This window comes from Schistocerca americana, chromosome X (assembly GCF_021461395.2).
Source record: "Schistocerca americana isolate TAMUIC-IGC-003095 chromosome X, iqSchAmer2.1, whole genome shotgun sequence".
Lineage (NCBI taxonomy): Eukaryota > Metazoa > Arthropoda > Insecta > Orthoptera > Acrididae > Schistocerca > Schistocerca americana.
In genome coordinates, this window is record NC_060130.1 from 779,820,746 (window position 1) to 780,109,103 (window position 288,358).

The 288,358-nt window shown below is 42.1% G+C and overlaps 1 protein-coding gene across 1 annotated transcript; it reads right to left on the reverse strand.

Moving 5' to 3' along the window:
• Positions 1–23,413: 23,413 nt before the first annotated feature.
• LOC124555159 (homeobox protein engrailed-1a-like) lies at positions 23,414–176,566 on the reverse strand. The gene is made up of 2 exons (XM_047128982.1): positions 175,510–176,566; positions 23,414–25,187 (listed from the first exon to the last, which is right to left on the reverse strand). Exons 1-2 carry the CDS (start codon positions 175,958–175,960, stop codon positions 24,784–24,786), a joined length of 855 nt encoding a protein of 284 aa, XP_046984938.1. The 5' UTR covers positions 175,961–176,566; the 3' UTR covers positions 23,414–24,783.
• Positions 176,567–288,358: the final 111,792 nt, after the last annotated feature.

Below are 288,358 nucleotides of genomic sequence, written 5' to 3' on the forward strand. Positions count from 1 at the left end.
TTGTGTATTAATTATTTACCCCTAGAGGAAAATGTTCCCCCACCGCACCCCTCTCCGTATAGCCGCGCACGTGAACACGCCGCTTCCGGGTTTCAGGAAAGCGTCGGTCCACTAGGCGGACCAACGACGAAGGTTGGTATGCCGGGCCACCTTCACGTGGTTTTTAGTTGATTTCTCTCTTCCAACTAGGTGATTACCGGGCGGGGACCCACGTCACGCCTGAGTTACACGATTCGCAAACATTTAGAAAAAGTTCGCACGCTTTTACATGGGATAACCCTAGACGTAGACAGTTAGGATACCTAAATTCCGTTCAATGGGGAAAACGAGTGGCGACAGGAAGGACATCCGGCCATCCCATGCTACTAATAGGGCTAAATCCAAAAATTAACATGCTGATCCCGTGAGCACATGGAAGGAAGTGCGAGGAAACTGCGATTCACATTATCTACCATTTAAAGCTAAGCCTCTTTGTGCTTCTGAGACTGTCAGTTTCTAACATTAACAATTGTTCACCGCCATTGACGTTTACTGAATGGTTTATATAGGACACATATGTGAATACTCTTTTTTTTTTTTTGCCAATCAAACTGCAGCAATTGTTTCATGTACAGTTTCTTTAAGCGAGATCAAGCGTTCGTGAATGTAGTAAAGGTATTAACTGGAGCAACTTATTAATGGATCTAGAATTGTTCTGGTAAGGACCGTGCATTTAAAAATGATTCGCCTTTTCGGCTTATCCATACTCTTTGGTAATTGTATTGAACTACAACATTGGTTCCCAACCATTGGTCCGCAAGAGCTAAAATATGATTCACGAAAGATTCAAAATTTCAAAATTGTAACCATTATGAGTTCTTAATTTCTTGTTACGCAGGCGGTGCAGCGTCGCACGCTCAGTGAGTTATGGCGAGCGCGGGTGGCCGGAGAGAGGGCGTAACAGCATAACACGGGCCGGTCAGTTAGTCGTACGCTTCCTTTTTTCTTGTGCGGCGGTATGAGTGATTCATCTCCTATTTGGCTGTTTAGTGGATCGACGGCATCAGGTGTTCAACTCACCGTTAGTCCTCAACATTCTCATCAGTTTATGACTTACGTAAAAGGTAAGCATACATTTTTCAGTGTTAAACTCTTTTAATAACAACTATGTTTTATAAAAGGGAATATATGTGTGTATTATAAAAAGGTCCAACAATTAGGTACATTTCGTGTATTACCTCGTTAGAATATCACATTGCATAACGATATGTAGTTTAAATATAGTAAAAGTATATTTATTTATCTGTTACTAGAATATTTATTTATTTTATCGTGGAAAATACATTATTTTTACCCTTTTACTTGTTATGTTTATATTCTCGCATTTCTTTTCTATTTTCAGAAAACGATGACTAAAAGAGAATATGATAGTTCAGTTCAATTCGTCTTTACTTCAATAGAAAGTAATGGAGAAAGAAAACCACAATGCGTTATATGTGTAATCGTTCTCGTCAACTATTTCTTGAACCCAACGAAATTGAAACTCCACTTGGAAACGGTCCATCCTAATGTCTGTGACCGACCACAGAATTCTTTGAAGGAAAGTTAGAGAATCTGAAAAGCAATAAAACTCGGACCTAGTGGTACAAGATTTGCGCCATCGCAGAAACATTAGTAGTGTCGTTTGACATACCATAATCGTTAACGTAATGAAAAAATCCTCACACAGCAGGGAAAGACTCGTGAAACATTGTGTGATCAAAGCTGTCAAAGAAGTGTTAGGGCAAAAAAAGAAAACAAAAATATTATAAATCGAAGTGCAGGGTAAAACCTCGAACTGAACTAATGTAAAATGAAATCGAGGAGCAACTTTTTCTAGAGTTGAAAAATTGCCATGCTGTGCTTTGCAGTATGATGAATCGACTGACATTCCTCATTGTTGTCGGTTAATCGTTTTTGTCTGTATTTTAGATGATGATAACATAATAAAAGAAGAATTATTGATTTCGTGGGACCTGGAAACAACTTCAAAAGGTATCGACGTCATGTAAATAATAACAAAATATTTTCACAAACATACATAAAAACTCGTCGGTTTCTGTACACGTGGCGCTCCAGCTATGTTAGGATCACGCTCCGGTCTAGCGACGTTAATATAACAGAAAAACCTTTGCGCATTAAAACGTATTGCGTCTTACATCGCCAGGCGCTAGCTTCCTGATACCTTAATAGCACAATTCAGTTGGCCATAAATGTGGTAAATATTATGAAAGTCAGAGTTTTGAATATCCACATTTTTCTAAAAGAGTGCACTGAAATTGATTCCGACCACGATACCCTTCTCTTTCACACAGACGTCCGTCGGCTGTCGAGAGGTAACACGCTGGGAAGATTATATGAAGTAAGAGGAGAGGCTGAGTGGTTTCCAGGTGAGATAAAAATGAGAGTTACTAGAGCAGTTTGCTGATCTGACATCTCAGATACATTTGTCTTATCTTGTGAATGTTTTCGCAGGCTTGAGTAAGTTGAACTTACAGTTCCAAGGTTCTGGAAACAGACATTTGGAAGTCGATGCAAATATTTTTATCTTTGAAGATGAACTTCGCGCTTTCATTCTTTCTCTTATTTGCAAAAATTCAGTTATGGATAGGTAAAATTATCGAAAAATGTTATCCCGTGTTCGAGACATTGAAATCATTCGTTGATGGTAAAAAGTATGACACGATTAGGGCAAACACATAAGAAAACATCATGTCACCTGTAGATGTTGAATTCAAGCACTACTTCTCAGAATATAACAAAACAGAAGCCATAGTTGACCAAATGTGATTCACCACCCTTTTAGTAGTAATGGCGACGAAGTTGCAGAGGGAATCTAGGAAAAGCTCACTAAATTCCAAAATGATAGAATCTGTAAGGACGCATCTGAATCTGATTCCCTTGAGCAGTATTGTTCTAAGAAAAACAATTTTATACACTACAATTCCACAAATCACCTTTCTCCACAATTTATTTATCTAAACAAGGACTTCCTGTTTCGCTGGTAATTGAAAAAAAGTGCAGGAATCGATTGAAAGTAGGTGATGACATGCGAGTAACTTTGAGCAATATTGTTATCCCCAATATTACAGAACTTTTCCAAAAGGTGCAAATTCAAAACTCACAGAGATGCAAACCGAATTTACCTATCTACTAAAAATTTTACGTTTTATATTATAATAGTACTGTTAATACGTGTTACGTTTGACTTTAACGAATGTCTTAAAAGTTTTGATTAAAGTTTATTTTTAGATTGACAGAGTTTACTTTTATTGAACCTTGTCTTTCTTTCGATCAACAAAGAAATCAAAGTGATCTCTGGTCAAAAAATTTAGGAAAGCACTGATCTAGAATATGAAGATAATACCTACAAAAGACCCTACTTACAAAGCAGAACGTTAAACTAGCCATAATTTAAATTCGCCTATAACAATATTCCTCTCATTTACAGTATAAGGCAGCTGAATCTTGATTGTTACTGCATATTAAGGTTAAAAGTGGGAACATATTATTCTCCTGTTAGTACCTTTGAAAAAGAAGAACGAAATAAACGTTATACTTTAACGTCCCGCCGATATTGTGTTTATTAGAGACGAAGAACTAATTCAGTTTCAGAAGTAGGGGGAAGGAATGAGCTTTGAATATTTTTAGAATACATAGGGGTATTTGCCTCCTGTTATTTAGAGAAACTATTGGAATCGTGCACTATAGCTGTCGGACAGGAATTACGACTCCTAACATTCGGAATAACAGTCAGATGTCTTAATAAATGTTGCACCTTGTTTGGTACGCTGTTCTCAAAAGTATTTGAGGGAAACATATGGCTACCAAATGTTACTAGAAACATACACATATGTTGTTGTACGAAACTGGAGATAAACGGAACCGAAGTTTTTCGTGGTGTTGATTCTCACGTTTTCACTCCACTTTGCACTTTACAGCGCTTTTTTCTATAGGTTTACTGTGACTACTTGCAAATTGTCCATTTCTGAATGTATTAGTAGACTTTGGCAGCTAAATTCGTGAATTGTTGTTTCAGATGTCACCGAGCGTTGCAGTCGTGTATACCGGAATTTATCTTTCTGTTCGCACTCAGTGTGCACTTTCCCTGTACAAAGTGTAAGTATTGTATTTTATGCGTACCACTTTCGTGTTGGAGACTCTACTAAGTACATGTGAAGTTTAGTGTCAGGTTGCTGCTTTTGATAAAAACTGTAGAGAAAATTTAGTGAATTTTGGTGTCGGCACATAGCCTGCTCTCTCGAATAGCAACAAGATTTGCCTACCCCTCCGACAGACGGATCGCAATCGACGTCGTCCCCTGTCTTCACTCGTTGAAATGTGTTTATGCGCCATTCATTGAATTTGGTTTACATTACACTGCATTTGTTTATATTTGATATCAATTGGGTCTCATTGTGTGAATCATTTGTTTTTTGTAGATCCATCTGGCTACCACCTCAGAACAAGAGCACTTTTCTATAAACGATACAATCTTCTACAAATGAACTTTGACAACCTTTAAAAAAATTACTCTGATTTTCTTTCCTATTATCGTCTGACAACACTGGCAGTCCGCCTGTAATAGCTTCGATACGGTCAGAAAATGCTGCCACGATCGCGATAAATGTTATATGATGTGGTTCACGCCTGGCTTCGACAGACAATGTTAGCAGTTGAATTATTTGTCGGATTATAATGCACAGTTACTTCATGCTCAGTTCCAGCACTTTTACTGCTTTTCACAGGAATTTCTCGCCACTGGAACTTTTACTCTGAGGAAAACTCAAAGATGAAGTTGCGAAATCCCAAGAGGATGTAAAACATCAGATTGTTGCTGCACGTGCAGTGACATCGAACGAATCTCTTCAGGCCGGCCGGGGTGGCCGAGCGGTTCTAGGCGCTACAGTCGGGAACCGCGCGACCGCTACGGTCGCAGGTTCGAATTTTGCCTCGGACATGGATGTGTGTGATGTCCTTAGGTTAGTAAGGTTTAAGTAGTTCTAAGTTCTAGGGGAATGATGACCTCAGAAGTTAAGTCCCATAGTGCTCAGAGCCATTTGAATCTCTTCAGTATGTTCACAGGCCCTTGCACCAGCAACTGAAAATATGTATTTCTGTATACGATGGGCATTTCGAACACTTCATGACATAATGGAATTTTACGTGCCACATTGTTTAGTGATTTTTTTTTTGTTGCTGTTAGTTGTGTGTTCCTGCAATATAAGTGTATATCTTGACGTTGAACTCATCACATGAAGTTATTATTTAACTCTCTTTATCCCTCATTTCCTTTCTTTACAGATCAATTCAATCTTTGAAGTGCACTTTTCTTTCCAGTATCTAGCAAAAAATCAGCGCAACTGTTACCGAAGTTAACTGGAGAATAATCTGTAAATGTCATGTCCAGTGCCTTTCAGTTAGTGTGTCAGTCCTAGCACATGCAGCCAAGAATGATTTGTGTTAGTTTTATATTAAACTGTTCTCCACTAATCCGCTTTTGACATAGACTGTCTCAGCACCGTCAAGCTTCAATAGTTCATTGGCCCGACGCAACAATTCCATGTAACAGCGCGAAGCACTGTATAAGATCGAAATCTGTTTCGTGTTCAGAATCGATAAACCGTAAGTTCTAAATATCGTAATTATCGCGAAACTTGTAATCGGATTTAGGAGACTGAAACACCGTTGAACTCGTCTCTTTCAGAACTATAATACTAGCACAGGAACAACTACAATTACAGACGAAAAAGCGAAATTGATATCAATATCTCTGTAATTAATACAACTAGGAAAAGAGAGTATACGTCATGTAGTGAGTACTTTTTCGCAATTCATTTTGGGCAAAAACAGAATTATGATTTGCTCGAACGGGTGAAGAAATATCTGAGGTGAACAGTTTATTTGAATCACCCTGTAAAACAGCGTATGATTTTAAACATCTACATCACATATTTATGTTGAAGCCTAAATACAGGACAGTTTATTTGAATGAAACCTGTAAAACAGTGTAAGATTTACATCTACATCACATATTCACTGCTGAAGACTAAAATAGGTCATGAAAAAGTTTTAATATTACTGCTGCGAACTAGTGTCAAACTAAGGTTTGAGTAAATTGAGAGTGTTCCGTAAGACTTCCTTGTTCCCTAAGACTTCCTTGTTCCCTAAGACTTCTGGGTAGTAAAAATGACTGGTGCTCTCTGAGGCCCAATGAAGTTATCACCACGTTTTCGTCTCCAAAGATGAGAACAGTAAATATCCATAAAGTGATGATGGTCGATGAATGATGTTGTTAAATCCAAACAAAATACTTGAAGAATTTTCATACCTGAATCTGGTGAACGAGAAGAGCAGGGGTGGCGTCCAGCACATACTGATCACCTCACAACGCGCGGCATGTTTCTGCGCTTCCTAGTATTGTATTACGGAGCGATGGCATAATGCAGTACTGGTGATTATGAGTTAGAGGCTACAAAAGTTTTCGGTTTCCCAGCAACGACGTTGATTAGTCCCGTGTTTCATCCTCGCCCTGCCCAATGAACCAGCGTCAACGAAACAAACACAGTTCTATTTTCTAAATGTCCTAGTTACCCCATCAGTCCAAAAAGATTCGAGACTGGATTAATAATAAAAGGAAAGCAGTTAAGACGGTTTTAATGCTTTATATGTGTCACATCGTCTCCCCCCCCCCCCCCCTCCCACTTGAGTACAACGCACAGAACGTTCATACAGTCATGTGAGAACATCAGAAAATTCATCCTTTGGATGTTGTTAAACTCGCATGTCACATTGTCTTCGGTTATGTCGTCAGCGCGTTGACCTTTCATGTGAACTTGTCTTTTTGTAGTAGGTTCGTGTTGGTGATATCAAATCTCGTCAGTCTAGTCGCTACAGAAGTCTACGTGTCGTTATTTTTGTTCGGGAGTGAAGGCATGTGGGACAGGCTCTGCAAATAGTTTTCTCTTATTCAAAACATTGCGATGAATATCTTGAACGTTCGATCTAGAGATGTTGCTCCATCGTCGTATGTGAGAAAACAATGTTGACACACAACGGCCGCCCGTCCACTGGTTAACAATGCCTATTCACCACTGACTTTTCCAGTGCGCATCTATTATTTACAACTGTTAGTTCAGCAGTCACCGTAGCTACTGCGAGGTTCAAATGGCTCAGAGCACTATGGGACCCAACATCTGAAGTCATCAGTGACCTAGAACTTAGAACTACTTAAGCCTAACTAACCTAAGGACATTACACAGACCCATGGCTGAGGCAGGATTCGAACCTGTGACCGTAGCGGTCGAGCGGTTCCAGACTGAAGCGCCGGCCGGCCAGCTACTGCGAGGACGTCACTTGTAAGCCAGGAATGAAATCAGTCTCGGATCTTTTTGGATGGTTAGTGTATAGTTCCCCTAAAGACAAGTTATCATAGCAGATGAATTAAAAATACTTTTCATAGATTACAGGCCTTTCCACATAATGAAATTTATCCATACATGTTTCATCAGTTTATGTGCTATCTTTACTGCTTCCTGTTTATTAATTTCTTTCACAGAACGCTGTTGATTACTTTATGCTGGCAATGTCCTACATGTCTTACTTTATACAGCTTGTCGTGCTTTCTGGTGCTATCGTATTGTTACTGTTGGAATGGAGGAGTTAAAACACGTATATTGTTCACTATCACTGTTTTATCAGTGATGTGCGAATTTTGTTTTATTCTCTCGCGAAAATACAGTTCTGCCGTTGGCTCAGGTGTTTTTGTATGTACATCACGTTCAGACGCATGTAGCTAAAACAACATCGTGAGCTGACGACAAAACTACAAAAACTGGAAGTTTTTCTGGTGAAATAAAGTGCGTGTTTAGTTGTGAAAGGAGTCATAGTGAACAGAATAGATTAAGAAATAAAACAGACAAACTGTGTTTCTGTTCTGCTAATATTTGTCTCACAGAATTCTATCAGTTATTAGTAAACATAAACAAAGTTTGTTTATTTTCCAACCTTGATAATGAAATTGTTCTACCAAGAAGAGACAGAAGAATTAATAAACACGAAGAAAATAAGTGTTTTGTCACGTCTAATAGAACATCAGACGGGACTATTATACAGAAATCATGGCAAATTGTTGAAAACATGGTTCAAGAAACACTACAGCACCGAGTAACTGATAACGTTACTTCAGACACATTGATACAGGAAACACTTTTGATAGCAAACAAAGTGTTGAAAAATGTATAGGTAAATGAGAAAGAAATACACTGTATCTTTCGGAATACGGAAATTTTCTCCATTGTTTTCAGTCAGAAGAACTATAATATTGAAAGATGATGATAATTATTTTCGAAGTGAAGTGATTTAACTTGGCCTCGAAATTTTCCATCCTACAGAGCTACACGACATTAATTTTAGTTTTAATGTGGCAATGTGGATTTTCTGCATCTGCACGAAAATTATTTATTGTGCTGTGAAATCAATACATTGACGTTTTATGTTTGGAATTTGGGGCTGACTGACGACAAAGATATAAAAACGGCCATATATTCCAGTTCATAAGATATTGTTCACTGCCTTCTGACGTTTCACCTTACTTCGAAATTTGTACATTTTTAAAACAAAATGCATACAGTCGTAATTTTTAGAGATTACAAAAGAGTCAGATATCAACATCAACGACAGACTTTCAGTTGATTTGTCTTCTTACTGGAAATTTATTCTTTTTGGGTCTTTTATTCCCTTTATTCAGCGATGTTTCTCTTACAATGTCTTTTGCCACAGAAAAAGCGAGTTCCTGTCCAACTATATTTTCGCAATGAACCTGTATTTGAAAGACTTCCCGATAAATATGTTAAAGGATGTCTGTTCTCTCCGGCGTAACTGGTGTAATTGCGACTATACTATGCGTCATGTTCATAAACGAAATAAAAAGTTTCTGCTACAACCTTAGACGTATTAAGGACGACGACGTTATTTATGACGAAACTAATTCCCGAGCAAATTGCTCTGAAATCCATTGTAAGACACAGTATACTACTAGCTGACGTGAAGGCTGACAATTTGCATTAAATATTGCGGAATGTAGCCTTATGTGAGTGAATAACACTTAAACCGTCCTTGGTTTCTAAAACAGCGTAAACTAAATTCTTGCGGAACAGCGTGCTTCCACAACTACACTGAATACCGTGCTGTATCGACAGTACTTTGAATAATGTATTTTACAACCGTAAATGACAAGCTTATATAAATCTATGGAATGGAAAAATAAAAACCTGAAGCAAAGATAAGTAAACTGTCATTTGCCGACGACCAATTAAACCTACAGAAAATAGGAAACAACATACAGTGAGTTGTATGTCATTGCACAAGACGTGCACCAGTTTCAAGGTAAAGATACCATTTTAAGAATCACAAATAATGGCGATGAGGGTAAATACCAACTATGATCAAGACTGTAACAGTCTTCTCCACTAGTTCAAGTCGCACACTTCGAAAGAGAGAAAATGCTGAAAAAGTAGGCATTTTCAAAACCATCTCTGGAACGATAATAACGATCTTAACAAGAATAAACAAAACTTAAATAAAAACAGAAAGCCACTGCAGTTCCCACATGTCAGAACGGTCCTTACTTTGACACAAGGATCATCCGCATAGCTGACAGAACAAAATGCAGTCAGCAAAAATGTGATTTGTAAGGACTGTAGTTTCCTCGATCCCGTCCAAATGACGATAATTACGAAGTAACAAACTGGAACCAGAGCTAATCCAGCGAATACGTCACGATGTCAACAACACATGAGTGTGTCGGAGGAAGTAACAAGAACGCATCAAGCCAATGGACAAAGACATGTAGGCACAGCACACAAACTACAGAGTCCATAAGTCTTGAACAGCTGCCATCCTAATACTTGATTAAAGATTATGACGATAACATACAAAATATCCAACTCTAAGGTTTTCAGGAGCATCTCGCAGGGGAGAAAATAATATGGCCACAAGATTTTCTCTAAGATTTTAAAATGTAGTTCTATGAATAAGAATATAGTTTTCCAGAATAGACAATTGGGAAAATGGTGTCAATTACAATCAGCCTAATTTTGTTTATGGAAGAAAAAGTTACAATGACCTTTGAAGTTTCGTCAAAATTGTAAGCAAAATATAAATTATATTTTCTCAGCGTAACTGTCTGCCTTGTTTCCAGTGCAAATTATAACCAAAAATTGGTTTTCGAAAGAAATTGCAACCAAAAATATGCTTCTAACTTCGAGACACACTAGTAATTTCATTCTCTCATAACTGTGGTCGTGTTAGTGGTTTCGGATAATTGTCATTCTAACAGATTACTTTAATTAACCATTAATAATTGTTATTCAAAAAATACAAACATTACTACTACTACGTTAAATTTAAGTAAAAATTATACTCTAGAATTTTGTCTTAGCATAAACACAGAACAAATACAATTAGAAGAATGGAGGATATGTGACTAATGTCCTACCATCAACAAGCTATTAGAGTTGACAAGCCATTATTGACCATCGTCTTGTGGTAGTGTAATGGTTAGCCTGCTATCTAGCAAGCGCGAAGACCCAGTTTCGAGTCCTGGCCCCAGCACGAATTTTAATTCATTTCGTTTGCTCCGATCATTATCGTAGATAGTAAAAAAAGAGACTTAAATGTCTCTGGGAAACATTTAATTATAAGACCTATAGTAAATAGTTGATAAGCTGCAACGAACTTGCGATATTTGCAGATATGGATTCATGTCTGCGAGCGCTCTTATTTATTCACACACATAACTTCTACGTTTAGATTCGATGTCAGGTTTAAGTATTGGTTACGGTGAACAGCACATGCGTTCGGCTTCAGTCGCAGATACACAGCAATTGTTATATTAATGAGGTTGGGACACGCGTGTTTTGCTGTGCACCTGTATAGGATCGTAGTGATAAGAATCTCCCAGAGGCAGTAACATCTAGACGACGATGGATATATGAAACATGTTATGTTGGGATACACTGCATATGCCATGTAGCAAAATAAATTGTGGAGAAACGTGGTGAAAATACAGACTTCTGTACAAACATCAAAACTCTTTTGAATGAGAAATTTGTCTAAATTCGTTATGAAAAAGCGCACTGTCTTCAGAAAGAAGGCAAAAATCTCTGACACTTTGAATGTTGTACCACGTTAACGTATAGATGTATAATATACCTAACTGCGTATTTTGGATTTAACTGTTCTAACTAGTGGCAAACAAATGACTGTGTTGAAATTTCCAAAGCATGTGGGTATATTTGAGGCATAAATTTCAATGATTTGACATCTCCCTCTAGTTTTAAACATGTTCTATTAAAATGTTGATAAATAAAATAATAATAGGAATAAATAAGTTGAGATTAGTCGAGCCGCAGCGGTGGAGTGAGTAATACACAAAGATTGCAGCAGAATGATGATGATTATGTTTGGATTGTGGGGCGCTCAACTGCGCTGTTATCAGCGCCCGTAGACAGTCCCAACCATTTCTCAGTCCAATCTTGCCACTTGCATGAATGATGATGAAATGATGAGGACAACACAAACACCCAGTCATCTTGAGGCAGGTGAAAATCCCCGACCCCGCCGGGAATCGAGCCCGGGACCCCGTGCTCGCGAAGCGTGAACGCGACCGCGAGACCACGAACTGCGGACTGCAGAATGATGGTAATAGTCATATTCTTTAATTGTTAGACAGAGTGATGTTATTAAATAGACCTTTCCTGAAATGGTTTTTTCGATTTTTTTCCCTCTTTGTACTGTCTTGTTCCATGTGAGCCTGCATAAACGTTCCACCAGATTGTAGCGCGTCGTAGGCCTTGGGTGTAAATCTGTCCTCGTATGATAACTGAGTACGACTACTTCAATTAGTGCTACCTAGTTCGACTACTTAGACTGACCCTGTTCGGTGGCGATTCTTTTGTCAGAGCGAAAGACACACAGTCATCAAATCAGACGGCTTAAAGATATTGTCGTCGACCTCTGAGCTTTCTCTGAAAGAGATATGATACGGGAGCATATTTAGGGCAAAACTGTTGCATACAGCGTACACTTGATGGTGAAAGGACTTGGACTAACAGTGGGAACGGAACGAAATGATTCGTATTTTAGGACAGGGCCAACTGAAAGTGATAATTAAAATATGAACATCTACTTTCCTTCTTTCAACAATTTGAAGTTATAGATATTATTTACAAAGAAATTCGTAGACTATCTAGATTCTATCGAAACTATTAAGGCAACAAATTTGAAAGAGAAGAAATGTACTCGTTATGGCGAAGAAAAGCTAGAAAAACGTCAGAAAATTTTCATATTAAGATTATCTTACCTTAAGCCTAACCATATCTTAGTTCAGTTGCTCAGAAGTCGTAGTTATGGACAGATCGTCTACTGCATTGACTACCACAATAATCTTGGCATTAATAATTTTTCCTGGAACGTAAAACGGTTAGTATTACCACAAAGGACAGACATTAATAACACTGGCATTTTCAGGGTAACGTGTCTCGGTATATTGCTAGAAGAAAGTAACGCATTCGTTGAACTGACAGTCACGAAAATATAGTCTCGTGTAAAGTTAACACAATCTGTACGTTTACGGACAAATACGTTCTCGAGGACAATACATTATATGGATCGTGTACACTTAAACAAAGCAGCTGCCTACCAATGCCGTGTGTGGCATGTAGCTCGCTACGATTATCATAATGTAATCAGACTCTCCTTCTTACTCTACATCGATGTCGGTGTTGCAACCAGGTGAATTCAGTTTTGGATGAAACACTGCTAACGTAACAAAGCATGCTGGAACAGAGTTTTCCTTTGTTGCACACACAGTTTGCCTTGTGGTAGTCTCATGCTATCTCATTACCTTTAGGAATAAAATGATATAACTTTTTTCACTAGAATAGTTAAAGAACTGTTTCTTCTAATGGGTCAGATATTTTCTAAGTGCGGTGCATTACCTCAATTTCTTATAAGATGTAGCGAAATATACTGGGGTGCAAAACTCACTTTCGCATGACGTGACACTGACAAGTAACAGAACTCAATCCAACCTGGACTATACAGAGAAACAACTGCTGTAGTATAGTACAGAAGGTGACTGAAACAAATACGCAATGAGACGGACAGAAATGATACTTTTATTCAAAGATATTAATTACGCCGAGGTCATCGCGATTAATGTTGGTCCCCTTGCCATTAAAAAAGCGGTATATGGTTCTTAATAGGGTATATGATCACTACGGACGCCAATGCAGGCTGTGCAGCGTGCTCTCACATTGGCTACAAAGTTGGTAAATGTTCTTGTGTTATGGAGTTCCATTCCTCCACTAGTGCGGATGGTCGCTCGTGCGTCTAGGCACAGTACAGTGCTTCTCTCCAAGGCATCCCACTCGTGCTCGATGGGGTTTAACTCGGGAGAACGGTCTGACTATTCCATTCGCCAAATATGCTCTCATTACAAGAGCTGCTATACTTGTGCAGTTCGATGTGGTCGCTCAATGTCATCCGTAAATATGAAGTGAGGGCCGAATGCACCCCTGAAAAGACGCACATACGGAAGGACAGTCATAGTAACGTTGACCTTTGAGTGTATCGTGTTCACAGGTTTAAAGGGCAGGACATCCACCCAACATTATGCCTCTCCAAACCATAACACATGGACCATCAAAATGATAATGTTCGACAATGTTCCTGAATGCATTATGTGTTCCCACCTCTGGCCATATGATGGTACGTCTAGCACTATCGAGCTTTCGTTTTGATGGTCCAGGTTTTATGGAGTGGGCTAGCATAATGTTGCATGGGAGTACTAACCTTAAAATCTTTGAACACGGTACACTCACCGCTCAACGTTACTGTAACACTGTGCTCCTTCCCCATGTGCGTCTTATTACGGATGTCTTCGGCCCAGAATTAACTTTTATGGGTGACAATGTGCGATCGCATCGAACAGGTTGAGTAGCTCTTGGAACGAGAGGATATTCGTCGATTGTACTAGTCTGCCAGTGCTATCGGCTTCATTTTCATTGAGCACGTGTTGGATGCGCTAGGGAGAAGTTTTGCATCCTTTCCTCATGCACCAACGACCATTCAGTAGCTGTCAATCGTTCTGATGGAGTAACAGAACGCTCTGTTACAAGACGTCCTTATCAACCTTGTGACCAGCATGGGAGCAAGTTCCTGAGCTTCTGTGATTATCTTACACCCTATTAAGAACCATGTATCACCTTTTGTAATGTCCAGTGCACCATCATAAATCACGGCGACTTCATTGTAATTACTAGCTTTGAATAAAAGTATCTTTTCTGTTTCTCTCAGAGCGTGTTTCTTTGAGTTACCTTCTGCACCGTACTGTAGCAGCTCTTTCTATGTATGGTCCAAGTTTCATGGAGCTATTTTACTTGGCAGTGACATATCACGCGGAAATTCCTTTCATCCTTAATGTTTGCAGACCAGTTTACTGAATCTTTGTAGGAGGCACGAAGTCAGTTGTCCTGAAATTCTAATGATGGATAATCAAAAGAGTTTACTTTCTGATACACTAAAAAAATTGGTCATTTCTTATATATGCACAGAAAGAAATAGGATACAGTTCCCCCATATCATATCATTAATTTTGTCTTTGTGAGATTTACAACGTCAGGTAAACGCGAAGGAAGCTGAAAGTAAATCGTTGCTTAATGATTGCCGAAGATTTGCTTCTGTAGATGTTCCCCGAAACAGCGAAACAGTCTGTAAAAGAGTTCGACACCTTTACCAGAACTGTTGCAGACAATCTGGATAATAAACAAGGCAAAAACAGTAACAGCTAGTACAGACTGCAATGGACGTTGCTGTAAGTCAGTGTTAAATGTCAATATAACATTATAATCAATATCGCTCCAGATATTTTACATTCGAAAATGGCCAACTGTGAAGTTCATAGCAACTCCAGCTATTTACGCCAACTTTATTTTTCTGTTCTTTCTGTAAAGTATAACTTGATGACTTAGTTCAAAGGATGTCGAGTGCGGTGATGATCTTCGGTACGGACTGCAACCCTTTTCGCGGCCTGTGAGATACAGACAGACGTGTACACATTCCGCTCTTAAACTGCCCATGCTTGCCTGTTAGCCAGGCTACGTAGGCTACGTAGCAGTTTATCCTGTACGCTATCACTGTAGTGTTATGAGAAAGGTTCGGAAGTTGACGAAAAGTATTTTTTACCGGAATATCAGGAGACGAGGCTCAGTGAAATTTATATTCATTTTAGGTCATTGTAGGGCAGAAAATGATGGATTTTATTTGTCCTTTTTTTCCTTTTTGGCGTATATCGGGCTTATTTATTTATTTCGATATGAACGGTTTTCTCTGAAACTTCACTCTCTTTCGGCTAGTCTGGCGATTCTTAATTCGAATCATAATTAGGTCATCTCTAATACATGTTCTCTGTAGTAACCAGACCAATTCCGAAGGTCTAAATCCTTTTCACATAAGAACCTGAAGATGTCTATTATACTGCAACGGCAACTAAAGTAATGTTTAGGAAATCCAGTGTCTGTAAGTTAGTGTGCTTTAGCCAAATATGACCCTAGATATACCAATTTTTTACTTTTCCCTTGATGAACTTCGGCTCTGTTTGGTGACTGGTGACATGACGGTACTCACGACTCCAGATAGTACCTTACCACAATCGATAAGCCACGCTCGAAACACTCTTAGCGCAGCAGCTGTACGGGTCGGCAGTACGAAATATACAGAGGTCTGCTAGGGGCCGCAGATGCCAACCCATGGGCGTCACTTGTGTGGATAGCGATTGGTCGATGCCTCGTTAAATACAGGAGCATTGAGCTACCGCCGACAGTTCTCTTCAGTGCGTCGAGTCATGTACAGTCTGCAGTTACCTCCGAGTCTACAAGCTGCAGTGTTCGTCCATTGTCACCGAGACTTAGGCATCGTAGGGCAGCTCTGGACTCTACGTCGGCATCACTCAGAGGCACAGTGGCATGATTTTAATGTTTTAGAGAACTTGTAATAATTTCAAACGTCATATTGTGCTGGACATTTCACAAGAAGATGCATCATTTAATTGAGTATTTCTTCATAGTTAATAAATATCTTCTTATTATTAACTGTTGGGAATCTTTCTGACTGAAGCTAGCTTACGCCGTCCCCTTGCATTCCCGACAACTGGAATATATTCCCGAATTCTTAACTACTCCTCAAGCTTTAAGTTTGGTTCATTTTGCTACTCCCACAGTTGTGAAAAATGAGCTGTAGTGAAACTACCTACGCATGCATATGCCTGGCTATTCACATTGGATTGACAGTGCAACCTGTTGTCATATGCAGCAGACTGAACGGGTCCCATGAAGCTTGCCAGGCTTGCGAAAACCCAAGCCGGCCTGCTTTAACCAGTGCTTCAGTACATATGCACTCTTGTGTCTCCGTTGCGGCGGGTTGGGCTGCTTTAATGCTTGCGGCGGAGATAAGGGGAGGTAGGCTGAAAGAGAATTTGTATCGTTCTGGCCGCACCCAGCCGATGGATGACCACTTGAAACCGGTGAATTAAAAAAAAATGTATCTTCAAGAAACAATACACTGTGTAAAATTACAGGAACACCCTGGGGTCCAGCAGCAGAAACAGTTAAAACTACAGCTCCATCTTTGTGTTACGCTGCAGGTCAAAATGCTAGCCCAGTCTGGTATAATTCTGCCGAAGTTTAACAAGTGAATGTTGCTCTTAATGAGTCGACAAATTACGGGATGTCTGAAACCTACATCGCGGGATCAGTTCCACCATTTATCTGGTATTGTCCCTCCAGATGTCAAGCGAGATGTAGCGCATGTAGGAAGAGGTATTAGATATCTACCTCCACTAAATCTCCATTAAATGGTCACCGTTCCCCTCCTTCAAGACTAACGACCAGTAAAGTCACATGCGGACAAAAGTAACACTGTCCAACAGACGTGTTTCCGACTGTGTGGCAAATGAGGTCTTATCACCACTGGATGACACAATAGGAAAAATTAGCACCTGGCTTCAATGAAGAATGGCCCGTGTGGGAAACTCTGAATAGGTTCATAACTGGGGACGCAAAATCAAAAAGCAATTTGCCGATATGGGGTTAGCCCACATCATCAACCCTTTGTGACAGTGGATTTTAACAAACCACGGAGCACTCATACCAATGTAGAATGTGTGCTGAAAGATGCACCGTTGCAACCTGAGGTCCGCAAGCTCTGAAGCGATGTTATTGCCAAATATTCAGCTAAAGTTTCTTAGATTGTTATTGCCAAATACTGAGATAAAGTTGCTTACATTGTTATCTTTGTCTTTATTTCTTTTTTTAACATCCTATTGATGTATGCCAATGCTGACTGTGATCTCTAAGATGTAATATTGTCTTCGGTTTTTGTAATATTGGCAGTTAATTTATGAATGTTATTAAGTATGTATTTTGTATGCCGAAGTTTGATGTTTGGACAGGAATAAATAAAATAAATTCTGCAGCTTTCAGCCAGGGGTATGGAAGCTGGATCTGGTGGTAAAGATCACTCAACAAGTTGCATGTGATGCATTACTTTAATCTACAACAAAATTTCGTTACGATTGAACTCATAATGAAAACTCACAGGGAAACCTATGAATCCCTTATATGTGATGTCTGATGCAGGCAGAAATGTGCATAGAACTAATTGCAATAATTAGCTGACTTAAGTAGTCAGTAAGCGCGTAAAGAGTCCATAAGGCCACTGTTAGTTGATAGTGCATCATGTATGATGTACACTGTCTCAGACGTAATTTTATCTGCCTTAATGACTGTTCAGGTTTTTTTACTGCCGTGTGCTGTAACTTTCACAGAATGTTCAATATAATATAAATATGACGGTGTGTGTTAGAAGCAGTTTCTTCGATAACGAATGTGTTTATGGTATCCTGACAATCTGAGCGGAATATTACGTTTATTAGCATTTCATTGCAGCTACATTTATGAAACACCTCTTTAATGCCGGCCGATGTGGCCGTGCGGTTCTGGCGCTTCAGTCTGGAACCGCGTGCCCGCTACGGTCGCAGGTTCGAATCCTGCCTCGGGCATGGATGTGTGTGATGTCCTTAGGTTAGTTAGGTTTAAGTAGTTCTAAGTTATAGGGGACTAATGACCACAGATGTTAAGTCCCATAGTGCTCAGAGCCATTTTTGAACCTCTTTATTGTATTATACAATGTGAGGCAAATTGAGCGTCAAGAGTGCACGAAAATACTCTACTGGACTTACCACTAGTTAATGGCCCTTGTACCTGATGTGTACTTCCACTGAGCAGGCCTCTGTTATAAATATTGACCTTATTAAATATCACGTGACGTAAGTATGCACAAGGAAAGGTAACGTTGAGCTGTAGAGGAATTTCTTTCGACCCGCACAATAACCAAATGCAATACAATTACGTTTGTAAACATCCCTAATTTGAAAGTGTCTTATTTCATAGGATGACAAGCAATTTTTTGGTCAAATATCATTACTTTCACCTCAGTGGTTCAGAAACGCCAACTTTCATATGATGGGAACAGTTAGTTTGTAGGAGGAACTCTCTTTTACTAAATGGAAAAAATGGGAGCAGGACAACACGTAACGCCCTTTCCATTGAAACTAGATGGCATTTCCCAACTTCTATTACTTAAAACTGGACGTCAGCCATTGAACAATGTTGTACTGACCACCAAATTCCCTGACTGGTTTAGGAGAGTTTTGGTCAATAAATGGCATGCGTGCCTGATTGAAGAAACATTACCTATCACAGATGTGTTTTGGCTTCGAACATCAATCGGTCGAAGTAGTCTTTATTCCAGCCTTAACTCTGTGTGGTCGCTCATAATCCTTCTTACAGCGTAGAATTCAGTAAGTATGGCATGTAATTTCATATCATGGTGATAATTACATAATAATAAAATACACTCATCGTCATAAAAAGGGCTGCATCCAGGAGGGTCTGACCGGTTCACCGCAAACTGTGTGGGCGTGTTGCACAGCATCAGCTATGCCCGTAATTACTTTTCCAGGCTCTGCTGCGCATTCGGCGAATTTGTGAGGGGCCATGAAGTTATGCCAGTCTGTTGATATAAGAGGATCTTTAACGGCCGCGGCGGCCAGTTCAACAGTGGGTAGCATCATTAGAGCATCACCTTATAAAGAGCACTGTGCCTAGGAGACACGTTTGATAGCAGTTTTCCGACCTAGACGAGAGCGAGAGAGCCCTACCGTGGGCTCTGTTGTTGACGTTTATGGATACAGGAAGGCACGCATGCACAATATGTAGGGTCTGGGTGTCCGACGTGCTCCGCAAGGTGGGAGCAGCGACAGACTCCGCCACGAGTGAGCGGATCCAACGGCAACGATAGGGGCCATTCAGCCGGCTGCCCTGCCTTCTATGCAACATCCTGTAAATGCTAGTACCATTGGCAGGAGCCCGCCCAGTTCGCCGTTGGCAGGAAGGAGCGCCTGGTCCCCGGCACGAATCCGCCCGGTGGATTTGTGTCGAGGCCCGGTGAACCGGCCAGTCTGTGGATGGTTTTTAGGCGGTTTTCCATTTGCCTCGGCGAATGCGGGCTGGTTCCCCTTATTCCGCCTCAGTTACACTATGTCGGCGATTGCTGCGCAAACAAGTTCTCCACGTACGCATACACCACCATTACTCTACCACGCACACATAGGGGCTACACTCGTCTGGTGTGAGACGTTCCCTGTGGATCCACCCGGGCCCGAACCGCACAATAACCCTGCGTTCGGTGTGAGGCGGCGGAGGGGTGAGGTAGACTGCGGCAGTCGTCGTGAGGTTGTGGACCACTGCGGCTGCGACGGGGACGGAGACTCTCCGTCGTTTCTAGGTCCCCGGTTAACATACAATACAATACAATACAATAACAATGGCAAGTGGCTGCATGACGCAGAGCTCGCCGCTCACCGTCCGTTGCGACGTCTGTCACTCACATCCCCGCATCGTCTCGTCCTATTTGCCTGGTGTTGGCAACGAAGGACATGGGGCCCTGCAGACTGTGAGCGGGTCATCTTCCGGGCGAGTCTCGCGTCTTCCTCGGAGGCAACAGTCACCGGGTCCGTGTCTGGAGGCGCAGTAGAGAGTGCCACGATGAGTACCTTATGGTCTCTCATCATACATACAAGGCATCGCCTGACCCCTCCCTGGTCGAGACAGTATGCAGTGTCATGGAGCGGGTCGTCAGCACTCCACCTCCACCCACCAATCTGTGGGATCTGCGTACTCAGGTGCAAGCGGCATAGGATGGAGTATTACAAAACTACATCCGTGACCTGTACAACTCCATTCCGTGACCTCTGGACGCTTGTAGTTCCTTCGTACCTGAAAGTGTAATTCACAAGTGCGGTGCCGACTACCAGCCGGCCTAGAATGATCGCTGTCTGCCTTGTCTTTCTGCGTGTAGTCTTTTTGTGACGATGTGCGTACCTGCATATTTGAGGGTAGCGATGTACGTGCTGCAGCAAACCGTTTCTTCTGTTGACGAACCTTATGGAAAAAGTACATGGGTAATCGAAGAATGAATTAAACTTTCTTGCGAAAATCTGGTTCTTGAAATTTTCTTTCATCCTTCTATGTGATAAACAAAATTTTCTTCCAGCTTCGCCCACCGTCCAGTAATTTGGACTATGATATAATAAATATTTTTATTTTCAACCAAACTAAAGTAGATATTTTGTAAGTAGGCTGTTTAGGTTTTTATATTGGTAACGCCACATAGTGCTCTGTATGAAAATCGCTGGCTGTGCTGTGTGCAGTCTGTGGCTGGTTGGCATTGTTGGAATATTCGCTATTGTAGTGCTGGGCAGTTGGATGTGAACAGCGCGTAGCGTTGCGCAGTTGGAGGTGAGCCGCCAGCAGTGGTGGCTGTGGGGAGAGAGATGGCAGAGTTTTGAGAGAGGATGATCTGGACGTGTGTCCATCAGAGAGAGTAAATTTGTAAGACTGGATGTCATAAACTGATATATATATTATGACTTTTGAACACTATTAAGGTAAATACACTGTCTGTTCTCTATCAAAATCTTTCATTTGCTAACTATGCCTATCAGTAGTTAGTGCCCTCAGTAGTTAGATTTTTTCACTTAGCTGGCAGTATTGGCGCTCGCTGTATTGCAGTAGTTCGAGATTTTTGTGAGGTAAGTGATTCATAAAAGGTATAGGTTATTATTAGTCAGGGCCATTCATTTGTAGGGATTATTGAAAGTCAGAATGCGTTGTGCTAAAAATATTGTGTCAGTTTAGTGAATGTCTAAGTACGTTCAATTTTGCTCAGCTGTTTGATAATCAAATAACGTAAGAGGTTTATCAGCACAGTAATTCATAAATTTTTCTAAGGGGATGTTTCAGTTTAAAAATACCGATTCATTTCTCTTTATAAACTATCTAAAAAAAATTATAACCATGAAGACAGATTGACCTCGTGAGCATTGTATAAGCAGTGTTCTTCACATATAATATTACTTGGCCAATATGAAGTCAATCAATGCAAACCTCACACAATCCCGAGCTTCAGTTATCTCTGTGTGACGCCTCCATTTATATTCTTCTTAACTGCTGTTTTCAAGTGCTGGACGATGTGATTCATTACAAATGTGAACAGCTGATTGTGCTTAGAAACAGTACAATAGTGTAAGAATCTATCGGCTCATATGCCTAAGGAGAATTACACGAGTTTCCCTTATTGTAGGTAGCAATGACAGAGAAGGATTTCATACTGGTAAAAATTTCAGTAACGGTCAAAACTATCTATAAACGTATCCCTATGCCGTATACTTCACAACTATTTGGATCTGTTTTGTAGTCAACCAGTAACTTCTGGATTCTTTGTAAAACAAAAATATTTCTCTCTCTCCTCATAGTTTTGAAAAATTAATGTTTCGTCGACTAATGGCTTGGAGCTTCATTAACCACCAGGTATTCAGAGTACTTAAAGTACAGACATACGAGTCACAGCGGATCAGACATCTGCATGTTTGTATTAAACGAGAAGGACTAACCTTTTAATGTTTCTGCTAATCTATCTTGCATAATGTGGTCTTAAAAGTGAATATTCGAAATTGATATGAGTCTGTTGTTGGTAATGGTAAATAAGCCTTGTTATCTGCTGCCCTGTATCACATGTTATATAATGGACTTTATTTTCACCGCAACGACAGGACACTATTTCACTTTTTAATTATAACTGAACACATATCTGTATTCAGAATCCTACAAAATATCATTTCATGAGAAGACTATGCACGTGGACAGAAAAATATGCTTTTTGTGCCAGTAAGACATTGGCTACAGTGCCCCCATGCCATCAATCTAAGTAGCAGACTCCAGTTATCTAGTTGTATTATGTGACTTAACTAATTTAAAACCGTAAACATAAGCATTATTCTCATTAAATTACACTTTCGAAAAATAACTGTTATATTTACATCTCAGCCGTTAATGTAGCCATATTGTAGTAGAATTGTATGAGATCTGCAATTACCTTATGAAACACATCTTTATCCTGATTCTTCTAAAGTAGCCTCATGACCTATAATTACTCCAAACAGACATTAAACTAACAAAATATTACATTATGTCCTGTTACAAAAACTCAAAAGGTTGGCATCTGAAACTACTAAAAATTCTCCCCAATGTATACTCTTTTTTTTGTGATTACAATCATTCTTTTGTCTTTTTTATTACAAATGTTGTACGACTCTCGGTGGGTCCTTTGGCGTGTTCTTACCTCCTCATGGCTCACTTGACTGAAGCCTGTAATTATTTTTCGAAAACAGAATTGGATTCTAGTTAGATGTGCGAAAGTGTTTATGATTTTTATGGTGTTTAGAGGTTCTAATGTTTTCAGACATTCATCCAGTGCACTTTTGCGCTATACAGTTGGTACTCATAACTTGTTCATGAGAAGTCAACAAACTGAAGTGTAGTGTAAAACCATGATGCTTGATACAGGGATCTGCGTGTACTTTTAATAGCAATAAACAGTCCTCCTTTGTTATTATGATTGGCCAGTCTGATGATGATATCAAATCGAAAATCTGAAAATAATAAACATTACTGTAACTGCTTTTACCATTTTAAGATATTTTTTCTGTATCTTCTACATGCCTTTTACCTATCCTATTGCAACACAGTGTGAAAACTGTACAAAACCTTTGCCAATTCACCCATGCAATATATTCAGTATCAGTTGCTTACAGCAATATATTTTTTGTTTCTAGTTTTAGTAAGAACATTAGATTTTATAACTTTCAAGTACTGCTGATGGTAGGGGTAAAAGTAGAAAATGTTTTTTAGGAAATGTTTTATTCATATCTGACTTTAATTATATTTACATTATATAAGGATGTCACGAAAAAATCGTATTCACTTACTGTCATTTATATTGCTGATAATGTTAGCCTTATTCCCAGCATTGTTCTTTAGCGATGTAGTGTACTAATCACCATATATTATTGCTCTGCTACATATAAATACTACAGCGCTGACATGCATTCACTTTTCTTAAAACATTTTGTCTACTGTTAACACGAGTGCATTTCTAAGTTTATCATTGTGTTAAACCAACTAAATATTTGTCTATAATTTCGGATAAGACAAACAAAAATGATTGTTTATAGTTATAAATGAAATGTTTTTGGTAATATGTTCCTTTTTCACAAACTGGAAGGAAATAGATATTTTTTCACTACAAAACTCAATAAAATTACTGAAGAAGAATCACAACTTGCAGCAATTTTACCTTTTTTTATATTCCTTAGAAATTCCCTCCAACAGTCTGAGGGAAACTAATTATTCCCAGTAAGTGCACCAGCTGATCAACGTGATAACATATTGTTTATGAAATGGACTAGAAGCCTGGAGACACAGACATCTTGAGACATACCGGTACTAAACATGTTGCACTGAAATATAATATACATGTTTATTTCTTCTTAATAAAAATTCATTTACGCAATTATACTCTCAATGAAGCGACCTCCGACAGTAAACCTTTACTTCGAGGAAATATCGCATCTACTGTTTAACGGCCACGGTTACATTTCAGTGGTACAGTGGTTACCATTGAGAATATCGTGTCTTTCTGCTTTTTTTAAGTGTTCTATTGATATGTACAAGCACCTGTTTGGTTCATTCGGATAATTACAGAATTAACACTATATTATTTCAAAAATATATCTCATAATTTAGACAAGAATGTGATTTAATCTGTTCTACTATCTTTTGTTGGAGCATTTTCAGCCAACTACTAGCATACCAGAAATAAATAATGTAATTTTATGTAATGACAATATAACAGGCAGCGAGCAAATCAAATGAACTAAACCAAGCTTTCACACTTTCCGTCTTACATTGCTGGAATTGCCTATCACTCATTATCAGCATTATTCTCGTGAACAGAACACAAGATACCAGTCATAAACTTATAATTAAGCCACAAGCTTCTCAGATAAATCCCACATACAGTAGGAATATGGCAACCTGCACTCCACAACGATTAGTAGCTACGGTGGATTAAATGGGAGATCATTCTCAAACATCCGCGCAGGAGGGATTTTTAGTTCTCGTTTCGTTACTCCCTCTTGACGCACAGCGGAATTGTCTGACAGGCTGGTGCACTGCTATTGCTACTGCATAATGTTTGTTGATGCTGCCAGTAGTCCAAGTCACTGCACAGTGTCGCGTCGGTTCACGGTGTTGTGGGAGCAGCCAGGGCGCCGGAGACGGTCTGCGGGGCCGTCGGCGGCGGCTGCTGCTGCTGCTGCGGGGGCGGTGCTGTCGTCTCCTCGTCATCCTCATCGATGGGCACTGTGCTGTGGTTGTAGAGGCCCTGCGCCATCAGCTGCAGCGCCAGCGGGTTCTTCTGTCCGCTGGCCTTCTTGATCTTGGCGCGCTTGTTCTGGAACCAGATCTTGATCTGCGCCTCGTTGAGGCCCAGCTCCCTGGCCAGCTCCTGGCGGCGGCGCTCAGTCAGGTATCTGTTCTCGGTGAACTCGTGCTTCAACCGCGCCAGCTGCTCGCCGCTGAACGCCGTGCGCGGCCGCTTCTCCTCCGGCTTCTTGTCTTTGCGCTTCAGCCGTCGCGACCGAGGACCTGCAACAAGGGGAAACAACTTGTAAAGGAAATGTTGTGAGTTTTATCAGGGCGCGAGACTTCATAAAAAATCTGATAAGGCACGCCCTTATCTTTGGAAACATTTATAAATGGTTCAAATACACTACTGGCCATTAAAATTGCTACACCACGAAGATAGCGTGCTACAGACGTGAAATTTAACAGACAGGAAGAAGATGCTGTGATACGCAACTGATAAACTTTTCAGAGCATTCACACAAAGTTGGCACCGGTAGCGACACCTACAACGTGCTGACATGAGGAAAGTTTCAACCGATTTCTCATTCACAAACAGCAGTTGACCGACGTTGCCTGGTGAAACGTTGTTGTGATGCCTCGTCTAAGCAGGAGAAATGTGTATCATCACATTTCCGACTTTGATAAAGGTCGGATTGTAGCCTATCGCGATTGCGATTTATCGTATCGCGACATAGCTGCTCGCGTTGGTCGAGATCCAATGAGTGTTAGCAGAATATGGAATCGGTGGGTTCAGGAGGGTGATACGGAATGCCGTGCTGGATCCCAACCGCCTCGTATCACTAGCAGTCGAGATGACAGGCATCTTATCCGCATGGCTGTAACGGATCGTACAGCCACGTCTCGATCCCTGAGTCAACAGACGTTTGCAAGACAACAACCATCTGCACGAACAGTTCGACGACGTTTGCAGCAGGATGGACTATCAGCTCGGAGATCGCGGCTGCGGTTACCCTTGACGCTGCATCACAGGCAGGACTGCCTGCGATGGTGTATTCAACGACCAACCTGGGTGCACGAATAGCATAACGTCATTTTTTCGGATGAATCCAGGTTTTTTTTACAGTATCATGATGGTGGCATCCGTGTTTGGCGACATCGCGGTGAACGCACATTGGTAGCATGTATTCTTCATCGCCATACTTACGTATCACCCGAGGTGATCGCATTGGGTGCCACTGGTTACACGTCTCGGTCACCTCTTGTTCGCATTGACGGCACTTTGAACCGTGGACGTTACATTTCAGTTGTGTTACGACCCGTGGCTCTACCCTTCATTCTATCCCTGCGAAACCCTACATTTTAGCAGGATAATGCACGACCGTAAATTGCAGGTCCTGTACGGGCCTTTCTGGATACAGAAAATGTTCGACTGCTGCCCTGACCAGCACATTCTCCAGATCTCTCACCAACTGAAAACGTCTGGTCAATGGTGACCGAGCAAATGGCTCGTCACAATACGCCAGTCACTACTCTTGATGGACTGTGGTGTCATGTTGAAGCTGCATGGGTAGCTGTACGTACACATGCTACCCAATCTTTGTTTGACTCAATGCCCAGGCGTATCAAGGCCGTTACTACGGACAGAGGTGGTTGTTCTGGATACTGATTTCTAAGGATCTATGCTCCCAAATTGCGTGGAAATGTAACCACAAATCAGTTCTTGTACAATATATTTGTCCAATCAATACCCGTTTATCATCTGCATTTCTTCTTGGTGTAGCAATTTTAATGTCCAGTAGTGTACCTCTAAGTACTATGGGACTTAACATCTGAGGTCATCAGTCCCCTAGACTTAGAACTACTTAAACCTAACTAACCTAAGGACGTCACACACATCCAAGCCCGAGGCAGGATTCGCACCTGCGACCGCAGCAGCCGTTTGGTTCCACACTGAAGTGCCTAGAACAGCTCGGCCACCGCGGCCGGCGGAAACATTTATTAGGAGCTCAGCAAACGAAGCCTTCTCCTGTAGGGACCACAGGAATGTAATAATTCATGTACAGATAAACCTCTACAGAACGTGTTACGTTTGATTTATTTGACTAGTTTCACTCATATACATTATCTGATCAAAAGCAGCCAATCGCCCTATATAACGCGAAATAGCTGTTACGAAATGCATACCGGCCGGCCAGAGTGGCCGAGCGGTACTAGGCGCTACAGTCTGGAACCGTGCGACCGCTACGGTCGCAGGTTCTAATCCTGCCTCGGGCATGGATGTGTGTGATGTCCTTAGGTTAGTTAGATTTAAGTAGTTCTGAGTTCTAGGGGGCTGATGAACTCAGAAGTTGTCTCATAGTGCTCAGAGCCATTTGAACCATTTTTGAAATGCGTATTCGCGAGTATAAACGAAAGCGGGAAGTATTGTGTTGTGAGTAGAGATGCAGTAAGAGAAGAATGGGTCGATCAGCATAGCTGAGTGACTGCGAACATGGACCTGCCGATGGATTTAACCTGAGTAACAAATCCATCAAGGAGGAAACGATTCTGATGCTGCCTAAGCCGACTGTTGGTGAAATGATTGCGAAGAAAGGCTAAGAAACAATATCAATAAACCAAGACCAAGAGACCTCATGTACTGTAGCGGTTCTAGCCGTTACAGTCTGGAACCGCACGACCGCTACGGTCGCAAGTTCGAATCCTGCCTCGGGCATGGGTGTGTGTGATGTCCTTAGGTTAGTTAGGTTTAAGTAGTTCTAAGTTCTAGGGAACTGATGACCTCATAAGTTAAGAGCCATTTGAACCAATACAATGTAATTAGAACATACTCACAAATAAAACTAAAGTTATGGCATTTTGTGGAAATGAATATCTTTCTAGGAGACCACACAGCAATCGTATTTTTGTAATTGTTTATACTTATGGTACGTGAAGTTCAGAACTCAAATATCAACGACATGGAGCAGAGTGATATTTGACGGTGATTTTAACTGTGTTATTAACAAAAAAGAACCTAAAGAAAGATTTAAACAGACTTGTGGCACTCGAATATATGGCTTGGAATTTAAATATGATTGACGCGTGGGAGGCAACAAATGCAGACTCATTAATAGACACCTGCTTCACTAGTCATTCAGCGAGCAGAATAGACCGGACTTACGTCTCACAAGGCTTACTACGTAACGTCACTACGTCAGAAATCTGGCTTGTAAATTTCTCCAATCATTATATTACTTATACACTGAAGCGCCAAAGAAACTGGTACAGGCATGCGTATTCAAATACAGAGGTACGTGAACAGGCACAATACGGCGCTGCGGTAGACAATGCCTGTATAAGACAAGTGCCTGGAGGAGTTGTTACATCGGTTACTGCAGCTACAATGGCAAGTTATCAAGATTTAAGTGAGTTTGAACGTGGCGTTATAGTCGGCGCACAAGCGATGGGACACAGCAGCTCCGAGGTAGCGATGAAATGGGTTTTTCCCATTAAACCGTTTCAAGAGTGTACCGTCAATGTCAGGAATCCGGTAAAACATCAAATCTCCGACATCGCTGCGGCCGGAAAAAGATCCTGCAAGAACGGGACCATCGACGACTGAAGAGAATCGTTCAACGTGACAGAAGTGCAGCCCTTCCGCAAATTGCTGCAGATTTCAGTGCATGACCATCAACAAGTGTCAACGTCTAAACCATTCAACGAACATCATCGATATGGCCTTTCGGAGCCGAAGGCCCACTCGTGTACCCTTGGTGACTGCACGACACAAACTTTACGCCTCGCGTGGGCCCGTCAACACCGACATTGGACTGTTGATGACTGGAAACATGTTTCCTGGTCGGACGAGCCTCGTTTCATGTTGTATCGAGCGCATGGACGTGTACGGGTATGGAGACAACCTCATGAATTCATGGGTCCTGCATATCAGCAGGGGACTGTTGATGCTGGTGGAGGCTCTGTAAGGGTGTGGGGCGTGTACAGTTGGATTGATATGATACTCCTGATACGTCTAGATATCACTCTGACATGTGAGACGTACTTAAGCATCCTGTCTGATCTCCTGCATTCATGTCCATTGTGCATTCCGGAGGACTTGGGCAATTCCAGCAGGACAATGCGACACCTCACACGTCCAGAATTGCTACAGAGTGGCTCCAGGAACACTCTTTTGAGTTTAAACACTTCCGCGGATCACCAAACTTCCAAGACATGAACATTATTGAGCATGTCTGGGATGCCTTGCAACGTGCTGTTCAGAAGAGATCATCACCCCCTCGTACTCTTACGAATTTATGGACAGCCCTGCAAGAGTCATGGTGTCAGTTCCCTCCAGCAGTTCTTCAGACGTTAGTCCAGTCTTGCGACACTTCTGCCAGCTCGCGGGGGTCCTACACGATATTAGGCAGGTATACCAATTTCTTTGGCTCTTCAGTGTATTACCAGTCTGAGTTTACAGACACAAACAACTTTCTGTGGAAAAGGATACTTGAAATTAAATACTACCATACTGAGAGACCAGGAATTAAGAATTATGGCGCTGGAAACATGGAAGGCTTGTGCCACTACACGACGTGCTGACCGAAGCAGACAACAGTTCTCTCCACGAAAAATTTGAAGAAGTATAAATATATGAAGCCCGAAAGGATAGTCAACAGCAGTAGAATACCAGCTGAATTTTACCTCATTTATTGGGATATACTGAAAGAGGATCTAATTAACGAATTCAGTGATGCATGGAATGTCCAATTATCAAACTTCCGCAGTCGCTGGACGCAGTATAACCGACACCTTGGGTAACTACCGTGCCATACTATCTATTAAAGATATTTGAAAACCATGGGAATTTGTAACATCTGTCAATCTTTCGAAAGATTTCGACCGGGTCTTCCACAGTTTTATACTAAAATAAGTGCGGAAATGTATCTGCAACAAATTCTTCCAAATTTTCACAGTCATTTTGCAAGGACCTTAGTCCAAAATCGTGATCAAGTGGGCCATTCGATATAAAGCGGTCAGTCTGTCAGGGTTTCCCACTATCGATGGCCATCTATGCCTCTTCCAAGGAAACTTAACAGCTCACCCCCACAGAAATTCGTATGTCGAGCACTTGCAGATGATCTAAGCATGTCTGTGTCAGCATAAGGCCAGATACCGCGCCGGCCTGGGTGGCCGAGATGTTCTAGGCGCTACAGTCTGGAACTGCGCGACCACTACGGTCACAGGTTCGAATACTGCCTCGGGCATGGATGTGTGTTATGTCCTTAGGTTAGTTAGGTTGAAGTAGTTCTATGTTCTAGGGGACTGATGAGCACAGAAGTTAAGTCCCATAGTGCTCAGAGCCATTTGAATCATTTGAACTTTCTGGGCGGCAACAGAAGAAATGATGAACTATATACACTCCAAGATCATGAACTTAGGGAAAGGTTTACCGCTGGACTAACAACGTTGGTTACCAACAGCAACCAAGATATGAGGTTTAGGGCTAGACCCGGTTTCAGGCCTACAATGGGTGCAAACTTTCAGCTGGCGATTAATGTTGAACAAAGTTAGGGCTAGAATACAGCTAAATTCCAAGCGATGTCTCGATATGATACAGGAAGTAAAACTAGTGAACGAGGTCATATTATCCAAAGTGTATTCCATACCGTCCATTTTGATAGTACGAGCGCCAATAACCGAAAGTCTATTATCAGTAAGAGGATGTTCCGTATACTTTCGAGGTGAAATACAGCACGCTAACATTACCCATTGAAGAATGCAGGATGGGATTAATAGCTATTGGTGCAAAGTGCAAAACATTAGTAGTTCACAATGTTCTTAAAAAATCAAAATTCAGCCCCAACAACCTAACATGTATGGTTCTAAATGTAGTTCGCCCTGAAAGGCGAGTGGCACCCGTTAATATTGGTAAAATACATTCAAAGCTCAGCTTTTTCAAAACGATCATGGTCGAGAACAGCTACGTAACCCAGGAAGACAAAATGAGCAACGCAAAGAAATATTACTACCATATTAAGAAATGTTGAGCTCTTAACAGAATGGAAACTAAATACCTTCATGTCAGCTGTCATGAGGTGTGGAAGATGATTCATAACAAAGAGCTTACATCATGCATGACATAACAAATAGTTTACATCAAGTATGGGGACAAAATGGGACAAGGTCGTCAATGAAACGATTCCAAAGCGCAATCATATATCCATCTTGCGCATTCGCCGCCTTTTGATGAGCGTAATGAAGAGCACACGTTTATACACAGTTTCAAATGTCACCATCCACGAGCTGTCTGGAATTGGGCTCAACTGCGTACTGCACCTCTGTATATTCGTAATTAAGATTAATGCTCTTTGTAATTATGCTCCTTATATCTGAAATGCACCTTACGATCTGGAAGTAGGATACAGGTTATAAGGAAAAAAAAATGCTACGACGAAGGAGAAGAAATTTCTTTTATTTGCTCGTATTTCTCTGATTTTCCTGAGAGAGAAACAGGAACCTCAGTTTCTATAGACGACAGCTGATTGGATTTATACAAAATATCAGAATTCTTCCCACATATGAAGAAGAATTTTTTGAAGGTAGAGAGACATAAAGGATTTCAAAAGAAGGAGAGAGTACTTTACATTTTAAGGATGAAGGAATATACTACCACCAAAATGGAATTTGCTGCATTATTACTTCTCCTTTTCAGTTTCACGAAATGAAAAATTGTTCATTATCATTTACCTCACAGTTAAGAAAAATTTAATTTTAATAAATAACAAAAAAGAAGAAATTATCACATGAAATGAAACGCATTAGTCACTTTCTTCTATTTTCCAGGAGCATTACTATGTTTCAACAAACAACATAAGGGTATAGAAGCCAGGCCGAGACGGCAGCTAAAGTTGAGAGAATGGCAGAGCTATAAGCGGGAGGGAAGGAGGGAAAAAAGTGGTACAACGCTTGCCTGCGACGTGGGTGGCTTGGGTTCTATTCCTGACCAAAGCTAATTTTAAACAGTAGTGCATGTTCTACAAACATTTCTGTGAAGCATAAATTATATAAGGAAGGAAAAAAAAAATCGGTAGCGCTCGAATCCGGTAATCACTGGTTCGAGTATCGTTTTGGTTATTAGTGTTTTCGTTTTTTATCGCTCAGTTTGAATGACCACATAATTTAAATATTATATTCATCAAATATATGCTGATTAGCACATATCAAACTGTCATTTTTATGAAAATTGCACATCTTCTTTTTTACAGTTACATACTGCAAACAAAAACCGAGTTTCCATTGTGAACACAAATTATTAATCACCGAGCTTTCATAAATGAGTGTCTAATTTTAAAAAATTATAAATTAAATTTGTTTTCATCTTCATGTATTTTATTTTTCACAGATATATGCGAAGAAATTAGAAATTTGTTAAAAATTTACTGCAGCCCAGACCAGAACCAAGGCTGCCACGAGCATGTGGCTGACTCTACCATAGACACACACTGCCCCTTCGAAACACTGATCGTATATTAGGACATTAAAGACAATAGGGAAACGTCAAAGTCGATTTCCTCAAAAATTTTTGAGTACCAACGGATCATGCACCACTGCAGCACGCGTGCACCAACATGTCTAAGGCGGCGGCAAAACAGCCACTTCTAACGATGTTATGAACTGACTCTCAGTGTGAATCTTGATGGACTTCACATGTTTACGAGTTAAACTTATCTATACCTTAACAGATTATCTCAAGAGCAATGACGTCTCAACACCAAGCTATCTGCAGTGGTCTGTCTCAACATCGTATCATATATTTGAGTCCTGTTTTGGGTTTGAACGCTGCACAGTGTATGTATTTGTGTATAAGAAATAGTTCTGTGACAAATAAATTTGTGTCATATGTACTGCAAAGTCTTCCCGGGTTGATATGTGGATTTATTACCACTGTAAGGAATTCGCATAAAGTCTCTAAATACTGTTGTTTACGTATATGTGTTAGGAAATGGTTCCTTCTGGTTGAAAGTAAATCTGTCCGAGACTTTTACTAATACGCGCTTGTAACGTTAATCAGATAGCATTGTTGATCACGTTTGTTTTGGTGTTAGCCAATGTGGAGTAAGCCACCAGATTTCAGCTCTATGCTGCCTCAAGCTAACTGAAGCGGGAAATGAAAGTAAAACTAAAACAAGAACCAAACGTTTCAGTCATTCTTGCTATGCACTTATTTAATCTAGTCACTGTTCCGAACGTACCTGTCTTGTCGAATGTGCTTCGTATATACTAGCACCAAGGCCTCAGCAAATACACTACTGGCCATTAAAATTGCTACACCACGAAGATGACATGCTACGGACACGAAATTTAACCGACAGGACGAAGATGTTGTAATATGCAAATGATTAGCTTTTCAGTGTATTCACACAAGTTTGGCGCCGGTGGTGACACCTACAACGTGCTGACATGAGGGAAGTTTCAACCGATTTCTCTTACACAAACAGCAGTTGACCGGCGTTGGCTGGTGAAACGTTGTTGTGACGCCTCGTGTGCGGAGGAGAAACGCGTACCATCACGTTCCAACTTTGCTAAGGGTCGGATTGTAGCCTATCGAGATTGCGGTTTATCGTATAGCGACATTGCTGCTCGTGTTGGTCGAGATCCAATGACTGATAGCAGAATATGGATTCGGTGGGTTCAGGAGGGTAATATGGAACGCCGTGCTGGATCCCAATGGCCTCGTATCACTAGCAGTCGAGATGACAGGCATCTTATCCGCATGGCTGTAACGGATCGTGCAGCCACGTCTCGATCGTTAAGTCAACAGATGGGGACGTTTGCAAGACAACAACCATCTGCATGAACAGTTCGACGACGTTTGCAGCAGCATGGACTATCAGCTCGGAAACCATGGCTGCGGTTACGCTTGACGCTGCATCATAGGCAGGAGTGCCTGCGATGGTGTACTCAACGACGAACCTGGGTGCACGAATGGCAAGACGTCATTTTTTCGGATGAATCCAAGTTCTGTTTACAGCATCATGATGGTCGCATCCGTGTTTGGCGACATCGCGGTGAACGCACATTGGAAGCGTGTATTCGTCATCGCCATACTGGCGTATCACCTGGCGTGATGGTATGGGTTGCCACTGGTTACACGTCTCGGTCACCTCTTGTTCGCACTGACGGCACTTTGATCAGTGGACGTTACATTTCAGATGTGTTACGACCCGTGGCTCTACCCTTCATTCGATCCCTGCGAAACCCTACATTTCAGCAGGATAATACACGACCGCATGTTGCAGGTCCTGTCGGGCCTTTCTGTATACAGAGAATGTTCGACTGCTGCCCTGGCCAGCACATTCTCCAGATCTCTCACCAACTGAAAACACCTGGTCAATGGTGTCCGAGCAACTGGCTCGTCGCAATACGCCAGTCACTACTCTTGATGGACTGTGGTATCGTGTTGAAGCTGCATGGGCAGCTGTACCTGTACACGCCATCCAAGCTCTGTTTGGCTCAATGCCCAGGCGTATCAAGGCCGTTATTACGGCCAGAGGTGGTTGTTCTGGGTACTGATTTCTCAGGATCCATGCACCCAAATTGCATGAAAATGTAATCACATGTCAGTTCTAGTATAATATATTTGTCGAATGAACACCCTTCTATCACCTGCATTTCTTCTTGGTGTAGCAATTTTAATGACCAGTAGTGTAATAGTAGAGTTTAATTTTTCGTTCTTTATACAATTTAATAACAGGCAACGCCTTCGCAAGCGTCTGTAAAGGTGCGACAGAGAGTTCGAACAGTTTGGCAGGGTTGCAGCCGTGTGAGCTGGGATGGCGCGACGGCGATCAATTGAGGCAGGCGAGGCGTGAGGCGTGGCGCGTGTCCTGTCCCCGGGGATCTCGCGGTCGCGTATTTGGCGCCTCATTCGTCACACCCGGCCCTCTCGCAATGACGCCTACACCCTCGCCTGTTGCAGCTTAATAACTCTCTAATGGCACTTCCTTAGGGGAGCAGATCATCCTCAGCTCCCCTCTGCATTTATTCCGGAACAATTACATCCCTTTTAAACTAACGCATGTCGTACAGGATGTGATGAATGCATAACCTCCCGCACATCTCGTTACACACACACACACACACACACACACACACACACAGGCACACAAGTGCATCTGGTTACAGATTCGCTACACAAAAAAAGGAGCGCTACGAAACTTTATTCGAGCACGTTTCAGGTGCGATGACTTAAAATGATTATGATACCTGTATCCAGTAGCAACAACTTGTTAATTTGTAAGACACAAATGGATTACATTCATTGGCGCGAGCGGACATTGACCTAAATCAATGGGGAAATTCGAAAATTTGTGCGGGATAGGGATTCGGATCCTGGTCTCCTGCTTAGTAGGCAGATGCGCTGACAACTGCGCCACCCTGACACAGTTGTCATCGCTACTGCAGGGACTACCCTAGCACGCCTCCATCAGACCCAAATTCTCAACTCACTCACACACAACTAATGTAGTGTCCATTGCCCACTATCCTCATTACTCGTGACATTTGGCCGATTCCTGTTAGAGTTTGAGCCTGGTGTGCATTTGCACTGAAGCAATCATTCGCCGTCTCTCCTTAATTATATATACAGGGTGTTTGAAAAAGAACTACCTAGTTTTAAATATAAATTTAATGGCGAAATTAATGAAAAATTACATCAATGAGTACATATCATGAAAGAGAATTCCTTCAAGTTTTGTTTAATGTTAGTAGACGTCAACGTGGGATCCATTTGTTGCCCTGCACACATCGAGACGATATCCCACTTCTCGCCACGTATTCACCAACATTTCAGGTGTAACTGTCCCAACTGCCGCGAATATTTTTTCACGCAAGTGATTGATGTCTCTGATCTTTTCACTGTACACAACGTTTATTATGTGGCCCCAAAAGAAAAAGTCGAGTGGGGTTAAGTCTGGGCTTCGTGGTGGCCAAGGCGTTGAGCCAGCCCTACCTATCCACCGAGTGTCAAGAGCCGTACGCACACGGTTTCTGTAATAAGGTTGGGCGCCATCTTGTTGGGAAAACACAAGCCCCTTGTCCCGCCTCAATATCGTCCATTTAGGGAAAGACGAACTCTGTCAATATGTCACAGTAAATGCAAAATACACTCCGCCTTCAGGCCACAAGTGGGCCATCGGGACCATCCGACCGCCGTGTCATCCTCAGTTGAGGATGCGGATACGAGGGGCGTGTGGTCAGCACACCGCTCTCCCGGTCGTTATGACGGTTTTCTTTGACCGGAGCCGCTACTATTCGGTCGAGTAGCTCCTCAATTGGCATCATGAGGCTTAGTGCACACAGAAAAATGGCAACAGCGCATGGCGGCCCGGATGGTCACCCATACAAGTGCCGACCACGCCAGACAGCGCTTAACTTTGGTGATCCGACGGGAACCGGTGTATCCACTGCCGCAAGGCCTTTGCCCTGTCACAGTAAACGTTTCCGTTTCTTGTTTTTCTACAAAAATGAAAGTACCAATCACACGATCTTCCATCAAACCGCACCAGACATCAACTTTGGGAGAGTCACATTGATGCTGAATAACTTCATGTGGATGCTCTGCCCCTCAAATTCTGCACTGTTCCACTGACATGAAATGTAGCCTCATTGCTCTGTACTTGACTGCACGCATGCGTGGACTGAACTGAAAGAACAGAGGAAAAAGCAGCACTGGTGCCTTCTCAAAGTCAAGCAGACCTGCCAACTGCAGGGGAGCCAAACTTGGAGAGTTGATGAATCAAACACCACAAACTAGAGTAGTCTATGTCACTTTGTACAGATTCTATGACACATTAAATCTAGGGAGCTCTTTTTCAAACACTCGGTATGTGTAGTGTCTGTTCTTTCGAAAACCATATATATGCATATATTGCTAATTTTAATATTACTCATTTTATAGGCTATTCTGAGATAGAAGCTGTTAAATGAATCTTTGTACACAATCTGATCAAAAGTTTCCGAAGAACCCAAGGTAATGTGGAATTGGCCACTAGATGTCACGGACCGGGACATGCCTGTATAAAAGGAAGCGAAGAGTGTTGTGTTGTCACTAGAGAAGCAGTAGCGCATAATGATCGGTTAAGAGAGCTCAGTGACTTCGAACGTGAACTCATCATTTATTTCCGGCTTGGTAACAGGTCCATCAGGGGCATTTCGACCGTTCTGAAGTTTCCCAAGTAGACAGTTTGTGACGTGACACTGACGTGCAAACACGAAGGAACAATCACAGCTAAACCAAACAGGCAGACCTCAGGGACCGTCGATCATTGTGGAAGGTGATTGTTAAAATGACATGAACATAGCGGAAGGAATCACACGAGAGTTCCAAACTGCTATCATCATTCCAGACGGTAAAATGATTGTGCTTATAGAGTTACAGGAATGGTTTACAATGGTCGATCAGCTCTTCATAAGTTACACATTCCTGTATTGAATGTTAAGCGACGCTTGGTGTAAAGAGCGACGCAGCTGGACAGAGAATGACTTGAAACAAGTGATTCTTAGTGATTTGGTCATCCGATGGAAGGGTTTGGGTTTGGCAGTTAGCTGGAAAACATTACCTGTCTTCATGTGTAGCAACAACAGTAAAGTGCGGAATAGGTGGCATTACGATATGGGAGGTTATTTCGCCTTCTGGGTGTCGTCTCGATACATCTCTTAAGATAATGCTGAATGTGGAAGGATGTGAACACATTTTCCAGCATTGTGTACTCCGTACGACAGAGACAGCTAGGAGACAATGACAATGCACTCTGTCATAAAGCAGCATCTCTAAGGCTGTGATTTATGGTTTATAGCTTTCCTGTCCAGAGTGCCAACATGAACCCAATGGAACACCTTTGGGATGAGTTATAACGGCGACTTTTTTCGGGGTACCAGCGTCCAAAATCACTATCTTCCTTCGTTTCGGCTGCAATTTCTCCACAGACATTCAGGCACCTTACTGACATCCCCAGCAGAGTTCAAGCCGTCATACAGGCGAACCCACTTCATATTAATTTCCGCTAATAGGTGTACGGATGCCATTGATCAGATACAGTATTTCCTTAGCAAAACACACCCACACGTGATGTTAAAACACAGTTACGTTTTTGGAGGGTTACGATTTTGTGTCTGGCTCCTCGTGGTTAGATCATCTGTCAGAATGTCTTGAATTTTTTAACTAGCAATCACAATGTAATATTAGCTAGATGAAAGTCCTCAACTCATTCCAAAATTTGAAAAGGGGCGCACTGATGAACGACCGGTAGTAGGGCGGGACGGCACACTGAAACAGAAGCTCGAAGGACCTACAACGGACATTCGATGGAAGTTCAAATGGTACGTTACACATTATTGCGGCAAGCCAGTTAACTTTTATTGAATGCTGCACTACACTTCACAGTGACGTTGATACATGAGACTATTTTTCAAGATTCTCTGTAAAGAATGGTCGGAACCTTCTAGAAATCGTTTAATCCCTCGACGACAGAAACCCATTCCTTGATCACGGAGTCATTCGGGAACCACTGTGTGAACTTCTTCAGCGTTGAAAGCTTCCCCCCTACCCCGCAGGTGAAGGAAATCGTATGGTGCAAAATCTGGGCTGTATGGTAGATCAGAATCACACGCGACTCTGCGGCCTAAGTCTGATTATTGACACCATTTCACTATGGCTGACGCCGGCCGCTGTGGTCGAGCGGTTCTAGGCGCTTCAGTCCGGAACCACGTGGCTGCTACGGTCGCAGGATCGAATCCTGCCTCGGGCATGGATTTGTGTGATGTCCTTAGGTTGGTTAGGTTTAAGTAGTTCTAAGTCTAGGGGACTGATGACCTCAGATGTTAAGTCCCATAGTGCTTGGAGCCATTTGAACCACTATGGATGAGTGCGACATTACATTGGGTCTATATACCGCCAGAATATTAGTGTGAATCCGTGTGTAACATAGAACTTTCGGCCCAAGACTCGTACTGTTGTCACGCGTACTTCAAATTTGGAAAACGAATACGGTCGCCGCGCCAGTTCACTCGTTCACTGTGATGCACGTGTCATACGTACCACAGCAGAGCTGTGTGTAGCAAAACCCGAAACATGCACTCTCTTCTGACAATGTACCGCTCTAGCTGCCTCACTGTCTTAGGATGCAATTTACTCTCTGAAGTCCCCCCGAACAAAAAAAATTAGAGGAAAGGCAATGCAAGACTTTAAAATGACGCGTGAGGAGCATTCTCTGTATGTTAAACGTGAAAGATTTTAGTTTCTTCTTTGGCCTTCTTTGACAGGATTTAACTACAACCAATATCAGTGTTTCAGTAACAGACAAAGGGAACAACAGTGAACTATAGAAGAAACTATTCTTCTAAATTAGTTAACTGAAATAACGGAAAACCTGAATCTGTACGGTGGAATAATGAGTCTCTTCTGTTACATCCCACTGCTTTCGCTCAGTGCTTCTTAGTTAATTCTTAGGGAAGAAAAGAAGTGCCATTTCTGTCCAGATTTTTCTAAAGTGCAGCATTGTGCAATGATGGAATACTTTACCGTTATCTGAATCGTTTTCAAACCGTTTACTCAACGGCAGAATGACATAATTTATGTGATGTATTAACTTTGTGGTTTATCTTTGGTCAAAACTTATTTTTTCGTATGTTTCTGTTTCGCATTCACACCCTGCTTCTTCCTCTAACTTACGAAGTAGAGTTGCAAAATAATCACAGACTGCCTAGTGGATACCATTCCTGCAAGTCTGTCTAAAAAATCACTTTCATGGAAAAGATGGTGAAATAAATGCAGGTGAAAATTAGGGCCTCTATTCACTCGCAGCCCCATTCATGCTTTTCTTTCTTTCTAATGGTTTAAACAGAAATCTCTTGTAAGTTTTATGACCTATGGAAACATCTGATGGACTTCTTCAACTCACTGACCGCCCACTCCTTTACTGTTCGGCCTGTCTGAGGATCTGAGCCTTACATTTAGCACACTGCTGATAAATAACTACTCTTTACTTGGAAAGGTGATTTTCTGAAACGCAAGTGCCACTATGAAATTTTTGTTAGTCTTATAATTTATAATTATCACATCATGACTTCTTTAAAGCTTTTAAGAAGTTCCGCTTACTATTTTTTGGTATTAGGAAAGAAGACAGCAATTACAATCATTGCAAATGAATGAGAATGTCTGGTCGAAAACCAGACCAATGCATAGATCGTACTACCAGAGGGAGGGGCCTCTCTGCCCATCACAGAATTTCTTTTTTTTTTTTTTAATTCGTTAATTCCTGTTCGTTCTTATCAATAAAACCGTTTTTAAATAGGTATGTACATGTAGCGTGCTGAACCAAATAAATCTTTTAGCACAATCTTAGCAATACCAAAGCATTTTCCGTAACTATACGCAGAGCGGAGGGGTACGTCATGATCACTATAATTTAAAAAAAACATAAATTTCGTTAACTGTTATGAGCTTTAGTCGCAGTATAACTGTTATGAGCTTTATTCGCAGTATACTTTTTCAGTATATATAGATGTGTAAGAAGGGCCCTGAATTTGAAAATATGAATATGACATTTGTACTTAAAAGTCACATGCATTTAAGTTTCTGTGTTATGTTTTACAGTAATATTCAAACCAATAACAGAATCTGCTGTAAGAAATGATTAAAAACAATAAATATTTTTTTCAAAGTTTTAAAATTGAAGTACATGACTAGATTACAATATATTCAAAAGGCGGACATGAAGTACACCCCTCTTCCCCTCCTTGGTATTACGATTGTTAACAAACATTGCAACTTTCTGTGACCGAAGTGCAATGATTATGCCAACGGCGTTTAATGGATATGTGGCGGGGTTCCCGTTCACGACTTTGGAAGATACCTACAGATGCTCCTCTGATCTCTGTCGGCAATGTAGCACTGAGGTAGACTACTACGATATAGCCACTGTCAAATTATAAAGTGCTCACTGCAGTGACACTGTCTCTCCGATGTATCTGTTGTAGTTTACTGTCAACTATCATTAATCTTTCTTACATATAAAGCATTTTTCAGTAAAGTAATTATTTAACTATTGGTGGTTTTATTTCTGTTGTTTTCAGTTGTCTGCCGTGTTCTATGGTTGTTGCGACACGTTCTGTATGCGCATGGGATATGAAGTCCACTGCCGACCATTGTGCCCCAGTGGTTGAGGGAGAATTGAAATCCAAATCCCCACCCAACCATCCTAATTTTGGGTTCCGTAAGTCATTTAAGGAAAATGTCTGCGAGATTCCCTATAAATTATCACTTCTGAATTCCTGACCTATGGCGCTTCTGTCTTGGAATGTACTCCGCCTGCAGTAACACCGTCGTCGACAGGACGTTAATTTTAAATCGTCCTTTCTACAATTTGAATAATTGGCGAGGTGGTTTCACATCTGCAGCCATCAGTGTGGACCCGGAGATGGAGGTACGAGGTGATGTTGATGTAATGATGGCCACCGCCCTGCTACTTATAAAAACGGCGTTTTTCCGTTTCTGTTCGGGCGGTATCCAACACGTACGTTAAGGCGTAGCTGCCTTAAACGAGACATCGTTTCGACTCGCCCGAAAGGATTAATCAAGGAAATGGGCGTTAACATGGCAGCGCATTTACGAGGCGCAGTTACTGAGACGTAGAAGGCTCATTAGGAAGCTCAGCACAGCCAGAGGAAGTCGGGAGAATTTAGTTGAGGGCGACATTCCACGCGACGGTGCAGCTGCCACTGCAGGAGGCCCTTTATCGTTGCGTAATGGAGATCAGAACAAAAGTAACCCCGCTCCCCGGTTGTGCATCGAATACGACGCGCCGCCGAAAGGTAGGCGTGTGTGACGCATCGTGGATACGAGAAGTGCGCCTTTCCAGATAAGTGGAAGGCGCAGCGCTCTCGCGTCATCCCACCGAAACAGTGGAGCCATTTGTGATCTCTTGGTCCTCGTCCGCTGTCCGACTGCAGCTGCGAACAAAGGCCGCTTATTAGCGATGGCGCGGTTTCTGTTTTTGTGTTTGAGGCGTTCCGCTTATTGGAGCCGCACAGGCAGGAGTGATGTATTGGCCGCGTCCGCCAGCCTTCCCACTTGAGCCGACACAGCGGGACGTCTGCTCAGCATTCCGCATCTGTTTTGTCTCTCGCTGACTGTCACACATGCTGCGCAACGTACGCGAGATAAAAGAACCATCAAATGTGTTGTAGGTACCTTCGGGGGAACCGCGATGTGTAACGAAATAGGGTAGCACGCTTCGCGTAGACGTAATTTATTTATTTATGAGGAGGAACTAATCCTGAAACTCTCAGGGCTCAAAGGCCCATTATGTTCACCGCTGAACTTGCTCAGTGTCTGCCCTCCCTCCAGCCCCCTTCGCATACATCGAATAATTGAGGGGAAGAGCCCTCAAATATGTTAATTTAATTCTGCCTAGATGTCCACTCTCAATAGAACAATGAATTGTAACTAAAAATAAGATGGAATAATAAAAAATATAGTCTCATTTGGCAGCGTTAGTCACTCAGATAAATTCTCGAAAAATGCGTCTTTAAAGCCACTTTTGCTTAAATCTTTACTTCAGTGCATACCCAAGTTACGAATTCAAACAGGATGTTCTGAGATTTACGCATGAGTCAGATGTTACAGAAAAATGGAACACTGTGATATGGTCTACTAATAATATAACAACTGTTTTCTAAAGTATTTCAGCAATTCATCCTGAATTTCTACTACGTGCAAGTAAAATCTCTCCCAAAGACGTTTTTATGTGACATGTTTCTTGTGGTGGCCATTTTGGCAGAAGCTGTATACAAATTACAGTAATTTAAAAGAAAAACGCCTTTTTGCTCGCTGCACCCACTGAAGATCCCTTTTAAGTGAGGTGAAACACGTCTGGGTGCATTAGTTAATAAAAAAAACTTCACGTACAGCAAGCAAAAAGGTGCTTTTCTTTTAATCTGCTGCAATTTGTTGTTATTTGGCTTTTCAATTTGTTGGTTACATTAAACAGAACGCTTTAGAAATTGTATATTATAAACACAAATAGAATATCAAGTTGCCTTCCATTAGGAAAGTGGGAGCACTAAACGACTGTGATATGAGTTTCAAATGATAGAGCACAGCAATCGGTCGTCCTTTTCTTTCAGGGTTTATTAGGCAAATCTAGATTTCGGCTGGTGCCTAGCCATTATCGGTACGCTATTTCATGGTATCAATGCATGTCCTAGTACGTCGGTCCCCTGTTATTGGGGCTTCTGACACAGTTCGTTCAAGACTACTCACAGGGGACCGACGTACTAGGACATGCACTGATACCATGAAATAGCGTACCGATAATGGCTAGGCACCAGCCGAAATCTAGATTTGCTTAACAAAACCTGAAAGAAGAGGACGACTGATTGCTGTGCTCTATCGTTTGAAAGAAAAACAAATAGAATATGTATCTTCCGTAACTGATATATCATTATAAAAACTGCCATTATATGGCACTGAAAAGAAAATAAGAAACCGAGTAGTGAAAAACTTCAGAAGCCTAAATTGCTTGTTACTTGAGGATGAGGACGTACATAAATATACAATTTCCAGTTTCTTCATGTGGTGGAAGAACCCATATATTCCTTATCCAGACGCTTTGACGGAATGTGGCTCTTTCTAATCGCTTATAACGTTAAGAAAACCTGGAAGAAGAACTGGCGCCGGCCGCTGTGGCTGAGTGGTTCTAGGCGCTTCAGTCCGAGACCACACCACTGCTAAGGTCGCAGGTTCGAATCCTGCCTCGGGCATGGATGTGTGTGATGTCCTTAGGTTAGTTAGGTTTAAGTAGTTCTAAGTCTAGGGGACTGATGACCTCAGATGTTAAGTCCCACAGTGCTTAGAGCCATTTGATTTGAAGAACTGGCGCTGATATACAGAACCCCTTATTTTGTATTGTATTTTGCTGAAATAACCATTTCAGATACTGACATACAGCAAGAATGTCTGTCAACCTCCTTAGATAACTACATTGCATAATTTCTAATGTATGATTGAGCTGAGGGGTTAATGTATAACTGAGTAATGTGTCCAGAATTTGTTTTGATGTATGGAAAAATCAGCAACAGGCTATCCTGAAATGAGGTTTGATATGCTTTGGCGTTTGGTGCTATTCTTTCGGCCGGTACACTAGCTTTTCAAAACGCTCCAGGAGTGTGGACGCTATACGTATAGCGTCTTCTATAGCACTCAAATACAGTTACTTTGGTTTTTTATTATTTATTACATCGAGAAACACCCAACATATAACTTAATTAGCATATATCTTCAGAAGCATATTTTCACTCAACTTCTCTCTCCTTCTTTTTGCCGGCCGCGGTGGTCGTGCGCTTCTAGGCGCTCCAGTCCGGAGACGCGCTGCTGCTACGGTCGCAGGCTCGAATCCTGCCTCGGGCATGAATGTGTGTGATGTCCTTAGGTTAGTTAGGTTTAATTAGTTCTAAGTTCTAGGGGACTGATGACCACAGCAGTTGAGTCCCATAGTGCTCAGAGCCAGCCAGCATTTTTTTTTTAACTGTTTTCTTTATAAGACATTACTATGGACCGTTTGACATTTATTATTCAGTTATGCACTTATTCGACCCATACTTAAAATCTGCTGTACAAAACATGAGTAGCATATCCCGGATCTCCCATCTAGCGTATTTATCACTGTGCCTCCTCTCTAGGTCGTATTTCTATGATCTTGCAAAATGTTAGCTTTTCTTACGACCTACTGCTAGATTTGCATGTAGAAATATATTACTGCAATGATTTAGAAGGCTGACCTTCATGACAACCTACTTTTGTCGGCGTTCGTACGTTCACCTTTGTATTTATTTAAATGACCTCACTGTCATAATATTTATTGGCAACTGACAGCCTTCGTTGTAAATGATTAGTCTCAAACTGAATACTGAATCTGAGTAACATTTCCTTAACACAGGGACAAATATGTCACAACCCTGTGAGAATGACGTAATTTACTGTACGTGTTGCCTTACTTTGAAATTAATCCAGTGTTTGACACAACTCAAGCGAACAGGGGTAATTTCTTTTGGGTCGGTAGCACTGACTCCATTTCTGTCTTTCTGTGATCATGATTTTTAATGGAATTATTACAGCACGGATCATATGAGGTGGTACATTCAACTCGTATCCTCGGAGCACTGACTTCTCATCCTTTCCTAATCAAATTTTTCAAACTTTTCTTCGTTTCAGTAGGCCACTCTACGCTGATGCCTCTAGAATGGTTCGTTCAGCGATGCCACTAGTCACTCGGTTCCAGTTTATCATCCGAATGTACTGGTCCCCCATTTCTAGTAGCGTTACGCCTCAGCAAAGAACCAAACCTTTCACCTCCTCAGAAACACTTTTAATCGGTAGAACATTCTTAAATAACGGTAGCAGCATTTAAAAGACATTGTATGATACTTTAAGAAGCCTTATTTCGTTACTTGTGAAGGACTGCCAGCTAAGTGTTTTTTTTGTTTGTTTTTTTGTTTTTTTGTGGAAGTCTTGACTTTGATGCTTATGAATACAACGTCTCCAAGGCATATACAGATTAAAAATACCACGAAATGTTGCCTCTCTGTAATTAACAACCTTATGAAAACCAGTGTATGGAAATTATTTATTAATAAATGAAAAGCACCAGTTTGTTTTTGTTCTATAATCTTACTTTTATTGTTAGCCAGTTTTCGGCTTACAAGGCCATCTTCAGACATTTTTATTTCTTCTTTACAATTATTTCCAAATAGATTAACAGATAACATGTAATTTGTATATACACTCACTTTACACACGGTAATTTTGTTCGATACCACACATCGCGATGAGTTAATAATAAATCCGTGGGATACACGTGTGCCGACTGGCTCTGCATTTCAAGATTTTGTTTCTAGCGTTTCAGGTATGTCTGACAGATGCCTTTAATATTATTGTACTCGTGGATTACAGGTGGGCCGATGTCGATATGAAGCAAACGAAGGAAACGTGGATGAACTTCGCCCAACCTCAAAGCGCTCAAGGCCAATCACTGCTCCAATCAGCAGACCCTTCCACTTCACTGCCGTGTATTTCACAAATTCGTATTTTTGTTACAGTTATCTACGTTTGAACATTAGAAAGGGAAAAGTGTTATTTTTATTTAAAATAGATAGGAGACATTACTTTCCAGCGTATGTTTAAAATACTTATAATTGCGTACTGATATTAATTCGTGGAACGCATTTAGATAAATGCATGTTGATGAGTGCTATGTAGAAGGTAGCAAAGCAATTTTTGTGCTATTGTCACATGTACTTAATATGTCATATACTACTTCAACTTATGCTTCACCATCACAGATGATAACCATTTTAAAAGTCATTTTCCAATTTCAAAATCTGTAACGGGGTAGTACATAGCGACGACGTAAATATGTTTAAAACGTAGGTACAATGAGTTTGTCAAAATTTCAGAAGTGTTTTTAGTAAACGATGACACATGAATAACTATTGTGCGTTAACAATCCCAAAAAAACATGCGTCTAATTTTAGACTGAGGTTAAAACGGCAGCCTTATTTCAAAGCATTTCTTGCGTATCAAAGCTGCGAACACTAGTGTTTCGAACGAGCTGATAACTGGCGTGGCTTTCTAAGTCAGTTTTAAGCCGGAGTTGCATCAGTGACAATCCTCACTTTTAAACATTGTATGTTCTCGAGATGATTCAAGAAAATGTTTTTATAGCATTTATTTCATGATATTTATATAAAATTGCGAACAATGGAGTGTCTGAAACGATTCGCTATTTACTCTTATTTGAAAGGAAAAAAAAAAGGGTGTGAGGGTTACAGGATACAGGATACAGCTGGGTCGCATTATACAATGTAGTACATTCACATCACGAAAACCATCTAGTGACTGTAAGATAAGATTTATAATAACGCACTTTGCTACACACCTACAGTGCTAGAACCCAAATTTTGCAGTATCTTTATCCGACTACCGAGAACGTTGCGGTATGTCCTTCACTATATGTTTGGAAACAACATCGTTCTCTAACCACTTCGGACGAATAATAACATATGACTGAAGCATATGTTTCCTTTTCGTCTGAATTTTACAGAATTGAGTGCAACGCGGACGTAGTTTAGAAGAAAACAGTTGAACATGTCATTGTATACGGGTTCATAGACGTTCTTTATGAAGCAGCCACTCTTGAAAACCATCGTTGCTGCGCTCAAGGTCTTGCATCTCGCGACGTTGTTCAATATTACGAGAAATACTGACGCAAAATAAAAAAACAACACGATTTCATTTAACTCTCAGCGGGCGAGATGCCAAGGTATTTAAAACAATGGACCCGTATTCCAGAAGAACATCACCGAAGAACTTCATCAGAAATCCGATATAAGTTAAATACCACTAATCCGCAAATCAGTTTAGACGTATTGTAAGATATGTCCTTCGTAAACACTGCAATCGACCTCTTGCTTTCTCCTTCCATAAATCGAATTTGTACTCCGTCTTGAATTATCTCGACGTTGGTGGAATATTGAACGGTAATGTCTCTTTTATTTGTCGCACAGCTCTAGAGTCAAAAACTTACCACCACCGTCAAGAGCACTTGGGTGTTTCTTGAACGCCACTTCAAATATGTCACGATTGTCCTTAATACCGGTAGTGACTGAAAATCTATCATAATAATAGTAACGACAAATATTTTCCAAGTCGTTTTCATAATTTGGATCTTTATTACCAATTACTCTAGATTTTTATGGGCCACGCTGGACTCTGAAACTATGAGAGAAACATTCCCCATAACCACTTCCAACACATGCAGGCAGCAACGCCGAGACAATAGACACGGAACTTCTACAACAGCTGAAGAGGGAAATCGAGATCGTGACCTTTCATATATCTATTCACATTAGCGAACACTGCTAACTAACGTGATGAAAAACTAAGCTGACCTTGTCGCGGAAACAAGAGAATGGCCTCCGTTCGGACGTGACGTATTGTTCGTATATCCTTATTATCTATCTTTTCCCATGGTATAACTTTCCAGTTCCTGCTGCGACCTACAGCGCAGTTGCATACAGCTTTCAGGCACAGCAGTTTATAACACTGTTTGTTTAATGTGACAGTGCCTTTGACCAAACAGTTTAAAGCACGCTGCAGCTGAATTCCGGCAGCTCTGACGCTACTAAAATGTTTCTCGCGGCGACTCATCAAACACGTTTTAGGCCCGCTACGACGTACTCGTCTCTATTTTAAAATAGCCCATCATCTGTTTGTTTCAGACGGCTTGACGAAATCCGTACTCAGGCTATCCGGAGGCTGTATACAACGTCTTATAAACAGTTCTCTGAAAGCATATGATTTTTAGAATCACTTTAAGTGACAAACAGTTTATCTCTATGACAGACGAACAATATTCTTACAACGATAGGGTCTCTGGTGTACCGTAATAGAAACTTCACTACTAACAGCCCGATGACACCAACTGCTACGGGCAGCATTCCTGAAAGTTGTGAACGTCTTGTTTGCATGATCAATCTGTCAGGCATGCTTTTCCATTAGCTTCATTTGTTATCGTAACGACAAAAGAAGTAGGAAAGATCAGTAGTTGATGTCATCCGAAACAGATCGAATTAGACCAGTATTTGGAATGTCACGGATTTGTTGAAAGACCTATCGTTGCATTTGACAGACTGGGATCTATGCAAAATCGAAGTCAGGATGAGCATATGGGGATTTGGATAAAAATCCTCCCGTGTACAAGTCCAGTTTCTTAACCATTCTACCCTCTCGCTTGATTCTAAATCACAGAAGCAGCCATTCATACACGCGGTATGTATTCGAAATCAAGTTTCCCACTTTAAGTTTGGAGAGCTCCGTAGGAGTATTTTTATATATTGGACTTTGATCATTGGAAGTGAGTTGCATCACCGCCGTGGAATGCAAACCTCGAAGGAAATGATTTGTGTTAGGTTCATCACTGGTTCTGGAAAGACTCGTTATCTACCCTTTGAGTAAGTTCCATGGTACCAACGGCATCATAACTAAGTACAATATTGCAGGTTACTGGTGCGTTAACCGAGCGAGGTGGCGCAGTGGACTGGACTCGCATTCGGGAGGACGACGGTTCAAACCCGCGTCCAGCCATCCTGATTTAGGTTTTCCGTAATCTCCCGAAGTCGCTTCAGGCAAATTCCGGGATGGTTCCTTTGAAAGAGCACGAAAGGCTTCCTTTCCCATCCTTCCCTAATCCTATGGGACCGATGACCTCGCTGTTTGGTCCCTTCCACCATATCAACCAACTAACCAACTGGTGCGTAAACTTAGACATGCTCCAGAGGTGAAAGAAGAACGGCGGAAATCGGAAAACAGCAGGGGAACCACAATATGAAAGCAGACTAGTTGTAATTTTATTGTTGAACACACACAACATGTTGGTTGCTGAAAATAACACTATCTCAATTTTGTTTGATCTCTTTATAAGAGTGGATCAAAAGGTAATGCCTCCTGTGTATTAAAAATTTAATAATGAACCTGTACCAGCGGTTTTAGTACAGATAATAACCTGAACTGTTCTCTGTACAACACTGCCGTTCAACATAGTCACCACGCATTTGCACACATTTGCTCTGTCGTTGAATTCAGACATAAAAACCATTTTGAAAAATTCAGGGTTCTGCTTCTTGACCCATTTTTCTCAGAATGACTTTAAAGCTGTTGATTGTGAATTCTAACGCGCCCTTCTCCTCGTATCACTTGACCAGCACCATCTCGAGTTGCGTCTCTGACAGATGTTGTCGGCCGGCAGCTGCGATGTTTATCTGCAACGTCTGTTTGTCCGTTACCAAACTTCGTCACCCAAAGCTGCACATCCCTGATGTCCATTATAGCATCCCCATACATTTTCTTCATGTATGAGGTTAAAACAACTTTAAAATCATGGCCAAAGAAACAGAACCCTGAAATTTTACAATCGTTTTGAAGCCTTGTTTCAACGATGGCGAAATTCTATGCAAACGCATGGTGACTGTATTGAACGGTGGTGTTGTACAGAGAAGAGTTCAGGATATGATCTGTACTAATTCCACTCTTAAATGTTCATTATTAAGTTTTTTATTACGGAGGAAGCTTTACTTTTTATCCATTCTTATTAGGTGAAACTCTTGTGCGTTCTGCTGAATTTATCAATGATATAAGTTTGGAATATTCCAGCGAGCTGTTGAACTATAAACGTCATAAATGAAGACAGATGAGTGGGATAGTGCACCCATGTATCATTAACACTTCCATAATAATAGAAACATCACGAACGACATCTGACAGAATTATTGATTCTTCACAATGTATTTCGTGCTGCAGATTGGCGATGTATCCGCGTTGTGCCCTGGAAGGCGCTAGCACCTGACCACCAATAGATCCGCCAGTATTTTTGTCTTTAAAGACAGACACGAATAATTTCTGCCACCGTGTCCATTATATGAAAGTGCCCTCGTGGGCGTCTACCATTGTTCATAACATCACGTGGAAATTCTTTATGTATTCTGTAGACAACCAGGATAAACTACAGTCGCACCACATGCAATCCTTTCGTAACCAGGCGCCGATTAACTGGCGTGTAAACTAAGCTATGCTAGAGATAATGACTGCATAACTTATCCACTTTCAGGAGGTAATTTCAGTCTTCAGTAATGTGCTCCTCTTGTTCTCTCTCGCTCTCTCTCTATCTCTCTCTATCTCTCTCTCTCTATCTCTCTCTCTCTCTCTCTCTCTCTCTCTCTCTCTCTCTCTCTCTCTCTTTATCTATCTATCTACCTGTCTGTCTAGCTTTCTATCTCTCCCTATCCACTTCTTTGAGAGACAAAGTAAAATAAAGTACATTTTCCTTTTTCTGTCATTTATTTATTTACTTTTATAGTAGCTTTCGTGGCTGCTACAGCTATTTCGTTTTGTATTTCAAGACGTGATTATACAGTCATAAAAAACAATGTAAGTGTGATAATACAATAGTAAAACTATTTTAAAGGCGGCTGATGAAGTGTGGTTGATCCCAGTATCACTCAGGAATAAGTTGTTGCTAATAAGGTACAACTACTTACTACATAGTTAACATATAGATACAGATCTCGCCAGTCTCCCCTGCCACGACGAAGAGCGTAAGCTATCATTAAGACAGTCTCACATCTTTACTTTCATGCGTGTCTCCTTGAATCTATTTAGCTACCTCTTTTACAAAAGGGTGCTGATAGCCTCGACGTTGAGTGGCCATAAAATCCACACACACACACTCTCTTGCAAAAGAATTTAATACCGACTTCCTTCTCTGTTTCTATTTTTTATTTTCAGTAGGTAATATATTTGATATTTGAAACTGCGTACGCATGAAACAAGCGAGAAAATTGTAACAGGTCAGCTTGTGCCAGGGCAATACAGCTTGTACATGCCACTCCTGCACCGTTCGCGTGACGAAGAAAGACTTTTTTCTGAAGCAGGGCACGTTCTAGCGCGGCCTGTCACGAACGACGCAATTTGAAGTGGCGCTGTGCTTTTCACACGGCAAGCTGAAGTTCAAACGCGACATTTATGCACGACGGCTCTCCATGTTCAGTTTTAACCCTTTTCGATGTAGTTGCAGATGAGCACCTAGTGGTTGTATTGTCTAACAGATGTTCGAAATTTGTCTATCATTCGTCTTTTACGAGACGAAACTCCTCAGGATATCACAGTACTCAAGGAATATATTTTTGTCTACGGGAATATCCGGATAGGTTTTTACAATATAAGACTGGAGCACGTTCCAACTTCACTGAATGATAAAAGGGATAGTTACCTTTTAATAATTCTGAAATATTTCCGAAAACATTCCACGCAGGTACCAGCATGCAAATCAAGTCTTCCTGGTAACACTATATCATTTTTGGACCTAGAGTCAACGATCATCAGCAAACTCTTGCATTTTTATACGTCTCACATTAGTTTCTGGCTCATGACTCTGATTACTCCATAATAAGTGATTTTCGTCTCGTCACCTACTACATGAAATTGATGCACTCATTCAGAAATCCAAATACCATGACGTAAAAAGAAGTATAAGAAGGAAAACTACATGTTTAGTTCAGATCAGTTTTTCAAATATGTTGTAATTTCTAGTGTGAAGATCGGTGTGATGCAGCTGTCCAAGCTAGTCTTTCCTGCACAAGTCTCAATATCTGTGCGTAAGTGTGGCAACATACATCCACTTGAAACTACTTACAGTATTACTGCTGTGATCTCCCTCTGCGATTTCCGCCACCATCACATGATTCAGTTACCAATTTAGCTATCACTTGATGCCTCAGGTTGTGTTCTATCAACCTGACCCCTACTTCAGTCAAATTATGCCATAAAATTCTTTTCTGCCTGATTGAGTTTATTTCCTCATCTTTAGCTATCTCAGCTAACAACATAACATAGAGCGTTCTTCTTAAATATCACATTTAGAAACCTTCTACTCGCCGTTTTAGTCTGCACGATATATCACCCATATCTCGCTTCTATATATCGCTAAATCTCAGAAAAATTTCCTAATAGTTACCATCCAAGTCATTTCCCTCACCAGATGCAACGTCATCGACACATCTTAAAGCTTTTATTTCTTTTTCCTGAGTTTTGATTCCTTTCTCACTTACCTCCCTTGATTCTTTGTGTGATAGCTCAAAGATCACACTGAATAAAATGAGGGTTAGGCTACAACACTGCTCCACTCCCGCACTTGTCCTTCGACTGGATCAGACTGCAGTCTAGTTTCTGCACCAGTCGCACATAACCCATCACCTTCTATATTTAAACGCGGATAACTTTAGAATGTATTCCAGCCAACAGTGTCATAGACTTTTCTACGTAAGTTAAAAACATATACGTGAATCGCTGCAAAAGCTTATAAGAAACGTTGTTCTAAATTTTTATTGCTTCAGAATTTTAAATCTTACACTAAGAAATACATGAAGTATACTGCTCTGAAACACGTTTATAGTTTTTAGTGAAAAGGGAAAGAACAAAAACTAAATATCTTTAAAATGCTGTATTATATTGATACTGCAATTAAACTACTAGTGGAATGATAAAGATAATGGATCGAGCTTTTAATACAGTTTCATACTTTTTTCTTTTACAAACAGATTGGCGGTGGGCAGGAACCTAATAACAGACGACTTAGATATTCAGAAATCATACGATAAGTCATGTACGTAGCTACATGGTAAATAACTGTGTTATAAGTAAAGGTGCTGTTTGGTTACCATTCTGATTCAGCAAGTATTTCTTCGATACAACACGTAAATGTTAATCTGACAGAGCTGTCAAACAGTTTTCCATCCGATACTGCGTTTGGGTTCAGGAGATATGACTAATACGCGCGCACACAGTTGAATTGTACAATCAGCAAGAATAAACGGTAAAAAATACAGACACAGTAACACAGCGAAAGAAAGGGAAACTGGAAAATCGTATCAGCAGAGCACTCTTCGTGGAAGATAGATGCAGAAGGCAATTGTGAGGACCAGCAAAACGAAAATAGCTACATTTACAAGATCAATTGTAGGAAAAAAATACGGAGGATTAAAGTTTAATGTCCCGTCGATGACGAGGTCATTAGAGACAGAACACTAGTTCGTAGTGGAGTAGGAAGTGACCTTATCAAAGGAACTTTCCTAGCGTTACCTAACATAATAATTCAACCAGTTCGGCTTTCATGGTGCAGAAGACGTGGTAGTGGCGTGAAGGTATTGTACAGAATTACCCAAATTATCGAAGTACCGAAGACAAAAATGATAAAGACTGCCACAAATGAAACCAATTTTTGCTGAAAAAAAAAAACGTTTACCTCGCATGGGTTTCTAACATCGGAGTTCTAAACATCAATCCACGTGACAGTCAAATTCAGATCCTATAAACACTTGAGAAATCAAAAGTAGTACAGAAGCGTTTTATTGAAGACTGCGGATTGCTGAAAGAGGAGATGAACTTTTGAACAAAATACATGAGAATGGTGCATTGTGTGGAAGAAATAAAGTGCTGGAATTGTCAAGTTACTGGTGAGCTATAATTTAAGTAAAACGTTGGTATAACTGAATTATAAAATAGACACTAACATTGTTCAGGCTGTTAGCTCAAGTGAGTATCCAGAGATGAAGAAGTGGATGCAATATACACTACTGGCCGTTAAAACTGCTACACCAAGAAGAAATGCAGATGATAAACGAGTATTCATTGGACAAATATATTATACTAGAACTGACATGTGATTACATTTTCACGCAGTTTCGGTGCATAGATCCTGAGAAATCAGTACCCAGAATGACCACCTCTGGCCGTAATAACGGCCTTGGTACGGAATTGAGTCAAAAAGAGCTTGGATGGCGTGTACAGGTACAGCTGCCCATGCAGTCCCATACCACAGTTCATCAAAAGTAGTGACTGGCGAATTGTGACGAGCCAGTTGCTCGGACACCATTGACCAGACGTTTTCAGTTGGTGAGAGATCTGGAGAACGTGCTGGCCAGGGCAGCAGTCGAACATTCTCTGTATCCAGAAAGGACCGTACAGGACCTGCTACATGCGGTCGTGCATTATCCTGCTGAAATGTAGGGTTTCGCAGGGATCGAATGAAGAGTAGAGCCACGGGTCGTAACACATCTGATATGCAACGTCCACTGTTGAAAGTGCCGTCAATGCGAACAAGAGTTGACCGAGACGTGTAACCAATGGCACCCCATGCCATCACGCCGGGTGATACGCCAATATGGCGATGACGAATACACGCTTCCAATGTGTGTTCACCGCGATGTCTCCAAACACGGTTGCGACCATCATGATGCTGTAAACAGAACCTGGATTCATCCGAAAAAATGAAGTTTTGCCATGCGTGCACTCAGGTTCGTCGTTGAGTACACCATCGCAGGCGCTCCTGTCTGTGATGCAGCGTCAAGGGTAACCGCAGTCATGGTCTCCGAGCTGATAGTCCATGCTGCTGCAAACGTCGTCTAACTGTTCGTGCAGATGGTTGTTGTCTTGCAAACTTCCCCATCTGTTGACTCAGGGATCGAGACGTGGCTGCACGATCCGTTACAGCCATGCGGATAAGATGCCTGTCATCTCGACTGCTAGTGATACGAGGCCGTTGGGATCCTGCACGGCGTTCCGTATTACCCTCCTAAACCCATCGATTCCATATTCTGCTAAGTCATTGGATCTCGACCAACGCGAGCAGCAATGTCGCTATACGATAAACCGCAATCGCGATAGGCTACAATCCGACCTTTATCAAAGTCTTAACGTGATGGTACGCATTCCTCCTCCTTACACGAGGCATCACAACAACGCTTCACCAGGCAACGCCGGTCAACTTCTGTTTGTGTAAGAAAAATCAGTCGGAAACTTTCCTCATGTCAGCACGTTGTAGGTGTCGCCACCGGCGCCAACCTTGTGGGAATGCTCTGAAAAGCTAATCATTTGCATATCACAGCATCTTCTTCCTGTCGGTTAAATTTCGCGTCTATAGCACGTCATCTTCGTGGTGTAGCACTTTTAATCGTCAGTAGTGTAAGAACAGTGGTGACAAAATATACAGAAATGCAGTAATTAATGAACTAAATTATAAATCATTTCAGAACTGGAACTCACTTCAAGCCTCAGGACGAACATAAGATTTTGTAAACAATTCCAGCACACATTCTCAGCATCATTTCAAGGGTGCAAAACAGATATAAAAATTTATTTTGCTACTTATCTAATCTATGTATTAAAATTTCCTAAATAGCAAGCCTTACCAACCGGATCTAAGACTTCATGTTTACTGTCTACTATTTTCTTTTCGATATATTGATTATACCTAAATTTAATTTTATTGTATCTGCTTTTCAAGCCCAGAGTCAAATTTTTCTGTAATGTTCTACCAATTTTTGCCTAAGTTTTTCTGCACTAGAGACAAACAAAACGACAGTGCTTCAGATATGCTACATTAATACGTACCCCTTTCTCGTTTTCGCGGTGTAATGATCTGGAAATTTGCTCTATGGCTGATAACAACGGGTTTCGTAACATGGAACTTCCATGATTGACTCCGCTTTCAATTATGAATTTCTCACTACCCAGACGAAGTCTAATGGAGGCTTTAGCAGTGACATATATGTTTGTCTGTATACTAACATAAGATGAATCAATACATTATGTCTGGGGAGCTGGTGGTAGAGATTTTTTAAACTTGTTTCTCAAAATATGTGAATTCTGGGCAGAGTCGTAATTCGGGATCATTAGTTTCTTCTAATTTACATCCAGGAATTGGAAATGGTTCATTGTGTTATATCCACTTTTACTTTCGTTTATTTAATTAAAACTCAATATTTCTTCTGTGCGGTTAGTATTAATTTTAGTGCATATTTAGTGTACTGTGAGAGACAGATGATAGTCCCTAATATTTTATGTCTGCCTCCTTCCGTGTGAAGCAGAACGGTTACGGCATTCTTTCTATTCTGGGGACTTCTTTTACTCTTTACACATTCTGTAAATTGTTATACAAGTTTCTTTTGCATTTCTTTTAGGCGAGCTTTATTTATTTCTATTCGAACTTCATCACTTGTAGCCATCTTTGCTTTATTCGTATTTCGAACGACTTTATACATCCCGTCTGATCTTACTTCTAGAATATCATCCGGCTCTATCCCAAAACTTCACAGAATAATCATTGTTTTTTTTTATCAACTGTGTGATTCATCCCTTGAATTTTACACATACATTTATACATTTAAAGAAATCTTCGAATGCTTGACCAGTTTACCCTCTGTTTTCAGTTACTGTGTTATTTGCGATCTTAACTGATACCATGTAATGTGCACCCAGCACAAATTAGTATTATGATTTCATCGTGTTGTTATTATTTCCAGTTGTCCCCTTGTCAAATTGTCGTTAGTGTCATTCTATTTCCCACACTCTCGGGGAGACGCTGTGGAATAGTTTTATTAAATTAATTAATTCTATCACGTTACTACTATAGATTTCTTGATACTGTTAACTACTGTTGTAACCGAAGCGTCAAAAATTGAAAGATCGTAACAATGTAATTGAGCAGAATGCATTTTATAGACTGAGACACTCTGGAAAAATTCAAAGGGAGATTGAGTTATTGACGAAAGAGATCGTTTACAAAACCATACCGTTCTGTCAGTTCCAAAATACCGTTCCCATGTCTGGGACGCTTATCATTCTGGATCATGGACAGGATAAAAAAGACTGAAATAACTGTGAAATCTGTAACAGTTTTATTTATCCGACAGTAGAGAGTTGGTTCAAATGGTTCAAATAGCTCTGAGCACTATGCGACTTTACTTCCGAGGTCATCAATCACTTAGAACTAATTAAACCTAACTAACCTAAGGACATCACACACATATATGCCCGAGGCAGGATACGAACCTGCGACCGTAGCGGTCGCTCGGTTCCAGACTGTAGCGCCTAGAACCGCACGGCCACTCCGGCCGGCACAGTAGAGAGTCACTACTGTCTGCAATGGAACACGTTACAAGAAAGATTTTCTTCTTCACCTAAATATTTCGCTTAACGATCATGACGGTGAAATTAGAGATGTTGGGAATTATTTGTAGGGTACGAACAGTTGTTCTACCCGCCCACGAACCGAAATTGTAACTGAAAAAGAGTGTTAAGTGTGCAATGATACTGATACACCATTTGTCACCCACCACTCAAACCAATGGTTCTGAGCACTATGGGACTCAACTTCTGAGGTCATTAGTCCCCTAGAACTTAGAACTAGTTAAAGCTAACTAACCTAAGGATATCACACACATCCATGCCCGAGGCAAGATTCGAACCTGCGACCGTAGCGGTCTCGCGGTTCCAGACTGCAGTGCCTAGAACCGCACGGCCACTTCGGCCGGCTCACCCTCCACTCACGTTATGGTGTTTTGCGTAGTGTAGATGTATATGTGTTTTCCTATCGAATACGTCTTCAGGGGTGTTATACAAAATACTTCTTATTTCCACAGTTTGCTGAAGTGGTGAGATTTAGCAACACGTAGCAGCGCCTTTGCTACTGCCCACCCTTATTTGAGTTTTCCGTGCGAGCCGGCGCTCGCGTGCTGCCGGCGCCTCCCGTAGTTAAGTCAAAACGCGCTTTGTGTCCAGTGGGCTGGCGGCCGCTGTTGCGTGAGGGAAATCTTCTCGGCGCTCCTGTTTGACGAGCTGGTAAAAGCACTCTCCTGGCCCACTGCTCACGCTGGAGTCAAAGAGCAGGAAACAAGGTTAGAATTCAACGTCTCAGCAGGGGAAGGATAGGGAAAAGCAGCAGCAAACGTTCCATGGGCACCATCCCGTCATTCACTGGATCCGAAGCAGGTAAACCGTGATAATTTTAAATCGAAATGACCGGACTGGGATTGGGACGAAATTACAGTATATGAGGCTAGTGGCTTAATCGCTGCGCCAACTCGCTGGGTAGGACTATGTCGACTAAACGTAACGAAACTTTACGGTTTGAAAGGGTAATTAATGTTATTATAATGATTACAGAATGAGTCATAATTACAAGAACTTGGCAATAGGAACTCACTTATCACCATGACGTTGCGCGCGCTTTGGACCGAATGAGTGCACTGACCCGGATAGGAAGGGTGTCAATAGGCAGTTTTATTCTCTCCTGAGGTAAGCTGGCCCACAACTTTTGTGACTGGTCCTTAATATCCTAGATACTGGCACTGGGACGTAATTGACGTCCGAACTGAACTCACATATGTTCTATCGGGGACGTATATGGAGATCTAGTTGGATGCGGGAGTACCTCAACATCACGCAAAAAGTTCGTAGGGCATCGTTCTGTTAAAAAGTTACACCACGATACTGCCGCACACGAAGTAGCATATGAGGACACACCACATCTGTGATTTACCGTTGTGCCATCAGAGTTCCCTCAGTCACTATCAGCCGTAACCTGAAGTCATATCCGATGTCTCCCTAGACCATGACGCCATCCGTAACGCCACTGTTACATTGGAAGAATGAGCCCTCTCCTCTCCGATCTGTCATACCCACAGACAAAGGTCATCTGGGATAGTGGAGAGGATAGGTTTCACTGCTGAACACAAAGGGGCGCCATTCATTAACAATCCGCGCCTCCTAGTCACGGTACCATTCCAAACGCAGGCGTTTGTGTTGTGATCTTAACGAGAGCCTACAAATGAGACGGTGATTCCGTAGACCGGGCGCTGCTAGTCTCTGTTCAATGGTCCGGCGTGACACAGAGTGTTGCAGGGAGTCCATTACTTATTATCGCACTACAGGCGCATTTTTGAAGCGGTTCTTATGTGATTAGTGCACAGTCGGTGTTCTTGACATGGTCGACCATAACCTTGACGCCGAGTAGGACATTTGTCTTCACGTTTTCATGCAGTCCAGCATCGGGCCAATGACACGTCCGACTGCCACGTACTTCTGAAAATTGCACGTTTCGAACAGTCGGCTAAGTGGAGATTCACAATGAGACTCCTTTCAAACCTGTCAGGTGCTGATAACGCTGTCTCACATGTGTACGCGGCATCTCCACGCCCTTTCACGCGTCACGCGTCTTCATCCGACGCTGTTCACGCCCCTTATGTACCCTATCAGGCCTGGTAACAACCTAAATACGAACAACAGTAATGCGATCTGGCGTTATAGAGACGTTCTACATGTCACAAGAATTGCAACTCTAATCATTTACACACCCGCCAATAGTGTGTACGTGTATGAATTTACATTGACATTCGACAATGTTCTCTGGGTGGCGCAGGTTTTTGTCAAGTAGCGTAGATGGAACTCTTAGTCAGACAAGGCTAGAGAAGGAATTCGGGCGTGGTCGGTTCTAAAGAACTATTCTGACATTCATCTGACCAGTGTAAGGGAAGCACATTAAAAAAGTAATCTGCATAACTGGAGAAGGATTTAAAGCCCAGTTCTACAGAATACGGCTCCAGTGGTGTCAGAGATTTCATTTCAAGACATACTTCGTTGAAGAGTGGAAGATTAACTCTGGTGCATCTCTGATTAATTAAACCAGTGTAATGAAACAATCTAGTGAACTGGCGCAGTGAGAGAAACATATATAATCGCTTTTAGAGAAAGTTAATTAATTTATTACATCTGTTGGTAAAGGTATTAGATTACCGCGTACAAGACTCTTTTGCAACCTATTCTTCATTCTTGTGTTTATGAGGACAACACTTGGTCAGACAGGAAGACGGGTGTTGCTCTATTTGTAACCAATAGGATAAGACAATAGGAGAGTGTTATAGAGACGTTCAACAAACTTACACAGGAATCGTTGCAAGAAAGGCGAGCTTTCATTTCATCAAACGTCTCTGGGCAAGTATAGAAAACCATTGTTGTGAGAAGTTATGAAACCCTTCTCCTGCACTAATCGTTAGTCTTTCGGAAAGAATCAGATAAGTGAAATAAAGGCCCGACGATGGCATACAGCAAGGTACATTCCCGTGCTCCTTTCGACAGTGGAGCACTATTAGAAGGATTAAATAAGGCTATAAATGATCTTTACAGTAAGTTGAGGAGTAAAACAAATGGCTCTGACCACTATTGGACTTAACTTCTAAGGTCATCAGTCCCCTACAACTTACAACTACTTAAACCTAACTAACCTAAGGACATCACACACATCCATGCCCGAGGCAGGAGTCGAACCTGCGACCGTAGCGGTCACGCGGTTCCAGACTGTAGCGCCTAGAACCGCTTGGCCACCACGGCCGGCAGTTGAGGAGTAATTATGTAAGGGTAGGTGTAGACTAGTTAGAAGACTTTAAGGGGTGGACACAAATACGGAAACACCAAAATCACAGCACAATAAACCGTTGGCATGCAAAACAGCTTCCACTCGTCCCGTACTGTTTTCAAACGAACCTTATACCATTCTTCCTGTAAAAAAGTATCATGTTCAGGATAGGATGACGGAGATGGACAACGATCAGTCTCGCTTCTCACCAAGGTAGACTACAAAGGCTCAATAATGTTGAAATGTTTTGCCTGGAGATGCGAAAATTAATCCTCGTGCTCACAAAACCTGTCCTGAGCAATGCGACCCACGTGAACAGATGTTCTGTCTTCTTGGAATACAGCATCACCACTGGGAAACAAATAATGTACAGTGGGATGGATGTGATCAGCCAAAATGGTCACATAATGTTTGACAGTAACGCGATCTTGCAGGGTAACCACGGAACCCATTGAATATGACAGCATGGCTGCCCATACCATCAGCGAACCGCCTACATTTTTCAATCTTGACAGCAAGTAGTCGGCATCGTAGGCTTGGGACGGTGTACTCTAGCCGTAAACTCGGCCAGAAGTTGGAAACAAGGTGAAAGAAGATCCACCCGACCGAATGACTTTCATGCGCCGCTCCAGGTTTCCCGATTTCAGCACCATGTTTTCCTGTTGCGGGCAGTGAAATCAGTGAGATCAGGGCTTGAAATTTCATCTCTCCCTTAAGTTCCCAGCTTATAAGGCCCTCTTCGTGTTGTTTTGGTGCTGACAGGATTCACGGGAGCGATATTAAGTTCTGGACTGACTTTTGCAGCTGCCGTTCTCTTATTTTTCTTCATAATTCTTTCCAATTACCGTCTGTCATGATCATTCGACACAAACTTCCGTGAGGTTTTTCCACTTTCCGTGTATACGCTATATATCTTTGATTTTCTGCCTCCTGAAACACCAAACTCTTAGACTGCCGTGGTTGCAGAAGCACCCGCCGTACGAGAACCAACAATTTGGCTTCGTTGTGATTCACTTAACTCCAACAATATGCACTCCCAATTATACAGAACTCTGTTCTAACCACGACTGACACTTGCAATGTATTTAGGATATAGCAGAGGTGTTGTTCGTGGTGGAATTCAGCAGCGCCGTCTGCAGGCTTGGCTTCATCTGCATTTCTGTTCAAGCTTGCATTTCTCGCAATCCTAAAATATTCTTGTCTAACCCCTGTAGGCACTCTATAACACGTAATTATATGGAAATACTGTTAATGGCCAAAAAAATACAAAGGAAATTCTGCTCCACTATTAGAATGCTTTGCTGCTGACTATACAGACAAACTGTTTCTTTCCCTTAAGATGTGAGACAAAATGAGAAGGCCGGCCGCGGTGGTCTCGCGGTTCTAGGGGCGCAGTCCGGAACCGTGCGACCGCTACGGTCGCAGGTTCGAATCCTGCCTCGGGCATGGATGTGTGTGATGTCCTTAGGTTAGTTCGGTTTAAGTAGTTCTAAGTTCTAGGGGACTGATGACCACAGCAGTTGAGTCCCATAGTGCTCAGAGCCATTTGAACCATTTTGAACAAAATGAGAAGAAAAATCTTTGTGTCAGTGTTCTACTGGATGAGTCACCCAGGGTCATATTTTACGTCGCAGTTTACTCAATAAAGGCTCTCACCACTAGACGTAGGACCTCAGTTGCAGTGTGTAATGCAGAATAGAATAACCAGTCCGTGCTAAGAGTGGCTGCTACAAGTCGTTCATATCTTACAATCTTCTGAGTATTATCTCGTACAATATAACATTCTTGAGGGCTTGGATAATGACTGTACCTTCCCATAGGAGTACGAAGTCAGACGGAACAGCTGCGGTATACAAACTGTATCAAGTTATACATGCAGCCGCTAGTAAACATTTGTTAAGTGTTTGTAAGAGAGCGAAGTCCTTTTTGCTGACAGGTATACCAAAAACATAATCAACAAATCATATCTAAATATTCTCAAATCACCTTACTAACTGCAGCTGAAACTACCATATCACGTTACGTGCTAAGCAGGTCTTTACGTCTTTAACAGCATGGAGGACTAGTACAGTTCACCACCGGTGGAGCATGTACGCGGACGTGTAAGTAATGCGTAAGTTTCTCGCTTTTTCCTTACTTGCATTACCAACTAACGTGGCATCACCACGGTCTGCGCTCGCCGTTGTCGAGTGTGCTACTTCAAGAGACAGGATTTTCGGTACAACTTTCTGTGAACTGCACGATAAATACTTTTGCTCGTGTTCACGTCTTGTGCCAAATAGGATGCTTAGCTTCATACCATGTCAGAAACTGGCACCGGCAATTGCAATACCGTGCAAGGCTCTCTCGAACGGTATTTCAGGACGGAATGTAACAGCCTGTTACTTTCCATCGGAGAAGAAAGCTGACGCTGCTGCTTTACCTTCATATGATCTTTGTGCAACGAGAGTACGTATTCTGCACCAGCTTGCATTTCTTTCGCTGCTGTCTCTGGGATGTCATGCAGGCACGCGTGGACGTAAGTAATTACTAAAACCGTATAACAAGGAAGAACTCTCCAGCGAAATAACATTTTAGATCCCAGTGTTACGGCTAACATAATTCTAAATAACTTCTTGGAAGTACAGAGACGTGTACCACATTAAGTTGTGTAACGTAATGTAACCTCCTGGAGGTGTTCAGAACTCATATTGTGGCCAATTTCAGCGACTGGTAAATCAAGCATAAAGAAATGCCCTCCAGAACGACGCCGTTTCACAATTTAATTCTTAAAAAATCATCTCTTTGCCCGTAATGGCATTGAGGGAAGTAAATTGCTGAAAATGTAGACATTTGCCATCACATGCTCACCAGACTACAGCAAATACTTGAAACGACATGTCTGGACTGCTCGAAAATTGACTAACCTACGCCAGTATAGTGCACACTTATGTCTGTAACTACGTATAGGCTGCTTCCAACAATCGACATCATGGCAGGAGTGTTGGCAACATATTTACCGAAAACTTGTCAAGGGAAGGTGAATTACTCCGTCGCAACACTCATGTAAATGTTTCTGATTAATCAAACCCTGTACTCACAGTCGAACTATTGCGACCATACGTTGCAGAACATAGCCCGTGGTAGCCGTGAAACCCGCCTAACTTTAAGCGATCTTTGTTCCTCACGTCAACCCTTACGCATTAGACCTATATGTACGTTACTGCAAAGTCCTAACACCTGGTATAACAATTAGAAAGGAAGAAATGTTAGGGTTTTACTTGCCATCGACGATGAGGTCATTAGAGAGGAGCACATTCTTAGCTTGGAGAAGGGTAGAAAGGAAATCGGCCATCTCCTTTTTAAAGGAACCACCCCGTAATTTCTATCAGTCAGTTTAGGGGACGGAGGGAAAATCTCCTACTGTATGGCTGTACAGGGATTTGAACCGACGTTCTCCGGAATGTGAGTCCAATGTCTTACCACTGCGCCATCTCGCTCAGTAGAACAAGTTTGGACCAAAGAAAGAAATATTATAAGAAAGATCTTGAACGCGGCACGAAATAATAGTGAGTACAGAAGAAGACATAACGATGATCCATATTTCTATTTGGAGAGTGTAACGAACACCATTCGAAAAATGAGGACTTAATTCTGTGGACACCAAACATGAATGAGATCAAAAAGATGTCTAATCGAATTTTTGTACATTTATGAGCAATAAGAGATCTGGCCGGTAGGGGTTAGTAATGAAAAAGGACATTCAGGACTTGGGAATGTCATAAGATATCTAGAATTATCTTAAGAAGAAATCGAACACACATCACAGTTCCAGGCAAACCTATGTAAACTAACTAGATGTGGAGTAAAGTGCCGATGGTAGTTCATCAACGAAGAATGTCGAGACCCTGGGCTTGCACTGAAACTGAGGAGAAGAAACGGGTTAAATTAAGTAGTTCAGGGGTAGGGGAATAAGATTTATTACCATGTAAAATTTGATGAATTACGTTACAATCCACGAAAAATGCAATTCCGCCATTGTAAATCAGATATTTTAATATGTTGAGTATCACATATAGGTTTGTACTTTAGTTTTTAAACTACCAACCTAACGAACATGACAGAATCTGTAAATGACGTAATAGGGATTTGACTATTGTTCCCCTCAAATTTTGAGCTGATGCTGTGACCTTGCATACTAGGCTAATGCACTGAGATACCCTGTTTTCCTCAGTGATAGAAAAATGTTGACTAAAAACAGTAAGTTCCATTTGAAGTACCACAACAGTGTCTGAAAATTCGTGGTGGAAGACTTATTCATGTGTCTAGTTCATTTTCCAATACACTACCAACACACGACTGATTTCTGGCAACCTAACAACTGATAGCCGCATTGCAGTAAAAGTGACAGTCCATAGTCTTCGTAGGAAACATCACTGAAAAGGGGAGATAGGGCAGCAACATTCTCGTATCGGTGCAAGTGGTAAACTTTAAACAGTTTACTAAGCTCTCATAGCCTGATCTGAATCTTCTCAGTCCTTGCGAGATATTGAAAACTACCAACCGTTTCCTCCTTGGCCATCGAAAATGTTTGTGTAGCGTTCTCCGGAAATATACAGCTGCAGAATTCGTTTATTGAACGTCTACAGCCAGCAAATAAAACACACACTCTTGTTTCTTTATGAGTTTTACAAAAATCAAATGAATAATAGGAAAGACATTAAAAGCAAACGTCAAACTGTTCAATGAATATTTACGGAACTTATTACTTATTGAAAAAAGAAACCTAGAACTATATCAGCATAACACTGAAGTTAGATATGTTTTTAACTAGAAGCTTAACACTACTTATTCGACAATCTTAATTTCATATTTCTGACATTACCACAGTGAGCCTGCCATCTCGTTTGGATACAGTCTAACAAAATACTTTCATGATATTCATAGACATTAATAACAAGGAAAATACTTACGTATTCACACGTTCGAGAGAATATACCAAATATCGTATTCAAGTATTGGACAGAATTTTCTGAATGGCTAGTGTTTACAATTCAACGAGGCTGAAAAGTTCTTAGGACACAAGAGACATATTTGAGAGACGAATCATTTAAAATTCCCGTCCATTTAACCTAATTTGGCTTGTACTCAATGACTTTAGGCGCAAGACGTAGCGAGCCGATCAGACGGGCTGAATAAAATTTCTGCTTTCATCTTTTTCCAAATTTCGAAGAAAATACCAGATTTTTGTAAAACAATTTCTACTAAGTCTATTATTATCATCTACTGCCAACTAACCGAGAGACTAGTATTGTCTCACATATTTTGTTGTTCTGAATACTATGACATATGGATGAGCTCACTTCCAGCTTGTATAATATGGTGTGACAGGTCCTCAGAAAATCAGTGATATGTGTTCCAAAGAAGTCATAGCGTAAACATATAGGAAATATTTGGTTATTATTAATTTTTGGAGAAGTTAGCTTACTAGCTACAGATAACTGTGGGGGCAATTTTTTTCCTTCCCAAAGATTGTTAAGTGATTTATGTCGGGAATGTGAGCAGATCACGAGCACAGCTTAAGCGTATTGTCTGCAAACCACAGTACAGTAGTTCTCGCTTTGTGAAGAGGAAAGTTATCATAGTATAAATACGGAACCGAACCGATTCCAAACTTCTGGTACAGTGCGGGAAGAATACTGTCGCTTAAAACATTTTCATGAACACTTGCATACATTTTGCTATTGACCAGAATAATGATCGGAGGTCAAACCAGAGTCGATCACACCAATTATTACACTATCGTCACTACACATACAATAAAATATCGTTTTTCGATCATCAAGCATGTCTACACATGCTCGTTTGGGTGCCACCATTATTCACTGTAAATCACCATCCCTTAAACCTTCTGCCTGTGCTGCATAGACAACTATCTTCATTGTTTGTACAACTTGAGAAACATCGAGCGTTTGTTCTTGTGATCTTTAGTTTCTAGACTGTAAACCAATTTATAACTTATCTACCTCGTTCAGTGTTAATCCTCTGAGCCTGATCTGCCACGGTACTTGCTGCAGTAGTTCACAAATTTATATAACGATTGCTTCTTACAGCTACATTTTTAGAAAGCGGCAGTCCCATTAATTTACTTCTTATACCGGCGTGTTACATATTGGGTTCAGCATTTCAATGACATCTCCGTTTCACAATAACATGGTAACCCTGATTCTTCTGAAATTTCTCTGGCAGTATACTTCAACATACGGGCCCTTGCAGTCACATTCCTTTCGGAGACACTCTGTTGTTCCGTTCTACAGTAAATCCATGTAATATGTTGAGGCATTGTTTGGCACTCATACCACCTTTACATCATAAATTGGCATAGCATAGACCGCGTCCGGAATCTTTAATTTCATATTCGTTGCGCATCATCCCAGCCTACACGAGTCGCAGAATTTCATAGGTTAATCATTATCGACCGCGATGAAAAATTTTGTTAGAACACAGAGAATGGGGTAAAGGAGATATGGCGGATAACAACAGAACTGCCAGCTATTTGCACCGATGCTAAAAAGTATGCGTATATTGAGGAGTACACTCAGCATACAGCTCGGCTACAAGGCGCCTTAGACCAGGCAACCTGCGAATACCAGCTGCCAGCCGGGCTGCGTGCTTAGAGGCCACTTGCTAGTGGAGACAGAAGCAGATGTCGCGTAGAGCGCCAATTGAAACGGTGACGCGTGTTCTGTGCCGCATCGGTCTAAATACTGATTTCAGGATAATGGAAAACAAATATTGTGAAAAAACCATCGACACATAAGAGTCCATGTTGTTCCTGGTGGTGCTGAGATCAGTCCGAAGACTTTTTCGATAAACTCTCGACTATAGTCTACCCCGAGTAAGCCTCTTCATCTCCGAATAACTACTTCAACCTACATCCATTTGAACCTGCTTAATGTATTCCTGCCTAGAACTCACTCTACATTTTTAGCCCCTCACTTCCCTCCACAGCCAAACTGACTATTCTACGATGTGTTGGGATGTGTACTATCAACCGAACCCTTCTTTTACTCAAGTTGTCTCATAAATTTCTTTTTCCCATGATTACATTCAGTATTGTCTCATCATTTATTCGATTTACCCATTTAATCTTCAGCATTCTTCTGTAGCAGCACATTTCCCAAGCTTAGCCATTCACAGTTTGGATTTCAAAAGGGCAACACTATTGAGTCAGGTCTATTCATACGTTTATTGAGTACATAAAAACATCGATAAATAACAAAATATTACCAGTGCGGGTTTTTTATAAATTACTGGAGGCATTTGACTGTGTCAGTCATAATGTTTTATAAGATTAACTAAGTTTCAGTTAATGCATAGTTCAGACCGGCCGTAGTGGACGAGCGGTTCAAGGCGTTACAGTTTGGAACCACGCGACCGCTGTGGTCGCAGGTTCGAATCCTGCCACGGGGGCATGGATGTGTGTGATGTCCGTAGGTTAGTTAGGTTTAAGTAGTTCTAAGTTCTAGGGGACTGATGACCTCAGAAGTTCAGTCCCATAGTGCTCAGAGCCATTTTTGAACCATAGTTCAGCACATTCCTAGTTTAGTTCTTATTTAAGAAACAGTATACAGGAAGTTACCCTAGACTGTTCCAGTAATACAAAGAATATTGCTACATCATCTGCTTGAGAAGAAATTAAAATGAGAGTCCCAAAAGGTTCGATCATTGGCGCACTTCTGCTCTCCCTCTATGTTAAATGATCTACCAGTTTATTTGAATTAGGAGGCGGAATTAATCCTATTTGCCAATAATACAAGCTTTGCTGTGAAGGAGACCAGAGACGCATCAGCAGAGGAAATAGTAAATGATGTTTTTATGAAAGCTACAGACTAGCTTTGCACAAATTGGTTGGCAGTAAACTTTGAACAACTATCCAATGTTGTACTGTCAAAAATATCACATCTCCAGTTAACCTAATATACCAACAAGGAATAGCAAAAATATGTTCAAATGTGTGTGAAATCTAAGCTTACACACTACTTAACCTAAATTATCCTAAGGACAAACACGCACACCCATGCCCGAGGGAGGAAGGAATAGCAAATAGGTTAAAAAAATTTAAGTTATTTAATGCGTATATTGATGAAAACTGTAGAAAAACCAGGTAATAGACCTGCTAACACGTTTAGGATCGGCTAGTTTTGCACAAAAATAATTGCCAACTTTGGTGATACAGAAGTCACCAAATTAACATATTCTGCACATTTTCATTCACTGATCTCTTATTGTATCATATTCTGAACTAACTTCTCACTTAGGTACTCATTGTACAAAAGAAAGTAATTCGAATTATCTGTGGTGCTCACTTGCATACATCCTGCAGGCATGTCTTTGAGAATCTTTGAATATTAATCACAGCTTCACAGTACATTTGTTCACTTATGAAATCTGTTATCAAAAATTCATCTCAGTATGTGAGCGACAGAGATATTCGGACGTACATCACATAGAAGAAAAAAATGAACTGTATTATATTGTAATTAATCTACCTTTGGCACAGAACTTGGTGAAATTAGCAGCTATGAATCATTTTTGAGAATCCACCCATGGAAGTATAGCGTCTGACTGATAGCAGAAGTGTACATTGAAGATGTATCTCTTTAATAACTACTCCTGTATCACAAAAGAGTACTTGAATACAAATACTTAACGGTTTTTGCAGAAAAAATTGCCAGCATGTAGCCATACAAATATTCTTTTTGCATAGTTTGCATATACAGAAAATTACGTTCTTTGATAAATGTCACTCATGTATAAAATCTATTGTAATATCCATCATCTGTTAACACACTATGCGAGGAGTCGAAAGTTATAGATATTCAGCTGAAAACTGTATGGTATCCAGCTCTCAGGGTACCACACTGTCAGAATAGGGTCGAATATTTGTGGCGGTAGTCGCCAAATATTCTGTGTTTGTTAACAACCAGTCATTTAATTTATATGACTAAGCTTTAAACTTCTTAAAGGGTTTTGTAGTATACATCACTTCATGAATTTCATTCTTTTGAATGTCTAGTGCTGAATATACTAGTGTCCCTCTGGCGCAAGATATCTGTATATAATTTTCGTTTTCAGCAATACTCTTTCGTTTCGTTAGTCATATTAGAACAGAAGTCACTACGAATGGAAAAGCCATTAAAGGGCAGTTTTATAGTAGGACAGTAACTGACAACGCTTTTGCGTAATGAAATCGATGTCCAAATTGTAGACCGGCTAAAATTCGATCCTGCCTGATTACGCTTGCTACTTGTAGATGAAATTGGCAGAGACAATTTCTTTTCCGAGATAATGTGTCGAACAGTATGAGTAGACACAGTCTCGTCCTTATACATTTGAAAAGCTGTACACGTGCAAAATTCCTTTCAAACAAGCCGGTAGCTTTGGAAAATGGACAATTTACAACTTCTAAACACAGATACAGCACACTATGTGATAGCAGTATACAGAGACTAGAAGTGGTACATTTTCGTTTTAGCTATTTATGTCCTATTCTCAATAGACGGCGAGCCGTGTTAACTAAGTCGTGAAGAGGATTAATCGATGGCTGAAACGCCCTTGTCAGCATCTTCACAGTGCAACCACTTTCCTCATATAATGTTTTATGTATCAGCAAGTTCTTAAACGTCTGGAAAGGATCTAAAAATGTATTGTGTATGAAACTTATGTGTGTGTGTGTGTGTGTGTGTGTGTGTGTGTGTGTGTGTGTGTGTGTGTGTGCGTCTGTGTGTGTGTGTGGTTCGGAAACGAATCTTCGCTAAACTGATAAACATTTTTTCTCAGATCGTCTTCCCACCAGGTGAAGAGGTCTAGGCAAGCGTTAAGTGTTAGAGACAGAATATTTTAACAAGTACTTCTACGGTTTAGTCAGTACCAAAAATTATAATCAGTAGAATTAAAACGTATTGTTATTAGAACAGTTGCACACAAATTTGATATTTAAGATCTTACCACTGAGAGTGCTGAAGTGTTACAGGCTGAGCGAGGTGACTAAGGGGCTAGTACACTGCTATCGCATTCGGGGTTCACATTCCAGCTTGCCCGTCAGATTCCGATATTTCACAGTTTCACCCAGTCGATTAAGGTGAAAACAGGGACGGATGTTTTGAAAAAGACATAGCCGGCGTCCTTTGCTATCTTAGTATTACCGAAGCCGGTGCTTCGTCTCTGATGACCTCGTCGTCGACGGCGCAATAAAACTTAATCTTTCTTCATTTTTCAAGTAGTTTAAAATATTAATATATTTGTTGTATTCGTATCCAGATATAATTTAGGGACGCGACACAAAAATGGACATTGAATATCGTCTGCAGATTGATAAGGAACTGAGCGCCGGAATGACGTGTGTGTGCACTTCGTTAATCTACTTATATTCACCGTTAGTTTCTGTTTCCTGCTTAAAATTAATTTCGTATACTTTTATTCTTTTAATACGGGAGAGGCAATTAGATACTTCGTAACGATGTCACGTATAGTTCATATCGAGGCTCTTATCGTCCACGAGGCAAGTTTTCACGTCACCCGCCTGAATAAATGATTCTCTTTCTCACACCTACTAAATTTATTGGCAATTCGTTTCCAGATGTAATGCTATGATACGAGAACTGACGGTTTCTCCCAAGTAGCCGGCCAATAAAACATAACAGTAACATGTTTCCTTCAGAATAAATGGTTCCTTTCGATAAGTAATATCTTTTCAGTAGAGAAAGAGTGGGATTTCTTGTACCTTTCGTTCTTAAGTATTAAGAAACTGTTTTTGTATGTATTTTCTTGTCAGTAATTTGCTCATATCTGAGGTGCTGTTTAGCCAGCATCGCTTTCGATTAATTATATACCTTCTTCAACGCATTAGATCAACTTCCCCCCCTCTCAAAACCGTTCACATGAAATGATCAAATCAATCAAATCAATATACGTCTTTGGTTGTGTTCATCAGGATCGTCTCTTGGCAGATTTCTGTAATTGTCGATGAATAGCTGACATATCACAGTATGTTTATATTGCTAATATACCTTTGACTTCTAACTTCGTTACTAGAACAGAACCTTCATCTAAGTTACATGTGATACTTCGCGATAACAGCACTTGTTCACTTTATAGCATCGATACGCTTTCCTTTATATTTGTTTTTCTGTTACCATATAATTCTCTGAAATCATACGTTACTAATAAATAATTCTACTACATTAAATTTAATAAGAATCTTTCGGTAGTTTTTTTAACTCAGTATGTGAATTAATGTTCAATGATATTTTCGATTCGTTCACATTTGTACTTGTTCATTTTTCATAAGAATGGAACGTTTTTCACAAAAATAAACGGGATTTTTTTTTATTTATCTTGCTATATTATTTTCAATGACAGCATTCCTTTGGAGCATTTTTGAATGTCTTTCTATGTAATGTCGCAAACACTCAATATCATTCACTGCATTTTACTTTCGAGACTGTTCTGCAACTCACAGTGTTGCCAGTGCTGGAGGTAAGCTCTACCTCAGGGTAGGCTTACTTGCATTGCAGTTTTTGCATAGCACTTTGATATCATGAGTGTTTACTCATATTACTGGAAACTATTTATAGCCGGTGAAGTTACTACTGCTCGAAGTTACTACTGCTTAAAAATATGATAAGATGATTCAGTCTTGCCCTTATTAATTCTGAATAATGTATTACATAGAGCCAAAAGATTCACTTCTTTCACACAGAAGAATAGGATTTCTTACTATATTTCTCCGAAAGAAATTTTCTGTGTTGAAAACAATGTGTTACGCAGATTCACTACTGTTTCGGACCGAGAAAAGCAGCCACAGAAAAAAATTCACAATCGGGTGGTCTTTATTGGAAATCAAAGATATGGTTAAATTTTTTAAAAATATACACAAGCAACCAGTTAGTTAATTTCATTAGAAACCAGAATTACCTGAACTCCTTGCAGGATCACTCCGTGACTGGCCAATCTGGATATAACTGAATAGCCTCTATGTTAAGTCCCATAAGATTTCACACATATTTGAACATTTTTGAATATCCTCTATCATCTTATAATAATTGAAAGTGTCATGACTTGTCGATTATCAACTCAACGATCTATATAGTGATTACTGCAGCGACATACGCCCTCATAATCGTTGTAAACAACTTATCGAAAAGATATAAATTTCTGAAAAGATCGTTGTTCTACAGCTACATCTACATGGATACTCTGCAAATCACATTTAAGTGCTTGGCAGACGGGTCATCGAACCACCTTCATGATACTCTATCATTTCAATCTCGTATAGCGAGCGGAAGGAACTAACACCTATATCTTTCCGTAACAGCTCTGATTTCCCTTATTTTATCATGTTGGTCGTTTCTAACCACATAGGTCGGCCTCAACAAAATATTTTCGCATTCAGAGGAGAAAGTTGGTGATTGGAATTTCTTGAGAGGATTCCTCCGCAACGAAAAACGCCTTTGTTTTAATGATGCCCATCCCAAATCCTGTATCATTTCAGTGACACTCTCTCCCCTATTTCGCGATAATACAAAACGTGCTTCTTAGATGAACTCTGTCAGTCCTATCTGTTAAGACTCCCACACTGCGCAGCAAAAGTATTCTAAAAGAGGACAGACAAGCTTAGTGTAGGCAGACTCTTTAGTAAATCTGTTATATTTTCTAAGTGTCCTGGCAATAAAACGCAATCTTTAGTTAACCTTCCCCACAACATTTTCTATGTGTTCTTTCCAGTTAAAATTGTTCCTAATTGAATTCCTAGACATTTGGTTGAATTTACGGCCTTTAGATTTGACTCATTTGTCGTGTAACCGAAGCTCAATGCGTTTCTATTAGCACTCATGGGGATGACCTCACACTTTTCGTTATTTAGGTTCAACTGCCAACTTTTGCACCATACAGATATCTTATCTACGTCGTTTTGCAATTTGTTTTGATCTTCTGATGACTTTACTAGTCGATAAATGACAACCCTGAATTTGAAGTCCCTTGTAAATAGCATTCAACGCTTCGTGCGAGTAAAGAGCTAGTTGTGTTTCGCAAGAACGATGTGTTCTAAATCCTTATTGCCAGTGTGTCAATAGATCGTTTTCTTCGAGGTAATTCGTAATGTTGGAACACAATATACGCACCAAAATACTGATATCGGCCTGTAATGTAGTGGATTACTCCTACTACGTTTGGTGTGATCTGTGCAACTTTCTGTTCTTTGGGCACGGATCTTCCGTCGAGGGAACGGTTGTATATGATTGTTAAGTATGGAGCAATTGCATCAGCATACTCTGAAATGAACCAAATTGGTAAAAAATCTTGACCAGAAGACTTGCTTTTATTAAGTGATTTAAGTTGCTTCACTACTCCGAGGATATGTAATTCTACGTTACTCATGTTGACAGTTGTTCTTGATTCGAATTCTGAAATATTTACTTCGTCTTCTTTTGTGAAGGCATTTCGGTAGTATCTCCATTGCTATCGCGCAGAGAAGGCATTGATTGTTTCTTGTCGCTAGCATACTTCACATACAACCAGAATCTCTTTGGATTTTCTGCCTGGTTTCGAGACAAAGTTTCGTTGTTGAAACTATTATAAGCATCTCGCATTGAAGTCTGCGCTAAATTTAGAGCTTCTGTAAAAGATTGCCAATCTTGGACATTTTGAGCCTGCTTAATTTGGCAAGATTCTTTCGTTGTTTCTGTTACAGTGTTCTGACCCGTTTAGTGTACCAAGGTACACAAGGTAAGGTTATTTGGTATAAATCTCTCAGTTGTTGCCGATACTATTTCTTTGAATTGGCTTCAAATGGCTCTGAGCACTATGAGACTTAACATCTCAGGTCATCAGTCCCCTAGAACTTAGAACTACTTAAACCTAACTAACCTAAAGACATCATACACATCCATGCCCGAGGCAGGATTCGAACCTGCGACCGTAGCGGTCGCGCGGTTCCAGACTGAAGCGCCTAGAACCGCTCGCCCACACCGGCCGGCTTGTTTGAATTCAAGCCACATCTAGCCTACACTTACATTGTTAATTTGAAAGGAGTGGAGATTGTCTAGGAGGAAGGCGTCAAGGGAATTTTTATCTGCTTTTTTGAATAGGCATAATTTTCGTTTATTATTGGAGTATTTGTGTGTTAAAATGTTCAGCCTCGCTACGAAAATCCTGTGTTCACTAATCCTTGTATCCGTTTTGATGGTCGTTATTAACTCAGGATTATTTGTTACTAAGAGGTCAAGTGTATTTTTACAACTGTTTACTAATCACGTGGGCTCATGAACTAACTGCTCGAAATAACTTTCAGAGAATGCGTTTAGCGCAATTTCGGATGATGTTTTATGTGTACGTCCGGAATTAAACATGTATTTTCGCCAACATATCGACTATAAATTAAAGTCACAACCAACTATAATTGTGTAAGTTGGATACGTGTTCGAGGTCAAACTCAAGTTTTCTTTGAACCTTTCAGCAACTGTAGCATCCGAATTGAGAGGTCAGTAAAAGGATCCAATTATTATTTTGTTCCGGTTGCCAACAATGACCTCTGCCCATGCTAACTCACAGGAAGTATCTACTGCAATTTCGCGACAAGATAAACTGCTTCTAACAGCAACAAAAACGCCGCCGACAACTATGTTTAGCCTATCCTTTCGCCACACCGTTAGGTTCTTCCCAAATATTTCGGCTGAACTTATCGCCCTCTTGAGCCAGCTTTCAGTGCCTATAGTGTTTTGAGCATTAGTTCTTTCTATTAGCGCTTGGCGCTTCGGTACTTTCCAAACACAGCTACGACAATTTGCAATTTATATACCGATGGTTCCTGTATCCATGTTTTTGCTGTGTTCGGCCTGTACCCATTGTGAATGACACCCTTTTTGTGTTTTCCCGAGATCCTTTAACCTAAAAACAACCACCCAGTCCACACCAAACAGCCCCTATTATCCGTGTAGCCGCCTTCTATACTCCTCATCTATTCAGCGGAACCCGAAACCCAACCACCCTATGGCACTCTGAACAGCAAACTGCCTGATCTGTTCCGCACTGTGACAGAGAATGTTTACCTCGATGATACCATGGCGAAAGGTAGTATAAGCAGAGGAGAGATCTAATGACCTACCTACAAAACGGAGTCAGAACATTCACCCTAAATACAGGACTCCACGCTTCCAAGCAAAGATCCACCATGTCTTTACATTGACAATAAAACGATTGCCGACTTTATTACACTTTCGATACAAACTTAAATGTAAGGGCTCTGAGATATGAAAATCAGTAATTATTATTGTGTCTATAAAATGATCTAATCGGAAGTCTGCAATAACTTACACGATTTCAGCTTAGCTAAATATCTTTTAGATACCTATCCCGCACAAAATCACTTGTTGGTTCGTTGCCATAAAAGTACACTAAGCTGAATACTTTCTATCAGCAACTTGTTGTAATTCACTTACTACAAGGCTTCTTGAGGTTCACCACTGTGGCCTTAAAACGTTTACTTCCATTTTCCGTAGAGGTTAAGTCAGTTTCTACTTTTATAATGTTAATTGTGATTAGAGTCCAACAAGAACAGTAGACGAAGTAAAAGACTGCGTAGCAGCAGCAACACCTCAGTCGAGCAACAGTCACTAAGAAGAAGGATTATCTCAATAAATAAGGGAAAACTTATTTCTGGTAAGTGTTGTTGCCCTTTATCGTCCATCAAAAAATAAAGTGTCTGCCCTTTAATTTACAAGCGGGGAAAAAAGAAGAAAACTAAGCTAACTTAAATGTGGAGATGAAACTACGTCGTAAGAGGACAGGAAAATAAATCGGCTGTTGTTCATTTAAAGGAACTACCCCGGAATTCGCCTAAAGCGATTTAGAGAATTTTTTTAAAAAAGCTAATTGGGCGGGCGATAATTTGATTTTACCTTTCCAGAGATACAAGTTCATAGTCTATTAACTGTATGACATCATTCGGTTTTACGTGAATTTTACACCTGCATAATTTATATTGCGTATTTCATTTACGACGATGTATCATTACCGTGTGAAAAAGCAATTACCAACAACAAATTTTGGCACATTATTTTCTGTAACAGTGCTTCATTAAATCGATTATTCTTTTATATCTTTCACTCAAGTATATGCTTATCATCATCTTTTTGTTTATACATGATGAAATTTCCTCCTTTTCGTATAAGAACCTTTCTTGAGTTTAATTTGAACCACGTGAACTCTAGAGCGATGTTCATATTATATTATATACATTATTATATTATTATATACATTCGTATTATATTATATACAAAAGTTATTTGATTTTTGTACATCTTATGGAACTATTATTCCTGACTCGAAAACATTTGCATACATTCATCGTTTGATCATTTGAGCTTGACTTTTCGATCCATAACTACGGAAATTTTCATTCGTATTCGTTAATTTTGCACGTCTTGTAGATTACTGAAATGATTACATATTTGAAACTCGTGGCAAAACTAAACTAGGAAATGCTCCTGTGTTGTTATGCTGAAAATAAATAATGAAAATAGTGTACGAGTTTTCACTATAGATGTCCCGATAAGTACAAGATTTCCCAGTGTACTACCTACACATAAGATCTCAATCGCGTCATGGAGAGACGATAGAATCACTACTTCGCGCACTCCTGTGACGACCTGGTGGGTTTATCAAAGAAAAAGACTGTGCACACTAGTTACTTAAAAGCTGATAGGAAAAGTAAAGAATATAAACTCCATCTTACCGTTTGCTTCAATGATTACAGATTCCTTTTGATGCTATTTAGTGGAGGGAATGGGGAGGAATTGTGGGAAATAGGAATTCCTAAAAGGCCTTTCAGTGTTCTAAAAACGTTTTCTCGAAAGCAGTACAACAAATTAAAATGTGTATTTAGACTTCAGACACGCAGAACCTTTTATTTTTATTTTTATTTATTTGCTAGATTGTATAGTCTGACAAATATTCAGTAACTTATACGGTGAATCAATTATGACAATATTCCGGAAGACTATAATGATGAGAACAGATACTACAATGAATGTTACCAGAATGACGCATTTGAGGGAGAGGATGAAGTCTCGAAATTGTCGTTTCTTTGTTGTCATAAGGATTTATTACGAAACATGTATCTAACTCTGGCAAGACCGCTCTCTCTCAGTCAGACGCCCATCAGGATATTTGCTAAAAGCAAATGTTTTGTAAGTGCATTCTGTAAAAGATATGAGGAAGCTTCAACGCATTTAAAATATTCCCTAAAAAGCTGTAGTTGATAAAATACTCATGAACTCTTGAAGATTCGTAGACAGTTTTGCAACACTGAGGAATTGCCAATTTCTGAGAAATGATAAACTGCAACTTCGTTCGTCGAATTGCTCGTGGCATTTTCGATAACATATCGCAGTTACACGCGGAAAGCATCACTCAAAGATTATAATCCGAAGTATTTTCCCTAACGAACATGAAAATTTTCTGTAGCATATCATTATCCTCAAGGGCTTGTATCTTTCGATCGTAGGCACAGAGGAGCAGTCTTCGCTATAACGGGGAACACAAATCACATCTGGTGATGTACTTATTTTTTAAAAAATTTCTGGACAGACCTTACATGCCTACATAGGAAACTAAAACTTGTAGATAATTGACAGCAGAAACTTCTACAACGTGAATAACTGCTCTCTTACAGTTAATTTTTTCCCTCAGATTAAGTAATAGGGCCTACACAAAACCGTTATGAAAGGCAACGTCTTCTCCATCCATAGGGAGATCAAGACGTGGAAGAATTAAAGACTCACCTTCGATCAACAACGAATGAAGAGCAACGTCTCAAGATTCTGTCATTATTACAATTATCAACGTGTTTCTTGTATCCTGTATTCTTATATCCTGTTTCACTTCATAAATTTACAATTTTCTATCATATTTCATAAAATGTTTCTTGTAAAAATGTCAGTAGCACTGTGTTTCATTTAAGTTAAGACGTAACTTTTCGGTCTCGTAAACTGACATACGGCTGGGAGAGCGGTGTGCTGACCACATGCCCCTCCATATCCGCATCCAGTGACGCCTGTGTATGAGGATGACATGGCGGCCGGTCGGTACAGTCGGACCTTAATGGTGTGTTCGGGTGGAGTTTAGTTTAGTTTTAAGACGTAACTTCCTGTACACACACTGGAAGTCCTTGAGTCTACAATCTTGGTGTGAAATATCATCCGTGATGACTGGGTGTTGTGTGATGTCCTTAGGTTAGTTAGGTTTAAGTAGTTCTAAGTTCTAGGGGACTGACGACCATAGATGTTAAGTCCCATAGTACTCAGAGCCATTTGAACCATTTTGAAATATCATCGTAAGACCGTACTTGTGTAACAATAGACAACTTTTATTATATTGTTTTATATCTAAAACTATCTTCTACTGGAAGGTTACTTTGAACATGAGAGCACACGGTTCTTTTCGAAGTGGTATGCCAACGTCTTCCTCCGACAAGATGTGGAGTCTGTTATGCCATCAGGTCCGACACTACCCTCACTGTAGTAATGTTTATATATCTTGTGCATTGATGTAGTGGCGACTCTTTTGTGGAACTCATTTCGACTAATATTGTGATTGTCAGAGCATCCACAATGTGGATGTGTAGTTCCTTTGCATTCAGAGAAATGTACTGAGTTTTCGAGGAGATTTTGCAACCTAAACTGTCCCATTAATCCTGAATGTTCCCTTTAGTTTTCGTTGTGTTGATCACGCAGTATATTATTCTTATTATAACTGACTATCAGGTGAACTTCCAGACTTGCTCCAATAATTTTACAATACACTGTTGAAGATTAGCTGCACTAGAACCAGGCATCAGCAGGATGAAAGTAGTTTAGGCACATTCCATAAGCACGCATTTATCTTTATTATAGCCAAGTGACGGAACATAAAATTTCATTTACAGTGCTTGGAATAGTTTTGGTGATATGGACTTCCCAAATAATAGCTCATATTGATAGTACAAACAAGTGTTTCTGTCACTAGTAATTGTTCCGCGTTTCCCTTTGTACTTTTACTCATTTTTACCTGCATCTTTCAACATATCTCAAGCAAAGGAACAGTTTATTTAGTTTGGCACTATGTTTGAGGTATCTGATGTATTACCTTGTCTTTTAAGGTTATGTCCTAATAGTAAAGCTGAAAAATTTTATTTTTCCTTGTGACATTTTCACCGTTATCTCAGTGACTATGAATATGAGGAATTATGCAGAACGAACGCTGTGACAGAGATTTATCTTCGAAATTACAAACAAAAGTAACGTAATATTTGTCTAACTACATAATGGTGTGATGTCCCTACCGCCCCGACGATAGTGCGAAGGTAAGTTGGTTATAAGTGATACAACGATTTTCTTCTTGTTAGCCTCATAAATATTTTTGAAACGATGTTGTAGCTAGACATTAATTCTGCATTCAAAAGTAGGCGAAGAACAGTTACTTCTTCCAATCGATGAAAGCTTATGATAGGGAAATTTTCGCCGTGAGAAGGAACGGCAAGAGTTTCGCAATAACTTCGGTAGGCATCGTGTCAAGAGCGCTGACACGTTAATTGGGTTGTAGACGCTCGGCATAACAAGCTTTGGGCCGCATTCCATTCACTGTAGACAGAGACTGGAGCCTCATCTCGGCACGCGAGGCTGGCGAAGTTCTGCTTGTGTTAAGTGCTGCATCTCGATAGAGAGAAAAAGGGAACAATTAGCCACGACCCTCCAGGGCGCCTAGCCTAAACGTGCCAAGCTGTCTTTGAACTTCGCATCTCTTCTCCAAGCATCATTATCACAACTGTGTTGGAAAACGTAATGCAGAGCACGAGGAAGGAACTGTGGAAACTAACAGAATAGTTCTCAAGTTATATCACTGTGAATCAGTGTATGTTGGGGTCAAGTCAAGAATTTGTTAACGAATTTCGTTATTAAATTAAATTTTTAAGGTCTTTTGTAAAATATTAATAATGTATATACTGCATGGAATGTGTTTCCATGTGGGTAACTTTATGCGTGTTTGATGATTCTGTGAAAGCTGAATGTTTTTTATCCATACAGCCTGATTTTTCACGAACCATTTATAGTATTGCATATTAATAATTTCATCCGCTCCTTATAATGTTTTTGAGCTACATTTCTCTATCCTGTGCAGCTAATCAAAATTTTATGTGTGTAATATTCAACGACATTCATTGTCTCATGTGCCACTTACTATGTCCTCCGGAAGTTGCAGAACACATTCATAGGGCTACATAGAAGGTAGCCACGCTACCTGAAAGTGAGGCGGATCTTAGCCTCCTTAGAGTGATAAATGGGCAAGACTTATTTTACGCAGCGTCTGATAAAACAAAGTCAATTCCCAAGTAAATATCCATCTGCCTAACACGGATATAGGCAGCCACATCGCTTCTCTCAAGTTACTGTCAGCAGTCACTCAAGACAGCACTAGAACTCTTCCATAGTCGCCGCTACGAACAGTCAAACTGGACATCCTAGAAGTGATCTTACGTTAGTCATTACCCAATAGATTCAGGATTAGACCAGAGTTAAAGATAGATCAGTGTTAGTGTATACTGAACTACTTCTGCGCAATATTTTCATACTATAGTCAAGTAGTTTTCAAGTTTCTGTTAATAAATTGTTGTAAATTGCTGCTAATCTATGTTGCAATCATGTTGCCATCACTGATGCCTAACCCTATTTGGTCGTGTGACGAGGCCGCATAGTTGCTAAGTGCAGCTAGTACCTCACTGCGACAACTAGCGTCGGTGATAAGAAATCATATGTTTGATACATCACATCTTTCACGGCAACGCATTTGGTGAATACAGCTACTTATTTGCACAACTCAGTTCACCGAATCAGGCCGCTCCTCCAATAACAAAGAAAATTTCGGATTTATATTCTAACAACAATTCTTTACCAAAACAAAAGAAAGAAAAACAATTTTACTGAATATATAGTGTCCATTCTGAGCGGTTTCCAGAGATGAATGTGATGAGCAAATACTTGAGCAGCTGCCTCTCATTAATGGCTATAGTGTTGAACAGTGAACAACGAACAGCACGAAATTCGCAATGAAAAAAAGGCGCAGTCCGTAAGCTGATATGACAAGCTGTAGAGCATATGTTGCAAGTTTTAGCCAAACATTTCCTTAATTCGTGACCGAACACTTGAGTACAGCTGCATAACATTCAACAACATGCTCCGGCTTGGCGTTGAGGAGGCTTTAAAGTCGTTTTTCACAGTCGGCTTTACGATAACACTTCCTTTTCACGGTCTTTAAGAAAATAAAAACAAAAATCGAACTGGCTTTTACGAATAAGGAGGTGCTAACATCCGTAGTTTTACTCTACTTTTAAATTTCTGTCAACGTGAGGTTCGTCCCTACAATCGCCTGTAGGAAGATTACTTATTCTTTGTAGCTGGTTACTTCATATTTACAGGTAACGTACATGCTCATTGATGAAGCATGGATCAGTCAGTCCGAGAGTGCTGATTCATAGTTTGTTCCACAGCGTCTTTGGCTATGTGTCTATTGGAGTCCATTAGGTATTAATGGACACAGGAGCACTCATGCCTGGTACTCGCTACCTACGGTATTTGCTGGATAACTCTAAAATATCTTGATAACCCGCAACATCCTTCAAACAAAGAACCATACTATTGTCGCGTTGCAGAAAGATAAAAGATACTGAGCAAGAGATTGACACACGAAATCTTTTTTTGCTTTGAAACTAAAAATAAAAGCAGGGTGGAATATTTTTAGCTGTCATCTACACATTTATGGAGTCGTGTTTCCGTTCTTTGAGACCATACTGGGGGCTGCGAGACCACACGGGGTACTAACGTTTGACCCCGGCGATGCTAAGGATCTCTCTATCTGAGAAAACGGTAACATGTGCACCAAATTTGCAAGAAGAACGTAGAGGGCACTTGAAGCAGAATCTGCGGGACTGTGATAGCTGGCGTTAGGGACGCTACTAGTGGCATTAATCTATTATTGCCGCCCAATAACGTCTAGCGCAGAGGACGGACCAGCGGTTTTTTCAGTGTACCAAGGTCCTGCAAGAGGTGTAGCAGAAAAGTTGAGCTGTCTACATACTTAAAGCAATTTCTGGTAATGCGTTACATACTTAGAGTAATAATAGAGGTCATCAATACTAGTTTATAGAACTTGGTTAGGCCTCACGTGGATTTCACTTATACTATTCTGCGAAAAACACGAAAGTGCTCTACCATACACTGAACACTCATATTTCCAATGAAAATGTGGAACGAACGTGGAACTGTGTTATGAAGACGGAACTAATCGTTACCTGACCAGCAAGTACGGCTTAAGAATTCGTCGTAAATAGAAACTATTGTATGCCTTCCCTCTCTTTTATACCAGAAAGCAGTTTAATATAGAGAAATTAATGCAGTTTCAATGGTTACACAAGCTACCTTCTGACTGACAGTATGATATTCTATGTTCAGATTTTTGATGGACAGTCACACTACACAAATTATTTCCAGTATGACAGTAATTTAGTTGAGTAACTAATGATCAAAACGCAAACATCCTTTCATAGCCCAGTAAAAGAAGACTTTCAACGTTTCTGAGGCATCGAGTCTATACGGCGTGAATTTTTGCAACGAAGACTGTCTGTTCTTTCACATATTTCCTATTGCACCGAGCCGGCCCGAGTGACCGAGCGCTTCAGCCTGGAACCTCGCTACCGCTACGGTTCTAGGCGCTACAGTCTCGAACCACGCGACCGCTACGGTCGCAGGTTCGAATCCTGCCTGGGGCATGGATGTGTGTGATGTCCTTAGGTTAGTTAGGTTTAAGTAGCTCTAAGTCCTAGGGGACTGATGACCTCAGATGTTAAGTCCCATAGTGCTCAGAGCCACTTTGTATTGCACCGAAAAATCTGCAAAAAAATGGTTCAAATGGCTCTGAGCACAATGGGACTTAACATCTGAGGTCATCAGCCCCCTAGAACTTAGAACTACTTAAACCTAACTAACCTAAGGCATCACACACATCCATGTCCGAGGTAGGATTCGAACCTGTGACCGTAGCGGTCGCGTGTATCGAGACTGTAGCACCTAGAACCGCTCGGCCACACCGGTCGGCAAACATCTGCACGCCGTACGTATGTAGACGACATGCACGGTGTTCCCTGTTTAGGAACAAACTTATTCCATTCACCCACGATGCTTCCAGTTGACAACAGTAATGTCCACTTTACTCTTTGTCCTCTAACTTGCATTCACCAATGCTCGATTCTGTCTCGCGTTCTGTCTTCCAGCGGTGTTAGTTGTATGTTAACGGTGACACACAGCAATATGTGTATGTTTACTGAAGAAGAGTTGCAAAAGTTACAGATGTAAAAGTACTGTGGTGTGGTTTCATTACATCTCAGAATAGCATCGTTGTGCCGTTCTTCCATTGGATTCAGTGCACCCATATAGGTGGGGCATATCAGCCAAATCTTCATCAGTAGAACTACCTATACCGCTATGTATTTCTCTTAACGTACGACTAACATTACCCAAAAAATGACGGCGCAGCAGACCGTAGTATTGCGGAATGAAAGCATCAGATCAAATGGTAAATTGGCCATTATTCATGTCAACAGCAAGTATCATGAAAGAATGCAATATGTTTATTTCCAAACAAGAAATGCAGCGCATACTGTCGACGCATACACTGTTATGCACACATTTTCGGCGCAGTTCTAATAACTATGCCACAATATTCTGTACAAGCCAATATGTATGTCAAAATACATCTGTATTTGCACTTAACGCCGTTTGTTATAAAAGAAAATTCTCTGTAGCTCTCCCTAATGAGCTGTGGTAGCTCCATTCAGTTAGGTTTATAACACACGCAGTTCATCTACTACGAATACAGTGGCTGAACAGTTTATCCGGTTGCCATAAAATATCAAAGAAACATACAGAATACGTTTTTCATCATGTGCTAGGATGGCTCTCTTTAGCTCGGCTGCATAGTAGCGGAGGTCAGACCAGCTGGAATAAGTAAACGCGAAACAGACATAAGCTGCAATACCATCTTTTTTTAGAATGTAAATTTCGCTGTTATTTTACAAAATATCATATGCACTTTTGTGGTACACATAAAATTTACATATTTCGCTCCAGGCTGTATAGCATTATCCTTCTTAGGCTCAGACCATACTGCTTCATTCCACAATAAAATGGATTACTGCCTTGGAACACTACATATTTGCTTCACATAACTTTTCTAAAATCTTCCCAATTAGTAACTTTATTAGCAGGAACGAATGTTTTTGGTTTAGAACGTACAGTAAAAACATATGATTTCTTACCATCATAACTATGCCGAGGAACATCGGTTAACTTATTGCTTATTGCTATCCTAGATTTCTTTGTAGCCCCTTGTTATTCAAAGAATCTTTCAGCAGCCTGATTATCGTTAGTAAGTCTTTCAATCGGTGCGTTTATTCTATAAGCATACACTTTAATCTTATTAATAATTACATCTTCATACATATTTTTAAATAATTACATTTCATCATTAAGCTTGTAATATGAAAAGGTTGGAAACATTTTAGCATAGGAATAAAGTCTGTCTCTCTCTCCAAAATTACAAGTAACCATCGTTATCCGACGAGTCATTGGACCGGGACGAGGTACTAATGAAACAAAATGTCTGCGTCATAGCGTCTTACGTCTAAGCCTCAGACCACGTCACATTCTCTACTTCCGACGAATACTATAACTCAGTAAGCGACGCAGATACAAAGACACATGGTAGTAACAAATCAGTGAAATACAATTACTCTAACTAGCCATCGCAGATCACTGGTTAAAAAATAACTCTGAACAGCCACGCGGGATTAGCCGAGAGGTGCGAGGCGCTGCAGTCATGAACTGTGTGGGTGATCCCGGCGGAGGTTCGAGTCCTCCCTCGGGCATGGGTGTGTGTGTTTGTCATTAGGATAATTTAGGTTAAGTAGTGTGTAAGCTTAGGGACTGATGACCTTAGCAGTCAAGTCCCATAAGATTTCACACACATTTCAACTTTTTTTTTTCATCCCTGAACAACAACCGAAATTTCTTCTGTGGATTTCGGGTTCATCTGGTTTACATAGGGTGGTCAGCAACAGTCTGAAAAGCTTGTAAGGGCGTTGCAGGGTACTCTGTTTAATCGTTAAGAAATAATCATTAAGAAAAAAGTTCTATACGTTATACCGCTTCCCAATTAATTAGCATTGAAGTTATCCCATCATGTCGCTGCGCGCGCAAAGTCAAGCGACCCGCCAGAGACGGTGTTACCTAACGTGTTCTTCGTTTGTTTCCCTAAAACCGAACAAGAAAGTGATACAAAAACTGGACGTGGAGCGGTAGTAAGGATCTAACGTGAACCAAATGCTGAGCAGTCTCGTGCTTTATCATCTACGCTATAAGAACAACTGACACAACGTATCTGGCGGGCCGCTTGAATTTTTGCGCACAACGATTTAACTTCAATACTAATAAACACGGAAACGGCACAGCGTATCGAATTTTTTTCCTCACAATTATTTCTCAGTGCAACCAACTCTGGAACACAGTTATAAGCTTCTCAGACTGTTTCTGACAATCCCGTATGGAAATTGTTCCCATATTCCAAAAATTAGACATAGATTTCTTGATTCACTGAAAAGAAGTTTTCTAGTATTTTAAACCGAACACACCAGTATCTGAAATGGTCTCTTGCTATTTGCACGGGTTTAGTAATTGAAATGTAATTGCTAAGAAGAGTTACCTAAACACTAGAGCAATCATTTAATTTTCGTTATCCACATTTTTAAAGGAGTAATTGAGGCGAAAATGGATAGACAATTAGGTATTGTCTCAGAGGCCTGTGGGCTACTGAATAAAACTCCGACTCTTTCGGACTGACGTAATCACTGTAACAGAAGCAGACCAACCGCTGCCTGCTATGCAATCAGCCCAGTCTGTTTGCTCTTCGGCTGTCCTATTGCCATCAGCGCTGGTACCGGATTACGTCCAGTAGCTCACCCGAAATATTGTAAAGCTAACAGCAGAAGTTCCCGGCGTCTCTCGACGAGCACGCCTGCACTTTGTGCTCAACTACGGAGGAGGCGGAGTCGATTCGCACAATTACCGGCACTGCGGGCGGCTGGCGCTTGCAGACATGCCGCCTGTTACCTGTACAAATGGCGGGAACGTGACTCGCTCACCAGTCGTGGGGTCAGCCGCCACAACCCGCGCCGCTTATCCGGCCTCACAGCCTCAGACTTCTCTCACGTCAGCCCAACTCACTAACTCTGAGGATGTCCGCAACAGTATTTCACTTTACTGGGTCTCATATAGTTAAACATAACGCGAAAAAATACTCTCCGTTAGCATTAATATGAATTCCGGATAAATATCCCATCTTTTAATTAGCTTTTCTTGTTTTGTAGGTTTTGTAGTAATTACTTATATAGTCAGCAAAGGTAGTTTTAGGACAAAGTACTGACTCAGTTGCAGAAGAATGGCTCTGAGCACTATGGGACTTAACTTCTGAGGTCATCAGTCCCCTAGAACTTAGAACTACTTAAACCTAACCAACCTAAGGACATCACACACATCCATGCCCGAGGCAGGATTCGAACCTGTGACCGTAGCGGTCTCACGGTTCCAGACTGTAGCACCTAGAACCGCTCGGCCACTCCGGCCGGCTGCAGAACAATAAATCAAGGATCAGCCATGGCCTCGCTGTGGTAGCTGTTCCGTACTTTCGAAAAATATGATCTGGCAAAATAGCTGTAAGCCACATTGTTGTTTGGCCGAAACTATCCTCAGGTATCTACACTGACTATCCGAAACGTGCCGATACTGATTTTACTTCTGGCGTGCAAGCGATGTTAGCGCAGTAACTACGATGACAGCTATAATTAGGCCGGTATTAAACTATCAAATTCTTTGTCAAATATTTGATCAAAGATGCGATCAAATATACCGTCAAATATATCTGACCAAGATCTTTGACGTAGCGCTAGAAGGGGTGTTACACTGTCATCATATTTTTCGTCAAAGTTGAAGATGGCTGAGAACAACATCTTGTTATTAACCGCAGCAGTTGCATCTACCACAATTGCACTGTGTGCCCATGCGGAAGAGAAGCGGGGGAAAAAAAGGAAACATACCTGGGTGAAGCTGTGGGTTTTACGACGACACGATAAAAGCATTCAACCAAACTTGTTACGTGAGCTTATAGTGGAGGACGTCAAGTCGTAGATCAATCACTTTAGAATGGATGAGCATACATTTCTGTATGTGCTCAGTGAAGTGTATCCTCATATCACAAAGCACAATATTCACTTAAGAACTGCTACATCTGCAGAAGACAGGCTCACTTGAACACTCGGATTCATTGCTACAGGAGAGGGTTAGGTTAGGTTAGGTCTCCAAACTTCTTTATCTATTTTTGTATTCAGGGTGCCTCACGTTGTAAAGCGCCTCATCAGCTTCATACGTCTCTATCAGTTTTATAGTTGTGGGCACACACCAATTGTATTTACCGGCGATGTTCATAAAAACACTACAGACGACAGAACGCTGCAGCGATGCTGGCGCTCCATGTGGTAACATGTCACATAGCAGTGAACAGCAGACAAGCGACTTCTTTGATCAAATCTACAGCGAGACCCTAGATTTGATCAAAAATTGGACGACATTTCACAAAGTTCCCTATTACACCACCAAATATCTTTGACAGAAATATTTGACAAAGAAATTTGATAGTGTAATACCGACCTTAACAAATGTAAACAGCAGATGCGCGTCCGACCAGTCAATTGTCAGTTGACAGTGTTAATTAGTGAGCGCGTGACTGTAGTGCTTCAGTGTTGTGTCACAAATCGCAGTGGAGTAACATCTTTAAATCAAGCGTTCAAGACAGAACGTTTTGAAGAAGAAAAAAGTGTGTGCAAAGTTTGTCCCGCACACCTTCACTCTCGAACAAAAACAATGATGCATGGATGCCTGCCACGATTCGATTGAAATGCAAAACGCGGAAAATCTTTTTTCAGGAATAAATCGTCGCTTGTGACGGGATCTGGCACTATCAGTACCAACCTACCACACCATAAAACGACAATGTGCCCTTCACATTAAGAGTCTACACTTTGTCCATATAACCGACATTCGAGTCAATGTGACGCGCGAGTTGAACAACATCCAAATAAAGACATTTCTGATAGTTGCACATGGTTGTATGAAAATTATGTGCTTCGTAATCAAGTAGGGGGAGGGGGGGGGGAGACTATACAACAATTTAAGCATTAGAAATACCATCTTAAGCGTTTCTCTATTTTCTTTTTCTTAAGCCACTCTCGAAACATTTTGAATTGACGGGATACACACAATAAAAAACGACCATAAATAGCCACAATCATCACAAATAAAAAATAATTGACACATATCCATAAAACATTCGTCAAATAACCTGTATTTACAAATAAACTACATTAATTACATTGCTAACGTCCAACCATTTAGATCCAAGTAGTCATAATTGGTAACATGTCCTGTAATTAATGGCATGTTTTGTAAGTATAGGTTATACGAAAAACTTTTATAGATATATGACAATTATTTTTAGTTATTTGATCATTGTAGCTAAATACGATCTTTTCATTGCATATACATACTTTGTATCCAGAGCAGATTGGGCAATAAAAAAGTAAGGGAAGTGATTATCTTAATAATTTCGCTGCAAGTGTGAATTGTCATGTAGGATAAGACGTTACATGTTTATCAGGTAGCAAACAGATTTGTCTAACAGCTGCTGCAAACAGGAAACAGACAACATGCTTCCCATGTTCCCCTGTGTGTACAGATATCCCAGCAACATGTTAAACTGGCTGAATCACCTAAAACCTACAGACCAAATACTTCTGAAATGAAAGATGCTATAAATGTGCCGCTGTCGCAGAAATAAAGTATAACTAGGGGCCCATAATTTCACACCACAAGCATAATTTAGCAATCACTAGGATGAGTATTTATTTCAAAACATCACATTTTTAATATAACTATGCCCATCTTCATTACAAAATTGAACTAGTGTAAATCGGATTATTTTTCTCTGCGAAGATCTAAAAGGCGCTGTTTACAGGGACATGGCTGGCTCAAATGGCTCTGAGCACTATGGGACTTAACATCGGAGGTCATCAGTCCCCTAGAACTCAGAACTACTTAAACCTAACTAATCTAGGGATATCACACACATCCATGCCCGTGGCAGGATTCGAACCTGCGACCGTAGCGTTCGCGTGGTTCCAGACTGTAGCGCCTCGAACCGCTCTTCCACCCCGGCCGGCTACAGGGACATACCTACCATACGAGATGATGCGAAACGACATATTACTGTCACCTGCGTTAAAATTTCTGATGTACTGCTAGAACACGAGCATCAGTCTTTAGTCTTTACAGTTCAAACTTGAAATTTTTTTTAAAATTGGTGGTCGGAGTTTTGAACACTATCTTTGAAAGCGAATTGTTTTTCTTCTTGAGAATATAAACCATTAGTCTTTTACTTGATTCCTTAAGTTAATGCTGAGGCAACTGCACTTTACAACTTTAAGACTGCAACTACTCGTGAACTACTTGCACTTCATTCTAAAAAAAGTACCACTGACATTCTAAATTATTCTAGAATCACCTTTTAAAGCTATTGACCATTGTTCCATTTCAGAGTGTGACTTTCTAAAATAAATACACATACTAGCAATTATTAAAATCTGCTTTTGGGCTAAATTTTAGGGCCCAGGAAAAGTTAATGAAGATTTTTTCTTTATTTTTCAAATTTTTTTTTTAAACTGTGCCCTTCAGAAAAAAGTTTCTGCTGAATTATGACATTTAAAAACCTAGATTCCAACACTGTATGACTGTGATGAATCTTCTACTGTTATTTGATTAGTTCTTGGTATCGCTGCAGATATAACTGCATCTCCGAAGCAGATTCAAATGAAACGATGATCAGCAAACCAAGGCAAGAGAAAAAAAATGTATGGCAGCAGTAGCTATGTATACTGACATGTAAGTTGTCAACATCATTTACTCCCACTGAGGATAACGCTGGAAGGTTTAGCGCAAATAAGAGTAAGCCATGTGCCAAGTTTGCAATGCCCCTAACTTTACAGCCGCCATGATAGTTAACGAGATATGGAGCTTGTTTCGGTTTATGATGAACAATTATTGAACAACTAAAAACAGAGGAAATGTTCTAACTTCGTAACTAATGATACTGGCACAAAGCTTTTTCATATGCTTTTGTCCGTGACCACCATATAAACAGAAGTTATCCTCAAACCGAAAATTGGTCTCTACATCATTACTAGGAGCAGGCCGGCCGCTGTGACCGAGCGGTTCTAGGTGCTTCAGCCCGGAACCGCACTGTGCTACGGTTGCAGATTCGAATCCTACCTCGGGCATGGATATGTGTGATGTCCTTAGGCTAGTTAGGTTTAAATAGTTCTAAGTCTAGGGGACTGATGACCTCAGATGTTTCAGTCCCATAGTGCTTACAGCCATTTGAACCACTTGAACTAGGAGCGGCTCTTTTGGAGCTGATACGTCCTTGCGTTGGTATTGACCGTTTTATTTATTTATCCAGCCAGTTCTATGTGGACCTAAGGTTTAACATGGAATCAGAACCACGGTGCATCTTGTCAATTTTCATATTAATACATCATTGCCAGAGTTGACACGAACGGCAAATGATACAAAAATTTTTCAGAGAAACTGAGGGTCAAAACCCGATACCCTGGATTTGGAGTGTGACACTTACCCACTTAGCCATCAAGCCACACGAACAGTGAATATCAGAACAGGGCATGCGCTGTAGAAGAAATCGCGGGCATCGTATTTATGTATTTAGTACATTCCAATCTCGTGTTCCGAAATATTTCACTGCTCTCGAGAACAAGCGTCATCTCACTGTAGGCTACTTTACTTTCCAAAGGCTCTCTAACGACCTTAAAAAACCGAAGCTTTAAAACAATATGCATTCCAATAGCTTGGTAGATAAAAATATTTCGGGGATTGCACATACACCAAAATACTAGCCAAGATGACTCCCAGTCTATATATTTCTTCTAAGTGACGTGTTTCGAGTGGTGTTACTCATTATCAGGCACCATATGCACATGAGGTATCTACATCTTCATCTACATTCATACTCCGCAAGCGACCGTACAGTGCATGGCGGAGGGTACCCTGTACCACTACTATTCACAACCTTTCCATTTCCACTCGCAAATAGAGAGAGGCTCCGTAGGAGCCCTAATTTCTCTTCTCTTATATTCTGAGTCCTTGGTGACAGTAGAATCGTTCTGCAGTCTGCTTCAACTACCGTTTCTCTGAATTTTCTCAATAGTTTTACTCGGAAAGAATGTCGCCTTCCCTCCAGGATTTCCGTTTGAGTTCCCTAAACATCTCCGTAACACTTGCGTGTTGTTCGAACCTACAGGTAACATATATAACGAACAGCCCCGGAATTGGTTCGATGTCTTCCTTCAGTCCGACCTGGTGCGGATCCCAAATACTCACGCGGTACTCAGGGATGGTTCGGACTAGGGAGCTATATGCTATCCCCTTTACAGATGAACCACACTTTCCTAAAATTCTTCCAACAGTCCAAAGTCGACCATTCGAGTTCCCTACTACAAAATGGTTCAAATGGCTCTGAGCACTATGGGACTTAACTTCTGAGGTCATCAGTCCCCTAGAACTTAGAACTACTTAAGCCTAACTAACCTAAGGACATCACACACATCCATGCCCGATGCAGGATTCGAACCTGCGACCGTAGCGGTCACGCGGATCCAAACTGTAGCGCCTACAACCACTCGGCCACCCCGGCCGGCGTTCCCTACTACAATCCTTATTGCAATTTCTACTAAGTATTCGAATTTTACGGGTTTGTTTTTCCTCCTCATCTATATTAACTTACATTTTTCTAAATTTAGAGGTTGCTGGCATTCATCACATGAACCAGAAATTTTTTCTAAGTTATATTGTATCCTCCTACATTCACTCAATGACGACGGCTTCCCGTACACCACAGAATCATCAGCGAACGGCCGCAGATTGCTGCTCAGCCTGCCCGCTAGATTATTTATGTATACAGAAAATAACAGTAGCCCTCTCACACTTACCTGGAGACAACGTACTGGGTTCTGTCACTTCGAGCCACTCTCATATCTCGAAACATATACCGTATGCTCGTACCTCCGTTAACAGTCTGCATTGGGGTACGGTGTCAAACGCTTTTCGGAAATTTAGGAGTATGGAATCTGCCTTCTGTTCTTCATCCATGGTTCGCAGGATATCAGATGATAAAAGGGCAAGCCGATTATCGTACTAGAGATGCTTTCTAAAACCGTAATAAGTCGCGGACAAAAGCTTTCTCGCCTCAAGGAAATTTATTACATTCGAACTGGGAATACGTTCACGAACTCTACAGCAGACCGATGTCAAGCATATTGGTCTGTAAGTTTGAGAGTTCGTTCTTTTTTTTTTTTTTTACCCTTCTTGCATACAGGAGTCAACTGCGCTTGTTCCCAGACGCATAGGACTTCGCGCTGGGCGAGAGATGCGCAATAACTGCAACCTAAATAAAGGGCCATAACTGTAGAGTACGTAGGTCGTGAATAGGCTCTGTTGGATATGTGCTTTGATGTATGAATTCTTCTTTCTTTCAGTTAACATAATTACAGCGCCTCCACCTAACTACACGATAACAAGTGAAGACGCCTAGAAACTTCGGCTGTTTGCCCTTCGTGACAGACATAGGTCTGCCACACACTAGTAGTACGCTAAAGCAATGTAAGGATGTAAGCACATATTAAGTCTGAGGATAAATGGTGCCAATGGAACGCCGAATACGTATTTTTGATAGCTAGAATCTCAGAAAGCGGTTCCTGTTGACTGTACAATAACTCTGTCTGCGTAAGTAGTCGCTGAAGCACTTGGCTCTTCGCAAGGAGATAAAAAGAAACTGCAAAATCTGGAGCTTTCAGAAGTATCGTTAGTGTTAGGGCACGTGACATACGACAAATACGTGAACGTCATACGACGAGAAATTTTGCCTGGAAATTGCAGTCGGCGTTTCTTTGACCAGCAGAAGCAACCAGTTTTACAGCAAGCAAGTCCAACATTTTTATCTCTCTTGCACGTCCGTTAAAGGGGGTGCTCATTTAGCGAGCAATGGCTTCTGACCGAGCTCCTTCGGTGGAATAACCGACATGTGGAAAACCAGCATCTAGAGCCAGATGCTCTTGAAATGGCATCATTTCTGTTCCTCGTTCTGGGCGTGCGCCTTCCGCCTGAGGAACCGTAAACAAATTATTTATTAATTGCATGAAGCTGGTAGTGGTAGTAGTTGTCTACCGCAAGAACTGACAGCTTATTGTTATTCACTAATATGAAGTTACAGAACAGTTACTATCTCAGTCTAGTGCGTTCATCCAGCTACGTTTCTATGTATTCTCCAACACCACTTAAAATTCGTGTAGTACCTCGAAAAGGTTTCTGTGTGATCCGAAAACTGAATTACATAATTATTGTACATTTCACATTGTAGTGGTTCCAGGTTCACCAATTTTTTGTCAAAATTAGGCCAAAAACGCCTTAAAAAATTTGTTACTTACTATTTTAACGAATATTTCCCGTACCCGAACGTAAAACAAAATCCTTTCGCATTTAATCAATTTTATCTCCGTATATTGATGTATTTTTTTAATGTCGCCATTCATCAACAGCTGCGATCTGACATACGCTGCTGGACAAATGCCTGTTATAGACTTTCATTACAGATCTCGGTCACACACACCCATGTTCCTCTTACATATTTTCGAATACCATCCGCCCATCTCCCACTAGGGCATCGTCTCGGCATTTTCTTATATCTTGGTATCAAACAAGGAATTTCGATGATTCATTTAAAACACACTGTCTGAGCAAAGGTATTCAGACGCCCCAATTTAATAAGGAATTGACCACTAGAGGTCACGACAGGTGAACCCGCCAGTATAACATAAGGCTTGATGTAATGTCAGTAGAGAAACATTAACAGCAGAAAGATTTGGTCAGCAGAGCTCAGTGATTTCGAACATGAACTAATTATTGTATGTCACCTGAGTGACATGTCGATCGAGGGCATTTCAACCCTTCTAAATGTGTCCAATTCAACAGCTGACAGTCAAGGCAGACGTCATGTACCGACAGATAGGAACCGTCGATCGTTGCGGAGGGTGGTCGTTGATAACTACATCAGATCATCGGAAGGAATCACTTGTGACTTCCAAAATGTTACTAGTAATCCAGTTAGCACAATATGGGTGAAACCAGTGATTTTGAGTGACGAATAACGCTATATCTGGTCCCATCCGATGGTAGGGTTTGGGTTTGGGGAATGCCTGCAGGACGTTACCCCCCATCAAGTGTGGAGCCAACGGTGAAGTAGGGAGAGGATTATGCTACGGTATAGGGGATGTTTTTTGTGGTTAGGGTGTGGTCCCCTTATTGCGATTAAGGAAACTCTCAGTATCAAAGGTTATGAACATATTTTACAGCACTGTGTATTGCGCACGGTAGAGAAACAGCTCGAAGACAATGATTGTATCATCATGACAATGCACCCTTTCATAAAACAGCATCTGTGGAACAATAATCTGTGGACAGTAACATTGCTGAAATGGACTGGTCTGCCCAGAGCCCCGGTCGGAACCCAGTCGAACACCTTTGGGATGAGTTACATATAATGTAGAATTCCCTCCAGACTCCAACGTCCATCATCACTAACTTTCCTGATTTCTGCTCTTGAGGACGAATGGGGTGCTATTCCTCCACAAACACTAAGGCACCTCACTGAAAGTGTTCGCCGCAGCGTTCAAGCCGACATAAAGGCGAAGGGTAGGTACACCCCATATTAGTGTCCATTAATAGGTGTCCGGATACTTTTGATCAATAATTTTATTTTATTTTGATGATAGTATTGCGTCTATACACTTTATGATCTTTTACAATCTCCGAAATGTGTGCTCATCCCCGAAAGCTTCTCTTCACAATTTTCTGCTCAAACTGTTTCTTACCGCAGCTGGCTCGTACTGCCTATTCACTGCCGGTTCCCGATAACCCTCTTGATATGAGCTGCTTTCACAATTTGTGTTGCCTTAATGTGTAGCAGTACGAAACTTGTGTATGATTGGTACTAATAATTTGGGGACCAATAGACAGAGAACAAACAGTAATTGCTGTGGATGGTACTGTTCCATAACAGTTGTAGAAAGATACAGTCAATACCCTATGACATTACAGCGAGGTGGAAACCTCAGAGGTTTCGAGAGTAGATATTGATTTAATTGGTAAGAAATTTATTGTTTGGTGCTTTCGCAAGCTACGCGCGTCAACTTTTGGATTGCGCAAAAAAAAAAAAAAAAAAAAATGGCTCTGAGCACTATGGACTTAACATCTGAGTTCATCAGTCCCCTAGAACTTAAAACTACTTAGACCTAACTAATCTAAGGACATCACACACATCCATGCCGAGGCAGGATTCGAACCTGCGACCGTAGCAGTCGCGCGGTTCCGGACTGAAGCGCCTAGAACCGCTCGGCCACCGCGGCCGGCTGGATTGCGCACCACTGACAATTTTAAGACTGATGAATTAGTAAATTTATATACTTAGACTATTTACACAGTATATTGCATCGTAATGGTCTGCAGGAGCTCATCCTTAAGGCAGGAAATCAGTACTGAAAATATGGTACAGTAAGAAAGACATATGGTATCTCTTCCTGATCATATGGTGGAACAGATATTCGGAAGTTAGACGTATTAGCAACTGTTAAATTAGTAAATTTATATACTTAGACTATTTACACAGTATATTACATCTTAATGGGCCGTTGTAGCTCATCCTTAAGGCAGGAAATCAGTACTGAAAATATGGTAAATTAAGAAAAACATTTGGTGTCTCCTCCTGATCATATGGTGGAACAGATATTCGGAAGTCAGACGTATTAACAACTACTCAACAACACATTCATTTACATATAAAATTTGACATGGAAACTCAGTTTACTTCAAATACACCCCAATCTTCACACACAATTAAAATTAAATGATCTACCCTATTCGTACTAGACATAGCTTTGTCTCCAGAGTAAACCGCGTTTCCCCTTCGATCGCTTACCTTACGACTTGAGACACCTAACAGACATGTAATATTCACAAAACAAATTAAAACTCTTGCTTCTCGATAGCTCCAACATTTTATAATTTTTTGCCGACATCTAAAGCAAAATTCAAGACATCCTTTTTTAATTTCGTAACATTGTAGTCATAATTAAGTCGATGTCTGTATGTCATAGGTTTTTCATACCGTTATTAGGCAGTGTCGGTGACACCGGAATGAGTAACAAGCACAGCACGTGTTTTAATGGGAGTGGAAATATGCATAACGCTCACGATCATCGTACTATGTAGTCGGTATTGATTGACTCTAAACCAAGTTTTATTCATGTCGTAATTTGAAAGATGTTAATAGTTGATGATTAAGGGGAATACTATAATAGATAACAAAAAATTAAACTATTTAGGCAGAAACTAACTGTTATAGAGGTATATTTCTTTCCAGTTTGAAAAGAAGAAATTTTACGCGCTATTCATATCAAAGAAAACGTCATCTTAAACAGCTAATGAATTGTGGCTTGGATTGTGAGATGCGTGCAGAAGGTCAGGACAGATTTTACACACTATACTGCCTACGGCGTTGTGTAATCAGATGTAATGAGGATCGAAGGTTGGCACCAATGTTCTGTCGGCCACGACCTCATAAAAATTTGTAGGTATCCGACGCACTAACAAGATGGTATCATCTGTTTTATTTTTCATTTGATGTCCTAGGTCGAAATCTCTTTCAGTCAGATCGTCATTTCGGTATCGAGCTCACGAGACGCTGTTCGGGTAGCTTCTGTCATATACAAATCTTGGGAAAGTCCCCACGTATCATTGTTAATTTCTTTATCACGCCATGATACACTAAACTGAGGCTTTAGCCTGCAAATCCCTAAAAGTATTTATTCCCCTCCTATGGCCTTAATGGAGATACTACATGAGAACGTTGCACTAACTTAGGTCACTGACCGCTTGAGAGCACGTATGCACGCAAGGTGTAAATAGATGCGGTTTCTAATTGCTTCGATTTCCTTGCAGTATTGAGTTTCAGAACCAAGACTTTTTTACACCATAGTAACTACAATACACAAGAAAGTCGTTATTCACTTACTTTGTAGCCATCAACGAGACAAAATTATTTTCAACTCCCCCTGTGTATCATTGTCCCCGCACAACAGATGGTATCTTTTATGTCGTTATTCACGACTCATAGTAACGTGAAAGGAAATTTGGAGACGTAATTCACGAAATGATCGTAGTTATAAGGATGAGCTTGAAGAAACCGGATGGATAAGGCCAGGGGAATACAACAAAAAAAGTTGTCAAGTCTCATCATCAGAACGAGGGGCATAATGGATCTGAAGTGTCATAAGTGCCTAACGAAAATTGCTATAGTAATGAGAGTATCACAAAACGACGAAAAACTTGCTCCGCTACGCAGCGGCTTCTGTACAAGCAGTCTAATTACCGAGGCAGAGGAGAACGTTGAGGAGCCGAGGTAAGCAGCGAAGGGAAGAGTGCTTTTTTACGGGCTGCGCTTGCCTCCGTTTTAAAAGGAACCGTGCCTGTCATCACTGGCCGTTTTAGGAGGCGTGTTTTCTCTTATGCTTAAGTGACGGAAGCCTACGTGCAGACGTCACTTCTGGTTTGTATTTCATCTCACACTCGCTCATCTCTGATGACCTTGAAATCAGTAACGATTTAAACACATCGTGCGTGCGATTGTCAGTCTCGTCGATAGTTAATATTTTCACAAACACAAAGCCCTTGTGATTCGAGATACTTCAGCTTCTCTGAGAGCGTGGCCTTCACTTACTGTTTTGTTCTTACCTCAGTGACCAACCACTAAATGGATGTACGTAGGTAGCATCGCAAAGCGCTCTCATCTTACGAGAGTACGATGTGTCCGGTAAGTTAAAGCTATCAATTATTTAGAGGTTGAATCCAACAGGAATTCAAAAATTTTACTTTACAGTTGAACTGCTACTGGATGGTTTTGGTAGATTTTCTTCAAGAATATCACGATAAGCAAAAGTGAAAAAGTATCATACCAACAAGGGGCGTCTCTCGGCTCGAACAGGAATTTTTGTTAAAACATTTGTACACAAATCGTCTCACATTTGTAACGACGCTTGGGACGGCATGTGACTATCTTGCTCTTGGTTCGTACACAACGCTTGCAGTCTTGGAGGAGGGGCGGGGGGTTTACCTCAGCCAGTAGTTGACGTGTTTAGTGTACGTGTGTCAGTATTTACATACATCTACAGCAAAAGTGGATGAAACTGTCAGTGTTTGGGATGTTTCAAATACTGTGGCGTCCAAGTTAAGAAGGCGTTATCCAACGGAAGAAGGTGTAGGACAGGATGACAACACTTTCGCAATGTTTTTGGTGGCTCTGATTATTCAGAAACGTGAATAATCATTTTGCTGCTCAACTCCAGTTGCAGAGGATCGACGTTTGGATGAAGAAAAAGACTTTATAGGCAATAACGTGATTAACAGTGTTCAGGATTATAGTACTGGTGGCAGTGGCGGACACAGTACCCCTCAAAGAGAAGCTAACAGTTCTGGTGTCTACGAACCTTCACCATTAAAGAAATTTAGCACTGTTAGTATTTTGACAAAATTTTCGAAAGTACGTCTTGAAGGTATTTGCGGTCATTATCATACACTTCCACGTAACGTTGCTACCTAAAACTCGTTATTGAAGAGACATACGTCCATAAAAGGAACATCGAGCATCAAACGAATATTTGAGTACGAGGAGAAGAAAGACTTAACGAACATCCATTTCGAGGAAACAACGCAATCACAGAACCGGAGATAAAACAGCAAATTCTATCCCAATTTGATATAACAAGGAACGATGGAAAATGTGTCCATTACTGGTACCTGAAGTTTTGGCATGCAAAAAACAAAAGAAACTGTTCTGCAACTCTCATAGCACGTGTCAAGAAAGAGTACAGAATGTACCGTAGACACATCACTGCTTTCATGACTGCCAAAGATGTACAGGAAAACTAAGATATTTCTCCAGTTTGGGGGCTGCTTTGTCGAAGAAGTAAATCAGAAAATTGAAAGATTCCAGATACAGCCACACTGCATTTGTAACACTGATCAAAATGGGTTTAATTATGAACTAACTTACGGTGCGGCACTATCTAAAAAAGGGGAAAAATCAACAGCTGCCTTGGTCCACTCAGCACACAATGCAACTCCCAGTTATAAATTTGATGTTGGACTGTCAAGGACTGGACACCTAACAAAAAACTGTATATTTTCCTTCAGGGAAAAACTTCTGTCCAGATACTGCTTTCGCCAAATGTGTCTATTGTTGTTCAGCATATTGTTCCTAGCATTTTGCCGAGGAACCTAATTACATTTTTAAAGTCCAATAATGGGCAAACTAAGAGTAACACAATCGAATGGTTTCACAATCCTAATCACAGTGGTACTTAAAGATTCTAGATACAAGTGGAACACCGAATTGCTGTTCGAGCCGAGAAACTTCCCTCGTAAGTATAGTCGCCTTTTATAAAAAGAGTATACTACCTAGAACTAACCGAAGGAAAAAAACTGAATCAAGAACCGAATGTGGACACTATGGACATGAGTAGAATGTTACAGAGTCTGTTAGCTCGGTGATACGGTAGCCGTCACCTTTTGATTGATGTTTAAGATGTTTCGGTCTCTTTTTCTTGTCGTTGTTAGCCATCCGAGAGAAACAAATTTCTCGGCCATGAAAACAGCCTGGGCGGCAGTAGCTCGCAGTGGGTTTAGTTACAGAGACGGATACCGACTCCGTTAGGCGAATGGGAAGCTGCTACCCTAGTCGAACGCGAAAATAAATCCCCGACGAGTAGTACTGGGGAATGCTTTTAAGGCAGTCGGAGGCGGCGAGCATTAGCCGATACGGCGGGAATGAATAGCGCCGGCAGACAATAGGCGGGCGGCGTTTTTTCGGCAGATGAGGCGCGCGATTGCGCCTGATCCATCGCCGCATCCGGCGGCGGGCCGCTGCCTCTTCTTCACGCAGACACCGCCAACGCAGCCGTCGACGGCGCCCCGCGACCTTATCGCCGCCACCCACTGGTCGGCTCGGGTCGACTTGGCTACTGCACCCTCCTTTACGTGATCTTACACGCCTCCCACGATTACTGGCTAAGGAGCTATATCAACGGAATGCAACCGTAACAAGGAAATATGGAGCGCTTTTCGAGGACGTATATGACGCAGAATCATCACCCCTCGTTCCGTTATCTTTGCATTCTGTTTCCTATCACTATCACTTAATTTTAGTTTCTTTTAGGGAAATTTAACTGCTCTCCAGGCAACGTCATTAAAATGTACAGTACGTATCGTTAACTATATAGTCCGTTCCTACGTAACTTTTGTCACATTAGACTTCAAACACTGTAGAATGGAGTAAAAAACAGATTATTTTTATCGCCTGCATATTTATTTCCAGTATGAAGTCATGATTACTTATATTACCAGGCAGTCGGAAGGTTCCCTGCCGATAACGGAAAATAAACGAAGCAAATAAATTAATAAACATGGAAGAGGAGAACAATTCACAAGAACAAGATGTCACTTGAAGGGGGTAGGAAATCAGCTATAATTTTCGTACGACGGCTATTCGGAAAGTAAGGAACGATCGATGGCGAAATGGAAAACACAGTGAAAATCAAAACTGTTTTATCTGCAACAGTTAGCTACACCTTCAATCTACCTACGCCCGACGTAGACGTCTGTTGTAGCGTTATACCATTTTTCCAATAACCTTGCCATAGAAGACAGCATCCTGTGCTTCCCGACAATTTTCTACACTGGACTGCAGCTCCTTGTCTGTGCCAAAATGTTGTCTTTATAGCCAGTGGTTCATCTGAGCAGAGATGAAAATCAGGGGGCTGTATGGCGGGTGATCAAACACTTCCCATCGAAAACGCTGCAGGAGTTTCCTCATTGCACCCGCAATGTGCGGCCGAGAATTGTCATGAAGAAGGAAATGGATATTACGTAAATTCTTTGGCATGTGTGTCGTAAAATGACATATAGTATTACGAAAAAGATAATCTCTTGTTATTTAATTTTCTAACCTGTATAAATGTCAACTTATGCTTCGAGTCACAGTTAATTAAATCTTAATATGATATTTGCTATAACAGAAACAGTAACTTGTGCAGTCACTTGTTATTGGCTGACGCCTCTCTTTTGAAGATACGAGGCCCAGTGGCTAACGAGTAATTTATCCCGACGTTAGAATCCTCTAAGCACGGATATGTATTGAAGCAAACGGAAGAAAAATGACAGATTATATTGTTTCAGGGGTTGCCATTTAGCCATTCTAAACACAAGCACAGTAAATGTCGTACAACGAGATGAATAATCGGTAACACTTGTGCACAATGAATTGCGCAGAACCATGGGTAATCGTCACTATAATTGTTGTTGCCGTCGTTTGAGCAGCTCTACAAGCTAATGTACCGAGTACAAGCCTCTTCATCTCCGAATAACTTCTGCAACCTACATCCATTTTAACCTGATTGCTGTATTCATCGCTTCGTCTCCGTCTACACAACTCTTAGCGCCAATTCCAAACTGACAATTCCTTGATGCCTCAGACTGTGTCCTATCAACCGATCCCGTGTTTTAGTTGTGCTTAAAATTTATTTTCGTCCCAATACGATTCAGTACCTCCACAAACTTACACGATCTACGCATCTAATTATTACAGCAATCAATTTGTTCCATAGGATTAATTTATAACGAACGCCTTGTGATACTGAATGATTCTACTTGCTTTTTAAGCTGAATAATAATTTATATATTTGCTATTTTTGTATATTTGTTTTTAACAACCTTTCTCTTCCTAGTCCATGTTCCTATGCACGATATTAGTTGACTTCGGACTGCTAAATATTAATTTACTAGCTATTAAGTGAGCTACTACATACGGTGCAAAATTCCATGCTACTTTTAATAGCGAGCAAATGAAACATCGTGAATGGTGGTAATATTCAGGGAAAACTGCTACTCAGCAGCTCTGTTACTCAGCCGAACTTCATCCAGACTGTTTGCTACTGAGATGAATGTAAAACATATTTTAATACCTCGAATGTTATAGGGTTTGAAGCCTCGCTTTCCGTAACGATAAATGAGTATCTTATCCATTGTGCGATCTTGTCGGCTAAGATAGTGTACGTGGCTCGATCGAAAAAAAAATGGATTAGCGGAGCCTTAGAACCCAAAATTAACGCTGGTAATACTTTAGTACTATTTCTATAAAATTTACTTAAAAAGAAATTCCGGAAAAATGTGTTATTATGTAAATCACTATGTATATGAACTATGAATTAGCTGAAGCTAGACTTTTCTTCCGGATATCTAAAGACATATGTTCCCGGAATTCGGGGAATGGTTACGAGAAATCAACTTAGAAGTACGTTATGTTAAGACATGTGCGAATGATTACTTCTCAAAAGCATTGGAGTTGGAAGGAAATATGTAAACACCACTAAAAGTGAATGCTTGAACATAAATTCAGATCCTAGCCTAGACTGCAGGTTGCACTGTCGTTATTTGACCACTAAAGGCAGCTGTACCATGTCCTCAATACGTTGCAACTGACAGTCGCCGGCCGGAGTGGCCGTGCGGTTCTAGGCGCTACAGTCTGGAGCCAAGCGACCGCTCCGGTCGCAGGTTCGAATCCTGCCTCGGGCATGGATGTGTGTGATGTCCTTAGGTTAGTTAGGTTTAATTAGTTCTAAGTTCTAGGCGACTGATGACCTCAGAAGTTAAGTCGCGTAGTGCTCAGAGCCATTTGAACCATTTTTGACAGTCGTGGTTAGAACAGCGTCATGTGCAGCTGTGCATTATGTCGGAGCTAAGTGAATTCCGACGCGGGCAAACTGTTAGTGCGCTTATGGTGGGTGTTTCCGTAAACAAGGTAGCCGAAGTGTTTCAAGAGGCACGATATCAAAGATTGATACCGTACTCACGGAAAGCGGTAAAACATCATCCGCTCAATCACAATGCCGAAGAAAATGTGTGCTGAGCGGTCATTACAGATGTCATTGGGGAGGACTGTGACGAAAAATAAGAGGATGACAGCTGCAAAAGCCACTGCAGAATTGAATGACGCACTTGAGCACCACGTCTATACCAAAATAAAGCGAAGGGAGCTACATAAGCTGGGGGTTGCAGGGTCAGCTGGAATTACAGAACCACTCGTCAGTGATGAAAATGCCCGTAACAGGAAAGCATGATGCCGAAACCTGGACTATAAAGCGATGGAAGAAAGTCATTTGGTCGGATGAGTCTTGTTTCACACTGTTCCCAACTTCTGGCCGAGTTTACGTACCAAGAGTCAAACATTACGGAGGTTTGGCGATGATTTGGGCAGCAACATCGTGATATTCCATGGGCCTCATGGTTTCTCTGCAAGATAGCATTACTGCCAACGACTATGTGACCATTCTGGCTGATCAGGTCCCCTCGTGTTCACACCGCTCGCATCGTCTAGGACTGTATTTGTGAGAACGAGTATGAATTTCGCATCTCCCCTGGCCACCACAGTCAGCACATCTTGTGGTCGGATTTGGAGAGAATGGCGAGTGATCGCTATCCACTTCCATAATCGTTACCTGAACTTGCCATTATTTTGTAGGAAAATTGATATAATATTCCCTGCAAAACAATAGAGTACCTGTATTTACCCATTCCGGGACGACTGGAAGCTGTTTTGAATGCGAACTGTTTTCCTATTCCGTATTAAGGGTGGTAAATTGTTATGCTTTTGATGTTCTTTTTTTTTGCTAACCCCTAGCGTTATCCTTGTGAAAGTGTGCGAAATTTTCTAAATGTTTCAGAGTCGTGTAACTGATGCGAGATGTGGTATCAGCCCGGTATTCAGCCTAAAAACCACAAACAGTTTGGCTGGCACACCGGCCCTCGTCGTTAATCCTCCGAGCGCATTCGATTCGGTCCTCGAGATACAAAAATACACCTGCTTTTCGGCAGTGTAATACTCTCATGCTATCAGGAGAGATGTTCTGCAGTTGACACTGCCCCATGTGCAGGGTAAGTCAGAAGAAAAGGTATATGCTATGAGGGGTGATAGTTCTGGAGATTCTGAACAAAAAACTTAAAATGAACATATGCCCTTTCCTTAACCGTATCCGACGTACAGCTGTCTGAAAAACACTGGCGTCAGTCGTATGTCCTTCTTCACCATGAAACACATGCGAATACGACCAATGCGACATTATGCTGTGTAGTGTCGCCTTTACTGACCATTTCAATGAGTGCGCTGGGTGTTATTGAAGATCAACTCGTTGGTCCAGTTGTTATAGGTAAACAGTACGGTATTTTGATTTCCTTCAAAATGTGTTACCAGAATACTTGAGGAATATTCCTCTGGCAACATGACGTCGTATGTACTTTCACCACGACGGATATCCTGCACATTACGTACGTCCTATAACACAGTGCCTCTCTGAAACGTATCCTGGGAGTTGGACCGATCACCGTGGAATCACTTATCGGCTGCCGAGAACACCCGATTTTACTCCATTAGATTACTTTTCGTGTTTTTTTTTTTTTTTTTTTTTTTTCTTAAATCGAGGTTTACAAGCGGAAGGTGAACAGAAAGGAGGAAGTTCTCGCTCGTATTGTGCGTGTGTGCGCTCAAGTAAAGGACCATACGAATGAGCTCAGATCAACAACACAGTAACCAGAATGAAATTTTCACTCTACAGCTTAGTGTGTGCTGATACGGAACTTTCTGGCAGATTAAAACTCGGGACCTTTGCCTTTCGAGTCTCGGTCCGGCACACAGTTTTAATTTGCCAGGAAGTTTCATATCAGCGCACACTCCACTGTAGAGTGAAAACTTCATTCTAGAAACATTCTCCAGGCTGTGGCTAAGCCATGTCTCCGCAATATCCTTTCTTCCAGGAGTGCTAGTTCTGCAAGGTTCGCAGAAGAGATTCTGTGAAGTTTGGATGGTAGGAGACGAGGTACTGGCGGAATGAAAGCTGTGAGGATGGGGCGTGAGTCGTGCTTGAGTAGCTCAGCTGGTAGAGCATTTGCCCGCGAAAGCAAAGGTCCAGAGTTCGAGTCTTGGTCCGGCACACAGTTTTAATCTGCCAGGAAGTTTCAACACAGTAACTGCCCTACAGGACCTGCAAAATGCATTGCAGTAGACGGTGGACTTTTTTAACATCTTTGTGAGGAAATGTACAAAATTAAAGAAAACATTAATCACAGTGTCTCATTTACTATCACTTGCATTTGTCCTGTTCCCCATTGGTTTCATTAGTTTCCTCGGAAACTGTTAAGAACAGGACATGCGTTCATATTACTTTTTTGTCCTTCGTCACCCCTCAGAGCCTGCACCTTTCTTCTTGACTCACTCTATAGTTCACCAAACGTCAAATAAGTGCATAATAATTGCCCACAGAATTACAGTTGATTCAACTGTTGATCAACATCTGTGCTGAGTTCTCGGGACAAGATAGTATTTGTAAATTCTTACATAGTCAAGAGGATTTCCGGTTTTCACACCTTAGTCACATGAAATGCCAACGGCGGTGCTCAACGAGGCCTATCCGGTAGGGACAGCCACGCACGGAATTCCAGCACTCTTACGCTTTCAAGGAACTGCGACGTGACGCACATCGAGTAGTTTTTGCAGACTTAGTTAGCTGGACCTCTAGTGACTTTCTCCATCAGTGGACAAGTAGAATTCGGCTGTCTAGAGCCAGTAACGTGAAACATGGACAGTGTCAATCATCCATACCAACCCCAAGATAAGCTGTTTGTACTTTCTTATTCGTTCTCACCTATTATATTCACATAGCTGATGGAGATGTCAAAGACATGAAGTATAGATATTTTTTTAAGTGTACTGCAACATGGAGGAAAAGCTTCGTGTCTCATGAACATACAAAATACATGTCTAAACATTTTATCTCATTAATACTAGATGCGACAAGTACTGTTGTACTTATTCTTCTCAGAAAACATTTTTCGAGAAGTAGCGCAATAGAAGAAGCATATTCCCTTGAACCCGTAGTACCACAGTAGCTTGTATTATCAGCCGTGTCTCGGGAGAGCCCCAGGTTAACTTCGTTTGTGGTTTCGTGCTTCGCTTAATGGTTATTGCGTGAGGTTTCAAGAGAGAGCTTACAATATATGGGTGAAAGCATGAGCGACAGACAACTGTTCAGACGTGAGTTTCCTCTCTGAAACTTCTGTCGTACTCGTGTTGATTTCTTGCTGTGTAGCCACAGGTCAAAACCATAAGTTCCCTCTGCGCTCGTTACAGCTCTTCGCTGCCATATGAGGTGTGGAATTAACGACTTTAAGCAATTGATACAACTGTTCCTTTAATGCCTAGTTGCTTTTTACAAATAATAGGTTTTACATGATGAAATGATTGTCCACTGGCGTAATGGTGGCTTTGTGCGTTCGTCATACGTAAGTACCCCTATATCTGCCAAGTCTCAGACGTACTGAGGCCATAGATATCTGCATTACAATTACCAGCATTATTTCGACTTCCTCTATTAAGCTGTGCATAAAAAAATTGAAAACTAATTACTTCCACACATTTATATCTCGCGCCCACCTTCATCAATTAAAAGTACATATATCTGTCATTAATCGATGAGGAAACGGGGCGTAGCGTTTGGTAATTTTCATCGTTATGAAGCTTTTCATAGGAATCGGGCATGGGATATTGACAGACGACATAGAATGAAAATGTGACATGGTGTATAATAAGTTACGATATGAACCAAGAAGAAGTAATAATTTACTTTATTGCAAAAATTTAACTCTATTGTATAATCTTTAGGACATCAAATTCCGTGGACTGATAAGACAAGGAATGAAGAAGTTCAGCGCAAAATCGGTGACTAAATGAACATATCGAAAATACTGACAAGAAGAATGGTTCAAATGGCTCTGAGCACTATGGGACTTAACATCTATGGTCATCAGTTCCCTAGATCTTAGAACTACTTAAACCTAACTAACCTAAGGACAGCACACAACACCCAGTCATCACATGACAAGAAGAAAGGACAGGACGATAGTACATGAGTTAAGTCATTACGGAATAAGTTTCGTGCTACAAGAGGGAACCGTGGAGCATAAAAACTGTAAGGGAAGACAGTTTAGAATATATTCAACGTATAACTAAGGAAGTAGGGTGCAAATGAAACAACAAACTGACTTAATCATAAGCAGTCCGAGAACGTAATTGATAAGATAATGTTTGCATGTACTTTATGGACACCACAAGCAGATGTTGTTGAAGGCATTCGGAAATGCATATAAATAGCAGCCAGCTATCATTTTCCACCTGATTAGGTCGAATGTTTCTCTGTAATGTTAATTAACTCAGAATGCAATTCCTTTCGTTTTGTAATGGCTTTTACGGTCCCGTTCCGTTGCAAAAGGGCTGGCTTAGTAGTGTCCACATATCTGATCAAGGCTACACGTCGCAATTCACCTTGCTGGCTATAGCCTATGTTAATTGACCATTTTGATCTCCTTCCTTTAGGAGGTTACGAGTATTGTATTATGTACAATTAGCTAACGTACACGTAGTATTCTTTTCTTAGTCACAAACTCGTATGAAGACAATATTTTCTGCGACATCAGTGTAATTTATTACGCCGTTGACGTTGATATAACCAAATATCTGTTTGTCGTGATAATATATCTATTCCAGAAAAAACTCTAACATGATGTGACGCAATCTGTAGCTTCCGCTATCTTGCCACAGTTAAATGTCGCAATTTAAATGAAACGTATACTTCCCCGCTGGTGTTTAGTCAAATAAACTGACCCAAATATGGTCAAATATATTATTTTAGTTTGGCTGTGGTGGACGATGAAAATAACGATTTTTGATATGATCAAAGTTATTTAGAGCACGCATACACTCTCTATCACTAACCCTGCGAAATCCAGATTAGTATTCCGACCCCATGAAGATAAGGGATCAGGCCAGAAGAAAGAAGATGAAGCATACGACCAAAATTATTTAAAGAATCGCAGGAAACAGTTACAACTTATTTTTTCAATTTCCTTCTTATAACAGTAAAAGCTAAGACTACACAGATAGGCGAAAGGACGTTACTTTGTTCATTTTAATGCAAATAAGGAGGGAGAAGAGAGCCGAACATATTGGAAGGAGTAGTTGAGTGAAGATGAGTGAACACAATGCTTTCTCAGAGATAAAAGTTTCTTTGTTATTATAGTGTACAGAATTAACACACGTAATAGATATACAGTTGGTTTGTTACAAATATATAAAGGCTAAGAGTAAAGAATGATTTAACTTTGCGAAATTATTGACTTTGCTTGCATTATTTAAGCTCTTATTACACACATATGGCTACTATAAGTGATTTACACGTTTTCAATGCTTCATATTTTCCTAAAATATGATTGATGCATGAAAAGAACCATAAACTTAGCAAGTTAGCGTTTTTCACTCATCAAACGTGCTAAAAGTGCCCCTCTGGCCCTACGAAACACGTCCAAGTGGTAGTCAGTTCATTGACTCCATACCTTAAGCAGCAACTGGTCATCACAACGTCACTGATGCGTTCTGTGAGCTGTTGCAGTGTTCATGGCAGTGGAGACACGTATAAACGGTCCTTAATGTACCGCCAAAGGAATAGGTCATAAGGTCAGACGACCTGGAGAGCCAATGGAACAGAGCAACGACATCTTCACCACTACGCCCAATCCAGCTATGCGAAAGTCCATCATTTATGTAGCGTCTAAAGTCGATGTTCCAACGAGGATGTGACACGTCTTGTTGAAAAATAAAGTTCTCCGAATCAGCATTCAGTTGTAGAAAGAACCACAACTCCAGCATATCAAGGTAGGTGGTACAGCCTTCTAAATGGAAAAAAACTGATGATATAGCTTTGTCTGTGACATTTCAAAGAAGTCATTAACCTTCGGAAAATCTCGTTCATGCTACACAATCTCATGAGGATTGTCTGTGCTCCCCACTCTCACATTCTGATAATTAACCTTTCCAGATGGAAAGTTACTTCGTCACGGAATATAAGCGTGGAGGAGAAATGTTCATTCACAGGCACTTGCAACATTTGATGTAAAATTGCAGGGGCCGGCCACAATCTTCCGGTTTTACTATTGTACGAACGGTAAGGTGTGAAATGTAAACGCCATCGCAAAATCTCACGTTTTCTGCGGTATTCCTAGCTTGTGGCTTGCAGGGACATTTGATTTTTTTGGACTGCATACGAAACTTTCTCTCACCATCTCCAAGGTTGCATCTGGCACAATTGGTCAACTTGTACTTTTGTATTTACAGAGACCACCAGTTTCCCTACATTGTTGATATCAACGCATAATGCACTGTTTAAATGGCAGTCCTTTCCCACGATTCCTTCTGAGTGTACGCTGCTCTGTTGTTACAGATAAACATCTCGTATACTCCATCACACGTAAACAATTTTCGTGGTTTGTTACCATTTTATCTAGACATTACACTCTTAATGCCAAATGTTGGCCACAATGCAAACACAGTGGACTTACTGTTCTATTCATGTATCAAACATTTTCGTTCACGTAATATTTTTGGAAAATAGAGAACTTCGGAAAAGAATGAATCGTTTATAGTAGCCCTGCATACTCATGGTCGGTTGAAGTCGAGATAGTTGTTGTGACAGGAGAACGCTCTGGTCGCCGCGATGAAAGCAATAGTTCAGAGTGTCACGTAACTGGAATATCGCCAGACTTTCAGCTAGCCAGCGACGTGACCAGCGAGCGCAGGTTGGGTAAGGCGCCCCATATCATCGAATGCGATCACGGTCAGATCATGGGTGCCCGACAGGTGTGACACCCCATTTCCGAGGTCGTGTTGACAATGTGCTTTTCATAGCCTTGTGTTAAGAGTAGGAATACACCGTATGTGCATGGGAAACCACCACCGCTTGAGTCCACTGCCCGGACTAACAATTTCTTGATTACAAGTGTCTCCATCGTCTATCGTCAATTGTAACAAGGTGTAGAAGTAGATCTACAACAAAGCACGAACCAGTTCGATGCTGGACAACAACAAACGTGGAGCACCGATACCACCCATAATCAGTTCCTTACGGGCCACAGAAACCATCGACTCACGTCTGTATCTGTGCTCACTGCACGTCACAAGTAAAAGTGTTCAGCATAGAAGTCGTAGGAACAATGCCATCGGAAGCTAGCAGCATGTACTAAATTAGTCGCAGTGCATGTTGGTACATGTCAGTGGCACACTCCGAGTACGTCGGCAACTGCATGAGATGATACATCCAGGCAGTTGATAGCGGTATTCCGTGTGTGTGGGATGATTAGTTTCATCCTCTATTGTCTGACGTTGGCAACCAATACAGGAAGATACTAATCGATTAACTGCATGCGGCACCACATCGCTGTTCGAGAGTTGTGGACGGTCATAGATGAGGACTGCTCCTTAGCGTATCTGACTTATAGTTGAATCTGCCACGACGTGTCGCCCAGTGGTAGAGTGATAAGGGTATTTCAGTCATGTGCATTATTAAAAATGAGTTCTATGTTATCTTTCTCTAGGTGATAAGAAATGACGGTATGATTCTGATCTCTGGGAGACCCCACCTGCAGTAGTTCGGCTGCCGAGTTGCAAGTCGTTTCAGGTGACGCTACATTGGACGACTGGCGTGTCGATCATGATGAAGTGATGATGAGGACAGCATGACACGCAGTTCCCGAGAGGAGAATATCTCCGACCCGGACGGGTATCGAACCCGGGCACGCTGCGCGCGCTATCCACTCATGATATTTGAGTGTTATGTATATGGAGTGTAAGTAACGTCCTCCAAAACATAGCGACTAAGAGCGCCTTCCTCTTCAGTACACTAAATCAGTGAAATTTTCATTGTGAATTACCAGAAATTCAAACGTTTCATTGTGGGACTACCAGTATCAAAATACGGATTTTCACTGCAACAAATGTCTGAATGTTGGAGAAATATCCATCAAATGATTATGAACAAAAAGGTTTGTTAAAATATAATGGAAACATCTGTGTCCTCGAACAGATATTTGTGGTGTGGTAATTTGAAACATTATTATTATTATTTTATTATTATTATTTTAATTGTTACATTTTAATTATTACATTCAAATGTAACTCATGCCCAACCAGCTGTAGCATGAAGGACTTAACGTCTGCAGCAGCCAATGCTACCAAAGTTGCCCAATTCTGGGTGAATACTGCATAGTTTTCTTTGTATGTACTGTATATGTGTTCATTTTAGTGTACCTCTGACACGAATAAAGAAAGGTTATTTTAATAGTTCGGAAACCCAATACACACAAATAGACAGAAATTCAGACTACTTTTATTTATTACAACGGAAGCAGCATAACCATACGATAAACTGGTGAAATAAGTGAGGCAAAATAGAAGTCCTCTGATATCCACATAGAGCAGTCGGTTGGGGAGAAGTATTCTGGTGCAGCTGTGTCATAGATTGGTTACACATTTCTGCTGGTGCGGTGTCCAAGATATCCACGATTAGTGCCAATACAGCGTTACCGAAGCGTAATAGCAAAGGTAAACCTACCATCGGTAATCAAGAGCATTATACGTGTTGTGGATTCTCTAGAATTACATCCTACTTGTGGCCACATTGCATGTAACATCACCAGTCCTCCCTTGATGGTATTCAAGCCGGCGGTAGTCTATTGACCGGCTTTGCTCGAGTCTTGCATTACCGAGGGAAGACTACTAAAATTCTTCTCCATTCCCAAGCCTAATATTTCGCGTCGCGTCATAACATAGAATTAATATACCACAAGCTGCATTTTGACGCCAGCCGCGGTGGTCTAGCGGCTCTAGGCGCTCAGTCCGGAGCGGCGCGACTGCTACGGTCGCTGGTTCGAATCCTGCCTCGGGCATGGATGTGTGTGATGTCCTTAGGTTAGTTAGGTTTAAGTAGTTCTAAGTTCTAGGGGACTGATGACCATAGATGTTATGTCCCATAGTGCCCAGAGCCATTTGAACCATTTTTTTTGCATTTTGACATACATGCATTCAAAATTTTGAGTATCCTGTTTCGTCAATACAGACTGCTGACATATGCACTTACACGTTTGTCGGAAAGTCTTTAAAAACATGTAATCACCACAATGTACATGTCGTGAACAGACTGGATTTAGTATAGTGGAAAGCCTAAAATATCATGTGACGCACTGCCTCGATCCTAGAACTTTGTGATCATATGAATATCAGTTTCCTTGCATTTCGCTGGTCCTCTCCACGGGCGAATTACGGTTACAAACGTCTTTACATATTAGTTCTATAACAGACAACTGACGATCTTCGATGAGGAAACTAATTACTTCACTGTTTGCCGGATCGTACGAATTCTTCAACAATACGAAAATCCTCAAGCTGTTCGCAGCCATTCTTCAATATACAGCAGGCCCATCTGTACAGCTGGTTGAAGATGATCATACGCTGAGTTAGTCTTGTTGGTTCAGGTGCTTCTATTACTTTGACAAGAATCAGGCTTGACTCACTTTCGTTTGAGGCATCGTTAGATCATTGACTCGTAAAATGAGTTAGACCTTCACCGAGTTGAAGAAAACGGAAACTATTGGAAATTAAGATTACCAAACGAGTCCGAAGCATAAACCGGTTTACACGACATGTTTAAGGAGGTTCCTGAAAAATTGCAGCTTACTTACACTTTGATATATAATTTGCAGTGCAATTTACAATATTTTGTTTTGTCTTAATTGTTAGAATGGACTGTAGAACATCGTGGATGGCCAATAAAGTGTGACAACGAATGACACGGATCGACATCTTTATAGTGCGCAGGTGCGCTTGCAGCACGTCCATTCATCAGGGGCGAGTATTTAGATGGTATCGGCTGGGCGCTCATCTTGTATACGGCAGCCACCTGCAACCTGCAACAAAGCTTGGCTAACGAGGCGGCCAACCCGACACGCCTGAAATCCGCGTATGCACACGCCGATCCATGTCACTTCTCTGTAATTAAGACACGAGTCTGCCACTTGAAGTCGCTATTCCAGCCGTCCGACAGCTGTGATGCTTCTGTGGAAGGTGCGTGTAACCCATCCGGGAGTACACCAGACACGTGTATCTCTCATTTCTGCGTCGCTCTCAAAATAAACCAGAAGCTCAGGTTTGTGGACACGTCTCGAGAACATGAATATTAAATTGTTTCTGCTTGCTAAAATTAGCTTTCTGCATATTAAACGTCGGCCTTCTGGTCGACTCAAGGAAGATGTATCGGAAAGTGACACCTGCGTGCTGGCCGACGGTGGACACGTACTAGGTAGCCTACTCGTAGGTCCTCGATGCGAGATTAAACTTAACAATAGCAGAGCACGAGCAGCCAGGAACTTCAAATAGTTGTGGATAAACGGATCTCACCGCTATACTTAAAAGTTCCGATCACGCGACATAAGCCTCGAAATTTACTTCTGACTTCCCAGACCAAAAAGACCCAAATATTTTTTAAAGAAAATACTGGACTGTTTCTAACAATTGATGCCGTACCAAAACGACTGTCAATAGACGACGATTTCTCCGTTGATTGGAAGAAAATGCTGATGACGAGCTGCTGACAGAAATCGTTATCGTTTCTTGAAAACAAGGAACCGATGCTGGGTAAAACTTTCTAATGTCTGCTGATTTGAATATGCCAGAATGTGAAGTAATAGGCAAACAATGTGGACAGTACGTAAAAAATAATGTTTTTCCTCGCTTCGAGATGTTCCCATGTAGCAAGAAAGAGAGAGAAATATCTACATTCCTTCTCATATGAAACTTTCATTTACATGGTACGACTTTTTTACGTTCAGCTATCATGTTTTAGAGAAACTGGACAACTTTTTGAAGGGGGAAAGATTTCTCAACGAATGATCACAGAAATACGCCTTTTTGGAGCTACCAGTAGCGTCGAAATTTTTAGAAAGTGGTATTAATGCTCTGTTACCTCCTCAAGCGCACTAGGCTCGAGTAAATGAAGAAACTTTTGTAAGAGTTATCCTTGTGTGTAGCGTTGCAGAGGACAAAAACTCCCGTCGTGCACAACACGATTATGGTATTTGCCTTGGACATCTTCAGATTCCACTTACCAGCTAAGCGTATTAAGTATGTGTGAAATGATTCCACAAAGCGGAAGCAGCATCAAGACGCCGACTTAAAATGAAGGAAAGACCAGAGCATTAGCTCAGACTGGATTTAAAGCGAGATGGCTCCTTTCGAGTACGAGTCTCACCTTTTAACCACTGCTCCATCCTATTTGACAACACATATATCTAGTGATAAGTTGGATACTTCATAGCATAAAATGTCGTACTGACATACCACCTACTCCTAAATATTATTGAGAAATCAAAGGCAATTACGAAGATCTTCTTTATGAATCTCCTATTCTACAACGTAGTGCGCAGTGGTATACATACTTCCTGAGAAATTAAAATTGTGAGCAGGACCGGCATTCGAGTATGATTCTTTATAAATCGTGGTTAATGCTTTTACCGACTGAGCTATACATACACGAGTCACAATTGACCCTGAAAGCATCAGTTGCACCATTAATTCTCTTCTAGGTGCCAGATTTCACTGGTGCTTTCCTGCATTCTTTGTTGGACAGGTACTCCTGGATAAGAGTGTATTGCAGAGAAATGGCTTAGTGGCAGCCCAGGGCTTATTTACATACTGAATTTTTTACCCTGCACAGGAGTTTGCTCTGTTGCGAAGCTTCAATCAGTTAAAATATTCCGTTTGGAAACTAGGCAACATGGAGTCTGTGAAGGTGTGTTGATAGTTCATTTACTGCATAGATTGCCACCTTGAAAAAGGTTGGGGCTCGCTCTAAGGTCTGTAACTCAGAGTATTTCTTTTTTCCGTCTTTTTCTTTGGATGTGTCACACGAAGTATGTTGTGATATGCGAATTTTTATTGGAAGTAAACCTCTGTAACGAGGACACTCGCATAATTTGCAAGAGGTTGCCCTATTTCCTGGTCAGCACTGTCTTTTATTAAGATGCAGTAGGCTAAACACTTATGGTCAGCCTATTACCGAGGGAAAATATCTTTTATGTTGATGCTTTGGCCATGGACTACGTTTTCTATCTCACTTTTCTTCAAATAGAAATTTTCACTTCCTCATGAAACAATGGACAACCAAACTTTATCTTCCAACCCAGAAGATTATCGTCGAAGTGAGGATTGTTTATGTAGATAGTTAATCCACTCTTAAAGCTACGCTTACCTATTACAGGCGTTATTTAACATCCGTTACGTTGTTCTACTCATGAACAGTATCCCATCAAAACTGAGGCGTTAAAATTATAGATTTTTAGGGAACGATTGGATTTGGCACACACGTACATTTATTCAGAATGCATCATGTACCGCGCGAGCTACTAATTCATGGCGTGTTTAAACTATTGTGTTATTAATGTCACATATTACAGAGACTCATATATATATATATATATATATATATAGTCCAATAGCTCCTCAATTGGCACCACAAGGCTGAGTACACCCCGAAAAACAGCAACAGCGCAGGGCGGCCAGAATGGTTACCCATCCAAGTGCCGGCCACGCCTGATACCGCTTACCTTCCGTGACCTGACGGGAAGCGGTGTATCCACTGCGGCATGGCCGTTACCACACGTATCAAAACTGCGTTGGAATTTACTGCTTAGAGTGAAAGTTCGCATCAAAATTCGTTACGATTTAACTTTCGAGAGACTCAAAACGAACTACATCCTTCGTTGCAGGCTCCTAGCAACTAGAGCTATAGTTACACGATGGTGATGAAGAACAACGCGTGGTATTGATGGAGGACACGACACTGGCAGCCTCTGCACCTCAGCGCTTCGGAACAATGTACTTTGGCCATTCAATAACTTACAGTGCAGAATTGTTGAAGTCCTCTGTCTGATATTGAAGTATTACTAACAGCTGAATGGTTCGTGACCCACATCACATCTAACAGAGAATAGAAAAAGGGTTTTACAAAAAAAAACTGTTAGAAATGATCATCAACATTTACTTTTTCTCGCTGTACTCCAGTTCTCTAAGCCGCAAGTCCAAATATTTAAGCCCCTTTCCTGAGTCAGTTACAGCGATTATTTTTTGCGTCTTTCTGATTCACTGCAACCGAATTATTGCAAAATTATCGTAAAACCGTAGCTCAGGGCCATGAATAATTAATATTGAAATTGTTGTCTATTTACACGTAACTGCCGGCCAGTGTGGCCGTGCGGTTCTAGGCGCTTCAGTCTGGAACCGCGTGACCGCCACGGTCGCAGGTTCGAATCCTGCCTCGGGCATGGATGTGTGTGATGTCCTTAATTTGGTTAGGTTTAAGTAGTTCTAAGTTCTAGGGGACTGATGATCACAGATGTTAAGTCCCATAGTGCTCAGAGCCATTTGAACCATTTTTTGAACACGTAACTGTTTCATACAAGCTTAAAAATATAGGCAGAGAGACTATGTAGGCTTGAAATAACCTTTTCAGTTCTTACCTAAACAAAGTGGAACATATACGTCATCATTTAACGTTAACAAGCATTAACCGACAATAACCAAAACTCCGGACCAAGGTCGCACAATGTTTAACACATTTCACTCACAATCTGGAGGACCTGAGTTGGAATCACTGTCAGCCCATTCGGATTTATATTTCTCGTGGTTTCTTTAATCTTATTAAGATGAATGCTGTTCTGGATCCTTTGAAAAGGATTAGTGAGATTTCCTTCCGCATCTTTCACCAATCTGAGCATAAGCTCGGTCTATGATGACCACGTCGTCGACGGGACGCTAAAACAGTAATCTTCCTCCACTATCAGAAAAAGATAGATACAGCACTGCTGGTTCAAAACCGTCTTCGTGTCAAATAAAAATTTCCCTGGCCTTTGGTCAAGACCCAGTAAACGACGCGGGAGAAAATTGGGATGTTTTCTCTCAACTACTAAAACTAATTTGGCTTTCTAACATACACAGTAGAAAATTTTATGGGAAAAAAACATATGGATGTGTCACATAAAGGGAAACGTTCGTACACCGTTTCCTTAAACCTGACGTAGGTAAAAGTCTGCAGAGATTCATTTAACTTAGTAGTTAATAAGAAGACCTTCTTTTCTAGGAAATTACATCATTGGGGTATGCAGGATGATTATCAGTGGTATACCATCACGATGGCATTAATTTCATGTGGAGCAGCCACAGTTACGTGACTAGTAGAGTGGTGCTGGCATGATGTCTAGGGGCACATTGATCTTGGCTGCGTAAAATATTTAATTATTTGTTTGCACTGTACTGAACCCAGTCCGTCAGTTATGCAGATCACACAGCTGTCGCTCTGTCGCTGCTCAGAGAGCGAATGTGAAGCAGAATCCAAGCTAACATCTGCTCTCGAAGAACTTGCTGTCTGCTATGACGGCAAACACTTGAAACCCACTTGGGCTAAAACTCAAGTGCTTTTCATCTACGCAGTAAGGAAGCCTGAACGTACTTGGAAAGGACGTAGTCTAAATCACTCTGTCCACACCCAGTACCTGCGGTTAAAGATGGATGGTGCCTTAACCTACGAGTACAAACAACACTGCGTAGACAGCAGACAGAGGGTATGCACCAGGAACAATCTTATCCGCAAACTGACAGACATCACATGGGGAGCGCAGCCTAGCGTTCTCGCCACTTGCTCTGTGTTTCTGTAGTGTGGAAGACGCCTCACCAGTCTGGAGGAAATCTGCACATTCTAAACAACTTGATGTGGTTATTGATGAGACAGGCTGCGTAGTCATCTGGTGCCTAAGACCAACTCCAGTCAATAAGATGTTTTCACCCATGGGAGTAGCACCTCCAGATGTAAGAAGACAAGAAGCAGCAGAGAATGAAAAGAAGAAGCAAGAAACAGATCCAAGGCAACCGTTACCGGAACGTCATGACTGAAATCCAGAAAAAGTTTCCTACATCACCAATTACAACTTCTGCAGAAGCCCGCCGAACTGAGCTGTGGAGAACAAAGTCTTCCGGAGGAAAAAAGTTGTAAAGTTGTGTTAAGTTCCAATCGGACCAGACTGTTAAGGCCATAGATCCCTGGCTTACACACTACTTAATCTAACTTAAACTAACTTACACTAACAACAACACACACACCCATGCCCCAGGGAGGACTCGAACCTCCGACGGGGAGAGCCGCACGAACCGTGGCAAGGTTCCTTAGACCGTCCAGATACCCCGCACGGCCTTCCGGAGGATTACGGACACCAAAAGAGAAGTTCCTATCTGGCTGTCGTCTCCAATACGGGACGTGGCAGACCCTCAACTGGTTGAGAACAGGGGTGATAAGGTGCAAGATTAATTTGAAGATGTCAGGGATCACTGATGATGATTCTTGTGAATGTTGTGCAAATCAGGACTCTGAACACCATTCCCAGGGAACAGCTGATGAAGACGTCGAGCTGCGGCTTCGAAATATCGCATTGGGAAGACGCGGATCAACTGTAGAACACCTGATCTCAACGAGATGACTCTGGACACTTATTCGTTTGCAGTAATCTGAGCGAAACCTGTGATATGGAAGACCTGTTTGCAGCAAATGATCGTGCCTTTCTGGTTACTGAACATTGGACTCACAGAGTGTGAAACTCTCTATAAATACCACTGTACTGTAATTTTAAATTATATTGTGTTTTAGTGTTCTTTGAACTCGGATAAATAGAATAACTGCATTGAAGTAAACATGGAGACAGAATGAGATTTTCAGTCTGCAGCGGAGTGTGCGCCGATATGAAACTGCCTGACAGATTAAAACTGTGTGCCGGATCGAGAGTCGAACTCGGGACCTTTGCCTTTCGCGGGCAAGTGCTCTACCAACTGAGCTACCTTAGCACGACTCAAGACTCGTCCTCACAGCTTCAATTCTGCCAGTACCTCGTCTCCTACCTTCCAAACTTCACAGAAGCTGTTCTGCGAACCTTGCAGAACTAGCACTCCTGGAAGAAAGGATATTGCGGAGACATGGCTTAGCCACAGCTTAGGGAATGTTTCCAGTATGAGATGTTCACTCTGCAGCGGAGTGTGCGCTGATATGAAACTTCCTGACGGATTAAAACTGTGTGCTGGACCGAGACTCGAACTCGGTACCTTTGCCTTTCGTGGGCAAGTACTCTACCAACTGTGCTACCCTAGCACGAGTCACGACCCGTCCTCACAGCTTCAATTCTGCCAGTACTGTCACGCAGCCATCTCAAGCTCCTTCGGGCTCACCCACGCCGTACAATACTTCATAAACTGGAACTACCAAAATACTTTTTCAGTGTTTCTCGCACACTGAAAAGACTGTTCTCTTAAAGAAAGTCCACTTGTACTAACATATCGCTGTAACGGACCGTACAGATTCATCCACAGGATTTGGTAGAAGTTGGAGCTCTACAGTGGGTATCAGTCTGTCTGTGTCGGTGGTTCGACACCGTCTGCCGCGGACTAAAGAGACGAAACACGTGTCATTACAGCAGCTACCATCCATTATAAGCCATAAATGTTTCAAGCCGCAGTGGATACGTGAACACACTCACTGAAATCCTGTGTAGCCAGGTGTTCTATTTCCGGATGAGGCTCGCTTCAACCTGTCCTGTTTTAATGGCCGCAGACGTTCAGATGATATCGTGTCGACAGCAAGCTATCGCCTTAATCTCTGAGTGGCATACCATGCTCACGCTGTTTATAATTGTTCGGACTGAACTGGATATAACATGCGGTTCTGACTCCGATTACTCGACATGATCCTCTAGCAACCGTCACTGAAGCTTTTTCGGATTTTCATAAAAAGCGGGTGGATGGAAAATTGATATGAGCCTAAACAGATCGTCTATGAGTCAACGACGTTTGGATGTTATGTTTGCAACATGCGATGGCTTCATACCATTCAGATTTCTCACAGTTGGCATCATATATAGGTCTGTGATCCCAGTGATTTGTGTATCATCGTGTACGTAATTTGAAGTACAAACTCCATGTATCTCACGCGTATCCATCTTGAATACAATTTTCACATGTGGTAGTTAATTTTGGTAAAGTTGTTATGTCAATTGTCATTCTGACCACTTAAGAGAGGTTATTCAAATCTAGGTAAGTGGTTACAGACACTGTGCCAGGTCCATCTTAATACTCTTAAAGAAATACAGCTACTAAGTTTCTGGAACTACCAAGATTTCTACAGACGACTTTATAGTAATGTTGTTCTGGATGAGTGCAACGGACGAATAGAGCATTTAACATTATGTGTCTAGAAAGTAGTCTAAATTAAGGATGGTAATAAGCCTATGAAGTAACAGACTATCGCTGAGTCTGATGCTCCTGTGCCGGAATGATGCGCGTTAATGCTGAACATCTCTGGCGTTTTCCTGTTAACTTCGATAGTCATTTAGTGAAAATGTCACCCATCGATCAAAGCTGAAATACTTGATCTGTACGGTAATCTAGTAATTATACTGTCGCTGCTGATTTTGCTTCAGAATAGAACGATCAGAAAGCGTACAGGTGTCATTAGCCATTACGTTATGGAAGTAAAAACAGTTGTGGCGTCAGTGTTTTTGCAAATGAAGCGATCTTTCTTAGCCAAGTGCAGCACTACACCCAGCGATATTTAATAAACAGATTTCAGTGACGCGCTGTGTTATAAACCTGTGATAGATAAGCTCGCCAAAGCGCGATATGATTGTAGTTAGTGTGTAACGCGGCAAGCGACGTCGTTATGGGTGAATTGTGCGCCAGTAATTCGCACTTGGACGCCGTATCATTTAGACGTCGCCACTGCTGGGGCTCGCGTGCGCAGTTTAAATTAACCTGATACGAAAGATTACCTTCACCGTTAAGAAGGTCACTCATTTAGCCGAAATAATTACCGGCTTTCTAGCTATACTGAGAGCGTTTCATCGAGAGGCTTTAAACTTAACTCCTAACCGTTTATGTCGCAACTCTTTAACTGAAAATGAATGTAGCTATTACTCACGACCTTATATCGTTAGATGTCATTCACGACCTGTCGGACCTTAATCAAAACTCACTTATAAGAGAAGAACGGATACGTGATACTATGATTGAAACCTGAGGTGAAAGTACTTCTAATTTAAAGTTTCAGCATTCTTCAAACTGATCCCAGTAGATAAGGCAGTAAATCTAATCTGCCCTGTCGAAATGCCTTTGGCTTATTTCTTCTACCATGTCTCGTTTGGATATTCTGTATAGTGCACTGAAGTAACCTTACAATTGAGAATTCAGGAAGATTGAAAATATGCTCGTGGGTGACACGCCAGCAAATAAATATTGATGCAAATTCGAAAAATTCACAATATTTAGCAAAATTAGTAAACCCTTTCAATGACAGGTAATTAATCATTATCTTCATAGACTAGTTTTTCATGCTTTTTTGTTCGTATGAAGCCTAGTAACTGGTAAAAATCTCTAGATAAGCTGGATAATGTACAGTACTGAGATTAAAACTGCCATTTATAATCGGAACAGTAACTCGTGTAAACGCTGATTGTATTAATTTTATGAAAACTTATTACGTTCATTGGTTGTGTTTTAACGAAGCTTAATTGTTTTTAATTTCTTTTGTGTACTGGTCCACCATTAGTTTGTTGGAATTGTATATTTTGACGAAACGAAATCGCTAAGTTCCATAACAAATTTTTCTGGAACATTTAATTCAGACTCAGAGCTGAAAATCGAAACCGATTAATTATCTTGAAGAAAACGGTGACACCAATACGTCAGTATATCATCTTACTTTTTATTGACAGGAATTTGCTAAACTGCTTGAAATAGTGGGTTCTTATTTCTTGAAGCCAATGGTGAATTCGGAATCGTATCGCTGATTATGTGAACCTACTTAACAGGGTTAATTACGTCCAACACAACGTTGTTAGTTACACCTCTGGAGAAGACGATACTACTTCCTCCCATGTTTGCAATTTTTGACCCTTCCAATATGTTCAGGCTACTTGTGAAAGGTATTTGAAAACTTCCAAATTAGCAATGATCTGAGAAGAAACAGACAGAACTGAGCTCGGGAAGTCTAAAACGTCGTATCGATTTCGTCTCTCTGGCACTGAGCTGCCGATAGAGAATGCACTTTAACCTCTGATAACTTCTCCAAAACGATGCCTTCGTGAATGCGTATCCTTGAAACATTATACTGAGTACCAAAAATTATCTTTATGTTCACGATTTATAGCCGATAGTAGCGTCATATTGCACTTATTCATAGAACCACTCTTTTTGGCCTTATGGCAACTTGTGTGAGATGAAGACATGTGACTTGCCGGTGTCTCAGTAATACAGACAAGCAGTCCCTCCAATACCAGTGGTCTAGATCGTTTTACCATCTGACTAACTCGCTCTTCATTACCAGCATGCGAAATGACTGCCAGTATCTCACTAAAAACCAAAAAATTGCATAATCCTCTTTGGGTCTCCCCTCGTCTTAAAACGTGTTACTAGATCAATGAAGTGTGGCATATCGCATTCAGCGTACGGCATTTTACTTCTCAATTTGTGCATCTTCAGTGAGGTTTCCCGTGAATGAATCGCATCAATCCATGAAGATGGGCCGATCTCGGTCCTTGGCAAAGACTGGCGTGTTTGGTAAACAGTAACCATGATCCACCTGTTACGGAGTTCAGCTAAATGTTCTTCGGCAAAATGCGCTTAATATAGTAACCACACACAAACAACACACAGTTCCTCTCTCTCTCTCATTCTTTTACACACAGTTTCTCTCTCTCTTTCTCTCTCTCTCTCTCTCTCTCTTTCTCCCTCCCTCCCTCTCACACACACCCGCAAGTACACGAACGCACACCGCATAAAGATGTTCATATACATTATACCTCTACGGGACACGATTTGCATATACTACCAAACTCGTACGTAATCGAGATTTCGCAGACTCCCGTGTGCGTGCATGACTGTGTTGCGGTTCTCATTCAAGTTGAGCTCTAAGGAACTGATTACTGTGACGCTTAGCTTCCGCTAGGAACCTATTTTACTTGTCTTTTTCAGGCGAAACCTTTCTTTTATCTGTGATGCGGTGGTACGGAGGAGCTGTCTAACAAATCCCCGTGAAACTGAATGCCCAGATAGAAGCTACTCCCAGATACGTTTCAGCGCTTCTTCATTGACATCCTGTGTCCAAACACAGTGCTATGCTCTGCAGTTGTGGTGAAATCCTATTTCTTACTCTTTTTTTCAGAGCTTCATTCAATGTCTTCACTATCCACTTGGAATCTTGCGAAGTCAGTCAACAAGCTCTCGCTCTTCACGCCTGTTATGGTCCACAAAACCAACTGCTCGCTCCATCCACTCGTTCCTCATGCTCTCGCGTCACGGTCTCTGGGAATTATTTATCGTGCGCGCCCGACTCGCAGATGTTTTCCATTTTTCCCTCGTAGTCAGAATGTTTCCATGCCTCACCGATCTTCTATCTACAGATCTTAATAACGATTTCACGATGTTGATATATCTTCTCCTTCTCTTCTCGGGTCGATGATTTTGTTTATACACTGCTTTTTGCAAAGTTTCTCGAGTATTAAGCTATATCACGAATTGCCTGTGCACGTCGTTCTCATCCGTCATAGTGATTCGTAACAAAATGCTCTCTTATTAACTGCCATTCGGTGTTACGGAAAACATATTTCTCTCTCTTTTCATCCTTAAACTGCTCTTCCCTCTCACTGTTTCAGACCATTCTACGTTGTTTCGTTTTCACGTCTTACTGATTTTCAGTTCATTTGATAAATATTACTAAGTAAATTTGCTCTGATTCTCTGTTTCTCGCTTAAATGAATGCACATAGAATGATACGGGTTGTGAAGAAAGATATGATGACAGTTCTGCATCTACACTCATACTCTACCAGCCCACCTAATGGTGTGACTTATATACCTTATATATGTCAACTGTTCGTTTCGTGCCTTGGTCTTTAAATACCTCTTGTTTACACCAGTTCAACTGACCGATACAAACAATTCCCTTTTATATAGGGGATAAAAGTTGAACATACACATTCTCAGTCTTCATTAATCTCAAAACAAGGATTTAATATAAGGATTATCTACATACATTGAAACAACCATTGCGACACCTTGATCTGCCTTCCTTGGATTTCAATTTTATTGATCATGTACTTTGCTGCAAGTTCCGACCCTCATAGGATTGTTATCAGATTTCATTATTTTGAGGAAGTATTTTATCATTAATATTGTTGATATTTCGTCTCTTTGAAGCAGAAAGTAAGACGCGTTCTTGTATTCACTTACGAAATTCCAGAGAAAAATACAGGATTACAGAAGCAACAACGAACAGGAAACTCCATTTTCACGTCATGAAGGCTCTCTTTTGTTTCTTCATATATCGTTCCATGTTTTCCGCTAACGTAACCTAAGTTTTTAAGTAAAACCAATAAAGAGGCATTAACAACTACCACAAGAAAGCAGGTATGAAATGGTTGTGTATTTCACCGATGAATTATAAGCAAACAGATATAACAAAAGACAAAAAGTCTAGTCAAAATATGTGATCGCTTTCTTCCGACCGATTCCTTCTCATAGTGAAGAGAGCGGAAATTACTTTGGCAACACTGTTCTTGTTATTAGGCTGCATCATCATAAGACGTTCAACAGCTGGTACTTGACTACTGGTCATCTGTGTAACAGGCAAGGCATACCATGTCTCCGTATTGCTAAGCATTGTCTCCAATATTACCTCTAGCACCATACGACAGACCCGGTCGTATTGGAGTGGCTCGGAAGCTCGCTGGCTTATGGTAACGAAGCGAGTTGGGAGCCGTGAAAAACCTGCCTTGGGGTGAGCAAACTGGTTGCATATCGTTGACGCCATCTTCCCGCTGCGCATTCTGTTGTATGGCTGCGGATTGGCGCCTACCGTGCGAATAACACTCTTGTCGAGCTTCTTCCCGCAGTCAGCCCCACAGAAGTAAACCTGTATTCAGACGTGTATACGGACGTGTTATTTCTGTACAAGTATGTTGATACCTGAGGATGGATTATTCAGAAAGTCCGGTGCTTCAGTACTCAAGTACGAAAGCAAATAACAGTAACGTTCTCCTCTCCTTTGTATATTATAGAAAACACAATAAACTTGTAATACTCGTATAACGTTTATCAGACCCATGTTCCTGTATATTTATTATTATATTGTATTAAGAATATCTTCCGGCATTGTCCGATGTTGAGTTTCCATGATTCTCTATCTTGCCATTGATTTTATCTTAAATCTCTCGATCTCATTGCTTTTACAATTCCCTCTTTCCTGGTTTTTCTCAGTCTTACGTGTTTTCTGCATTTTGGTGGTGTCCGTAGCAAAGTCTCCTTAGGTAACCTGAATTCATCCATCAGTTGAACATGACCGTGCCATTTTAGTTATTTCCGTAGAATGTCAGTTGTTATGATAGTTCTATATCCATTCGTACTGGAACCTCTTCGTTACATAGTTTCTCTCTTCTGGATATTCCCAGTGACAGTCTGAACACATCCATTTCGGTAGCCTCCAACTTCCTCTTCTTCTTGTCTGTAACTCTCCATGTCCCTACCCTATACAACAAGGTACCTGCATTCAGAGTTTCTTAGGTAATGTATTTCCGTTTCTTTCCTGTTTCGCTTCTTCAAAGGATTCCCTTTCAACCAGGGGGCAGTCTTCTAGCCTGAATTATTCGTTTTGTAATTTCTTGATCATCTTTACCTTTGATTTAAATTCTCGTACTCCCAGATATGTGTAATTACTGCAAACTGCAATTTCCTCTGCTTCGAGTTGGATGTTGGGTAACTCTCCTCCTCCTGGAAGATACTTTTTTCCCTGAGTGTTTAGTTCTAAGGCCTGTCGTTTATAGTCTTCCTGTAGTTTTTGTGGCATATATTCTAGATCATCTTTTTCATTAGCAACCACAGCGTAAATAAACAGGTATCACCTATAGCTAACCCTGTTCCGCTCATTTTGTTTTTCAGTGAGTTAGAGATTTTTTGTTACATATATTTTAAACAAGTTAGGTGATACACAACAGCCTTAATGCACTCCCTTATTGACAGGAAAGCATCGAATAATCTATTATCAAAGTTTTATTCTTGACATTGAAGGATTATATAAATTTTGGAGAGCAGTTATTAAAATGTAATTTACATTTGAGTGCTATAATACTTCCCAGAGCCTTTACATCATATGCTTATGAAGTTCTACGAACATAATATCGGTTTCTTGCTTGATGTCTGATTTTTCTTCTATTAGTTGTTTCAGACAAAACACATTACCGATGCAAGTCTTTCCAGCTCTGAATCCTGACTGCTGTTTTTCCTCTTGATCTTTGTGTTCTGACTCCACTAGATCTCTGAATATCCTTCTACACAAATGATTCATCGTACTTTCCATTGAAATTCCTCTATAATTTCCACTTACAAGTTTATTTCCTTTTCTGCAAATAGAAAATATCCAGGCATCCTTCCAGTAGTCTGTTACAGAAACACCGTTTAAGAACTTGTTTATAGGCTGCATCAAGACTTCAGATAACTTCCTTGTTCTACATTTGATGAATTCTGCTGGTATTTCTTCTGGACCAGTAGCTCGGCCATTTTTAATTTATGTACACTTCTTTCATGTGTAGCCCGCCGCTCTGGCTGAGCGCTTCTAGGCGCTTCAGTCCGAAACCACGCTGCTGCTCCGGTCGCAGGTTCGAATTCTGCCTCGGGCATGGATGTGTGTGATGTCTTTAGGTTAGTTAGGTTTAAGTAGTTCTAAGTCTAGGGGATTGATGACCTCCGATGTTAAGTCCCTTAGTGCTTAGAGCCATTTGAACCATTTGAACTTTCAAGTGTGGAAACGTCAATGTTTGTGTCTTTGTTTTCGATTAATATTTCTGATTGTGGATTAGTTTCTTATTCAGCCCTATTTTCTGTCACTAGTTGCCGTAATGGTGTAACCAATGTTTTGTTGATATTAATTTTATACTGGTAAGATTCTTCTTGTTTGACTTATCTCTCGCAATAATTTTTCATACTTCTGAACATCTTACCCCTTCTAAATGTGTATAAATCTCAGTGCTTTTTCTATCCCACATTTGTCTATTAGTGGCTGAAATTGCTTGCCTGGTCATTCTCTTAGATTCCGCGTAATGTGCTTTTACTAGGTAATCATTTTTTTATAAAATATGTTTTTTGACCTACTATTGTCTCTATTTAATTATTTCACCACAGTTTCTTACTTTGACAACCACTCTTTGTGCCAAGAGATTCCTCTCCCGCTATTCGATCACCACTTACTATGTTTGATACATGTCATCTATCATCTGCGGATTTGGCTGTTACATCAAACTTCTGACTGAGTCTGTTTACGGAGTATACGTGCGCTGCCATGTAACAGACTGTCTATATTGTAACCCTTATTTGTAATTTCTTCTCCGGCCGGAGTGGCCGTGCGGTTCTAGGCGCTACAGTCTGGAACCGCGAGACCGCTACGGTCGCAGGTTCGGATCCTGCCTCGGGCATGGATGTGTGTGATGTCTTTAGGTTAGTTAGGTTTAAGTAGTTCTGAGTTCTAGGGGACTGATGACCTCAGAAGTTAAGTTACATAGTGCTCAGAGCCATTTGAACCATTTTTTTGTAATTTCTTCAGTTTCTTTCCGTATTTATATGCTTTCCTGCTTCTGATGCTTGTAAGAAAACGCTGTTTTAGCTATACACTGCTATCTGAACCCCAAGCAACATCTCTATACGCTCTAACATCATTGAACTGCGTACTACTGATCTGTTTTGCTATGCCATGGTCATTGAAAGATTACAGGTTTCTTGCATGTTTCATCCATGTATAGGACGTTGACAAATTTCTATTAGCTTTTCTCCATTGTCCTACTGTTTTTCTGTTCGTTCTACGACCCACTCTACTGTTTAAATTCCCTTGGATGATTATTTCTCTTGTCTTCCCTATGTTAGGGGTTTCATCGGTAACCCTTCCAAATAACTTATCTTTGTTAGTAGAAAGTCGATAACGAAAATTGCATTAAAACTAAATATTGTTGTTGTTGTCTGATATAAATTAATATTAAGTCGTGAGATGCTTTCCTCTGCAGCTTCGAAGTCTGTTATTTTATGCTGATGTTTATTATTGATCTCGAAAGAGACCTCTCTTTTTACTCGTCGGTCTTTTCCGACCCACAACAAAATACGTTCTTAATTGTCCGACAGTTCTGAGCCTGTTTTCTTTTTATTTGTTTCCGTCAGCACAACTATGTCCGTCTTTAGGCTGTTTAATTGTTATGTAAATTCTAACAACTTCTTCTTCATTCCTTGTATATTCCAGATTCAAACGTTCATGCTACTTTTTCGTAGGCGATTTCATTTACCAAGTGATTCATCCGTACTGTCGATGCAAATAATGGACTTTTTGGTAATGTAAATCTTCTAAAAGTAACAGGGAACCGGCCTGACTCACCAACCCTAATCTGGAGGAACATGTGATTTGGATTCCTCCAATATTGACTGTCTTTCTGGACTCTAGAGGCCTATCTTCACCTATTCCCGTTTTTTCCGCTGCTTAGATGACTTACTAAACACCACTGATAATTTCTTCGTCCGTTCCCTAGATAGGAGCACTCACAGGGTGCTTCATCCGGACCAGATGAACCCTGGCAATTAATGGGGTTGATATTCCTCTGCCTTGCCCTCTTGCTTTCTGACTTGAACTTACATTTATATTTGTTTACAAACATGAAAACTGTACTCATAATTAGTAACAGCTACGATAATGAACAAATTATCAGCTGAACGCTGCAAAAATTGTATTTGTGAACTATTTTATTCCACCTACACATCAACCAGAACATTGTGACCACCCACCTACTGTCGATATAAGCCCGCCCAGGGGATAGCAGCTTCATCTGTAGAGGAATGGCTGCTAGCCATACACATGAACGGAGCATGTGGTCTCAGTGAGTGTGCTGTCCGTGTGTAGAATGGGGAAGGCGAGCGATCTATCTGAGTTAGACGGAGGGCAGAGTGTGATGACCCAGTGGCTCGGCCACCCTGTCGGGTGTTCGAGTTGTGGTGTGGTGAGTGTCTTCAGCACGTGGCGAAACCAACGTGAAACCACGTCCAGACGTCGTGGGGTTGGGCGGCCAACCCTCTTCAGAGATGACGGACGTCGTAGGCTGGGCAGACTGATAAAACAGGACAGGTGACGAACTGTGTTGGAATTAACATCAGACTTTAATGCTGGGCAGAGTACACAGTCTGAACACACAGTGCACCGAACACTCCTAACGATGGGCCTCCGCGGCCGACGATCCATGAATATGCCCACGTTAACACCATGACATCAGAAACTACGACTGAAATACGCAGGTGAGCATCGGCACTGGACGTTGGCGTAGTGGCACAACGTTGAATGGTCTGAATAATCCCAATACCTTTTTTATGGCCGGCCGGAGTGGCCGAGCGGTTAAAGGCGCTACAGTCTGGAACCGCACGACCGCTACGGTCGCAGGTTCGAATCCTGCCTCGGGCATGGATGTGTGTGATGTCCTTAGGTTAGTTAGGTTTAAGTAGTTCTAAGTTCTAGGGGACTTATGACCACAGCAGTTGAGTCCCATAGTGCTCAGAGCCATTTTGAACCTTTTTTATGATGCCGGTGGGAGCGAGCGAATACGTCGTCTGCCAGTGGAACGGAAATAAGCTGGTGGCGGCTCCATTATGCTCTGGGGAACATTCACATGGGCATCCATAGGTTCAAGTGGAGTTCGTACAAGGCACCATGACGGCCGATGACCATCGTAACTGTTTGCAAACCAAGTACACCCCATCCTGACGATCATGTTTCCCGACGGCAGTGGCATTCTTCAACAAGATAATGTGCCATATCACAAGATCAGAAGTGTGATGGAGTGATTCTAGGAACACAGTGGCGAGTTCCAATTGATGCGCTTGACCGCAGCTCGCCAGACCTGAACCCGATCTCACACATCTGGGAGGTGGTTGAACGTGGCTTCAGAGCTCACCGCCACCCTCCCAGGAATTTACAGGAATTAGGTGACTTGTACGTGCAGATGTGGTGCCAACTCCCTCCAGCGACCTACCAAGGCCTCATTGCTCCAATCCACGACGCGTCGCCGCTATTATCCGTGCCAGAGGTGGACATACCGGCTGTTAATTAGGTAGGTGGTCGTAATGTTCTGGCTGATCAGTGCGCATAGAGCAAAATATGAGACGTGCTGAAAAGTAATTCCTCCGAATGTCTTATCTGAAAACTCTTAAGGCCTCTAAAATAAAACAAACCTTATTAACATTCTACATCCCGATACTTCAAGTCCACATATCTGCGAACCTCTGCCTCTGAAGATCTTCGAATTGTAGCGTGTAACATGGCGCTGTGTAACGTAACTAAGTGGGTGCTTGAGAAACAGCCTGCTGTAATAGAGTTTCGAATTCGAAGACTTCGCCCACACAAGAAGCACCCCCTCCTTCAGCATGACAATGCCAGACCACTCATGAACGTTGCGACATCTGCAACAATCCGACGCCTTGGGTTCACTGTCACCATCATCCTCCATACAGTCCCGACTTGGCCTCAACCGGATTTCATCTGTTTCCAAAACTTAAGGAACATCTTCCAAGACTTCACTTTGATAGTGACGACGCCTTGCAAGCAGAGGTGAGGTTGTGGCTCCGTCAACAACGTGAGACTTCCTACAGTGACGGTATCAACAAACTGGTCTGTCGTTGCGAGAAATGTCTTCGTCGCCAGGGTGACTATGTCGGGAAATAAATATGTAGACTTGAATAATTAGGACGTATAATGTTAATAACGTTTGTATTATTGAAAATCATTAAGAGTTTTCACATAAAAAATTCGGAAACATTACTTTTCAGCACGTCCTCGTAAGAATCTCTTATTGTTAAGGCTATGCTTGTATACCAGTTGCTGAACATTCTACAGTCTTTAAAACGCTTTAGCTCAATATTCACAGTACTGAAGTCAAGCGGAAAGAGCAACTACATATACGATAATAGGAATATGGATCAAGACTGTCCCACAATGAAAATTTCGACGAAAATATGCTGAAATATTATGTATTTCTACACTAATACTGCAGCAGGAATAATATTTAATGGACAGGGTAAGTTCTCGTGCTGTTCTCCCATTAGGCAGTACCTCTGCTTTAGAGTGATTCAGTATTGGAAACGAGCCGACAGCATTCGAAGAGACCTGATGTCCAATGAAGTTAATTAGAAAATGCATAGGGACAATGTGGTATTGCATCTGTTGAGAAACATCAAGACTTCGTCTTTTAGAACGTGGTACTTTAATATATTACTTTTTAAGGAAAATCTGCGTTTGATGAAAAAATAATGTTGGTTTTTCTGAAGACTACTAGTTTAGTTTGAAAGCATAATTTGGGACTCCTGCAGACTTTCGAGTTTTCTCTCTCCAGAAAATATCATGGAAACCTAATCATAAATGAAGTGTTGCTATGCATCTCATCGACTGCTGTCGCTGTTATCAGATGATTCGTTATATCTAAGTAGGTGGGTACCCCCATGAAGCAGTTCGTTAAGAGCAGTTTCCTCCGTTCCCCCTCCCACCACAAACACACCTTCCCTAAAGCGATATTTTTGAAACAGATTGTTCTTTAAGTATTTACTTTTCACCAGGTGCCTTGAAATGAGAGGTTTCTGTTATATTACGAGACGTTACTGTGGATCTTTTAGTTGTGTTGTGTGAAACTGAATCTTACCTATTATGTAGAAAGAGAGTTTCTATGTTATTTTCTTTGCTTTTCGCATAATTACGTGTTATCTTTTTCTGTCCAACTGAAGAAAGAGAGCATTCTTATTAATGAAATGCGTTTGACGACTTCCCTGTGACATTTTACAGAGGTAATTTTGAGAGGATGTCGTTCATATATTCAGGAGTCCATTAACAAGGCGGAAGAGTTTAATGCAATGGATAAGCCGGATATTGTGGTTAGAGAGCAATTTGTGCGGTGACAGAAGCGCTTAATTTTTGCCCCTGTAAGAAGGGAGTAGCACAATTTGTTGCGAAAATATCGTGTTGACGACTTTAAACACCGAGTTTCATACAGAGATGTTCTTTGTAGATTCAAATTTGGTAGGTACGGCACACTGGTATAATGAAAGAAAAAATATGTAATCCAAGTTACCTGGGTGCCAGTTCAAAATAATAGTGGACGCTCAAAATGAGTCCATCTCATGGAATTGTTTCCAACATGGGGACGGACAATCGCTTATCATTAGATACTCGTACCCTTTGATCTGACGGGAACCCCATTAAATCCATTTAATTGTGAAAGGTTTTCTTGAAAAATGGAGACGACAAGAGTAGTGATTATTAAGATAAGAAACATGAAATTCAAAGAAGAGCCATATAGTTTATGAAGCAATTATTGTTAAAGCTCTGAGAACACACCTTCCAATAGAAGAAACGTACACAATAAGTACAAATTATGGAAAATCCATTGAATAACGGGTTGATTTTTAACTATTTAGTTTACTTTAAATCTGTTAACTCAGACACTTATAACTTTAGAGTATAAACGGATACTCTTTCATGTTGATACGGGCTGTATGGAATACCAAATTGTTTTCCAGTGAATGACAACAACCAGGAAGGAAACAACATCCTTTTAACACTCTCGTATGATGTTTAGAGTAACAGTGTTCCTAACCTCTATCTCTCTCTCTCTTTCCCTCGCTCTCTCTCAACTAGAGACAGGACCAATTCACATTACCTAAACTCAAAGTGTGACTACGTCCATTACACTGGGTTCTAGATTCCTTTCTCAACCTGTCACGCCTCCGTATGACCACCAAACGGTACTCTAGAATTCATCACTTCGAAATCGTTTCTTTCAAACATTTTACGAGCTTCGCAAAAATCATTCGCGGTAGAAACCACAGATGTTGGTGCAGTGTGCACTTCTGGTTGAATATGCTAATAGGAGGTTGCTCATTTCTTAAAAAGACTCTTCTACGCTCAGAAGTTTTGAAGTTTCGAAAGATATTAACCGGATTGGTCACTTCTGAGCTGTGAACGACTACTCATGTTTTCATTCCACTGTAAATTCGAAATATGGAAATGCCAAAAGCACAACAAATAGCCATGCCTAATACGATGTAGAAAATCCGATGGCATTCAAAACAGCTTCCAGTAGTCTCGGGGTGGATAAATACAGGTCTTGTGTTGTTTTAAAGGGAATCTTAAACTATTCCTCTTGCAAAACAGTCGCAAGTTGAGGTAAGAATGATGGCGGTGGATAGCGATCACGCACTCTTCTCTCCAAAATAGACCACAAAAGCTCAACAATACTCAGGTCTGGTGGCTGTGATGCACAGGGAAGATGCGACAGTTCATCCTTGTGCTCGTGAAAATAGCCCTCGACGGTACGAGGTATGTGAACAGGTGCTGTGTCGTCTTGGAACACAGCAGCCCCACTGGGGAACAACATTGTAACCTGAGACGGACCTGATCAACCAAAATGGTTGGGTTGGGTTGGGATGTTTGGGGAAGGAGACCAGACAGCGAGGTCATCGGTCTCATCGGATTAGGGAAGGATGGGGAAGGAAGTCGCCCGTGACCTTTCAAAGGAACCATCCCGGAATTTGCCTGGAGCGATTTAGGGAAATCACGGAAAACCTATATCAGGATGGCCGGACGCGGGATTGAAGCGTCGTCCTCCCGAATGCGAGTCCAGTGTCTAACCACTGCGCCACCTCGCTCGGTGAACCAAATTGGCCACATAGTCCTTAGCAGTAAAGGGCCCATGGAACATGACGATATGGCTGCCTAAATCGTAACCGAACCCCAGCCCTGTTTCACTCTTGGGACATAGGCTCGGCCAGAAATTGTAAATAGTCATCTCTGAGGAGTGGTTTCATAATTCCAGCTCGCCCTGCGATTCCCCGCTTCTGCAACTCCCTTCATGTTGTTATGATGCTGACAGGGATCGAAAGTGCATCATTCAGTTCTGCAGTGACTATTGTAGCCGTCGTCTTCTTATTTATTTTTTTTTTTTTTTTTTTTTGACACAATACTCCTCAATAATGGTCTGTCACAATCACTCAACACCACATTTTCGTCCGCGTTGTGACTTGGCTTATGATTTTTCTCCGCTTTCCCTGTATCCGGTACAAATCTTCGATAAGTTGCCTCTTGAAACACGAAACAGTTCATCTGCATCTACATCACATTTATACTCCGCAAGTCACCCAACGGTGTGTGGCAGAGGGCACTTTACGTGCCACTGTCATTGCCTCCTTTTCCTGTTCCAGTCGCGTACGGTTAGCCGGAAGAACGACTGCTGGAAAGCGTCCGTGCACGCTCGAATCTCTCTAATTCTACATTCGTGATCTCCTCGGGAGGTATAAGAAGGAAGAAGCAATATATTCGATACCTCATCCACAACGCACCCTCTCGAAACCTGGACAGCAAGCTACACCGCGATGCAGAGCGCCTCTCTTGCAGAGACTGCCACTTGAGTTTGCTAAACATCTCCGTAACGCTATCACGCTTACTAAATAACCCTGTGACGAAACGCGCCGCTCCTCTTTGGATCTTCTCTATCTCTTCTGTCAACCCGACTTGGTACGGATCCCACACTGATGAGCAATACTCAAGTATAGGTCGAACGAGTGTTTTGTAAGCCACCTCCTTTGTTGATGGACTACGTTTTCTAAGGACTCTCCCAATGAATCTCAACCTGGCGTCCGCCTTACCAACAATTAATTTTATATGATCATTCCACTTCAAATCGTTCCGTACGCATACTCCCAGATGTTTTACAGAAGTAACTGCTACCAGTTTTTGTTCTGCTACCACATAATCATGCAATAAAGGACCCTTCTTTCTATGTATTCGCAATACATTACATTTGTCTATGTTAAGGCTCAGTTGCCACTCCCTGCACCAAGTGCCTATCCGCTGCAGATCTTCCTTCATTTCTCTGCAGTTTTCTAATGCTGCAACTACTCTGTATACTACAGCATCATCCGTGAAGAGCCTCATGGAACTTCCGACACTATCTACTTACGAAAGCAACCACTATAAGACCACCAACAATTTGTCTACGTTCGTAGTCACTTATCTCTGACATAATAAGCTCACAAATACACATTACACGGTTCTATCCACGACTGAAACTCGCAGACTTCGTGATCAAATACAATAGTACAACCTGCAGGCTTCACTAGCATCTGCTTTTATGTTCAAGTATGCATTTCTCGCGGTGACTTCGTATTTTTTCCAACGCTTGTAAGTTTATCTAAGAATGGCGAGGCAGACGGAAGACACCATACCGGTAGCACACAGTCTGTGGACCACGCTGGGATTCGACGAGCTCCATAGAATCGTCTATTCCGGTGCCAGATGCTGCCTTGTTGCAACTACGGACCCTGTCTGTATAGTTAGCGCAGCAGATGAGTGACTACTTCAGTATCTGTCTAGCAGGGTGTATAGACTCTTTGATCATGTCGTGTAGAACACCGCTGTGACGCTCCGTTCTGTGGCAGAAATATATATTACAGGCAAAATTAATTACAATCATTAATACACAATTTGTATCAGGAAAAGAAGATATGGCCGTAATATCATAAGAAACTCAGTGACAAAAATATAAACTGTCATTTTCTGACATTAAAAAACGTCTCATCGCGTCAGATCGTAAAAAAAAAAAAAAAAATGCGAAAGTATGCACCCATGCCCACTACACATTATTGGGTCGAAAGTGGCGAACGATAACGCAGATTCTTCTTTCTTCAAGACTTTGAACTCTTCGTCAACTTTACTTCTAATTTATATTCACCAGTTAATTAAGTGAACGAAGGGCTGAAGTTAATTTATCCACACAATATCAAAGAAGTAACAAACAATCCATACCGCACATCAACCTTACAATGACCACTACCATTCATTATCACACAAAGCATAATTCTTCATACAAAAAACTTTTTAACATTAACTAAATTTTCCACTTGTGCCTGAGAAAACTGATTATAACATTAAAAATGAAACACTTTCCTCATGTTTTGCAAATTATTATTAGTTCACAAACCGGCTTTTGCCTTCTTAGGCCATAGTCAGATGAAAACTGAATGTCACATCCACAGATATAATGACGTGCCACTTAAACAGATATGACTAATACACATGATACATAAAATGATGAGATATAAGGCGTTTATAAAGGAAAGCTTTATTATTTACGTTACGTAGAGATTCGCGTAAATGAAACTCAGTTTAACAGAATGGAAAAAGGACATTGCGTTCGATTATTTAAAGCTATCTTGGTAGCCTGTGCCACACGTTCATTGGTATCAAGTATTTCCGACAGTGTCATCTTCCTAATTTGCTTAATATTATATAAAAGTCACAATATACGTCTTATAGATGTTGCTATGTTAAAAGATGTCCCGCAAAGGTTGAATCTGTTGTTCCTGAACTCCGGTTTCTCTCATGTTCCGACAGCCTAATTGAATATTAAAAAGGTCTTTAGCTATCATTATATTACGTAACTAACAGTAATAAATTTACTTTACTTGTATGTTTATCATGGAGAACATTTTATTAATTTTAGGTAGTCTCGGATACTACGACATAAAAACGAACGTGGCTTTCTACGTGTACAACAAAAGAAGAAAATCTTAACAAGACTTTCTGAGTAGTGTAAAATTTCAAGTTTCCTACTAATATCTGCGTATCACCATAGGTACTAAAGTTGTAGCCGGCCGGTGTGGCCATGCGGTTCTAGGCGCTTCAGTCAGGAACCGCGTGACCGCTACGGTCGCAGGTTCGAATCCTGCCTCGGGCATGAATGTGTGTGATGTCCTTAGGTTAGTTAGGTTTAAGTAGTTCTAAGTTCTAAGGGACTGATAACCACAGATGTTAAGTCCCATAGTGCTCAGAGCCATTTTGAACTAAAGTTGTATTCCATTTTGAGACTTTTCCCTTCGAAGCTCCAATTTTGCGCTTGGTGGGCCTCGGAACTGAAACAGCCACTCCGTCTTCTACCAGAACAATGCTGCAGTTCCAGTTTGGGCATTTTTCATGCCATGCAGACAGTAAGAAAAACTGCAGTGCCACTCACTCTGAAATAGCATCATTTCTTCCATTTTTATTAGACATGCATCATTATTTTCCGTATAGTCCTTGACTGTCCGAGAAATCATTATATCTGAATACAAGGGTAGAGAAGAGCGCAATAACATATATACTTCACGTAGAATCAGTAATACTTCAAGCTTTTCGCTGGTCATGTGTATGCGTAGTACATCTATGTTCAGTTGAAGTCAAGCACCAATACTTTGGCGTTAAGCGATTACACCTGAGCGAAGGCTGTACTCCCAGAAGAGGTTTATGTTTGTTATGTGTGATGTGCAGTAACCGGGGATAGACATCTCATTTGCTCTACAACGTGTAACCTGACGTTGTATTCAAATCATATTGGTGCAACAAAGCGAAACGAGATATTTCAAGAGACAATATGCTCCACTGTTCATGGTAATGTACCCTGTTAGGGACAGTGAAGACAATGGCCCCTTGTTATTCTCAATTGTCCCTTAGGATTTATATGCTGTTTCCAAATCGTAGCTCATTATTACATTTTTAAGTTCCTGGAAAATTAGATGACGTGTTACAGGGCGCTTAACTATACCCTTTTCTGAGTCCACGTATAATTCATAAGGTACGTACATGTGTCGTTAACTTTTTTGGAATTATTTACAAATGATCTCCCCATTTTGTATTTAATTTCAACTTTTGCTTCTTTCACTATCGCTTAGCAGTCCACTCCATTTTAAACAATAATAATTATTATTATGGCTCCTTCATAGAGAGGAGGACAGCCTCATATACAGTAAAAACATTCCGACTAATGAAGAAACAAATTATCCAAGGGGAAAACATACTACAGGAATAATCGTCATTTCTTAAAGTTTATTATCTCTGTCTATAAACAGTCGCAGAAAAGATATTCCTTCATAGTAGTTTATCGCAATGCTGCTCATGAAAAGCCACAAACTTAGAGAATTTTAATTTACCATTATGCACACGTTTGATCTAAGGTAACAGCATTAGTGTTATTGAAAACCCGCATTCTCCAGTTTTCGCTGCTGCCAATTAGCTGGGCGATTTGGTAGCAGTCGTTCAAATGGTTCAAATGGCTCTGAGCACTATGGGACTCAACTGCTGAGGTCATTAGTCCCGTAGAACTTAGAACTAGTTAAACCTAACTAACCTAAGGACATCACAAACATCCATGCCCGAGGCAGGATTCGAACCTGCGACCGTAGCGGTCTTGCGGTTCCAGACTGCAGCGCCTTTAACCGCACTGCCACTTCGGCCGGCAGCAGTCGTTCATGTGCTCCAATAGTGAAGACGTTTAATCTCTGGTGACCGAAGCAAGAACTTCATGGTTAGATGTTTGAAACATAAGTGTGACTTAAAGGTGAATAAACAAGTTGGCGAAGTATAAATAGTTTAGCATTGCGGGCAGTGGACGCCAGATTGCATTATAGTCCAAATCAGTGGAAGAGAATAATTACCTTTTTTAGAGTCAGTCAGCGATAATATCCCGGCGAAAAAGAAGTGTTACCACCATTTTAATGGTAACTTTACTATGGCAACGCATCTGTCGGAATCCTAAGCCGCATCGGTTTCCATCAGCGCTGATAACTACCCTATGCTATTTATTTTATCTGCTCCCATTCATCTGTTTCTTACGATTGCCGCAGTACTGCATCATTGGTTATTAATTTTGATTTACTGCTTCACACAAGCACTGTTCGCCATAACCTTCCATCCCTCTACATATTTTCTCGGAACTCTTCGATTATCAGTGGAGTTCTCGCATAAAATGTGCAATTGCGAGCGCTTATTTGTAGTGAGAATTCAAAGATAATTCCTTATCCTGTTGTTCTGTCCGGCCGTGGTGTAAGTGCCTGTTGTCACATTTCTTTTCAACGATTTCTTGTGGATAAAACCTAATGACAATCGTTCTGGCAGTCGTAAATCGTCGTTTCACAAACGGATTTCTGGGAATGGATTCTTAAAGCTTCATGGATGTTCGTGTTGAAGCGTTTTTGCGTTCGTTTCCATTTAAACTTTAATGGCTCTGTTCATATTACTTTATGAGGTCAAAGTGGAAATAGCTCGACCTAGTAGTGGACTTTCTTTGAGGTCATAAGTTCACTTTTTTTTTTTTTCAGCGTAATGTCCTTGTAGCAGTATCGAACTTGTGAGGAGCAGAATTTTAATCGTCATCCATCCAAATGGATTTACACTGTCCTTGGTTTCTTAAACAAGTCATATTTAAGGCAAATCCCGACGTTTCGTTTGAAAGTGCCTATTACGTTCCACATGTTTATCTAATTCAAGCACTTACTCTGTCTACAGAGAATTCTTCATCAACGAGCTGTTAAAACTTCTCTCTCCTTGCCATTTACGTTATTACACTTCGTCTAACTTTTTCCTCGAACTGCGATTGTCTAGATAGTCTACAACATGTCCAAATACAGCTGTCAAAATTGAACTGGAGATCTTAACAATGCAACAAATTTTTATACTCTGTCAAAAGGTTAAAGTCAGAGGTTATAATACGTAACTAACAAGATGTATGTTCCAACAATGTCCGCCTCAGTAGCTGAGCTGTTAGCACGGCTGACCGCCAAGCGAAGGACCCGGGTTCGATTCCCGATACTGCAAGGGATGTTTCCTTGGTCAGAGGACTGAAACGGGGCGCAGTGAGACTCGTGGTGCCAACTGAGAAGCTACTTGATCGAGCAGTAGCAGCTCCAGGTCAGGAAAACTGACAACGGTGGGTAGAGCGGTGTGCTGACACTGCGCCCCTCCATATCGCACGAATTAACGCCATTGCCGGAAGATAACACGGCTGTCGATTGCTACCAATAGACCCGCAAGAGTGGTATGTCAAAATAGGTCAAATCCGACTTTCCAGTGGCAAAGCATCTTCATGGGCTGGTACAACGTGTGTCACTTAATATCCTGGCGCTGATGCACATTTTTTATGCATTTGGTCCACAACCCTTGTACTGTGATAACACGTTTGCCCTTTCGAAAATAATCAGTAAGAAATTCCTATTTAGATCTCAGGAAATATCGGCCTTAACTTTTATGGCACACTGTAATGGTTCATTATTTACGTGACCATTACTGCACTCCAACCCCAGTTCTCGATACCAGCAATATCGTACTACTTTTCTGTGAAGTAACAGACATATTTTTGTGACAGTATTCACATTTGGTTTTATTAATGTATAGGTACTCAGATGTATCGATATATTACAGTGATATGGATCTTGTGTGTATTCTGTGAGACTGTCATAATCTTTGACTTAGTTGCAACCGTTTTGGCACGAATGCGCACAGTGCAGTCTTTGTTTCACTTTGCAGAAGTTAAGTTGTTATTTCTCTTTGTAAAAGAACGGTCAAGTCTTGCGTTTGGTTAAAGTGGAAATTAAATATATGAAGATTGATACAAAACTGTTTTCTTGATGATGTGACAATTAAGAAGAAGTATATGTGAATTCACAAGAAGGTTAATAAAAATGTGGATCGTGAACACCAAGTAAAAAATTATTTCTACTATACCATTGTTCTGATCTGGGATTGTTTGATCATTAGAATTTACTGAAAAACGCATTTGTTAGGTCTTCAAATGTTGCTAAAAGACAGATCTGGACCTTCTAGGAGTCAAAGTGGAATCACCCTAGAATCAACAAGATTAGTCATAACAACTTCGACGAAATCTACGTGGGAATCCATTCAAGATAAGTGTCAAAATTAATGACTTTTTTACAGTGACTTTATTATTTCCATTCTGACGATACCATCCACAGTCAATAACTTTGTTGTTGCCCGATGAAGCGAACATATGCTGCGTGAGCAACATTATTAATCTGATTTCTAACCTACTTTGCAAGTGGTGGTATTGTTATAAGACGAAATCGATTTCGCCTATGTGCTACCGAGAAAGTTGTAAGAGTAGTGGTGATTAGACGAATTATATGCTTTAGAGATATGGAATGAACATTCAGTGAAGAATTTTTTAGGTTGGAAATTTTTTTAGCGTTACCCAGCAACAATGGACTTCGTGTGACTTCAGTGGCTAACGTACCAGAGGCGTTCAACAAGTAGTAGCGACCTTTTTTTCTGGAAGCAGGTTGGTTTCATTCAGGGTTTCAATACACCATATTATACCCATTTTTTGGCTACGAAATATTTTAATATAATCTCCGATAATGCGACGGCCTTTCGCCACCTTATTAGTAAGGCCTGCATGTCCGCATTATACCACTTTACTGGTGGACGTAACGCTGCACCATGACGGATAGCAAACGGAATAATCCCTTCAGAGTTCCAGAAGACCATCACCATGACTTTACCAGCTAATGGGACATTTTTGAACTTTTTCTTAGGAGGAGTGGTGGTGTGGCTCCACTCTAAGCATTGCTGTTTTGTTTCCTGTTCGAAGTGATGAACTCATGTTGTATCGCATGTGACAATGTTCGACAAAAAGGTCAAGATCATCGTCATAACGCCCAAGGAATTCCGCACAGATGGTCCTTCGTTGCTCTTTATAGTCTTCTGTCAGGCGGCGAGGAACGCAGCTGGCTCACACCTTTGAGTAGGCCTGCATCAGCTGGTGGACGAGTGAGTCAGCACCACCAACGGAGACGTCCAGCTGTGCAGCGAGGTGTTTGACTGTAATCCGTCGACCACCTTAAATGAGAGTGTCCACACGTTCCAACATTACAGGAGTCATAGCTGCATGCGGCCTGGCGGCACGTGAAAGAGCAGACCTTGTTGCGATGATGGCAGACGCTTCGCCCAACGACTCATCGTGTTTTTGTTCACTGTCAAGTCTCCGTATACAATCTGCAAGCGCCTATGAATATCTGCGATGCTCTAGTTTTTTGCCAAAGAAAACTCAGTAGCTACCAGTGCTTGGAAAGTATCTCTGTTATAAACGCCATTTTGAAGGCCACGTATAGCGCCGCCATCTATCGGAACTTCATAAAACGATAGAGGCTGAAGAAGGAATATTTCACGATGTTCCACAACAAAGTCTGCATTTTTTCAACCGAAATTGGCCGAGAAGAGAAGTGTGTTGCATTACTTATTGAACGCCTCCCGTAATTCTTAGATACAAAAGCTGACGACATAAATACTTTCAGTTTCGTCTCTGTATCTAAAAGCCACCGAACACCAGTACAGTTACCGCATCGGTGTTACTTCGAGAGGTCTTATAATCCGCCCCTCCGCCCGTTCCCCTGAGTCTGAAGCGCAAATTGCTCTCAGGACCAGCTCATACACACATTTAGACCTGTTCGCGTGCACCTACATTCAAGCAAAGATAGTACCGACACTGCTGATATGAAAATTTAATTAAACCGGATCTCAGCGACGCAGTATCGTCGCTGCCGACCTTGCTTAGTGGCGGCTGATTTCCCAGGGCGGCGCGGCAGGCCGTTCCGGGCACGGAAGCCGCAGTGAGGGCGTGTATTAGCTAAACACGGGGCCGGCGGTACGCGAGACGTCTTTTATCGCGTGGAAACCCGCGGCGTGCGTGGCGGGGATGGTGAAAGCAAGCGATAACGAGCACTCTGCCACCCTCCCCGAGCACACCCTGGCTACTGTGGCTGCAAATTTATGAGCCACATGGACCCTCGCGATGAGTCCGCGCACACGCAGCTCTCGGCGTCCTTTTCCCACGGCCGGTTGTGTCAATATCGTCTGTCTAACGACTCTGCTCGTCTCCCCGAGCCCCACCTAGCAAACAAATTCACCGTTTATAAACAGGAAGCAACTTTCTCTCCCGGCGGAATTCTTCACTAAACACTGGCGCACGCCGTGGCAGAAATAGTTCTTCGCATTTGCGCCGAGAAGAAGTGGAAATAAGAACGTGCTGACTAACGTATGAAATGAAGGGGATTTGGCCTGCAACTGAACGACTTTCATTTTTTTCTGCAGAAATCTTCTGTAAGAGATAAGGACTTTACGCTGATTATCAAAACTATGTGTTATTGCTTTTACTAACAATTATTTAAGTATCACGCCATTCATACGCAGTTTTTGGTACAGGGTGACACAAGATGAATATCTCCAAACAGAACAGTGTCGTAAGAGGTTATCAGAAAATAAAATCTAAATGCTCTTTTATCCAGAGTGTCTGGAAATTCCGGCTACAAACATCTAGGACTTGTAGAGGGGAGTGAGTACATAGTACTTTGAATAAGGAGCCATGTCCGGAATCGTACCGTTTACGTACTAGAACCATTTCAAATCAGGTGTCTAACTCGTCTATTTTTCTTTATGGTCTTTAATTAGGCGTGACCCGTCACACTATTTTTCTAATAACGGAACTAATTTAAGTAACAATTCCAAGGGAAAACAAAGGAACTTACCCATTTGTCACTTTACCGCTTTCGACTACAGTACGCTACACTGTAATTCTCGTATAAACAACCACTTTCAGTAGCTATGTTAATGGGATCACATTTGTATGCACTTAAATAATTATCTGTTGACGCTACAGAAACACATATATCTCATCTGTTTCATCGACAGAATGTCTTTTGAGCTATCTAATTTATCTTTGTTGTCATTTATTCGATAGAAAAAAATAATCCAAACGTGAGAAGTTCTTTTTAGAGACACCGTTATCTTGCATTAATTCACAACGTCAGATTGTGTAAGTGTTCGGTGTGTTATATGGTGTATTACATTTACAGCAAACAGCAAAAATAATGAGCTAGTGCGATACTTCCCTGGCTCGTTAAATAAAACGACATAAACCGCTCGTTCATGTGGTAATACCGTTTTATTGGCAAGTCGTAATAGTCACAACATCTCCCACTGAATCCGGAAGATCATTCAATGACCACTACACTAGTCTGGCTTGATGATTTAGCCTGACAGGAAGTGACTGCCGCTCAGACTGAGTGTACTTGTCTTTGCACATTCTACAGCAGTCAACACTTTCCCTGAAAATATTGTGCACTGAACCAAATTTATTCAAGCGGAAAGTCACTCTTCTTGCACGGAAATATTTGCTGAATGTATGTTTCTTCAGGCGCATAAACGAAAGGTGGTTTAATTACTAAAACGTTCGTTCGCTACATCGACACCACCTAACGTTAGGCTCTTAGGAACTTGATATTGAGGTTTAAGGCGTATGCAACATTTCCATTGCACAACATACCACTGGGAACAGCAGCTGCTCCTCTAATTTTATTTACGATTTGAAGATAACGGAACAGTATGTCTGACCTACTGTTCTCGAGATGTTGCTGAACTTAAAACGGGTGTAAGTTTATGTTTACACCTTTCATGACGTCGTCTAGTGGAATTTCAAAATGTTAGCTTACATGTGTGTTTTAGTTTAGTCAATTTCTTTCGTTTGATTGTGCATCCAGTTTCGTGCATCCTGTCTTTTTATACATGATTCATGAAGTGCTTATGCACATAATCGATTTTATTGTTGTTAATAGTAAATAACATAGTTTAAAAGCATGACGAAATAGATAACACGCATAACGGCAGCTTTAAATGCGGTACACCTTGTTCCCTAATGGAACTGGAATCCTAACAAGTCAAGAACATTAAAAATATTGTTTGAGCTTGTAACTAGTAACATGGAAAAGTGGAATATAATGAAAAAACAATCTACATTTCCTCGTCAAGTTTTTCTATTACCACATCTCCTGTTTTCTTCACTGCTCCTCGAAATGAAATAAATAAAAAAATGTGCATTTGCTTGTCAGAAGTATCTCACCAAATACCTATGCACTTCTGTTGGGAACAAATTTACGTACTTACAAGAACAACAGCAGTCAGGCAGATTGATAAACGAAATGTCTTCCACGATGACACCACTTCGACGATAAGCACTCAGTCAGTTCTTCAGTTAGCTTCTCAACGCTGAATAAGCTTCATTTCATACACGCTTGTCACATCAGTAAAGAAACAATTTCAAATACTGAACACAATTCCAAACTCCTTTCAGAAGAACAGTATTAGCTAGAACATAATAGAGTTAATGCTGAACTATTCAACAGTGCTTGGAAAATTATTCCATTAACAGCCGCTTTTAAAATTTAAACCACAAACATTGCAACAATGAGGTGCAAGAAACAGTCCATTTTATCTACTCATCCACGCATGTGTTTGAGCTCTTTTGCCGACTGAGATAAAGAAAATACTGCCATTCCGCAACTTGCATGTATATGAAAATGGATGCTGGTTAGGAATTACAGTGGGTGATCTCCAGAGACAGGCGGACAGCCAAGGTTGCGTTCAAAGGCGGTGTTTACGCTACGTTCTACTTCGAATATGAATCAGGGCAGTTACATTCCAATTGAATCTGTCCTACACTTAAGCAGCTACACAAAAAGAAGATCACATTGAGGCTCTACCTCTTGGAGCATAGAAATACAGGAAAATTCCGTAGTTAATGAATTAAGCCCTGAGAGCAACCAGTATACTTAAATTACAGGCATAAGCCACATCACTGGGAAAAGGTGATCTGCTGTCTATTATTTCCTCTGAAACTTCGTAGATGCCCTTAGAAACCAAAAGCCGATTTGTAACCAAATAGATATAATATTGCAGAACATCAGGAAGTGTTTTCTATTTAGTAAGATAAAAACATCTTTTGGCGACTTCAAGGAATCTTGAAATTCTTATGCGCTGAAGCACGAGAATCTGAAAGGAAAGTTTGATGAACGTTTTTCTGCTTAGTGGTCTCACTTGTGATGGTATTCAGCGGAACTCATGCTACGCATGCTGGCTAGAGGCCCATATCATTGTTTAAGACAACATTCCAACATCCTATAATGCAAACATAAGATAAGAATAGTGCCATTAGGTTTTACGAAGACTAAATAAATAGTACTGAGTCCTTGAACTCCACATAAATTTACTTCCGTACTACAATTAAGCGAGGGGGATTCTAATTGGGTTTAGGTATTTGAAACTATTCATAAATTCATCGTCAACGCGCATTAAACACGTTCCATGGATAGAAATCTAGTGATTAATGGGACCGATTACAAATGACTGGCTATTCACCCTCCATCGTACTTATTCCTAAGAGTGCGAGAATAATGTCCTTATTTTTAGAAAAAATAGGGAAAAGGACTTGAGAAAGTACTATTTCCGACGAAAGAAAATTTAAATTTGTTTCAGTATAACTTGCCTTTATACGATACCTATCTAGCTCTATCGAGAAAATATTTTGTGGGTTTTTGTTTGTATTATTAGTCGATGAGAGCAGACTTATCTTACAAAACATATTTTTAACTTAAATCAGAACGACTTTGTTTGTGATAAGAGTAGAAATATGAACGCAAAGTATTACAACAATGAAGTGACGCACACACATTCCTCTAACAACAAGCTTACGTAACTGAATACTTCCATCTTTTTTGTACTGTGCAGCAATGTCCTTACGTCTAAAACATGCGAATTTAGTGGATTCAAAATCATCTATTTAAATCAACATTTCTCATTGAAAACATAATTCAAACGCTGCTGCTGATTATCCACATGCATCTCGGAGAATTAACCAACATTCCACGATATTAAACAGAAAAAATTCTTCCCATTTCGACAGTAGTGATGCATGATGTCAAAGTTATTTCAAAGATCTTACAAAGTGCTGTTTCTAAGGCTCTTACACCAAATTTTATTAAAACGTTTAGATAATCAGAGATAAGTTTTGCGGAAGCAGTCTCAAATCAAAAGAAAAAAAGGACACAGACAATAAGAGTTTTTATTCTAGTTGATACCTGGTTGATATCCAGTTCCATTTTAGGGTCGTTCATATGAGTACTAATCCGTTCAGCTGGAAATATCACATAGATAATGTTGTGAGGAAGGCGGAACAAAGAATGCGTTTTATTTGCAGAACACTTAGAAGTTGCAAGAGATCTGCTAATGAAACTGCCTACACAACGCTTGACCATCCGCTTCTGGAGTATTGCTGCGCAGTATGGGATTCATACCATACAGGACTGACGGTGGATAGCGAAAAAGTCCAAAGAAGGGCAGCTTGTTTCGTATTGCCGCAAAACAGGGTGGAGAGAGAGAGAGAGAGAGAGAGAGAGAGAGAGAGAGAGAGAGAGAGAGAGAGAGAACATGCGCGCAAGCTAGTGTCATGGATATCACACACGAGTTGGAGGGGCAATCATTAAAATAAAGGCATCTTACGTTGCGGCAACACCTTCTCAAGAAATGTCAAACACCATCATTTTCCTTCAAATGCCAAAGTATCTCGTTTCGCGTGAATTGCACAGTAATGATGTAGAGATAGATGAAATTTTTGTCACTCGTCCCAAGAGGTGTTCGGCTCAATTGCTAAAACCACGTATCGATTGTTAATTCGTGCAGGGCTTTTATAAACATTTAAAAAGAAAAGAAAAAAGGACAGCTACAACCATAACATCTGAAGATTGTGGAGGTATCTGGTAATGGATCATTGTCCCCGCCCCCTCCCCATACAAAAGGGAAAATACAATTTAAAATATACATATCTTCTATAGATAAATGCATGACATGCACAATACCCCTTGCGTACCTTAGAAATTTATTTTGCCTTCGAGATATGTCATTGTTTCAACACCACTTTACTAAAATTGTTTTAAAGCTTTCTATCTAGTTCTGAGGACTCAGACATCTTTTAAAACCATCTTCAGTTCGGTGCCGTGCGATTTTTCTCAGGCTCTCAGCATTTCGTGGTGATGCCTCTAACACCGTTGAGTAGTTGAATCTGTTCAAACCTGTTAACTGAAATACTCGGTTCACTTTCATGCATCAGCGACACCTTCCCACGACGTACGAAAAGTTTGCCAGCAGACACCTGCTAACAAATTCCTTCTCGTGGCACCGGGTGAGCTGGAAGCTGTTAACGCGAAACACTTAATTTCAGCGATCTCCGAGAAAACAGGCGGATTAAATGGGAACTTTGCGCGCGTAGACAAGCCAGCGCATTGTTCCGCTCGCATGCGTGCATGCCCGGCCGCGCGTAAACATAATTACATGCAATTACGTAGCACGCCCTCTTCAATTTTCGCACCATGCTCTGCAGCTACTCTGGCACAGCAGACCAGCGTATCTGGCGTGCATAAGAGTCCTCCGCAAATGTAACAGTACTCTCCTAGAAGTTTCTTCCTTTTTGGCATGTTTAGATCAGTAGGATCCAATAACTGTCGACACAGGCTGTTGAAAATGTGATAGCCCGCAAGGAGGTATTCTGCGCTGAAGCGTCAATTTCACAGCTATTGTTTCATGGTTGCATCGGTCCACGCAACGATTACGCGGTCGCTGTTTCGCCGAAGCCCTTTAAATAACTTAATTGCAGCAGTTGTTGTTACGCGTAATGATGCTTTCAATATGGTCTTCCTGTAAGACGCCGTTTGGAATGTAAAAGTTGGATGCTGGTGAGAGACGGGCCTTACAAATAAGGGGTGACTGGCTGTAAAAGGTCAAAAAGAAATGCATATATAAAACTTGCTACAAGACTGAGACATTATTTTTTTGCGCATTTCTACAAATTTTAATTTTTTCTTTATCTCTAAACGCTTCCAATACTTGCAGATAACTTCCTTCAAAACTTCGTCAAACAATTTCGTTTCCTAAGACTACAGCTCGCACGGGCTGGAAGTTTCAACACTTTGCTATCTTTAAAGCATTGTGAATATTATTATTTCACGAGGAGTATCAGTAGGTAATGCATATTTTGTGTAAGGTCAGGGACGTACCCACCAAAACTTCCGGATCGTCTGAAGAGTGATGGCCGTCAGCACTTCCATATCACACCGTCAGTTCCGAATGGCACATCTCCGTTATGGCCTGGTTAACTTCGCAGCCTTTATGAAGGACTTGTCCTCGAATATGTCTGACATTAGTCAAAGAAATCGTTGTAACTAACTCTATCCATATCAACCTTTTTAGGGCCGATGATGTCGCAGTGATGAAGGACAAAGTACATAATTACGATAGATTGCTACCGCCACCACATTAATACCCTTGCACTTTTGCTACGGAATCTGACAGAGAAGAGCTGTGTTTAAGTTGTGTCAAATATTTTGTTTGTGATAAAATGAGACAGCAGCATAAAGTCTGCAACGAGACTAGTTTGGCTACAGTGCACAAGGAACAGGGTAAGCAGTCTAACGATGGGGATCTAACAAGAAATATTAGTTTGCGAAGAAACTACCCATTGAAACTGAAGTGACTACGAAATTTTAAAGGTTACATCATTTTCTTGGCAACTACTTTTCGAAACATTAGTAGTCTGTGTAAGATAAATACATTGCCACATGTTGTGAGGGCACCGTACGCTGTGGTGCAGAGGAGACTGGAGAATCCCGTGCTTTATTGCCACCTCCAGAAGTTAGATGTGATTTAACGTATCTGATTTACGGGATTTACGTATTTATCCAATGCAGTAATTTGGTAGAACAATCAGTGTCTGCATAAATAGGAGAAAACTATGATGATGATGCGGTTCAGCTCCGTCTATACTTTCGTGTGAACTCAATAAAATTGTTTATAGTGTGAAATTTTATTTCTTGTTGATGACTTTACGCTCCTAATTAGGGCCTGATCCTGGATTCTACGTGACAACATTAGTTACTCTACGTAAGAGACTTTCTCGTTGGTTCCGCTGTCAAGTTTATGCCGTGTTACAAGTTGCACTAGTGTGCAGAGCTTGAGGACGAAAGTACTCTCGCATTACGTGTCATAGAGGGCTGAAACTTGGACCATATACAGAAATAACTGATACAGTATACTATAGAAGGTATAAATAGGAGAAGACTATACTGATGAAGCTGTTCAGCTCCGTCTATACTTTCGTGTGAACTCAATAAAATTGTTTATAGTGTGAAATTTTATTTCTTGTTGATGACTTTATGCTCCTAATTAGGGTCTGATCCTGGATTCTACGTGACAACATTAGTTACTCTACGTAAGAGACTTTATCGTTGGTCCCGCTGTCAAGTTTATGCCGTGTTACAAGTTGCACTAGTGTGCAGAACTTGAAGACGAAAGTACTCTCGCATTATGTGACATAGAGCGCTGGAACTTGGACCATATACTACAGAAGGTAACTGAAAGAAATGCGCAGTGAGGCGAACAGAAATGACACTTTTATTCAAAGACAATAATTACACTGAAGTCGTTGATATTCATAATGGCCGCTGGACGTTACATACGGAGAGACATTGTTCTTAATAGGGTATGTGATCACCACGGACGGCAATGCGTGTTCTACAAAGTGCTCCCGTGCTGACCACAAGGTTGAAAAAAGAGTTCTTTTTACAGTGTGTTTCATTCCTCCACCAGCGTGGTTTACAACTGCTGGATGGTCAGTGGTGCATGTGAACGTGCAGCAATGAGTCTCCCCAATGCGTTCCACATGTGCTTGATAGGGTTTAAGCTGGGGGAAGGCCGCGCGGGGTAGCCATGCGGTCCGAGGCACCTTGTCACGGTTCACGCGGCTGTCCCCATCGGATATTCGAGTCCTCCTTCGGGTATGGGTGTGTGTCTTGTCCTCAGCGTAAGTTAGTTTAAGTTAGATTAAGTAGTGTGTACGCCTAGGGACCGATGACTTCAGCAGTTTGGTCCCATAGTCCTTACCACAAATTCCCAAAATTTCGGGGGAACGGGCAGGCCAGTCCAGTCGCCGAATATCCCCTCGTTCCAGGAACTCCTCAACCTTCACTGCTCAATGCGGTCTCGTATTGTCGTCGATAAAAATGAAGTCTGGGCTGAATTCACCCCTCAATAGACGCACATGATGAAGGAGTACAGTGTCATAATAACGTTGACCGTTGGGTCAGCCATATTTAAAGATTTGGAGGTCATACGCCCATACAGTGTTATGCCTCTCCACAAAATAAAACCTGCACTACCACATGTAATGCACCCTCGAACGTTTCGGGGCGTGATATGTTTGGTGGTCTACGTGTTCTGGTGTGGGGAAGCATGGTGTTGCATGGGGTACTGACATCTAAAACTTTGAACATGGTAACTAACCGATCAACGTTATTGTGACACTGTACTCCTTCACCATGTGCGTCTTTTATGGGTGCAATCAGCCCAGGCTTCATTCTTATGTGCGACAATGTGCGACCACATCGAAGGACGCAGATAAAGGAGCACTTGGAATGAGGGGATATTTGGCGAATGCACTGATCTTCCCACTCCCCCGACTTAAATCCCATCGAACCCGCGTGAAATGCGTTGCAGCTTGCTCACATGTGCCAACGACCATTGAGTAATTGACAACCGCGTTGGTGGAAGAATGGATTCCCTACCACAAGCAATCATTACGAATCTTGTAGCCAACATGGGAGCAACTTGTAGAGCATGAATTCCCGTTCATGGTGATCACACATCCTGTTGAGAACGATGTCGCCCCTTTTGTGACGTCCAAGGGAGCGTGATGAATTGCAAAAACTTTAGTCTAATTAATGTATTTGAATAAAAGCGTCCTTCCTGTTAGTCTCATTCCGTATTCATTTCAATTAGCTTATGTACTATAGTGTAGCAGTTGGTTCAAATGGCTCTGAGCACTATGGGACTCAACTGCTGGGGGCATTAGTCCCCTAGAACTTAGAACTAGTTAAACCTATCTAACCTAAGGACATGACAAACATCCATGTCCGAGGCAGGATTCGAACCTGCGACCGTAGCGGTCCTGCGGTTCCGGACTGCAGCGCCTTTAACCGCACGGCCACTTCGGCCGGCCTGTAGCAGTTGTTTCTGTGTATGGAAGAAGAATCATGGATCTGTGTTGCTTGTCGGTGACACGTCACGTGGAACCTACTTTCGTTGTGAAGTTTAATTCACCAGCGTGTACGTACCGTAAATCCGTCATTGTAAGTTATATTTTCAATACCTATTTATTTCGATAGTCCACATCTAAGGACTACGATGATATAATAACGAGTATGGTAGTTTTCACAGTTTTGTGTCGATGCACTGTGGCTAACATGACGTTCAGCTGACAGTTTGGCACTAATTATTCGTTTCCCATCTCGGAAAGTTCCAGACGTCGCTACAGCAGTTTTCCGAATTATTATTATTATTAGCAGCAGCAACAATAGTAGTAGTGGTAGTATTAATACTGCTGAAACTCAAAAGGTGGAGATATGGGGTAAGACTTCAAGCAGACAGTTGCTACATCAGTACTGATAAGAAGTACAGGAAGTAATAATTACCGTTTCTTCCTAATCTTCAGTGAATTACCCAAATCTTCATTTGTTAATTGGTCAGCTTGAGCGAGATTCTAAATCGTGACGACGGGCCAGAAAATCCTCCCCAGTGGATAAGACGCGATTCTGTACTTTCGGTACAGGTGCGGCTCTACCGGGCAGACATTCCGTGCATATCTACCGAATGTCAGACGGTAGAGGACCGGTGCGTTTCATCACGGGCGTTCGCTGGTGGTAGGAGAGTGCCTTTCTCCTTCACGGTAGCAACTGGTCGGTTGGCTTATCAGTGCCCACAGTTGGTACACGGAGTAGTTTCTCACGCGGTCGCTGCTTAAGGATGCCGACCTCCGCAGTTAATGACGGCCACGCGTGGAGCCGCGAAATGCGCCGAGCCGGCCGGCGGCTTTGTGGCTGCGCCGAATGAGATGTCCTTCTCGTTTTATTTCCCGGCGAGGAATTACACTTCGACGAGACGCGGCCGGACTCGGAATTATCTCATTACTCTGGAAACTGCGGATAATAGAAACCCGATCAAAGCGGCCCGGAGGCGGTGGCCGCCCCTCGTATTGCCCGTAATCCCAGCAGTGGCTTTAATAAATGCATAATAAGCTGCTACTGCGCCCGTTAAGCAGCTCGCTTCAAACAAATCACGTCCGAATGCTCCCACTTTAAGAAGTTACTCTATAAACTAGAGCTCTGGTCGAGCCAAGGCGATCCTGTAAAATATGTTGCTTTCGCTACTGTCAAGTTTTCGTATTGTGAGAGGCGCGGCACAAATTTGCGACTGTCTGCTTTCCTTGGAGATGCTTCTATTCTACAGTCAGAACAGGTAGAGAACATACTGTTGTAATATTTCGGGATGGAGAAGGAAAGAGTGCAAGGTCTGAAATATGCATGCCGGGGATGAAATCTGACCATGTGTGATGATGATCAGCGTGCTTTGTACAGAAAATGTTCAGTTTGCCCAAGGACACAAAGTGTTTGATAACACAAGCTCCAGCTGAGTATTAGCACATTCCATCTTTTCAATAACCCACTATGTGCCTTATAATAAGTTTTTAACCAAGTTTTAGACGGAATACTGAAAATAGTCTTCAGCAAGCGTCGAAAACTGTTGTTACCAAATAATACTTAATGCATAATTCTTATAAATATCGACTGGAAGCTAGATCAACATAATTTCCGACCGTACGGTTCTTTACGTCTAAATTTACATCACTACTCCGAAAGCCACCTGACGATGTGCGGCAGAGGGTACTTCTGATACCACCAACTGATCTCACCTTCCCTGTTCCACTCGCGAATAGCGCGTGGGAACAACGATTGTTGTTTCAACTCTAATTTCTCGAATGAATCAGCATTATATGCCATTTCCAATTTGTAGCTTTCCTTCGTTTATTTTTTTAAACGCAGCTGAGATACCCATCATACAGATAAGTGTATGAAGGATAAATACCTCCATTAACATATATTTCGACAGAAGTGTTATATGTAACAATCGTGATACTGTGTAAACTCTTAAGATAAACTGCGAAAAGAGAATTCGATGTGGCTGCAGTGTATATAAAGAGTAAAATAAGTACAGAAAAGCTGGATTCACTATTGAATAACAGCACAGAGGTCGTATGGGAATGCGAGGGATCCTATGATATTCTTGGAGTCATTGTCAACTCTCGTTGGTAAGCCATTAACTGGACAATGCTGTATGTGTGGTAGAGGTTTTGGTGAGGTTTTAGTGAAACAGAAGAGTTCCGCAGTGGGCAATACCAGATAGTTTTAGGCGGACCACATATATTCTTACTAAGGAGATGCAATTTTGCGAAGGATATTGGGCAACCACTTGCATTACTAACTTCCCTGTTCCGCACTACGATACTGGAATAGAAATGTTTCCACTGATCACGAAAGCTGCGGTGCTTCTGTGTGTCGGGCATTAGCACTTCTGCGGGTTACGATCGCTACGATATACTTTTGTGGCAGACTGTAAAGCGCATGAAGTTTCAGATTTGGGAGAATCGTCAATCAGGCCTCTAAAATATTGGACGAAAAGGCATAGAACCGTTGCTCATAATGTTTCAACATTGCAGATTACGCAGGCACTCGGCATCTTTACGATAGCGCTATGGGATTTCAGAGAGCAAGGTTAACAAAATTTTGTTTTGATTTTTTAGCTGTGATGGTGCACAGATTTGTTGCTTTCCTGGTTCCAAAACTCTAATGTAAAAGATCTCAGTAACACATTTTAGTGCCAGGGAGTAAGTAAAGGTAGCGAAATAAAAACGAAACAGTCTCCTGGAAACGATTAACCTAACATCAACGAGATTAAAAAATATATGTGCCTGGAAATAAGTAGAACTAGCGGAATGGTATGTTGATATGACGCAAAGAATAGTTACACTTCATAAAAGCCGGCCGAAGTGGCCGTGCGGTTAAAGGCAGGTCGCAGGTTCGAATCCTGCCTCGCGCATGGATGTTTGTGATGTCCTTAGGTTAGTTAGGTTTAACTAGTTCTAAGTTCTAGGGGACTAATGACCTCAGCAGTTGAGTCCCATAGTGCTCCGAGCCATTTTTTTTTTTCAACTTCATAAAATACAATAAATAAATGTTAAATGGGCACACTGGAAAATGTATATCCTTTAAAACACATTAAATAAATTGAATCGAAAAATATTTATTCTAAGATAGTTGCACCACTACTTGGCAATAAGTGGCAATTAAAAAGTCGAAAACACTTACTGTTAGCGGGCCAAGTTGATTACTAATGAAGTAGTCATTTCACAAGTGTCTAAAATGCAAAATTCTAATAAAGTAGGCAATTAAATTGACACAGTGTGTACACTCGATAAAGATAAAGGACATTAAAATAAAAGTCACGTTGGACAGAGGCGTTCAAGCATGTCATTCTCAGGTGTAATAACAGTACGAATTTAATAGAATAAAACTACAGTAATACCACCTGAAAGTGATCAGCACAGCTGCTTTAGGTTAAAAACAATCTTCGGCAGTCATTCGGATAGGAGACTGTATATTATAAAGAGATACAACACGAAGGCTGGGGATGAAGAAATTTATTGATCTCGTCTATGTCAAGTACATGAGTAGAACTGTATCAGTTGTAATATACAGTAATATTCATTTTTCACTGCAAGTAAGTACCATCTGCAAACGCGGATCTTCTCGACGTCAAATCGTGCTTCTATCCATACAGATAATTTTTAGTTTCAGAAGCTTCTTCATGGCGTTAACGTGTTTGAAGGTAGTTCGAGTGGTTTCACAGTCACTAAATGTTTCAGTACAATCAAAATAGTCCTTTTTGACCAACTGGCACGCACAGCTCATCCATGTTGTCTTTGACGCAGGTTTAGAGGCTACTGTAATAGATTTGTTGTAAAGAAAATCGGCACCTCCTGTTTGAGCTGATGATTTCTATTGCTAGCCTTATCCATAGAGTATGAGATACGTTAAATTGAATATAGCAAATTTCTATGTTTTGTGGGTAGAATTTGTAATTCAGTGGCAATGCCAGTTTTTTTTTTCTTATATGGAACGCAAAAGTGCCGCATAAGGGTGTGGAGTTCTCCTCCCTGCCCGTCCGCTGATGGCCCCCAAGACTCGGAACAAACGTTTCGTGCAATACACACTTGCAGCATAAGAAACTATCTTATCAGCTTTCCCCACAATGTTAAAGAATTCTCCTGTCGCTTCTTGGTAGGAAAATTTCACAAAATAAATGAGAAACACAAACTTCAGATGATATATGGTATTTAACCGATTTTCGACTTTCAATAATATCAATAGTCGCCTGGACAACCGCGTGAAAAACAGTATCACGTCGTTGAGTAACTTTAAAATCAAATATTACAGCCGAAAGGTATGGTGAAATATTCGCAGAGCGCCGCTAAAATAGCAGCAGAAAATATCCACACTAAGCAATGAATTACGTATGGAGTAACACACAAGATACCCCTGGGATTTGTCTTTTTGCAACCGATAACCGAATGGAAATCTGAAACTGTTGCATTCCCGCGACTTACTGTCTGGATGTTAGGGCAGAACAACTGGCTGCAATTTCGACATGCATTTACCTGCCTGTAATGAAAATTAAAAGCAATTACTATATGGTTCTTTTGATTTCTGTCAAGTCTATTTCTTCTGCTTCCGTTCTTGGCTATCTTTGCTGCGTTGTCGCCTAACCTAAACAGACAAAGATAAAGCAGGCGTATTTGCTTTACGTTTATACGATCACATGGCCGCCATTCCCTGTTTATGCGCTGAAATACGAGCTCGTCATTTCTGATACACTGGCCGCAAACCGGTTGTGTCACGGAGAACCTATCGGCCGTCATTTGGTCGTACAGCGCGTTTTTCGCTCACCATACACTTCAGTAACGGATCACTGAGCCACGATACTGCCATCACGAGCGACCTCGAGTGCTGAACTGCGTTAACGAAAGTGAAGTGTCTCTTCGCAGAAGACGAAGCGACGAGCTGTAAGACGGGTGCGGACGCACTATAGCGTCTCCGCCAGCAAGCCGCGCGAACTGTTGTGTTATTAAGACAATTGCGGTAATGAGTGTTTGGTGCTGAAACTAGTGTTTCGGTGTGGCCGCGATAAATCAACGCAGCAGGAGCAGCACGCGAGCCGAGTGCGGCCGCCCCCGCCGCTAACGAGCCGACAATTACTGCGAAACAAAGGGCGTGCGACACACAGGCTGCAGCCGCAGCCGCGCATACATCACCGCCCCAATTATCAGCTAGGAATTCAGCTGCACCTCCGACGCGACGAAGTACTTTTCCGCTCATCTGCGCGACCTTTCGAAGTGCAACTTCTGTTAAAGCTAAATTGTTCAGTAGAATCTCTCTATACCGAAATATTAAAAACCGGTGGTCGGTTTCCTTTAACGTGATGATTAATTATCTTATTAGCAGCCTCTGATAATCAACAGTTAATCAAAGCTATTTAGACGATTTTATGTTTTGCAAAATACAGGGCATGCAAATAACTACATAGCGTCTTTGAAAGCGCACCTCTCTTTAATTAATGCAGATAAGTCTATGGGGTAATTGTCTGAAGGACCGATAGCCTTTGTAGTCTGGTCGCTTCAACCCCCACAACCACCTAACTTTCTGAACGTTATGAAATAAAGTCAGGAGACGACAAAGAGATGGTTTGTCAACTCAACTTTTCAACACCGCGCTAGATAATGTAGTGAGAGAATGGAAGAAATTCATCAACAAGCTACTAAGAGTAATCAAGTAGGAAGAAACCCAATCAAAACAACCACAGATTGTCCAGCGTTTGTTGCCGTCATGGCATTCACAGCTAATTCACAGAACTGCAGTAACAAGCGGAGGAAATAGCACTAAAAGTATTATTTGAAAAAAAAAAAGTTCATGCAAATATCAATGATGCCCTCCAAAATATTAAATTTCATAACAAATCAGTATCTAAAATAAACTGTTTTAACTACCTTTGAGGAAAGATAACGAGCAATACAAATGAAAAGTTAGAAATAGGAAACAGAGTCCTACATAAAATGGAAACCGCTTTACACGTAACGAAAAACATAAAGTCCTTGTACTGATACACGAGACTAAGACACTGTCAAGCAATGGTAAGGCCTGAAACACTGTATGCAACAAAACACTAGAACAACAAGATGCTGGGACCTTGAAAGACTGGAAAAATTTGAAAGAAGAATTTTAAAGAAATACTACGACCAAACATTAATGGTAATGCCGAATAAAAATTGAGATCAAACATAGAGCTCTAATTGAAGATGGAAAAGCTAACTGACTTAATGAGGGAAAGAATACTATAGTTTTAAGGACACATATTCTGAATGAATAATACTAGACTAACCAAGGAAATCTTCAACTAACTAAACAGCTACAAACCCAAACTCACGCATCTCGCTGAAATTGACAAAGATATTAAAAACACTAGAATTAGAATGGACATAATAGATAACAGAATACATTTAGACAAGCAACATGAAAGGCAGTAATTTAGGAAAGAAAGGGATCTACAAATGGAAGGAAGTGGACATAGGAGAAAAAGGATCGACACTCTTCGAAGGATGACAAATTAAACACATAGGAGCAAAGTCAAATTTGATTTATCGTACCCTTCAAAATGATTATTCGAATAAATAAATAAAGGAGATACAAAAATTGTGAGTAATAGTTCAGGAGACAGCGAAAATCTTAACAACGCATCCATTTGTTGCAACATTGGAAATAAACATAATTGTTTCGTTTGAAGGACAGAATTGAGTGCCAAAGTGTTACTGGAAAACAGAGAATGTGAGCGTGATTCGAGAAAATTGGATTGGTGAATTCTGAACACCATCACCTCTACGTTTAAAAAATAAAAGAACCTGAGACAAGTTTGAAGTCGATGCAACGATGCATGGTGTGAAGAAGGGACGTAGCGGAGGAAAGAGACTTTCAGTAAACGGCGAATGTGTCGATGCAGTAATCCAAGGGTACACACGATCCCTGAAAGAGTCTGTGAGGGAATGCTTTCATAAGGCTGGGACCAGAGACATCAATGATCACAGAATTTTGCGGACTCGTAGATGGAAGCTTTACAGTCCGACACTTCTACTTGCTCTGAACAAGGACGCTCCCGATAAACGAACCGAATTTTGTGAGTTGTTCATCAACACGCATGAAGAAGATTAATGTTTCCAAGATTTAATTCTTTTCCCGGCTTAAGCGACCTTCAAATTCAACGGAACAATTAACTTCCATAGCTGCGTATACTGGACTGACGAAAATCCGTACATAACTGAAGAAACTCATGCTAATCAGCCAGATGTATCAGTCTGGTGTGGTCTATCGTCTAGAGGATTAATCAGGCCGTACTTCTTTGAAGAGAATGTCACAGGAGACTCTTACCTAGAAATGTTGCACATGGTAACTCCAAATCTTAACGACAATGTTGTCAATGAAGATTATCACTTCCAATGGGGTGGGACGCCACACCACCTTCAATATGGTCAGGGAATTTCTCAGTCGCGCATTCCCGTGGAGATGGACAGGGCGAAGAGGAAGTGTTATGAAGTGTCCATCGCGAATACCGGATTTAGCCCTCTTTAGACTTATACACTTGGGGTAGTGTCAAGCTCGCAGCATACATCACAATACCACAAGCCATGGATTATCTAAGACAGCAAACCGAGCGAGCCTGTAATGCTATTCCATTAGAAACAATACAGTTGGTATATCGCTCTATTCTAAGCAGCTGGCGACGCAGCATTGCGGCAGTAGGTGGTTGTTTTGAGTACATGCCTCCTTAAGTTACACCTTTATGTGTACGATCCCAAAAACTTAATTACTCTCTGATTTAAATAAAGCGATATTTAGTTTCAGGAAGTTCATACATTATACAATGAATTATCAGTCTGCAGCGGAGTGTTCGCGGATTTGAAACTTCATAGCAAATTAAAACTGTGTCCCAGACCGGGACTTGAGCGTGGAACCTTTGCCTTTCGCAGGTAAGTTATCTGCTGACAAGAGCTCTCCATATACGACTTACGACCAGTCCTTCAGCTTTACTCACATCAGTACCCTACACTATAGCTAAGCCATGACTCCGCAATATCTTTCTTTTTTTCAGGGGTGTTCTTTATGCTACATATGCAGGTGAAATTCTGTGAAGCTTAGAAGGTAGGAGATGAGGTACTCGCAGATGTAAAACCTTGAGGGTGGGTCACCATTATGCTTGAATAGTTCATTCGGTTGTCTGCGAAAAGCAAAGGTCCCCCGTTCGGGTCCCGGTCTGGATACATTTTTAATCTCCCAGTAAGTTTCAGAGCAGACATTACTTTGGGACACGCTGTATACTAACATTACGAAATAATTCACGGGTGTACTGATGTAAGTTGTTGTCCAAAGGGCTCAGTATTTCGGAGAGAGAGAGAGAGAGACTTTCAGCATCATCGAGTGCCCTGATGAACTGTTCCTCAGCGCACTTGATGGCCACAGGATCGATCACCGAGATATTGTGCTCTTTGGACACCAACAACCGAAAGTACCTCCGGGGATTATTTTGTTACAAATACAGCGGAAATACAATAAATAAACAAACACCTTCTGTATCGCAACATTTTGTGACCGACTGCAGGTTTCACTCTGCACTGCAGATCATCTTCAGGTTTCCTGGATGTAAATACTACGAGATAAGCTATCACAGCTATTTTCGTTCATAAATGCACTATTGATTCGTACTGCACATATGAACGGAAATAACTGGAATCAATTCTATTCTCCTAATATTTACATCCAGGATACCTGAAGTTGATCTGCAGCACAGACTAAAACCGGTAGTCGGTGATAAAAAGTTGTGATCCAGCTGGTGTTTTTTATAACAAAAGAGATCACGGATCTTAAGGTATGGCGCCATTTATTAAACTGAATAACTACACAGATATTATTTCCTTCGTTGTTGTACTCGTAAATCACAGAGCCACGTCATTCCATTTCAGTGTGGCAATTCTACGTGCGTCAAGTGATTTGGATACTAGAACGTATAACATTAAGTGTACGTCTTCTCAAACTTCATATTTCTCTGAAAAAAGGACGGTAGCTGGGAGTATGAACATCTCTGAACAACAGAAGGAAACATGTCAAGAATATTATATCAGATCAGTTTAACAAATAAATGGAATATTAAATTTCATGGCAAAAGGAACGACACGCTATAACTACAGTCACAAGAAACAATCTATATTCCACGTACCTTTACTTCATGCCGAATTCAGTAAGGAAGCAGCTGTTGCTGCTTTAATTCTATCCAAAATATTACTAACTGTTACATCAGTTCTATGGACAAGAATTACAGTTCATTACGTTCGCCTCATTCGAGAGCCCTTTATCTCGCATCTCGCAGTAGTAGGCTCCTCTTTTCCTTTTGGCTTAATTTCTTCCTGGCTTGAATGGCACTTGAGATAGATAACTAATTTCACTATAGAGTATCTATTGGAGCTTTTCCCATTCCAATAGACAACTGGATTGATTAGGAATCGATAAAAACTGAAGTGAATATAGCTAGAGTCCAGAGTAATGACATTACAACATCTCTAACGCTGTGCCTGCTCGCACTTGTATCGTTCATCTGCACAAGTAAGACTTTTATCTCCAGCATGGGCCATGTAGTTCTCTGTCGTCACTTTGTGCAGTAGCCTGTCACAAGAGCGATGACTGCGTTCATGATTATAGGTTCCTTTCATTTGTAATACGATGAAAAGTAATATTTTCTCACACATAAGGAGTAAGTGTGTTACACGTAATTGTTACACTCTTAATGGAACGTTCTATGTACTGAACGTTGTTCAGTACTTGTTATATAACTCTCCATTGGATTAAATTTACCGTTTCCGCTATGGTGATTGCTATCAACTAACATTTAAAAATTGGACGTGTGTAACGGATAGCGTTACGTGGAACATGACAGGCAGAAAAAAGTGAAAATAATGCATCTGAGTTCATACATGAAATGCTGTGGTGCACATTAAATCAGAATTTTCAACACACAAATAATTGCTAAATTGCATTTTAAAATTAATTTATCATGTAACACGCGGAATATACAGCAAAATATTTTACATTTTGAGGGTTCTTTGGCACGTGAAAGAGAATGAAAAAAAATTCAGTATCTTTAACATTACACAGATTCTCATTCATTTATGTTTATGTTGTAACTGTTTTTTTCTACGTAGTGATAACAAGTTTTGCACATCTTTTTCAGAAGTGGAATTATTCCGCGATGCCACACTTGTTATCCCTGCACTCAGCCACAGAACGTAACTGCTTCCAGACTCCGATTAGGAACATTCTGTGGTTGTCTTTCCTCACATATTACCTTTCAGAAAAAGTTTCATTGCTCATTGCAACGTTTTAGACAGCTATTAGCACCCATTAGACCTCTTAGCATTTTCGACTATTCACATCAAAGCATTCTCCACCTAATTATGACTTCTCTAGCAAAGCGTTGGTTGAAGTTAGAATGAGTCAAATTACATTCTATTACAGGTTTTGACAATTATTTTGTAATAAAATAAAAAAAAAACTTTGTGATAAAATGTAACCGTATAGCATTCAATTCGTCTGTTGACACCTCAGCTATCACAGCTTCGTTACCTGAACCGTCAGTTTTAGTAGACTGATATGTGGCAATTATTATTGAAATAATTTTAGCGTATTAAACTTACATTAAATTACGTGGTGATTTTCTTTAAGTAGTATTGCTCTGAACCATGGTCCTTCCTGTTCCGTTTCGCTGATCTGGTTTATGAGATACTCAGTTGCTTGATTTTGATTCGCATTTTTCATGAATTCAAAACAACGCTTTGTGGTATGTCCTTCAGTCCTATGGTGACTTATCCTTCGTTCGTGAACATTCTGAGCTACTACAGTTGTTATAATTGTTATCTTGGCCATGGGCACTACAAAGATTTTTTTTTGTGAATGGAAAAAAGTAAAACAGTAATAAATAAGACTAACTAATACCACGCACCATTTCCAATCTGGTAAATGTCTTATATATTAAAGAACAGATATGGCATCAGGAGTCGACGAAATATGTTTAATAACTGAAATAAATTAGGTATTTTTGAAGTAAGACAACGTCATTATGCTTCTGGTTGAACGAAAGTCGCATCTGCTAAACGCAATTCGAAGTATTTTTGTCGAGAATATATGTTTAACTATAAATAAATTCTGTTGAAAGACCGATAGCTGTAAGTCTTTGTAGTCTCGTTTCGTCATCGGCGCCCGTATGCCATACACGTGGTGTGTAAACCACCGGAAGTAATGTATCTTCACACAAAGTTTTAAAGCCATGTCTCGTAAACTCAGTAGCCATTTTCAGGCAATGTCACCAAAGTTGTTGGTTAACTGAGACTGTCATCTTTAGATAGCAGTCTTACAGATTTATCGCCTCCTGTTTAGCACTTGCTCTTAATCTCTCCTTGAAACTCCATTCCCGTGACATGATCCCGCGAAACTTCAGATGACCAGAAGTACAGTCCGTAGTTTATTCCACCTTCCCAGAGGAGACGCCTACAAAAGACACGAAAACATCCGTCTGATTCATTGCTTCCTTTATTGTCGTTCTCTGCACATACACAGGAAATACTCCATGGCTGCACACGAGTTTTGCAATTTCAATATATTTAAATATTTAATAGTTCATTCCTCCGCAGTTAATAAGGCTTACAGTAAACGCGAAAATTAATCAAGCACCCTGAAAAGCATTTTCCCCCTCTTACCACCTGATTAATCCGTAGAGCCTAAATTCGTTGCTATAGATATTTAACTGTTTGATATTCTAGTGAGATACCTAAAGACATTTTTAATCGGTGACTAAAAGACATTTTTACAACGAAGTGCGTGGAGTGCACGAAAGGGATCGTCGGTAAGTTTTAATTTAAATAGCTGTGCTCAAATCTCTTGGTCAGGTAAAAGTGTTGTATTTACAAGTCTGCAAAAGATATCCTCACGTAAGTGTGGTTTCCGGGAGTATCTTTACAGTTGATTGAAAGCTCTTTGTCGCCATCTTAATCAGCAAAGACAGACAGAGTACCATAGCACTTTTTAATTCGAATTTTTATTTTCAGCGTTTATTATTAAAATTATTTATAATTATTACTTTTCACTACTGAATACAAAGGGCCTATTACTTTCTGTTTTGATATCCCATTTTTAACAGTTATCTTTAAAATTATGTATCGTTTTACTTACGTTCGTACTGAAGATTACAACAACAATAACATTAGATGCACATAAATATTATCCGTCTTTGCAGCTGAAGGTCTATTATTATTTTTACCCAAATATGCTTCATCTAATCACATTAGTAATCATAACTGGTTTTTATGCCTCCTGTTCTTTTTGTGTTCCCATTGGCTTATGTGTAACCACCACGTATAACAGTTTTGCAGACACAAGAAATAGGACGCATAAAAACCACTAATAATGCGTAATTGACCTGTGCTTAAATAGAGCATGTTCTGTTAAAAACAATGATAAAACATTCGAAAGGATAGTTAATATTTAATTTCATGTACATGATCATTGTAACTGCCGCAGCAACAGGGGAACAATGGCTGCAAATGGCAGCAACGTAATTTCAGTTGCTCGTTGTTACAAATACGAACCTCCTCCACACACCTCACTGTTAACAGCAAACATATAGTTCCAGGTTCCGCACTCTCTATTTGGCAAAACGTTGCCGATTTATGGACCTAACGTTAATATGCAAAAGGAAGAGCTTCATTAATTTCTACTCAATTTCTAGATTATTCGCTCACCGAGCAGAAGCGGTTTCGAAAGATATACAAAATGGTTCAAACGGCTCTGAGCACTAAGGGACTTAACGTCTGAGGTCATCAGTCCCCTAGAACTTACAACTACTTAAACCTAACTAACCTAAGGACATCACACACACCCATGCCCGAGGCAGGATTCGAACCTGCAACCGTAGCAGTCGCGCGGTTCCGGACTGAAGCGCCTAGAACCGCTCGGCCACCGCGGCCGGCAAAGATATGCATGCTGATCAAACTTTCTATAGCAATTACGAAGTTTCGGAGCGTTTCCAGCTGACTGAAAATTTTACTGAATATCAGGCCGAAAGTCAAACAGGAAGAAAATCTATTCGTAATTTATGTATCGTGAGAAGTTAATTTAAAGTATTTCATCTCATTACTGATTATTTTGCAGGAATTGCTTCTTGAGGCTCTGGCCTAAATCTGTCAACTATTTTTCTGAGTACCTATTCAGTTTCAAACAACATACCTTGTTAACAAATGTTGGTGACAGTCGCATAGACGGTGAGTAGATTTCTTTTTTTCTTTTTTTTAAACCATGTCATCAAAATGCTACTTCTCTATAATCGCACTTAAATTGTTATAGAAAGCGAACTCATGACTTGGTTTTCAGCAATTTAATGAAGTCTTAATAGAACACAATGGTTGGGGATGGTGTTGGATTGAAACGCAGGAGTGATCAATCAGCTTTCGGATTTCCACAGGACTCCTCGTATAACATGGAGATGACGCCAGGATGGACCTTTCAATGACACCAGAACCACTTTCCTCGCAGATGTGTGCCCACCACCTTGTAGTCAACGGGAGGTTAAATTTCTGTGCTCTTTTTTAACTTTTAGCCGAAGAAATGTTTTTAAGTTACGCAGAACAGAAGAAAAGAGAGAGCAGATGATTTTTTCGTGCCAGATCACCAACACAGCTTCCCGTGCCGGCTGGGGTCCGTTGAGCAGTAGCTCGAAGCCCCTCACGTCTCCCTTTTGGAACAGAATTTTAAGCTGATTGGAAGTGCAGCTCGCGTGGAGCGCATCGAGACAAGGAAAATTTCCGCTGCTTCTCGTGACAGAGAGCTGGTCGATGCACGTCGATGGCGTGCCGTGCCATTAATGTAGACGCGGGTTGGCGCATGTGTCGGTGTTTTTGTACACGCGAGGACGACAGCGCCAGCGGGCGGCCACCGCAAATCTCAGGAGAGCTTATTACTGCGAGTGGTCGCGTCGCAGCCCCTCCGCTCTGGCAGCATCCCTCGCGCGCCTCGCCTGGGGGACGGCAGCGCCAGCGGCTAGTAATGGCTGCAGATTTGCCGAACACCCGTGTGTGGAGGGGATCCAGAGCAGCCTCTAGTGTTCCCGCATTTAATAACGGCGGCCGCTGTGCCATCTTCGACTGCGGCCTTAATGGCTACCTCCTCCGAGAGCAATCAACAACACCACGAATGTCGAATTTGTCGAGGATGTTTCCGTATACTGTTACGGTGCATCAGAAAGCGAAGTATTCTCTGCGCTTGAGCAGGAATCTTTTGGAGGGCTGTTTGTATGCTTTGACTGGACCGATAATACGCAAACGATAGTCAAATACCAGTAAATCCCCACCTCCTATTCCTTGAAGAATCGAACTCCCACGTACAGAACGTCATATCTCCCGAAATATGTATTATGCAATGACACGATCTTGCAGGTACATTCAGTGGTCTTTGTAGATACCGTCTGCAAAATATATTGCGAACAGAGGTAAGAGTAATAAGGTAACAAATTAAAATGCATGCCTGATGCTGCAAATCCACTGAACAGCGAATATATAGTAGCGGTAAACATTTTTGGTTTTATCATTTTGTGGGGGTTGCAAGCAAGAAAAAGTTTCGCAGAGGTTTTAAATTACGTACAAAGCTTGTCGAAAGTCGCTAAATGGCTCTGAGCACTATGGGACTTAACTTCTGTGGTCATCAGTCCCCTAGAACTTAGAACTACTTAAACCTAACTAACCTAAGGACAGCACACACATCCATGCCCGAGGCAGGATTCGAACCTGCGACCGTAGCAGTCCCGCGGTTCCGGGAAAGTCGCTAAATGCTCTTGTTCTCAAATACTGGGTGAGTATAGTCTGGGTAGCTTGCGCGCCCTGTGTTACGCTGCGTGAAGACGTATACACTGTTTCTAAGTGTAAAACTTGACTTATTGTGTTCGATCTTTAACATAAGATTATAGCTCTATTTAAGCACATTATAAGTGCATTTAAAATCTTTTAGTTTGGTCAATAACTATATGAAATTTTAAAAATTAAATTTTTGTTATCCTTGGAAACATTTACGTAGGTGACCTGCAAACGACAACTTGTCCCGGGTTAGCCGTTTAGTACTATAGATTCTAACTATTGATCATAAAAGTGTCATTTTTATGACCTTTTCGTATATTTATCCGAACATATTTCAGTTTTTACGTGCTATCATCAGTACGCCTTTACTTTATTTGATATATTAATTTCTATTCGTATCCGATTGTACATTTAATCGTTCTCCTTTGTTGGAGGGTAGTGCCTTTTTCTCATATTCTTATAGCTCAGACACATTGATAATGGATTAGTATAGCCGAATCATGACAGTGAAAATAGAAATAATTAAGGCTTAGTGAAAATAGAATCGATCATTGGCTGATAGTAACATATGTTAAAATGATCCTTGGAGATCGATACACATCGAGGTATCATCGCTCTTCTGTTTTTGTGAGTGTTAGAATTTGAATACATGATAACATATGCAGCCAAATACAAGCAATTTAGATGAACGAATCATTTAGCGACGGCAAAATGAAAAAAAAAAAAATCTTATATGATATTGTGAGAGTGAAAGCGTACTGTGTGGGCATTTCACACTGCAAAAATATCCTCAGTAACCAGCGTTTGATCCAATAGCACACTGCATTCAAGATGACGCTAAGGCTCTTCTGTTACCATCGGGCTGCCTACTCATTCGGAATATCTGAGCCATTCTCTATGTCATTTGTAAAATTGTATTTGTATTTCTGTTCTTCTGTTTAATCAGTGTAGTTTCTAAATAGGATATTATGAAGGTAGACTGGCTACACGTGAGACAGGCTACGATCTGAAGGCTTCGATCTTGATAAATTAAATTTAGGAATAAATAGATAAAATGTCGTCCACGAAGACGGAACTGCGAACGCTCATCAAGCCTGACGGTCTCCAAACAACAACGGGCGTAGCAGTGGCAAGCGTGAATTGCTCCACAGTTTTCTAGTACTCTCAGAAGTAAAGTCTATCACGCAAGGGCCATCAGCGAGGAATTCAAACCTCCTCTACAGCCCAGTCTTCTGACGATATGCATGAAAAAATTTGGAGACAGCTGCATACAATTTTTTTAAGCCAACTTCAAGATCAAATATTTTCTGCTCATTCGGGGAATCAATGCCAGCCAGTCACTGAACTGGCATCGACAAATACAAGAAGTAGGAATAATCATCGACAAACTTGGACTGTTTATTCTGAAATGCAATCCGAGTGTTTTGACGAAAGGAACCTACGGCCTCCTTTATGTTACTGAATTTACTCCGTTCATTAAGCAAAGCTGATTTGTGTAATTGTTTAAAAGATTAAAAGTGTACAGCGAAAATCGTTATTAAAATATTATTATTCTGGACGTCAAGTCCTTTAGGTGGGTGGTGTTCGTTGACTGAGAAATGAATGAAAGTGTGCTACAATAGACTAACTAGGCCTATATGTTTTTTTCTACTTTTTTTATCTGAGATATAAACTTGTGTATTAAGTACTGTTTCTTTTCAAAATATCGTGTGCCGTAGCCTCGACACCCTTTGGCGTATCGATTCATTACGCTGGAATGTAAGCGTGGGTGCGATAGGCACTGCAAAGTATAACCTCCATCAGACGATCAACAGCTTTAAATTTTCACCAACGATATTATATACCAGTTTTAAGAACTAAAATAAATTAATGAAACAAGAAGTAATTATATAATTATTTTATTAAGTTTTTCTCTATAAATTTTTGTATTTTCTGCTTTCGGTCGAAAGATTTAATAAACTGCAACAAAAATGCTTCCGATTAGTTGATAATAAGAAACGGAAGACTAAAGTTGGTTTCTTTCGTCACAAGTAACCATTCTCTCTAAACGATGCCTCACCATTTCTTCACAAATATTAGTTTCACCCAGTACACTTCCTATGAGCGACCATTCAGTAGTATTAACCGAGCGGGGTAGCGCAGTGGTTAGCACACTGGGCTCTCATTCGGGAGGACGACTGTTCAAACCGGCGTCCAGTGATCCTGATTTTGGTTTTCCGTGACTTCCGTAAATCGTTAAAGGGCACGGCCTCTTTCCTTCTCCATCCTTCTCTAATCCGAACTTGTGCTTCGTCTTTAATGGCCTCGTTGTCGACGAGACGTTAAACACTAATCTCCTCCTCCCTCTTCCACCATTCTGTAGACGGCCGGAGTGACCGAGCGGTTCTAGGCGCTTCAGTCTGGAACCGGGAGACCACTATGGTCGCTGGTTCGAATCCTGCCTCGAGCATGGATGTGTGTGATGTCTTTAGGTTTAAGTAGTTCTAAGTTCTAGGGGACTGATGACCTCAGATGTTAAGTCCCATTTGAACCACCATTCGGTAGATTCTTGGGGCCCTATAGCGCCTTTCTTTTTTCAGACAGCCAATCGGAAACCAAGTGTTTAAAACTGAGATATCCAACTGCGATCAGCCATACTTGATTTTTGTAGCTATGTTCTCACCCTTTCACACAGTTTTCATATTGTTAGAATTTTGTCTATATTTGTATCAAGGGTTTTTATTTCACAAAGTTCGCTCTAGATGAAGTTCGAAACAGTATTTTCCAGAACTCTACAACAGTTACCAAAAAAGTTTAGTAATAGCGGGTCCCGAAGTTTTCGTGTTGATCACCTGTATAATCCAAATTTCGGACTATCAGACGATCAACGGTAGAAGTTCTTTGGTTCAAAAATGGTTCAAATGGCTCTGAGCACTATGGGAATCAACATCTGAGGTCATCAGTCCCCTAGAACTTAGAACTACTTAAACCTAACCAACCTAAGGACATCACACACATCCATGCTCGAGGCAGGATTCGAACCTGCGACCGTAGCGGTCGCGCGGTTCCAGACTGTAGCGCCTAGAACCGCTCGGCCACTCTAGCTGGCTAGAAGTTCTTTCTATAAGGCACTAGCTTAGGTGTTGTAAAAATAATTATATCTTCGTTTTACAGAATTTGGTCGTTATTACCAACATGAGAAATTTTGCTGTGCGAAATTCATCAAGTAATATTTCTGATGCCTAGTTTCAACTAGGTAGCCATTCAGTCTACCCACACACTGTAGCCGTTATATGCAGCGATAAGCTTCGTGAACTTTTGGATACCAGGCGCCCACAAAACAGAAACTGCTTCCCTGCATCTGGTGGAAAGACGCATCACTGAATAAAACTATCACTATAGCTGCTCGCTTTTTCTCCTTTTTGCTGCCTCACATTGCGTCATGCTGGACATAATGAGAGACTGTAAGAGCAGCAATGTACTCGCTGTTCCATTGGGCTGACTCAGATATAGTCGGTGGCTTTTCTGAATCATTCGGAAGGAATCCCTCAAATCACATTCACCAAATGTCCTGATTTTGAATGTTGTAGAAAGGGAATCTCGCCTGTTACATCTCAGTGTTACAAAATAAATGGAGAATTTTCCAAACACTCGCTCTCATACAAAAATATTGTATTTCATTGTGTATGCATGTATGTGTGAGTGCAGTGAGGTGGAGGAGGGCGAGGAGGGAGTAGCAGAAACTTCCATACACTTATAATTTTTTTCCGAACTTAGTCGATCTAAAACTAAGATAAGAACTGAAATCTAGAACAATGCATTACTTTAGATGAAATATTCAATAAGGCTTTCCCTCAAGAGCAGTTGTATTACCAGAACTGCACTACATCGATCATTTAAAATTATTACCTCAGAGAAAAGAACATTATTTACACAACACAACCATAAATCAGGCTTTATAAACAAAAATTTCTTTAACTGAAGCAGAGGAGTATGTTACCCGAAGGAGAGTAACGGTTGGGCGTATGCCATGTTGCATTATTGAACTCCATTTATGTGTCTTGATACAAATATTCTAAATTTTCTCGTAAAGTCTTTAGGAAGGATATAATGTAAACCGAGAAATGAGAATATCAGTCGAGCAACAGTAAATTGTAATTACATTGCAACAGCAAAGAAGAATATAAAAGGAAATAAAGGATTATGAAGAGCGATAAAGGTAGAGTCTAGCATGAATGCTTGTCGAGGTTATTAGAGACATGAATCAAGATGTTTGCACATATATCTGTTCCTGCTAAATGTAGTTCACTGCATATAATTTCTGACATAACATTCTACATGCTATTGTCTCAGATTCCTGGCAGCTAGAATCACAATTTTACCTAACTAGCACATTACATATACAACGAAAGTCTGCTCTCCACTGTGATAAATATCTAGTCTGTAAAACATGATGAAAATGTTCCGTAGATCCTGTGCGGGTGATCCCGGCGGAGGTTCGAGTCCTCCCTCGGGCATGGGTGTGTGTGTTTGTCCTTAGGATAATTTAGGTTAAGTAGTGTGTAAGCTTAGGGACTGATGACCTTAGCAGTTAAGGCCCATAAGATTTCACACATATTTGAACATTTTTGTTCCGTAGATCTTATTTATCTGTACTGTTGCTGTGGGCTTCAAACTGGAGAAGCAGATTATTGTGTGAAAGGAATCTTCCCCCTGCACCCCGTGCATGAATCATGGTATTGCCTGACATCGTCAACTGTACAGTCTGGCGCGGGAACGTAGACGCGATTCGATGTCAAGCAGCGAATCAAGGCGTCTGATGGAAGGAATCAGCAGACTCGTGGCTTCTCTAGTGCTGTCCGCGGGACGGCGCTGCGTTAGTCGCTTACACCTCTTGATCTCGTGATAAATACATGTCGCGTCTCCGCCCGATTGTGTTATGGAGACTACGACGCCATTCCATCGTGGTATAGCGGAGCCCGCTGAGCTGCTCCCCTCTGTCTAATGTTGCCGGCTGAGATGCTACTACAGAGCAGTTTCTTCTTGGAAACATACTACTAGATGGCTGGAACTGAACACAAATTTGTGTCTTTCGCGGTTTAGCTCTACGGCACAAGGCAAAGGCCTTTCACTATTGCTTGACACCCAAATCTAAAACTCACAATTGTGATATTCTCACAGACTGAAATGTTATTGACGTACGAGTAAAGAACATTGCAGTTGTTGTATAACATATTTCATTACTTAAATGACAAGATAGTGCCCTTATAATTGGATGATGAATTGAAAATTTAACTATAGATGCAGAGCTAGCATCAGCATTCCTGAATAAATATAACTATCGAAATCCACTATGACTTTGGCCCCTTCATCTCTATGTGCACTGATTGTGCAGGGTGTCTTACTGTTTACTATCTCAAAGTCTGTGATTGTAGCTATCTGTTTTTCACTTCCCACCTACAGGAATTTTGTCACGTCTACTCTTGAGTGACATTGGAGTTCTGAAACCGTAAACACGACTATTTTCGTCGCAAAGGAGTCCTATTTCTAGCCTCTCGAGCAGATTTCCAACGTTTAAAATTCCTGATTCGCTTATCATTGTGACCGGAACGGTTGCTAGGTAAAGATATATAAGTGAGCCTCCATTCCGTTCCTGCGTCTTAGAATGCAATGACCGTTGTGACAGCACAAAACATACTTTTCTTTGCACTGTAGAATTGCTTGTGAAAAACCCCTTGAACTCACTAAGAACCACTTCCAACAGCCGCGCGGGGTAGCCGTGCGGTCAAGGCGCCTTGTCACGGTTCGCGGGGCTGCCCTCGTCGGAGTTTCGAGTCCTCCCTCGGGCATGGGTGTGTGTGTTGTCCTTAGCGTAATTTAGTTTACGTTAGATTAAGTAGTATGTAAGCCTAGGGACCGATGACCTTAGCAGTTTGGTCCCATAGGAACTTACCACAAATTTCCAAAATTTCCACTTCCAACAAAAACGTTTCCCCTTAGTATGATAACAAGTTAAGTGGTAAAATGAAAGCATCCGCAGCGTGAAAGTGAGATTCCACGACCAATACGTGTTGCTAGCAGTTTAGTGAACAATACGTCTGAATATCTTAATCATTATACAGTATAACTGTAAGAAACACAAGACTGCCTGATTTGAAACATATTTAACCACTTTATTTCAAATAATACAAAATTGAGGATACTTATAAGAAACGGTAGTTAGTAAACTCGTTGATTATTATATTGTAAACAGGAATCCCTCAAGAAATGAAGAATACAGTGCCATAATCACTGCATTACGCTTGCCATAGAGGGAGTAAAAATGAGTTATTGGTGGAACATTGACTAAGAAAGAGCACAACAATGAAAGCTGACCTCACATGCAACGAAGCCCAAGATAAATAAATATTTACAGATGAATCAATTATGGTAAATTGAAGGAAATTAAAAATAAAAATAATCTTTCTAACTCTGTTTAACGCAAGACCCATTGTCCTTCTTTCTTTTCTGTTTTTACAGTTTTTAACACAACACGCCATAGCTGCGTTTGATTAAGTCAGACTATGTAATAGCCAATCACAATAAAAATAACTTTAGCAACGAATAACACAAAACTATAATTCATTGAAAATATTCTTTTGTAAAGACAAATACAATTGATTCTGTGTATATAGCATGCTACGACAGTACAAATTTTATAACAAGTTCTCAACAGTTTTACGGTAGAAGATGCTTTGATGGTGGTTTCATGAGTGAAATAACACAAACACAGGTAACATGAAGTAGTAGTAAGTGTTTGTATAGTAGGGACGAAACTCTGCGCGCTGCGGAAGAGTGGACGTTGATGAAGATAAGCGGATGTACGATAGGAAGATAAGCCACTGTGATGCAACTGATGGACAGCTGCATTTTTAAGGTACACTATAGAACTATAGCTCTATCACAGCCTGTTTCAGGTACCAGGTGATGGGTATATAGTGATAACACCAATTAATGAAGAGGCTGAATTTTAAAAAAAGTTATAAGTTAGATGGCCAACAGAAATTTATGAGTTAAGCCAGGAGGAGTTCATGCTTAGGAAAGCTGCTCGGCATATACAGGGTCACCGAAAACCAAGTGCTACCAGAAATAGCGCACATGATTTCCTAGCTGGTGCTCTCGTGTACCTGTTATATTCGAATTAAACAAAATGGGAGCATACACGAAGCTACTTCCAAGGAATGCGATGACTTTTTTTTTCAGAGATGTTATGAGATAATCTAGGTTTCATTAACAGCGCGAAGTTTCGAAATCTTGGTAGACTGGCATCGTGCTTGATACAGCTGGCTTGCTGGCTCTGTGAGGCGTGAACAGGCTTAACGTCTAAACAGGCAGTGGAACGACCGGAGCGCTATCTACAGGGGCTTTGCCTAACTACAGGACTGGGATATCAGTAGGAGTGAAGTAAACACAACCGGCAGCGTAGGAACGGAGCCACAAAGCGTCTGCCTACTCTGTCAAGATTTTACGCGCGTACCCGGAAATAACAGCAGGTCACTTAGCTTTGAAAATGTAGAATTTAGAACAGACCCATCGTGTTTGTTTTCTAACGATTTTTGTATATGTTCCTTACTTCCCGACTTATTGATGGTGTTAGTATCTTCATGATGTTACTACTTATTATCATGTTGCAACAATTTTAAGTCAAAGTAAGAGGAGTTTCCATGGGATTTACCTGAAGAGGGTCTGTCCGAGTATCTGGTGCAGTACACCCAAGCCGGCCACAGCTGCTGGGCTGCGGCGGGGGAGGCGGGGGTGGCGGCGGCGGTGGTGGCGGCGGTGGCCGTCGGAGCCTGTGCGGGGGCTGGCGGGGGCGGCGCAGGCTGCGGAGGCGGCGGCTGCTGCGGGGGCGGCACCGGCACTGGAACCGGCACCGGCACCGGCACCGGCACCGGCACGGGCAGTGGCAACGAAGGCGTCGGCAGCGTCGGTGGAGGCGGCACCGGGGGCGGCGGCTGTGCCACCGGCTTCTTGGGGGCGGCGGGGGCGACGCTGGGAATGAGGGGCAGCGCCTCGTGCGGCCGGAAGAGGCGCACGCAGCGCCGGCCGAAGTCGGGCCGCAGGATGTTGGCCACCGAGAAGGGCAGCCCCGCCGCCTCGCCGCGGCCCTCCGTGTCCAGTGCCATCACGACAGTCCTAGCACTGCACTTCCGCCCCTCGCTACAGCCGCGCCCAGACTCGAGCCATCGTTTTCTCTTTTATTTCTCGACCCGTCTGCCACCACAGCTGAGCCCAGTCAATTTGCAGTTATTCAGCTAGTGGTTGCAGAAAAACTGGGCGAGAGCACAATTTGTGGCATTCTCATCCGACAGCCCGAGACCTCCACTTCTTTACTCCCTCACGCACTAGCGTCCTTCCCTTAAACGAGTTATTCTCTGTTCCGAAAAAAAATGTCAGGCGCGTGCAAGTAGCCGGTCGAGTACCGACTGAACATCGTAAACCATAGGAGCACCCGGAGTAAACTGCCTCGTGCGGGGAAATGTAAAGAAGTCTGGGACGAGTGGAGGCGCCGCGACGCAGGACGGCGCCTGGAAATGACTTGTAAGCCGGCGGCTCGGCGGAGCGCGTGTGTCCGCTTGAGTGGCAGCTGACGTGCGACGCGCCAGACGCGAGATGCGCGCCGCCCCTCCAATTTTCCTCCCCCCCGGCGACGGCGACGGCGACGGCGACACCCCTCCACACGCGCACTACTGCTCACATTAGGGCCAACGTTTCAATCTAACTCGGGCGCCGGCCGGGCAGCCGACGACGCCGCAGTACCGGCGAGGCAAAAAAAGACGAGGCTCCGCCGGGACCGCGGCCCGCGTCGCCTCGCCGGAGGAGGGGATGCGCGCGCCGAGATGCGCCGTGATTGGCCACGCCCACCAGGGGTGGGGAGGTCCCGAGGCCAGGTGTCCGCCGCGACGCCCCGCCCAGCTGGCTGGCCAATCGCGGAACGCCTCACATCCCTCCCCGCGGGGCGATATTCCGCGGACACACATTGGCCGCGTCACCGTTTCTATTAGTTAACTTCGGGTTGGAGGTTTGGCAGGATTGAGCTGTTTTATATATCGGAAAAAAAGAAATGTGTGAGATAATGGAATTGAAATCTGCGAAGTAGGGAGACGTAGGAAGGGGAGAAACAGTTACCGCAGAGATTTTCATTACTGGTGGGATGATGGGAGATAATAAGAGGGTTTAGAGTAAGGTATTTATTTTGTCGAGACAGCTGTTGAACGGCGTCGAGAAGGAAGGGGGATATGATAGGTTAAACCGCAATGCATTAGTATACAGGCTGAAGCCGAGAGCACGCAGCTCACCTCCTTAATGTGTAGTTACACGAGAACGAAATAATTGGTGCACGCACTTGTGCGCACGTGTGTGTGTGTGTGTGTGTGTGTGTGTGTGTGTGTGTGTGTGTGTGTGTGTGTGCGTGCGTGCAATTGCGGCTTAGGAAGCGGTGTACTCATCCATTAGGTTTTCTTTCATTACGCTCAAATAACAAAAAAATATTTCAGCCGATACTCAGATACGTAGACCAGGCGGTGATTGTAGATATTCCTTTAGTTGTAGATATCTGCCACTGCCGAACCCAGGCTGAAGACAGCGAAGAAAGACGAATGATCGAGGCTGCTAAACCATGTTGCAGCGGATGAATATGGCTGAGAGAGGCTGCAGTCCTTTTTAAGAGGTAGCTTCACTTCCTTTCTTCAAAGAAAACAATTCTGCGCATCGCAGTCTCCGGCGTGGAACGAAATGCTTACTTGTGACTGTGGACACGATGGAACCCACTACTGCTTTCAAACGTAATATTCCTCCTTAATTTTTTTTTTTTTTTTTTTTTTTTAACGATCGTTCCTGAGAAGACATCGTAGATTTGTAACTTTAGTACAGTAACTGCGTTAGTCCACACGTAATTCGACGACTTCAATTTAATCCTTAAAACCTCAACATCTTGGATTCAGCGGGGGCTTCATATAAGGCTTTCCGGCAGAGTCGGGCGTCATTTTGTATAACTCTAGGTGAGACGTCATGTAGTATGAACTCCTTCGTTCTCTGCGTCATAAATTCTATTTATTTTGAGTGAAAGTGTTGGCAAGTACGGAGATACAAAAATACGATCGGATGACAAGACTTCAAATAATGGGGAGTGAAGGAGTGAAAACAATGTTCCACTGTGTCACGCGTCACGAATACATCGCGCGATAATCTTGCGCAGATCAAGCTCAAATATCCTGAATTCTTCAGGAAAGCTCAAATATCCTATAATTCTACACGACTTACGAACGAATATGAATAAAGACTCAAACGGTACTTGCCCTTTGCTCTAAATCCATCGTAATTTGTAATATTCGCTCGCATTAGCACATCTTCATAAGCCTTTGAACCATGAACTTACCTCCACTATCCTTCCTTCTGGATTAACATATTTCAAAATTATAACGCACAATGTGGGTGAACAGTTGGATGAACGGCACAATGTACAAAGTTAAGAAAAATAAATAACAATGGAAGATTCTGTGTTTCGGCAGTAAATTATATAAAAATTAAGAATGTGTTTCATAAGTGTACCTAATGCTCAAGAGAACTTGCTACCAAGCAGGATTTAGTGTCATTTTGGATAATAAGCTTCAGATTTTATAAATCTTTATAAATATTTTGATGGAAATTTGTGTTTGATAAACCGAGTACACCGAAAATTTTCTTAATGTTTCCGCAAGGCCCATGAGGACATTGAGTGATTTATCGTTTCTGCAAAGAGAAGCTCCTTGGAGACGAAGCACAGACTCAGATTAGGGTAGGATAAGAAGGAGATCAGCCTTGTCTTCTCAAAGGAACCACCACAGCATTTTCCCTAAACGATTTAGGGAAATCACTTAAAACCCAAATGGGGAATAGGAATTTTAACCGTCGTTCTCCAGAATGCGAAGAAGAACATTCAGTGAAAGTTTCAGAAAAATAATTCTACTCGTTAACTTCTAACATAATTTTAACCCTCCCTCTGAAGCCCTTCAGTGGTTCTGGCGTCCCTCATTACTTTATGATTATTATGTATCTATTAATTTACTAAGTATATTTAGTAACATATTTAATTTTAGCTTTATTTACTTTTTGTGACACACCACAGACAAAATTTTCGACTAAGTTAACTGCTGCCAAAGCTGAAATATTTAAAGAGAATTTTGGAGAAACTTGAAACTGGTTAGCTAATCTCAGACGCTCCATACCGTTATCACTTCTAACTGCTCGTCAATTTTTGCCTCGAGGTTAGTCACGTATCACGACTTTATCTTCCCATACCTGTTACACTAGTACTTCCAAAAGTCTGTCATCGAAATTTGGTCATATTTCAAGAAAATTTTATTTTTATCGCCCCTTCTTTGTTTTTGTTGCTGCTGGATGAGATTCAAAAAAAAATTCCCAACAAAAGTGGTCAAAATTTTTTTTAATACATTTAAACTTGTGTATTCTATGTTCAGTGTTGAATGTACTCGAGTGAAGAGAGAGTTCCATCGTCGGCCAAAAGCTATCAGATTTCAAGAAGCATGACAGCAAAGCTCATAGGTATGAGATTTAATTGTTTCTACACAGTACGCTTTATCTTCTCTTCTGCTGGGTAAATCACTAGAAAGAACTGTCAGTGTTTCTGATTAAGTGTGCGAAGGTATAGTTAGAAAAAAATGTTGATGATGCATGAAGTCTCACGGAATGGCGCCTCCAGTTTTCTCTCGTCTCTTGTCCCACATAAAATACAGCTGAATTTATTTCAGCATTTTTTTCATACGTAACCTTTTGTACACTTTTAAGTACCACAGATCTCCCCATATCTGAGTCAATATTGTTTGGCATGTTTCATAGTCATTGTCACCGGGAATAGCTGGATTACTTCTTTTATTCAAAATGGTTCAAATGGCTCTGAGCACTATGCGACTTAACTTCTGAGGTCATCAGTCGCCTAGAACTTAGAACTAATTAAATCTAACTAACCTAAGGACATCACACACATCCATGCCCGAGGCAGGATTCGAACCTGCGACCGCAGTGGTGGCTCGGCTCCAGACTGTAGCGCCTAGAACCGCACGGCCACTCTGGCCGGCTTCTTTTATTTTCGCAGTAATTGTTGCTCCGGCATATTGCTGTGACTCGCATATGGAGTGCACAATTTCTTCCAAACACGACTAGTACCTCATGTATAAAGTATATCCCACACAAATATTTTTTTAGTAAAATTTTCAATAGCGGAACTAATAACAGCGAGTATAATGAGCCTTGTAAAGAATCTGCAGACCAAAACTCACACAATGTCTACAGAGTACAGTGAAAGAGTGCCTCCTAATTTGTTGTTCACGCCGCAACGGCGAGATAAACGATTATTAGGAAACGAACCGAGCGAGAGCAATCACATTTTTTTAAAATCAGCTATCCGTTCCTGATGAGTCATGATTCTCAAAATAATAGCTGAAGTAGTTGTAATAAAACCCAAGCGATAGTTAACAGGAGAGAGAATTAAAAGAATATTCCATGTTTATCCCAGCTAGTGTGTATAATCCTTTGGTTTTAATCGATTTCTAACACCAGCTTTTGTAATCTGTATTTGTTTAGTGACAACTAAAAATTCTGCTAAAGCATTTTAGGGGTAGTTTAACATCATCCATTCTCTGTACCTTTTACCAAAATTCAACTTTAAAAAAGCGCATTGTAAGACAAGTAGAAACTGTACAAACTCGTATATTCTATCGATCATTTTATTCGAAGGAAAAATCAGGTCAGGAGAACTTAGTCTTCGCGATTGTAGCTCCTCTACAAACACGATAGTTTGTTGACGGAACTATATAAATCTGGAAATGATCCACCGAGATCGAAACCGGTCACACTGTAGAAAGTGTACAAATGTGACTGAAAAATAAACGATACATAAAAAACTTTTAAGTAAACAATTATCTCGTTCATGTGTAGATGTTTAGTTAATTATTTTGTTATCACTTTGTTGGGAGAGTTTTACCTGCAGTCCAAGAAGCCTGATTATTGCCTTATTAATGGGAGACGTAAAGACGTTCGCAGTCTTACAAACTTTTACTCTTGTCCTTAAAAAATGGTTCAAATGGCTCTGAGCACTATGGGACTTAACATCTGAGGTCATCAGTCCCCTAGAACTTAGAACTTCTTAAACCTAACTAACCTAAGGACTTCAGAAACATCCATGCTCGAGGCAGGATTCGAACCTGCGGCAGTAGCGGTCGCACGGTTCCAGACTGAAGCGCCTAGAACCGCTCGGCCACAGAGGCCGGCTTGTCCTTAAGGAATATGCGAAATTTCTGATAGTTACTATTGGTTGCCGTAAGGGTTGGCTGTTGAGGGATTTAAGTGTTACGTCCTGTTGCGTACTAAATGCTTGACTTGGCAGTATGGCGACGGTGGGCTGAAACACAAGCATCAGTGTGGATTACAGTTGCGGACAGTCAACATGCATGTGGACAAAGTGAGCAGGGCTTTCCACGTAAAACCGTTTCACAAAAACGACGGAAATAGTGCTGCTGCTCTCCACCAGTATCGATGCATTAAATAAATTAGGAGAGGTCTCCCTTCCGCACCGCGGTTCAAGAACATGATTCGGAAGCTGGAATTAATTGGCGATTTGGGAATTACTCCTGGGAGAGGGCGACGGCCAATTGCGCCTCAAATGATTGAAGAAATTACTGTTGCCCTACAATGGTTAAGAATGTTGGACGCAGTGTACGATCTTCATGCAGTGCACTAGCTGTTTCACATTCGATGATCCATCGTTCGAAAAGTGCTGCAAAAATTTGTGAAATGGATCTGTAGTGCAGCTCCACGCTGTCGCGAATGCAGACGTTTGTAATCTCCAACATAAACAATGCGCGTCTAAAAAAATGTTACCATCTCATTTGGAAAATAAAATGCGTTTCTTTCACTGGTTTACTCATTATTTCTCCTCTGCATAACCTCACAAACGTTTTCACAATGTTCCATTGTCCTACGATCATTTGATTTTCATGTGGGCCCTCTGAAGTAGCGAAAGGTTAATTATATCTACCCTGCATATACACGGCTTTCGTATGAATATCTGAGAAGCATTTCGCCGGCTGGTGTGGGCGAGCGGTTCTAGGCGCTTCAGTCTGGAACCGAGCGACCGCTGCGGTCGCAGGTTCGAATCCCGCCTCGGTCATGGATGTATGTGATATCCTTAGGTTAGTTAGGTTTAAATAGTTCTAAGTTCTAGGGGACTGATGACCTCAGATGTTACTCTGCTCATTGTAAGGCTCCTTGATTTCATTCATGGTACAGTCCGCCTAATAGGACTAGAATAAAAAAGTTGTTGATACTGTTCAGATTATAATGACTGAAATTTTGAAAATAATTACAATTGGTAGAATGAATGCAATTTCTACATCAAAGACCTAAAAAATTACTGCGATTAGGAAGAATCGAAGGGAGAACGGTATTCGTGCTGATCTTTAAGGATCAAATCCACACTCGATTGGTGATCTTTTTTCCCGGTCATTGATTAATTTTTTTGATACTGTTGTTGCAAGGATTATTACAATTATTGGAACAATAAATCTAATAAAAACTCTTGTAGATAGGAATAAGATTGTTTTTCTTGATTTATATCAAGCTTTCTGATTGGAAGTCAAATGTACTATTTATACTAGAAAAACAATTATCTACCTCATCAATAAATAGAAATATATAAGAATAATCATACAAGTCCCACAGTGCTCAGAGCAATCTGAGCCATTTGAAAAGCATTTCACGCCGAATGAATAGATTCGGAGGTTCAAAAAGTGCATGATGTTAGTTATGTAAGAGAAAAGAAAAGTGAAATGTGTCTATGTTAACATTACAATACTTAAAAAAAGTAAAAGAAGGGACAGAACGGGATGTTTTGTATGTGCACTAGCACACGTACTTGCACGCGTGTACTTGCACACTGCGTGCACTTAGGCCAGAAATTCTTTAATTTTCACATCGTGTTCCTTGCTCGAGATGCACGGTGGGGAATGTAATTTGTTTGCTGACCCGTCTAGTCATGTGGGTTCCCAGTATTTTGTGAGAAAAGCCGTGTCCATACATGTAACTTTAATGACGACTCAGCTGGTGACAGTCATACTGCAGTGCCACGGTGTGTTACATACCGTCCACATAGGACACCAGTAAGTCGATGTAGTGGCTAGGTTTTCAATATAGCGTCAAATAATTCGGGTGGAATTTCTGTTATAGTGCAGCTTGAGATGAGGCAAGAGCTAAAGGAAAAGAAAATCCAAACGTTGATCCGAAAATGGATTTCACGCATGGAATAAAGTGATGGCAACAGTCGTTACTTATACACTTATTCACTCGGATGGCCGCGCGCGTTAGCAGGCCAGTTACGGGATCCGGGGAGGCGAGCCAGCACCGTCGAATGTGCCGGCGGATTAACGACGAGGGCCGAGGGCCGAGGGTCGATGTGCAGGCTAGCCTCGATAGGGTTTCTTGGCGGTTTCGCACATCCGAGTTCGTGAATACCGGTCTGGTCCCCACGTCCCGCCCTACTTACGCGATTCGCAATCATTTAGAAAACGTTCGCACACTTTGACGTGGGTTAACATTAGACGCAGACAGTTAGGATACACAAATTCCGTCCGAGGAGCGTGGGGAGTGTGGAGAGGAGAGAAGGAGAAAGGCGGAGAATGATGCTGAGAGGAAGGCCCCGCGATCACCCTTTACCACTTACACCGCCAAATCAAAAAATTAACAAAAATGGTTCAAATGGCTTTGAGCGCTATGGGACATAACATCAGAGATCATCAGTCCCCTAGAACTTAGAGCTACTTAATCCGAACTAACTTAACGACATCACACACATCCATACCCGAGGCAGGATTCGAACCTGCGACCGTAGCGGTCGCGTGATTCCAGACTGAAGCGCCTAGAACCGCTCGGCCACAGCGGCCGGCAAAAAATTAACATGTTGAGCCCATGAAGAAGAGGAGAAGAAGAAGGAAAGGAAGAATCAAATTTACAAAATAAATAACATTCGAAGGCGAAAATTTATTAGCATACCATTTCCAAATGACTTAACGAGTGCTTGGTGGTGTATCGAGTGCCTTTCAGAAGTGGAATACACATGTGAGAGATTCATTTTATCGTATTTGTTACTATGGACGTTTAGAAAACTTCTAATTTTAGTTTTCACAATTGTCACATGACACTCGAGAACTATTACACAACTATAATTCATAATTTCTAGCAGTCCTTGGTTTCTCGTACCACAATCTTGGTACGGCTCGCCCCTTTTGTTCCATAGGTTATAACACACTGAAATCGAACTGATCATGGGCTAGTAAAATTTATTCAGCTAAAGCTGGGACAAAGCCACCAGTGATTAATCAAATGGTGTTATTCGGTTGTGGGGTGAAGCTAGTGGCGTCACTGAGTACTAAACAAAAATGGCTCTGAGCACTATGGGACTTAACTTCTGAGGTCATAATTCCCCTAGAACTTAGAACTACTTAAATGTAACTAATATAAGGGCATCACACACACCCATGCCCTAGGCAGGATTCTAACCTGGGACCGTATCACTCGAGCGGTTCCGGACTGAAGCGCCTAGAACCGCTCGGTCACTCCGGCTGGCTCACAGAGTGCAACCAGCCTTTAGCTGTTATTCACATGGCGGAAGCTGGCACCTGGGTGTTCACATATGCCACAGCAGACTGCCGTGATCTGTGGCGTCACTTTAGTTGCGGGTGTGAACGGGCCTTACGCTCAATGTGACGCACAATATTCTTTCAGCGTGTCCCGCCACAGTTTGTTGGGCACCCCCACATGACTAAACGTACCCGTAGCGAAGAGTGCAGGTATTTTAAGGATCTTCTGTATCTGTTCAAATAATCCAGCTTTTTAAGTTTTCATACCGACAAAGTACACTGTAGAATTGGTCAAATGAGGAATATATAAAGAACCACTTCCTTTCCTGAATTACTCTTCTTCACGAACTTCCTATAAATGTTCCGTCTGCATTTCACACAGCTAGATTTATCTTATCGTTCTACTTTAACTCGTACTAGACAGAAACTCTTGTATACTTGACGACTTCCAGTGATGGACTACCAATCGTGTACTCAAATAATATAGCATTTCTTCGTACAAGTACGTGCACTACGTTATACTTATTCATACTGGCTAGTCAACTGCCCTGCATTTCGTTATAACTTCCTAGCTATTTCAGCAACTACATGATCAGAAAACAGTAGTTTATATACACCGTGTGTCCAAAATGTTCCCAGACTGATTTCACACCTAACAGCGTATGAGACGTTATCGCAGTAACTTCTGTGGCCTCTTGGACTAACAACTGCAAACAACAGATGTGCATTCGACCAGACAATTGTGAACGGGCAGAGTCAAGCAGCAGACGTGCGGCCGTAGTGTGTCACGTGGTTCTGCCACGAATCACGATGGAGCAACCTCTCTAAATCAAGTATTTAAGATATTCTTCAGAATGTTTTGAAGAAGAGAAAAGTGTGTGCGGAGCTTTTCCTGCTCACTTTCACTTCCGAACAAAAACAGCCACGTGTGGACGCCTGCCGCAACTTGATTCAAATGCAAAATGCGTACAATTCTTTTCTGGAAAAGATTATGAATTAAGAGACTTGAAGTTATCAATACGAACTTACCACAAAACGGCATAACGCGAAAAGTCACACTAAGGGCCAAAGCTTTGATCACATAACCAAGTTTGGAGCCAAAGTGACGCGCGAATTGACCGGCATTCCGAAGGACTTTCCTCACAGTTTCACATGGTTATATAGAAGTTCTGTGCGTAGTACACAAGTGGGGGGAGGCTGTGTAAAGCCCCTGTAGCATAATAGCCTCAAGTTTTCTATATTTCTTATTAATCCAGTTTCGCAACTTCTTAAATTGACGTGTTGTATCGTGAAGAGCAGCTGCGGCAACGAGCTGCGTTTTGGCGTTAGTTTGGAGACCTCCGGCCGACGGTCGTTTAGAGATTTTTCTGACATTTTACCAGCACGAACAGAATCTCATAGCGGATTTGACCCCCACCACATTTCAGCAGAAGTATTTGTGTTTGCACATCTACAAATTTCCAGACTTCCAAACTTGCGAAGAGTACAGTAGAATATAAACTAAGAATCTCTAAAATGCCAAGGAATTCTATAATTACAAGCTGTTTAGCACAAGATATTTTCGTTTGCTTCCTCGAGGACCTGCCGAAGAGGATGGGTTTGCAGCACGACCCGCTGCAGAGAATATTCCAGACAGAAATAAGCACACATTCACTGGCTGGCCATACGTACGCTCAACAACAAATCCTACACATGTAATGAGTCCACCGGTAGGACCGGCAAACTCAAAGAAACTGAATAAGGCAAGAAGGAAAGGGGAAGCATTTTTCACTGAGGAAAAGGTAACAGACAAACAGACTTCTCGAATGTAGGCGTGGAGGACTGAAAGAAACAGCATTTACACGCTCGAGCATGGGTGGTCTGCAGAGCTATGTTCGCAATTGTAGTGCTATGTGAGTGAAATACTGGTAATGCTGGGATGCACTACGATTTACGTTGTGTAAATTGGGACAAACTCAAAAGTGTGGCAGTTTGTTGTTATTCAGCTTCTTGTACCAATTACATGACACATGTACTTTCCAAATCTTTGGATGAATCGTTTTCATATCCTGTGTTTCTCTGAATTACAAATTCTTGGAAGCTTTGCTAAAGCGATGAGCTAAGCGTGGATTTAAACAGACTGTAAATGTCATTATACCAAAATGTTTTACTTATGATTTTTATTGACACAGTTTTATTAAGTCACTTCCTTGTCTCTCTATCTGTTCGGTACAAGTTTTTCAATTGATTTAAAACTAACTTCCCAGCGAGCCCGAGACTAGAACTGATAAACATACCTCATAACTTCAGGACATTGCAGTATTAACTCTCTCTCTTTTCCGGCTGTTCGTTAGGGTTGGGGTGGGAGGTGAAAATTTTGGTAACGCTTGAAATCTAGGCTGTCCTGGGTCATGGCATGCTATATGGGTAGTATCGAAATGCGTTTCAGGGGATATTGTACGAATGGGCACGGCTGAGCAGAAACAGGGGGAAGAGGAGATGGACAGACATAGGGAGTTGATGTGTGTAAGATGTTTGACATACGTATACAAGGGCGAATGCCACTGGTATAAGGCTAGTATGGATATAAAAATCATATAAATTAAATTTAACTTGCTTCTTTACTTTAGTTTTTAGGGAAAAAAGTTAAACACATTGGCTTATTATTAGCAAGATGAGCACTAGTCTATTTCGGATTTCATCAGGTTGAAAGACACTGACATAAATCTGGAATTTAACCCATGTGTCTCTTATAATCTCATCAAAATATTTAAAGTCAGCTGAGGAATTTCACACACACAAAACTGAAAAGTAGAAATTAATCATTTAAATAAAAACAAATTTCTTACACAACACTTTTTTAAATCGGATTAAAAAGTATAAAATAATTTCTCCTACCCTAACATAGATTGCTAACGCCATAAAGATAGTCCTGAAAATTTGTGAGTGTGAATTGTTTATAGCTATAAAATTCTTGTAAGATTTAGAACGAAAAACATGGAGCACATGCAGCAGATAATAGTAAGGATGTGAACTACACATGCATCAATTAAGTACCGCATGCACCTCACGGTTTTCGTTTTAAGGCTTCCAAGTATTTTCATAGCCATTAAACATTCCAGTCAGAACTTTTCAGGACTATCTGTAATGGATTGGGAATCTGTACGGGCCTAGGAGAAATTATTTCATGCTTTCTAGTTCGGCTCAAAATCGCATTATATTAGAAGTTTATTTTTATTTAAGTTAATAGCAGTATTATTAACGTCGTAGGTATTTGTGGCACGGTAAACGTCAGGATGGCGTCTAATTCTATTTCCGCCGTGCCTGCAACTAAACTGGCGTAGATCAAAGATACCGTGAGTGGCGAAAACGGGAACAGGCAGGAAGTCAAGAAGAGGCCGTGGAAGTCTGTACGATTTTATAGCAGCTGCCACATCCCTACCTTAAGGTATGCTATGCTCTACTTCTGCTTCTGACAATTCTTCCACATTACGAAAGGTGTACTGAGTTTTGTGCGTTAGGAATTCTTCAGTCCAGTTGCCTATACGTTCGGACATTCCGTATACTCAACTGCACCGAAGGATTTCTGGGAGTCGAGAAACATACCAACAACCTGAGCTCTGTTGTCTGCTACTTTATGGATATCACCAAAGAACAGAGCGCGTTGAGTTTTTCACGGTCGGGACTTGGAGGTACCTAGAGAATTTGCTCAGTCCCGTGAGAAGCATAATAGTCTATCACAAACCATGCTACATAATTCTGTAACACTCTGACATCCCTGAGAATGATGTATGGCTCTGCGCATCTGTCCTTCCTCCCGTCATACGGTTTGTAACGACCAGCAGCATGTTCAAGCCACGTAACACTATTCGTCGTCCCAACTATCTACGATGAATCATTGCTAGAATTCAGGCTAGATCTTAGGTGTTTTCTGGACAGACTCTAACCGACATCTCGTCATGTACAGTGGCGCCGGCCAGTGTGGCCGAGCGGTTCTAGGCGCTTCAGTCTGGAACCGTGCGACCGCTACTGTCGCAGGTTCAAATCCTGCCTCGGGCATGGATGTGTGTGATGTCCTTAGGTTAGTTAGGTTTCATTAGTTCTAAGTTCTAGGGAACTGATGACCTCAGATGTTAAGTCCCATAGTGCTCAGAGTCATTTGAACCATTTTTGTACAGTGGCCTTTCCTCTATCGAGCAACTTAAGCAAAGTTGCATTTCAGCACCCAAGTATTACTGTTTCTTTAATTTGCTCATATATGCGACCGTCAATGGCAGGATCTGATTTCTGTTCGTCTTTGGAGAATGGAGAAGCGATTTCGGATGACATAGTTTAGGATTTAAGCTTTATTTTTCGACCATCTCACTGCCAATGGGCTGTTTAAGTCTCCAGGGAGTACTGTTGTTTATTTAACATATTCAATTACGTCGTGGTACAGCATGTTTGTAGGTTAACTTACAACGTTATCCATATAACAAAGTAAAACCCTTTTTGTACCACTACACAACACTGTCATATTCCCTAAATCATTTTCTGTATCAGGAATATGACTTTGGAATAATCTTCCACAAAATATTAGACAAATTAAAATTCTTTCAAACTTCAAAAGATAGATAATGTCCCACCTTCTGTCAAAATAGCTATTTCTTCTTGTAGATCGCTCTCGTCAACCTCCCCTCTCCTCTCCCCCCTTCCCAAACACACACACACTTCTCCCTCCCCTTGTCTGCAGAGTTATCTATTGAAATTCTCTTCTATCCTGTCAGCCATTGCGATCAAACAAGGCTTCAAAATTGCTAAACTAATTAATATCTTTCTTAAAGCTTCCATTACATTAGTATTATTACTAGTGTTACAATTACTGTAATAATTGAAAATTATTAGTTTTTATCAGTAATTAAAATTTGAATTATTGGGTTTGTTATATAATAACTAATTCATGTCGTTCTTATTTGCTCCACTATTTTATCATCATTATTAGCGGTACTATTATTATTATTATTCTCAAATATTATTTTTGTGAATAATGCAAATTATTGGTATTGTGATTGTCATGTAATATTTTTTGTATGTGTTGTTCCTGGTCAGACGTAAGAGAGAGCCTTGTTGATTTTACGAGTTATGATTAAGAATCTGTTAGCCTTATTGCATAGATCCATTTTTTCACGCTGCGAATAAATTTATACGTAAAACCAGAGTATTGTCATATAACTGAGAATCTCATTCAGTTTTAAAAATTGTAAAAAGCCCTGATGAATTTATGAACCAAGTGTGATTTTTTGTTGGGATTTTCCTTCCTTTTCATTTAGACTTACTTGTTTCCTAAGAGTACCCTTTCTTTCTTTGAATTACTGAAGAGTAATTTATGGCAGGTGGACGACAGTTGCGGGCCGAAGTCGCCGTGCGGTTAAAGGCGCTGCAGTCTGGAACCGCAAGACCGCTACGGTCGCAGGTTCGAATCCTGCCTCGAGCATGGATGTTTGTGATGTCCTTAGGGTAGTTAGGTTTAACTAGCTCTAAGTTCTAGGGGACTAATGACCTCAGCAGTTGAGTCCCGTAGTGCTCAGAGCCATTTGAACCATTCGGACGATAGTTTGATCTCCTTCATTAGCCTATGTATCCACAGTGCGTCATAAGATATTTTGAACCGTTTATAACAGGCTTTTAGCTGGATATGGCTTGTTGCCTGGTTATAAAAACTGATGAGCGTGCTAGTTAAACTTTGACGGACTGTGGCATAGTATGATTCTGTGTTTCCCTCGTTTTAATCTTAGCACTTGCCGACGAAGTTTCCATGTGATGCTCACATTCTCTCCAGCTTCCACGACGGGTATTAGGGAGAACGTCAATTCGTTTACTTAATGCTATGACTGCCAATCAGCTGCACTGCCGGAAGAGACGCGATTTGTGATTACTTACGGGTTGTCGGAAGGAAGCTGTCCCGTACTACGTGCAAACATTTGCGGCCTTAACGATGCCCTTTGTGGCCGGTGTATTGTGAGGAGGCCTTTTATTTCGGCAGGGCTTCATTAAACGCCTTTGTGCTGCCAGTGACAGAAGCCGGTGCTCGGGGAACGATGAAGCTATAAAAACGCGCAGACCGGGTGTGGGCTTGCGTCTATAAGGCAGCCACCACGATACGGAGGGGGGTGGGTTTGGGAGATAATATCTGTACTGGCTGCATTTCATGAAAATCAGAAATACCATAGACCGTTGTTAAAATCGAGACACACAAGACTTCCTACGAGATCCTACTATTTTAGTGCTGGTTTCAGGGGAATTTTGTGTTTTGTAACAAAGAACCGAGAAGAGATGCAAACGTTAAAACACTGCATTTGATTTCAGGAGGAGCCGAGCTCAAATCATGATTTTGGTCTCCGTGGTTTCCCCATAAAGCGTTGCGGGAATTCTAGGATGGTGGGTCGTTAGGCAAAGCCCCAGTCAAGACCCCACCCCAAATGTGACCAATTTCAGTTTGAGTATACCATATAGGCTGCGAAATGATATAGCATAACCTATCTTAATTTTCACCACATTTCGTTAACGACGAGACATTGAACTGTAATCTTCCTTTCTTGGCCTGAAGAACGTGAAGAAAAGTGGCGCAGAGGTTGAGACAGTGGGCTTGTGCGCTTAAAAAACACATGTTCCTCTATTTCAGTACTGATTCAGGTTACCCGTCACTTCTCCGAATCCCATGGAGCGAATTGTTCCAATAGTACCTGAACAAGGGGAAGGCTGATTAATTCCACTATTATTGTTTAACCATAAGTCACTCCAAATTTGGCAGGACATCTAGGTCTCACTATCTTCTTTTTCCTGGCTTTTATCCCTTATCTGCATGGGGTAGGCATGTTAATTATTGGATTTGGCAATATTAGTGGTAGAGGGTGGTAGAGGGTGGCCGGATGCTATTCCTGTGCCCTCACCCCTGGCCCCTCGTCCGCAACACATGGGATGGAATTTGTGTACCCCAACTGTCTGCGTACAATGTAATCCCAAACCTAAATGTTTGCGAATGGCGTGACAGTGGCAGGACTTGCGTAGCATCCAGGTATTCACCCAGTCGGATGAGGGAAACCGCCTAAAAACCACATCCAGGCAAGCCGGCACACTAGCCCTAGCGTAACGGATTCGGGTTTGTGATCTGCTACATCCCCCTTCGCCCACGCCCCGCCCCCGAGGAAACCCGAAAAAGGCTTGCGAACGCTCCCTGCTCTCCATGGGAGTGGGAGGGGAGGGGGCGGTTTACACATTAAGCTCTCACTTTATTTTGGTGATTGCCAAACTCAAAAAGGAACTCTTTCACTTCTATGCTGTTTTTATTGAATCTCTGGTCGGATTAGCACTCTGTTAAGCTCTTACTGACACGTGAGAATTATTTCCGATACGGTAGTGTCTGTCAGTGGCATCTAGGTACATCCGTCCCACCTCACACCAAAACTCACCATTTCATCCGGACTGATTTGCTACTGATATTGTATAAATCTTTCCCTACACGATATGATATGTTTTAGCGAAGGAAAGTATTAGTGAGTTTCTCGTTAAAAGTTATTATTACAGTATCTGAGAATCTTCTGAACCGTTAGATGGTCTGTGACCATTGTGGTGTTGTAATGATAAACAATCATGCCCGACACTACAGACCTCCAACGACGGAGAACTATGGGTATATCCTTGAAGACGCAATCGAATGAGCTACTCAGAATTTATTAAATCACTCGTCAGTTCAGATGAAGGCTTGAAAATATTGCCCACTGACTACTGAATTAATTAACGTTGCTAAGTACTAATAACAACAGTAATCAGTGCAGCATAAGATATAAGCTAAGAAGAAACGTCGCTTGATGCAGCCCTATTACTTGTATTAAGCACTCACAGTTAATTAGAATTAGTAAATTTTGATATAAAGAAATTAATCAACATTTACTACTCAAATTAAGAACGTCACATTGAAAATGGTGCTAAAACAGTCCATTTCCCTGCACAGGATGAAGCAAACTCCGCCGACAAGAGGTTGGAGGTTGATCGTCGATATTTTTTGGATACATTGGCATCAGGAAACCATGGTCTTAGGTCTCTCGCTACAGAGTAATATGGTGGTCATGATTTATTTGGTTTATTACCACAATTACCCTTATTTCTATGAAAATAGCTTCACAACGCTGAAAGAGTCTGTAATATGCAGTCCCAACACGTCCAATGCAAAAACAGAGTAATGCAACTACCCTCACACAGCGGCAAAGTCCATTTAGTGAAGCAATACACGAGGTGCATATCTGTCAACCGTTTATTAGTAAACTATCCACAGTTCTGTATACTATTACGTGGCAAAACTGTCACGTAACTTATTTTATAATTTAACATGCAGTTCCAAATGATCGGTAAATTCAGATCATTTACACTGCATGAAAACTGCTAGCAGTATTCATTAATGCGAGTGAATGCATTGCTAGTTATTACCACTTCTTCTTTCCTGTTGATGCGGCGGGGGGGGGGGGGGGGGGTCGTTATTTCGGCAGCCTTCAGTGACTTTTTAGCTGGTTTGCAGAAGGGAAGTTAGCAGTCGAGTCTTAAATCTGTTTGACGCTGAAAGCCGTTCTTCGCGCAGGTATAGAACAGGGGATGTCATTCTGTCATGTCCATGCAACTGGACCGTGCAGAAGGAAGAGATTTTCTGCCTTCTTCCCGGCGCCATTCCGTATTGGCTAACCCTTAACCCTCGAGGTGACTTTTCTGTATCGTAGACCACGAGGTGGGGTCTCTAGGACCCCTATGTTCAAACGGAGATTTAAGGCAAAAATCATTTGAAATTTTTAATTTATGCTATATAACATTAATTTTTAAAATTATTTAAGTGTTGTTTAAATGATTCTTGTTTATTTTATTGCACTAAACAAAGCTTGCAGCATTTTACTATTTATCACAGAAAACACATAATTTTGTGTGGTTCTTGTAAATAGTACACATAAATGGACTGTTAGAGTTCTGAATTTTACATTCTGAAAAATTATACACTCTCTGTAGCAAATAAATTCCCAAAGAAAACAAAATTCCAGGGTTTAAATTTGCACATAAAAATTCCCCCTGACAGGTACAAAATGAAAGTCTGTCAAATTGACATTCACTGTTGGGAACTACATTTTTCTTATCACTACTCGGAACACATTCTATTTTAACAGACACTTTAGGTATTTCATTAGAGAAACAGACAGATCCCCATCACAAGTTTCCTGAAGTTCTTCCTCTGAATGCTGCACTTGTTCGGTAGCAGAACTGTGATCATTGGCTAATTCAAAAAGGTCGTCTTTTTCGTTTATTTCTTGAACTATAGGACTGACACCTTCCTCCTTAGACCGACTAACAATTGCATCAAACTCGGGAAAGTAAAACTGTCATATTCGTGCGAACACATTTTGCACCATACGGCATCGTACTGAAGAAAATAGGTACGTGGTTCACGAGGCGGGGTCTAGGAGAATCCAACACCCATCAGTAACACGTGTCGACAATAAGCACAGAAGGCGATAACGCAACCGACAACAAAACATCATAGGCTTGGCAATTTAAGGAGGATAGGGGGAGTATAGAAGCATTCCACCACAACTGGCCTTGGAGGGGAGTTCGAAAATTTTCGCGCAGTCTGAGAGACTACACCTCGTGAGTTAGGGGTTAACCTTGACAAAATCCAGAAGAGCAATAAATTATTAAGATTGTTTATAAAATTGCCATTGGTCAGAGCCGGTAAGATCTGCTGCAATTGGCCGGCGAGACTCCGATACCGGCAGAACCGGCCAAGATTCACAGAGTAAAGTCAGAGCACACTTTGCTAAGGACCACTGTCGGGAATACACTTGCTCCAAGTCGTTGCAGGGTGCTGCAGAGAAAATTACAACATAGTACAGAGGGCGAGCTGAATTTAGAACTTTCAGCCACCACCTCAGCCATCTTCGATACTCGCACGGCTTACGGTTAGTCATTTCGTTTCGCGGATCAAATTATTATAGCCAGCCAGTCGCATGGCTTTATGAGGATCTTCCAAGCACTGTAAGTCACTGGGAATCGGATGTTTAGCAACTTATGGGCATGCTAAACAGCTCAACCGAGGCCTCACAATAACACGGTTACCGTACAGCTAATACTACCAGAAAAATAAACCCAAGACAGAACTAGCAGTACTAAATGCAAGCTTTAGGGCAGAGAGTAAAGTGGACACAGCCATTATCAGCAACAAGTACCGTCAGTGAATGGAACAATTTTATTTTCAAACAAGATACACGGCTCATGCAGTTGTGCTGATATTTTCAGTACATTATTGATAGAAACGTAAATGTGGGTAAGAAATCAAACGAAATGCAATTACTTTGTAACTAGCCGCCGAAGACCAAGTTTCCCTTGGACAGAAACACTCACGAAATACCCCTGAAAAATCTTGACGCTGGAGCTCCGGCACTGAACCTGCAGCGCACCTTGTATTGTCCGTCTTTCAATAGTGGCAGCTCCATCGTATTTTTCGCACTTTCGCTTGTGTGTCTCCACTACTCGTTTCATATATAAACAAACTCGTAGTATCGATTGGTCTTCAGCTTCTGGACGTTTACTCGTACAGAACCCAATCTGACAGTGGGAACTCAGCTGAAATAAAATTTTACGTGTTTTTCCTATAGAACTATGGATATATAGCTGGAACAAGTGAGGGTATACACAAAACTTCAAACAAAATAAAACTGAGAAAGGAATGAATAGCAAATTTACAATCGTTTATTGAAATGGATGAATGTGTCAAACGCAGGTTACGTCCACGATCCCAACATCGTATCATCTTTTCTTAAAAAAATAAATAGGGGTACTCTGTTTGTTACTTCTTTCAATGCGTAGTTACCACTACGCTTAAAGACGTCTCTCTCCGTTGCATCATTAGACACGGAGCAACTCACAAGCGGAGGTGTAGCAGATTGCGCGAATAAACCAGCCGTAACCTTGTCCAAAAAACAGTGTACTGAAGATACATGCGTTATTAATATTTTATGTGACACGAAATAATTTACTCAAAGCGCCCTGTGTATCGAAAAGATGGAACATGTCTCGTAACCTCTCAAAAAATTCAAAGTCAACTTACAGAAATCACGAACTGATAATGGTCATTGAAATGTAGTCCACAACTAAGACAAATTGTTTAAATTTGTCATTTTTAATTTATCTGTTGTATTATTGTACAGTTTTGACCTTAGTTCATTTTCAGATATTTGGACGTTTGTAGACACTACATTTGTCAAAACTCAGCGACAGCACATCGTGCTATACTAGTGTGCTGCACGTGTTCTGTTTGAAGAGTGTTCACAGCCATTGTACATATGAACGTAAAGGTCATAGTTTTAAAAATAACTTTCACCACTAGCAGCGTCACTATGGGTACACATGACAAATAAAAATTACGTATATTACCATACATAAAGCATCGGACTCAACTAAGGCGTCATGAAGCAACAATGGCTGTCGCAGACGGGATACAATAACTTAAACAAGAAAAGGAAGGTTTCTTTCAATAGAAGCAGTTAGTTTCTACGTTTTCCTCGCAAAATAGGGTGCCCAAAGAGGAATGATGAATATTCAGTGATATGTCAGGAACTATCATTCGAACCAAAAACAGTAGTAAACATGTTCTCTTAAACGCATACATAAACAACTATGAGCACTTCTTCATCTTCGTTACTGTGAAACAAACCTCATCTACTGCAAGCTATTTGCTTTCCATGTTTTGAGAAGAGGCAGTATGGACCAAAACAAGAAAGAATCTTGTGGTAAACGTGGGCTCTACAATGCAAACCTTAAGAGCTATGAGCACTTGTTCAGTAGAAGAAATGTGTTTCACAGTATCCAAGATGAACGAGTGTTCATAGCTCTTGTTCACTAGACATTATTTTCTTGTTTTGGTCCACACAACCACCTCTTAAAATATGGAAAGCAAAGAGCTTGCAGTAGAAGAGATTGGTTTCACATTGTCGAAGATGAAGAACTCCTCTTGCTCGAATAATCGTTACTGTCATATCCCTGAATATTGACCATTCCTCCTAGAACAACCTCCATAGGGCAGACGGTGGCATATCAGGTGTTGGGAGGAGCGATCCAGAACAATTCCACTTTATTTTTCTTCGTTTACGAAAACATTAGTGTTCCCGGGTAACTGGACCAGCTACTGGTAGATTATAACGAATAAAATTCCATCAAATTTAGCCGGCCGCTGTGACCGAGCGGTTCTAGGTGCTTCAGTCCGGAACCGCGCTGCTGCTACGGTCGCAGGTTCTCATCCTGCCTCGGGCATGGATGTGTGTGATGTCCTTAGGTTAGGTAGGTTTAAGCAGTTCTAAGTCTAGGGGACTGATGACCTCAGATGTTAAGTCCCACAGTGCTTAGAGCCATTTGAACCATTGAGCCATCAAATTTCGTATAGTTTCAGTGTCTCATCATCAAAAGTGCTATCTCACGTGTTTCTAAGCATTAGTAAATAGATTTACCTTGACATGCAAGTGATTCACGGTTTCAAATGGAGTTTCGTATATAAATTACTCTAGCGTGGCTGACTACCATGCGGAGTGGTTCAATTCCCAGTACTGCCAAGGAGGTTTCCTGGGTGGGAGGACTGGTATGGGGTGCACTCTGCCTCGTGAGGCCAACCGAGGAGCTATTCGAGAGTTTATCATCGGTTCCAATGTCAAGAAACCCAACGGCAACCGGGAGAGCGGTTTGCTGACCACATGCCCTCCATACCGCATCCGATGACGCCATTGACAGATGACGACACAACGGTCGGTTTGGACCGGTCGGCCCGTCTAGGGCCAGAACGTGGAGCTTTACTTTCACTTACATAAATTATTTGATTCAGCCGCTGAGAAAAGTTGCGAGACGAGTCAGATTCGATGATCATGCCAGTCTACCGGGTAGGGACTTGCTTTTCTCTTTTCTTGTGTTGATGGGACATATGCACTATCAGCACACTGAATATGTGGTATTGTGTCTGATATAGAATGAAGTAGTGATCTTTTATGACTCGGGACACTTTATATGTGTCATCTACGAATAAAATTTTCTCGCTGCTTAAGCCGTGTCATGTTTGAGTTACGATTCGAGCTTTTGGCTGCTTGAAATGCGCCTTTCACAAAGAACCACCATTAAAAACCTGTGTTCAAAGTAATGAGGCCGATCTCAGTTCTTCTTCTATCACGTAATTTTGTCCCGGGGTGGTAATGGAGGTGCGTGTTTGTGTGTGTGTGTGTGTGGGGGGGGGGGGGGGGATGGTGGCGTGGGAGAGGGGTTGATAGGTGGAACTGAACTGTCTTCACTGTCCATTTTTCGAATTTGTTTCTACAAAGACAAATCCTCCCCGCTTCGGTAGCCGCGTTAGGTGACGTCACTCTAGCAAGCCAGAGACTATGACACGAGATAACACGCATCAGCATCAGTTGTCAGTCGTCCCCTGTCAAAGAAGATGCTGATTATCTTTGAAATCTCGAGTCTTAACTCAGCAAGGCACAGGCTGAACATTGAAAATGTTTTATCCAGTAGATTTTCACGATACACGATGAAGTTTGTTTGTGGTTGTCATAGTTCCTTCTCACAGCACTACTCGTTTCGAAAGTTATGACTATGATACAAAAAGGTTGTCTTTAATGTCCAAATTTGTTATTAACATCTAAGACACCTTTCAAGGGTTTGCATCCTAATCTTCAGGTGGATGCAGTCGATTTTTACAAGTGTGTTTCAGATGTGTACATCATCTATCTAGTTTCGAACTCAGTGGTTAGAGTCAAACACTTTGTTATCGAACTAAAGTTCGGAGAGATATCCGTATGTAAACTGAAGACATGCCTCCCGCACAACTCTGGTTAATAAGGAACCATCGGCTACAGCTTGGATATTACACCCTCAGATGACTACTACATAATACACTCCTGGAAATTGAAATAAGAACACCGTGAATTCATTGTCCCAGGAAGGGGAAACTTTATTGACACATTCCTGGGGTCAGATACATCACATGATCACACTGACAGAACCACAGGCACATAGACACAGGCAACAGAGCATGCACAATGTCGGCACTAGTACAGTGTATATCCACCTTTCGCAGCAATGCAGGCTGCTATTCTCCCATGGAGACGATCGTAGAGATGCTGGATGTAGTCCTGTGGAACGGCTTGCCATGCCATTTCCACCTGGCGCCTCAGTTGGACCAGCGTTCGTGCTGGACGTGCAGACCGCGTGAGACTACGCTTCATCCAGTCCCAAACATGCTCAATGGGGGACAGATCCGGAGATCTTGTTGGCCAGGGTAGTTGACTTACACCTTCTAGAGCACGTTGGGTGGCACGGGATACATGCGGACGTGCATTGTCCTGTTGGAACAGCAAGTTCCCTTGCCGGTCTAGGAATGGTAGAACGATGGGTTCGATGACGGTTTGGATGTACCGTGCACTATTCAGTGTCCCCTCGACGATCACCAGTGGTGTACGGCCAGTGTAGGAGATCGCTCCCCACACCATGATGCCGGGTGTTGGCCCTGTGTGCCTCGGTCGTATGCAGTCCTGATTGTGGCGCTCACCTGCACGGCGCCAAACACGCATACGACCATCATTGGCACTAAGGCAGAAGCGACTCTCATCGCTGAAGACGACACGTCTCCATTCGTCCCTCCATTCACGCCTGCCTGGAGGCGGGCTGCACGATGTTGGGGCGTGAGCGGAAGACGGCCTAACGGTGTGCGGGACCGTAGCCCAGCTTCATGGAGGCGGTTGCGAATGGCCCTCGCCGATACCCCAGGAGCAACAGTGTCCCTAATTTGCTGGGAAGTGGCGGTGCGGTCCCCTACGGCACTGCGTAGGATCCTACGGTCTTGGCGTGCATCCGTGCGTCGCTGCGGTCCGGTCCCAGGTCGACGGGCACGTGCACCTTCCGCCGACCACTGGCGACAACATCGATGTACTGTGGAGACCTCACGCCCCACGTGTTGAGCAATTCGGCGGTACGTCCACCCGGCCTCCCGCATGCCCACTATACGCCCTCGCTCAAAGTCCGTCAACTGCACATACGGTTCACGTCCACGCTGTCGCGGCATGCTACCAGTGTTAAAGACTGCGATGGAGCTCCGTATGCCACGGCAAACTGGCTGACACTGACGGCGGCGGTGCACAAATGCTGCGCAGCTAGCGCCATTCGACGGCCAACACCGCGGTTCCTGGTGTGTCCGCTGTGCCGTGCGTGTGATCATTGCTTGTACAGCCCTCTCGCAGTGTCCGGAGCAAGTATGGTGGGTCTGACACACCGGTGTCAATGTGTTCTTTATTCCATTTCCAGGAGTGTATTTTGAAAGTACGAGCCCTCCAAGAAAAAGTCAGTTGCTTATTTCAGTCGCTTATGACTCTGTTAATGACATTTTATTCCTAAATATTCCTGGACTTCTTTTCATTTCGAAGTCACGGAAAGCTGCAGCCCTTCTGATGAAGTAAGACGAACACCATACAGAAGCATTACTACGGTGCTGACGAACATATTTTCGCTAGACCTTCGGCAAACTCTCAGCAGATGTGTAAACAGTGTAGCGTATTTCGCGTACATATAAAACTGCAGTCTGTTTGCTGTGTGGTAAAAAGAGCTTCTCTAAATAACTTATGTTTACATTAATAAATTCCTGCCCGCCATCGCGAACTAGGTCGCTAACGCTCGCTTCTACAGTTGAGATCGATTAGGAGGTAGTCGTTTCGTATCCTAGTGGCAAATGAATTGTTTTCGTAAGCTCTTGATCGAAAAGAGGAGGAGAGGTAGTGGTGTAATGTTCCTGATCAGCAGACTTTGCACTAGCGTATTAGATTAAGTTCCTCATATCTGCACAGTCTCGTGGGTTGAGGGCATGTGACAGTGTTGATGATGAGCCTTCGATCGGAAAGGGATGTGAAATTTGGCGGATCTCTTGGCAGTCTTCAAGAGAAAAAAAAGGCATGTATTGCTGTCGCGATTCACTCTCTCCAATCATTTCGTCCATAACAACAGAAACACAACAATGAATTTCACATGAGTTTCACAAATATTCATAACAACAGCAACCTACGTGCCTACATGCCATAACAAGGGAGGGAAGAAGACAAAGGCATGTAAATTCCTTTAGCTCTTTGCCCACGATTCCTTTGCATGTACCAGCTGACCGTTTCTTCTGTATACAATTGACTCGGGCATTTTTCATGGTTTTTCACTGCTGTTTGACAGAAATATGTTTCTTTTTTCTTGCTTTCACAGACTGTAGTAATAGATGATTCCACTAGTCAAATGCGGTATTAGGAAATCTCTCTTTCGTAGAAATCCATAGCCATCTAAAGTTTTCCGCACTTTTAGTACAATATCCTCGTCCGGCCATTCAGTTTCACATTTTCTGTCGTTTCCTTGAGTCACCTAAGACAAATACCGGTATGATTTCATAAAGGACATTTTCGATTTCCTTTCCTTTTCCTCCCCCAATCAGAGGCTCGGCTCCGTCTTTAAGGATTTCGTAGTGGATAGGACGTTAATTTCTCTCACGAAAAATACTAATGCAATATGAGCTTATACTTTCCCTCCGATCGCCTGGTTCATTTCCTTTCGCGCACAGCGGCATATTCACTAGTTGTGTAGTGTTAGTTTTGGTTATTGAGTCCAAATTGGGAAAAGTTTGTCGAAGGTCGTATCACTGAATTGGAGCACCTCTGAAAAGACCTTTATGAAAGATATTCAGGAGCGAAGTATAAAGTGGCTATGTGGAAGGACGTAATGTATCTCTAATGAATTACAGCAGATACGGCGGAGGAGGAGCGCTGTACCAGAGGATTTAGTCGATGAACACCCCTCGAATAGGATTCTTTCCGCTTCTCCATAATGTGAGTCCAGTGAATTTATAATTGTGTGACATCGTTCGGTTTCCGTAGCAGGGTAGTGACAGATACCTATTACGTATGATTGTTTGGCGTTAGCCAAATTATATGATTGTATGAAGTAGAAAAGGTCTTTTGTCTACGTGTTGATATTATATTTTCCATCTTTAAGAAATACAACGGACAGACAAATAAAAATGAGACAGATGGAATAAAGTAAGTAAACTGATTAAATTTGCAGAAGTAATTAATACATTTATCCCACTACGAGACAAAATGGTTAATGCCTTCGTGGAACGATGTTCGCGACTGCCTACGTTCCCAGGCGTACACCTATTCGTCCGAAGCAAATCGACGGCCACGTATATCTTTCTTCAGCGCTCCAAAAATATTGAAATCGCGTGGGCAGAGATCGGGTGTGTATGGAGGATGTGCAAGGGATTCCCAGAGAAACATCCGCAGCGTACTCGAAACAACCTGGACAACATGTGAGCCTGCTGTTTCGGCCGAAAACCCTTACACATTCTTCATGCAGTCCCGATATCTCGCCATGCGATTTCCATGTTTACAGCGCTGAAGAAAGACAATCGTGGCCGTCAGTTTGGTTCGAGGTGCACGCCTGGATACGATCATAGTTCCTTAGGTAACGGAAAACGTTTCTTCATGAAGCACTGACCGTCGTGTCTTACAGCGGGATAAATGACTTCAATTACTTTTGAAATTATAAACAGCTTACTTACTTTTCCCTATCTTCCCCGTTTCAATCTGACTGCCTCTTATATGTTCGTTTTTCACCTAGAAGTACATTATTTTGAGTTTAAGTAAAACAATTCATCAACATGTATTAAAAACTGAGGACAACATTCGCTAGTGACTGCATGGTTCAAATGGCTCTAAGCACTGTGGGACTTAACATCTGAGGTCATCAGTTCCCTAGACTTAGAACTACGTGAACCTAACTAACCTAAGGACATCACACACATCCATTCCCGAGGCAGGATTCGAACCTGTGGCCGTAGCAGGCACTCGGTTCCGGACTGAAGCGCCTAGAACCGCTCGGCCACAGCGGCCGGCTGTGACTACATGCCCTCGCGGAAAATAGAGTAACGGGTCCAGGTGTGGAAATATTCCATCATGGCTCGTTTTCCCAGTGTAATTCTTCGTCTCCAAAAAACAAATGCACCGAAAATAAATTAAAGTTTCCGTTTGAGTATGCGCTTTTCAGAGCATTTTTCTGCTCTAATAAAGGACGGGAGACTTTCCAAATTAAAATTTTTACACGTCAACAGTGCTGTAGAATTTGCTTCAAACCAACAAATTCATCGACTTCGGGAGGACAGCGCGTTTCTTCCTGAAGACATTCTGAAATATCTCAAACCTGATGTATTCTCACTGTGGAAATGACGTTCTTGACCAGAGATGAATTATTAAATTAATAAATTTTTTCTTGTTACTTAACTACAGGTCACCTGTGCAACTTATTGGCCAACCTACGATGAGGTTTTACGGAACTCTCAACTTTCAAACGTCATTAACAATGGCTAAAGTTTAGAAATTTACACTATATTATAAACCTTTAAACGTAACGAAAAGCAACTGATATAAGATTCAATGTAAGGAAGAAGAATTAAGCCCAAGTTAAGATGTACTCTTTCTCCTTATACCGATGGTATACCAGTTGCTCTCTTACTTAAATTTTTAAGTAATCTATCCATACCGACATCTTTTCAGAATATCTGTGTTTCACTGTAGCTGTATTTTACATTTATTTATTTATCCTTTTCAACTGGATTTATCTTGGCCTGTTCCTCTTGCATTTTCGTATTTACATTGTACATTAATATCCGAACCGAATCTTCCAGGCGCTTCCATAAGGAGCACAATCTCTCTTTAATTATACCAAACTAAAATTGGCATGATACGTAATTTGACGATGTTATTAACTTTGAAAGAAGAAAAAATTACTGTGACCATACTCTTTTATTATATTATGCCTACATCAAGTTTCAGAGTTTACTGCTGCTCTGTCGAACAGACTCTTAATCCAAAGTGAAATTTGTTTTGTGGGTAATTTTGTGAACTTCGTGATGTGATTTATTATCTCTTGCATGATAGCACATTATAACAGAACTTCTGTTTTACCCCTAATATCGTTTAGAAGTGTTATGTATAATTTTAATCTTACAAAATATACTTTGCGAACATTTCTGTTTATTATTTATTGATATACTTGCAACTTTGTCCGGCTCCTGTTTCATGATTATGAATAGTATTGTTTGCGGGGCAACTAATAACAGTTAAACTTAAATTTTTCCATGTTATATGGCTGTTGTTTGAGGTCATTCATGGCACAGCAAATGGAGATGTATTATTAAATGATAAGCTTGAAAGTAATAATGTTAACTTCTTCAAAAACTTCTCCAGCATTGAATGTTTATTCCATTGACAGAATAGTTTTCATTAAGTATCCATGTAACATTCTCCATATTGCCAATACATCTAGATAAAAGTCCTCATCTTCACTACAGATATATATTACTGTGTTTGAAACTGTAAGTAGTTTAGCATAGATTTTATAACTTTCTGGAAAGATGTTAACAGTCTTTGAAATTGTAAGTAGTTTATCTTAGATCTTAAAACTCTTTGGAAAGATGTAAACAGATTTTTGTGAAAATGCTGCGTTGTGATTTACCTGTTACTGTGCTCTGTGTGCCAGAAAATGAAATCGCCAACAGAAATGTGAGTAAACGTATTAATATATTACCTAATCATGCTATTCACATAGCATACACACTGTAACGATTTATCCTTCCACACATCTTTATTTTTCGATTCTTAGCCCCACTGGCACCCAGAGCTAATGTACCTATCCTATCAGCTGATGTATAAGTAACTGTATAATGCACCTGATGATGTCAGCATGCTGCCGAAATGCATTGTGCTAATAAAATATTAGTAAAAAGTGACTGCAGCAGTACAAATTATTCCACATAACAACAGTTAGTTTGCACTTGTCTCGTTCTCGAGAATATTGACGTGATACAATTTATCTAATATTTTTATATGACTGACATAACACAGCCTTCGGAAATGACGGAAAGTCGAAAGGCGTAAGATTGATGAAAAATAAAACTATGGTAAAAACGTAAGTAAAGCTATTAAAATTTTGTACAGATCGGCCCATCGTCTCACAGCATTTTCATGCAAATTGCAGCTAGCAACAGTTACTTTAATACTGCGTTCATTGACTAACGAAACAGATTCCCACCATTCCCCCATCAATGCTACGAGATTCATCACCTAATCACAATCACACTGGACATAGCCATCCGTATCGTGTGCCAGAAATTTTCATGACTGGGGGAGTATCTGTGTGTGACAGTAAATTCCGCAGAAATCTGTTAGCAGAGCTCCACTGTCACAGCATTCGGATTATGTATTTGCTTCACGATACATCAACAGACCTGTGGTCTTCAAAGAGAAGGATCACAGGTTTAAGTCATCAGCATCTAAGACACTTGGGAGACTTGCAGACACAAACCTGCATCCAGTTACCTAGGAGACTGTGGGGAGACTATTATGACCTGAATTGTGCATGGATAGGTAACATCAATCACAAATACAGCTAATAGATTTTACAGTTGCCTCAGTAGATTCTGTCAACACATGCAAAGGAAGATGAACAAAATGCAATATAACAAGATGTAATGACTAGGTGACAGAAGCCACAATTAGTAGGGAAGTCGATCACCTTCTTCGAATCTTGCTGAAATGATGATTCGATTCCCCAGATAAGACTTGGCAGGATGGAAATTGAAGTATTATAAGCACTTGTCCATACGCTGGTGTGCAAAATTTAAAGTCGAAAGTACCTTTTGCATTATGTGTCAGTGTCAAGTAACATACATAAAAAACTCCTCAAGTATAGTAGAGATGATGACTGAAAGAAATACGCAATGAGACGAACAGTAATGACACTTTTACTCAAATACAATAATTACGTGGAAATTTCAACGATTTATGATGGTCTCGTTGACATTCCACACGGAGGGATATGGTTCTTAATAGAGTGTGTGGTCGTCATGGATGGCAATGCATGCTCCCTGCAACATGCTCCACCACGGACCACAAGGATGGTAAGAAGTTCTTGTGGTAGGGCGTTCCAATCCTCCACCAGCGTGGTTGTCAACTGCTGGATAGTCGCTGGTGCATGTGGGCGTGCTGCAATAAGTCTCCACAATGCGTCCCACACGTAGTCGATGGGATTTAAGTCGGGGGAATTGACAGGCCAGTCATTTCGTGGAATATCTCGAGTTCCAAGAACTTACTGTGACTGTGTATCCTTCCCCATGTTCGTCTTTGCATGGGTGCATTCGCCCCTGACTTCATTTTTATGGATGACAATGCGTGACCGCATCGAACAGTGCAGGTGCAGGAGCTCTTCGGGTAGCATTGCTTGTGGTTCGGAACTCTCTATGTACACTTGGAACAATGCTCCGAGCAATACCAAACTCATAGGCTACAGCCGTCACATTTTGTCGTTCTTTCGCTCGTCAGGATGTCTCTGGACAATGTTGTAATGAAGATCACGACCACAGTGCATCGTAGCGGATAGCTGCTTGACACACACACACACACACACACACACACACGACGTTCCTTCAACTGCCTCGTGTTCCGGTGCGTGCCCTATTTGGCGCTGACCGCATGCCAGGTGCCGTCCAACCTTCTGTGCAAGACTGGGAGAACTCTGGAAACATGCTCCCGCACTTTCAATCATTTACACTGAGCAGTTAATACGAGGTTAATCCCAAAAGTAAGGTCTCCTATTTTTTTACAAGTACAGAACTCTGTTTGTGTGGCAGTTGGTCACACTGTTATGAAGAGTGCTTCACGCGCTGTGTGTAAACATGAGCGCGCCGAGCTGACTTAGGACCACATGTGGCAACGAGTTGGTGATTCCCGCGCATTTCTTCACCGCCTTGCAGCCGAACAGGACAACTTGCTGTACTCAACTGTCACGGGTGACGAAACCTGGGCATACCACTTCACACCTGAGACCAAGCAACAATCACGCCAGTGGCGGCATCCTCCTTCGCCAAAGCCGCGGAAATTCAAACAAACAGTCTGCCGGTAAAGTCATGAACTCTGTCTTTTGGGATCGGAAAGGGGTATTGTTGGTCAACTTTAGGCCCACTGGGACCACAATTAACGCTGACAGGTACTGAGAGACTGTGAAAAAACTCAAACGGGCAATTCAGAACCTGAGAACAGGAATGTTGAGCAAGAGCGTACACATTCTCCATGACAACGCTCGCCCACACATCGCTCAGCAAACCGTTGCTCTCCTGCAACAGTTTCAGTGGAACATAATCACCCACCCACCCTATAGTCCTGACTTGGCGCCCAGTGACTATCACCTGTTCCCCAGGTTAAAAGAACATTTGGCCGGAAAGCGATTCAGCTCCGACGACGAGGTGAAAGAAGAGGTTCATAACTTTCTGAACAGCATGGCGGCGAGTTGGTATGACATGGGCATACAAAAACTGCCACAGCGTCTACAAAAAAAAATCCATCGACAGAAATGGTGATTATGTTGAAAAATAGCTAAATGTTCAAGCTGTAAACTAATGTAAACCATTGTAGAAATAAACAGGTCTATGTACTTATAAAGAAATAGGAAGACCTTACTTTTGGGATCAGCCTCGTATATTATATAACATTAGCTATCTCATCCTTATGTTCTGCAGAGCAACGTATTTGCGATCTTACTGCTTTTACATGTCCAACGTGTCTTGCGCAGCTCTTATACAAGCGACTGGGAAAAGTCTTATGCTTTATTGTTACCAAGCTGAAGTCAATGCCTCACTCCAACCTGAAAGAAGAAGTCTCCTTTCATTCTGTTACAGATGCGAAGGATCTCTTCTTCAGCTGCTGAGCTCTGAAGTGTTTGGACCTACACTGGTACCCAGAATTAAAGCAACAAACGGAAATTTTGCAAAGCTGCGTTTATTTTGCCACAAAACAGTATAAACATGTGATAGTAAAGCAGAAACAATATAAAGAATACAGAATCTAAATAAGTGCAACGTGCATGACGGTAGACAAAAATATGCTCTTCGTTTTTTCCAACTTTACACATTTGCACACACAGTCCAGCAACTGATTAATGTGCTCCGTACGGGGTGGCAGCAACACAGGCCTGGCAACGATGGGACATGAAGCGAATGATGTCATCAATCTCATGTTGAGGCAATATGGCCCATTCTTCCTGCGGAGCTGCTCGCAAGTCTTGGGGAATGGTTGTTGGATGCTGAAGTGATGCAACCCGTCTCCTTAGTGCATCCCAGGCATAATCTATGGGATTCAAATCGGAATAGCGAGCAGGCCATGGCATGCGTGCAATATCTTTCGTTTCCAAGAAAACATCAACCACCCATGCTCTATGAGGTCGAGCATTATTGTGCATCAATGCGAAGTCTGGGCTCTCAACATCTTGCAACGGCCGCACATGAGGTCCCAAGATCTCGTCACGATACTTGACAGCAGTTAAACCTTGTCGATTCACCCGTACAATTTCATGATGAGCGGTTCGAGTGGTCAGCATAACCCCTGCCCACATCATTAGTGATCCTCCTCGATATCGGTCTCTTTCCACGATGTTTGGGTCCCGAAATCGTGTTCCACCACGTTCCCTCCAGAGGCGAGTCCGTCGAGAATCGCTCTCCAGACCAAATCGAAACTCATCTGCGAGAAGAACGTTGACCCATTGTTCGACTGCGCAAGTGGCATGTTGACGACTCCATTCTTGACGATCCCTTCCGTGAAAACGTGTCAGAGGTAAGCATACAGCAAGTCTCCGACAATAGCGGCCACTCTGCCGAAGGCTTCTGTATGCCGTTTGCCTCGATACAACATGTCCTGTGGATGCTGCGAGGACAGGTGCCAGTTACCTTGCAGTGCTAAAGCGGTACCGTTGTACCCTTACAGCCAAATTACGGTCTTCTCTTTCTAATGTCACACATGGTCGGCCCTTTCCTGCTGTTTGAGATACAGTTTCGCTCTCTATAAACTGTCGCTACATCATAGAAATAACAGAACGACCTACTTTAAGCCATTGGGTCATATTAGTTTACGGCTACCTTGAATCCGTTTCTCCTACGACTCTCCACTGCAGATAGTCTGGCTTCTCTGTGCCACAGAGCACAGTGCACCGTCTGTGACTGCGTACACGGCGATTGTGGATGTGGGACTACCAGACAAATACTACACCGTTTGGCGGGTGCCCTGACGTCATCGCTGGCGTGGTTGTCCGTTGACCGAAATGCTATCTTCCGTGCAGAACACGATCGAACGGACATCTGTTGACAGTTTGTATGATTATATCGTGAATTAGACACAGGACGGGGAAATAGCCGTTTGTTGCTTTAATTTTGGACACAAATGTACGAGGCCTGCGGAGAAACCCTACTTGTGCTCCAGCAGCGCAAGCCCTGTGACACACCTTAAAGCCCTCACACTCGCGGTGGATGGCCAAGAGTCTACAGCTATTGGTTTAGCTCAAAGAGGCCACACGAGGAGTCCTCTGTAGCCCTACAGTGGAAAGTCACCTCTGGTGAGATAGATGCATTTGCTGTCAATGCAACGTTCCAGAGTCTATATTTTTCATATACTCAAATGGTTCAAATGGCTCTGAGCACTATGGGACTTAACATCTGAAGTCATCAGTCCCCTAGAACTTAGAGCTACTTAAACCTAACTAACCTAAGGACATCACACACATCCATGCCCGAGGCAGGATTCGAACCTGCGACCGTAGCGGTCGCGCGTTCCAGACTGGAGCGCCTAGAACCGCTCGGCCACACCGGCCGGCCTTTCGTACACTCATATCGCCCACGTACACTCAGGAGAAGTACCCCTTAGGTAAGTGTCATAATACCAGTTAATTTTTATATTCGGGTAGTCTAGTATTTTAGAGTGCCATCTGTCCTTTTTCGACGAACGTTCTTGACGTCACTCACAATGTCAGTGCACCTCAGCTCGACTTAGCGGTTCTTTTTCTTCATCGTGTATGGCGACCTGCACTCAGATAATTAATCGCTTGTGTGAAACTCAATACGTATACTTACCAGTCGCCTCTCTTCTCCTTAACAAACAGATATGAATTAATGAAACAGCGTATGAGTTACATATAATAGCATATCGTTACGTTGGAGTACAATATCTTTTACGCTCTTTCACAACAATAGCCGGCCGATGTGCCCGAGCGGTTCTAGGCGCTTCAGTCCGGAACCGCGCAACAAAATGGTTCAAATGGCTCTGAGCGCTATGGGACTTAACATCTGTGGTCATCATCATCAGTCCCCTAGAACGTAGAACTACTTAAACCTAACTAACCTAAGGACATCACACACAGCCATGCCCGAGGCAGGATTCGAACCTGCGACCGTAGCAGTCGCGCGGTTCCGGACTGAGCGCCTAGACCCGCGAGACCACCGCGGCCGGCAACCGCGCAACAGCTACGGTCGCAGGTTCTAATCCTGCCTCAGGCATGGGTATGTGTGATGTCCTTAGGTTAGTTAGGTTTAAGTTGTTCTAAGTTCTAGGGGACTGGTGACCTCAGATGTTAAGTCCCATAGTGCTCAGAGCCATAACAATAAACGGTGTGAAACCGAACTCCAACGACAAAATTTCGGAGGTCGTTAGGGGATATTTTCTGAGCCGGTTATTATGAGGAACTCGTCGCCTCCATTAGTTCGCAATTGTATTTCGTTTAATTTCCTATGCTAATTTATTGTTCAAATGTGTGTGAAATCTTAGGAGACTTAACTGCTAAGGTTGTCAGTCCCTAAGCTTACACACTACTTAACCTAAATTATCCTAAGGACAAGCACACACACATCCATGCCCGAGGGAGGACTCGAACCTCCGCCGGGACCAGCCGCACAGCCCATGGCTGCAGCGCCTAAGACCGCTCGGCTAATCCCGCGCGGCTGCTAATTTATTTTCATATCCGTAATGCGCTGAAAATATCAGCACAGCGCAACCGTTATTGGTATGAACTGTGTATCTTGTGTGGAAACCAAGTTGTGCTCTTCACTCACTGTGCTTTCTGTTGAGAATAGTAATGTCTATTCTGCTCTTCCCCTTCAAGCTTGGTTTCAGCACTTCTCGGCCGGCCGGTGTGGCCGTGCGGTTCTAGGCGCTTCAGTCTGGAACCGCGTGACCGCTACGGTCGCAGGTTCGAATCCTGCCTCGGGCATGGATGTGTGTGATGTCCTTAGGTTAGTTAGGTTTAAATAGTTCTAAGTCCTAGGGAACTGATGACCACAGATGTTAAGTCCCATAGTGCTCAGAGCCATTTGAACCATTAGCCACTACGGTCGTAGGTTCGAATCCTGCCTCTGGCATGGATGTGTGTGATGTCCTTAGGTTAGTTAGGTTTAAGTAGTTCTAAGTTCTAGGAGACTGATAACCTTAGAAGTTGAGTCCCATAGTGCTCAGAGCCATCTGAACCATTCAGCACTTCTCGGTTCGTCTGGGGTTTGCTTTTTGGGGAAGAGCGTTTGTTGTATGTTAACAGCGATGCATAGAATTATGGTTTAAGTAGTTCTAAGTTCTAGGAGACTGATAACCTTAGAAGTTGAGTCCCATAGTGCTCAGAGACATCTGAACCATTCAGCACTTCTCGGTTCGTCTGGGGTTTGCTTTTTGGGGAAGAGCGTTTGTTGTATGTTAACAGCGATACATAGAATTATGGTTTAAGTAGTTCTAAGTTCTAGGAGACTGATAACCTTAGAAGTTGAGTCCCATAGTGCTCAGAGACATCTGAACCATTCAGCCCTTCTCGGTTCGTCTGGGGTTTGCTTTTTGGGGAAGAGCGTTTGTTGTATGTTAACAGCGATACATAGAATTATGGATAGGTTTACTGAAGAAGAGTTGTCCGGTATACATCTAATGCATCGGTTCACAGAATAGAATGGAAGAGCGATACAACACCGCGATGATGGTCTGTTTCGTCTGAGTGTTGTTGCATTACTCTCTGCTTAGTTTGTACCGTTTGGTAACGGCGTAGTACAGGCTTTTTTCACTTTTGAGAAAGTATGTTCACAGAAACAAAGTTAATGGGGGTAACAGTTTAGAACTGCATTACTACTCTGTAACAAGTCACCGGATAACACGTTTGTCTTTTACCATCATTCTCGGAAAATGTTCCTGAACAACCTCCTAAATTATTAGTAAAGAAAACACACACAACACTGATGTAATTCTCTACATCATCTGTTATTTATTTCACTAACCGGTTTCGGCTGTGATGTCATGATTAGGTAAAAAGATAGAAACGTGGTGCAGTGAAATTTTGTTGTATCGAAGGTTTTAAAGTAGTGCATCTACACAGTATCTCTAACCCAGAGATGAAGATATTACTGTTAGATTTAGGAATAAAACAAGAGGAATAGATTCAGTGCAAATGTGATGTAAGTTTATTTAAATAAGGTAAAATAAGTGACAAATTAACTAATGAGCAGTATATAAATTACAATTCTTCATGTCTTACATCGCATTTACTCTTAAGTAATTCCTCTCATTTAATTCCTAAATCTAACATTAACATTTTCATGTCTGGAAATGGAGATGCTGTGTAGGTTCCCTAGTTTAATACCTTTGAGTCAATGAAGTTTCATTGCATCACATATTTATCTTTATACCAGATGATGGCGTAGTAGCCGAAAACCGGTTCGCGAAATAAATAATAAATTTTGCAGAATATTACATCAGTGTTGTGTGTGTGTTTTCATTCGTAACGTTAAAATATGCTACCAGAAACCGACGGAACAGTCAATCAGTGCTCTTACATTCTGTTAATGAAGTATGGGTTTACCTCGTACACTAAAGTTTAGAAGATGTATTCAGAGTGAGTACGGAGCATGAGCTGTTGCAAACTAATGACAGGTCTCTAAGAGCATAAATAGTGTCGCATTCTCGATATATATATTTTCGTCTGTTCAGTCTATTGCATCTACCTGCCAAAATTATTGCAGAAGATTTTGTGTCCTGTTCGAAAATAGCAGGCTTATCATTTAGATTTTAGTGGTCGCCCGTGAACTATTCAAGAAGTCTTGCACTGTTATTTTCAAAGACTGTGGTGCTGTAACGTCTTGCTGACTTCTAGGTAACGTCAGGAAAATAACGTAAACGACGCACGCCGGGAGCCATTCTGTGATTTCTTAAACTGCCCGTTCCTTTATCGCCTCGAAAGACGCCCAGTTCGTAAACGACATCCTGTAATTGGTCATTCAGGTGGCCACTAAGTTTTCCCTAAAGCAAGCCGGCGACTGGAGCTGCAGAGTTTTCGCGGATGAGGTAATTGCGCGGAATATAATACAGCGTATTTTAAAGCTCCACACAACCAGCCGGCCGACGCCGGCTCGGAGCGGCGAACTCGGGTGCGGGAAGTCCGTAGCGCTAACGACTCGTCCAGGGGCGACAGAAGAATAAACTGGTAAGCGCTGCGGCTGCGTGGCCGGCGCGATAGCGGCACGAGAGGGGAGTGGGGAGAGGGGGAGCCGTGTTTACTGCGCGCCCTCACCTCGGCTCAGCTCGTTATCCGGCGGCGGCCGGCGGCCGGCACCTCGTAAAGTAGTCGCCACCGGCCTTCATCTCGTATGCTGACGCCGGCAACTTCCATTCAGATCCACACGTAATGTCTATTGCCCCGCTGCCAGAATGTTCGGTAAAGTACCCAGAGGCGGCCGAGCCGCCCACGTTTCCGCTTCTGCTTGTCGGTTCTTCTCTTCTCCTCCTCCCTGCCTTCCTCTCTTTCCTTGCAGCGATCGATGGCTCAGCGCAGATGGACCACCGCTCTCCCTCTGTCTCTACACCTTTCCATTTTCTTTTTGTTGATCCATCGCTAATCCTAAAGCAAATTAAACGCTCAGCGTTCCCGAGGCGACTTCCATCGGAGGTAGTGTTACGTGAAAGTCTGTGGCTCGTATTCCTCCCAGACGTCTTAAAAACGGGGTGTCTCTTTTATAGCAACAGCCGAACAAACCATGAAAACTTATGAAAGTATCGAGCATTGTTCCTTACTCGGTGTCCAAATCCCGTATTCCATTTTGATATTTCTTTCACATGTTTAAGAATAAACTGTTAATTGCTCGACAAAAAAAGTGAAGCTCAGAGAGAAGCCATGGTCATATGTCAGTGGAGCTTCATACAACACGCATCATCCACGGATCTGTAAATGATTAGAGCTGCAAGTAAAAAGGCCACCAGAGTGCGTTAGTGTCGTTCGTGTTTAATGTTATTCACAGCCGAGTAGGATATCCGAGGGTAGGAACTTTATTAGTGGTAACTATTTATTTACAGCTCGTACAAAATAGATACGTGTTTCAAAGTTTTACTGTCCTTCAAAGTAGTCTCCAGCATTGTGTATAATCCGTTGCCAGCGACGTGAAAGACGTAGGATACTCTTAGCAGTGCCAGTTGTGTTGACAGTTCGAGCGGCGCGGTCTATTGCCCCACGAATTTGTAGCAGTTCTGAAGCGAATGCCGTGATGTGTTTCCTTCAGTTTAGAAATCGAGCTGAACTCACGAGGGCTTAAGTCTGGGGAGTGCAGTAGGTGGTATAGCACTTAGCATCCGCATCAGTCAAAGTAATCAGTAACAGCTTGCACTGTAGGCCTACGTGCTTGAGCATTGTCCTGCGAAATGATGGTCAGGTCCTGCAGAAAGTGTCATCAATTCTGTCTCTAAGCTTGTCGTTGGTTGTGTTCCAAAAATGAACAGCGTAGAGACAGAAGTGATGACCCTTTCCGCAGGACCTGACCATCATTTTTCAGGACAATGCTCAAGCAGGTTCAGTGAAGACTGTTACAGATTTGTTTGACTGATGGGGCTGCTAAGTGCTATAACACCTACTGCTCTCCCCTGACTTAAGCCCTCGTGAGTTCAATTCGATTTCTAAATAGAAGGAAACACTTCAGGGCATTCGCTTCAGAACTGCTACAAATTCGTCGGGCAATGGACCGCGCCGCTCGAACTGTCAACGCAACTGGCACTGCTAAGAGTATCCTACGACTTCCACATCGCTGGCAACGGGTTGTACACACTGCTAGTGACTACTTTGAAGGGCAGTAAAACTTTGAAACGCATATCTATTTTTTACGAGCTGTAAATAAGTAGTTACCACTATTAAAGTTCCAACCCTCGTGTAAGGGAAGTGCACAGCGTCAGATGTTGGGTGGTCATTGTCAAGGTTCAAAATGGTTCAAATGGCTCTGAGCACTATGGGACTCAACTGCTGTGGTCATAAGTCCCCTAGAACTTAGAACTACTTAAACCTAACTAACCTAAGGACATCACACACATCCACGCCCGAGGCAGGATTCGAAACTGCGACCGTAGCGGTCGTGCGGTTCCAGACTGTAGCGCCTTTAACCACTCGGCCACTCCGGCCGGCCAGAGATGCCTTGTACCCGTGTGACACTACTTTATCAGCACCTGACAGAGTTTGAAAGGCGCTTCATAGCGGGTCACTATTTGGCCAGCTTATCGAATCGTGCTGTATATAGGTCTGCAAGGCATTTAGATGTGACAGTGGCCCTATGTTGGACTGCACGGTAACGTGAGGCCAGACATACTTGTCGTCAGGGCTCCAGTAGACCACGCCTGACTAACACCAGGGAGGATCGCCTTATTATGCACTCATCACATCATAACCGCTTCACATCTGGGCCCGGCATCCGAGAACAGATAATGGACTCGCGGAAAAACTCTGCGTCATCCCGCACCACTGATCGGAGACTAGCAGCAGTTGGACTAGGGAATTACCGCCTCATGCGTGGGCCGCTGATAACGCCACAACACAAACGGCTGCATTTGGAATGGTGCCATGACCGGGAAGCTTGGACTGAGCTTGAATGGCCTCACATTGTGTTCGGCGATGAATCGTGTTTCTGCACTAAAAAATGGCTCAAATGGCTCTGAGCACTATGGGACTTAACATCTGAGGTCATCAGTCCCCTAGAACTCAGAACTACTTAAACCTAACTAACCCAAGGAAGACACACACATCCATGCCCGAGGCTGGATTCGAACCTGCGACCGTAGCGGTCGTGTGGTTCCAGACTGAAGCGCCTAGAACCCCTCGGCCAATACGTCCGGCGTTTCTGTACTACTCCGAATGACTATCGTAGGGGAGTGCAGCAGCGATCTAGGGAGACATCCCATTCTTTCAATGCTTTAGAGAGGCACAGCGATGTTAATGGTAGCATCGTGATATGGCAGCCATCGATCATGAATGGGGTCACTGGTAGTGACTGAGGAAAGTCTGACTGCTCAGCGGTACGTCATGGACATCATGTTGTCCGATGTGTTATCCCTCAGGCGACAGTTTCGCCCAGTCTCTTTTCGACAAGACAACACTCATCCACTCCTGGCACGTGTCTCTATCGACTGACTGTGTTACGTTACAGTACTCCCACGACCAGTAAGGGCCAAAAATCTGTCTCCGATGTAATCAGCTGAGATGGTACTCCATCCTAGAATCAGTATCCAGGTTGACGAAGACCAGTTACGACAGTTGTGGAACATTTTGCCACAGGAGAAGATATATATGTTCTGGCTTCCGTAGTTTCCTTAAATGATGGGATAGTTCGTTCCCCAACCTGAGCTTACGCTCTCTTCCTGACGACAGAATGTTGGGTACTCATAAGCCTTCCTTTTCTTGTCTCACCATTTCAAAACGGCAACTTTAACCGATAGGGAGAGACACGGTGTTAGGAGTCTGTCCTGAAAGTCTAAAATCTGTTATGTGTATTTCAACGCACCGAGTATCGTACTTTCGAGACAGAAACAGAGAACCGGTGCAACATTCACTTCACCTGGTGCGGAAACCACCTAAATGCAGTACCTTGGTTGTTGTGTTCACCCGAACAACAGGTGTTGCCTATTTGACTCAAGATGGCACATTTAACGACCTCACTAGCTTGTTAGTGCTCTGCACGTTACTCTGTGCAAGTAGACCACGTAGTTTTCGTTTTTTTAAATTGGAATTTACTTGACTTCATTTCAGAGCGATGTCATCACCAACGCAAAACAACGATTGTCAAGGGAAGTGGAAGGAATCATCCTTGACCTTATCGAAAAAGCTTTGCGGGCAGTGGGCGGAGTTAATTTGAAGAAACGCTGTAGGAAATGAAACAGGTTGAGGAGACTGTAACCCGGGCCCACGATCGCTGTAACTGGTCCTTGATATCCTGCATAATAGCACTGGAACGGAGCTGGAGTCTGAGCAGGTCCTACATATGTTCCATAGGGGACAGGTCTGGGGATATTATTGGCCACGGTAGTATCCGAAAATTACGCTGAATGTTCATAGAGGCACGTGCCGTGTGTGTTCGAGTATTGTTCTGTTGCAAAATGGCACTGCGTTACTATCGCATGAGACGTAACGCATGAGAATCCAGGATGTCCATGACATACCGTTGAGCCGTCACAGTACCCTCAGTCACTGCTAGCTGAGACCTCAAGTTATACCCGATGGCTCACCACACCAAGACGCCAGGAGTAACACCTCTGTGCCTCTCTAAGGCATTCGTAGAATAAGACCTCTTCCCAGGTCGCTGCTGTACTCGCCGACGATGGTCGATCGTGGTAATGCAGAACCGCGATTCGTTGCTGAACAGAATGCAGTGCTGTTCATCTGCAGGCCAAGTTTCCCGCTCACGGTACCACTCCAAATGCAGCCGTTTGTGGTGTTGTGTTAACGGTAGCTTACGCATGTCGTGGCAATTCCCTAGTCCATCTGTCGCTAATGTCCGACCCATGGTGTTGGATGACACAAAATGGTGCAGGGAATCCGTAACTTGTTCTCGGATGACAGACGCAGATCTGAAGGGTGGTGGTGGTCAGACGTAGTCGACCTCAACGTTGACGACGAATATGCCTGGCCTTATGTTCCCATGCATTCCAGGATCCTGCCACTGTCACATCCGAATTCTCTGCGAATATGAATATTGCACGATACGACGACTTGGCCAAATGGAGGCCCACAATAAGGCCCTTTCAAACTGTGTGTGGTGTTGATAAAGTTGTCTCACATGGGTACGCGGCATCCCCATGTCACGCGCTGTGACAGCTCAATACTGACGCTGTTGTCGTTCCTTACATATCATACCAGGCCTGATAACGCTAAATACGAGCAAGACGAATGTAATCTGGTGGCTGTTCTACCCACATCAATAAAACTTTTGCATCAATTCGGTTCCGAGTGTTCCGGAACCTGTACAGAAACTTGGAATAGAGATCAACATAAACATCCTTTCCGCCCTGCTGTACACACCGGTACCTTTAATACCCAGTAGCAGTCCTCTTACATTGACGCATGCCTGTATGCGTCGTGACATACTATCCACAAGTTCATCAAGGCACTGTTGGTCCAGATTGTCCCACTCCTCAACGGCAATTCGGCGTATATCTCTCAGAGTGATTGGTGGGTCACGTCGTCCATAAACAGCCCTTTTCGATCTATCCTAGGAATTTTCGATAGGGTTCATGTGTGCAGAACATGCTGGCCACTCTAGTCGAGCGATGTCGTTATCCTGAAGCAAGTCATTCACAAGAAGTGCAAGATGGTGGCGCGAATTGTCGTCCATGAAGTCGAATGCCTCGCCAATATGCTGCCGATATGGTTGCACTATCGGTCGGAGGATGGCATTTACGTATCGTACAGCCGTTACGGCGCCCTCCATGAACACCAGCGGCTTCCGTCGGCCTCATATAATGCCACCCCAAAACAGCAGGGAACCTCCACCTTGCTGCACTCGCTGGACAGTGTGTCTAAGGCCTGACGGGGTTGCCTACATACATGTCTCCGACGATTGTCTGGTTGAAGGCATATGCGGCACTCATCGGTGATGAGAACGTGATGCCAATCCGGAGCGGTCCATTCGGCATGTTGTTGGTACCATCTGTAGCGCGCTGCATGGTGTCGTGGTTGCAAAGATGGACCTAGCCATGGACGTCGGGAGTGAAGTTGCGCATCATGCAGCCTATTGCGCACAGTTTGAGTCACTACACGACGTCTTGTTGCTACACGAAAAGCGTTATTCAACATGATGACGTGGCTGTCAAGCTTCCTCCGAGGCAAAATCCGAAGGTAGCGGTCATCCACTGCAGTAGTAGCCCTTGGGTGCCTGAGCGAGGCATATCATCGACAGTTCCTGTCTCTCTGTATGTCCTCCATGTCCGAACAACATCGCTTTAGTTCACTCCGAGACGCCTGAACTCTTCCCTTGTTGAGAGCCCTTCCTGGCACAATGTAACAATGTGGACACGATAGAAACGCGGTATTGACCGTCTAGGCATGGTAGAACTACAGACAACATGAGCCGTGTACTTCCTTCCTGGTGGAATGACTGGAACTGATCGGCTGTTGGACCCTCTCCCTCTAATAAGCACTGCTCACGCATGGTTGTTTACATCTTTGGTCGGGTTTAGTGACATCTCTGAACAGTCAAAGGGACTGTGTCTGTGATACAATAACGTCTATCTTCAGGAGTTCTGGGAACCGAGGTGATGCAAACTTTTTTTTTATGTGTGTACTTGTTGCTGGGAACTGAAACGCTATTCGTTTACGTGTACGAAGTTACAATGACATCCGACGATTTCTTCTGGGTGATTCACTTATTTTATCGGGCAGTGTTGTTTTCTCTGTCAGAAATAAAACCAGCTACCTCAATGTAAGCCTCAATGTGACTTGACAACTATACCACAGTCAAAATAAAGAGAAGTGCAAATGCCTCTGAGCGCTATGGGACTTAACATCTATGTTATCCCTTTATGAAATGAATATTTCTCTAGTTCATCCTGAAATGAAAAATGGTTCAAATGGCTCTGAGCACTATGGGACTTAACTACTAAGGTCATCAGTCCCCTAGAACTTAGAACTACTTAAACCTAACTAACCTAAGGACATCACACACATCCATGCCCGAGGCAGGATTCGAACCTGCGACCGTAGCGGGCACGCGATTCCAGACTGAAGCGCCTAGAACCGCACGGCCACACCGGCCGGCCATCCTGAAATGAGCGCAGAAAAATATTTCATTTGGCTATGTGTGTTATGTGTCCTTTTCAATCTTGCCACAATGCCTCTTTGCCACTGCCGACTTCTTATCAAACGAGAACCACGTTTCTATACATTTTAGTCATTCTTCAGATTAGATACTTCTTTTCTCGATCTTGACTTTTCAAAAATCCTTAATGGCAGAACGTACTTCTATTCCTAGTTTTTACTTTATGGTTATGGTTAGTTTCTCTAAGCGTTTGTCAGCTTTCTAAAAGTTGTTTAGAGTAGGAGGCAGGCTTTACTGTCTGGGAAGCAAAATAATTGACGGTGGAAGAAGTAAGTCTGATATATAAAAATTAATGTTTCTTTGTTTGATCCTTTTCTCGTATTTTACGCGCTGCCATACCGTTCATTAGACTGGGATAAAACTTTTTCAACTTATTTCTTGCAATTGCGTGAACGTTATATGCATAGTGCAATTAACGTGTCGTACCGGCAAATGTATTTGAAAGAGCATGGAAGTAGTTAGATGTTTAAATGTGACAGAAACAAACAGATGCGGATAGTTGTGAGTTATATCTCATCGAAATTTTCCAGTGCAAACAGCAATTTTTTCTACTTTTTCAGTGAATCGACGAACCATATTTTGATTATACGCGTTGACTGCTTTGTCAAAAAATATGCCTCCCAAACGTTTGTCAGTAGATCTACCAGCGCAGCACGTAGAAATAAGCAAAGTCGAGCTTCTCAAACAGACGAGGAACGTCATGCGAGCAGTGAAGCAGATCGGTTTACGAATTGCACGTACACCTGCACCAGAATCTGAAGAATAACATGTGGCAAGAATCGAAAGAGAACGTTTACGCCCTATGCTATCACGTGCATCGCCGTCGAAAGACCAACATGCAGCAATAAATGAAGCTGATCGTTTGCGAATCGCTTACTCACGTGCATCACAATCAGAATATCGACATACTACCACAACCGAAAGAGCTACCCAATAGCGCGCATGAGAATCAGATGAGCAGCACGTACTGAGAACCGAAGGAGAACTTTCACGAGCCACCCGATCGCGCTCACTATAATCGGTAGACCAACTTGCAGTTACTCGGTCTCGACGAACAGAACATGTTGATTTGAATTTTGCTGCATTTCGATTTGATGTCAACTACGATCACAGTTTGCGTCCCAGTGTAAATATCGGCAGAATGGAAAAATTGTGTGGGCATTACGGTTCACTTCAATCCAACAATTAAACACCAGGAATGTGCTGCGCGAATCGCAAAGTTAAGTTGCTGACATTGCTTCCATCACCTGATCCATTGTTGTCATCCCCTTCGGGTAACTCACTTGATTCCAAACACTTTTTTCAGAACTTCCGCAAATATAATTCAGCGTTTCAGATGATATCTTTTGGAGCCGTCGAAGATTTCAAAGATCAGTACATACCTGGTTTCAAAATTCAAGAACAAGGCAACTATTCTTAATGAAAAGTCAAACTGAGAAGATGTACTCATTTCACGCATTCCCATCATCCCAACCGATATGCCATTTGATTTCAAACTAGTGCAGTTCCCTATTCGACTTGCGTTCTCAATACCCATCAACAAGGCACAAGTTCAGTCACTTCAAGTGTGCGGATTGAATGTTTAAAAACTATGTTTTTCAGACGGCCAGATGTATGTTACATGCTCACGAGTCGGAGAATCGGAGAACCAAGAAATTTATTAACTTTTTCTGCAGATGGAGGAACAAAAAGTACTGCCTACCCTAAACCACTTTAATAAGAAAGTCAACAAAATAAAATGATTATCATTTACGCTTCTCCTTCACATACGATTCAGTTTCAATAAATGTACTCATTATCGACAAAAATGTCATTCTTTCTATCATTTGTAATTAAACAAAATAACTCTATAAAATTTCAAACGATATTTCCACAATTAATTCCCCTGCGGCAGCAACGCGCCATGTACCACATAGTAGGATACAAAATATAGTCAGCCAGCAGCCAGTAGCAAGTAGTATGTTAACGTCGTATTTAAATGTAAGTGCTACGAACGCTTTCATGAAAGTGTTTGTTTGATATCCCGTTACATGGAATGAAACATGGTCGACAAAGAGTACAGATAAAAGTGAATGCAGGTCTAGCTTCGAGCAATTTGGTGCTACAGTTGAATACTAAAATTAGATGGTTAGATTGAGTAACTGACAAAGAAGTACTAAATAAATGTGAGGAGTCAGGCAGCAGTAGCCAGCCGAGACACAAACAGCAACAGGGCAGTAAACGATATTGTGACTTTTACGAGTTTCTAGCCAGGAGCGAATTTTATAATTTCATCTGTGTGCATCAGTAGTTTCGTTTCTGGAGTTTCTGCTTTTTAATTTAATATCTAACAGCCACAGTTCTCTCGTTTTCGTTTGTGTCGGAAGGTAAACCGATTTTGTGACATATTACAAGTTCCTAATTAGGGGTGGATCATTTAGTTTCATCTGAGGGCTTCAGTAGTTAGGTTTCTGAATCTCTGCGTATTACTATACTTTATTAGACACAGTTTCAGCATTTTCGACAGGGTCTACAGTAGAGTTGCGCAGCAAGTGCCGATAGTCCGTTTATCTGCATAGTTTAGTTTTCCTCGGTCTTTAGTATGGACAGGGACTGCAATTGTTGTGTGCGGATGCGAGCCGAGTTGGTGACACTTCGCTCTCAGCTCCAGGCTGTGATGGCTTCGGTTACACAGCTTGAGGCTGCAGTGGACGGGCACCACTGTTGTGGGTCGGCCGTGGGAATCCAACGGACGTCCAGCACGACCGAGTCCTCTGATCGATCCTCACTGATGGCCAGCCCAGTTACAGCTCGCACTGAGGTTCACCCCTCACCTATGGTCGAGTGGAAGGCCGCCCCGGGGCGTAGTAGACAGTGAAAGAGTTCCCATGAGGCTGCACATAAGGCGTCCCCGGTTTGTCTGAGAAACAGGTTCCAGGTGCTGTCTGTTGTTGACACTGTCGCTGAGTCAGATCTGTCGCCTGTCCTGTTTCAGAGGAAACCTCTCAGTCTGCAAGATGTGGACAGTCACAGAGGGTGGGATTATTGATGGTGGGGAGCTCCAACGTTAGGCGCGTTATGGAGTCCCTTAGGGACTTGGTTGCCAAGAAGGGAAAGAAAACACATGTGCACTCCTTGTGCATACCGGATGGAGTCATTCCAGATGTGGAACGGGTCCTCCCGGATGCCATGAAGAGCACAGGGTGCAGCCAACTGCAGGTGGTTGCTCACGTCGGTACCAATGATGTGTGTCACTTTGGATCAGAAGAGATTCTCTGTGGTTTCGAGCGGCTAACAGAAGTGGTAAAGGTTGCCAGTCTTACTTGCAAGATGAAAGCAGATCTGACCATTTGCAGCGGACTTCTTGTACAGAGCCGAGTGGAGCGTCTGAATCAGACGGTTCTGCGAATGTGTAGGCTGCAGATTACTCGACTTGCGCCAAAGGGTGGTTGGGTTTCGGGTTCCCCTGAATAGGTCAGGTGTCCACTATACACAAGAGGCGGGTACAGGGGTAGCAGGGGCTGTGTGACGTGGACTGGGCAGTTTTTTGGGTTAGAGGGTCTCGGTAAAACACAAGAAGGGCTTCAGTCAGAAAGGCTGCAGGCCGAACACAGGAAGAACGTAGAGCCAGGAACTATCGGCATAGCAGTTGTAAATTGTCGTAGCTGTGTTGGGAAAGTACCAGAGCTCCAAGCGCTAATAGAAAGCGAGCTACTCTATAGACAGAAGCGTCCATACCGGCGAAAAGCATTCGTGAAATTATGGCAAGCTCATAAAATATGAAAGGAGCACAGTCTTTATATAATACCTGTGATACTATAACCACATATGACCAGAAACCCACCTGCATCACCATAGCAAAAAGAACGTTAGCCACTCAACACTCAGCAGGACAACGTCAGTACTGAAAGCGACAACAAACAGTTAAGGTCGTTGAAACTCCACAAAAAAGTAGTGCTATCACGGTCAGAAATACAACTGCAAGATATCTCCATCACCTCACCCAGCCAAGAGACACGAAAGGTCAATACTGAAGTAAGGAATGAGCACGTAATGATACTGAAAGATTTAGAGTACAGTCCTGGCACGAAATGGTCTGACGATGACACAGTGTAATTCAATTAACAACGTGCTATAAGCGTACCGTATAGCAAACATAAATATTAACAGAGTTACATCCGCGTAAAAGATAACAGAACTGAAGAATCGCTGTTTTTTTAACGCAACTGGCTCAGTTGTTTTCCAGTTCCCGAACACAATTCTTGCCGGACATTCAATTGTGTTATAGACAAGAAATATCAAGAACTAAACTTCAATTATAATCCAGAATTACGCAACTTGGTCAAAGACGCGACATTCACCGATGTATGTCGCAAAGACCACTCCAAGCAAACGGCATTCATCTACGTTGCAAATAACATGTCAAGCCGACTCAATCGTATATATACGCACAGACTGAACTACTACTTCGCATATCGAGTGGTCAAACATTGCCACTTATTATGATCATTCCAGCTGTCATATTTTATGGAAACCAACGAAACAAAAAGTATTTAGAACACGCTGCCTTTGGCACTTTAATATCAGCCACTTAAAGAGGGACTTACTACAGACAGAACTCGAAAATATTTGGTAATATTGTGTCGCTGCTTCCTCCTAGTTCCGGAAAGGCATTGACTGGTGGCTATTCTCTACCAAACCCGAACTTTACGACTATTAATACAATTTTCAAGAGAAACTGCACGTAGGAGACACCACTCTCAGAATTATTATTTCTTATCGTTGACACAGTCTTATGAAGGTACCGAAAACATACAACAAAAAATACACGAATTGAACGGTACAAAGCTTAAATTGTGCAGCTGACGCAAGTTGCTACACAGGGACATTTTATCAGAACTAAGGACTCTGCGACAGACGTTCAGTAAAACTCTACAAAGTATCATATCATAAAAGAGTGACATCGCGCACATCATCATATTATCACATTGCTAATCGACTCTCAGGACGGTAAATGAGACACCCAACAGCAAGTAAAACATAACGTTTGCGACTTTTTCAAGGTTTGTTTTCTCATACGAAAGCGCCAGGACTTCATATCCTTACTTGGTCGTCTCAACCTTCATACCAAGATGTAACTACAAACTTCAACCATTAGTCATTAGTGCAAATCGTAAATCAAGATAAAATAGCTGTCATAATGAGAAAGGAAATATTATAAGAGGTCCCCGAGTATTGATGGAATCCCTGCAGGAGTTTAAAAACGCTATTGGCATTTGATAGGACCGTAATTGATTCAAATTTATAACGATCTATTACGAGGAGGTACGTTGCCACCCATTTTCACAGAAGGCGTTACCACGTTAATTGAAAAATTATCTTCTACGAAAAAAATATAGCACTGTCGCCCTATACCGAGTTGCGATAGTGCCTTTGAGCATTACACCCGCGAAGGTATTTCATGGCTATAACAAATTAACATCGTGTTTTGGCTGATTATTAACGTAGTGTAATTACAGTAAAAAGTATTACCAATATAATGGCAACATACCACCATATGACAGCGATGGCCTGTTAAATTTCCTGTACTTTCTGCGTTCTTAGATTTTAAAAACGCATGAATACAAAAGTTTTTGCGTCAAAGTGGTATTACCGACCGATTTTTTGAGACTATTATGCGGTGCGTTGCTGATATTACCACTAAAATTAAAGTCAAGAACCGATGCTGCAACCATTATACACAACTCTCACAGGCGTAGCAGTTTATGGCTGCAGAATATCAGCACAGGCATACCCTGACGATATCGGAGCAGTCTTGGCGGAAGCCAACGATCTGTTAAGGATATGACGCGTTGTAGCAGATTATGAGTAGGACAGCGGAGCGGTCCTTAACAAGGACAAATCCACTGTCTTACAAGCCCGGTGCGGAACCCCACCACCTGATACGGAGTGACTTATAAATGTAAATGAACGCAAATAACTAGGGGTGTACAATCTGGCAGATCTTCAGATTATGTATTAAACGAACTGGCAAATCGTAATTGCTTAATGTGCAATTCAACATGTGAACAACGAGAACACCACATGAACCGCTTACATACGGCGCACTTTATAAGTATGTGTGTGCCACCCAAGTTACAACAGGTAGCGTCCGTCCTACCCTACAGCACCTGAAACAGTGAAGCATGTCTTATCAGCCGGGAACTGCAGTCGGAGGAATCGCTCTACGAAATCCGTGGATTCATTTTCGCACCGTGTTCGTGAAGGACACGTAGCATATCTTTTAAGAAATAACAAATTTCATCCCGAAAACTTTGGTGCTTCTCTTTCTCGCCTCCAGTACGCATGTCTAGGTCTGAGTCTCCCTTTCTATATGTCAAGCAATACTACAATGATGCCTGCTGTATTGGTGAGGAAACTTTAAGCCTACCCATGGATGCTATAGCAACGGACCTTTGAATCATCTCCCTTACATCCAAGACTAATTGTCCATCCTGGAGGGAACTGGGTGCGTGTTTGGATTAATATACGTCAACATTTACTGATCGCAAAGGTCAGGTCGCAGTGGAATGACATCAACGACATAGTGCTGACGCGAGAGAAACTACACCACTGGTCATTAAAATTGTTACACCAAGAAGAAATGCAGATGATAAACGAATATTCATTGGACAAATATATTATACTAGAACTGACATGTGATTACATTTTCACGCAATTTGGGTGTATAGATCCTGAGAAATCAGTACTCAGAACGACCACCTCTGGCCGTAATAACGGCCTTGATACGCTTGGGCAATGCGTCAAACAGAGCTTGGATGGCGTGTACAAGTACAGCTGACCATGCAGCTTCAACACCACACCACAGTTCATCAAGAGTAGTGCCTGGCGTATTGTGACGAGCCAGTTGCTCGGCCACCATTGACCAGACGTTTTTAATTGGTGAGAGAACTGGAGAATGTGCTGGCCAGGGCAGCACTCGAACATTTTCTGTATCCAGAAAGGCCCGTACACGACCTGCAACATGCGGTCGTGCATCATCCTGCTGAAATGTAAGGCTTCGCAGGGATCGAATGAAGGGTAGAGCCACGGGTCGCAATACATGTGAAATGCAACGTCCACCAATGGTACCCCATATCATCACGCCGGGAGATACGCCAGTATGGCGATGACGAATACACGCTTCCAATGTGCGTTCACCGCGATGTCGTCAAACACGAATGCGACCATCATGATGCTGTAAACAGAACCTGGATTCATCCGAAAAAATGACGTTTTGCCATTCGTGCACCCTGGTTCGTCGTTGAGTACACCATCGCTGGCGCTCCTGCCTGTGATGCAGTGTCAAGGATAACCGCAGCCATGGTCTCCGAGTTGATAGTCCGTGCTGCTGCAAACGTAGTCGAACTGTTCGTGCAGATGATTGTTGTCTTGCAAACGTTCCCATCTGTTGACTCAGGGATCGAGACGTGGCTGCACGATCCGTCACAGCCATGCGGATAAGATGCCTGTCATCTCGACTGCTAGTGATACGACGCCGTTGGGATCCAGCACGGCGTTCCGTATTACCCTCCTGAACCCACTGATTCCACATTCTGCTAACAGTCATTGGATCTCGACCAACGCGAGCAGCAATGTCGCGATACGATAAACCGCAATCGTGATAGGCTACAAACCAACCTTTATCAAAGTTGGAAACTTGATGGTATGCATTTCTCCTCCTTACACGAGGCATCACAACAACGTTTCACCAGGCAACGTCGGTCAACAGCTGTTTGTGTATGAGAAATCGGTTGGAAACTTTGCTCATATCAGCACGTTGTAGGTGTCACCACCGGCGCCGACCTTGGGTGAATGCTCTGAAAAGCTAATCATTTGCATATCACAGCATCTTCTTCTTGTCAGCTAAACTTCCCGTTTGTACCACGTCATCTTCGTGGTGTAGCAATTTTAATGGCCAGTAGTGTATTTCGAATAGGAGTGGCACCGAACCCTTATTGAATTAAGCGTGCTGTACAAGACACCCTAGCACACAGTTTCGTGTGCTCCGAACCAAAAAGAGGTGGACATGGGTTTGTAAGTGGTTAGCTCGTATTACCCGCAAGGTGCCTTCAGGAATACTCCTAGAATATACAGTGTATTACGTCCAAATTGGCACTTCTGTCTGGCAACAAAGCACAACAGGTATGAATGGTAAGCAGCTCACAGTGCTTCGTACGTATTCTCGACTTCAACGCCAGAAGCTACCGAAATTAAATATTATTTAATTCAGCAACAATGGATATTCTAAGACAAGTTACAACAGAAGTATAAAAAATTGTCTGTAATTTTTTGAAAATCTCTGCCAGGGAGAGTGAAGTTCTTAAGCTAGGTTCTTTTCTCAGTCTTCGTAGTGAGACTCTTTGTTTTCTCTCAAGAGAAGTTTCCACCTTTTATCATTAAGTGTCTTTGCGCCGTGTTGTTTTCTTCAAGAAGTTTTCATTATGTTTTCAAGAGGAGTGAGTATTCCCTAATTTTAGAAAAATTTTCGTTCATAGTAGTTTGTCGTAACTTATTTGCTTCCCATGATGACGTCTCTTAGTTTTCTAAGATAAGGTTTATTTCTTTTTCATCCCTGGGAGGTTTTATTTTATTCAGCTACATGAAGAAATTATCTGTATGTTTTTTTCACGAAGAATCTCATCTGTTACTAGGACGAATCAATTACGGAGTCTGGAAGACACTGCAGGGCCATTTCCGAGAGGAAAATATAATTGTGAGCTACAAGCTTAGGCCAGTTAAGGCATTTTTAATGGATAGCGTAAGGTGGGGCTAAAGGGAACGATGGAGGCCCTAAAAATATGGTTATCGCGACAGACCCTCACGCGGGGACCGTGGTTCGATTCCCGGTAATGACAGAGATTTTATCTTTGGTGGGAGGACTGGACAGGGGTGTACTCAGCCTAGTGATGCCTATTGAGGAGCTATCTGACTGAGAGGTGGCGACTCCAAGGTCGGAACGTCGACTATGGAGGGATGTGCGGTGTACTGACACCATGTCTCTCCATACCGCATCCAATGATGAATAAGTGAAGATGGCACGGCAGTCGGTTGACTGCTGCGTGGCCTCCAGAGACTGATCGAGGGGTTTCTTTTTTTGTTTGAAAAAGAGATAGTTCAAACCAGTTTCACAAAATAACTAGGTAATCAACTGGACGTTTCAGGAATGTTCTTAAATGGTTGTGTGTGAGATAGGATAAAAGAGTATTAACTTGAAGTGGCGGCAATTAACTCTTGGAGTAGGAGAAGACTTGACAAATTATTGCACATTATGCTGTCGTAAAACTGGCTCGGTGTAGCTCGTTATTTGTATCCAGAAACTAACTCTTATTTTATCGTATTTTCAGGTGCTGGAGAAAGCTTGAAGACAAGTTTTTGCGAAATAAGTGAGTGGAGCGGGAAAAAGAATGTCGGAACTTGGAAAGCAAGTTACAGAATGAAACCAGTTTTTTGCCATTTTCAGCAAACTAATTCGAAGCGAGAAATTTACTAGTGAATGTGACATAAAATTATACCTGCCGAACGTAACTCTCGAAGAGGCTGTGCAGAGCTGTTACCATCAGCTCACACTTAAAAGCCAGTTTTTGGTCGGTAAGTACAGCTTTTAGGTTCGGACACACTGCAGCATAGAGTATAAACTGAGATAAGTCCGCCTAACAAACGTTTACCAGTCTCCATCGGACACAGTGTTACACAACACATCTTTCGCTAGAAGGGCAAAATGGGCTTCTACGGTTCAAAACATTTCTCTGAATATTAATACTAATGGCAGTGGAAATGAACTGTACTAATGTAATTTTTAATATTTTTGCCAAGGCCGCTATGACCCTCCAAACAAAAGGAACTTGAGCATTTCAAGGTATTGGAGAAGATGTAATAACAGCCGAAAAAGCATTATTTGAATATATAATTCGAACACAACAGCAGTTGAGAGTCTGCACATTTACTTATAGAAAACATGTAATGTTTACAATTATATCCAAACAGGAGTATGCCACGATTTTAATGTTACGTCCTGATTTGGGTTTTCCGTCGTTGAAATAACCGATTTAGCCAAACGCCTACCACATGGTAGGTCACATTCATATTCATTAATGACCACAATATTGTTTACTCTGTCCGCGAGGAGTGGCCGTCGGTCTTAGGCGCCATGTCACGGATTGCGCGGCCTCTCCCGCCGGAGCTTCGAGTCCTCCCTCGGGCATGGGTGTGTGTGTTGTTATTAGCATAAGTTTACTTTAAGTAGTGTGTAAGCCTAGGAACCGAAGACCTTAGCAGTTTGGTCCCTTAGGAATTCACACACATTTTGATTGCTATGAACTGAGAAGTTTTAGTGCAACTCTATCAAGAAAATATTTTCTTGTTGACTATTTATTAAATGGTTCAAATGGCTCTGAGCACTATGGGACTTAAATTCTAAGGTCATCAGTCCCCTAGAACTTAGAATTGCGTAAACCTAACGAACCTAAGGACATCACACACATCCATGCCCGAGGCAGGATTGAAACCTGCGACCGCAGCGGTCGCGCGGTTCCAGACCGTAGCGCCTAGAACCGCTTGGCCACTCTGGCCGGCAACTATTTATTAACTTTGTTCTATAACCTCAGCTGCATGACCGCACAGTAGATCATGACACAACGGCCTAGATTAAGTTGTTTTTACGAAGAACTTCAGAGTGGCTCTTTTACCGTGCAGTAGGGTGTACGTTGTTATGAAACTTAGAAATCTTTGCCCCTTTGGGTTCCAATTCTGGCATCACTCTATTTCAATCTGTAGCGAAGTCTGACAAAGGACTAATTTCAGGGTCCAGAGAGTTGCTTCTTCGATTTCACAAATTGAAACACGTCGACGCAGAGCGCACCACACAGTTCCATGCTATGTGCAACCACTCTCCGCGTGAGTCACTTGTTTTCAAAGTACAGTGTGCCTCGCGACAGGCAGCACGTACTACACTACTGGCCGTTAAAATTGCTACACCAAGAAGAAATGCAGATGATGAACGGGTATTCATTGGACAAATATGTTATACTAAAACTGACATGTGATTACATTTTCACGCAATTTGGGAGCATAGAAATCAGTACCCAGAACAACCACCTCTGGCCGTAATAACGGCCTTGATACGCCTGAGCATTGAGTCAAACAGAGCTTGGATGGCGTGTACAGGTACAGCTGACCATGCAGCTTCAACACGATTCTACAGTTCATCGCGAGTAGTGACTGGCGTATTGTGACGAGCCAGTTGCTCGGCCACCATTGACCAGACGTTGTCAGTTGGTGAGAGATCTGGAGAATGTGCTGGCCACGGCAGCAATCGAACATTTTCTGTATCCACAAAGGCCTGTACAGGACCTGCAACATGTGGTCGTGCATTATCCTGCTGAAATGTAGGGTTTCGCAGGGATCGTATGAAGGGTAGAGCCACGGGTCGTAACACATGTGAAATGTAACATCCACTGTTCAAAGTGCCGTCAATGCGAACAAGTGGTGGCCGAGACGTGTAACCAATGGTACCCCATCCCATCTCGCCGGGTGATACCCCAGTATGGCGATGACGAATACACGCTTCCAGTGTGCGTTCACCGCGATGTCGCCAAACACGGATGCGACCATCATGACGCTGTAAACAGTACCTGGATTCATCCGAAAATATGAGGTTTTGCCATTCGTGCATCCAGGTTAGTCTTTGAGTACACCATCGCAGGCGCTCCTGTCGGTGATGCAGCGTCAAGGGTAACCGCAGCCATGGTCTCCGAGCTGATAGTCCATGCTGCTGCAAACGTCGTCGAACTGTTCGTGCAGATGATTGTTGTCTTGCAAACGTCCCCATTGTTTACTCAGGGATCGAGACGTGGCTGCACGATCCGTTACAGCCATGCGGATAAGATGCCTGTCATCTCGACTGCTAGTGATACGAGGCCGTTGGGATCCAGCACGGCGTTCCATATTGCCCTCCTGAACCCACTGACTCCATATTCTGCTAACAGGCATTTGATCTCGACCAATGCGAGCAGCAATGTCACGATACGATGAACCGCAATTGCGATAGGCAACAATCCGACCTTTATCAAAATCGGAAAAGTGATGGTACGCATTTCTCCTCCTTACACGAGGCATCATAACAACGTTTCACCAGGCAACGCCGGTGAACTGCTGTTTGTGTATGAGAAATCGATTGGAAACTTTGCTCATGTCAGCACGTTGTAGGTGTCGCCACCGGCACCAACCTTGGGTGAATGCACTGAAAAGCTAATCATTTGCTTATGACAGCATCTTCTTCCTGTCGGTTACATTTCGCGTCTGTAGCACGTCATCTTCGTGGTGTAGCAATTTTAAGGGCAAGTAGTGCCGTCGAATGCAGCATGTTACGGTCACTTCGCAGACTTTAACTTGCGGAAGGCAATGAAAGCGCAGACCACCAAAATTCGGATGAAACTCACTCGAGATCCGACATTCATGTTATATACACGGTCTAGTCACATTAATCTCATCACCGACTGTTGTCAACGTCAACGTGCAATAGTCACTCACAGATGGCAGGTGACAGCGCCAGCAATGGAGGGTATATAAAGCATCACCGGTGGACGCGTTAAACAGCGCTGTCGTTGTAATGCAGAAACGGAGCGTTTTATCTGGGCATGATCATTGGCATCCTGGCCGGGGGGGGGGGGGGGAGGAAGCATTACTGAAACGGCGAAGTACGTTAACTGTTCGCGTGCGGTAGTGGTTAAAGCACTCCGTGCATGGCCAAATGGAGCAGTTCAAAACTGGCGCCGGGGCAACTGTCCTGTACCACGGGCCACAGAGGACGAGGGTGTGCGACGACTGCGAACATGTGTACGGGCGAATAGACATGCAACTGTTGAGCAACGGACTACCCAGATAAACTAAGGCGTTACCAACAGTGTCTCCTTGAGGACCGTTCAGCTGGAATTTGCACAGCAATCCCTGAACTGGATGTCCACTGAGTGGCTATAGGTGGTCTTTTTAGATGAATCACGTTTTATAGTCTGTTGGACAGTTTGGATGGCCTTTGGTATGTCCGACCTTGAAACAATCGTTGGAAGGGTACGGGCCGGAGGAGGGAACGTTTTAGTCTGGGGAATGTTTCCGTGGCGTTCCCTGGGTGATCTCATCATTCTGGAAGGCACAGTGGATCAACACAAGTATGCATCTATCCTTGGGGACCATGTCCACTCCCACATGCAGTTTGTTTTTCCTCGGCAAGATGGCATCCCCCAGCGAGACAAAACAGAGTGTCAGCTCGAGGTGTACGTACAAGGTTCAGAGAGCACCAGGATGAGCTTACTGTACTCCCCTGACCAGCAGACTTCCCGGACTTATACCAGTCTAGAATCTATGAGACCACCTCCATCGGGCTGTTGGCGAAATGGATCCGCAACCGAGAAACATAGTGCAGCTGGCCATGTCACTGGAGTCGTCAAGGCTCCACATCCCTGTTGATTCCCGCTTGCCTGGTGTGTTTCATGTGCGTTTTCAGTCACTGAAACCTACGTAGCTTACCTCCGTCCGAATGCATCTCCGGCCATACGTCCGTATGACCAGTTTTTACCCCGTATCATCTTAGAGATCGTTTCCTGCGGTTTGTCCCCCTATAGCAAAATCACCTTCTATATAGAATTCACTATTTAGGTACGTAAGCGAACCCATAAGAAACTCCGGAAAACACGACAACGCTAGTTTAATGATTAGCAGAAATTTCGTCGTGGAAACTCCCCTTGGAGCATTTTCAACGACGACAAGTATATTAATTACTCCTCACAATAAAACGCATACCCATCGTGTACAAAAATGAATAATTTCTATCTCTTTCTTTGGATATACTCCTTAACGCTGTTCATATTTTCCGTACGTAGGCTGTTGAGTTCTTACATCGATTCGATTTTCAGGTCCCAAAGTGGTGACATTTGAGCAAGACGTCACCTGAAAAAGTCGCAAGTGTGCCCGTGGAATAACAAGGCGGTAAAATATGTATGCCTCTCTGTTGCCACAAAGTTCTCGCTCTCTAGTTCATACGGTTCAAATGGCTCTGAGCACTATGGGACATAACATCTGTGGTCATCAGTCCCCTAGAACTTAGAACTACTTAAACCTAACTTAAGGACATCACACACATCCATGCCCGAGGCAGGATTCGAACCTGCGACCGTGGCAGTCTCGCGGTTCCGGACTGCGCGCCTAGAACCGCTAGTCCACCGCGGCCGGCCCATAATTTCAATATCATCATTCGTGACAGTGGCCAGATTTGACAGTGTAAAAAATAAATTATACTGTGTAAAAACTGGGACTTCGCACGGGCGCTGATGACCGCGCAGTTGAGCGCCCCATATACCAATCATCATTATCACTCAATGCTCAACGTTATTGTGACACTGTACACCTTACCCATGTGTGTCTTTTAAGGGTATATTCGGCCCTGCCTTCACTTTTATGGTTCATAATGCACGATCGTGTCGAATAGCACAGGTGAAGGAGCTCTTGGGACGAATAGATATTCAGCGAATGGACTGGCCTGTCCGTTCTCCCGACTTAAACCCCATCGATCAAGTGTGAGTTGCGTTGAGAGACGTATTGCAGCACATCTGCATGCACCAACGGCCATCCAGCAGTTGTCAACTGCGCTGGTGGAGGAACGGAACGTCTTACCACAAGAACTCCTTGCCAAACCTTGTGGACAGCATGGGAGCACGTTGCAGAGCAGGCATTACTGGTCGTAGTGATCACGCACTTTATTAAGAACCATGTGTCACCGTTTGTAACGACAAGGGAAAGATCAAGAATCGCGTTGACTTCCATGTAATTATTGTCTTTGAATAAAAGTGTCATTTCTGTTCGTCTCCTTACCGTTTTCTTTCGTTGCTTTCTGTACTGTTCAAAAATGGCTCTGAGCACTATGGGACTTAACTTCTGAGGTCATCAGTCCCCTAGAACTCAAAACTACTTAAACCTAACTAACCTAAGGACATCACACACATCCATGCCCGAGGCAAGATTCGAACCTGCGACCGCAGGAGTCGCGCGGTTCCAGACTGTAGTGCCTAGAACCGCTCGGCCACCCTGGCCGGCCCTTCTGTACTGTGCTGTAGCAGTTCTTTGTACATGTGATCCAAGTTTTATCGAGCTATGTTACAAGTTACTTCCGTCCTTAAGCTTCACCCACCTGTATGCAGGGTGGTCAATTGATCGTGACCGGGCCAAATATCTCACAAAATAAGCGTCAAACCAAAAAACTACAAAGAACGAAACTTGTCTAGCTTGAAGGGGGAAACCAGATGGCGCTATGGTTGGCCCGCTAGATGGCGCTGCCATAGGTCAAACGGATATAAACTGCGTTTTTTAAAGTAAGAACCCCCATTTTTTATTACATATTCGTGTAGTACCTAAAGAAATATGAATGGTTTAGTTGGACCACCTTTTTCGCTTTGTGATAGATGGTGCTGTAATAGTCACAAAAATATGGCTCACAATTTTAGACGACCAGTTGGTAACAGGTAGGATTTTTAAATTAAAATACAGAACGTAGGTACGTTTGAACATTTTATTTTGGTTGTTCCAATGTGATACATATACCTTTGTGAATTTATCACTTCTGAGAACGCATGGTGTTACAGCGTGATTACCTGTAAATACCACATTAATGCAATAAATGCTCAAAATGATGTCCGCCACACTCAATGCATTTGGCAATACCTGTAACGACGTTCCTCTCAACAGCGAGTAGTTCGCCTTCCGTAATGTTCGCACATGTATTGACAATGCGCTGACGCATGTTGTCAGGCGTTGTCGGTGGATCACGATAGTAAATATCCCTCAACTTTCCCCACAGAAAGAAATCCGGGGACGTCAGATCCCGTGAACGTGCGGGCTATGGTATGGTGCTTCGACGACCAATCCACCTGTCATGAAATATGCTATTCAATACCGCTTCAGCCGCACGCGAGCTATGTGCCGGACATCCATCATGTCCTACATCTACATCTACGTTTATGCTCCGCAAGACACCCAACGGTGTGTGGCGGAGGGCACTTTACGTGCCACTATCATTACCTCCCTTTTCTGTTCCAGTCGCGTATGGTTCGCGGGAAGAACGACTGTCTAAAAAGCCTCCGTGCGCGCTCGAATCTCTCTAATTTTACATTCGTGATCTCCTCGGGAGGTATAAGTAGGGGGAAGCAATATATTCGATACCTCATCCAGAAACGCACCCTCTCGAAAACTGGACAGCAAGCTACACCGCGATGCAGAGCGCCTCTCTTGCTGAGTCTGCCACTTGGGTTTGTTAAACATCTCCGTAACGCTATCACGGTTATCAAATAACCCTGTGACGAAACGCGCCGCTCTTCTTTGGATCTTCTTTATCTCCTCCGTCAACCCGATCTGGTACGGATCCCACACTGATGAGCAATACTCAAGTATAGGTCGAACGAGTGTTTTGTAAGCCACCTCCTTTGTTGATGGACTACATTTTCTAAGGACTCTCCCAATGAATCTCAACCTGGTACACGCATATCCAACAATTATTTTTATATGATCATTCCACTTCAAATCGTTCCGCACGCATACTCCCAGATATTTTACAGAAGTAACTGCTACCAGTGTTTGTTCTGCTATCATATAATCATGCAATAAAGGATCCTTCTTTCTATGTATTCGCAATACATTACATTTGTCTATGTTAAGGGTCAGTTGCCACTCCCTGCACCAAGTGCCTATCCGCTGCAGCTCTTCCTGCATTTCGCTACAATTTTATAATGCTGCAACTTCTCTGTATACTACAGCATCATGCGCGAAAAGCCGCATGGAACTTCCGACGCTATTTACTAGGTCATTTATATATATTGTGAAGAGCAATGGTCCCATAACACTCCCCTGTGGCATGCCAGAGGTTACTTTAACGTCTGTAGACGTCTCTCCATTGATAACAACATGCTGTGTTCTGTTTGCTCAAAACTCTTCAATCCAGCCACACAGCTGGTCCGATATTCCGTAGGCTCTCACTTTGTGTATCAGGCGACAGTGCGGAACTGTATCGAACGCCTTCCGGAAGTCAAGGAAAATAGCATCTACCTGGGAGCCTGTATCTAATATTTTCTGGGTCTCATGAACAAATAAAGCGAGTTGGGTCTCACACGATCGCTGTTTCCGGAATCCATGTTGATTCCTACATAGTAGATTCTGGGTTTCCAAAAACGACATGATACGCGAGCAAAAAACATGTTCAAAAATTCTACAACAGATCGACGTCAGAGATATAGGTCTATAGTTTTGCGCATCTGTTCGACGACCCTTCTTGAAGACTGGGACTACCTGTGCTCTTTTCCAATCATTTGGAACCTTCCGTTCCTCTACAGACTTGCGGTACATGGCTGTTAGAAGGAGGCAAGTTCTTTCGCATACTCTGTGTAGAATCGAATTGGTATCCCGTCAGGTCCAGTGGACTTTCCTCTGTTGAGTGATTCCAGTTGCTTTTCTATTCCTTGGACACTTATTTCGATGTCAGCCATTTTTTTGTTTGTGCCAGGATTTAGTGAAGGAACTGCAGTGCGGTCTTCCTCTGTGAAACAGCTTTGGAAAAACGTGTTTAGTATTTCAGCTTTAAGCGTGTCATCCTCTGTTTCAATGCCATCATCATCCCGGAGTGTCTGGATATGCTGTTTCGAGCCACTTACTGATTTAACGTAAGACCAGAACTTCCTAGGATCATCTGTCAAGTCGGTACATAGAATTTTACTTTCGAATTCACTAAACGCTTCACGCATAGCCTTCCTTACGCTAACTTTGACATCGTGTAGCTTCTGTTTGTCTGCGAGGTTTTGACTGCGTTTACACTTGAGTGAAGCTCTCTTTGCTTTCGCAGTAGTTTCCTAACTTTGTTGTTGAACCACGGTGGGTTTTTCCGGTCCCTCACAGTTTTACTCGGCACGTACCTGTCTAAAACGCATTTTACGATTGCCTTGAACTTTTTCCACAAACTCTCAACATTGTCAGTGTCGGAACTGAAATTTTCGTTTTGATCTGTTAGGTAGTCTGAAATGTTGGAAGTACATCGCCACTCAGTCATGTAGTGAAACATCTTGTAGTTACATCGATAGAACATTACGTAGGAAATCAGCATTCATTGCACCATTTAGATCGCCATCGATAAAATGGGGTCCAATTATCCTTCCTCCCATAATGCCGCACCATACATTAACCTGCCAAGGTCGCTGATCTTCCACTTGTCGCAGCCATCGTGGATTTTCCGTTACCCAATAGTGCATATTATGCCGGTTTACGTTACCGCTGTTGGTGAATGACGCTTCGTCGCTAAATAGATCGCGTGCAAAAAAATCTGTCATCGTCCCGAAATTTCTCTTGTGCCCAGTGGCAGAACTGTACACAACGTTCAAAGTCGTCGCCATACAATTCCTGGTGCACAGAAATATGGTACGGGTGCAATCGATGTTGATCTAGCATTCTCAACACAGACGTTTTTGAGATTCCCTATTTTCGCGCAATTCGTCTGCTATTGATGTGCGGATTAGCCGCGACAGCAGCTAAAACACCTACTTGGGCATCATCATTTGTTGCAGGTCGTGGTTGACGTTTCACATGTGGCTGAACACTTCCTGTTTCCTAAAATAACGTAACTATCCGGCGAACGGTCCGGACACTTGGATGATGTCGTCCAGAATACCGAGCAGCATACAGAGCACACGTACGTTGGGCATTTTGATCACAATAGCCATACATCAACACGATATAGACCTTTTCCACAAATGGTAAACGGTCCACTTTAACACGGGTAATGTATCACGAAGCAAATACCGTACGCACTGGCGGAATGTTACGTGATACCACGTACTTATACGTTTGTGACTATTACAGAACCACCTATCACAAAGCGAAAAAAGTGGTCCAACTAAATCAATCATATTTCTTTACGTACTACACGAATATGTAATAAAAAATGGAGGTTCCTATTTAAAATACGCAGTTGATATCCGTTTGACCTATGGCAGCGCCATCTAGCGGGCCTACCATAGCGGCATCTGGTTTCCCCCTTCAAGCTAGACGAGTTTCGTTCTTCATATCGTGAGATATTTGGCCCGGTCACTATCAATGGACCACCCTGTATACAGGAGGGAGCAATGTGTTAGTTGACTCTAGTTAGGAAGGTACGCTCTCGAAACTTTGAAAGTAAATCACATCGTGTGGCACATCACTTCTCTTGCAGTGTCTGCCACTCTAGCTGGACGATCATCTTCGTGACGCTTTCACGCTTACTAAACGAATCCGTAATGAAACGCACTGCTTCGACTGAATCATCCCTACCCTGTTTCACTTATCAGTCCGATATAGTAAGGGTGACAGACTAAGGAGCAATAGTCAAATACCTGTCAAATTTGGATTTTGTAATCTATCTCTTTCTTAGGTGGACTGCAGCTCCTGAAGAATCTCATTCTAACATCGGCCATTATTTTTGTATGGTCGTTCTACTTTAAATCACTCGATAAACTTATGTGCAGACATTTGGTGGCTGTTGTAAGAGGGCATACGTGAGATGACGAAACTTCCGGTCTTAATTTCTGGTACTGGCTGGACCTCAAGGTAGTCAAAACACTCCCCTCCCGCCGAAATATGTAACTTAAAATTTAATCTCGCGCGACGGGTACAAAAAAGGGAAGAACTCATCGTACTTGAATAACAGGTACCGGCTTCAAAAAAATCAACCACTGTAGGAGGAAAGGATTATCTAACTACGCCTTTGGTAACAGAGAAGGTCCAATTAATTCCTCATTTACTCGTTATAGTACCTACACACATATAAATTGCGTTTAAAGTAAATTTATATTCAAATAGTACCACTGAATACGGAAAATCATTTAATTTGCATGAAATAGACTTCAAAACAGTCATGAGTGAGCTGCAGCGTAAGAGGAAACGAAAGGAAACTTGCCAAAATGAATCACTCTCGAATCTACTTTTGACTATAGCACAAAAATAATTGCTTCGACCATGCTCTGAAAGCTCGACAGGCATGCAAAAAGAGTTGGTTATGTGCTACTGGAACTGAAATGAGCAATTGCTTCGTCCGACGAAAGTAGTTTAGTCACGCTGTAACGAAAGAGCAAAATTACACTCTACTTTAAATCGCTTGCAAATTCTTGTGAGCGATCTTCTCAGCTGCGATAAGAATTTTGCAAATAGTTCCGTAAGAATTACTGATATCCACGTGCTTCTGTGCGCGAGAACGTAGCGTGTTCTACGTGTTGCGGATGCAAAAAGAAAACCAAGGAAATTCATAGCATAGACCGCGAAAAGAACTCCATGAAGTTTCTTAATGCAAAGATAATTCGCTTTAAGAGCAAGAAAGCTGTAACGGAGCTTGGAGAGGGACATGAGTGATTGTGAAAACTTGTTAGCATCATGTTTGTAAGGACCACAAAGAAATCATGATTATATTTGAATCTACTAGGACAAATGTTGCTAGAGAGGGACAGGGTTCATTTAAAGGATAATTTTCACTAACATAAAGTTGAAATGAAACGGTTGAACTAACAAGAAACTCTGAAAAACCTCATCTCACACACGTGCACCCTCACCAAAAAGAAAAATCTAGTGCTGAATAAAAATAACACGTGAATCAGTCTAAAGTGAGATAAAAATATTAATTACAAGAAAAACCTAATGTGAAACGCTCCGTTAGCCCTATCATAACAAAAAGACTCAAGTCCACCCAACCGCGTGGAAGTAAGTACAACAAAAATATATCTAGAAATGAAACATTCACTCGCGAATGGCCAAAAATTAATAATGTGCCTACTAAGCAATTAAAATGTCACCTTAAAGACTCTAAAAATCAATCGATATGTGACTGATACTGTATTGTCTCAGCTAAGGTTCAAGTCAACCTTCGAAGAGAAACAGAAATTCCACTGTCTTGTTGTGGACCCTACCTAGCCACCATCTAAAGTGGCTAACTCTGCCTTTGTCCTCGTGCACCCCTGGGCAAGAAAGGGTCCCTAAGCTTGACCAGTCAAACGAGGCAAGTGACCTGATGCCAACCTTTGTGCATCAGAGGAGACAGCCCTCGTGGACCCCTCTGTCCAGAGATAGTCGAAATGGCAGATCAAAGATGAAAACGAGTTTCTATCCTCGCTACATGGCGGGACTTCAAACCTGCTGAAACACTTCCTGTTCAAGAGATGCGTCTAACTACCTAGAAATGGACGGAATATAAGGGAGCTAACTACTTATCATTACAGTTACACCGATGAGCCAAAACTTTGTGATAACTTGTTCAATAGTGTGTTGGTCGCCTTTTCAAACACAGTACGGCTTGGCATGGATTCTACAAGTCGTTGATAGGTTTCCAGAATTATGTGGCACCAGATGTCTGCTCACAGCTCACTAAACTCCTGCAAATTACGGTACGGTGGTTTGTGGGCATGCAGCTGGCGCCCGATGTGTGTTCGAATGGTTACAGATTAGAGGACATTTCTAGCTAACACATCAATATGAGTTCACTATTACGCTCTTCGAACAACTGCAGCGCGATTTTGGCTCTGTATTGCGGAGAGTTATCCTGATGGAAGATATCATCGCGGTCAGAGAAGGCTTCAGTCACGAAAGGATGCAGGTGATCCGCAATAGTGTTCAAGAAAGGAAATAGGAGTAAAACATTGAATTACAGACCCATATCACTGACCTCAATTTGCGGTAGGATTTTGGAGCATATACTGTACTCGAACATTATGAATCACCCTGAAGAAAATGACTTATTGATACATAACCAACACGAATTCAGAAAATATCGTTCTTGTGCAACACAGCTAGCTCTTTATTCCCATGAAGTAATGAGTGCTGTCGTAAGTGATCTCAGATCGATTCCATATTCCTAGATTTTCAGGAAGCTTTTGATACCGTTCCTCACAAGCGACTATTAATCAAATTGCGTGTATATGGAGTATCGTCTCAGTTGTGTGACTGGATTCGTGATTTCCCCTCAGAGAGGTCACAGCTCGTAGTGATAGACGGTAAATCATCGAGTAGAACAGAAGTGATATCTGGCGTTCCGCAAGGTAGTGTCATAGGCCCTCTGCTGTTCCTGATTTACATAAATGATCTAGGTCATAATCTGAGCAGCCCCCGTAGATTGTTTGAAGATGACACTGTAATTTACGTCTAGTAAAATCATCAGACGATCAATACCAATTACAAAATGATCTAGAGAGAATTTCTGTATGGTGTGAAAAGTGGCAACTGGCACTAAACAAAGAAAAGTGCGAGGTCATCCACATGGGTACTAAGAGAAATCCGATAAATTTTGGGTATACGATAAATCGCACAAATCTAAGGCTGTCAGTTTGACTAAATACCTAGGAATTACTATTACGAGCAACTTAAATTGGAAAGATCACATAGATAATATTGTGGAGAAGGCGAAACGAGGACTGCGCTTTGTTGGCAGAACACTTAGAAGATGTGACAAACCCACTACATTACACTTGTCCGCCCTCTGTTGGAATAATGTTGCGCGATATGGGATCCTTATCAGGTAGGATTGACGGAGGCCATCATAAAGGTGCAACGAAGGGCAGCTCGTTTTGTGTTATCGCGCAATAGGGCTGATAGTGTCACTGATATGATACGTGAGTTGGGGTGGCAGTCACTGAAACAAAGGAGGTTTCTTTGCGACGAGATCTGTTTACGAAATTTCAATCACCAACTTTCTCTTCCGAATGCGAAAATATTTTGTTGACATCCACCTACGTAGGGAGAAATGATCATTATAATAAAATAAGAGAAATCAGAGCTTGAAACGGAAAGTTTTAGGTGTTCCTTTTTCTCACGTGCCGTTCGATATTGGAATGGTAGAGAAGTAGTATGAAAATGGTTCGATGAACCCTCTGCCAGGTACTTAAGTGTAAATTGCAGAGTAACCATGTAGATGTAGACGTAGATGCAGTTCACTACTGTTATGGTATCTTCAGTACTTTCATAGGACACACAGAAGCCCAGCTGCCACGCGGGATTAGCCGAGCGGTCTCAGGCGCTGCAGTGATGGACTGCGCGGCTGATCCCGGCGGAGGTTCGAGTCCTCCCTCTGGCATGGGTGTGTGTGTGTTTGTCCTTAGGATAATTTAGGTTAAGTAGTGTGTAACCTTAGGGACTGATGACGTTAGCAGTTAAGTCCCATAAGATTTCACACACACACACAGAAACCCAGCTCAATGTTCCCCATTTCCCCATAACATAATTCTGCTCTCACCGACTTGTATCTGTCGCGTGGTGCACTTTTAAGCAACCATTCGCCTGGATGACGGCATGTAAGGACCCAACCATCGATCTGGTGTAACAAGGAGAGACGAGACTTTTTTATTGATCCACGGTATAAATTTACTGATGCTATGCCGACTGAAAACGTGATTGACGATGTCGTTGGGTCAACATAGAAGCACGTCGGGGTCGTGTGATGTGGAGCTCCATGTTCAACAATGACTTTTGAACGGTGTGCTCCGAAACGGTTGTGCCACAGATCGCTGCCTCTCCTGGATTACACAGTGTGTGTGTGTGGGGGGGGGGGGGGGGGGGGGGGGAGGGTTCCTCCGACCTCTACCTTTTGTGATTAGACGTCGACGTCGAGTACCATGTGGCCTACGCATTATTCCACCATCCTTCAACCACTTTCCATAGGTACTCACGATAGTAGTACGCAAACAGCCGACCAACTTCGCCGTTTATAATGACTCCCCATTCGTCACTCTTCCGCTTACATTCTTTCCTTATTGCCTCTCGTGCCCCCAACACTACCAGGAGGCATTGAACATCGCGGTGGGCAGTGGTCATAATGTTTTGGCTCATCAGTGTATCTCTGTTTTTCTTTCGTGTCCTTGCATTCATATGTAATCAAAGTGGCGGAAACTAAGATGAAAGAAAACTAGGAAACTGGCGGATGCGTTTTAGTGTAAGAGTCCCAGTGCCTGTTTGGCAATTGTGTAACTAAACACCAACAGATTTTTCCACATATTGACACCACAGTAGACTACATTTGATTATGTCGCGGCGTCTCTATATCCAGAAGTTATCGACTAAGCTATTTATATTTTTGCAGTACGTCCCAAGCTGTTTTACATCGGAATATTCAATTACAGTAAGAACGACATGCATTGTTCTACTTGTTATGAACTGTTCAGCCCATGCACAAAGCTCGTCTGATATTGCGTTCCTTCGTACTTTTTTTGTTCGACAACAGTATAGAATAATGTTGGACGCCTTCCGAAAATAAAGAAACATAGTATCAATCAGGGTGCCGGTATTTATTGCCTTCTCGGTCTCATGGTCGAACAGGACAAGCTAGGTTTCAAGAGTTTACTGATTCCTCCAGAAAAGGCAAAATAACCTAGATTAAATGTTCAAAAATTCTTCAACATGTTGACATCAGCGATACAGGTCTATAAAAGTGCACATATTTTCGGTGACACTTCTTGAAAAAAGGAATTACCTCAACAGTTTTCGTTAGTTCAGCGCACTAGAATAAACACTGCTAGATAGGGAGTGAGTTCTTTCGTGTACTGTATATACAATCGTTCAAGTATCCCAATCAGTCCAGTCCTCTTTCCATTATTGAGCAACGATAATATATTTATACTGCGACCATGCAATATAAATTTTTGTGGTCGTTCGATGACTAAAACGAGGAACTATAGTACGATCTTTCTTTGTGAAACAATTGCGAAAACGAAATTTAGTATTTTGTCTTTCTTTCTGTCATCCTCTGTTTCAGTACTCATATGGTCACTGAGCGACTGAACAGCTGGCTGACTTAATATAAGATAGGAGTCTGCTTTCGAATTCGTTGAACACTTCACGCATAGTTCACTTTATGCTCAGTTTGGCTTCGTTCGATTTTGGTTACGTTTAAATGTGTATCGAAGAACCCTTTGCTTCCAGAACTACTATCTAACACGGTTGTTCAGCCACGACGGAACTTTCTCACCCCTCTCAGCTTTTCCCGCACATACAGAGAGACAATCACTGAACTATATGACAAAAAACGTAAATTAGTTACAAACTACGGCGTGCACACGCTTTTTTCAACATGTAAACGTCACTACGGATATTCAGATTTAGGTTATGACATGTTTGATATGCCTGCCATCACTGACGATGATGACGTGCAGACAAATAGCGAAATTCTGCATGATGTCGGAACATCGATGCTGTCGATGACCTCTTGAATGGCTGTTTTCAGCTCAGCAAATGATTTTGGGGTGATTGCTGTACACCTTGTCTTAAACATAGCCCATCAAAAAGGAGTCGCATGTGTTCAGATTCAGAGAAAATGGCGGCCAAATCGAGGTCAATACCAGTGGCCTCTGAGTACCCTAGAGCCAGAATGCGGTCCCGAAAGCGCTCCTCCAGGACATCAAACACTCTCCTGTTTCGATAGGGCCGTGCTCCGTCTTGCGTGAACCATATCTTGTCGAAATCAGGAAAATGGAAATTTGTGGTAAGACCCTATGGGACCAAACTGCTGAGGACATCGGTCCCTAAGCTTGCAAACTACCTAATCTAACTTAAACTAACTTGCGTAATGACAACACACACACCCATGCCCGAGGGAGGACTCGAACCTCCGACGGGGGGAAGCCGCGCGAACCGCAACAGGGCGCCTCACCGCACGGTTACGCCGCGCGACCTCGAAATCTGGGTCACTTTGGGTAGTAGGGATGAAATCATCTTCCAAAACCTCGACGTACCGTTCGGTGCCATCAAGGAATATCGAACTCATTATTCCGTGACTGGCCATTGCACACCATACAGTTCAAAAGGATCAAATGGCTCTGAGCACTATGGGACATATAATCTGAGGTCATCAGTCCCCTAGACTTAGAACTACTTAAACCTAACTAACGTAAGGACATCACACACATCCTTGCCGGAGGCAGGATTCGAACCTGCGACCATAGCAGTCCCGCGGTTCCGGACTGCAGCGCCTAGAACCGCACGGCCACCGCGGCCGGCATAGTGGGTTTCGTCGCTAAACCAAACAACAACGCGCATACTAGTTTCCATCATGCCCCGTGCCCAACCGTGCAGTCTGAACGTTCTAACGCAAACCGTTCAGAAATTATAATGATTTTATTTCATATGGTTCAAAAATTGTCATCCTGTACCTGCATAAGGCGTCTTGTACAATATTCTTGACTTTTGTTCAATTATCGTCAATATCTTCATTCTCTTTGTGAATTTTTTTATACTGATTGCTCAGGTAATTGGAAATCTGTTGCCTGCAGCACTTGCTGACCAGATATATTTTCCTTCCAAACATTTCTACAAACACTATGGGACCTAACATCTGAGGTTATCAGTCCCCTAGAACTTAGAACTACTTAAACCTAACTAACCTAAGGACATCACAAACATACACTCCGGGAAATTGAAATAAGAACACCGTGAATTCATTGTCCCAGGAAGGGGAAACTTTATTGACACATTCCTGGGGTCAGATACATCACATGATCACACTGACAGAACCATAGGCACATAGACACAGGCAACAGAGCATGCACAATGTCGGCACTAGTACAGTGTATATCCACCTTTCGCAGCAATGTAGGCTGCTATTCTCCCATGGAGACGATCGTAGAGATGCTGGATGTAGTCCTGTGGAACGGCTTGCCATGCCATTTCCACCTGGCGCCTCAGTTGGACCAGCGTTCGTGCTGGACATGCAGACCGCGTGACACGACGCTTCATCCAGTCCCAAACATGCTCAATGGGGGACAGATCCGGAGATCTAGCTGGCCAGGGTAGTTGACTTACACCTTCTAGAGCACGTTGAGTGGCACGGGATACATGCGGATGTGCATTGTCCTGTTGGAACAGCAAGTTCCCTTGCCGGTCTAGGAATGGTAGAACGATGGGTTCGATGACGGTTTGGATGTACCGTGCACTATTCAGTGTCCCCTCGACGATCACCAGTGGTGTACGGCCAGTGTAGGAGATCGCTCCCCACACCATGATGCCGGGTGTTGGCCCTGTGTGCCTCGGTCGTATGCAGTCCTGATTGTGGCGCTCACCTGCACGGCGCCAAACACGCATACGACCATCATTGGCACCAAGGCAGAAGCGACTCTCATCGCTGAAGACGACACGTCTCCATTCGTCCCTCCATTCACGCCTGTCGCGACACCACTGGAGGCGGGCTGCACGATGTTGGGGCGTGAGCGGAAGACGGCCTAACGGTGTGCGGGACCGTAGCCCAGCTTCATGGAGACGGTTGCGAATGGTCCTCGCCGATACCCCAGGAGCAACAGTGTCCCTAATTTGCTGGGAAGTGGCGGTGCGGTCCCCTACGGCACTGCGTAGGATCCTACGGCCTTGGCGTGCATCCGTGCGTCGCTGCGGTCCGGTCCCAGGTCGACGGGCACGTGCACCTTCCGCCGACCACTGGCGACAACATCGATGTACTGTGGAGACCTCACGCCCCACGTGTTGAGCAATTCGGCGGTACGTCCACCCGGCCTCCCGCATGCCCACTATACGCCCTCGCTCAAAGTCCGTCAACTGCACATACGGTTCACGTCCACGCTGTCGCGGCATGCTACCAGTGTTAAAGACTGCGATGGAGCTCCGTATGCCACGGCAAACTGGCTGACACTGACGGCGGCGGTGCACAAATGCTGCGCAGCTAGCGCCATTCGACGGCCAACGCCGCGGTTCCTGGTGTGTCCGCTGTGCCGTGCGTGTGATCATTGCTTGTACAGCCCTCTCGCAGTGTCCGGAGCAAGTATGGTGGGTCTGACACACCGGTGTCAATGTGTTCTTTTTTCCATTTCCAGGAGTGTTGGCTCTGGGCACTATGGAACTCAACTGCTGAGGTCATTAGTCCCCTAGAACTTAGAACTAGTTAAACCTAACTAACCTAAGGACATCACAAACATCCATGCCCGAGGCAGGATTCGAACCTGCGACCGTAGCGGTCTTGCGGTTCCAGACTGCAGCGCCTTTAACTGCACGGCCACTTCGGCCGGCTCGTGCGGCTTCAAGTTCCATTTGTTTCCTATCTCTTTCCTTATCCCTTTCTTCCAGTTTCATTGACAGGGCGGTAAATGGATCGGAAGCTCCATACGAAATCGGTACATTATCTGATTTTTCGGCATTTCCCTCAGTTTTATTGGGTAATTTATGCAAAGTACACTCACTACGCTCTATAGCTGATGATGAGTCACCGCGGTTCGACGTTTGACTGACAGTCACTTTACTTTTTACAGGCACCAGAATATCTTCGATTTCGACTAAATCTGTTAAATTCTCTCGCTAACCTAGATCGATTAAACTATCTAACTCCACTTTTCCATCCCTTGTTTTTACCATTTCAGAGGTAAAACTTACTCTTATAATTGCGAATGCTATGACTCGTAATCACAAAATCCAAAACCACGTTAGAAGAATCTCCCTCACAAAGTCTGTATCAGAGAATCCAACACAACGCACTAACTAATGATTCTCAGCACAGTATGACTACAACTGCAAAAATTAATCACGATCTTGCCTTATTTAACACAAACTATTTTGCACTGCATAATAACTACTCATGTTGAAGTGTGGCAAAAGGCAAGATGTCCAAATACCAATGCCGTTACCTTTGGTAGACGTGGCCAGATCACCTCAACTGCACATCGGTATTCAGTTAGCTCCTCTCTAAGTGAAATACATTTAGTGAGGCTCAATTCGTACACAAATCAAATATACCAGATACATGAAATAGATAAAATTGCAGATCAGTTATATCCGCATACATATTTATATAAAGTCTAATTATAAATATTTACTTAAATATTTCACAACCGTTCAGTTCACATGCTGTTCTGATTTATGATACCCTGTTTCTTCTTTCTTGGTTCCAGCCCCACCGTAGGTAGGCACCAGTTGTGCCGTCTCCCCAGTGTGCTAAGTCTCGCTCAAGTTTTGTTAATTCTTGACCTTAATTTCTCAGGGACGTGTAAATTTTTTGGATCTTCTTGCACAGGAGACGACACAATAATTAACTAATATTCTAGCCGTATCGATGTTCGAGAGTCAATGCCATGATAAAATCGCTGATATAAGTATAGTTACTTCTAGGTGTGGAACAGATTTAAAAAGAGTTTTAGTTCATTTTTTAAGTTTCAATATCGTCGGAAACAATGCTGGCCATAGATATCACAAGAACGCGAGAATCGGCAAACAAATGAGACAAGTAAACTGCGCCTACACTGTATACCGTGAATTTACCAGTGGATATTACTGAATGTTTTCAGTTAATAAAGTCATTGGCTATAGATGCCCACAAAACTGTTTCAAATTAATTAATTTTCCTTTTTAATTAAAGCAATTCATTTAATACTGAAAATATTAATTATTTGTCCAGTTATATTCACAGTTTTTCGCAGATTGAAGCTTTGTCAAATAAAATCCAATATTTTCTTCCTTTCCAATATATTTCCACAGATCAGAACTTTGCCAACACAATAATAGACATCAGTGCTCCCCAGAGCGACACACAAGCACTCAAGGAACAAGATCAGGCAGAGAGAGAAACAAAGGATTACATCGCTATTTATAAGAACAGGAAAACAAAAAATGTCACATCTTTAGCTTCCGTAGCCTATAGGTTCTTAGGAATCTAATAATTCCAATATTAATACTACATGTTAAATATTTGTTGAAGTATATGAACCAATTATTTTTATTATTAAAAATCTTAAGTTACGACTTAGGACCCTATAAGAGTGGTTACATGCTTCAGCTGACTGAAATCTTGTCCCTTTTCATATAGATTTGATCTTGAGGAAAAGATAAAAGTCGCATGATACTAGGTCAGGCGAATAAGGAGCGTGAGCTAACACTTGGATGCTCTACTTCGCTAGAAACCTCTTACCAGACAGTGCTATATGAGCCGGTGTGTTGCCTTGACGCAGAACTCATGAGTTATTCTTCCACAGTTCAGGTCGTTTTTTTCTTATCTTTGTATTAATGTCGATTAATAATTTGACCTTCAGGAACCCAGTGAAGATACACAATCCCGTGAATACTGAAAAAAAATCATCATCGCTTTGAATTTTAGTTTGCTCATTTTAACTCTTTTTGCCCTCGGTGAAGTTGGGTCTTTCCAGTACGTGGATTAGCGTAGAGTTTCTGTATCAGAAGTGAAAAACCAAAATCACTTACATTTTTCACTTTTTCCAAGAAATGAGTATCATTGTAATGGTATTCTAAGTGTCAGTACAAACATTTTCATGAGATTTTTCTTGTTCGATCGTGGGAATTTTCGGCACGGGTTTCGCACACACTTTTTACATGTTAAACTGGTTACGTAAAATTTGCCTTACGCATTCTTTGACAACTCCAACAGTTTCAGCAATCGATAGTATACTCAACCTGGGGTCAAATCGAATCAGATTACCAACTTTTTCGATGTTTCCACCCGTTTTTGATGTTAAATGGCGTTCCGACTGTGAGTCATCTTAACGTCTTTTCGGCCACCTTGGAAACGCATGAACAACTCAAAACCTCGTCTACGTGATAAACAGTCTTCGTCATACACTTCTTTTAGTAAAACATAGGTTTCAATACCAGTTTTTCAAAGTTTCATGTGAAACTTCACGAAAATTTGTTGCCCTGTTATTACACTTATCATTTCTCCGGTAAAACAGCTTTTACGCAAACGAAGGCCACGGCCATATTGATTTGTCTACAGACACCAGAGATACCACATTTGATTGACAAGGCTTCACACTTCACAGCTATTGGTCGTTCATCTTTTACGCATACGTGCTTAACCTGCGACAGCGTCAGTTCAGTTATTTTATAGCCATTCGTTGTACACTGATCCTGTCTACCATTCACTCGTTAAGGACTGGAACATTACTGCCTCTTTGCAGCGGCCGCTGACTGAAATAGGCTGGTGATTGGAAATTTAGTAGCGTGAAACTACACTAAAACGTCACATAACGCTACACGAGCATTTGCAATATAGGGAAACATATAGGGAAGGGGAACAGCACTACCCAACACAGATCATAAATAAATAAATAAATAATAACTGACCAGTTCAATTAGAACAATGCAATAAAATGAAAAAAGTAGGCGCTCTGCACAAACTGAGTACTACTGCTGTTGCAGATGCTCATGCCGAGGATTAGAGAACTACACTGCAAAGTCACCTCACGCAACACTAACGCTCAAAAAATACGTAAATACTTAGAGAATTTTATCTTGAGAAAGAGAAAGAAGTCACACGGAACTAAGCCTAGCGAGAACGGCGGATGGGAAGCAACTTTCATCTTACTTTAGTTAACTATTACTGAATAGTGTAGACCATATGCTGGCGTACATTATAGTGGCGGGGTATCCACTCGACTGTAATCAATTCTGTGCACGTATTCTCCTCATTTTATCCCTCAAACGTTTCAGTACATCGCAGTAGAGTCCTTTATTGACAGTCTGACCAGGAGGGACAAACTGGTGAACAATTCCGTCAATATATCTATATACTGACTCGTCGAGATTTCTTTGGCCGAGGTAAGGATATCTTCCATTGCGAAGATTGCTAAGTAGTTTCAGGGTAATAACCATGAGAGCAACTTTTGTCGCCAACTTTCGTCTTCAAAGTAGTTGAATTTTCCTGCAGCCTTTCACGCGATGTTTATTCTGACAGTCTTAAAGCAGTCATGGCACAAACACCCCAGCAGTCGTTCTCATGACCTTTGCATATAACAAAAAAAAAAATCGCCCAATTTGGGTGCATAGATCCTGAGAAATCAGTACCCAGAACAACCACCTCTGGCCGTAATAACGGCCTTGATGCGCCTGGGCATTCAGCCAAACAGACCTTGGATTGCGTGTACAGGTACAGCTGCCCGTGCAGCTTCAACACCATACTATAGTTCATCGAGAGTAGTGACTGGCGTATTGTGACGAGCCAGTTCCTCGGCCACCATTGACCAGACGATTTCAATTGGTGAGAGATCTGGAGAATGTACTGGCCAGGGCAGCAGTCGAACATTTTCTATATCCAGAACGGCTCGTACACGACCTACAACATGCGGTCGTGGATTATACTGCTGAAACGTAGGGTTTCGCAGGGATCGAATGAAGGTTAGAGCCACGGGTCGTAACACATCTGAAATGTAAAGTCCACTGTTCAAAGTGCCGTCAATGCGAACAAGAGTTGACCGAGACGTGTAACCAATGGGACCCCATGCCATCACGCCGGGTGATACGCCAGTACGGCGATAACGAATACACGCTTCCAATGTGCGTTCACCGCGATGTCGCCAAACATGGATGCGACCATCATAATGCTGTAAACAGAACCTGGATTCATCCGAAAATATGATGTTTTGCCAATCGTGCGCCCTGGTTCGTCGTTGAGTACACCATCGCAGGCGCTCCTGTCTGTGATACAGCGTCAAGGATAACCGCAGCCATGGTCTCTGAGCTGATAGTCCATGCTGCTGCAAACGTCACCGAACTGTTCGTGCAGATGGTTGTTGTTTAAATGGCTCTGAGCGCTATGGGACTTAACTGCTGTGGTCATAAGTCCCCTAGAACTTAGAACTACTTAAACCTAACTAACCTAAGGACAGCACACAACACCCAGCCATCACGAGGCAGAGAAAATCCCTGACCCCGCCGGGAATCGAACCCGGGAACCCGGGCGTGGGAAGCGAGAACGCTACCGCACGACCACGAGACGCGGGCGTAGCGCCTAGAACCGATCGGTCACTTCGGCCGGCGATGGTTGTTGTCTTGCAAACGTCCGCACCCGTTGACTCAGGGATTGAGACGTAGCTGCACGATCCGTTACAGCCTTGCGGATAAGATGCCTGTCATCTCGACTGCTAGTGATACGAGGCCGTTGGGATGCAGCACGGCGTTCCATATTATCCTCCTGAACACACCGATTCCATATTCTGCTAACAGTCATTTGATATCGACCAACGCGAACAGAAATGTCGCGATACGATAATCCGCAGTCGCGATAGGCTACAATCCGACCTTTATCAAAGTCGGAAACGTGATGGTACGCATTTCTGCTCCTTACACGAAGCATCACAACAACATTTCACCAGGCAACGCCGGTCAACTGCTGTTTGTGTATGAGGAATCGGCTGGAAACTTTCCTCACGTCAGCACGTTGTAGGTGTCGCCACCGGCACCAACCTTGTGTGAATGCTCTGAAAAGCTAATCATTTGCATATAACAGCATCTTCTTCCTGTCGGTTAAATTTCGCGTCTATAGCACGTCATCTTCGTGGTGCAGCAATTTTAATGGCCAGTAGTGTAGAAAGATACCGTTCACTTATTCACAAAAACCCGTAACAGACAGACTGTAAACAAACGAGTAAGAGTTGCTGCTGGAGGCTGCTCGCTGACCTACATCTGGAGCTCTACTGAGTGTCCACAACGGTTTATTATTTATTTATCATATGTTTTTACAAGTACACAGAAGTATCTACACTCAAATGGAAACGTCCAAATGCGACAACCAGTCTAGAGCACTCGGAGTCACTTGCGTCCATAGGTCACCGTCAAATGCTTCAAGAAGACACTCCTTAACAATGTGTTATATTGTTTTTTTCTGTTCTCTGTAGTCGCAGCCATCAGACCAACAGACACCACCTTTCTTCAAGATGTAACCACAATCCCCTTGTCCACTCCTTGTACGATTCAGCCACGACTTGGCTTAGCGCGGTTGTTGGAATCCCTCGGCGTTTTTTGTTGACATTATTTTAACTATTTTGGTTGGAGAACACCGCGGATGTTTTCGTAAATTACAGTGTAGGAATTACTGAAACCAGCCAAAAGTTTTCTTGAAATGATTTTATTATACCATCACTAGTTTCTGGCCTGAGCCTATAGTCAGATGTTAGCGCTGACTTCTTGCAAATTTTACATTTGTACCGGGTGATCAAAAAGTCAGTATAAATTTGAAAACTGAATAAATCACGGAATAATGTAGATAGAGAGGTACAAATTGACACACATGTTTGGTTCTAATAAAACCCCATGTCCTTCCAAACATGTGTGTCAATTTTGTACCTCTCTACATTTTCAAATTTATACTGACTTTGTGATCACCCGGTATATTCCTGAAGAGCCCTCCGTTACATATTACAAGACAGAGTTTAGGTTTTCTTTGACAGTACATACTATAACCAAAAACTAAAACCAAATCAGCAGCCGATATAAACAAATGTATCCGTCATTTTATTTTTAGTCCAGTTCATTGATCAGTATGGATTGTAAAAGAAAACCAGTCCTATGGCTTATATATGTAAAGGAGGGCTTTTCAGGAAGACACAAAGGAAAAACATGCAAGACGCCAAAGCTACCATGTGACGATGGACCCAGGCCCGAAACTAGTAATGGTATAATAAAATCATTTCAAGAAAACTTGTGGCTTGTTGCAGTATTTGCTTTCTTCTTGGATTTTGAAGCAGCTGATCGTTGTAAGATGGGCGTTCATTAGAGCTTTGTCGCCGTTTGGAGGTCACGTCCAAAAACCTGATACTTTCTGAATCAACTCAGGGCGTTTTGCGTGATTTCAGACGAGTTGTAATGGAACTTGTAGGGCATCGTACAAGGTAGAGTTCTTATAGAAGTGATCTTCATGGGCAAAGTTTATCATAGCTGATTTCCCCCCCCCCCCCCCCCCCCCCCTTAGATCTTGCGGAGCAATATTACCTACGACAGGTGACCATTGAATGGGAGTATATCTAACAGTTCCAGTCACAAATTCAAACTGAGTCTGGCTACAGGTGCAACGACGGTTATTGGCGCGATTATAATCATTTAGATGGTGCCAAGTAGTTACCTCAAGCAGGATTACTCACTGTAAACAGCAGTATCACCTTGCAGCTGGAACGTTTTCACTTTCTGCAGACTTCTCGGGTCGCTGCGTGACGTGTGACAGTACCAGACCTTGCATGATAAATGATCTCCCGTGGTACTGTTGCGCTTACCATTGGGACACACAACTTGTTCGCGTGCTTACAAGTAAATACAAGTACAAACATCGCTGCAACGCTGCGACTGTCTAGAAAACGTGCTGTCCCTAAAAGAAATCGAGTAGTTTCACAACGGTGCAATACATTTGGAATAACGAAAACGGACCAATCCAGCCACAAATACACACACATATACAGACACGCTCGTGTGCACACTAGTCCTGTGATTCGAATTATATGGCTTGGGGTTTCTTTATTACGAGAGGTCACAGACTCAGGGGGATATAACGTCACATCCTAGTTATTTAGTCAGAATGAGCAGGAGAATGGATGGAATATGTATGTGCAGCGTAGAAGGGAAGTCGGAGCACGTGGTTTTGTAGTCCGGTGATTTGTAACTTGTTAGAAACGGTGATACAGATCCTCTGGGTAGGCTGACAGATCAGTTCTCCGAAAGGTCACTCAACATGTAGAGGAGAGTGTTGTGCCTTGGAATGCTTTTCAGACTTCGTCTCTAGCCAGCTCTGGAACGGATGTTTAATATATCTTTTCATTCAGTTTTTAAATGCTGACATTCGCTTTTTCAGTGCCGAAGTCATTTTTTGAAGTTACAAATACTACGCCGGAAAATCTAGGATTTTCCAAATGTGAAAACGTGTTCCAAGATGCAATATGATCATGCACTAAGGAACAATTATGCTATTGAAATTAGAAGAGTTGCAATAGAAACAATATTGTCACTGCTGTATTCAACAGTCTGATACATTATTACTCTACTACACAACAGCAATCAGTGAGTGAAATCAAATTAAGCAGAAGTATTATCAAATAGTCAGTAAGTGAAATCAAATCAAGCAGAAGTACTATCAAAAATCAATCAGAAGTTGAATACATTTTGGAATAGGTGCTGCTGGAAAGTAACACAAATTTCCATTACAAGACAGATCAAATTGTTAAGACATTAAAGAAACTCAGTTCATTTGCAAGTAGCGCGTGTTCCTTGGTGAAAGATCTTCTGTTTCAAGGTACAAGATGGTGCAGTCTTAAGATACTCTTTATACTCAGCACAGAATTGCGTAGGTTTCCCTGAAGAATTAGCAGTACATTACAAATAGCTTCTACACGTTGTATAGGACATAAAAGTGTATAACGCGAAGTATGTACAAAGGCTGCACTAACCGCTGCCTCATGTCTAACAACAACAAGAAGTGTCGAAAATGGCGGAAACTGCTTATGGTGGTCTCTGTGCGCATCTCTTCATGTGATTTTATAATCAGTCACTAGACTGAATCACCGCCCAAAAACCATCATGTGTTCTTAGCTACACTATTCTCTAGGTACAACATCCTCTTCTTCTTACAAAACAAATCTCTAGGTAGGCCACAGCCTAAATTACAGCAGGCAGCATGGGGAACAGACGGAACAGAGATAAGTCCTGAACTTAAATTTGTGATATTGTTTGCTCATTGGATATTTTGTGTATTCTAAAACGTTTTATCCGCAATTGATACCCTTGTCTGGATGATATTCACTTGGGTATTGGGTTAGTGTTATTTCAGTTAGAAGACACTGACGAAATATAACCAGCTCCGTAGTGCCGAATGTAACTAAACGCTATAGGCATAATGTAATTCTAAAAAAATTACTTAGTGAGTACACTGTCACCTGATGTGACTGGCGTCAGCAGTCGAGTCGTCACTTCAGTACTTGTGTTCTTCAGTACTTTAGTATCTCGAATGTAAGGAGTTGCTTTAAAATAGTGTCAAATACCGCTTTACTCATAAGATGGGAGGTCTCTATAGGGTGGTCGGCAACAGTCGGAAAAGCTGTTACAGGGGACGTTGTACTGAGATATAATTGTTTAAAAAAATCGACACTTTGCGTCGTCCCCGAGTTCTTTAGCATTGGAGTTAGACAATCAGGTCGCAAATTCAAGCGGTTGCACGCGCTAAAAAGTGGAAATGCACAGTCCTGTGTGAGTCAGTGAGTTATCACCTGCCATTTAAAACGTGACTTTTTTTGAAAATGATTAATCTGAACTAGATATGCTAAAGCTAGGTTTGTTCGGTTTGAGGAAAGCAAACGAAGAAGACATTTGGCGACACCGCGTCTGGCAAACTGCTTGTATTTGAGCGCACGACGATCTGATTGGCTAAATTCAATGCTAAATAAATTTGAAATGGCGCACCGTATCAAATTTCTTTCCTAACCATTATTTGTCAGCGTAAACTACCATACAACGCCTTTACAAGCTTGTCAGATTGTTTCTGACCGCCCTGTAGTTATGGAAATAAATAAACAGTATTTAAATATCACAAAGTATTGCCATTCTGATTATTCCTATCAACGTCCGCTATTATTTATTCTTTATGTAGTTCCTTATCTGACCTGACGAACCTGAATGGATCCCTTTCTAACACTCTAACCAAGTTAAGCTCCGTGGACTGAAATCAGGTTCTCCGTTTGGTAGTAACACACATTGAACCCTCAACCGCAGAGGACGGCTGCTGTACAGAAAAAGAGTGGAGAGATACAACTGGCAATAACTCAGTGATCACATTGCGTATTTTAACTTATCGCACAGGCGACACCCGAAAGTGACTGTCAGCTGCTAATGGTATTGGTGGTTTCCGTCGCCGACTGTTTCCAACAAGTGCGATGGGACGCCCCTTCCGAGAATCTCCATTTCGAGTGAAACTTGTGCTGATGGGACCGGCGGGTGGGCATGACGTAGCGGCGGGCGCGCGCATTTGCCTTGCAAACGGCGGCACGCGGAAGCCTGTTGCCGTTACACAAGACCCGGCCCGGCCCGGCCCGGATGCCATGCGGACTCAAATAACCGGCTGTGGCAGCATTGTAACGCCGCTGCCTCGCGCAGTTTTATTGAACCCCGAATACTCCCCGACACCCACTCGGATAACGATATTCTGGCTGCGTAAGTAGCGTGACTCTTAGATTTATAAACCAGTCCCCAAATATATTCGGTTACTCTGACGAAATGAACAATCTGCTAAATTAATTAAGTCAGAAGACGCGAAATTTGCGTCAGTAAGTGCTCTTCGGTTTTATGGGGAGAGCTGTGAGTGCTGCTGCGTGTTGCTGCAACCTTGTTATTTCTCCACCCACTCGTCTCTACTCTACGGTAAACATTCGTGGCAAAAAATTCTGCGAGCAGATTTCCACAATTCCATCATTCGTGTCATGCTTTGTGGGGATATTTTATTTGCTATGGGGTGACAGGCAAACTATATATATATATATATATATATATATATATGTGTGTGTGTGTGTGTGTGTGTGTGTGTGTGTGTGTGTGTGTGTGACAGCTTTATGACAGTTCCTTCAGTATGGACGCTCTAATATCTTCTGAACTCCTAAGGGACTCAATAATTTGCGAGTGGAGGGTTAATGAACGAGTGACGCTGCATTGCAGCCTGCGATAAGTTGGAAATTTTGGGTGTTCAAGGAACCGCGTCCGGATGGCCGAAGCTCATGAAAAGCGGTAAATCCGGGTTCGAGTCTCGGTCCGGCACAAATTTTCAGCTCTCGCTATTGCATTTCCACAATGCCCTTAGCGTCTGGAAGTGACTAGTTTCCCACCCAAGCTTTCCCTCCCCTTCCCATTCCCCTATTTCACATAAAATGTGTACACCTGTCGCGGCATCACGATTAGTGTCTGTTCCGTTTAGCACGTCCGAAAGGATAGACACTACACTGTATATGTGCAATAATCTTGTTTATGCGAACATTTTAGGTTAGGCTTTACCGTGACTCTTATTGACATTAAATGAAACAACAAGTTTACTGTTACCAGTCACCGTTTTATTTATTTCCACGACGCGTTTCAAAGGTTTAAACCTCCATCATCGGGTGGATTTACATTAGTTAGTATGACATTTGTGTGTGTGTTGTGTTACGATTTTTTGGAGGAACTTGTGGCACTGCCTCCATTGACCACAGGTTCCTTTCACTGTCCTAACACATCAGAGGAATACTGTCAAATATGACAGTATACATGTGATGTGTTACAACAGTGAAAGGAACCTGTGACGACTGGAGGCAGTGCCACAAGTTCCTCCAAAAAATCGTAACACAACACACACACACAAATGTCATACTAACTAATGTAAATCCACCCGATGATGGAGGTTTAAACCTTTGAAACGCGTCGTGGAAATAAATAAAACGGTGAATTGTAACAGTAAACTTGTTGTTTCATTTAATCTTGTTTATAGCCTAACGGAAGTGCATCTGGTATGTATTTCAAACAACTGACGGTGGCTATGCAGCTGGAACTGCCAAGCAGTGAAGAATATAAGATAAAAGGACGTTTTAAACGAATTAACGACAACCAGTGCAGCAGATAATTGTCATTCAGATACTTCGTGACACTCACTCTTGCGGTGATATTCAGCTCTCATCTCTAGAAGCAACATTTCGTTTTTCCAGTCATTATCCTCAGAAACCCTCCGACAGCAGTGACGTTTGATTCCCCAGTGCCGTATTCAGCATCAAAGAGGTCAGAGGCAAGTGGATTCGGTTAAGTTCCATTACGGTGGTAACTAGAAGACAACGCCACACTCTTGAGCTAGAGTCTGTTCCCCGAATACGGCACTTCATTCTTTGATATTAACTGCGCATATCCTTTTGCAGAACAGTTTCTGAACAGTGCTTGGACACAGCTTACAACTAAACTCCTGACGGGAAGTATTTCATGACATCAATACAAGTATTGGATAACAACATGGAAACACCACGAGAAATGCGTCCTTGAATAGAAATGCAGACGTTATCCAAGTCTGCAGGTTAGGTGGTGCTGTTGTATTTGACCACGAATGGCACCAGTTCAGTGTTATCAATAATTTGTGTCAGACGTGGTCAGAACAGTGGTCTGTGTAGTTGAGTTCATTATGTCGCAGCTACGTGAATCTGAACGTGGGCAAATTGTATGGTGCGTGCTTCCGCAACCAAGGTAATCCAAGTGTTTAGTGTTTCAAGAACACCCTTTCGAAGAAAACCGGAAAACATTATCCGATGAGTCACAACACGAATGAAAGTGAGTGATCATGACAAACGGTCGTTGAAGAGGATTGGGACGAAAAATAAGAGGTCAACAGCTGCAGAGTCACTGCAGAACTGAACTAGCACTCGCAAATCTCATCAGTACCAGAGCAAAGCGAAGGTATCTCCATCAGCAAGGAACTGCAGGGTGAGTTGGAATCCGAAAACCACTTGTCAGTCATGCAAATCCTCGTAATAGGAAAACGTGGCGCCGAGGCCATTAAACCTGGGCTATGGAACAATGAAATATAGTCATTTGGTCTAATGTCTCTTGTTCACACTATTTCCAACTTTTGGTCGAGTTTACGTCCCAAGAGTGAAAAATGTCGAGGGTTCGGTGATGATTTGGGGAGCCACATCGTGGTATTCCATGGGCCACATGGATACTCTGCAAGCTTGGGTTACGGCGAAGGATTATGTGACAATTTTCGTTGATCAGATCCATCCTAAGGTACAATATTTATTGATAAATGGCGATACTGTGTTCCAAGACGAATTGTCGCATCTCCCCTGGCGACCACAGTCACCAGATCTCAGTATTAGTGACCCTTTGTGGTTCTCTTTGGAGAGAAGGGTGCGTGATCGCTATCTATCTCCATCATCGTCACCGAACTTGCCACTATTTTTGAGGAAGAATGGTGTAAGATTCTCTTGAAAAGCAGACAGGGCCTGTATTTGTCCATTCGGAGACGGATGGAAACTGTTTTCAATGTCAACTGTTTTCCTAAATTATATTAGGCATGGAATTGTGTTTTTGGTGTTGATCAGAATTAGTCAGCACATTGCCAGAAGAATGGAAAGGCTAGGTATGCGTGAATGCGTGGAGGGGAGTCTCTGCAACGCTTTTACTCCAGTTTATGTAGTGTCTGTATTTGGCCGTAGTTCCACGTAAATGTCCTTCAGACATACATACGTGCGGTATGGCAAAAAGAAGTACGTGACATCAAATCCACGAGAAGTTGGGACCATCTGAAGTCAAAAATCTAGCGAACTGATGTCCGCCCGTTTGGACTCTACGGCACCTAGTGTTGGTCAACTACAAAAGAGACAGAAAGACGACTGGGGGTCATGGAGACTAAGATACTTAGATGGATAATTGGCATCACTCGACTGGATCACGTTTCGAACGTCACTAGCAGGAAACGTTTTGGAGTGGAACCGATCCAGAAGAAAATGCGAGAAAGCCGTCTGCGTTTGTCTGGACATGGGCAGAGGACGATACTATAGCAAAGGCAGCATACACATGCGAAAAGTCACCAGGCACGACCAAGAAAGCGATGGGAAGACACTCTGCACGCTGACCTGAAGACAGTGAATCTTCATCCAGACCTGGCCCACGATCGAACAAGATGGAGAGAGCGAATGCACTCAGTGGACCCTGTCATCAGGCTAAAGAAAAACAAGAAGTGTTTTGATTAGTTTTTGAATGCTCTGAGAAAATATAAGCAAAGTAAATTACACAAATACGGACATTGCCCTTACCAAAGTTCTACTGGTAACTGGAAGTCTGAATCCTGAGCTTCCTTAGATATTTATCGTTGATGAACTGGGATTACACATTTTCACTTCATAGCTCGAAAAGTTATTTCAGTATCCATCAAAAACAAACACATAGGCAAAACTGCGCTTAAAAAGTTTGCTAACAACAGTTAACTTATTGAAAGAAGTGAAAATTCAGTGTCTCCTGGATAAAGATTTTTTCACAAAAGTATTAAGAAGAGCTTATCGAACAGTGTCTTGCCTAGCAAGCAAATGCTGCTTTCTAACACTGGATTCGTCAAATTTGGACTATTGCTCACACCACTACAGTAGTTCGAGAAACGAATTAATGTTTTTGAGGCAGTATTAGCGTTACCGAAACATAGCCACAAATGCGAAGGCAATAAAAGAATTTAAAGTATGTTAGATTTCCTCAGTAGATCTTTAAATATTCCAATTGGAATATTCCCTAACTCTATCTGTTATTGCACTGCATTTCTACAAACAGCACAATCAGGCGACAGTGACTCAGTTTTTTCTACAAAACAGCTCAAGTCTCAAGAAGAAAATATCGCTATAGAGCTTAAAAGAAAGGAAACCAGTTAACAACTGTTTTTGGAGCTCCATTCAAAGAGTAGTTGAAGTTACATTTAAGAAAACATGAAAGAAACACCTGTAAATGGAGAATGTTAGATTCTGAGGTGATCACCAACAGAAAGTAGAGAAAAACTGAAATGTCATCGTATGAACTGCAAAATTGTCTCTCTCGAAGCTCTAAGGTACGTATGTCATTCATCAACAAAAGAGTGGATATAATGTCATGAATTTGAGTATCAGTGTCATGATTGTCGTTGCCTTTAGGAAACGCTGGTCCCTTGCTTATGATCTCTCTTGAATAGCATCTATAACAGAATATTTTCGCAAGTTTCTATACTGATGTTATACCAAATTATTCACAAGCCCTCCATGGTAGTTATTTTAAGTAACGTTCTCAGTTAATAGTAACTATTATACATCGAGAAATGCGGAACTCTGTTACGGAAGTACAGTGAAAATGAAATAAAGAAGAAATGAATGTAAATACTTTTCCATCATTTAAAAGATAATAATAATGCACAATTTTTTTTCCCTCTGGATGCCGAGTAGGTTGTGCGTTTGTACAATTTTTTTTCTCTTTATGCGGTGCGCAGTGTAATTTTTACATACCTCTTTTGGACCGTGGTATAAGGTATACACAAAGCAGCTGTTTATAGCAACATAGAATTTGCCAGAATGCTGGTAATTACGCAAACATCGAATATTCCGGAATATAAAAACATTATGAACGTAAGATATTTCAAGAACTTTCCAGAGTTGATTAAAATTAAATTGCAAAAAATTGTTAGTGTTCTGATTTGAACTGGCGACCCGCAACACACCAGCCAGCAACGCTAACACTACGTCATACTGAATGCATTACAAGTCGCGGCAGTATGAAAAGCCAACAGCATTGCAAAAGTCGAACTTCTCTATTACATGTCATTTCTTGCATGTTAAGAGAACAGCTACTTTTCCTGTCACTGCGGTTAAGCCCCTACATATTCTGGAATTACATGCCTAGTGAGTCGGATGTATGTTTCTAATTTTCGTGAGCATATCTGACCCTCTTGCACGAATATACAATTGAACGTCGGAATGAGATTCAGAAATGAACTAACGAGTGCAAAAGTAAAAGTGGCTTTAACAAAATTCCAGTACGTGATTTCGGACCAAATAGAAGTGTTAACATCCCAGACGGATAATTTGAGGTGATGAGTGATCGTCAGTAACTCAAACTTGCTTATTTGGATGTCATTCCAGTACAATACAGTAAATTTACAGTAGTTATTGTATGGAATCGAAAGGGACAGCAAATTATTCTCACTGTGTATGCCAATTGCATAAACGCAACTTAGGATATGTACTAGTCGTTCTGCTGCTGTTTATCTGACAGATAACTGTGAGGAAGATAAAGATTTTGGAAAGCTGCATATAATGTTGGTCCAGCTAAACGTCTTCCGGAAAGATTAGTTTAATATACGAAGGGTGCTACCAATGTAATGGTCGTTGCTTTCCATCTCATTCCGAACTAAAATTCATGTGCAGCTCGTAAACTAGTGCATATGTCTTCTGTGGCTAGGTCTACGGTTCAGCGGCTGAATTGTACTATTGATAAACTGAAGTCGTCTATAAGGTCGTCGACAAGACGTTAAACCATAATTTGCCTTCCTTTCCTTTCGACCATGGTGGCACATCGTTTAAAACACTGAACACGGAATTCGAAGGCCTAAGTTTCTAAAACCGAGCGAGGTGGCGCAGTGGTTAGACACTGGACTCAATTCGGGAGGACGACGGTTCAATCCCGCGTCCGGCCATCCTGATTTAGGTTTTCCGTGATTTCCCTAAATCAGTCCAGGCAAATGCCGGGATGGTTCCTCTGAAAGGGCACGGCCGACTTCCTTCCCCATCCTTCCCTAATCCGATGAGACCGATGACCACGCTGTCTGGTCTCCTTCCCCAAAAACAACCAACTAAGTTTCTAAACGTAGATTAACAGTGGTTTCCTTCAAGAACTCCAGAAGAGCAACACGTTGATTCTTTTAAGCAGACTACGACCCTTATTCATCTTGTTCATTTTCTCCTTTTCTAATGACTTCGAGATCGATGGGGCTTAGAAACTAATGTCATTTTTGTCAATCCATTAAATTTCCGGCACGCAGCTGCGCAAATTCAAATACTTCCTCTGACACTTCAGTCGAACGTAGCTCAGCCACCCTCTGAATGAACCTATAGACTGAGTGTCTCTAGGCACACTCTGAGGATGGCCGGTAGACATGCGGCCAAAATATTAGCGGAAGAACAGAAATTTGCATGGTTTCGTGCTAGAAACACAATTCATTATTCATTACGCAGTAAAAAGTTGAAAATGCAAGTCGCTTTTGTTGATTTGCGTAAGTATGCCCTAAGCACAAAGTAAGTGCTTTTTCCTCTCCGCCGGCCGGAGTGACCGAGCGGTTCTAGGCGCTACAGTCTGGAACTGCGCGACCGCTACGGTCGCGGGTTCGAATCCTGCCTCGGGCATGGATGTGTGTTATGTCCTTAGGTTACTTAGGTTTAAGTAGTTCTACGTTCTAGGGGACTGATGACCACAGAAGTTAAGTCCCATAGTGCTCAAAGCCATTTGAACCATTTTTTTCCTCTCCTTATTCCTTTCTCCCCCTTATAACGTCTCAGCATTGCTTGAATTGAAATTTAATTTCAAATACCAGAAAAGAGTGACAGCAATGAGTAATGAAAAATGCAAAGTCTTGTGTAGGACAACATTTCCTCGAAGTAAATTTTGTTTTCTAGAGCTTCCGTTCATGCCCTTAATCTTACTGTTTACTTTTTCTTTTTTTTTTCTCAATTCACATTCCTTAAATGTTGAAGTATATCTGAAGTCATATTTAATAAACTTATAATGTCGGTTATTGACGTATTCATTACTAAAGTGAGTTTGGTTAAACATTCGTTTTCATTTTTTCCGCATTATGTTGGCATATGTAGCGTTTGCAGCTGCGTTCTTCAGTGCATAGGGGAACTGTTTTTCACCAGTCAGCTACCAAAACTTATTTTCATGGATCGACACTACTATTCGAAGTATTTAAAATTGACAAATTCATGGTTGTAGTGCATTGTCAGAATTGTTATTGGATTTTTGTCAAATTATTACGTATTTACTGAAGAAAATTAGCTTCCTCTAAATTCTGTGTTCCCTTGGAATATTCTGATACAGCCTGTTCCTCTCTTGTTACGTCATTTCATTTATTTACGCATATGCTTGTGTGTGGATGTTCCGTCGCTGCTCAAACTTATTTGACACCTGTTGACGGGTAAGAATACATTTTAAATCCGCTTCGCACCGTCATTGAAGGGATTAGGATTTTTTAATCCGGCAAGTACTGGATAATGAATGTGGGAAGAGTGTATACACCTGTAAAATTAATTTAACAGGACTGATCTCTTCCGTTGACCATCCTAGAACTGCGTGGCTCGCACTTTGCTGTGCATCTTTGTTAATGGTCAGAAACATATAACGATATGAAACGAATATAATATTTACCGAGGTGGTGCAGGAAAAGAGAGCAATTTCAGCTTTAGCACAACACTTCCGGAGTCGCACTTATTTCTGCGGCCAAGAGAAACCTACAAACATTCATAGAAACTTTATTAGCATGTAAAATGGTTCAGATTTGAAGATAAGGCAATTGTGACATTGGTTACAGGCAAGTCGCCATTTGATTAGCCCTCAACCATCTCTGTATCCGTGGCAGCGAAAGCACGGCATTGTGGCGACGATCAGTGCAAAAGTAGCAGGCAGAAATACGAGCGCAGTTCAATAAGTAATGCAACACATTGTTTTTCTCGGCCAATTTTGGTTGAAAAAACCGGAAATTTCTTGTGGAATATTTTCAAACATTCCCGCTTCGTCTCGTATAGTTTCATTGACTTCCGACAGGTGGCAGCGCTGTACGGAACTGTTAAAATGGCGTCTGTAACGGATGTGCGCTGCAAACAATGGGCAGTGATCGAGTTTCTTTTGGCGGAAAACCAGGGCATCTCAGATATTCATAGGCGCTTGCAGAATGTCTACGGTGATCTGGCAGTGGACAAAAGCACGGTGAGTCGTTGGGCAAAGCGTGTGTCATCATCGCCGGAAGGTCAAGCAAGACTGTCTGATCTCCCGCGTGCGGGCCGGCCGTGCACAGCTGTGACTGCTGCAATGGCGGAGCGTGCGAACACACTCGTTTGAGATGATCGACGGATCACCATCAAACAACTCAGTGCTCAACTTGACATCTCTGTTGGTAGTGCTGTCACAATTGTTCACCAGTTGGGTTATTCAAAGGTTTGTTCCCGCTAGGTCCCTCATTGTCTAACCGAACACCATAAAGAGCAAAGGAGAACCATCTGTGCGGAATTGCTTGCTCGTTATGTGGCTGAGGGTGACAATTTCTTGTCAAAGATTGTTACAGGCGATGAAACATGGGTTCATCACTTCGAACCTGAAACAAAATGGCAATCAATGGAGTGGCGCCACACCCACTCCCCTACCAAGAAAAAGTTTAAAGCCATACCCTCAGCCGGTAAAGTCATGGTTACAGTCTTCTGGGACGCTAAAGGGGTTATTCTGTTCGATGTCCTTCCCCATGGTCAAAAGATCAACTCTGAAGTGTATTGTGCTACTCTTCAGAAATTGAAGAAACGACTTCAGCGTGTTCGTAGGCACAAAAATCTGAACGAACTTCTCCTTCTTCATGACAACGCAAGACCTCACATAAGTCTTCGCACACGAGAGGAGCTCACAAAACTTCAGTGGACTGTTCTTCCTCATGCACCCTACAGCCCCGATCTCGCACCGTCGGATTTCCATATGTTTGGCCCAATGAAGGACGCAATCCGTGAGAGGCACTACGCGGATGATGAAGAAGTTATTGATGCAGTACGACGTTGGCTCCGACATCGACCAGTGGAATGGTACCGTGCAGGCATACAGGCCCTCATTTCAAGGTGGCGTAAGACCGTAGCATTGAATGGAGATTACGTTGCAAAATAGTGTTGTGTAGCTAAAATATTGGGGAATAACCTGGTGTATTTCAATGCTGAATAAAACAACCCCTGTTTCAGAAAAAAAATGTGTTGCATTACTTATTGAACTGCCCTCGTACATTTTCATTTTCAGTATTTTGCTGACAAGGGAACGTGAGTTGCTGCGTGCTGCACCTCAGCACCATGTCATGAGCCGAAGTGGCGTGATAAATTTGTAAAGTTTGCGCGCTGTCTGGATTGAGGGCTTTTAACACTATTGACGATGATCCGTTAAGCTTGGCAGTCCCACAAATATCATTTAAGAGCTGTAGATTTTGTACTGAGTGTCACCTTCTCCCTTCTCTGTCATTTACAATAACAACACATACACGACATTACATTTTGCACCCTGCCAACAAAGTCATCTACACTAAACAGTTACTTGTAGGACACAACATTCAAAGCTCTCTAAGGAACTAATGCAAGGTGTTAGAAAACCATCTGTACAACTTTGATCACGTATTTTTCAGAAATGGGGATAGGTGGGGAGGCGAAGTTTGTGGCATAATGTTCACAGTGTTCACACACACCAAAAGTTTTTTTTTTTATTTTTTCATTTTTTATTTTTTTATCTATTGACGAAAATGACTACCCACAGCAGATGGGACAGAGTGTGGTATGGTTTATGCAGGCCAAATCTGACACCCAGGTCCAGCGGAGCTCCCACACACCGTACAGAAGCTCACCACCATCGCGTCCGACCATCAGACAGCAAATGCACACGTTAATGAGAGCATGCTAGGCGGGCAGGGAAGGAACTGGAATATCACTTAGATATTCTGCGTGCTACGGATGGTGTACACATTGAACACTGTTAAACGGATATTAAAACTTCAGACGTGTGTGAAAATTGTGCCGCAAACGATACCTTTCTACCCAACTGTATTTCTGAAATATGCATTATCAAATGATCAAAGTTATGAAGCTCGTCTCTGCAAAGATGTTTTTGGGACTCCCTGTATACCTGTGTGTGAAAAGGAAGATAACCATTCAGTCTTAGACTGAAGAATGGCATACTATTCCTTCCTATTGAAACCACTCAAACATCATTGTTTCTAGTTAGCTGAAGTCAAGCCTAAAAAATATGTGCGAAAGTATATCCTTCTGTTATATTTTACTCCAAACTACGAAAAAAAAAATAGTAAGATCTGAAGGATTTTTTTCCAGACACACTTTCACAGGCTTAAATATTTATTCATGATAGGTTCTTTGTTCACTTCCCATTTATAGTTTCTTGACTGACCACAACTGAGTTACATCAATGTACGACCTAACGTTTCCCGTTTACACAATATTCTCGATGCGTCTAATAAGTATATATTTCTTAAAATTTAATGTGACACTATGACATTTGCATCAGGCTTAAAAGGTTTTGGTCACAACGTTCAGTGACACTAAATAAATTCCACTTAGGTTTAAATTACTTACAAAAATAATGTCCATGGTATGAGAACCACATCAAAATCACCCATTTCTATACATGTGCACTCAAATGTCTTGACGAGGAAAAAGATGTTTTCCGACTGCAGACCGCTGTTTCTCGTTAAAAGGTAGTATCCGGGGCAATTTGGTTACATGCTCATGTCGAGCTACTTAGAAGACAATTCCCATAGAATAGTGTGTTAATCTTCAGACGAAACATAAAAAAAAACTAAGTATTACTGTGCTACCACATAGAAATGAGGCCTTGTGTTACGCAAGACACCACAAAGGTTATTGTGGTACGGTATTCTAGCCACTTATTGTTTACTCGCTGCTGAGAAATAATATTACCTCCAGATACTTAGAAGTAATTTCATAACTGGATGTTGTTTAAGTACTAACAACATGCCGTTCTAAAGTGTATGTCAAGTATAACTTCAGATATGCGAATAAAAATAATGTAAACGTACAGAAGATAACTGTCTGAAGCATACTCTTGCGCTTTATTGTCAGAGATCGTGAGTCGGTAGTTCAAAAATATATGATTTTATCCTTTTGAAATTTTTTACTTATTTTAGATGAGACTTGTACACTTCAATAGAGGCAGAATAGTTGCAAACTCGAATCTTTACAAGGACTATGCAGCAGTGTTAAAGTAATAACTAATGGCAACCGCCCTGTCAGTGAACGATGCTCTCTGCCTCCCTTACATACATACCCTAAGCTTGACAGAAATATAGACTGCATAAAATTTAAATTTCTGTGGTGTACAGCAAATGTTTCATAGACTGCGATACTGTAAACGGTAACTGATACTAAAAGCTACATCTACATCAATATAAGCGAAGAGTGTGGTCGGCTTGTGTTATAAGCTACATTGAAAAATTTATTGCGTTACTTGTCAGTCTCAACAAAGCAGATACTAGTCGACATAGGAAGCCAGACTAATATACACAGATGAGTACAGGAAGAGTTTTGAAAATACATCTTGATGGTGACAGAACGTTGCTGGAATGGTTATCAGAACCGGAGACAGTCGTTGTGCTTGCCACGCACCGGCGGAAATGTTTCACAAATAGTTGATATCTCTAGTTCTAATTATCGTAACTAGAACTACAACAGTCATCAATAGACTTATAACTGAGAAAGTGCATGAAAACAACCGAGCAGGCTGTTGTGGGAATTCATAAAACTGGTAAAAGAAAAAAATCTGAGAGGCGCTGCTGAGGAACCATAGTTGGAAAACGAGAAGGCGAAGCCAATATAGTGATGGTACAGATGAGCAAACAATGAAAAAGTGACTTTGCGGCGCACTAAAAATGGAAAACAGGAACGGCTACAGTTACAGAAAACTCCTGTATACTATCACGAGCTCGAAGTAACATTGTTAACGAATATTAATCTATCTCACGTTTTAGGGGAATTAGCTAAGACAACAATCAGCGGTGAAGCTTTCACGGTATAACAGTGTTAGTCACTACCAAGTCATCACATCGGTTCACGTCATGCTCGTCACCTCTACATCTGCTGACACGGATAAGCAGACCCGCTGTACCCTTCGTATCTCACACATTTCATCATGGGCTTTCTTTCATATCAGCCAAAGCGGTCTCCCCACAACGTAGGAAACTAAAATGCAGTCTGCCCTAGAGTTCATTAAGAAGGCGTACCAGTGTTCCAGAGAGATTTATTATTGCCGGTTTTCGGGTTCATAATTATTTTAATTGCACTGTTAATTTATAGGCGTTGACGCCCGTGCATAGACGGATATGAGAATTTATAAGTGCCTATTACACATTCTTTGGGCGCTTGAGTTTCCTTATATGATATGAGAAGATAAAAATAATTAAAAAGGACGGACGTGGGTTTCAGTAAACATATGATATAGCCCATTTTACACGTAAAGACGACGCTGATAAGTTGTGAATCAAGACAACATATAGCGGTAGACTTTTCTGGATATGAGAAAAGAATGCATATTATTGTTCTATAGGTGTGATGTGAGTTGCTTGTAGACTTGCAGTCGATCAACAGTAGAAACAAACTGCCAATTCATGTAGATCGTCACTGCCCTCTGCAGAAAGAAAAATTGGTTCATTCGGCTTTCATTATATTTCTTCTTTTTTCTCACTCTGTACTACTAACAAGGGTATGTAGAGTGTAGTTTAATCATCATAAATTGTATTGACGTTACACAAAGTAGAACTGTCACCAGTTCAAAGGTTGGTTTGAGAACCATAGTGGCTTTGTAGGCACTGTCCTATCGGAGTTGGTAAGATGTACCTTCCTCCGACCTTGCTGGCCGGAGTGGCCGTACGGTTCTAGGCGCTACGATCGCAGGTTCCAATCCTGCCTCGGGCATGGATGTCTGTGATGTCCTTAGGTTAGTTATGTTTAATTAGTTCTAAGTTCTAGGCGAGTGATGACCTCAGAAGTTAAGTCGCACAGTGCTCAGAGCCATATTTTCCTCCGACCTTCGAACTGGTTTACCAACCCAAATGTAGAGGAACCTACGGATTGGCGTGTGCTTCGAACCAAGGTGCATCTTGGAAGTTTTCACGTTAACAGACCTATATAGATGAAACAAAAGCTGTCTCTTTGAATATCAAGATTTTAATTAACACGTTTCCTTACAAATTCTGTGTGTAATCCAACCAGTGACGATCCGTGTTTACATATTGAGGTAACGTCAGCGAAGGACGCTATGTGCCCCTTTCTTCCATTTTTCTCGTTTATTGCTTTGAGCTGCATAATTATCTTTTATAACACTGCCTCATATGAGCATTGCCATTAGTAAGCTTCACTCCTGAAGAAAATTGCCGAGTGAGGAGTCTTGTACACTCTAATGTAGCTCGAGCACATTCAGACATCAAAAATATGAATGAAATGCTGATATGCAGTTCGTTATCCCGATCGTTAATATTAAAGAAGATTAGTGTCGTATATGAGTATTACTATTAGTAGTAGAGCTCTCTATCTAGTCACACAGCAACGTCAAAATAGTGTAGTCGCAAGCCATCCACCATGCCGGGTGCGCGGAATCTGGAAATTATTGCTACACCGAAATGTGCAGCAGCAGTGTTCAGTCCGCTTCCAGACGTCCCCATTTAGTCTTCTGACAGAGTCCATAAACAGCATGAAGATAATAGGCGGAGGGGTCACGGAAAATAGTGCAGTCGTTGTCGTAATGCGGAAACAAAGCGATTTCTCTGACGTTCAAAAGGGCATGATTATTGGCTTTCGGGCCAAAGGTGGAAGCATTTCCGAAACGGCTAAGTTGGAAACTGTTCGCGTACTTACGTGGTTAAAATATACGGTACGTGGTAAAATGGCGTTATCCAAACCCGTCGCCGAGGCAACGGTGCTTGGTAGACAGAGAGGAGCTGTTGTGGACAAGCTGTGCTGCAAGCTATGGCAACGAAACCGTCAGTATTCTCATACATGTTTCACGAAAAGCCTTTGATTATTCATATTATTAGTGTTATCACTACGTCTGCATGAGTAACTGAACTTTGCTGGGGATACTTTCAATGAGGTGTCTAAAATACTGTAAAGGAATCACAGCCCATTCTTCCTCGGGAGCCGGAACCAGGAACGTGTGGACTCGTTCTCCGGCCCGTCAGATCGCACAGTAACCGACAACTACTGACAATCTTCAACAGCTCGCTGCAGAGGCCACCTAATTTGTTACATGGGAAATATTGCACCGTGTCAGATTGTGCTTATAACGTGGTGCATAGCTGTGTATAGACCAAGAAGCTCGTCATTTCGAACGGAAATGTATGACAGGGGAGAACAACGGCTGCAGAGATGTGTACGGGCGAATAGACGTACAACTGTTGAGCAGCTGATCGCCCAGATGAACCAAGGGGCCACCAGCAGTGTGTTATCAACAAGCGTTCAGTGAACGTTTCTGTTTATGGGCCTCCACAACAGGTTCAAATGGCTCTGAGCACTATGGGACTTAACGTCTGTGGTCATCAGTCCCCTAGAACTTAGAACTACTTAAACCTAACTAACCTAAGGACATCACACACATCCATGCCCAAGGCAGGATTCGAACCTGCGACCGTAGCGGTCACCCGGCTCCAGACGGAAGCGCCTAGAACCGCACGGCCACAGAGGCCAGCTACGCAACAGGCGCCTGGTCCACGCGTTATGCTCTGGGAAATGGTTTCGTGGTATTTCCTGGGTGACCTTGTCTTTCTGAAAGACACAACAGATAATCGAAAGTAGGCATCTGTCCTTGGGGACCAAGTTCACACCTACAGGCAGTTCGTTTTTCCTCGGCACGATGGCAGCTACCAACAGGACACTGTAACGTGTCACACTGTTCGCAGTGTACGTGTGTGGTCCGGAGAGCACCAGGATGACTTATGAGTTTATCGTAGTACCCTGGCCACCAAACCCCCCCCCCCCCCCCCCCCTCATCCACGGATTTATATCCAATTGAGAATCTGTGGGACCATCTCTATCGGTCTGTTTGTACAATGGAGCCTCAGCCGCGAAACCTAGCGTAGCTGGCCATGGCACTGTGGTCAGCATGGGTCCACATCCTTGCCAGTACTTCCAGAACTTCACTAACTCTCGTCTTGCACGTTCGCTCAGAGAAAGGTGGTTATTCAGCCTTTCGAAGAGTGGCCGCATTAATGTGATTAAACAATGTATAACGCAATTCACTAACAAAAGGAAACTCATTGCACAATTTAAAGCTAAAATAATAATCTTGATCGTTACCTAATCCGTGGTGTGTCATTTGTGGAAACTGTTTTTCTCTGTACCTAAGCATGTGAGCCTAGAGCAAGTTCAAGAGCCGAAGTTATTCGCAATGCTTCATTGCATTTCACGTTACACTTAAAATTTGACTGTTTCCGTGTATGTACTAAGATAACATTAATCGTACCAAATTTCATGGCGCTTCTAGTACTTCGTCAGCATTCAACAGACTAAATGCCAGCCTAAGCAAAGTTACCTCGTCAGAATCGGTATTCCTGAAGCAGGAAACTCTTTGGGCATGGGCACAAGATTAATGCGTTACTTTGTTTCCACGAAGTTCGTCAGAGAATACGACGAAACCTTCCAGTTACGCGGAAAATTTGTGTAAATCTTGATGAGAAGGGGCACATTCCTGGTGCATAGTAGACAGAGAGGAGCTATTGTGGACAGGCTGTGCTGCAACGTATGGCAACGAAACCGTCAGTATTCTCATATGGTACATGTTTAGCGAAAAGCCTTTGATTATTCAAATGGTTCAAATGGCTCTGAGCACTATGGGACTTAACATCTGAGGTCATCAGTCCCCCAGAGCTTAGAACTATTTAAACCTAACTAACCTAAGGACATCACACACATCCATGCCCGAGGCAGTATTCGAACCTGCGACCGTAGCGGTCGCGCGGTTCCAGACTGAAGCGCCTAGAACCACTTGGCCACAACGGCCGGCTTTGATTATTCGTATTAGTTGTGTTATCACAACGTCTGCATGATTAACTGAGCTTTGCTGGGGATACTTTCAGTTAGGTGTCTAAAAGACTATAAAGGAATCGCAGCCCATTCTTCCTCAAGAGCCGAAACCAGGAAGGTGTGGACTCGTTCTCTGGCCCGCCAGACAGCACAGTAACCGATAACTTCTGATAAACTTCAACAGCTCGCTGCAGAGGCCAGCTAATTTGTTACATGGGAAATATCGCACCGTGTCAGTTTGTTCTTATAACGTGGTGCATAGCTGTGTATAGACCAAGAAGCTCGTCATTTCGAACGGATGTTTCATTAAACTACGTAGCGAATGGCATGTCATGTACGAAATCTTTCCGTAGCCGCAGGTCAACAGTTCTCGTCCTAGTACAGCCCATTTCATACAGTAAACAAATAAATAGTCGAAAATGACTATGTGACCTCAAAAAAAAAAAAAACCATGAGAAGCGTCTTCCGCTCTTCGGCCATTGGGCAGTTTTTTTCCTTTGTGGCAAGCTACTGTTGATGTGCTGAGTGTCAGTGAACAGACAATTCTGAATCACTACATGATCATTTGTTTACTTTAAAGTAAATTTCATATTCTGCTCTAAAATTCCGACATGTCTCATCGGTAACTGAAGTACATCAATCTACCTCGTACGGAGTATCATTTGCTTTCAACACTGTCTACGGTAACGCCGCATTATAGCATGGCTCCACGAGACATTGAAAGCGGCAAGTACTCATGTGATCCGGAGGACGGCAGCAGTAACATCATGTCCTTTGAGTGTTCCACAAATCCATTGTTACATGGTTCGGGAACCGACTGCCTTGCTGAATATACAAGTCGTCTTTAGGATGCTGTATTCGAACAAACGCATTGTGTGATAAGACCTTGCGTTCCTATATAGACCACCTGCAAGAGATGATAGTATTCCTGTCATGGGATGTATGCCATCCTATTTAAACATTTTTAATATTGCTACGCTTCTACAAACAGCTTGAATAATGGCATGTTGACAAGTGGGATGCATCGTCTCGTGTGACTTACGAAGTACTCGTACTGTGCCATCGACGTATACCAACGGCTACCGTGGCTCATCAATTAAGGTAACGTTTTTACATGTTTCGAGCAACCCAGCGTCCGTGATAATATGTGTATCCCGTGACGTGTGGTAAGGTGACGTACGCATGGGGTGCAGGGGGTCCATGATGGAATGGATTCTCATCTGCTGTTGTTAACGCAGTTAAATTGGCGGTCGCTGTCTGCAGCTACAATCCGTGATAGTCAACAGTGACCCCTACAGCCAACACTTCTGTTTTCCTCATTAGGTGGCGGTGATGGTGACGGTTCTCATTAATGAACAGCTTTGTCACGGTAGCGTCCGAAAAGGCGATGATACCACGCACCTTGCAATCGTGCAGTCAGTTGCCATACCAACGGCTAGTATAAGATCTGATTACATCACAGTCACGTGACTCGCCCAACAAATCATTTTTCGGGTTGACAGGAGCGTTCTCTTTCTCTCTACCACAGTAGATGAGAAATGTTGAGGACGAAAGTGATTGTAATCTTCATTTTAATGAAGAAGCCCCTGAAAAATTAGCAACAAGTCAATACTGGGGAACGATGTATCTAGTATCTATAAAAAGTATCTGCGCAATACTAGTGGACAATAATATGAGAAGTGTCAACCTCCCGGCTCTATAACGCTTTGATCTCTGCTGGGGACACTTTCAGTGAGGTGCCAGGAATATATGTGGATGAACGGCAACCCGTTCTTCCCCAAGAGCCTAAAACAGCCAAGAAAGTGATATTGGACGCTGCCGTCTGGAGCAAGGCCGTCGTTCTAACTAATCCTAAACCTGTTCCATAGGCCTCAGCTCGGGACTCTGGGTAGAGGTAGGGCAGTCCATTTCATGAGTGTTATTGTCTACAAAACATTGCCCCATAGACAAAGAATCATCGTCTCTGATATGTGTAACTGCTGTACGCAGTACACCATGCCGTAAAATTTGTTCATATTCTTCCACGTCTAGCGTCATCTAAAGCTCAGTAATGTGGCCACAATATAACGACGAAATACAGTTCCGTAACGTAACACCATCTACTCTGTACTTCACTGTTGGCACCATATATTATGGCAGGTAACGTTCTCCAGCCTTTCGTCGAACCAAAACCATCGGATTCCCACTGCGTGATTCGTCATTCTAAATCACTCGTTTCCAGTCATTCACTGTTCACCCCAAGTATTGCCTCTCATTGACAATACACTAGTGGCCATTAAAATTGCCAGACCACGAAGATGACGTGCTACAGACGCGAAATTTAACCGCCAGGAAGAAGATCCTGTGATATGCAAATGATTAGCTTTTCAGAGTATTCACACAAGGTTGGCGCCTGTGGCGACAACTACAACATTCTGACATGAGGAAAGTTTTCAACCGATTTCTCATACACAAACAGCGTTGCCTGATGAAACGTTGTTGTGATGCCTCGTGCAAGGAGGAGAAATGCGGACCATCACGTTTCCGACTTCGATAAAGGTCGGATTGTAGCCTATCGCGATTGGTGTTTATCGTATCGACATTGCTGCTCGCATTGGTCGAGATCCAAAGACTGTTAGCAGATTATGGAACCGATGGGTTCAGGAGGGTAATACGGAACGCCGTGCTGCATCCCAACGGCCTCGTATCACTAGCAGTCGAGATGACAGGCATCTTATCCGCATGGCTGTAACGGATCGTGCAGCCACGTCTCGATCCCTTAGTCAACAGATGGGGACGTTTGCAAGACAACAACCATCTGCACGAAAAGTTCGACGACGTTTGCAGCAGCATAGACTATCAGCTCAGAGACCATGGCTGCGGTTACCCTTGACGCTGCATCACCGACAGGAGCGCCTGCGATGGTGTAGTAAACGGCGAACCTGGCTGTACGAATGGCAAAACGTCATTATTTCGGATGAATCCAGGTTATGTTTACAGCATCATGATGGTCGCATCCGTGTTTGGCGACATCGCGGTGAACGCACATTGGAAGCGTGTATGCGTCATCGCCATACTGGCGTATCACCCGGCGTGATGATATGGGGTGCCAATGGTTACACCTCTCGGTCACCTCTTGTTCACATTGACGGCACTTTGTACAGTGGACGTTACATTTCAGATGTGTTACGACCCGTGGCTCTACCCTTCATTCGATCCCTGCGAAACCCTACATTTCAGCAGGATAATGCACCACCGAATGTGGCAGGTCCTGTGCGGGCCTTTCTGGATACAGAAAATGTTCGACTGTTGCCCTAGCCAGCACATTCCCCAGATCTCTAACCAATTGAAAACTTCTGGTCAATGGTGGCCGAGCAACTGGCTCGTCACAATACGCCAGTCACTACTCTTGATGAACTGTGGTATCGTGTTGAAGCTGCATGGGTAGCTGTACCTGTACACGCCATCCAAGCTCTGACTCAATGCCCGGGCGTATCAAGGCCGATATTACGGCCAGAGGTGGTTGTTTTCTGGGTATAGATTTCTCAGGATCTATGCACCCAAATTGCGTGGAAATGTAATCACATGTCAGTTCTAGTATAATATATTTGTCCAATGAATACCCGTTTATCATTTGCGTTTCTTCTTGGTGTAGCAATTTTAATGGCCAGTAGTGTAGAAACGTGTGGCTTGGGGGAAGCGATCGGTCAGTGCCCCCCACTGTTTTTAACTCCTTACTCACAGCCTTTGAGCTAGATGGACTGCGAGTAGCACTTTGGAACTCACAAGTGATTCCTACCGTTGATTTACTATAATTTCTTACAACTACCGTCGTCTGTCCCTGTCCGTCAATACATGAAGCCTGCCTGGTCTTGGTTCAGCTGTGGTTTTTCCTTCGTGTTTCCACTTCACAATTGCATCACCACGGTCAACTTGGGCAGCTTTAGAAGGGTCGCAATATGCCTGATGTACTTGTTGTTCTGGTGAGAAGCAACGACTAATCAGTGAGCTCTCTTGACCGATCCATCTGTTATTACTACTTCTCTACTAACAACCCAACACTGCACTCCACAGCCGGCCGGAGTGACCGAGCAGTTCTAGGCGCTTCAGTCTGGAACCGCGCGACCGCTACGGTCGCAGGTTCGAATCCTGCCTCGGGCATGGATGTGTGTGATGTCCTTGGGTTGGTTAGGTTTAAGTAGTTCTAAGTTCTAGGGGACTCATGACCTCAGATATTAAGTCCCATAGTGCTCAGAGCCATTTGAACTTTTTTTTTTTTTTTTTTTTTTTTTTTTTTTTTCACTCCACACCTCTTTTGATACGGGCGTGTCCACCTCTCGCGAAATCTAGTGGTCAGTTCTGCATTACATATGTGTGTCAGGATATTTTTGATCAAATGGTATACATGCACAGGTTCAACATCCTGAATCTTCAGGTGCTACGCAAATTCAACGAGAAGATGTAGTACTTCACACGAACTCCGGTGACAAGAATCTGGTCGAAGTACAGCTCGAGGTTCTAAAGAAACAGTGAAAAAAATGTAACAGACTTTTTTTATATTCCATATTCATGCTGAGAATGTCGAACTGACGACAAGTCATTTAGCGACTGGTACTTCTGTTTTCTTGGTGAGAAGCCTCCCAGCAATCGCCACTCTGGCTATCCAAAGACACCAAGGCAATAAATCAATCTGTGTCGACCCATGTGACAACTTGTTCTTCTGTTCCGTCGGCTGAGGGTCCAATAGCCGCTTCTGCTTGCCAGATAGCCAAGACTCGTTGTTACGACAATGCTGGTGTCTTACAATAATAAACAAACGAATAAAAAACATTCTGACAGATATTAATAAACTCGCTGTGCTGCTGTTAAGGAATGAGAGCCACACTCAGTAAGCCATCGAATGAACGAAAAGTTCTCTTCATTTCACGGTCATAATCAGTTTTCGAGATGAATTTTTGTGGAAGAAATATGTTGCCTGACTACTTTTAAACTGTAAGCTCCCAGAATTTTCACAGTAACACTTTTCGTGCTGCTTTTCTAGCATCTGTCGCCGGAATTTGAAGAGCATCGTCGTAACGCCCTCCCGTTTACTAAAAGAATCCGTAACGAAACTAGCTGCTCTTCTTCTGATCCCCTCCAGTAGTCGTACGTTGTTAGGGTACCAGCCAAGCGACCACAATGCAAGAATCTCTAGAATGGAGATTATGAAAGCTACCAATTTCGTTCGTGAGTTCCATTTCATTAGGGTGTCGTCAGTAAATCTAAATCTGGCATTTACTTTTCCTGCAAATAATTTTATGTGGTCTTTTCACTTTATGTTACTCTAGATGATTACTCCTACTTTGGAGTTAGTACTGTCTGCAATGACTGATGGCCAGTCGAGCACAGTACAAGCTCAATACTACGCTGTCTGGTCAAAACAACCACGACACCCCTGTGCAATGCGGAACTGAACATTAGATGTCACGAGAGGCATACCCGCCAGTAAAAATGGAGGTATGGAATAGCGCGTTGTCAGTGGACAAGCAGTAACAAGAAAATGGGCCAGTCATCAGAGCTCAGCGACTTTGAACCTGAACTAGTCATTGGATGTCACCTGAGTAACAAACCCACCAGGGACATTTCAGCCCATCTAAACGTGATCAAGTCCGCTGTTGGCGCGATGTGATTGTGATGTTGAAACGCGAAGGAGCAACCAAAGCTAAACCAAGACCAGGCAGACCTCGTGTACTGACAGACAAGGATCGCCGAGGGTTGTTGTAAAAACTCGCAGAAACCAGAATAAGGAATCATCCGTGAGTTCCACTTTGATACCAACAGTCCATCAAGCACAATGGTTGTGGGTATGGATTTAAAAATAATTGTGTATGATTGTCGAGCAGCTCCTCATAAGATACATGTTTCTGAACTCAACACTAATCGACGTTTGAGGGGGAGGGGGGAGGGGGGGTGGCACCAGACCCTCGAGAGAGTGACGTGACTCGACAGTGCTGCCCGGAGTGGCCGCGAGGTTAGAGGCGTCATGCACGAAATGGGTTGCCTCTCCCGCCGGAGGTTCGAGTCCTCCCTCGGGCATGGGTGTGTGTGTGTTGTCCTTAGCGTAAGTTAGTTTAAGCTCGATTAAGTAGTGTATAAGCCTAGGGACCGAAGACCTTAGTAGTTTGGTCCCATAGGAACTCGACAGTGGATGAAGACGAGTTATTTGGAACGATTAATAACGCTACAGCCTGTGGCAATCCGATAGAAGAGTATAGATTTGGCTAATGCCTGGAGAACGTAACCTGTCTTCATGTGTTGTGTCAACATTGAAGTACGGAAGGTGTGTTGCAGATGTGAGGGTGTCTTTCGTGGTTAGGGTGTGGTATCCTTATTGCGCTTACAAAACGGTAAATGTGGGAGGATATGAACACGCTTTACATAATTGTGTACTTCGTACAGTAGAGGAACAGTTCGGAAACGATTATTGTTTCTGTCAGTGTGAAAGTGCATCGTGGCATGATGTAGCATCTGTGAGAGAATGGTTTATGGCCAATAAAATTCCCGATCTAAACCCGACGGAACACCCTGTGCTGAATTAGAACGTCGACGTCGCTCTAGACCCCAGCGTTCAACGTTATCATCTTGACTGGCGCCGGCTCTTCACCTCTACATCTACATCTACGTAATTACTCTGCTATTCACAATAATGTGCCTGATAGAGGGTTCAATGAACCACCTTCAAACTGTCTCTCTACCGTTCCACTCTCGAACGGCGAGCGGGAAAAACGAGCACTTAAATTTTTCACAGCGAGCCCTGATTCCTCTTATTTTATCGTGATGATTATTTCTCCCTATGGAGGTGAGTGCCAACAGAATGTTTTCGCAATCGGAGGAGAAAACTGGCGATTGAAATTTCATGAGAAATCCCGTCGCAACGAAAAACGCCTTTGTTTTAATGATTGCCACTCCAATCCATGTATCATGCCTGTGGCACTGTCTCCCCTATGTCACGATAATTCAAAACGAGCTGCCCTTCTTTGTACTTTTTCGATGTCACCCGTCAGTCTTACCGGATGCGGATCCCACACCGCACAGTAATACTCCTGGGTAGGGCGGACAAGCGTGGTCTGTAGCAGACTTGTTGCGCCCTCTAAGCGTACTGTCAATAAATCACAGTCTTTGGTTTGCTCTACCCACAACATTATCTATGTAATCGTTTCAATTTAGGTCATTTATAATTGTAATCCCTAAGTATTTAGTTGAATTTACGGCCTTCATATTTGTGTGAATTATCGCGTAATCGAAATACAGCGGATTTCTTCTAGTACTCATGTGAATAACTTCACACTTTTCTTTATTCAGAGTCAATTGACACTTTTCGCACCATACAGATATCTTATCTAAATCATTTTGCAATTGGTTTTGATCATTTGATAACTTCACAAGTCGGTAAATGCCAGAATCATCTGCAGACAATCTACGACGGCTACTCAGATTGGCTCCTATGTCGTTAATATAGATCAGGATCAATAGAGGGCTTTCTTGGGGAACGCCGGATATTACTTCTGTTTTACTCGATGACTTTTCGCCTATTACTACGACATATCACCTCTATGATAGGAAATCACGAATCCAGTCGCACAACTGAGGCGATATTCTACAGGCACGCAATTTGGTTAGAAAACGCTTTTGAGGAACGGTGTCGAAAGCCTTCTGGAAATCTAAAAATATGGAATCAATTTCACATCCCCTGTCGATAGCACTCATTACGTAATGAGTATAAAGAGCTAGTAGTGTTTCACAAGAACGATATTTTCTGAATCCGTGATGACTATGTGCCAATAAATCATTTTCTTCGAGGTAATTTATAATGTTCGATCACAGTATATGTTCCAAAACGCTGCTGCAAATCGACGTTAGTGATATGGGCCTGTAATTCAGCAGATTACTCCTATTTCCCTTTTTGGGTATTGGTGTGACTTTCCAGTCCTCAAGTACGGTTCTTCCTATGAGCGTGCCGTTGTATATAATTGCTGAATATGGAGCTATTGTATCAGCATACTCTGAAAGGAATCTGACAGGCATACAGTCTAGACCGGAGCCCTTGCCTTTATTGAGTGATTTAAGCTGTTATCTACACCGAGGATAGATATTTCAGTGTTTCTGATCTTGGCAGTTGTTCTTGATTGGAATTCAGGAATATTACTTCGTCTTCTTTGGTGAAGTAGTTTCGGAAAACCGTGTTTAATAACTCTGCTTTAGTGGCATTGGCATCAGTGACTTCACCGTTGTTATCGCGCAGTGAAGGTATGGACTGCGTCTTGCCACTGGTGTGTTTTATGTGCGATCAGCATCTCTTTGGGTTTTCTGCCAGATTCCGAGACGGAATTTCGTTGTGGAAATTATCAAAAGCATCTCGTTTTGAAGTACGCGCTATATTCGAACTTCTGGAAAACTTTGCCAGTCTTGGGGATTTTTGCGTTATTTTAAATTTGGCGTGCTTTTTCGTTGCTTCTGCAACAGCGATCTGACTTGTTTTGTGTACCATTGCTGATCAGTACCATCACTTATTAATTTATGCGGTATATATCTCTCAACTGCCGTCGATACTATCTCTTTGAAGTCATTCTACATTTTTTCTACGCTTACATGATCAGATCGGAAGGAGTGGAGACTGTCCCCTAAAAAGGTATTAAAAGCATTTTTATTAGCTTTTTTAAATACATTCTTTGCGTTTGTTTTTTGTGGTTGTGGGTGCTGCGGTATTCAGCCTAGCAGCAACTGCCTTGTGGTCGCTAATCCCTGTATCCATCATGATACTCCCAATTTGTCCAGGATTATTTATTGTTAAGAGGTCAAGTATGCTTTCGCAACCATTTAAGCTTCGTGTGGGCTCATGAATTGACTGTTAAAAATAATTTTCTGAGAAAGCATTCAGTACCATTTCGGACGACGTTTTATGCCTGCCGCCGGTTTTAAACGTATAATTTTTCCAGCATATCGAGGACAAATTGATGTCACCACCGGCTATAATAGTATGAGAGGGGTACCTATTTGAAGTGAGATTCAGGTTTCCTTTGAACTGTTCAGCAACTATATCTTCTGAGGCGGAGGGTCGGTAAAGCGAACCAATTAATAGTTTAGTCTTATTGTCAAGTATAGCCTCTACCCATACTATTTCGGAGGAACCATCTACTTCAGTTTCACTACAAGGTAAACTACTTACGACAGCAATAAATACTCCACCACCAACTATATTTAATCTATCCTTTCTGAATACTCTTCGGTCGTTTGAAAAATATTTGCTGAACTTATTTCCGGCTTTAGCCAGTTTTCAGGAAAGTAACTATTTGAGCTTCATTGTTTTCTTTTGGGGCTTGGAGCTCTGGTTCTTTCTCAACACAGCTAGGACAGTTTAAAACTACAATAGCGGTTGTTGCTACAACTACCTTAATGTGTTTTACCTGCCCCCCTTTAAGAAGGATGCCATTTCTGTGGTTTCCTGAGACCCTCTAACCTAATTAACCGCCCAGTCCCATCCACCCGTGTAGCCGCTTCCTGTGTGTAGTGGATTCCTGACCTATTAAGCGGAACCCGGAAAACCACCACCCGATGGCGCAAGTCAAGGAATCTGCTGTCTACACGGTCACAGAACCACCTGAGTCTCTGACTCAGACCCTCCACTCGGCTCTGCACCAAAGGACCACAGTCGGTTCTATCGACGATTCTGCAGATGGTGAGCTCCACCTTAATCTCGGAAGCAAGACTGTCAGTCTTTACCATTTCCGCTAGACGCCCGAAAGCAGAGAGAATCTCCTCCGATCCAAAGTGACATACGTCATTGGTACCGACAAGAGCCACCACCTGCAGTTGGCTGCACCCTGTACTCTCCATGGCATCCAGAAGCACCCTTTCCACCTCCGGAACGACTCCACCTGGTATGCACATGGAGTGTACACTGGCTTTCTTCCCTCATTGGCAGTCATATTCCTAAGGGGCCCCATTACGCGCCTTAAGTTGGAGATCCCAGCTACCAGCAAACCCACCCTCTGTGAATGCTCAGACCTTGTGGGCCGAGAAGCTTCCTCTAGAACAGAGTGGACGACGGCATCCTGCTTAGAGACTTTGTCAGCCACAGATAACGCCCAAAACCTGTTCGTCAAACGAACCAGGGAGGCCCTACGCTCGGCACCTCGGAAACTCTTTCGCTGCCTGTCAGACTCTGGAATGATCCTCCACTCTACCACGCGTGAGGGGTCAACCTCAGTGCAGGCAGTACCCGGGGCGGCCACAGCAGTAGACCGATCGGGGGACACTTGGGAAGTGCTCGACGTCCCTCGTATCCCCACGTCCGACCCTCCACAGTGATGCCTCTTGGCAGCAGCTCCTAACTGTGTGACGGAAGCCAACAATGCCCGGAGCTGTGAGCGAAGGGTCACCAACTCAGCTCGTTTCTCTACACAGCAATCACAGTTCATATCCATTACTGAAATCGCTCCTGTTTGAAGCTCGCAAAATTATGTAACAGACGAACAGTGTACTCGGCTTATTAGCAGCAGGAGATCGAGGGCTCTCTCAGTGACGGTCAAACCGACACTGAGCTACACTGACGAAAAACAAACAAAAGCATGTACGATACAAGGGTCGATACAAGCGCTGACAACAACGGTGGCACTGTACGCTACACTGTTTTTAAAATAAACGACTGTGTCCAGTAAGCACTCAAACACGCAAGAAATTACAAAAATAAATTAGTAACTACACAGATAACTGAAAATAAGTCGCTCTTGTTTGAAGCTAGTCAAAATATATAACAAACTAACGGTGTACTCGCCTTATTAGCAGCAGTAACTCGAAGTGCTCTCTCACCTAAGGTCTAACCGACACTGAACAAGTATGGGCTGCTATTCCTCCACAGACATTCACGCACCTCAATGAAAGTGACCTCAGCACAGTTCAAGCCATCGTAAAGATGGTGGATAGGTGGAACCTACATTAATATTCACTAATAGATGGTGGGATCTCTTTGATCAGATAGAGCAGATCAGGCAAGAACATACTTTTGTCATCCTCACTGTACAGGTGTGCGTTTTTCACGGCATTGACAGTCGGACAAAGGTACCAGCGCAGTACTTATTCTAAGACTTGGCAAAGAAATTTCCTCTAGATTAATCTTTTCTTCCTCTCCTTTATGTGTCCTGTGTGTGAGTAGGCTGTTTAGGTTTTTATGCTGGTAACGCCACGTAGTGCTCTATATGAAAATCACTGGCTGTGCTGTGTGCAGTCTGTGGCTGGTTGGCATTGTTGGAACATTCGCCACTGTAGTGTTGGGCAGTTGGATGTGAACAGTGCGTAGCGTTGGGCAGTTGGAGGTGAGCCGCCAGCAGTGGTGGATGTGGGGAGAGAGATGGCAGAATTTTGAGAGTGGACGATCTGGAGGTGTCCATCAGAAAGAGTAATACTGTATATCATGAACTGATATATATATATATATATATATATATATATATATATATGTGTGTGTGTGTGTGTGTGTAGGGTGTTACAAAAAGGTACGGCCAAACTTTCAGGAAACATTCCTCACGCACAAAGAAAGAAAATATGTTATGTGGACATGTGTCCAGAAACACTTACTTTCCATGTTAGAGCTCATTTTATTACTTCTCTTCAAATCACATTAATCACGTAATGGAAACACACAGCAACAGAACGTACCAGCGTGACTTCAAACACTTTGTTACAGGAAATGTTCAAAATGTCCTCCGTTAGCGAGGATACATGCATCCACCCTCCGTCGCATGGAATCCCTGATGCGCTGATGCAGCCCTGGAGACTGACTGCAAAACCACGTTCGTGATGAACACTAACCTGTTGATGCTACGTACTGATGTGCTTGATGCTAGTACTGTAGAGCAATGAGTCGCATGTCAACAAAAGAACCGAAATCAACATTACCTTCCTTCAATTGGGCCAACTGGCCCAGTACATACTGAGGAAGTACAGTACATACTGACGAAACTAAAATGAGCTCTAACATGGAAATTAAGCGTTTCCGGATACATGTCCACATAACATCTTTTCTTTATTTGTGTGTGAGGAATGTTTCCTGAAAGTTTGGCCGCAACTTTTTGTAACACCCTATATATACATATATATATATATATATATATATATATATATATATATATATATATATATATATATATATAAAATGACTTTTGAAGACTATTAAGGTAAATACATTGTTTGTTCTCTATCAAAATCTTTCATTTGCTAAGTATGCCTATCAGTAGTTAGTGCCTTCAGTAGTTTGAATCTTTTATTTAGCTGGCAGTATTGGCGCCTGCTGTATTGCAGTAGTTCGAGTAACGAAGATTTTTGTGAGGTAAGTGATTCATGAAAGGTATAGGTTATTGTTAGTCAGGGCCATTCTTTTGTAGAGATTATTGAAAGTCAGATTACGTTGCGCTAAAAATATTGTGTCAGTTTAGTGCTGATCAGAATAAGTTAAGAGAGAAATGTCTGATTGGGTTCAGTTCTGCTCAGCTGTTTCAAAATCAAATAATGTAAGGGGCTTATCAGCACAGTAATTCATTAATTTTTCTAGGGGGACGTCACATGTGTAATATTTACTACGTCGTATTGCTAGACCATTCCGGAATCCCTAAGTGCTTATTCCATCCACCTAGCTTCTTATTGAGCCATAGACCCACAAGTGACATGCCAACTGCCGTAATTATTGGGTACCAGTATTGATTTATCGTGTTTTCTTGAATATCAATGCGCAGATGCAGGCTAGTGGTGTAGTAATTTTTATACTCTAAATCTTCACCACCATTTGAGAACATTCCGAGTTACAGGAACCGTTCTGAGCGTGAGGTCGGCTAAACGCAAATCGTCCGAAAGTGTAGCGTTTCTGCCTCAACGAGCTGGCTAAAGTTTTTACGCGGCGGTGCAGTAGTTGGAAGCGCACAGCCAGTGATTACTGCTGACCGGAACGAAATGCACCGCACCTCCCTCTCGGTTTGATGTATTTTGTTCCGGCGTGTAATATATGACGGGGTGAACGACGTTCATGTGATGGATCTCGCGGCCTGTACTTAGTGCTCGTAATTAATTGTGGCCGGGCGGAGCGTGTAATGTTATAATCGGCTTGACGTGATGCTGTATGGTCTCGCCGTGACTCTGCTCCTTTGCTCGCACAAAGCCGATTCCCTATCGCGAGCCGCACGCGGGGATGAACGGCTTGAATTTAGAGTAGTCAGCCGCCGCTAGCGTCACCTTATCTAAATAGGCTCTAATGCTGTTACACGATCTGCGCTATACTCCTTTTCTTTCTTTTTCCGCCTTTTTCCGTTGGCATAGTCTTATTTTTATCCGATGAGCAAACGAGGCAAAGCAAGTACCTCTCCGAAGAAGCGAACTTCTTAACGATGACTTTTTCATATTCCTCTGACGTGCTAAATTTAAGATCTATCTCTTGCCAAAAACAGCGGCAACGCTGACAAAATTTGCAGAGGATTTAGTATTGCTTCTTTTTTCGTCATCCACAGGAATGTTATTCGCCCATCAGTTTCTTATACATCACTTCTTCCACTTCGTTTAACTTGTAAGTAGGCTATTTAGGTTCTTATATTGGTAACGCCACGTAGCGCTCTGTATGAAAATCACTGGCTGTGCTGTGTGCAGTCTGTGGCTAGTTTGCATTGTTGTCTGCCATTGTAGTGTTGGGCAGCTGGACGTAAACAGCGCGTAGCGTTGCGCAGTTGGAGGCGAGCCGCCAGCAGTGGTGGATGTGGGGAAGTGAGATGGCCGATTTTTGAGAATGGATAATCTGGAGGTGTGTCCATCAGAAACAGTACATTTGTAAGGATGGATGTCATGAACTGCTATATATATTATGACTATTAAGGTAAATACATTGTTTGTTCTCTATTAAAATATTTCATTTGCTAACTATGCCTATCATTAGTTAGTGCCTTCCGTAGTTTGAATCTTTTATTTTGCTGGCAGTAGTAGCGCTCGCTGTATTGCAGTAGTTCGAGTAACGAAGATTCTTGTGAGGTAAGTGATTTGTGAAACGAATAGGTTAATTTAGTCAGGGCCATTCTCTTGTAGGGATTGCTGAAAGTCAGTTTGCGTTGCGCTAAAAAAATATTGTGTGTCAGTTTAAGCACAGTCATGTATAATTTTTCAAAGGGGACGTTTCATATGTCTACCCTTAGCCGAGGATACCTCACTGGAATCCTCTGATTTTTTCTTGTAGTTTGTGCAATTAGTGCAGCCTTTGTTTATTGCTAGCGCGTAATTGTAGAGAGAATTTCCTTTGTAGTCGTAGTTTTTCATTCTTGTACAGTAAAACAGTTGTAGCATGCATGTAGATTTGCACCAAGTATTTTGCAGCTGCGCTTGCAATTAACGAGATATTATTTTCAGTGCTATGTTAATGTGTTTTCTTATTTTCCTCTTCAAATTGTGCTTTTCTGTGTTATCGTGTGAAATATTGTGACAATAATGGCGTGTGAAAAACGTAACACTAGGCTCCAAAGTAAACTGAGAAATAATAGTGACGACGAGCGTAGCTTATCATCACCACTGTGTAATGAATTAACTGATGTTCAAAGTAGTAATTTCGTAATTGTGCATAGGGAAATGGAGCGGGCTGCAAATAATGGTGTAGGCAGTGAAACAATTAGTGAACAGGGAAGCATAATCGATCGATCGGTCGGAAACAGCTTGCCTCAGGAATCCGAAATGACAGGACACAATCTTGCAAATACTGTAGATTCAGGTTTTGCGTCCTCACCGTTTTCTCAAATAAGTCAA

Bases quoted from the DNA above. Each gene is read 5' to 3' on its own strand.
- LOC124555159 (XM_047128982.1), bottom strand. From the start codon at position 175,960: ATGGCACTGGACACGGAGGGCCGCGGCGAGGCGGCGGGGCTGCCCTTC. The intron at 25,188-175,509 runs GTAAATCCCATG...CCCTTGTTGCAG, and splicing joins CTCGGACAGACCCTCTTCAG to GTCCTCGGTCGCGACGGCTG.